General features: G+C 37.4%; 5 protein-coding genes and 1 long non-coding RNA gene across 12 annotated transcripts; 3 read left to right on the top strand and 3 right to left on the bottom strand.

The window, feature by feature from the left end:
* Positions 1-81,966: 81,966 nt before the first annotated feature.
* On the bottom strand, positions 81,967-92,430 carry LOC148125654 (uncharacterized). Its single transcript, XR_015743909.1, has 5 exons — positions 92,372-92,430; positions 88,217-88,294; positions 86,382-86,458; positions 83,810-83,902; positions 81,967-82,705 (listed from the first exon to the last, which is right to left on the bottom strand). It is a non-coding gene; the product is annotated as an uncharacterized LOC148125654 (long non-coding RNA).
* A 15,030-nt stretch (positions 92,431-107,460) lies between these two features.
* APPL2 (adaptor protein, phosphotyrosine interacting with PH domain and leucine zipper 2) lies at positions 107,461-140,353 on the top strand. Of its 2 annotated transcripts, none has more exons than XM_026695152.2 (21): positions 107,461-107,849; positions 114,633-114,731; positions 117,053-117,112; positions 117,869-117,940; positions 123,251-123,338; positions 124,656-124,697; positions 124,790-124,848; positions 126,124-126,270; positions 126,981-127,063; positions 127,696-127,851; positions 128,587-128,775; positions 129,886-129,928; positions 130,033-130,089; positions 130,216-130,304; positions 130,681-130,839; positions 130,953-131,005; positions 132,811-132,985; positions 134,672-134,708; positions 134,794-134,934; positions 136,532-136,579; positions 138,181-140,353. In XM_026695152.2, exons 1-21 carry the CDS (start codon positions 107,796-107,798, stop codon positions 138,307-138,309), a joined length of 1,980 nt encoding a protein of 659 aa, XP_026550937.1. In that variant the 5' UTR covers positions 107,461-107,795; the 3' UTR covers positions 138,310-140,353. The 2 variants fall into 2 exon arrangements, with proteins under 2 accessions (XP_026550937.1, XP_087791009.1); XM_087934883.1 differs by having other exon boundaries at positions 107,479-107,849; positions 128,587-128,815; positions 129,884-129,928.
* A 1,016-nt stretch (positions 140,354-141,369) lies between these two features.
* WASHC4 (WASH complex subunit 4) lies at positions 141,370-179,097 on the bottom strand. Of its 4 annotated transcripts, none has more exons than XM_026695121.2 (34): positions 178,985-179,097; positions 175,157-175,296; positions 174,146-174,199; positions 173,681-173,746; positions 173,486-173,531; positions 172,181-172,248; positions 170,112-170,194; positions 168,122-168,164; positions 167,634-167,737; positions 165,917-166,037; positions 164,640-164,763; positions 164,415-164,542; positions 163,215-163,375; positions 162,902-163,028; positions 161,143-161,268; positions 160,378-160,485; positions 159,873-160,019; positions 159,665-159,744; positions 159,248-159,353; positions 157,502-157,618; positions 156,024-156,192; positions 155,156-155,310; positions 154,105-154,179; positions 153,915-154,019; positions 152,483-152,617; positions 151,337-151,445; positions 150,140-150,206; positions 149,459-149,545; positions 148,164-148,311; positions 147,206-147,302; positions 145,939-146,135; positions 144,426-144,525; positions 143,156-143,228; positions 141,370-141,821 (listed from the first exon to the last, which is right to left on the bottom strand). In XM_026695121.2, the coding sequence occupies exons 1-33, from the start codon at positions 179,043-179,045 to the stop codon at positions 143,164-143,166; spliced, it is 3,519 nt and encodes a 1,172-aa protein (XP_026550906.1). In that variant the 5' UTR covers positions 179,046-179,097; the 3' UTR covers positions 141,370-141,821; positions 143,156-143,163. The 4 variants fall into 4 exon arrangements, with proteins under 4 accessions (XP_026550906.1, XP_087791006.1, XP_087791008.1 ...); XM_087934880.1 differs by having other exon boundaries at positions 156,024-156,195; XM_087934882.1 differs by lacking the exon at positions 154,105-154,179.
* Positions 179,098-183,612: 4,515 nt separating this feature from the next.
* ALDH1L2 (aldehyde dehydrogenase 1 family member L2) lies at positions 183,613-214,944 on the top strand. Its single transcript, XM_026695110.2, has 23 exons — positions 183,613-183,891; positions 187,509-187,653; positions 188,588-188,822; positions 189,982-190,147; positions 192,105-192,206; positions 193,561-193,650; positions 194,203-194,337; positions 194,574-194,699; positions 196,414-196,505; positions 197,812-197,956; positions 198,558-198,677; positions 200,631-200,758; positions 201,971-202,121; positions 203,521-203,591; positions 203,715-203,820; positions 204,503-204,590; positions 204,860-204,953; positions 205,443-205,542; positions 206,649-206,747; positions 211,048-211,213; positions 211,962-212,067; positions 212,967-213,166; positions 214,244-214,944. The coding sequence occupies exons 1-23, from the start codon at positions 183,841-183,843 to the stop codon at positions 214,297-214,299; spliced, it is 2,772 nt and encodes a 923-aa protein (XP_026550895.1). The 5' UTR covers positions 183,613-183,840; the 3' UTR covers positions 214,300-214,944.
* A 379-nt stretch (positions 214,945-215,323) lies between these two features.
* Positions 215,324-220,613, bottom strand: NOPCHAP1 (NOP protein chaperone 1). Its single transcript, XM_026726774.2, has 4 exons — positions 220,469-220,613; positions 219,577-219,663; positions 218,750-218,886; positions 215,324-216,846 (listed from the first exon to the last, which is right to left on the bottom strand). Exons 1-4 carry the CDS (start codon positions 220,536-220,538, stop codon positions 216,685-216,687), a joined length of 456 nt encoding a protein of 151 aa, XP_026582559.1. The 5' UTR covers positions 220,539-220,613; the 3' UTR covers positions 215,324-216,684.
* A 10,204-nt stretch (positions 220,614-230,817) lies between these two features.
* Positions 230,818-265,418, top strand: SLC41A2 (solute carrier family 41 member 2). Of its 3 annotated transcripts, none has more exons than XM_026726761.2 (11): positions 230,818-230,980; positions 237,828-238,540; positions 242,190-242,297; positions 245,656-245,727; positions 248,691-248,835; positions 250,023-250,169; positions 252,312-252,459; positions 253,779-253,858; positions 255,586-255,717; positions 256,641-256,789; positions 263,053-265,418. In XM_026726761.2, exons 2-11 carry the CDS (start codon positions 237,983-237,985, stop codon positions 263,236-263,238), a joined length of 1,725 nt encoding a protein of 574 aa, XP_026582546.2. In that variant the 5' UTR covers positions 230,818-230,980; positions 237,828-237,982; the 3' UTR covers positions 263,239-265,418. The 3 variants fall into 3 exon arrangements, with proteins under 3 accessions (XP_026582546.2, XP_087791010.1, XP_087791011.1); XM_087934884.1 differs by having other exon boundaries at positions 230,902-231,074; XM_087934885.1 differs by lacking the exon at positions 230,818-230,980 and adding an exon at positions 231,189-231,269.
* The last annotated feature ends 7,265 nt before the right edge of the window (positions 265,419-272,683 follow it).

Here is a 272,683-nt window from a genome sequence, read left to right on the forward strand (position 1 = left end):
GAAGGAAGGAAGGAAGAAAGAAAGAAAGAAAGAAAGAAAGAAAGAAAGAAAGAAAGAAAGAAAGAAAGAAAAGTTGTACATCTATGAAACTTTTAAAAAGTGGAAGGATATAATAGATGTGAATGAAGATGATCTGGTAGATCAATATTTGGGGGATGAAAATCTGCAGGGATGTGAAAATATAGCTTTAATTATGAATTAAAAAGCTAAAGCAAGGGTGTCGAACTCATGGTCCATAGGCCAGATGTGTCACATGCTGGCCCCGCCCCCATCCGGTTTAGCGAAGAGGGGAAAGTTCTGATATGTCATGTGATGCTGCCATGAGGCCGTGACTTTGACACCCCTGGGCTAAAGCATATACTAGAAACTGTGAATTGATATTATAGAAATTATTATGGGTACATGTGACAGTGGGAATCCTTAGCTTGGTGAGAGGTGCACCAACGTATTCCTCTAGAATCTAAATGGTAATAATGAAAGAGCTAGCTATGAAGTTTGGAAAAATTGCACAACATTCTGAATTAATGTAATCCACCAGTAAAAAAATTTCTGTTTAGGTGACATGGCTGGATGGGTAGGAATAGGATAAGAGACAACAAAAAAAGTCATAGTCATTTGGACCCAATCAGTCATTTGGACTGATGAATATCTGCTAAGATAAATATTCATTTGTTTCAAATATACACTTTAAATATATACATACATAAATATACACATACATTGAAAAAGAACAGATTAGTTATGTGCATAGAGTTATATAACACATTTGTTTATGATGAAAGAATGGGAGGATTAGGAAAAGGAACAAGGATGATGAGAGCTTCTGAATGTAAGACAAATCTGTTTGGTAGTGCCAGGAGAACATCTTTGGGGAAAATGGAGAAAAGGGAAAACAATTAAAGATGCAACAGCGAAGGCTAAACAGCCACAGGAAGACCAAGGCAGATTAATCTTTCAAGAAATAAATGGCAACTAGATATAAGACAAGCGGATAGAAAACAAAATGAAAAGAATTGTGTTACAGAGTTTCACAGAAATGTGTACAGTTATAGTTGTTAGGAATGTAAGTCACCTAACAGTTGAGTTGGAAAATGTATAAACCAGGATAGACATTTTAATACTGTCTCTTTAAGGGAATGCTAAAATGGTAATTAGGTGTAGTTCCTCAAATGGCCATAAGATGGAGCCAGAAACCTGGGTTGTTCTGTTCTGTTGTTGCTGAGAGTGTTGCCATTCCTTCATTTTTCCCTGTTGACTGTTACTGATCATCGTTATTCTTGGATTTGATGTGAGTCTGTTACTGAACTGTTTTTGATACTGGACTTTGATTTGGATTATCCTTGGACTAAAAACTGACTGCTTTAACTGTGAATGACTTGGACTGTTTGTTGAACTTTGCTTAACCGTTTTACTGGAAGTAAAAACCTACATTTTACTATACAGTGTGTCTGTGTGCTGGTTGTGTGTTATTCTTCATTACTCTCACCGCTTCTCCCTGTGTGAGCTCATTCTCCTAACGGGGAATTACCTCAACAATAGTAATGAAAAAAAAATTGGTGGAATGATGAAAGTTAAAAGGTTGGAGATGATAAATGCATGAATTATTGTTTACAAAAAAATTAATATAAATGAGTGGTACTGGTCACAATCAGAGTGGCTAGATTTTATTTTTTAAACTCATGCTTTAACTTTGTTAGCTATTCTTTATTTCCTTTTTATGCTTTGCAAAGCGTTTATTCTGAAAAGGAATAATGTGTGTTTCAAGAGTTGCAGTTATATTGTACTACCAGTGGAACATATGAATTAATTAATTCAAGTTTCATGGAGACAGAAGTCAGAATGATAATCTTTTATCTTTTCTGTGTGCAGAGAAAGAGTTCCAGTTCATAAAAGATCACAGTGTAGGCAAATAGATCTGTCCATGTAGTTAGGTGCCTAAAATAACTGTTTGCCAACTGTATAAAATAAATCTAACTCTGGCACTTTTTAGATGTGTTAGATTATACCTCCCACCTTGTTTCAATTCTAGTTAGTGATGAGAGCTGCAGCCTATCAAATCTCAAAATTACCAGATTAGACATGACCTTGGAAGAAGACATTTCCATGCATTTTTATAGAGAAAAAATTGGAACATTATATAAAATGCACCAAAATCAGATGTATGATACTGTTTTCCCACATATTGTAGGAGTCAACCAGACTGAGCTGGAGGGTGAGGTCAAACATGTCATAAGGTATGAGTCCCTGTGTGCCTGCAAGAGATCTAAGTCCAGCTCACCTTGAATGCCTCTCTTATCTCTTGTTTATTTGCTTCAACCGTTAATTGGTCTGATTCTTGGAGAGCTTAAGCTTGCAATGAAACTTTATACTCATTTAAGCTGCCTGAATCTCCTGATTTCCCTGATGTTTACACATATCCATCTAATGAACAATCTGGTGGATGGATAAAAGTTCTATCAGGAATTATTCCAAAAACATTGGTTTTCCCCCCGCAGCACTAATACAAACAGATAATCCACCTTGCCACTCATGATCCATTGTTCTACCTAAATCTACTTAAGTTTTGGATATATCCAGAATATCAACTTCTAATCACAAAAACATGACAATGAGTTGTATGGTATTAGAGACATAGATTTTTCCTTTTCTCTCCTCTCCACCCCATTTCCCATGTTCAAATATTTTGTCAATGAAGACATTGCTTTCATCCTGCAGCTGGTATCGGACTATTAAACTGCCAGCATCATGGCCTGTGATTTGTGCACAGTGGAAATGAATGGAAATAATTAGAAGTCAGAGAAAAGCAGATTACACCCCAGCCCCAACCAACAGATCTGTGGGGCAGCAGAGAAGTGGTGGGAAGGAAAAAAACCCCTGACTGGAGCAGTTACTTTTTGTTTATGAAATGGCTTTTCATCCTTTTTGACAAAAGTCTAGGAATTGTTGAAATCCTTCTATGGACAAAGGAGATGAAGCACTCCACATTTAATTAAAGCAATAATTTAATGGCATATTTTGGCATTCACAGGGAAAGGGCAATTTCCATCACAAAGGTGTTAAAGGATCTGACTTTCTGATAATTGCCCAAGAAGGAAAAGAATGAAGGACTAACTTTAAAATAATGCTACCATTTTGAAATGCACTTGAAGCTTTGTTTGCCTTTCCTCCCAGTTACAAAGTAGGTGTTAGGATATTTTGAAGTTCCACTTATTCTCTGGAGATGCTAGGGTGGAAAAGAGAATTGCTTCAGAAATTCACCTTCCCATTTCTTTAAATATCTCTTCCCCCTTTTTTCCTTTACCCCAGTCTTCTCTGAAATGCATTTGGGGACAAAGTGCATTTCAGAGGAAACAATATTTGCAAAGATATAAACAGTTTCAAATGTTTTCATTTGAAGGATTAAGCACTGGCATGGTTTTTAGGTGGGATGCCTGAAGAAGAATGAGCCCAGAAATAGAAAGAAAGAAGATGGAAACTCAGAAAAGTCACTTTGCAATTAAAGGACAGTTTATGCAAACAATGTAATGGATACTGCAAAATTGGGGCATGTAGAGCTTTGGACTAGAGCAGAGTTTCCTAACCTTGGCAACTTTAAGATGTGCGGATTCAAGCTGATGTCCACACATCTTAAAGTTACCAAGGTTGAAAAACACTGGACTAGGGAGTCTCAGGATGCAGGTGATAATCAGATCTCTCTTTTTCAGGGAAGATAAAGCCAGGAGGGCAAGAGATGCTCCAAATCATGCACCTAGATCAGTAGTTCCCAAACTTTTTCAAACCACCACCCCCTTAGTATGACAAACTCATCCTCGGTGCCTACCACCCAGGGGTGGGATTCAAATTTCTGTGGGCGTGTCCTAATTTGAGGGTATGGCTTGCTGGTCATGTGACTGGGTGGGCATGGCTTGCTGGTCATGTGATTGGGTGGGCGTGGCTTGCTGGTCACATGACTGGCTGGTGTAGCTTGCTGGCTGGGCATGGCTTGCTGGTCACATGACCGGGTAGGTGTGGTAGGTGTGGTCATGTGACTGGGTGGGCGTGACCAGGTGACTGGCAAACAAGTGGTCCTCACTTAATGGCCGGTTGTTTAGCAAGTGTTCTAATTTATGACTGGCCTCCCCAGAGATACTTGACCTATTTTTTGGAGTTTTGACAGCCATGCACACACATACACACGCACTCTCTTCTAACCCTTCTGACCTTCTAACCCTGCTGGAGCAGGTGATCGGACTAGAATTGGCAAAGCATCTCTGATTAGATTCTAGTAGTGAATAAAATCTAATCAGAGTTGCTTTGCCGATTCTTGTTGATTTGTTTTATTTGTATCTGTTTATTTTATATTGCTGAATTGCATTGACATGTGTGTCTCTTCTTGTGCACAACCCAGAAGCTTTTGTGATTCTTTGCAGCAAAAATTACCAACCTCTGGCTTTACTCTACTTTTCAAACATGCCCCCACTGCGGCGTTCTAGGTGCCAGCCCCACAAATCCACCCCATTAAGCCCACTGCACTGGAGGGACATGCCCAAGCAAGTCAAGTCAATGGGGTAAGCCTGAGAGAGGGAAAGAGAGAGAGAGAAAAGAGAGAGAGAGAGAAAGAGAGAGAAGGAAGAAAAGAAAAAGGGAAAGAAAGAAAAAGCGACAAAGAAAGAGGATGGTGGTGGAAGGAAGGGACAGAAAGAAAAAGAAATAAAGAAGAGGGAGGGAGGGAGGAGAAAGATAATGAGATATCTAGTCTAGTCCAATCACCTGCTCCAGCAGGGTTAGAAGGGAGTGTGTGTGTGTGTGTGTGTGTGTGTTCTCCTTGTAATTTACCAGTACATTTTGGTTTTGCCTTCTTCAGAATTGGCACTGTAATACATTGGGGAAAAGTAATATTTTAGGGTGGAGATCTGGTCCAATGGATCCTGTTTAAAGCCTCAACAAAATGTGATAGTCTTGACCATGTTTTGTCCACAAAACCTTTAATTATAGAAGCCAAAGATGTTTCAATGTGCTGGCAAAGATGTTTCAATGTGGAAAAGGGCCTCAGTCTATTTCAATCTGATGCATCAGGTCTCTCTCTCTCTCTCTCTCCCCCTCCCTCCCTTCCAGGCTGGCTTTGCTCTACCTTCCCAATGTGACTGCAGGGCTGGCACTTTGAACATGGATGGATGGATAGAGAGAGACACAGAGAGAGACAGATAGGTAGGTAGGTAGGTAGATAGATTGGTAGATAGGCAGGTAGGCAGGCAGAACTTTTGGATGAATGGATGAATGGATGGATGGATAGATGATAGATAGATAGATAGATAGATAGATAGATAGATAGATAGATAGATAGATAGATAGATAGATAGATCTATATTGGTAGATAGGTAGGTAGGTAGACAGAAAGACAGGCAGGTAGGCAGGAAGGCAGGCAGACAGACAGGCAGACCTTATGGATGGATGGATGGATGGATGGATGGACGGACAGACAGACAGACAGACAGCGACAGCGGCAGCACTTTGGGAAAGTAGAGCAAAGCCAGAGTGGGAATTGAAGTCCACACAAGTTGCCAAGGCTGAGAAACATGGCCTGAATATATCAACCCAGCCATTCTGGTTAGAATTTAGCATGCTGTTTGATTCTGGCTTAGTCAATAAACCATGGCTAAGATCTTCCTGCTCCTTAATGCAGCTGCCCCTCTGTCCCTTCTCCAGCCCCCTGCCCCAGTTCTTTCTTTGGCATCCAATTTTGCAATGCCAACCTCCCCGGGGCAGTGATGCGGCCGACTTCACCCTCTTTGCTGTGACCCAAGGTCCACTTCCATCAGGTCAAGCAAGGGGAGGTGCTCTGCACATGCTCAGAGACTCCCAAATTCTGGGAAGCGCCCCGTCCATCTTTACGCTCCACCCAGGAGGAGGAAGGCGTGTGAAAGCAGCCCAGACCAGCGGAGGCAGAGGGAACGATCACTTAGAAAGCAAGCAAGCAAGCAAGCAAGCGCAGGGCTCAGTCAGAAGAACTTGCTGCAGAGGGAGGCTAGGTTCTAGGTCCGGGCCGGCCACGTAGAGCCGAACCGAACCGAGCCATGCGCCTTGGAGAGCTGCAGCTACACCCACCCGCATCCTGCACACAAGCATGGCTGGCTGGAGAGGCGGAGGCTGGGTGGGTGCTGTGTGCTCCCTTGTTCTCCTCCAGGGAAGGGGGCCCTAATACCGGACCACCCACCCTTCCACTACGTGCCTTGGGAGGGTTTTGCTTTTGGGCCTTCTGGCATGCCTCCACCGCTTCCACCGGAGAGGGCAGCCTGCAAGCTAAGGTGCCCCCTTTCCACCACCTCCCACCTCTCACCCCCCACCCCCCCAGGCTTGGCAAGGCTCTCCGCGTGTGGGTTCCACATTCAAGGCACTGGCTACAGAGCGATGAAACAGTCAATGGGCTGCGTGGCCAGCAGTCAGCCTGTGGGGCCGGCGACTTGAACACCCCCCCTTGCCTCTTAGCGCCCCCTGCTAGCCCCCTTGCCTCTTAGTGCTCCCCTAAGGCATCCCACTGTCCCCAGGGGGCAGTAGCACCCACTTTGGGAACTACTGACCTAGATGATGTTGAGGATTGAGTTGGGATTGGAAGGTTTATTCTAGACAATAGGAAGATACTCTTTGGAAATGTTCACACTGAGGCTTCCAAATGGTATTCCCCATATTCCCAAATGATTAGATGGGAATGCTGTCCCATTCATTGCAAAAAGATATATGTGCAGCCCTACCTATTGCTGCATGGACAGAATAACAGAATTGGAAGGGACTTTGGAGGTCTTCTAATCCAACTCCATGCTCAAGCAGAAAACACTAAACCATTTCTTAAAAACTTCCAGTCTTGGAGCACATAAGGCTTCTGGAGGCAAGTCATTCCACTGATTAATTGTTCTTGCTGTCAGGAAATTTCTCCTTGGGTTGCTTCTTTCCTTGATGAGTTTGCATCCTGTGCTTCTTATCCTTCAGGTGCTTTGGATGCAGGCCTCAAGCCCAGGGGTGGGATTCAATTTTTTTAACAACTGGTTCTGTGCGCGTGGCTTAGGTGGTGGGTGTGGCTTGGTGGTAATGTGACTGGCTGGGCGTGGCCAACTCAACATCACTCACATCGAGGCATGCATCTCCTCACCTGGCCTCTCATGACTGTGGGGATGCTGCAACAGTCGTAAGTGTGAAAAATGGTTATAAGTCACTTTTTCAGTGCCATTGTAATTTTGAATGGTCGCTCCACACAAGCAAAGTACCAGCAAAGGAGGGGAAAAAACTCCAGAGAAATTCCAGTCTAGGCCTGCCAAGAATATAACAAGGGTTAACGGGGAGGCTGTTTCTGTAAGCAATACCAGAATGTTTCCTTCCTGCCTTCCTTACAGGATTAGGCCAGTAATTTCTTCTAACAACCGGTTCTCCGAACTGCTTAAAATGTTAACAACAGGTTCTAGCGAATAGGTGTGAACCTGTAGAAACCCACCCCTGCTCAAGCCCCTTTAAAGTTGTTACAGAAATGAATTTTTTTCTTGAGAAAAATTACAGTGCAACATTTTATTGCACACCTGTCGCTGGAAACATCCTTACCTATCCTATGGCATTCACAGCAAAGCAAAAACAACCCTTTGCAAAGTTCTAAAGACTATATATTTCATTGGCCTCCTTTCTGTCTTTTCTTCGCTCCCCTGAGCCATCAGTGTAGTCATTCCCCAAGGCCACAATGGGGAGTTTCTTGGATTTAGTTTCCACAGGAAGCAGGAATTCTAGATAACAGACACAGTCCAATGAACAATCTGATCTATGCCTTCAAAGAAGACTGCACATTTTCAGTGCCAGCTGCTCCTCACAAGAACCTTTTCTTCTGTTCTCAAATCGTTATTCTGTACACTCTCAGAATACCCCTTCACAGGGCTCATCTGTATCGAACTCTGACTTCCTTTCTACAATATGTTTGAGCCGCATGTTCCTTCCAAACTTTGAGATCTATATTCATGCACAATGCCCCATTATCTCAAGGAGCAGATTAGCTAAATATGCTTGGGAGCTGTGTATGAGGAAACATGCCATGGCAGCCTTAGCTTGCTTTGCAAAATGGAAGAGATGACAGCATGATTGAACTCCATAGGGCAGAATAGGAAAAACATTGAGCTTTGTGGATTGTGTTTGGTTCATTAAAAAAATTAGAAGCCCTTCTATGACTCCCACTGGAAGCTCCTGAATCACTACTTAGCTTGCATTTTAGCATCTGGCACCAGCTGAATCCTTTTTTAAAAAAAAATCTTCTCTGTGTCTTTTGCAGGTTTGTGGGTAGCATCTAACTAGCCTTGGATGATTTCAGAAGCAGGATTGGAACTGGTTAGGATCAGATGGAAGGGCCTAAGGAAATCTTGAGACTATACATTAGTCTGGGAAATTAGTCTGGAGTAAAACCATGGCCAACCATTTCTTAATTATTGCAATAAAATCACATACCGTAATTGTGACCATGTAATTGCTGAGCACTGAAGGAACATCCTATTTTTTTACCCTGCCCTGAATATGGAAGTTTTTAATGGAAATTAACTTCTTCTGCTTTTCAAAACATATTTGAAGGTCTGCATTTTTGATTAATTAATTTCTGCTCCATTGTCAATTACAGAGCAGCAAGGAAAGCCTCCAGATGCATACATAAATACTCCTTCCCCATGTTTTTGGAAAATTAGCAAATCAGATTAGAAATGTACTTAAACTCTCTTGAGGCTCCCTATTTCCCCTGATAGTCGGAAATTCCAGGGACAACCACAACAGTGGAGATAGGGATGGTATTATGGCTGGATGTTGCTGATGTACAGCACACAACATTCCTCACTATGCTGACCTGGTTGGGGAAAAAGATACTGCAGCAATCTCTGTAGACCACAATATCCTTACCCCTGCACTACAGATCAGTTTTCCTAGTCCAAAGCAAGTATTAAAGATTTGTGGCATTTTGGTCATTCTGATTATTTTCAAACAGAGACTTATATAGGCATCTGCACATGTTTCTCACAAGAGCATTCCGATGAAGAGGCTTTAGCGGAGAAAAGTTTATGCAAGCAGGAAATATTTCAGAATGGAGCTGTGAGCAGTCTCTTCATCAACTGTATTCAAAGGGATTTTTTTTTTCCCCAGCAAGTACACTAAAGGTTTCATGGACAGCCTTTATGATGCAAAATACTGTTACTTGCTAGGACAGACTAAAAAACATTTCCATGGGTCATTATTCTCAGGGCAAATGGCATAAGACATTCAAAGCAGTTTTTTAAAAGAGTCTCATTTTTTTAAAAAAAAATGAAGACATTTTGGGTCAGGAACCCATTGCCATTTCTCTTCTCCTTCCCCTGTTGCTTTAAACTTGTAAAAGCATCTCTTTTCTGACTTTCCGCCTGTTGCAGCTTTGAGAAGATTAAAAATAGAGATGAAACATGATTGTGGCTGCATGTTGAGCTGTCCTATTTTACAGAGATCAAAAGAATATTAATACATCTGGGAAAAGGAAGACCCATTTTTATAAGGGAAGTGTGTTGCCACATCAACCTCTTGCTGTTTTCCATCTATGCCAAATATCATAAGATGTTCTCTAATTAGTATTTTCCTCTTATTCTAATTTTAACAAGCCTCTAAGAATTACAAGGAAAACTAAAAGGTATTCAACCTGAGCCAACAATAACTTGCAAGTTATACATGCAATGTAAGTATATTTCTTTCAAAGACAGCAGAGCAATTATCTGTCTAGAATTCCCTTTTTTTTTAGCCTACTGCTATAGCATTTTATACTCCATTTTCCCCGTGAACACATTGGCAGCCTGACAGCCCATCTATAGATGGTCCTATAACTCAACATTTTAAAAACTCACATTTAAGACTTGACATCAAGGTTGACATTCACAATGTACTTATAGATTATTACATGGTTTATAAATTGGGATCTGGCAGGCCCAGCTGCATGCATATTTCTTTGAATCCAAAAAGGAAAAGAATATGGGCTGGTATTAAATCAATTTAAATCAAACATGCTGCTAAATGTATTTCCAGTTATTCTGAGTTTGTGAGACCCTTAAACTATTATCCCAAATTTGAAATTCTCCCAATACAGCTAATCAATAAAAATAACTCATATCATGAAACTGAAATGGACATATTTGCCTATTCCCTTTCTTGAAAATCCAGGAGTCATCTTTTTAAGGCAGCCAACTTCAAAATAGGCAACTGGCCATTAACATCTGGCCAAACCTGTGTGTTAGAAGAAAGGCAGCAATACACCTTAGCCCAAACAATTTTACAAAAATAACATTGCCTTATGTGTTCCACCTCCCAGATCTGGTATTTATAAATATACAAAATGAAGAAACAAGGATAGTTTAAAGATTATACACATTACTGCTCCATACTAAATCTAAGTCCACCCAAAATGTGTGCTGGAGTTCAAATCATGGTCTCTTCTTATCTCTCTGACAATTTATTGTTTGTTTACTTGTGGTTAAGGAATAAAGCACAATTGGCTGGATACAGAGAATAGACAAATCTAAACCACAGAGACTAGTATATGTAAAATGCTTTAAGCCAAATCCATAGAAATTCCATTCTTTCCTCTCCTCTCCCCAACACAAACACACTATATAACTCTTATTTGGAATCTTGGACATTCTGAACTTTAGCATACATCTGAAGAACAGAGATCTTTGGAATAAACCAGGATAGAAATCCATCTTCAAATTATAATTTCATATTCTGATTTGTTCCAAAATTAGAATTGTGACTTCCAGTTTGTTCTTCGTTGATGTCAGTACAGAATCCGTGATAGTGCACGGTTTCGCCTGAGCTCACTTGCTGGAAGGTCCCGATCAAGACCAGAGTCACCCTGATTCTGATGGGGTGGTGAAGAGGGGGGAAATTGCCTGGAGGGTCGAGGGGAGCCGCAACTACCCTCCTGGACAGGAAAATCCCTCCCAAAGGCAAGCTGCAGCGGTGGTCTTTTTTTTTTTTAAAGAATTTTATTAATTTTCAATAAACAAACATACACAAACAAAACACAAAACATAAAAAACTTAAAACTTCTTCTTGAAAAGTGGCTTAGTCCCGGGTTACATCTTTTGGTACAGACATAAATCAAGTTGATACTCACTTTATATACCATTTCTTATCTTATTTACCATTCTATATTTTCTATATGGCTTTTCCCCTCTTTTCACTCTCTTAATTCTATTTTATTTATTTCATCTCAATTTAGATCATTATGCTTATATCTGTTGTCTATACTGTCTTATGTACTTTTGCAGAATCTCTTTTTTAATTATATTTTTACCCATTATCTCTGAAAAAATCCTGTTTCTTTGCACCTTGTTTCAACCCTTTATAACTTCTCTTCCCTTTTTCCCTACCTTTCTTCTCCGATCTAGCCTTTTTACCCCCCCCATCTCTTGATCTCCAGCCTCTTAGTCTCCACTCTCTTCTGTATTTCTCTTTTCTGTTGCTTCCTGACATTGTATCGATTTTTCACCTTATTTCTCCCTTTTTTTGGTTGTTTTTTTAAGTCTTAAATTCTCCATTCTCTTTCCCCTCTTCCCTTTTCCATTCTCTTTCCCCTCTTCCCTTTTTCTTCCCCATCTAAAGTTGTTTGTTCATTAAAGATGGTTTCTTCTTCTTCATCCCAATCTTCTTGTTCTTGTAATCCCTGATAGGTAGAAATCGGCATTTCTAAAAAATGAAAAACAGTTCCAGAAGAGCCCTTCCCATCTTGTTCCTCTTCTTTTAGCTTTTGAAATTCCATTTTCAATTCTTCAACAGATAATGCCATTGTGAAAGTTTTTTAAACAACCCAGTTCCAAAGTATATATTTTGGAAGTCTTATAACAATTCAACTCTGATCTTATAAGCTCCAAGCAGCCTCTTCCAGCAAAGTCTTAATATTAATTCTGTACCTCTCCCTTCCCACTTCTAGCAAAAGATTTTTTTTTAATTCCAATGTTGAGAAATCTTTAATGACCCTTTGACTTTAATTTTCAAATTTAATTACCTTGATGCCAAAAAGGGTTTTTCCGATTTCCATCTGCTATTTCCATAGGGAAGGAGAGTGAGAAAAAAAAACTTTCCCTTTTAACTTTCTTCCGCCGCTTTTTACGATCTTCTTGGGAACAATGTATTTTTCATGAAATCAAGTTTCCAGGGTGTTTAGATGTTATTTGTTATCCCGGTTCAGCCAGTAATTTTCATTTCAAACTTCCTCCTGCACAATTCTTATCCGGCTGAAGGCTTCTTTGTGGCGGCCATTGCTAACCGTCGCTCCACCACCTTCAGAGAAGGGAGTTAAACCAGCTGAGGAGGGGGGGTTGTGATTCCTCCGGACCCCTGCCTGGCTCTCCCCTATCTTCAGCTACCCCTATGGGGTAACTATAGCCTCCAAATCCAACTGGATCAGGGGCACTCCAGCAGCGAGCGCGGCAGAAACCGTGCACGATCGCGGATTCCTGCCGCTGCCGAAGCCTTGCAAACTGGAAGACCATACAGCAGTGGTCTTAAAATGGCCACCACCAAGACGAAGAACATTCCGGGAAACTAAGTTTTGTGCTGGAGAGAGAAGTAATGAGCAGAGTGTGAACCAGGCAAAGGACATTGCTTTTGATGTACCCCAGTATCAAATTAAAGGGCTATTTTGGAGGAAAGTGTGTGGAAGCGGCAACCAGAGAAAGTGAGAAAGAAAATGGGTCTTAAAATTTGGATTTGATTATTATATTGGACTAATCTGGAGGAGAAATTTAAAGGAAAATACATTAACACAACAAAGGTTTAAAAATTAAACTGGACAGAGATTGAATTGTGGGCACTTAAAGGGCATAACTAAATGCTGGAATTGAGTGTGTTGAAAAGAATAGCTAACGATTGAATTAGCAAACTTAATAATAATATTATATTCAACAAAGAAAGTTAAAAAGAAAAAGACTCAAGAGCGCCACCTGATGGTACAGGAAAATTTTAATATGTTTTAAAATGAGTGTCTGGTCCTTTTGAAACTTTGAATTTTGGAACTTGAAAGAAAATAAAAGGAATTTTACTATTGCCAGTAATTGGGAAACAGTTGAGAGACCAATTAGAGGATTCGGAATAAAGACTCAAGAGAATGAATTGTTGAAAATAAACTCAAAAGATATTGGCTGAAATAATATACTGGACTCTGAGATTGAATATATATATGAAAGAAGAGGATTTCAGCTATTAAGGAAGAGGAAAGAAAAAGAAAAAAGGAAAAGATATAATGGAGGAGCTACTTGTTGATATAAGACTGGACTCACAAGATATAAGATCGGATATGCAAGATACAAGGGACATGATAAAAATCAAACTTGAAATGTGTAATTATGCATTACAGAAATTAGAAATGGTGACTCAGCATACACAAGAACATAATAAACCAGAGGGGGAGGAGTTTTATAAAGAAGAAGCCAACTTAGAAGGACAAAACAAACAACAGTTATTTAAGCAGAGGGGAATAGGAGTTAAAATTAAAAATTTGAGGTCTGATGGGATCATAAAAAGGAGAATGGTTTGGAAAATGGTTAAAGAGAAAAGGAAAAAGCAGAAAAAGGAAGTGTAAAAGGAAAATCAAAAGAGGGAGAGAGAAAAGTTTAATAACTGGAATGAGAAAAGGAGGGGAATAAGAATGGGGGAAAGGGGAATTAAGAGAAAGGACCAGAAAATAAGGAGGAACAGGAAATAAACAAGTGTGAAAAGAAGGTACACTGTTCAAAGATTGAGAGATAATGGGTGAAAAAAAAGGGATAAGGAAGGGGATTCCACAAGGGATGTATAAGAATATATTGAAAATAGCATTTTGTCATGTATATATGATTTACAGAGAAAATTATAATGCAGAATCTGAGAAAAATATATATATGTGTGTTTTTATACTAGATAGGGAAATTGATATTAAGGAAGAATGAAGGTGGTTAGCTCGAATTATTAACTAGAGGGGACAATTATATTTACAGATAAGGATTGATAAAATGACAAATGTGGCAGAAAAAATAATATGAGAAATGACAATAGAAAGGGGGTGAGAATTTTAGATAATATTGAAAAATAAGATATAAGAATATAATAAGAAAAGGAGATATATTGGGATTTGGAATTGAACAAATGAACTTGGATTTAAGATGAGAATTTTAGATAATATTGAAAAATAAGATAAGAGAACATGAATTGGGATTGCATAAGATAAGCTTAACATTTAATAATGATAAGGATGATGTAATATGAAATTAAACAAATAAAATGAATAGGTGACTATGGTCATGTTTGTATTGAGATGTGAAACCTGGAATCATACTGCTTGTTAAATGAGAATTTTTTATTTAAATAAAATAAAATGAAATGAAAACAGGGCAAAAATTGAATAACGGAATTACTAGGTATGTTTAACTGATATGGTGGTAGGCATTTGGAGAGAATAAGGTTGAAAATAAATATTGAAGAAGTATGAATTAGTATGAATATATGCAATGAGAGATGTATGGTATATTGATGCCACACTGTTAATATATTGTTGTTATATGTAGATTGAAATAAAACAAAATTGGGGAAAAATTAGAATTGTAATTATCAGAAGACTGCTTGGCCTGTTACCTTGAAGACAGAACCAGAAGGATTGTGTGTACCACTTTATAGCTTCATATCATGATCAAGCTATAATACGATTGTCCAAATGTTGTTATAGATGTTCTGTGTAACAGTTTTCACCATCTTTTGCACAGCTCTTTGTTTTATTTTGCCATTGATTTATCAATGTAGGCTCAGATGCAACTAAGAGGCACCGTCATTATGAAATGGATTGATAGAGGCTACAACCACTTTGGATTGGTGGAAGAATCGTTGGACTAGAAAGACCAGTAGGATTTAACAGTAAAACAGAGTTGGAAGGGACCTTGGAGGTCTTCTAGCCCAAGCCCCTGCTCAGACAGGAAATCCTTCAGACAAATGGTTGTCCAATCTCTTCTTAAAAACTTCCAGTATCAGAGCATTTGCAACTTCTGGAGGCAAGTCATTCCACTGATTAATTGTTCTAACAATTAATGTTGTGCTTTGTTTAATTTATTCTCCCAGAGTTCACACTCTGTATTGGATTGATGTGCATGCTCTCTGTGCTTAGTCAAATGACACCTTTGTTCAATAGTTTATAATGTTGTAAAATGTTTCACAAATGTCCATTACTTTGTCTTCAAAAGAAAACCTACAAAGCAATGTGTCTTTATTTCACTGAATTCAGTGGGGCTCACTCTCAGGCAAGTGCAAGGAAGATTATAGCTTTTGAATTCACATCTTAAAAAGGGAATGGATCAAGATGAAGTATGCTTTGAGATCTGCATAATTGTACCGTTGGTGGAATTAAAGGCTTGTTTAGATACAGTCAGCATAATTGGCCTTGTAGATTTTCGGTGAGAATGTCAAAAACTACAGATCAACTCTATTTCAGGATGCAACTCAAAGCTTATTTTCTACTTCTAACAAGTGCACAGCAGCAAAAGAGGAAGTGGTTTGCCACAACAAAGATGCTTCTGACATGTAAACTCCTCCTAACTACATGTATGAGTAAAGCTGGAGACAAAAACTCCCAAGCACTAAGCATTCCTCGCCAAGCTTGTGGACTGAAACTTCAAAGATGAAATTGCATCTTTATTTGGAGCAGCCTTTTATGATCCTGTACCCTCCAAATATACATTTACATGCTTATCCCAAAATACATTTTTGGTTGTTTTATGGTCTACCTATATAAACAATGGAAAAGCATTCCTCAATTGGGATATAAATGAATATTGGGAATGGAAGGAGATACAAATGCTCACTTCAGCAACAATTATATTCTTCGTTTCATATCTGTAGATAAATTACTATTCTCAGTTCTATATTAAGGCAGATTTGCTTACATCAGACTCAATTCTCTGTATACCCTGTGTTCAATAGTTCAACACAATCAGATGATGGGACAAATTGTTGAAAACATTGGTCAAAGACATGCCATTTATAGTAAGTGAAAAGACAACTGTTCCTCCAGTCAGTGATTTAAAGTGATCTAATTTTGGAGATGGTTTTCTCAGTCTCAATGACATGACAAGGATTCTGTTAGCAAAATCATGTTTCTGGCAGTTTCTGGCAGTTTTCCCAGAGTTTTATCTATTTATTTATTTTCAGTAGAAATGCAAACAGTCATCTATGATTCCAGTGACAGATGTGTTGTGACATCATCTAAGAATTATGAACCTTGATGAAAGGATAAAAAAAAATTAAACAAATTTGGATGAATGAACAGTTAAATATGTATGCAGGATTAATAAGCAGCTTTGATAAGCTTGTACAGAAACCCAAAGCCCTAAATTTAAATAGCTTGTATCAACAGCAGCTTTATCATGTTGAAACGATAATAGATATATCAATGTACAGTAGTCATTTATAACACGAATGGGTGGGTGGAATGTTTCCTAGGCCTTTTAAAAGATTGATCTTATTTTTTTACTATATTAATTCCTTGCCAAAATTAATTATTAGCCAGCATTTAGATAAATCGGTAAATTGCCCCATGTGACACATTGCCCAGTGTGACACATCCAATAATGACTTAGATGAGAGAATAGAAGGGGAACTTACCAAATTTGTAGATGATACTAAGCTGGTAGGAACAGCTAACACCCAAGAAGATAGGCTCAAGACCCAAATGGATCTTGACAGACTAGAACACTGGGCCGTATCTAACAAAATGAAATTCAATGTAGAGAAAAATAAAGTCCTACACTTAGGCAAGAAAAACCAAAAGGACACATATAGACTGTGTGAAACCAGGCTTAATAGCAGTAACTGTGAGAGGGATCTTGGAGTCTTAGTGGACAACCAGCTAAATACGAGCCAGCAGTGTGCAGCCACCGCCAAAAAAGCTAATGCAATCCTAAGCTGCATTAACAGAGGGATACAATCAAGATCAAGGGAGGTACTAATACCACTCTATAAAGCCTTAGTAAGACCACACCTGGAGTACTGCATCCAGTTTTGGTCACCACATTATAAAAAAGATGTTGAGACTCTAGAAAAAGTACAGAGAAGAGCAACCAGGATGATTAGGGGACTAGAGGCTAAAATATATGAAGAATGTTTACAGGAATTGGGCATGGCTAGTCTAGTGAAGAGAATAACCAGGGAAGACATGATAGCAGTCTTCCAATATTTGAGGGGCTGCCACAGAGAGGAAGGAGTCAAGCTATTTTCTAAAATGCCTGTAGGCCAGACAAGGAATAATGGATGGAAACTGAACAAGGAGAGATTTAACCTAGAAATAAGGAGAAACTTTCTGACAGTGAGAACAGTCAACCAATGAAACAGCTTGCCCTTGGAAGTTGTGGGAGCGCCATCAGTTGAGACTTTCAAGAAAAGATTGGACTGTCATTTGTCAGAAATGGTGTAGGGTCTCACTTAGGCAGGAGGTTGGACTAGACGACTTATAAGGTCCCTTCCAACTCTGATTATCTGTTAAATCTGTTAAGGTCCATCTATTCTATAATGCCCAAGAAGATAAACTTTGTGGGAAGCACAGATATCTGCAGCACTCATTTTTAGGATGGGGAGAAGATACATGAACTATTTTATTCTTTAAACATTTGATATCTATACTATAAAATGCTGAACAAATCTGGACTTAAAAAATAATAATATTTCTCCATTTAAAAACAGCCAACAACAATTAAAATAAGGATGACATCATAAGTAGAAAAACCCTGGTTAAAAAAATGTGAAAAAAATAGTTTTAATTGACCTTGTACAATTGTAAAAAAAAGAGGAAAACCTTATCTCATCTGGGGAGAGATCCAGAGATGGGAAACAGAAAGGGGTGGACCTCACAAAATCCAATTCAGGCTGTAGCTATATTGATATAACATAATAGAACAAAACTGTTATGCATTCCAAAAATCAATATGTAACAATAACTAATGTATTTAGCATTTTTTTCCTTTAGCCTGAGATGAAAAACATAAGGGAAAAATGAATTATTTTTTGAACAGAAACTGGAATCTTTGAAAATTTCCAAAATCAGTTGTTCTGTGAATTTCTCTTGATCTTTTCCTTTTGTTACTAAACTGATATAAACCAATTAGCTGACCTTCACCTATTGTGGAATATGGCTATAGCATTACCCTGTAGTACAGGGATGTCAAACTCAATTTCATTGAGGGCCGCATCAGGGTTGTGTTTGACCTTGGGGGGCTGGGGTGGACGTGGCCAGGGTGGGCATGGCCAGCTCAACATCATTCATGTCAGGGGTGCCTGTGGTGGCCTGAGTACTCTATCAGTGAAAACAAGCTTCCAAGCTCCGTTTTCACCTGCAATGGCGTCCTGCAACCTTCTGCCAGTGAAAGCGGAACTCGGGAAGCTGCGTGGGCCGTTCCTTCGGTGTTTCCAGGTCGGCCTGGTGTGCCAGATGTAAACATCCTGGGGGCCACATCTAGCCCAGGGGCCTTGAGTTTGACACCCCTGCTATAGTGAATGCTAAAAGATCACTTAGTTGTGTATATTGTAACAGCAAAGAAGGAACTTAATGCTCAGGTGATACTGAATCTTTGGTGTTGTCAGAAAGAAGGGAATGTAGGTAAAAGACTAGTGGAATTATTTTGTGGATTGACTTTGTTTTTGTGTTATATAGTTTGCTAGTTTTTGTCACTTCTTTTTCTATTTAATCTACTAATTCCTTGCACTGCTTTATTATACAGTGCTAAAAGTCATCTTACTAATCTTCCTGTGTTGTTCCGTTGTCCCCAGTAACTCTCATATTTATCTTTTAATTTCCATCTGATCTACCTTCCCAGACTGTAGAGTTCAGGTGACCGTTTCTTGCAGGAATGAATTCTTGCTTATGATCTCAAAATGGTGTCTCTGATACAAGCAGACATTGGAATGAAGTTGTCTCATTTTGATACTTCTTGATTCTGTTGAGTATTTGAATTATTAAAACTATTCTTGTATATTTTCCACTAATATACACCAATACTTTTGAATCCACTGTAGATAAATAGCATTGGTGGATTGGACATTTAATAGTTCCTTTAACTGCTTTGATGGTAACCTGCATTATAGCTTTCATTGTGCCAGATATATTTTGTATACCACTTATAGCATACTTCAAATAATTTACAATAATGATTACCTGAGTATAGATTACCCTGATCTGACCCGACTTATTTTTGAACAATCATCATAGCCTTGTCCAACTACTGAGTTCTAATCTAAAATGAGAACAAGAAGATAAAATTGATTATTCTAGTGTAATTTGATTTAAGATTGAAATAAACTCAAGAAATTTCTCATGTAATTTAATGTATTGCCATTAAATTCTTCTAGAAATGTTACACCTAATCCAATTACACTGTAGGCTGTTTCATCTGCTGTAGTAAATCTTTTGGATATATACATCATTAGAACAACATCCTTTCTCATACTTTGGCCACATAACTTTATTTGCTATTTTTTTATTCTTACAGACATGTATTTAGCATATCCACTTTCCAAATTTTAATGTTTCCTCCCCAGCCTCAATACTAGATTGAAAATAAACCACCAAGTTAACACAAAGAGTAATGTAATTATAGAAGCCATACTATGAGACAGACTATAGAATAAAAGTACCTTTTTTATATTTCTTGCATATTAAAACTAAGTTGTGGCTCACTAGATGCCAGTTTTCCTTACTGGCAGAGAAATAATTAGCTGTAACTTTTGTGAACAACTATGCTGCTTACTGTTTGAATGTTCACTTTCAGCTTACTGGAAAATTTAACTTTATTGCAAGCTTTAGTAATAAAAAATATTCTGTTCTCTCTTTTCTCTGCTAGGAGAGAAATAAAACAGAGTAACAACAGACAACTCCATTCAAAACAACAGAATTTGTTAACTGTGGAAAATATTTAGAAAGCCAAAGACAGTGAAATACTCTTGGACTTGACCTGTCTGAATTCACAATTTATTAAGGGGTTCTAGCTTTTTATAAGCAGTTCAAATTTTAATGCATTTCATATAATCTTTAGTTTACATACTGTATATCATGTCTGGGAAAGCCTAAGAGGGAAAAAAAAGCAAAATGGATCAGCTGGTTCCATTGTATGTACTGAAATCCTAACTAACTTCCATCTCCAAGTAAAACCCCATCTAATGAATGCGTGCCCCCATTTTTACAGTTCACATATAGACATGATATGCTTAATATGGCTTGAGTTTAAACTGAAGACAAAATTTCAGAGATGATGATGATGGTTGCAGTGTCCTCATTTTCCCATAATGTGCTTTGGACAGGAAAAACTCCCACCTAACCAGATTCTGGCCCTAAGGAGCAGATGGCATTAAAACCACTGAAAGGCAGTAGAAGATAAGGGGATAATCTATCCAGGGAATAGCAATAGCACTTAGGCTTATATACCACTTTATAGTGCTTTACAGCCCTCTCTAAGCGAGTCAGCACATTGCCCACAACAGTCTGGGTCCTCATTTTACCTACCCCAGAAGGATGGAAGGCTGAGTCAACCTTGAGCCTGGTGGGACACGATCTGCCAAACTGCAGGCAACTGGCTGTCAGCAGAAGTAATTTGCAGTACAGCACTCTAACCACTGCGCCACTGAGGCTTTTCCCTTTCTTTCTTGACAATTCACTGCGCCACTGAGGCTTTTCCCTTTCTTTCTTGACAATTCAGTCCAAAGTACAGTTTTCAACTGTTTGAAAACTTCTGCTCCCAGGAATGAACCAGATGACAATGAAGCTGATTTAAGAAACTATTTTTGGATTGCAACCCTTACCTTTGCTTTGCTAAAGGGATGAGGTGGATCTAGACTGAGTTTTGTTAGATGAATGTCCCTCTCCTTTATTCCTCCTATTTTTAAGATGATGCATTTTGTTCATATATTGTAACATTATGTGTTATGCATCTTATGTTCACATTCCTGTAGCTTATGATTCCAAAGAGAGGAAAAAAGGAAGGAAGGAAGGAAGGTTTTCATGGGGTCATTTTATACAAACTTACACCCCACTCCTTGCAGATGCACAATGAACTTATGAACACCTTCCTATTCATATACCCCTATAATTGGCACTCCAAGACAAACCAGATATTGGACACCAGGACTAGCAGGTTATGCTAATTCTCTTTTAAAGCCATCTGTGTATGTCAACAATTCTCCCGTCCTCTATAATATAGAGCAGTGGTAGCTAACCTTTTGGGGATCCTGTGCCAAAAATTGTGTACGCACCTGCACGCACATATTTGCTTGCCAGCACAGAGAATGCAATGTGCACCCCCATCCCCATGCCCCCTGTGCATGCACGCGCAATCCCCCACCCCTCCCCTTTACCTGCACTGCGCCTCACAGCTGATTTTTCAACTGGTTTGAGGCCTTTTTCAGTCTCCCAGAGGCTTGGAAAAGGCCTCTACAAGCCTCTTCAAGCCGAATTATAGGTCCGTTTCATCACTTCCTGTATTATAGGAAGTGATGAAACGGGCCTATAATTCATCCTGAAAAGCCTTGCACAGGCTTTTTCCAAGCCTCTGGGAGGCCGAAAAAGGCCTCAAACCAACTGGGGGGGTGGGAATCAGCTGTGAGGCGTGGGATGCACAGTGAGGTAAGTTTGCCTGCAGCTCGCGTGCCAGCACAAATAGCTCTGCGTGCCACTTGTGGCATGCGTGCCATAGATTTGCCATCATGAATATAGAGTATCAAGGGTGGTACTCTATACTTTAAAACTGTATTATGTAAAAAAGGGCTTTCTTTTGCATGAATTAAATTTTTCATTCTTTAGCTTTGCAAGGTGACTTCAGGTACTCATAAGAAAAGAAGAAAAAACATAGTCATGATTATTTTCCCCAACTATACATAATTTTATGCACTATTGTCTCCACACTTATACCTACATTCTTTAAAGACAAAAAGTCACCATCCTTTTATGCATCTTCTCTAGTTCTGCCATGATTCTTTTTTCCAATTCCTATTGCATCATTTTTCTGGACAAAAAAAAGTAGCTTTAAAGGTTTTTTAAAATGCTGTGAATTCACAGCATTAAATGGCTAAAACTTATGTATCAAAGGTCTCCTTTTAAGATTTCCTTTCTTATTTGTAAGTCTGTTTTCTGTGCCAGTCATGCCTAGGAAAGCCTTACATAACTAGAAGCCTATAATTGAAAGCACAGCTCCCTAACATCTGAACCAGATGGGCCTTTGGAACAAACAGCGGTACAGAAAAGAATCAGATTTGCATCAAATTATGTGAAACAATAATCGCTAGCCTGTTTTGATGTGCTTTGATGTGTTCTTTTGCCTGTGAACTGGGACTAAAGAGAAAGCCCAGGATTAGAAAAAGAGAAGATGAAGTTGGTTGCAATTAGCTAATGAGAACCTTACATCCCCAGCATGCCTAAAAGGTAAAATAAAAAAGTATATAGGCCAGCAATGAAAAAAAATGGTCCAGAAATGATGATTGGTTAAGGAAAGCAGCTGTCTGACTAACAGCAAAGGAATGTACAGTCAGCTTTTATCAGGACTGACTGTATCAACCCTTTAAGTGCAGGGCTTTTTCTTCAGATATTTACATTTGTCACATATATTTTCTTGTTCCAACAAAAGATGTTTGACAATCTTATTAGATAATTTGTTAGGTGCCAGTGTCCTTCAAAGGTAGACATTTAAAGGATGGCGGTGATATGAGAAACCGGGGCCATTTCCAGGGAGAGGAATTCAAATCTTCTTTGTTAAAAGCCCACTACTGTTACTGCTCCTTAACTCACCCATTTCAGCCTCCATTGCGTGCCATGCTGCATTTTGGAATATCATGCCACTGAGGCAGTGCAAATTTTGAGAGCCCTCCTTATTTTTCCTTTGTGAAGCTTTGCCGTTATTTTGACTGCCTGCCCAGACTTGTAAATGTCATTTAAGAACAAAGATCTCAAGTCTGAACATCTATTTCAGTGATTGTACTGCTGTTCTTATTAAATGTTATTTTTATTATGATCTTAGAGTTTTTGAATGTTAGAAGGGCTTTCTAAGCTATTTAGCAAAAATGGTCCATATTCAGATATATTTTTATGGCTCTTCCATATCTTTTCCATTCTAAAAGCAGTCGTAGCTCAGAGGGTTAGAATGCAGTATTGCAGACTAATTCTGCCCACTGCCGGGAGTTTGATCCTTACTATCTCAAGGTTGACTCAGCCTTCCATCCTTCTGAGGTCAGTAAAATGAGGAGTCAGAGACTTAGGGTCAATAAGCTGATTTTGTAAACCACTTAGAGAAAGCTCTAAGCACTGTGGGTCAGTATATAAGTAAGTCGAAGAGCTATTGCTATTGCTAAAATGTAGAATGATATACCTATTGCAAGGTTGACTCAGCCTTCCATCCTTCTGAGGTGGATAAAATGAGGACCCAAATTGTTGGGGGTAATATGCTAACTCTGTAAACAGCTTAGAGAGGGCTGTAAAACACTATAGAGTGGTATATAAGTCTAAGTGCTATTGCTATTGCTATTATATAGTTGTCAGTACTGTTTGTCAACCTCTTTCAACCAAAAAGGTATCTACCATTTGCAAATTATCTGTCCAACCCACTATCATGGCTAGCTGGATATTCAGCAAATCAACAGCAAAGGCAGTTTTTATTCTAAATAGAAGATGGAGAGTTTTCCATCATTGAAAGATGTTTCTTCCTCTTGTCATTATGTATTTTGGGTGGGGAGTGATAATTATGTAGAGAATAGTTAGTAGTCCCATTAATGAACTAGTCCTTCCTTTAAGATTCCAGATAGTTAGATTTAGTTCAACCATTTAATAGTCTATTAAGATGCTGTTGTCAGAATTCCAGCAGTTACCCCAATTAAATTATGAGTCTCAAGTCAAACTTCCAAAACTCATAAAATATTTCTATGGTTGTTTTAGAGTTGCCAGCTGCTTTATCTTGACATTGCTGATATTTATTTCCAGGCATCCCCAAGTTGACAATTTCTGAGTGTGTTCAACTTTGATGTTACTGAAGACTGACATCCAACACATTTGGAAGATGTGTTTGAGGGTGGTTGTTGAGGAATGTGTGTCAAAATTGCAACATGGCTTACACATTAAAACAGACTGAAAAATGACCCAATGATGAGAAAGATAGGTGGTCAGAAAGAGACAACTGGAATCCATGTAACACAGATTGTCTCATAGTCAAACTAATAGGCAGACAGGAATTTGGCCAGACTATGGTCAAACTAATAGGCAGACAGTGAAGAGCCCTAATACAGACCAGTCTAGCTAAAAGACAGGGACCGAGCAACAAGTCATCTGGCTTCAAGGCAGTCTGGCAGACAGAGGTTGAATCAGATGGACTGTCTCAGACAATCTGACAAAGATTTCTAATTCAGACGCTTTTAGGATATGTGATTGACTGGCTTGATGCTAGAAGCATATTGCAGGCAGCATATTAACATGGTGTCTAGTTGTGTGTGGCTTTTTAATTGTTCACCTGGGTTTTGATGGCCAGCTATTAAGTCATTGGCTATTGTTTCCTTATACTGCCAAGCCCTCCTAAATACTTGATAAACTGGTGATAAATCAGCACTCCTTTTGATTGACAAGAGGCCAATTTCCCAGGGTTCAATCATTTCCCTGACTATTTTTGTCCCTGTTCAGCCAACAATCTTAGTAGCTGCAAAATTGAATGTATATCCTTGTTCATTACAATGTGAAGCTACCAATAAGTTTGGATCTCCTCATCTGATCATTTGCTTGTGTTCTTGCAATCTGGTGACTAGCTTCTTCCCTGTCTGTCCTACATAGTCATGGGAGCAATCCTTGCAGGGGATTCTGCAGATTACATTAGAAATAATTCCTATCTCTAAGCAACCTTTGCGGTGCATGATGTATCTTCTTGAAGAAGCTTTCCTTTGTCAGTATAAATGCCTTGGTATATTAAATGTGTATTGTTAAGTCCTTTCCAAACACCAGAGCTTCATGTTAATGGTGTCTGTATATATATATATATATATACGTAGTTCTTTTAATCAATTTATGTTTTATCTTATTTTTGCTATCCAAAGTTCCATGGTGACTATATATATGGTGTAAATAAGTAAATATTGCATTTATTACCATTTTATCCCTACCAAATTCTGCAAGCAGATATTTTCAAATTAAAGCAAGCCCAGGTGATAAACAGCAATCTCTAGCTTTTCACTAATGGATTTTGGCAGAAATTATAAGGCAAAATTTTCAAATTATCCTTAGGCATTAGGTTGACATTCCATTTTAAGTGAAATATAATTCATCTTCATGGGATTAAATTTGTTTTCCATCTCAGTGAAATGCAACGATTTATAAAGCTACTTCCCAATTCCTTCCTCTGTTGCTAAAATTTTTCATTTTGGGGATGAACTTTTGACCATACTGTTGTATTTTAGTAGCTTTCTAAGCTCCAAAGTGGAATGAAGATTACTGTGACATTTTCCTCTTGCCTCAAGGAATTTATCAGCCTGAATTCTTCCATGAGTATTTGATGCAATGAGAGAACAAGAATAATTTTAAAGCTGGGTAATTATTTTACCAAAGCTCCATTAAACCATTTCATATTTACAAACTGGAGATTAATTTCTTGCCTTTTACAGCCTATTATCTATCAAGCTTTGTAGAAGTGCATAAGGATTAGTTTAAGAACTGCAGATTTTTTCAGTCCTGCCTTATAGGATGCTTAACTTGCATAGTAAACTTCATTAAATGTAATACCAGAGAGTTTTTCCTTTTGAGAGAGTCCTTCTGTCTATTAAACTAAGAAACCAAGCCTTCTTTGGGTTCATTCCAACCAAATGAACTGTGTGTGTGTGTGTGTGTGTGTGTGTTTACATACACTTTCCCTAACAACATGCACTGTTACCTCCCAAGAGCAGAACGCACAGAATGAAACAGATGTGATCTTTATTTGAGTAAGTTTACCGAGCAAACATTTGAAAGAGTGTGTGGAGGACATATATGTGACAGCAAATATTTCATTTCTTACTAAGTTCTTCCCCAGTTGATAGCATTTAGTGGACATGGAAATTAGTCAAGTTTCTCTTTGTCCTGGTACATTTTTTATCCTTATTAAATCAGCACCTCAGGGACTTAAGTGGTTCCCCAAACCATCTGTTAAATACAAGGAGGGGACATTATAAAAGGCTGCTTTACTCTGCAACATAATTACATTGTGAGTGGGAAGGGACTAATAATACATTTAGTGTGAACTCTTTGGACCTCCTGCAATTCTGTCAGTCAAATAAAAGAATGCTAGAGACTCTTTCCCACAAAAATGTTTAAGCTTTTTCACTGTTGTTTCCACTTAGAATCAGAAAAATGTAACCCTGGGCTGATGGTTTATGGCCATGTAAAAGTATGTGGGGTCACCACACCCAGGATTCCTCACCCAAAATGAAGACTCCTGGCTCACAGCAAGGGAGGCATTGGAGCTCCAGAGAGCCTGAGAAGAGAAACACAGCAATTTATTTCAACAGCAAAAATAGTTCAGGATTAAGCCATACTTCTGTTAACCACATCTAGACTGCAATTATCAGCCATCTACCTTCATCTAGAAGGTGCCTTCACCTTGTGGCTGTCCACATTTTTGCATCCCTGTTCTAGTAATGCAGAGAGTAAGGAAGATGACCTGGACAAAGATATACAAGTTGCATTGCTAAGGTGAACAGGGTAAAATGCTATTTAAGTCCAGAATGTCCAAATAATGTTCAGAGGTGGCTCAGTCTGATGCTTCCCTAATTCACTGAAGTCTAAAAAAGGAGGAAGGTACACAGCATGCTCAGGCTAGCAAGATTCTGTTCTTCATAGAGAAGACAACTAAAAATGGTTTTAGACTTCAGGTGGAGTTGATTTCTACCTAGCGGGAGTTGACAAATAGCCCTATAGTAGTTGCAAAGAAGGAGCAGCACCCCTGAATCTGAGGAGACAGTTACATCTCTTCACCTAACTTCACATTATCTGTACTTTTACTTATTTGTTTAAAATATTGATCTTCCTCTTTTCATCTGTAAAATCACCATCATAAGCAAACTTCCATTTAGGCTACATCCATTTAAGTAGGAATGATGAGAAATGCCCAAATGGTCTGATAGTACACTTGAAGAATAAACTCATGGATTACATTGTTCTGCAAAAAAAAGGAAAAAAGGAGAGGAGAGGAAAGGAAAGGGGGAAGGAATGAAGGAAGGAAGGGAAGGAGGGAGGGAGGGAGGAAAGAAAGAAGCATTCTCAAGGTACTTTATTTGAAGGAGATAGTATTCCTTTTACACCTTCAAATTCTGATTTTAACATTGTTTTGTAGCTTGTCCTGGGAAGAAAATCTGGCAAGCTTCCTTCTGAGCAATAAACCTGTGACTGTAAACGTAGCCAAAAACAACTGCATCTAGCAGAACTGCATCTTGATTCTTTTTGTACTCCGGTTTTTGGGTATGCTACCTCTGCTCAGGTAATGAATTAGGAAATATCAGGAATCCTTAAAGAAGAGTCGTAAACCCGCTGCTCTTGACTCATCTGCAATAGAATCCCATTTTGAAAATGGGATTCTGCCATGAATTTTGTCTGTTTGAACTATCTCCAGCAGGTGCATAAAAATCTTCCCTTGAAAGATGGGGTGAGAATTTGGCCACTGAGTTTTATAAAACTTCCAAGTATTAATTTACTACAGAAAACAGATGTTACCGAACAAACTTCCTAGGGAAAAAAAAACTTCACTGTCTGGATAGAATGTAGTAAGCAGCTAGACTTCACTTTTCATCAGAATGACTGATGGAGAGTTGATCTTTGCTAGCACTTTCTTCCTGATTTATATTCAGAATTTCTTCTCAACTATGCAGTCTCCACAGCCCAATTTTCACGGTTAAATATAGTTGAACTCTTGTTAGAGGATAGAGAACTAACATCTTGAGAGAAGCCACTGCAGCAAATTGGATTGTGATCAGGTTTTTGTATTTCAGGACACGCAAGAGTTCCGCAGTAACATATGTACTTCGTATGAAAAATATATCTATATCTGCAGTTATGAGAATGCAGATACTGGGGGAGGCGGGGAAGCTCTTTTCAAAACTCTAAATCTGCCAAATGTTGTATGCTGTTCTGGATTAAAAGGACAAGTGAACTGACCTCTTACAGCCCATCTTTCTAAACATTTTATGAACTTTTATTGATGTTGGATGGTTTCCTATAGAAAGTTAAGTTCCACGATTGTGCACAACTTTCTCCTGTTGGCATGCACTTTTTTTATTGTATCTTTCATATGTGAAGCAAATATAGATGAATCTCTTATACCTTGCACGAGCCCCTTATCCATACTGTAATGAAAGACAGTTATATAGGGAAAACTTACTTATAGGTAGTGCTATTGAAGTAAATGGAGCGACTTAAGTTTCTTTTTGACCAGCTTACGCCCTTTTGATTTCAAATCGTCTAGCTTGATCAAGGCTTGATCATCGGGGGTTAAACAATTTGGAACACGTATTAAATTCTTTGGTGGACCTCATTTTTCATGTTTTCATTCATACACATATCTTCATGAGAATTCTGAACTTGGATTTGAAAAGGCTTGGCCAAATTACAGCTCACTCTTGGTGTGTATTCTCTCAAGGCATAAACATTTTGAAGTTATCTGCATTGCCTCTTCTGGCTTTAACTTCATCTAGTCAGGAGGATAGATGACTCATCTTAGCTCATGTTCTTCTTGTGATTTCTTAACTTCCATTCAGTATTTAGCCAAAAGTACAAGCGCTATTTCTTATCTTCCACCTATGCTTATGGTTAAGTTGTCTGGCCATAGTGATATCTGCCTGATATTTTTTAAAAAAAAAAACCACGAAGTTTGTGGGTGATGTTCCACTACCTTTTCTCTTCTGCAAGATCGTAGTTTTGCTGCATAAGAAGCCAAATGAGCTCTGTAAAATACTCACCCTGTATCAGTGCAGATAAATAACATCCAAAATTGCTTTCTCCAACCTGGCACCCTCCAGATGTATTAGAATTGCAATTCCCAGTATTGCCATCAAACGTGACCTTTGACCATCCAGGCTGGGTGAAGTCACAACATATCTGAAGGGTGTGAAAGTCTGCTCAAGCATAAACTCATCCTGGAATGTAGCCACCCCTGCAATCTGTTTCTCTTCCGTATATTCAAACTATGGGTGATCTTGCTATCGTCTCACAGGAAATCCATTTTTAAGCTCTGAAATTTCAAGTCATCTTGAGATTCTCCCAACACACCAGGAAATATTTAAGGAGCATCATGGGAATGGAATTGATTTGCAGTTCTATATAACTAAAAATGCATGGCATTTAGATTTAAGAAAGGAACATAATGTATGGTTTTTTTAAAAGTCCAAAACTTAGCCAAATAAAAACATGTCACTCAGACAGTGGCTCAAAGGAACTGGATAGCCCACAGACTGTAAAAGGCAATGCCTTGGGTTAAACTCATTAATTTGGGCATTAAGAGCCTTTGTAATATGACGATCTGATCTTATATTTGGGGAGTTAGTTGCAGCAAAATATAAATATACGATGGCAGGAAATAATCCATTGCATTTTCTGATAAAGAGAACACCTATTTAATAGTTAATCAGTTAAATACCTATTTAATAGATCAGTTAAATAAGAAGAATATCTCAGGCAGTTTCTAGGTAAAAAGATTGTTGCCTTTTCACAATACTGTTCTTGGAATGGACTGTTTCCACTTAGCAAATAACATGTTTGAATGATGTCCATGTCAGCTGTGCTTTCTTTTCAGTTCACTGGATTTCTGCCATAGGAATTACATTCATCATATAGAGAGGGGTTGTGAAAGAGTGGATAAATGTTAGAGAATAATGATCAACGTAATAATAAAATTAGTGGCAATTAATTCTTTAATCCTATAATAAACGCTTTGGTTCCTGAAGAAATCGCTGGAATAATTTCCTTACCATAGTTAGAATGCTTTTTGTTAAATATTGAGAAGTAAAAATAAAATCCACACTGTCCAAATGATTTGATAAGGTCTGGGAAAAATTAATTTTGGTCAATTTTTCAGTCTTCTGTAGTTAAGTATAAAAATACAATGCAAAAACTGTTCTCTCTCTTTTCTTTTCTTTTCTTTTCTTTTTTTGTTGCTTGCTTAATATATCTCCACTTGTTTCTTTACAATATTTTTACATTGTTCAGCAGCCCATGTTCTCTGGCTAACTTACCGTAAGCGTTCAAAACAATAAAAAGAAATACAATGCCAACATAGAATAAATCCAGTACAGTAGAATAAACCCAAGGGGAAGCAATACATTCAAAATAAACCCAATAATAGAAGATAGTAAGTGGAAGTAAATGAATAACATTTCAAGACTGACACATCTTCATCTCAACATCAGTCAGTGGTATTCAATACTACTCCTGTGCCTTCTCCAGCAATAAGGTCCTGCAATTCATTTGTCAGGTATGTGAAAAGCTCTTTTTGTCATGTCTAATGTATTTGCTTAATGACTTACAAGGGTTGGTGAGGGTAGCCAGGAAAGATTTCACCCATGCTGTCATCCGCCTGCTGCCTGAACTGCTACAGTCCAGGAACACTTTTATCAGATGACAAGTAGTTTGTCAAGAGAATGTCTCCATTCTAAATAGATTAAGTAGGATGAATGTTTGATTAGCTGTAGAAGTGGTCTGGTAGAGAAAGAGCATGTGTGTGTGTGTGTGTGTGTGTGTGTGTGTGTGTGTGTGTGTGTTCAGGCATGCATCTCCCAGACTCAACAATTCTTATTAAGTCACTCACTGTTCAGAAGAGAAGCATCTTTTTGCAGCTTCAGGCTGCAAAACAACTTTGACAGTAAAATGTATGTATACATATGCCTTGCCAGAAATGATGTAGTATTAACCATCTTAAATAGTTGTAATCAGAAAAGGAAAGGTGTAAATTGGTACCTGGAGGGGATCTTTAATCTCAGTTTTATTCCACAGCCACTTATTAGTTTTAGTATATATTAAGACAGCATTAACATATAATGAAACCACTTAACTATCCAATTGGTGATGAGAGGGAAATAAACTACAGCAATTAAAGACAGTGAACCTATCAGCTGGAAAACTAACTGCCCAGTGAACTCCTGTTACTTGCTCCAACTCCTGCCTACCTAGCAGTATGAAAGCATGCAAATGTGAATAGATAAATAGGTACCACTTTGGTGGGAAAGTAACAGTGTTCTTTGCACCTTGGTGTCTACATGACCACAGTAATGTCTTTGAACAATGCTGGCTCCCTTGGCTAAGAAATGGAAATGAGCACAGGCCCCTAGAAAGACTGTTTCCCCAAATGCCATCACTCTGCTAAACAAATAATTCCCTCAACACAGTTCAACTATTTACAAAGTCTGCACTACTATTACTATTAACCTTCTCATCAGTCCTTATCACCCATCCCCTCCCACTTGTGACTGTATGACTGTAACTTTGTCACTTGTATCCTTATGATCTATATTGTTTCCTAATATGATTTGATTGCTTATGACTATTATTAAGTGTTTTACTTTATGATTCTTGATTCTTGATAAATGTATCTTTTCTTTTATGTATACTGAGAGCATTTGCACTAAGACAAATTCCTTGTGTGGCCAAATTCCTTGGCCAATAAAGAATTCTATTCTATTCTATTCTTTATGTAACTTTTTATAAAGTGGAATCAGTAAGATAAAGTCAGTGCAATAAGCTCAAATGTAACATAGTCATAAAAGACTTTGGTAAGTCCTTTACCTTCTTCACAAGGATTCATAAAGCTAATTTTTTATTCCTGATCTCCTTTCAGGAAAGCTGAGATAGAGACAAAGCCATCTTATTGTAATTTAAATGTGTCTGTAAATTCTGTTTGGTGGTATTCTTGTTATTGTTTTACTAGCTAGATAACCATGCTTCATGGCGAAACTATGTGATCGGGCTATGCAGAATCCCAGGCTTTCCTTCTTCCCTTCCTCCTTTCCTTTCCTCCTTTCCTTTCCTTTCCTTTTTTTTTTCCTCCTTTCCCTTCCTCCTTTCCTTTCCTTTCCTTTCCTTTCCTTTCCTTTTTCCTTTTTCTCTTCCATTTCTTTCCATCTATCCATCATCTATCTATCTATCTATCTATCTATCTATCTATCTATCTATCTATCTATCTATCTATCTATCTATCCAGCAAAAGTGTTGGAAAATACAATCCTCTAACTGTTGTCCCAAAGGTTTTTCTTTTCAGGAGGAAACTGGACTTTCTGGTTTTTCGTTGAAGATGTTTTGCTTCTCATCCAAGGAGCTTCTTCAGCTCTGACTTGATGGTGGGTAATAAAAATACTACAACCTTTGATGGCAAAATAGCTTCCTGTTTGGAAGTGTAGTTTGCATCCTTTTAGAGAGTTGTTGAGGCAACATGAAGGTTTGTCTGTGTCCTGAGTGGTGCAAATGGCTGTGGAGTTACTAAGGTAACAGAATGGGAGGTAACGGAATGGGAGGCAACTGGCAGTTGGAACAGAGTTCTTTTCAGGTGGGGAATAGAACCAGGGGTGGGATTCAAAATTTTTTTAACAACTGGTTCTGTGGGCGTGGCTTAGTTGGTGGGCATGATTTGGTGGTCATGTGACTGGGTGTACATGGCTTGGTGGTCATGTTACTGGCTGGGTGTGGCCAACTCAACATCACTCACATTGAGGCATGTATGTCCTCGCCTGGCCTCTTGTGACTGTGGGGATGCTGCAACAGTCGTAAGTGTGAAAAATGGTCATAAGTCACTTTTTTCAATGATCAGTTCACACAAGCAAAATACCAGCAAAGGAAGGGAAAAAAACTCCAGAGACGTTCCTGAGACAGAAAGTCTAGTCCTGCCAAGAATGTAATAAGGGTTAATGGAGAGGCAGTTTCTGTAAGCAACACCAGAATGTTTCCTTCCTGCCTTCCTTACAGGATTAGGCCAGTAATTTCTTCTAACAACCAGTTCTCTGAACTACTTAGAATGTTAACAACCGGTTCTAGCGAATAGGTGTGAACTGGTAGAATCCCACCCTGAATAGAACGCCTTAGCATCAGAGCATGTAAATTACTGTATTAAGAAATACTAATGATTTGGTGGTCATTTCAAAAAATCCTTTTTTAGCAAACACCTAGAAACCAAGAGGAACATACATGCCAAATTTCAACTTTGTAGGCTTTACGGTTCTGGAGATTTCATGATGCTGCGTGAGTGGTCTTTCACTTTTATATATATAGATTGTTCAAAGTGACAAGGGTTATTACCACTGCATTATCATTTGTGTTATACAACTTCCATTACTATGAATCCTTCATGGCTGCCTCCATATCTCAATCAGGAAAAACTGAGTTGTGTGAAGTCTTTCTTCCTTCGGGCATAATTGAAGCCTGGAAAACCAAAGAAGTTACAGATCTCCAGACCGATAATTGAACAGTGAAAGTCACAACCCACCCAGTCATTCTTCAGCCACCTCATCACTAAAGGGGAAGAACCAGACATTCCATCCATGAGATTTTCAGGAGAAAATATATTTTTCATTGAGAGACATTATAAACACAAATTCTTTTTCATCTAACTGAATGATTCAAAGAACAGAGGAAAAATGGGATTGGGCAGCAGCCATCCATCATTTTCTTTTTCAAGAATGCCTTCAGGGTTTAAGGAGTGCTGATTAAGCTAGACTTGCAGGAGGCCAATTCATTGATATTATTCTTAATTCAAAGAATGTCAATGACCAGCTGTCTACTAGGGGTATAAATCCTTCCATTCCCCACCGTCCAGTCAGAGCTGAAGAAGCTTCTTGGATAAGAAGAGATATGTCTTCAAAGAAAAACCAGAAAGTCCAGTTGCCTCTTGAAAAAAAAGCACCTTTGGGATATTTCCAAACATGTTGCTAAGAAAGCAGCAGGGACTTATCCAGGCAGTCACCAAGAATCAAGACTGACCCAAAGGTATCCCTCCTTTCCTTATCAAAAAGGGGAGGGTAAATTTAAAGACTCTGTGATTTTGAGAGATGAATGGGGCCCTTGAATAGAAACAGCACTATTTCCTGGTACTCTTATATAAACTTTGGAAAGCAATTTAATGGTCTTCCCAGCTGCAAATTTCAACTATTATGAATGATTATCTGCATATGCTCTTCTCTGGCTTTCTCTTGCCCCCTTGAGATACTTATTCTAAATAAAAACAAGAAGGAAGAAAGAAAGAAAAAGATTGTCTTCTGTCTTCCAAAGAGTGGAAAGGAATTCAAAATGGGCTCCACAGACTGTTATCATTTTGAACTGGTAAATTATAAATAACTGCAGAGTGTTAGAGGAGGCAAATGACAAGTGTTGTGTTTATTATTCAGCATGATTTAAGAGTACAACAGTAAGAAATCTGCTTTTCAATGAAACTGAATTGCCTAACTTCCAGACCACACAAGGAGAAATTCCAGACTAGAATGGAGATTGAAGACTAAATGTGCCTCTTTTCCTGGAACATATTTAAGAAAACTAATCTATACTGAGTCAATGAATTTGATTTAAGATAAAACTAGTATAGGAGAATCTCTGTCTATCACTCTGTGTATATGTTTAAAAAAAATCCATCCAAGCACACAGATATCCTTGGACAACAGAATAAATGATTTTGACTGAAATTGTGATTTTCAGGATCACAAACAGAGGTGGTATTCAGCAGGTTCTGACCAGTTCCGGTAGCAGAAATTTTGAGTAGTTCGAAAAACTGGCAAATACCACCGCTGACTGGAGATTTTATAGTATCCTTCCTCTGCCACGCCCACCAAACCGCGCCCATAGAACTGGTAGTAAAAAAAATTTGAATCCCATCACTGGTCACAAATGGTAAGAAATGTCTATATCACTGTGTGCTCAGATGGATTTTTGTTAACATATAGCATTTCTCATTAGTTTCAAGGAAGAAGTCTCCCAAATGCCAAAAAAATATGGCATAGACTTGTTTCCTCTCAACTGAAATCATGGAAACATATTCCATAAGAACAAACCCATTTTTTTTTACATTGGAGTTCCCAGTTTAAGAAGAGGTTATTGCTGTTCCCTGTCTCTTTAAGTTTCATTTAGGCACGTAACAAATGGCCCCATGTTACAGTGATGTCTTCTCACACCAATCAATCGGAAGCAAATCTCAAGGCCCTTGGGGCCAGAGGATAGAATCCCATCTCTATTTCCAGAACCGCAAAGAGAGAAAGGCGGAGGGAGAAAACACACCAAAAAAAGGGGAAAAAAGGATGTGTTGCATCAGTGAACCACAACTTAAGGTTCAGTGAAATGTAGAAATGCTATCCACCATAAGCCAAGAACCCAAACTGTAATTCTATTACAACTACAAGCCACAAAAAGGGTGGGAGAGAAGCAAGGAACAGCCTAACTCGTAGAGGAAGAAAGAAGGGGATATATAAGAAGGAATATAAAAGTCTTGCATGGAGATTTTAAAATGCTATTTAAAAACCTGTTTCTCTTCCAGAACTAGATATGGTAGGCTAACAATCAACACCAGGGAAGCCGGGCTTCCGTTTCCTCTCCTATTTTTCTTAACTGTGACTGGATTTCATCTCATTTATCAGAAGGAAAGGTCTGCAAGCTTTATTTACACGGTACAGGAAGATTATAAATAGCTGAGTTTAGAACAGGACTCCTGATGCAGCATTACAAGAATGACAACAATAACAATCCAGGCCACCGGCTCACTTTTCTATTGGGTAATACATTGTGGCCATTTATTAAGCATGACTTCATGCTGCGGCCACTTACCAGCATTGCTGATAAAGGCAACGAATGTTGAGATTTGATCCCTAAATAATTCCCACTGGTGCAAAAATAATAATCTTCTATTTAACATTAAGAAGACCAAGGAGGTTATAGTGGACTATAGGAAAAAAAGAGCAGACATTCAGCCACTGTATATAGAGCGTGTGGAACAGGTGGTTGAATGTAAGTATCTCGAGACCATCATTACAAATGACCTGACCTGGAGTGCAAACACCGCTGCTTTAATTAGGAAGGCACAACAACAGTTGTATTTACTAAGGATTCTTAGGAAACAGCAACTGGCTGAGAGTCTACTGACTACCTTCTATCGGAGTTCAATTGAGAGTATATTATCCTACTGTCTCTGTGTATGGTTCTCGAGCTGCACAGTGGCAGAGAAAAAGGCAATTCAGAGGGTGATTAAGATGGCCCAAAACATCATTGGCTGCTCACTCCCCTCTTTGGAAGAACTGTATAGGAATAGCTGTAAGAGGAAGATATTTAATATATTGAATGACTCCTCTCATCCGGGACATCAGCTCTTTGAACTATTACCATCGAGAAGGAGATTCAGGGTATTAAGAACAAGGACGACTAGATTTAAGAACAGTTTTTATCCAAGTGCAGTTTTGAGTTTGAATGCAGGGTCATAAGATTTTTGTGGAATTTAATGGCTGAGAATAATGGGGTATTTACATTTTTAAATTGTATAGAGATTATTGTATGGTTTGTTGTGTTTAGTTTTATTTTTCTTTCAATGGTGTTGTCCAGTTTTACTTGTGGAAGAGCACCTCATTTCGTTGCACCCGCTTGTGCGTGTAATGACAAATAAATTCTTATGTCTTATGTCTAAATAACATTTTGTTCCAGTGTGACGTTCCAATTAACTGCTTCTTCTGTCCTTTTTCAACTTTAAATAAGGTGTACTTGCCCGAAAAAATGATTCTGAAACCATGCAATGTAAAGAAATTTTAGAATCAGGGAGGTTCAAAAGTACTTTGAAGTTTGGGGCTGATCTTACCAGACATTTTATGTTTCCATCGAAATCTTTTCAGTCTTTCAGATGAGAAGTCATACTCAAATAATATTTAAATATATCTGTGCTGAATTTAAAAATGCTTGGGACAAACATATGTGCGACATCTGACAAAAATTAAAATAAAAAATAGTAAAATAATGAATAAATAAAAAAAATAAAACAAAGAAAAAAACTCTCAAAGTGTGAACTTACTGGACTACCAGAACTTTTTCTGCCATCAGTTTTTTTTCTATGTTTCTGTGTTTTATCTGATGAGTAACCTCATGACAGTATGAAAATATGAAATACTTTGTTTGTACTCTTCCCACAAAGAACTGTACTATCACTGATACAATGCATATTACAGGTAGTCCTCAATTTACAACAGTTCGTTTAGTGACTGTTTGAAGTTACAACATCACTGAAAAATTGACTTATACCATTTTTCAGCTTACAACCAGGAGTGGGATTCTTTCTTTCTTTATTGTTAATTTCTTAACAATAGGTTTTGTGGGCATGGCCAAATTTGTGGGTGTGGCTTGGCGGTCATGTGGCTGGGTAGGCATGGCTTGTATGTAAATATTGTAAATATTTATATAAATATTTAATTTTTTTATTTTAAAAAGAGCAACTTTTACCCAAAATCCGGCAAAGCAGGCAGGCAGATTGAGTTGCTCACAGAATCACAGAGATCTATCTATCTGCAACCTGCTACCTGAGTCTGCACTGAAAAATAGAAGCTTCAGTCCTAAGGAAGGTTCAGCTCTGGTTTTAGATTAGTTAAAAAGCAAGAAATCCAACGATTTCCTGCTTTCTAGCTAATCTAACTCTTCTGGCCCAGCAGAACAGCTGATGGTCAAAAAAAAAAGGAAAAATAGCAATTTAGTAGGTAAGGAGTGAGTGGGCAGGGCAGGGAGGGGCGGGGCCAGCCAATGGTGCAGTTTGCCAGTTCTCTGAACTGAGCAGAATCATAATAACCGGTTCTATAGAGCCGGTCCAACCAGGTAGAATCCCACCCCTGATTACAACCGTTACAGCATCCCCATGATGATGTGATTAAAATTTAGAAGCTTGACAACTGACTCATATTTATGACATTTGTCATGTCCCAGGGACATGTGATCACCTTTCGCTACCTTCTGGCAAGCAAAGTCAATGGGGAAGCCAGATTCCCTTAACAACTGTGTCACTAACTTAACAACTGCAGTTATTCATTTAACAACTGCAGCAATAAATGTCATAAAATGAGTCAAAACTCACTTAACAAATGTCTCACTTAACAGAAATTTTGGGCTCAAGTCGAGGATTACCTGTACTAACCATTCCCCTATAGTGGCCCATTTTCATATGCCATGATCAACCTAATTGACTGTTAACCCAATCAGATCCTCTTAGCAGAATTTTTGGGAATGCACAAGTAACCCTGGGACAGAACTGTCATTTTAGAACACAGAATCCCTATTTGCTTTCTCCAGCAATGGGCTTGTGTTTCATGAGGCACCAGGAGTGCTCCTGGCAGAACTTCATGGTATCTCTAACTCCAGCCCAGCCAAGAGAGAAAAATAAAGGCAGTGCTCTAAGCCCTGTTTTTCACAAAACATTCAGATTCTGGTCAGTGTCGCCTCACACTATGAGATGAATGACATATAAAATCACGCAAACAGCCTCTGAAAAACTCAGGGAGGTGCATTTAGTGAATTCCAGAAATCTGACAGTTGAGTTCCATAATAAGTAGCCTGAATTTCTATTCATTCCATAGCCCAGATTCTTTTTCCTGGAAGAAGACTAAGTGAAGCCGGGCAGTTGCATCATTTCCAACTTGGCTTTGATGTTTTTATTACTTGTCAGGTCAGAAGAGGGTATTTTAACCCAGGTCAAATTCATGAATAGCTGTAGGTTAAAACCATTTATCCTTAACTCTCTAGTTGACTGTAGGCCGCACTTACCTCACTTATGATCCGTGGAAGATGAGATATTATTGTATGCAGAAGCAAAAGCATATTAATAAATGGACAGGTGTTGTCTTGTCCAAACTGATGTTCTTTAAATTAAAAGTGTATGCTTCTTCAAGCAAAGATATCAGAAAGCAACTGAATTGCAATATTTCCTAGAATTCTATCCCAACTTTCTAACCTTCACAACCATATAAATGTACAGCATAGTAGTAAAATAATGGTATTTAACCAATGGTGGGATTCAGCTGGTTTGCACTGGTTCAAGTGAACCGGTTGTTAAATGACCCACATACCCTACCCCCAGCTATCAAAGTTGATCCTGGGCACTGCACTGCAATGGAGAAATGGGCAATGGAGCAACTGGCATGAGGGAAGGAGAAGGCCACTTTCCATCTTTCTTCTCTCTGCTCCTCTTCCTTCCCTTGTGTTGACCACTCCATTGCCTGTTTCTTCATTGCAGTGCAGTGCAGTGCCAAGGATCCACTTTCAGAGTTGGGGGGGGAGGTATTTGACAACCAGTTCAACCAGGGTCAAGTTGGCCATCATGGGAGGATCATCTGACATGTGTGGCGGAGCTGGAGGACGGGGATGGGCCATGCTTCCCACGACAGCCAACCAGATCCTGGGTGAACCAGTTGTTAAATTATTTGAATCCCACCATTGTATTTAACTGCTCAAAGCGTAAGTCTTTATTTGGATGCATAAGATATTAATTTCCTCTCTGGTTCTCCTTATATCTGCACTGCATAAAGAGAGGGTACAAGCAACAAAGAAATGTAAGGGTGCAACAAAATTGCATGACTCCTATGTTTTGCTGCCATTGCAAATATCCAAGATTGATAGGTAAATATTTGCAATGCTTGAACCTTCTGAAATTCTTCATAACCAGAGTTCCAAATTACAGGGAAGCCCAATGTATACAGGAGTCAGGCATACATATTTTTCCTTCCACAACAAATGTAGTATTGTGCAAAATCAATCAAGAAGATCTATAGGCCTAACCACACGCCCCTCCTTCATATGATGGCTACTTCTTGGAGATTCTAACACTAATAAAAATTGTATCAATCTATATACTATTCAAAGTCACAATTCTACCAGTCCACATACCATTCACAGTCAACTGTAAAGAGGGTTTTTGACAGGTCCTTTATTACCAAGTGAAATAATGTTCTCAGTTTACCTCATGTCAAAACCTCCCTAAAAGAAATCATTTGGAGTGAGTCAATAAGAATTGTAGATAAGCCAAGACAGACAGATAGATTTAGATGTACTATTTTTTCTTTTATCTGGAAATGATTGATGTACTTATAAATGTACCATGCTTTTCCTTTAATTATTAAGAGTCCAACAATAAAAAAATAATGATTGGAGACTTCCATTATGTGATAATATATTTGACTAAAGTTGACTAAGAGTAATCAATCTGACATTCCATCAAAGCAGCCATGAATTATTGTGAAATGTCTGTCTTCTGTGGTTGGAAATCCAGCAAACATGTACAGCTAAATTATAGTTAGCATTTAGGTGACAAATGTTTCCATTTAAAGTGTTATAAATATCTAGATCAGAAAAGAAAAAATAGACTATTGCAAAGGAAACAGAGAAGCAAGGTTCCACTTAAAAACTAAAAAAAAATCAAGGTTAATTTAATGTTAAATGTAATTTAAATTAATTAAATTAAAAGAATATAAATAAAGTGCTGTAAGAACATGGGAAATATGTTTTTGGGAGCATTAAAGTATGTAGTTCAATTTTGTCAACAGTTTCTGGCAGCAGCAGGACTTTCTCCAGCTGAAATGCAACTTGACTTCTAAAAAATCAGAGGGATTTGCTCCAAGGAAATCACTTGTGAATTTGGAATTTTGGTTGTTTGAATGTATTAGAAAGTCAAATGTCCATTCAGCCTCTTTACAATCCTTTGCTCATTGTAGGAATTCATAGCTAATAGTTTCCTGATAGATTTAATTCCAGTCTATTCCTGAAAATCTTCAAAGCCCACAGCCCCATTTTTTAATTAGATCAATTGCCTGTAGTGAATGGCCAGGCAGGTCCCCAAAGCACATTTTCTGAGAGTCAGTAGCCTCTGACTTTCACATTGACCAAGGCATGATTTGGGATCAAGAAAGTAGGGATTTTTCTCTCCAAACCCTCCTTTTCTTCTAGAGCAGGTGTGTCAAACTCGTGTCATCATGGCGGCATCACATGACGTATTGTGACTTTTTCCCCCTTCGCTGAACTGGTTGTGGGTGTGGCCAGCGCGTGACGCATCCAGCCCACAAGTTTGACGACCCTGTTGTAGAGAGAAAAACAATTACGCTTCTTAAAATAAAAGCAGAAGTGTGTTCTATTTCCCCAGAAACCTCAGAGAAAATAGCTATGTCTGAAAAAATCAAAGGTAAATATTGTGGAAATTTTAATTGTATTTATTTACATTTAAGTCTAATATTTGGTGTTCTCTCAGAAACTGTGTATTTTGCTTCTTATCTTTTCTCCCTCCCCCCCCCCGTCTTATTTTATTTTTTAATAAAGTTTGATTTTATGCCTCTCTTATGAAATGGATATATCTTTCACTAGAGGGCAAAGAAGTGATATTCTTTCAAATTTATTTTTTTCTTTTACTTTACCATATAATGACATATGGTGTAGGAATCGAATCTCTCACACACAATAAGCTTATTGAGGAGGACTTCCTGTGGCAGTCATTAGAACATTGGTGATGATGATAACAACTGCCAAGTTGTATACCAAGAACCAACTAGGTTCCACTGAATACTTATCCAAATACTTTTATAGAAATGTCTAACACCCAATCTGCTCATAATGTGTTCATCAAAACATTTTGTGTTTGAATTTTTAAACAGAATAATGAATGCCATAGGATGTTGTTCATTATTTGCCATCAATATTACTATAGATTCTGGTTTGATGGATGTTATTATACTCCTATTAAAACATGTAGCAAGCAAATAACAAGCAGGTAACCAAAAAAATTTATATCTCACAATGATGCATTTGAAACACACAGTTTGAAGGTAACTTACCATACTCTTGTTGTCATCCACATGAAGCCAGTGTAACATTCTCGTGCTTTTTTACAAAACTATTTTTGACTTGTTTTTTTCAGCAAATAATTTATAAAAGTTGTCCAAAATATACAGAATTTCAATTAGCATACTTTCAAAGACATTATTATTATAAACTTTTATTCAATAAATTGAAACTCAGTCAACTGAACATTTAAATTATTATTATTATTATTATTATTAGTAGTAGTAGTAGTAGTAGTAGTAGTAGTTGTTATGTGTCACCTGATTCCCCATGACTCTGGGTAATTCACAAATTATTTCAAATAGTTTTTAAAAAGACATTAAAAATGACAAGAAGCAACATGAATGATAAAGAATTCAACTTTAAAAAAGACAGTTGATAGTCATCTATTTAGTATAGTTTTAAAAGTAACATGCAATTTTGATAATTAATTCTTTCAATAATTCTCACCTCAGCAACTTCAGCCTCTCATCCAACTTTGAGGGCAATCCTTTTGGAATTTCTTATCAAAATGCTCTTAATGGTAGCAAAGACAAATTATCCTATGGTTTTATATATATAATTCTATTTTCCACTATAAAGTCGCTTAAACAATCTAACCCCTGTTTTCCTATAAAATAACATTTCCAACTATGTCATGCAGATTAAATGCATTGTCTCTAACATGAGAGGAGTGAATAGCCTAAAGAAATAGTAGTTCATACTTAGTTCAGATTTGCAGGCATATATCTTTCACTTAACAATTTACATTGTTCTTTCCCAGTAATTCATAACAATGCTTTGAAGAGGATTGCAATAAATTCTTCTCCTAAACAAAGCCATATTTTATGGCTTCCTTATGATAGAACCAGATCATAAACCATCTAAATTGACCAAAAGTACTTTCAAATTCTGGGCTATCAGATGTTTCTGAAGTGTATTGAATGGAACACACACCCCCCACACCCCCAGAAGTCTGTATTTGACCATATTCAGGTGAAATAAGTGTCTCTTTTATTACTTTAGTGAAAATAAAGTATATCTGAGAGCATTTTTATCAATCTACAAGATAAAAATAAATACCATATTTTACTGTAACTCAGTATTTATATACTCTTCAGATTTTTTTTAGCAATCCAAAGACAATTAAAAATGAGCTACCGAAAACAACTCATGGCTGTGCTGCTGAAATCTAAGGATTTGTAGTTCAATGCATTGGAAGACATCATGATGGTAAAGGATACATTATCAGAAATAAGTCTTGATTCACACAAGAGACTGATTCGATTAATTATACAAACTCAACCAATTGTGATTTATCTCGTGAATTATTATTAAACAAGCCCTAGTTAACATCTGAATTCAGCTGTGAGATTCAGCATGCTACGGTAGCCACTGCTACAACAAAATAAACCTCAGAAAAAGTTTATTGGAAGTAAGTAAGTTCCATGCAGAGTTCAGATAACTAGTTGGCCATGAAGTTTAGCCATCCATAAAAAATGCACAGAGAGGTAGTATCAATATATTTTCGCTAAAATGGTCTGGACATTTCAATGATAAACTGATAAATAATTTCTTCTCAGTTCATCAGATCTAGTTCACATTTCCCTTTGCTCTGCTTATTCTAATGAAAAAGGCAGGATGGGTGGAATAGTTTTCTTCCATGTAGTCTTTAAGCACCAAGGAGACAGGACATTATTAAGACGTGCTGCACCCCAGAGAATCAGGGAAGGGGCTCTTGAGATATTTACACAAATCTCTTTTCACCAAAAAGCTTATTAAAAGTTAGTTTTGAGAAACTGATGACAGACCCATTAAAAAGGAATTCCCGCTTTGACTTTGTTAAGAGCATGTTCAGTCCAGCCCAGCTTTTTCAATGGCCTGTGTAAACCTCAGGTTAAACCATCTGTTTTCCTGTTTAATGAACCAAATGACGTCATATGTCACAAGAGGCCACGATCCTAACCCTGTCAGGATAAAGGGCTATCTCCTTCTTGATTGGAATTACCCTGTTCAAAAGGCAGGAAAATGGTTTCCTGTGGGTTTGCCCTTGACTCCATAAAGCTGATTGCTAAGAAAACTTGGCAGGCAGATTCTGTGATTATAACTGACAAATGAATCCATCAATTGCATTGGGACAACAGGTCAGGCAGGGACAGCATGAAGGAATAAAATGCAGTCCTTCATTTAAGGGTATTAACATGTCAAATGGAAATTGGAATGATGTAACTATTTTTCCTCAGGTTTCAGCATGCAACAACCATCAGGGAGCCTTTGCGCAAAAACCAGGTCCCCCCCCCCCCACAAGCACATTGAACCAAGGATCCCACAATGAGTGATGGACTCTGTTGCACCTCCATCATTTTCATTTCCAAACTATCCTGACCTTTAGTCCTCTTTTCACCGCTTTATATTGCCTTGGTAAGGCCACACTTGGAATACTGCAGTCAGATTTGGTTGCCACAATGTAAAAAAGATGTTGAGACTCTAGAAAGAGTGCAAAGAAGAGCAACAAAGATGATCAGGGGACTGGAGGCTAAAACATATGAAGAACAGTTACAGGAACTGGGTATGTCGAGTTTGATGAAAAGAAGGATTGGGGAGACATGATAGCAGTCTTCCAATATCTCAGGGGCTGCCACAAAGAAGAGGGAATCAAGCTATTCTCCAAAGCAGCAGTCACCAACTGGTGGGCCATGGCCCACTGGTGGGCCGTGAGAAAATTTTGGTGGGCGGCAGAGAAATGTCACCCCCGGAGCACACACCCCCAAGGCAGTTAGTCCAGGCTGCACAGAAACACAAGGCTGCACTGCCCACATGGCCGGTGCAGGAACCTTCCCTGCCCACTCACTCCTTACCCGGTAAACTTGCCTGCTAAATTGTTATTTTTCCTTTTTCCAACCATTATCTGTTCTGCTGTGCCAGGAGATTTAGATAAGCTAGGGAGCAGGAAATGATTGGATTTCTTGCTTTCTAGCTAGTCTTTAGATCTTTGGCTCTGCTTTTAAGTATACAGCAGAAGCTCCCTTAGGACTGAAGGTTTGCTTGCAAGCAAATTCAGTGCAGACTCAGGGCAAGCAAATTTGAGAGACTTAGCTAGCTGATGGCAGATAGATAGATTTCTGAATGAATCTGTGATTCTGTGAGCAACTCAATCTGGCTGCCTGCTTTGCCTGATTTGGGATAAAAGTTGCTCTTTTTTAATAAAAAAATTCAATATTTACATACATGGTGTGTTGTGAGTTAATTTTATGAGTTTGCTTGCAAGAAAATTTTATGTGACAGACTGAGCTAGCCAATAGCAGATAGATAGATTTCTGAATGAATCTGTGATTCTGTGAGCAACACAATCTGCCTGCCTGCTTTGCCTGATTTGGGGTAAAAGTTGCTCTTTTTTATAAAAAATTCAATATTTATATAAATATTTATAATATTTACATACAAGCCATGCCCAGTCAGTCACATGACGACCAAGCCACACCCACAAATTATGCCACACCCACAGAACCAGTTAGTGGTCCCTGGGTTCTAAAATTATGAGTTTGGTGGTCCCTGAGGTCCAAAAGGTTGGCAACCCCTGCTCCAAAGCATTTGAGGGCAGGACAAGAAGTAATGGGTGGAAACTAATCAAGAAGAGAAGCAACTTAGAACTAAGGAGAAATTTCCTGACTGTTAGAACAATTAATCAGTGGAACAACTTGCCTCCAAATGTTGTGAACACTCCAACACTGGAAGTTTTTAAAAAGATGTTGGATAATCATTTGTCTGAAGTGGTGTAGGGTTTCCTGCCTAAGAACAGGGGTCTCCAACCTTTTGGACCTCAGGGACCACCAAATTCATAACTTTAAATCTCGCAGACCACTAATATGAATCCAGCATGCCGTTCGCTGAAGCGCCTGGACTCCCACTGACGGGATGGGGTCCTTCAGGCACTTAGCTTGGCTGCCTGTTTCTGCAATCTTAAATACTTGAAGAGTCATTTGGAGCCATTTCCCACAGAAAACAAAACACTGGGATCTCTCAATCTCTCTTTCTCTCTCTCTCTCATCTCCTTCTCTCTTTCCCTCCCTCCCTCTCTCTCTTTCTCCCTTTCTCCCTTTTTCTCTCTCTGTCTTGTCTCTCTCTCTTTCCCCCTCTATTTCCCTCTCCCCCTCTCGCTTTCTCCCTTTCTTTCTCTCTCTCTCTCTTTCTTTCTCTCTCCTCTCTCTCTCTGTATCTTATCTCTCTCTCTCCCTCCCTCCCTCTCTCTCTCCCTCTCTCTGTCCTCGGGGGTTGGGGTGGGGCGGGGGGAAAGAACCTCTGCTGGGTGGTTGGAATCTGATCTCCAGAGGCCAGTGAGCCACATGCCGAAGACCAGATAGCTGGTGAGGAGGTGGGGGAATCCTATACTTTCCCTAGCAAACCCGTGTCATGGCTGCTGCCTCCTGCCTCCTGCCTTCACGCACTGAGGAGGCCATGCAGCAGTGGGAAGAGCGCGGACCTCCTGAGCCACAAGAAGCAGCTGCCAGCGATGCCCTCAAGTGAAACAAAGAGAATTCCCTCTGAAAGTTTCTGTTTGCTACCGTATAGGTAGTCCTTGGCTTACAACAGTTCATTTAGTGACCATTCAAAGTTATAACAGCAATGAAAAAGTGACTTAAGGCCGTTTTTCACATGACCATTGCAGTATCCCTGTAGCCACATGATCAAAATTCAGCCACTTCTCAAATGACTCATATTTATGACGGCTGCAGTGTCCCAGGATCATGTGATTACCTGTTGCCACCTTCTGCCAAGCAAAGTCAATGGGGAAGCCAGGTTCAATTAACAAGCATAATACTAACTTAACAACTGCAGTGATTCCCTTAACAACTGTGTCAAGAAGGGTCATAAAATGGGGCGAAATTCATTTAACAGCTGTGTCACTTAACGTCAGAAACTTTTGGCTCAGTTGTGGTTGTAAGTTGAGGACTACCTGTACGCTTTTCTAATAAAGCATTTTATCCCAGTCAATCTTCATTGGTTAAGCAAACAAGCAAAGTTGCATTCTTCCATTTTCCCCCAAGGCCGGTTGAGTGAAATAGACTGGCTAATTGATAAGCAATTGATTCAATGAGAAGCAAACCCTTACAGAGAAAGCAGTAGCTGGAGTGCAGGAATTCCTCTGTTATTGAACTGCAGAAGGAAAAATACAGCTGAATTTGAGAAAGTGGTTACATCAGTGATAGCTTGTCATTGCTGGGTTGTGTTATCATGCTTGATCCTGCTAGTTAGTATACGCAAGATCGAAGTAACTGTTCTGAAGTATGCACTAGGACAAGACTGTTAAACTCCCAGCCCATGGGGCGGATGCATCACACACTGGCCACGCCCATGCCTGGTATATCGAAGGGGGGGAAAGTCCCGATATGTCATGTGACACCGCCATGACGACGTGAGTTTGACCCTCCTGTACTAGGGCAACTATAAAGTAACAGAGCAAATGGCTAATGTTATACATAAATACTTCTATGTTTGGTCAACTTCAAACTAATCTGGAAATTCTCATCTTATGATTTATGATACACATACATAATAAAGTATCCATAAGGCCATGGCTACATACAGTAGGAATGTTGGAATAGAAATTTCCACATATCTTCAGGTTTCATTTTGGGAAAATGGTTTTCTAAGAGAATGATATTATAGTATAATATGTAACAGAATAACAGAGTAAGACGGGACCTTGGGCTTGGAGGTCTTCTAGTCCAATCAAGCAGGAAACCCTATAACATTTCATACAAATGATTGTCCAATCTCTCTTAGAAACCTATGGATGATTTTCAGAAGAGATTGGACAACCAATTTTCTGAAATGTTATAGGCTCTCCCTGTCTGTTTAAAATAAGATTAAATAACACACAGCAGTAAAGTCAGACATGGATTGGGATTAGACTGGGGTTGAATTCAAACTGTAGGTGTAAACCAAGAATCAATCGATCAATTCATTCAAAATGGAGACTGAGTCTCACGGGATGACAGTTGTTAATGACATTGGGCAAGTCCTGGATTACACCAAAATTAAATTAACTGATTCTTTATTGATCCTAGAAGTCTGTAGGTTATCGATTCTTTCCTGAATTCCAGAAAATTTTCTCTTTAGGTGACCTGGAGTAGGACCTGCCTAGTTAACTTTAAGAAGGAAGGAGAATTATGTGTCTCCAGGGATTTAGTCCATCACCTCTCTGAGTGTCTTTAATGATTTAAAGATTTATATTCTGTTAATGAAAACATCTGAAACTTACTTTTCAATTTCATAGTTTTCATTAGTTTATCAAAATATAAAATATAGAAATACAAAGAAAAATGAAAACAATGGGAAAATAGGGGAGGAAAAGGGAAAGAGGAAAAAGTGGAGGGTAAAGTGGAGAAGAAAAAGCAAGAAGCACAGTGGCCTAGAGGTTGAGTTCTTGCCTCACAGTCAGGAGGCTGTAAGTTCGATCCTAGGTGGCTGCAGGTATTTCTCTCTCTGGGTGCAATGAGTAATTGTCTGCTGTGAACTCCTCATAGACATCAGGAAGGGCATCCAGCCAGTAAAAGCTCAAGTTACATTTGGTTGTCCTGATTTGATTCCAATGCAAGAGATTTTTTTTAAAAAGGGGTGGGGGGGTGGGGGGGAAATGAAAAAGAAAAGCATTGACTTCCAACTCCTTTTGGTGCAGTAGAATGAGGTAATAACATACAACCTCAATTTTTTACTTTTACATAATAGTATATATTAGCCATTTCTATAACAACAAACCTATCTAATCAGCAAAACCCAAAATCAAACTTTCATTTTTCCCACCTCAAAAGCCAAAAGCGGTTCCCAAGTAGAAATAAAATTAATTGTATTCTTTTCTTTAATCAAAGCAGTCAATTTAGCCATCTCTGCTAACTACATCAACTTTTCAGCCATTCATCCATTCTGGGAACCAAAGCCTCTTTCCATTGAAATTTACTTACCAGAGTGCCCATTTTACGGAGTTGTGTGTGCAGACACAGCCATGCATTAAAATCTCTGCGATAGAGTTCAACAACTGATAAAGATAGCAACAGATTCGTCAAAGCTTATGAAAACTGTTTTAAGTGGCAGCCATTCATTCTGGGCACAAATCAAAATATTGGATTACTGGTGAAAGTCTTTAGAGATTCTCAGTCATCCAGGTCATGGCTGTCCCAAAGATGCTTTTTCAGGAGGCAACTGGACATTCTTGTTTTTTCTTTTGAAGACATTTCCCTTCTCATCCAAGAAGCTTCTTCAGCTCTGACAGGATTTATATTCCTTGCAGACAGCTGGTCATTTGCATCCTTTTAGAGGGTCACTGAAGCACTTGGAGGTTTATCTGTGTCCTCCGGATCACCTGAGTAATGCTCCTGGTTCCTCTGCAATTTTTTTCTCTGGAAATCCATTCCTACTCCCACACCATTCAAAGGATGTTCATCCCAAGTTGTATAGCTAAAAGTCTGTAGAGATTCTCTGTCATCCAGATCATGGTTGTCCCAAGTGCTTTAACGACCCTCTAAAAGGATGCAAATGACCAGCTGTCAGGAATATAAATCCTCCCATTCCCCACTGTCCTGTCAGAGCTGAAGAAGCTTCTTGAATGAGAAGTGAAACGTCTTCAAAAGAAAAAAAAATGAGAATGTCCAGTTGTCTCCTGAAAAAGCACCTTTGGATTACTGGTGATTATCCATGGAAACCCCATAGAGTAGGGAGATCAGAATGCCAGGGCTTGCCTCCTCCTGTTCTCCCTGCCTTCACTTTCAGAGTTAAATAGGGAGGGTCTTGTCTATATCCCAGCAAGAGCTGATGCCAGATAAATGAGAGGCTATTCTGCACCACAGTTTGGAACATCCCACATAAGTTATTTTATGTTGTCTGGTTAAGCATACATCCCGTCTTTCAGATGGGCTTTTAATTAGCCTCGCTGTTTTTCTAATTCACCCTCCTATTTGTGGTTTTCTTTTAATGTGTGGCATGTTATTTATCTTCATTGCTTATTTGCTATTTAATGGATTATTTTATTCGCTGGGAGCACCTTGAGCATTCGACTTTTTTTGTACAAGGGAGGAATATATACTTTGTTAAATAAATATTGAATTAAGTTATGACACAACAGGGAGGACTTGCAAATGGTTGGCTCCACTTTGTTTTCTAGGAAACTTTCAAAGCTTGCAATTGTGGTTAGCTTTGGTTGGCACAGATTTTTGCAAGTCTGTGCTGTCCTCAAAATGGGGGGAAAAAAGGTTTTAATAGTGTAAAGGAAAAAGCCACCCTTTCCTTCTCTTTTGCTTTTCCAGCAAACTCAACTTTTGAAGCAAGCTAATTCTTATATTATTACTATTACCACTACTACTAGGTTTTACATTGATCTTGTTCCTGAATCAGCTCAAAATTGTGCACAAGGAAGAATAAAAACAACCCACCAAAATATCTATGAATATATGAGACAATAAAAACCATACAAAATCAGGAATTAAAACAGTTGATTTTTTTAAAAAGGCTAAAACGGTATCTCTCAAATTATGGGCTTTGAGACACTTAAAGTTAATTCAAGGAGTCTGCAGTTCAGCTTGGAGTACAAAAGGATGCAATTACTCAGATGGCTTTTCTGCTGGCGCAAAAGCTTACTAAACAGATATTTCATTGCCAGAGATGTCTGCAGAGTGTGGTCAAAAAAATCAAGACAAGCACAACTGTGGGGTTCAAATCTCTGCCAAGTTTTTATGTGCATTGCAGCCTATAGCCGGGTGTGAGATGGGGACTAGGAAAATATTGACCTAGTCTAGAAGGGAGGTTCTAGACAGGAAGGAACAATTCCAGCCTGTTTTGATTGGCTCTTCTTTTATTCTGGCCAGTTCTGCTCTTTCTGGCTTTCCAATGCACCTAATGGTATACTCAGTAGGTGCAGGATTTTTCCTGACATTGCATACACCCTGCCTTGGGCATGGCATTGGAGGTAAATAGTCTCATCCTATAATCAGCATTACTCTTCTCTTCTTCTCCTCTCCTCCTCCTCTCCTCCCCTCCCCTGCCTTGCCTTCCCCTCCTCCCTCCCTCCCTCCCCCCCTCCCTCTCCCTCTCTATCTCTCTCCAGAGCTAGTCAGGTATCTCATCAGCATTACCTGCACTTTTTACCTGCTGTGGCACTTTCTTAATATGTTCCTTCTTCCATTGTTCTTATTCCTGAATCAGTTCAAAATAATTCATGAGAAAGAATTAAAATAAGTTACAAAACTATCTGTGAATACATGAGACAATAAAAATCATACAAAATCAGGAATTAAAGCAGTTGATTTTGTTTTATTTAAGGCTTCCTTTTAGTACCATCTTACTATGTTCCTTCTTCCATTGATGTTGATGCCTTCAGTTGAGTGTCCAGACAACCCCATTTGGCCAGGACAATCCAGTTTGAGGGAAGGTATCTGAGATGTAGTGTATTTCTAGGTGCAATTCAAAGTGCTGGTAGTTACTGTTATGTATATGTAAATAACATAGTTGGATTGACAATATATAAACTACAAATATATATGTTTGTAGCTTTAAGGAAAAATACTGTAATGTATTATGCTGTGTTCTGTTTGTTTAATTATGCTACAAGTTGCCATAAGAGGAAGCTTTAGATCATGGTTTAATTCTCTTTCTTTTTCTCTTTTTCACTGATGATCTCTCTTGATACTGATACTGACTGATTACAGACCGATACTGACTAACCCTGTTTATTTTGATATTCTGTTGATATAAAAGGTTATTTGTTGTGTTATGGTTTGATATTTGTCTGCTGTAAAAGACATGGAACCGGTAAGAAGACTTTATAACTAGATGTAAGAAGACTTTATTACTGGATATTACAACTCTGTGTGGTTGTATAATTATTCATAACTGTTTTCATAAACAGTTATCCGTGTGCATATCCTTGTTATACAAGGGTTACTCTGCACATATCTTAACAGTTACCTTTAAAATCCTTCATAGATTGGGTTTGGCTGCTTATGGGACTCTCCCAAATTGTTTCTACCTATCCTACCCAATCTGGCAGGAAGGGCATCCTACGGGTGCATCAGCTAAGAAGTGTTGGCCCGTACATCACAAAAGGAGAACTTTTTCTGCCTTGGGGCCTGCCCTTTGGAACATCTGAAATCAGACAGGCCCCACCCTGAAAGACCCTGAAAACTTGGTGTTATATATGGCCTGGAGCTCCAAAAATATAATAAAGTTCTCTATGTCTTTGCATTTAATTTGTTTTTATTGGAAGCCACCCAGAGTCACATATATGAGGTAGGTGGTAATATACATCAAATCAATTTAATGCAAATCAATCAATCAATCAATCAATACACTGGGCAGATTCTCTATCAGCAAATTTGGGAGACTTTCAAACTTTTTAGACTTCTTTTTAATCAACTGCTTTAATTCCTGATTTAATGCCATTTTAATTGTCTCGTTAGTTAATGTAGTAGATATTTTTGATGAGTGTTCTTATTCTTCCTTATGATAGTTCTGAACTGCCAACTGGCTGGCCTGCCATTGGTTAGATGTTAGGGAAGCTATTGGAAAGCTTTCCTTTTCATCATACACTGTTATTTTCTTATATTCATCATAAACACAGACTTCTCTTGTAGAGTCTCCAGACAGTCACACTTACCAAATACCCTAGCAGCTGCTGGCTTCCCTCCCTTCATCTCTTCATAAAAAAAATCAATGAGCATAAATACAATTCAAGGCAGAGCATCTTTCACAGAGCTTCTCAGTTGATTTGCTAAGTAGTTAATGTGACACAAAGTCCTGGAATTGGTGGCAACTAAGGACAGATCACATGTACCTGGCTTTCAGGTTGAAAGAACTGCTGGTGTTTTGTAAACAAAATTGCCTTCTCTCAGGGAAAAGCAAGTTGGATAAAAAATTTGTGGGGCAGGAGAAGGCAGTGGTAGGATGGAACATGCCCAGGATGGGAAGAAGGTCTGCCTTCTTACCATGTCACTGATCTCTGTGTCCTTCAGACCAGTGGTGGGATTCAATTTTTTTTTACTACAGGTTCTGTGGGCATGGCTTGGTGGGCGTGGTATGGCTTAGTGGGTGTGGCTTGGGAAAGGATACTGCAAAATCTCCATTCCCACCCCACCCCACTAACCTGCTTTCCAGCTCTGTTCTCCTGTGCAGGGAGAAAAAAGACCCAGCCAATCAGCTAGGACTCAGGAGGCAGAGATAGGGGCGGGGCAGTCAGAGGTGGTATTTGCCAGTTCTCCTAAGTACTCAATATTTCCGCTACCGGTTCTCCAGGACTGGTCAGAACCTGCTGAACCACCTCTGTGTCATATCAATGGCTGTAAGTTGGCTTCATGTCAGAGACCCCTGAATATATGTCATACTCTCTTTTGTTAAACGCTATTATGATGAATAAAAACAAATTCATTTAAAACATTTCTGAATTCATAGTAGCTTTTCATCATTAAGTTTTCTTTTAGTCAACACATACTGAAAGTACAGCTAGCTCCAATTTTTTAAGCACTCGGTTTCCCCCAGGCATTTTAAGAATTAAATTAAATCCAAGATTAATTAAATTTTAATTTTGTTTGGTGATGCTATAGCTTTTGTTCATTTAAATATACTATCCATATTAAGCTCCCGGGTCCCTTTTAGTGGTGGGCTAGCACAGAAAAATTAAGACTTGGGGTCAAAATGTCCTGAGAAAAGCAAACAAGGTTGCAACCTATTTAGCCACCAAAGGGTAAAGGCGAGATAGGCACAAAGCATCAGTCCGATTTCAGACTGTGGTAGTAATTTGCCCCACCCACATTGGTAAGAATTAAATTAGGGTTTAATCTGGGTGTTATGTTTCAAGAAAGTTGGTTCGAGGTTAAGATTAAAAGGCAAAAAGGTTTTTTTTTTTAAGTTTTTTTTTTAAAGAGTACCTGTTTTAGAAAAGAGTAAAATAAGTGATGGCTTTTCCCTTAAAAATTCATAAGAGGTTTCCGGTCCCAATGGATATAAATATTATCCTTTCTTTAATCAAAGATGTCAATTTGTCCATCTCAACAAATTCTGTCAATTTCACTACCCATTCCTGAATGGTGAATAATGCTGAGCTTTCCATCTTTCTGCAAATAGTGCTCTCACCACAGTAATCATATATAGAAATAATCTTGATTATCCAAGAAACAAATTAGATCAGCCCTTCCTCCTTTGATGAGGTAGGTGAAAGAAGACAAGTAAATAAATCTTGCTCATGAGCAATATATATATATATTTTTAACCATGTTAACATTGAATAAGACACAATTATCTATGGTACATAAACCATGATGCACAAGTCATCATATCTATGCTTACAAAGTGAATTAAGCCCATATCAAACTAAATGAAAGAGGGTGCTGAATACTGTATAACATCACGAGATTTGGTTGAAGATCTAATATTCTCTAGATCAAGGGTGTTAAACTTGATTTCATTGAGGGCCACATCAGGGTTGTGTTTGACCTGGGGGGGGGCAAGTGTGGGTGCAACCAGCTCAACGTTACTTATGGTGGCCCAAGTGCTCTGCAGCAAAAACAGGCTCCCGAGCTCTGTTTTTGGCTGCGATGGTCTTCTGCAACTCTTTGTCTGCTAAAATGTGAGCTCCGTTTTCAGCTGCAACTGCATCCTGCAACCCTCTGCCGAGCTCTGTTTTCACTGGCAGAGGCACCGCGGGCCGGTCCTTCACTGTTTCTAGGGTGGCCCCGTGGACTAGATCTAAGCATCTGGCCCACGGGCCTTGAGTTTGACACACCTGCTCTAGATAAACTCCATGGACCCAGAGTCCCAGGCCTAAAAAGTATTCACACATTCTAGTGAGAGAGAAGTTCCCTGAAGATGGGCTCCAGCATGAGTCCAAAAGCTCCAGAAGACTAAACCTCTGGTCCCGGTGACTGACCCAGATTGCATCCTAAAAAGTATTATTGCCTGGAGTTTGACCCCACCACTATCACTAGGATATTGGTCAGCCCAATTGATCAACAGTGTCCTCTTAGAAAAGTTCAATGTACAGTTAGGAGAGGTTCAGGATTTCATACCTTCTGTGATAACTAAGGGTCTATTTCAGCTAAAATCTGGCACCATACATAAAAAGTTAGATTTGATATTCTATTCTGGTGGAGCTGGAGAACAGAAGGTGGAGGACTCCCATCTGACGATTGTCACAAATATATCACTCTATCCAAGTTTTTGGCTGGACAGGTAATATACAGTAAAGCTCAACACGGTTGGAGAACCAGTTAAACTGGTTTGACTCAACACCTCATGTGGTGACTAATGCTTCCTTGAAGGTGGGATCTGTCCTTCCCTGCCTAAAGGAGACAGCTATAAGACTTCTTTGGGGTGGGAGGAATTATTGACTTGGCCAGGAAATCTCTGCAATTACAGACTCATTCAAATGATATTTATTATCTGTCCCAATTTAACCAAGTATTCGGCCAAGATATAATTCTGAAACTAGTTACCTTAGTGAATGACTTATGCCAGAAATTGGATAGCAGGTGTGTAGCCTTCTGGCCTTCCTAAGGGGGTTTCAAGTTTCATCATGCATGGTAGTAGGAACAATGTTTCTAGAAGACTTTTGTATCTCAAGGAAGATATAAAATCAGTTTATTGATTCAGATCCCCAAGAGTTAATACCAATCCTGATAAGTCAGATGAGAAGTTGTCTGTAATAAACTGTGTTTCCTTTACATCTTATCTAATAGCCCTAGCAACATAGAGTTTGAGGTAACACATCTACTGAGCTAACATTTTTTATTTCCCTTAGAAATTAGGAGTTGCCTGTATTTCATAAAAGAGTCTTCCTCCTGTGCCGATTTGAACACTGTTGTTGACAGACTGGCCGACTGTGTAATGGGACATTTGCCAGGGAATCCAGCTGCTGCTGTATCAAACAGCAGTGGAAGGGATGTGAGATTCTCATACTTTTTGTGTTATCAGAATAAAATCTAAAACCTTGTCCCAAGCAAGACAACGTTCAAGGAATTACCTCTGATTTATTATAGCTTTTGTGAAAATTAAGAGTTGTGGGTGATTGAATTATGGTATTGTTATTAGTGGTTGTATGTTATATTTTAATTTTTTAATTGTTTATATTTGATTGAGTGAAACAGTTAAACATAACCATTTGGCTGAAATGGTATACGATTTCCTGCCTAAGCAGGGTGTTAGACTAGAAGACTGCCAAGGTCCCATCCAACTCTGTTATTCTATATTTAATAAAGTACAGATCTATCTATCTTAATGATCTTTCTTACTTCTGGACCTCATGGAAGGATTGGGCCTTGGAGATACTATACTACTTCTTGTGTTGATCCATCCTCTCAGGCTGTGTCCAGAAGGGGTGATGGGAGATGGTCATAGTTGAACTGGTTCTGTCTTATCTACAGTGCTACTCAAGATGAATGTGAAATTACTGAGTTAAATTAAGTGATAAGTTCTTGGAGCTAAGACTCTTTCCAATGTTTTCAGATTTGGTTGTGTTATGACATATTGGTTACATCTTACATACATATATGCAGTAGTTATCTACTGCTGTGTAATGCATTCTGGTTTGGTCTAACTTGAAAAATATCATGAAACTCCTCCAATTCATGTCAAAATTGGTGGAAAGTATGGGAGTCTTCTGATGCCTGCATTGAAAAATCTCCATTGGTTCCCAACTGTCCATCTTGCAAAATTTAAGATGCTGCTGCTGACATTTAAAGTCCTGAAACACTTTTAACATGATGATCAACACAACTATTTTTAACCTGATGATCAACACAACTGTTAGTTGACGTATTCTGTAGAATGTGTCTATTTGAAGCTTCCTTAGCAAGGAATTATTCCTTTTGGCATATAGGAGAGAGACTAGCACGCTACCGGAGTTGAGTTTTAAATCCATTTAGTGCAGCTGTAAGAAAACAGTTCATGTCTAGTTTTTAATAAATAATTATATTTAGTATTAATTGTATTATTAAATTAGTATTAAATTAAATTGCTTGTTTTGATTTTTTTTATCTCTCTTGAGTACTCCATAGAATAAAAACGCAGAGGTATAAATAAGATAAATAAATGACTTACAGTTTTGCAGAAGACATAAATTGATATGGGATAACTGATAATTGATGTCTTAGAAAATGGAGAAAAAAACCAATGAGAATGATCTTGACAGGTTGAGGGAAAGAAACTAAAAAATGAAACTGAAAAAGACAAATACAAAACTCTTTACATATGAAAATTATGCTCAGATATTCAAAGGGAGATGCTAAATTCAGAAAAAATATGTATGAAAAGGTTTGAGTTGGGTGAGGCGTGTCAAGTTTTTGTTCATTAACTTTAATAGCTAATTTTAGAAATTACTTTTTGAATTTTTCTATTTTAATTAATTATCATGTTGATTTTTGTGCTGCATTTTCTTTTGAAGTTTAAAATGCCTCGAATCTGTTAGGCCTTCAGGGATGTTAAATCATCTTGTAATCAGTTGTAACTGACCACAAACTGAAAATAATTCAATGGTAGGATGTGGCTTTTAAAAAGACAAACATAAGTTTAAGATGTGTCAAAAGAAACATAGTTTTGAAATCATCTAGCTTAATGAAAAGAGGACTAGGAATGACATGATAGCAGTATTCCAATATCTAAGGGGCTGCCACAAAGAAGAGGGAGTCAACCTATTCTGCAAAGTATCTGAAGACAAGACAAGAAGCAATGGGTGGAAACTAATCAAGGAGAGAAGCAATCTAGAACTAAGGAGAAATTTCCTGACAGTTAGAACAATTAATATATGGGATGATTAATTTTTGCCTCCAGGAGTTTTGGTTGCTCCAACACCAGAGGTTTTTAAGAAGAGATTGGACAACCATTTCTCTGAAATGGTATAAGGTCTCCTGCTTGAGAAAGAGGTTGGACTAGAAGATCTCCAAGATCCCTTCCAACTGTATTATTCTACTTCCATACTAGACAACATCTGGCATACTGTCTCCAGTTCTAAGCACCATTATTTACAAAGGATTTAGATAAAGGGTTTAGGAAAGATGGTGGAAAATGCTCAACAACTGGAAAGTTAAATCCAGTATGGAGAAATAAAGGAATTCTTTAACTTTGAGAAAAGAAAACTGACCATGGGTTGTGATAGCATTTTTCAATTTAAAGAAATGCCACAGCAAACCTGCTCTGATCATCCCAAAGTGCAAGATATAAAGTAGTAATGTTAAGTTGTAGAAAACTATATTGTGGCAAAATATTAGAACCCTAGTTACTTTACTATCATAAAGTATCAAAATGCTAACATAAAATTAAGTTGAATACTTTGCAATCTAATCTTGAAGAAGTCTAAGAACAGCTTTACTGATTTTTTTATTTATTATATTTTTATCTTGCCTTTCATTCAGGTGATCAAGTCAGCAGAGGGATCCATGGAAGGAGAGGAAGTAAAAATGTATTTATTTATTTATTTTGTCAAATAATTATTAGATAACAGGTATAAATATAAACATGGTTATAAATATATCAAATGGATACGAATAAGAAAAAAAGAAACAATAGGACAGGGACAGTAGGCACGTTTTGGTGCACTTATGCATGCCTCCTACAGACCTCTCAGGAAAGGGGTGAGGTCAATAGTAGATAGTCTAATGTTGAAGATTTTGGGGTTTGGGGAAGAAACCACAGAGTCAGGTAGAGTATTCCAGACATTGACTACTCTGCTGCTGAAGTCGTATTTCCTGCAATCAAGTTTGGTGTGGTTTATCTTTAGTATGTATCTATTTAGTGCTCTTGTATTGTTTTGGTTGAAGCTGAAGTATTCATTGATAGGGAGGACATTGCAATATATAATTTTATATACTATACTTAGATCGAACTGAAGGTGGCATAGTTCTAGGTTGTCTAGGTCTAAAATTTCAAATCTGGTGGCATAAGGTATTCTGCTACGAGTAGAGGAGTGGAGGATTCTTCTCGTAAAATATTTCTGGACTTTCTCAATTGTATTAATATCAGATATGTAATGCGGGTTCCAGACTGATGAGCTGTATTCAAGTATTGGTCTAGCAAATGTTTTATATGCTGTAGTTAGTAGAAATGATATTGCCAGAGAAAAAGCTACGCAGGATTAGGTTAACAATTCTTAATGCCTTTTTGGCTATGTAGTTACAGTGGGCTCTAGCACTTAGATCATTTGAGATGAGTACTCCAAGGTCCTTGACAAAGTTTTTGTCATCAACAATGTCTTGACTCTTCAGCTTATATTTTATATTTTGATTTTTTTTGCCAATATGTAAGATAGAGCATTTATTTGTTGAGATTTGAAGTTGCCATTTGTTTGACCATTCTGACACATAGTTGAGGTCTTTTTGAAGGGTAGCAGCATTGTCAGTGGTGTTGAATAGCTTTATATTGTCAGCAAAAAGAACGCAGTTGCTCTTAATATAATCACAGAGGTCATTAATACAGAGTATGAAGAGAGTTGGTCCTAGAACACTGCCTTGGGGGACACCATTGTTGACAGGTACAGGATTTGATAGGACGCTCCCAATTTTGACCATTTGTTGCCTGTTTGACAGGAATGATTCTATCCAGTTATGCAGGTATCCAGAGATACCATAAGACCTTAGTTTTAGGAGTAGTTTGTTGTGTACCACTGAATCAAAGGCTTTACAGAAGTTTATCTAAATTGTGTCAGTTGCTTTGCCCTGATCAAGTTGTGTAGTCCATATGTTTTTGCAGTGCAAGAGTTGCACGTTACAGGACAGTTTCCTTCTGAAACCAAACTATTTGTTAGAGAGTAGGTTGTTTGTCTCTAAGTGGAGGATAATGGATTGGTTACTAATTGATTCCATGACTTTACAGGTGACACAGCATCAAGAGATTGGTCTGTAATTTTCAACTAGGCTGGGCTCTCCCTTTTTGAAGATGGGAATGACTGTGGCTAGTGACCATTTTAGTCAATTAACAAGCAGGAACCACAATTAATTAGAGCGGTGTTTCTCAACCTTGACAACTTGATGACACATGCTGGCTGTGGAATTTTGGGAACTGAAACCCATCCATCTTCAAGCTGCCATGTTTGAGAAACACTGGGCTAGAGGTATGATGCTACTTGCTCCAGATTCTTATTATTTTAGATGATTAATCCATAAAAATCTGGAAATAACTTTCTCTTGTCACTTATGAGAAATCACTCCCCGTAAGGGATTGAGGGATGCTAAAATTTGCAACATGAGCTAATTAAAAAGCCCAAACTATCCAGTCTGGGTTGGCAATTGGATGAGGGGAAAGATTTGGCCTCAAGGCCATCCTTTTTCTTTGTGAAATCTCCCCAAACTCAAAGACAAACTAAAATTAATAACGAGAACATCATTTACCATCTAAGAAAAAATATGAGACGACCTGTTTCAAGAAGATAGATCTCTTTGTGCTACAATCCCAGGAAAATCCCATCTTTCAAACCATACAGACCCTCCTTTGGAAGGACTTTACTTTGATCCTGTTCCAGATGTACAAGATGATTTCCCCCCCCCAATCTGTCACTGGTGTCTTGAAAACACCGAATGCAATAAATAAGTGCCAAGCAAGCTGCCAGCCAAACAACAAAAGGAGGAACAGTAAGACGATTAAGAGAGTGCGGATGTCAGTCCAACTATAATAAAGCTAGTATCAGTTCAGTCTGCAGTGATTTAAAACAGCTGCCGGCCAGCCCTAGCCTCTGGTGGAGCAGGGCCAAATTCTTGGACACTGAGTTATTCTTAGAAATATGCACACAAGCATTGGCAAGCTTTGTTGAAAGCTGCCTGTTGCCAGGACCCTATCAAATTCATGTGCCAATGGCTCTTAGAGCTATTGTTCATATTTATGAAAAAATAACATGGCTTTGCTTCAAATTGCCCAAAGAGATGGAATAGCCAACATGCTTCAAATTTGGTTTTATACCATCAAATAATAAAGTTGATTGTGCTGTTGCTTAACAAGACAAAAGGTACCCAATCATTTGTCCATCCATCACCAATTTTATGGTTAAAGTAAGCAGAGTAGAACATTTTCTCCAACCTGCTGATGGAAACTGAACTGGGATATTTTGTGTCTGAAGTATCTAGATACATGTGCAACTTCTCAATGTGATGAATCTCTTCTTAAGTAAGAACCTTCAAACCCTGGAAACTAACAGGGCCCACACATATAGACTTTTCAATTTTCTTGGACAGAAAGGAGTATAAAAGACTTTCTATCTGACCATTTTATTAAAAGAAAATCTGAATTCTGGGTGCATCATGAATGTCTCATGTGTTCTAATCTGGTTTTGATCCTGGGTTCTATCTTCTATTGCAGGCTCAGCTTCACTTGCAGGCTCAGCTACAGGTGCAGCTATACAGTCTACTGATAATAAGATGAATTGTACTGAATCTATCCAAAGGATTATCTAATTAAAAGATATTCCCCAAAATAGCCATGTAGGACCAGGTAGCTCATGATACCCTACAGCTCATGATACCCTACAGCTGGATTTCAAAGTATGTCTGATATTCCTGTGTTTGTCCCCTTTTAAACTGTCCAAGTTGGCAGGTATTATGTTTTCTCCAACTTAATATGATGGAAGCATTAAGACATTTTTCATTATATCTGTTCTGTATTCCTTCCAGTGATCTTTCTAAGTACCTTTGCATTCTACTATTATTGGTGATAGTGAAAAATTCCCTGTTTACTCTTCCCATGTCTTGCATAATTCTATATGCTGCATCTTTTTTCTAAACTAAAAAACAAAACAATCAATATATACTTTTCCCATACAAAAATGGTGATTTACCCCTTATTTACATTTTAGGTGTTTTTTGATAACTTTCTCAGCATTTCAATCTCTCTCTCCCTCCCTCCCTCTCTCTCTTTCTCTCTCCCCTTGCTTCTATAATGACTCTGGTGAATATTGAACACATTTTGATCATGGTGTCTCCCCTGCCATTTTGAAATCATATAACAGATAGGAATATACAGCAAACCTTCAAACAAAGCAGTAACACATGTAACCTAAAGATGCAATGTCCTGTTAGACAACCTGTGCAAGGCCTAGTAGGGGAATCAGATTTAGGGCCATTTTTGAGGTATGGTGATCGCAGGTCCTACAAATCCTAGCTGCTGGCTACCTATGGTTTAATCCTGACACACTCTGTCTCTTGATAGGCATGACCTAAATAACTTCAGAAATGTTTTTCTTGCTTCCTAAGAAAGAGTAACTTGACAGGATAACAATTTCTTGATGAGCTAGTGGTCACCCCTTCACCAGATGTGTTAGGGGCTGTGTCAGTCAGGGATGTTTTCTTTGGAATCCTGCACTGAGATACAAGTTGGCTTCAATGGCTACTGCCAATGTTAGGTTGCTTTTAATTAAGGGCACTATTACTGTCACTTTATTATCATGATAGGAAAATGAATCAGTCTAAAACTAAGATGACTACCTACACAGGAGTGGTTCAGTTAAGCAATCCTTTAATTCAATTGTATCATACCATTTATAGGAATTCTTTTCATATAATTGTCGTTGCATCTTTCTTGGGCAGAAAGATGTTTTCATTCACTTCAAAAATTGAAACTGAAACATAAGTGGAATGTTTGAAACAAAATTGAAAGATAACATTTCTATTCTCCTGTTTATTGGGATAGGCTGTTTTGCTCAGTTTCTCGTTTACCAAGCTTTCAATTTTTCCTAATAACTTTCTACAATAAATGTGTTGCTGCTATGTTTTGTGTATACTCTTGACCAAGGTATACATATATGTTTATGTAACTCATATAGGTTATTTCGCTATTAGCACACATATATTATTTTTGTAGTATAAAGTAAAACACTTGAACAGGTGTTACTCTTACTACTTTGAAAAAAAGGTTAGTTTCTGTAGATTGTGTCCATTACAAATTGCCCTTTAAAAAGTGGATTTGTTTTGTATTGTTATGATTTAATATTTTAGCCCAAGGTTATAAATAAGACAATTTAATTTAAAGCTGAAATATAAATTTTGTTAAGCTGGGTGGCAGAATCTCCCATCTGAAAATTGGAAATAAACAATTAAGCTGTGCTCTTTTGACTGAACTTTAAACACGAAAAGCTTTTTCTTGGACTAAAATGGTTTGTTTGTTTGTTTGTTTGTTTGTTTCAAAGGAATTCCTGGAATGTAGAAAGAATCTATGTTAAATTATATTGAAACAGGATCCTACCGTTATTATGCATGGGTAGTTTTTGTTGATAGCAAAAACAAAAAAGCATGCTGACAGAAGATTAATTTCTTTACAAGAAGCAACCATCAACAAACTAAGCTGCTAGAACAATTCTAGATAATATTCTATAAAATGTTTTAATCAGAAATTATTTATTTTTTAATCATCTCTAAAGCCTTATGCTGTTGGGGCATTTGTGTTTTCAAACATGGAACAATGCCAATGGGAAGCTAAAAATGTTTTTGATTATTATCTTGGAAGTCTAAAATTCCTTAGGTGAAATTTAGTATGAAATGCATCCATGCAGTCAAAGAGGTGAGTGTGTATGTCAACATCTGTGCTTTATTAAATCTGAACTATTTTTACTAGGCAGTGAACTGGAGAGACCATATTCTCTGATAAAACCAGAAACTCTTGGAATGGGTTTTTGAAGACATTCCTTGCTGTATTGTTCATCAAGAAAATGCAAGTGTTTTATGCTTATTCTCTACCCATCCCCAAACCCTAAGAGAAAGAAGTTAAAAGAGCATCAATTGCTTAATTTTGTATATCATATTTCAAACGGATTACATTATCTCAGTTTGGGAGAACCATTGATAGAAACTAAAATCCCCACCAAACAACAACATAAACTTATAATACTAAGTATTATGTAAACATCACTGAGTAGCAAAATATCCAACTCAAGTGAACAGTAGCATCAATTCCAGATAGCAAAGCAGTGGCAAGCAATTGAAATATCAACAAACAGAAATAGCTAACAGTAAATGTGCCACAGCCTGATGATTTATTGAGAAAGACTTCTATAATGAGGAACTCCCATTTAAGGCTGCTATTCCAGTAGAAGGGAATAAATCCAGCTTTGCTGAGTGGAATGTGCTTTCAGAATAAAATATTTCAATTTTACTGAACATTTTAGATTCCTATGGACTTATGGGAAGCCAAAGCATCTTGCAATTATTTATTGCTATTACCTTCATATAATTCATGTTCTTCCCAATGTGGTTATTAATTTCTCCAAAGTGGGGATGAGGATGGCTAGTATCATTTTATTTGAATAAAATGATGCAAAGCAGAGAGGCTACTGCCAAGGCTGAACTATAAACAGCTGTCAGATATGAGCTATAAAGCAAAGCCAAAGAACAAAGCCAGGAAGTTGGAAGTCAAAAGCCAGGAAAATAGATACTAGGGATGTGTAGTGCTTCAGATTTGAAGGCCAAGATGTCCTTGAGACCATGTCAAGTTGCATATTCCTTAAACCAAGTGTGCCTTTGCCTGGAATTGTGAGTCATTGTCACATTAAAGATTATGATTTGCTGGTAATTTTGGGTAGAATTCTAGAGGCTGTTAGGTTGGGCTATCAGTTATCCATGCTTTTCCATTCATTCTCCTATGCAGAATATCTTCTTGTCTTAATAAGTAAAGAATAAAAAGCAATGGTATAAATTTAGGGAAGCACAGAAAATGTTCTGTGCTGCCTGTTACAACCTTGCCATCATTTGTAGATATGAATTTAGATATTTATTGCAGCCGTAAATCTTTAATGAAAGTGGGGGAAAGCATATTACAAACTGCATTGAAAACAAGCTCAAGTGTTTTGCAAAGCAGTTTGAAGAAATAAATCTCAGATTTAGGAAAATTTAAGGATAGTCCCTTCTCAGTTCAAACTACATCTTTTTTTTACATAATCCAAGCTACCAGCTTAGTAGCTAGGATTGCTAATGTTTAGCGGTATGGCAGTATTACTTACGGTGGTCCATGAGAAAATTTTGGTGGTCTGCAGTGCACCCGTGTCTGCAACAGGGGTGATACCAGCGGCAGATGGACTGATGTATGCAGGGAGGGAGATTAGCACATGGGAGATCGTGGCATTGGAGCCCTTCCCGGGTGTTCCCTGGCCTGCGAGGGAGTAGGGTTGGGGGGAAAGGGACCTCTGAACTGGTGTTGCATCCTGCCTCTGTGCATCGATGAGGCTGAGTGGCTGCCAGCAATGCCCTCAGATGAAGATGTTGCGAGGGGGAGGCTCGACCCCTCCCCTCAGGAGCCACAAACCACTCACCACCCCTAAGTGCCAGAAGGACTCTATCACATCAGTGGAAGTCCAGGCGCTTCAGCAAGCGGCATGCTGGATTCATATTAGTGCTCCACGGGATTTGTAATTACGAATTTGGTGGTCCCTGAGGTCCAAAAGGTTGGAGACCCACTGACTTAGATGATGAAACTTTACTCTCTGTTACTCTGCAGTGCAGAACAAAGGATAAAGGGTTTAAGGTAAAGAAAGGCAAATTCCAGTCAGAAGGGAATCTCGAGTAAGTGCACTTTGACAATGGAATCAATTACTCAGAAAGGAGGTGGGCTCCTTTCTCCTGGATGTGTTCAGTCACAGGCTAGAATGCCATTTCTCTGGGAAAATTTTATATGGATTCCTGCACTCAGTGGGGATTGGACTTGGCCTCTTCCAACAATATATTTCTGTGACTTCCTTCACCCTTTAGTTCCCCCAAGCTGTCAGTGCTCACTGTTTTTATTTTCTGGGACTGTTTCCATTGAGTGAAAACTTTTCATACTTTCATAAATTTGTAGTTAATATGGCGTCAGGCGTGAACAAATAGTGTGCAGATACACCACATTCTGCCTGCAGGATAATCTCTTATTGGCTTTTGAACAAATTATTCCACTCCAGATGAAGCTGTCTCTCATAAAACCTATGAAGGAAATTAATGTTTATTATAAAACAAGTGAATGCTATAAATAGTATCCAGAATCAAAATCCTTACCCTTACCAAAGTTTACAGTCTTAAAGGCTACCTATGAACGTTAAGCTATCACCTAGAGTCGGAAGAAATATGAGGTATGTGGTATTTGCCAGTAATACCTGCAGGAATGTTCTATTGTATCCACGTTCTATTTGTAAGCTTCCCATAAAGTGTCTGGTTGGTCATGGGAAGAAGCACAGTGTCAGCCATGAGAGGGTTTTTCTTCCATCCGGCATACCCTTTGCTATATTAATACCTGGCGTATTGGTAATAATTGGGCAACAGACCCATGTTCTAGTGTACCCTTAGTCACAGAAATCAATTGGTTAACTTTAGGCTATTAACATACTGTATATTTTTTTTTGAAAGAAACATAATAGGGCTGTTGTAGGTAGAACTGTAAACCTAGTTGTTATATTTTGGAAAGCAATAATCCCAGATGGAAGGAGGGCTCAAGCAAGGAATCAGCCTGGACTCCCTACAGTGGTGGGAATCAAAAATTTTTACTACCAGTTCTGTGGGCATGGCATGGCTTGGTGGGCGTGGCCTGGTGCGTGAATCATACCCTTTGCAATATTAATATCTGGCATATTGGTAATGATTGGGCAGCCGACCCATGTTCTAGTGTACCCTTAGTCATGAAAATAGATAACAGATAATCAGAATTGGAAGGGACCTTGTAAGTCATCTAGTCCAACCCCCCCCCGCCCAAGCGGGAGACCCTAAACCATTTGTGACAGAAGGCAGTCCAATCTCTTCTTGAAGGTCTCAAGTGATGGCACTCCCACAACTTCTGAGGGCAAGGTGTTCCATTGATTTATTGTTCTCACTGTCAGAAAGTTTCTCCTTATTTCCAGGTTAAATCTCTCCTTGTTCAGTTTCCATCCATTGTTCCTTGTCTGGCCTATCAATTGGTTAACTTTAGGCTATTAACATACTGTATTTTTTTTTTTGAAAGAAACATAATAGGGCTGTTGTAGGTAGAACTGTGAACTTAGTTGTCATATTTTGGAAAGCAATAATCCCAGATGGAAGGAGGGCTCAAGCAAGGAATCAGCCTGGACTCCCTACAGTGGTGGGAATCAAAAACTTCTACTACCAGTTCTGTGGGCATGGCATGGTTTGGTGGGCGTGGCTTGTTGGGTGTGACAGGGGAAGGTAAAATCCCCGTTACCTCCACACTCCTGGGGGAAAGTTACTGCAAAATGCCATTGCCTCCCCACCCCACTAACCTGCTTTCCAGCTCTGTCTCCTGTGCAGGATAACAAAAGAAGACCCAGCCAATCAGCTGGGACTCGGGAGGCAGAGAATAGATGGGGGCGTGGCCAGTCAGAGGTGATATTTGCTGATTCTCCGAACTACTCAAAATTTCCGCTACTGGTTCTCCAGAACTGGTCAGAACCTGCTGAATACTCTGACTCCCTACATAATACAAGTGGGCTAGGTCTGACCTCCCAGCCCCCAACTGCCAAGTCTGGGAAGATTCCTGTACTATAGGAAGAGAACAATAAAGTAGGCATTGGTGGATCTGGTTGTTCATGCCTGACACACATAATTCTTGCTGGATCAGAACTTACTTATAAAGGTCCCTTGATAAACCAGTCCAAAGGGTTTGAGACTCTCCCTTTCAGCAAAACATTCACGACACAAACAGCAACTGCATCCATTCTGTCAATTTACCCATGGAAATAAAGTTTAATTTCCTTGGTCAGTAGCCTTTCTGGTTCAGATATTAACTGCAAAAATCCAGAGGATCACAACATGGTAACAAAGAGAGCTTCTGTATCTCTTTGCTGCAGTTTAGTGATCATTTGCACTTTTGCAACCCAGGTTTAGTAGCCCTGATAAATACTGTTTTAGATTCCTGATATGCAACATGTCAAGCTTAATATGAGGAGGACCCACTGTGCCTAACATTTGTTTGCCAATTGCCCAAGTTCCTTTCTAAGACTGCAAGAATAGAAGATATGGTTAATTAACTCCCAGGACTGCAAAAACAAAAAAGATGACAATTTGCCATAAGCTTTAGGATCTGTGGTTAAGCACATGAATAGCCAGTTATCAATAGGATGAGGTACTTCATCCAAGCACTTCCCCAGTTGACTGGAAAACAAGGAAGGAGATGGAATCTCTATCTGTTTCATAAATCTCCCAGGTTAAATGGAAGTAAAAGCTTCTTTAGAAGATCCAAACAAAGCGTTCTTAAATTTGAGGAAAGAACAGTATGATGGATGTAGATATAGATAATATTTGGTCTCCTGTCCCATGAGGGAGTAAACAGTGGAGAAGGATACCTTCTGTATATATTGCTGAAATGTGCATACGGTAGATCCATAGACATTGAACAGAAAGCTAAGCACAGTTCTGTTTCAAGTTTATATCCATAACTCTGCTGGGCTAATAATTTAAAAGTCCTGTCATCCACTGCAATGTCCCCTGGTTTCTAGAATGGGGTTCTTTCATATTTTAAAGAGATGTTAGAAGACCAGAGGAAGTGTCCCACATTTGAAATAATGCCATTTTCATTACAATCAACACAAGTCAAGTTGATTTACTTGAGCCGAGAGAATCTGGCAGTCGAAACAAAACCAGGCTAATAATAAGCCATTTTTATTTTCTTTGACTGAGCCTCCAATGGCCCAGCTTTGTTTTTCCTATTTCCATCATGTTGTCAAATGGAATAATCATCAGAATGTTTTTGAATTTAAGCCTCTCTCCCAAAGGCAAAATAAAAATACCCACCACGTTATTTCACTGCTCCTTGCCTGCAAGAAGAAACGTATGCTTGCCATTTATCTGGAAGAGAGAGTTGGCAGCTGAAAAAGATAACATTCTGAACATATTTCCTCACATTGTTTTACCTGCTCTAACTGTTCACAGATGGTGTCTCTAAATCTTGCTTTATATGTTATTAGAAAGAGATACACATAGCTTCAAGACCACACCTCACTTCAGAAGCATTCCAGCTACAAATTAATCCAACCCTCTGCCAAAGATGGCTTAGGAATTTCCTTCCTAGTTTCCCCCCTTTTTTTTCCAGCTTAGCGTCTACAGAATTGTTGGGAATAGCCTCTCCCCAGCATGCCTCCTCTAGAGTCAGAAACTGAATTCCTTCCCTGTATTTAGTGGGAGCACATAACAATTCTAAACAGCGTTATTCATCCTTAAATATGATTGAGTTCCATGGGCCTTAATCACAATTCATTTGTCCTCTTGATTTCAGAGGAACTCCAGAAAAACTACTTCCCATTATTTTTGGGGTCTCTCTCTCCCTCCCTCCCCCCTCTCTTTCCTCCCTCCCTCCCTCCCTCCCTCCCTCCCTCTCCTACATTATATTCGAATGCCTTTTACACAATCTTTTGGATCCATGTCTTATATTTTGACTTTATGCTGGATCCATAGACCATAAAGGGCAATTTTTTCTCAATTAATTCCTTTCATGTGATTGGACAGTTTGTGGGTCAGTCTGAGTAATAAAGACAGAGCTTGATAATATCTTGGCTATGATATTACCATTTCCTTCTTTCTCACAAGCGTATATAGATCCAGACTTCCCATAGTCTTAGAATAATTAGAACATGTCCTTGTAAGTGTGGCCTTCAAAAAGAAAGATATTTTTTCAAAGAAAAATCTACTCCAGATTCTACTCCTTATTATAATGCAGTTTTCCTTTCTGAACATTTTTACTCACCAAAATAAAACCAATTAGCTCATTAGTTTTCTGTAGACCTTTTAAAGCTTTCATTCATAAGGGTTTAAGTCAAGCATCACTGTTATTTCTCAGGAATTGGTCTATTGGTTCTACATGATGAAAAATTGTAGTTACAAATAATTTAGCATGTTGCTTACATGCCAACAGCAGAGGTTGCATTCTCATGCACATAATTGCACTGATGCTTGGCACCTCTTATGAGGATTATCTCCATATTAATAAACACAGTCAATCTTTAAAATATTTTTCCCATAGCTGAATTTATATAGTGCATCTCCTTTCACGTGAACATTTTTGAAGCCTCTTTGCCTGACACTGGTGTATCTGAAATGGTGCCCCACCTTGCCTCATCATTATCTGTCTTCTTAATGCCTCCTCTTTGAGATGTATTGCAGTGAGCAACTGTCAGTAAAAGGTAAACATGAGGAATGTTGAATGAAATATTTCTTATGGTGGTAAGCAGATGCCTCTGAAAATCCAGAAGGTTATCATGCCAACAGCTTCTTCTCTATTGTTGATTGGCCCAAGAATGACTTTATGGGTCTAGCTAGAAAGATAAATTTACATGTGATTTGTAGAGGTGGATTGTTGATGTGTGTTGTATGTCAATATATGAAAGGGAGAGTAGGAAGTCCAGCAAGAAAAAAGGCTACTGTCAAGCACCATAGTCACTATTTTGTCACATTTCTAGTTTGGATGATACTTTATATTGCTACTCTTAACATATGTATACTTTTTCTTCCGTTAATGGATTGGATATATGTAATAAAATTACATTGCCTTGTCTTCCTGTCGCTGCCAAGGAAAGTCTTAGTGTCAGTTCAATCTGCATCTTTTAAGTGAGTTGTTAGCACAGAATTACAGAGAAAAATAAACAGCAAAAATCAAAATCCTTGTAAACTAAATACTTAGATAAGCGAATTAAATTTACTTATGAAACATTTTCTTAGCAATGTTTTTGATCAGCCACATAAAACAGTGGAAGAGAGCCTTCCTTGGAAGAAAGTTTCATAATGTTGCAACAAGCATCTTAAGGCTATTTGGTCATGGGTTCATCCATCATATGAATGGATGTTTTGTTGGTTAAGTACATTAAGCGGTAATCCTTGCTTTACAAACCAAATGGCAGTGTTGTTACTTCATGCTAAACCAAAACCAAACAAGCCAGATCAAAGCAACACAATGTGGGAACCAAGTTTAAAGATTATTTCAGTAGACAGGCAAAAGCACCTTTTTTCTCCCAAATAACCTGCTTCAAAACTAGAGAAAATTAGAGAGACTTGTTGTACAATTCTTGCTGAATGAAACTCTCAGTATCTCTCTTGATTGATCAGACTGACTGAGGAAATGTAGATCAGTAACCCATAAAAGGCCACTTTTGCCTAAACAAACAGGGTTTTGAATGTGTTCACTATGATTTGCAAACAAATGTGAAGCTTATGTAGCTTTCATTAAGAAATGGTACATATTTGTGATAGTTACAGAGCCTTCCTCCTTGCAAGTTTCACATCTTTGAGGAACTTTCATATCCAACTTGAATATGCATAAAGAAGGCATCATCTACTCCTGGATACTGATGATGGTGTGTTGAGACAAGTAGAATAACAGAGTTGGAAGGGACCTTGGAGGTCTTCTAGTCCAACCTCCTGCTTAGGCAGGGAACCCTACATCACTTCAGACAAATCTCTTCTTTAAAACTTCCAGTGTTGAATCATTTACAAGTTCTGGAGGCAAGTTGTTCCACTGATTAATTGTTCTAACTGTCAGGAAATTTCTTCTTAGTTCTAGATTGTTTCTCTCTTTAGTTTCCAACCATTGCTTCTTGTCCTGCCCTCAGGTGCTTTGGAAAATAGATTGACTGTTTCTTTGTGTAGACAGACATACAGTAGTTATAAGACAGAATACACTACACACTATCTGTCTGAATACATAACAGAAGTCATATTATGTATACACATATATACAGTATGTCACGAATATCAGTATGTCATTTATTATATTATGTAAGGAAAAATTATCCTGTAGTGCATCATCTTTTTTCTACTTCTTGGAGACTGATCTATAAAATGCTGCTTACATTTTTGTTGTAATTCTGCCCTTACTTTAATAATGAAATATTTGCAAATTTTTGTTCATACTTCTCAGCCATAAATAGAATTCTATAAAGTTTTCACTTGAAAATATAGGGAGTGTAGTCTACTTAACTAGAGGCATTTCTTGGCTGAAGTCTAGAACTCTTATGACTGTTGGATTTCTATTTCACATTTTTCTTTCTTTGAATTCTCTTTTACATTAGCCATGGTTAGAACAATCTTCCTGCTCCTAAATAATTCCCAGTAGATAATGTTGAAAAGGAGTGCACCAGAGGTGGTATTCAGCAGGTTATGACCAGTTCTGGAGAACTGCTAGGGGAAATTTTGAGTAGTTTGGAGAACTGGCAAATTCTACCACTGAGTAGAGATTTTACAGTATCCTTCCCCTGCCATGGTCACCAAGCCATGTCCGCAGAACCGGTAGTAAAAAATTTTTGAATCCCACCACTGGAGTGTACCTAGTGTGCATCAAAATAAATGAAATGGACTAGATCTCTCCAAGCTTTATATAATTAACTGAAAGATGCTCAATTTTCACCAAAGATTTTCAAGTAAGTTGAGAATTAACAATCACAACAAGATGGATATCAGAAAAGTTCACTTTTTATTTAACCAACTAGTTATGTATAATGTCATTAGGAGCCATAGTATACTGATTAAGTGGCTAGCACAGTATATTTACATATAACTATTTAGAGCCTGATGATTTATATTTGCATATATGTAAGGAACTTAGACTGACAAACTTAATTAGCTTTAAAATTTTGTACACTTCTGGGACTGAATCACAGGCCATTCATGTCAGAGCACAAAGGGCTGAGCTGTTCTCAGGGCACCATCAAATTGGCCCTATTAATTAGTTTCTGGAAAAACAAACCTTTAGGTGCAACCAGGCAATTTATTCATGGCAAAGTGGGATGGCCCTAATTGCTCAAACTGTCATTCAGAACACAGCAGATCTATTAACTTGTGGAAATAAACATGGCAAAGGTGGGAACGGGGTGAGGGAAAACCAGAGTAAAGTGGCAAAACGAGAAGAAATATCTTGCCTAACGCTGGATGAATATCTAGGGACCAATTGGTTTCATAAGCTATGAATTGGTTCTTTTGCTTGAAATCTGATATAGGTCTATATCGTACTGAAGGAATGTGAGTTAATTTTGTAATCCTGAATGCAGTTTTTTGCAACCTGGGACCTGTCACCCCATAGATGGTCTCTGTGGACCCTTCAAATAAAAGATTTTTTTCTTGTTAGATGTCAACATTCTTGATTAAAAACCGCCTAACATTTCGATAAAAAATTACCGACATCTCATGCAATTTTGCTAATCTTATGAAATTGGGACCATTTTATTTTTGGTTACCCAGTACATAAAAAAATTATTGATCCTTGCATTGAGGACATATCAGCCTCTAGAACCTTCCCAATATATTTTGGTCCAGGAGGCCATTCTTCAATCTGATGACATCCACAAGATAGGGATCATAGTACCAAGATTCATCTGCACAGCACTAAATTTGAACAGGATGATCTGAAACCTTTTTGTAGAGCTTTTTTTTTTTTTTTTTTTACAAAAATCAGCCTCTACAGAAGTTGGATTCATCCCTATTAGCTAATTAGTTACCACCACTTTCAAGGATCTTGGCTTATATATACAGAGTTTGGTATACATAATTGTCCCTGAAGACATGCAGATGATTTATTATTGGGGTGAAAATATAATGAATTATCCATATGAGATTCAAAACTGTGGTTTTCTCTGTTGAATCACAGATCTAATTAAGACTAGCCATGGGTTTGGCTATGCCCCTAATAGTTACTTTCCTATGGGGAGGTTTTGTTTTGTTTTTAACTGAAGAGGAGAGTATTTATTTCTGTGGGTTCCTCATCTGCAGTTATGGGAAAGGAGGACCTAGTCATATAAAAGCTTTGCATTTTAGAGAAAACATGTGTAAGGTTGAAACAGGTGGTCTAAAAAGAATTAGCTAATTTGACTGATCCCAGAAAACTAAGTTAGTAATTGATGAGAGACCACAGGAAATTCCCAAGTCTGTAGACTAGACAGGGAATTTAAAAAATCTCAGAAGAAGACAGTGACAAACTATTTTGCTACTTTCCCACAACTACATAGTTGTGTCAGGAAATCATCAGAATTCAAGATGAGGTCTAGGTGCCTTTACTTTTACAAAGGCAAATTGAAATATGTTTTCTTGCTTGGGACATGAATGGGGTGTGCGTGTCTCAGTTCATATACTGTAAAGTGCAGGGGAGCAAACTATCAGTCCTTAGGAAGATTCTAGAGCATTTTCATTTTCTGTTTGTGAAACTTTCTTAATAAATTGTTAGAATGCTGTAGACATGGCATATTAACTACACAAAGTATTTCACAAATGCTGATATGCTGATTGAAAGCTACTTGAGAAGGGGTTGGATGGCATGACAATAAAGTAAATGGTTGTTGTCTCTCAAGGTAGGATATGGCATATTGTAATTCCTTAAACTAAATGAAAGCAGGTTTCAGTTGATTGTGAGGGTGTTATTTTATCAATGCCCTATATTGATGGAGAGAACTTCTGTGTTCAAGAAAAGACAAATGCCTTCAGACAACAGGCTCAATGGGGTGAAATCAGGAGATGAGAATTGCTACAAAAGTGCGACCATTTTCTGCCTACTTAGAAGCCCTCCATATATGGGACCTAGAACCCATTAAGAAAGTATCAGCTGGTGGCCTGTGTCTTGTTCCAACTCTCTGAGACTCCATCTGAGAGAGTTGTCTCCATCCAAAAGGGATGGGAGTACTGATTAATTCCTATGTCATTAATTTAATCATGGAGAAAATCTATCTGTCGATAACGATGACACAAGATTAATCAGTCCAATCAATCCATCTTTTCTCCTAGCCAAGTCCATGTCTAGCTAAGTATAAAATAACTCATAAAAAGGAGCTCTTTGGCTAGAGGTGGCCCTTATTTAATCTTTCTTTCTTTAGATATGATTACAGCAATCTCATTAAGCTTAGAATGGGGATGAAGTTTTTTCCAGTTTGCACATAATGAGAGATGGAGGCAGGACATGCAGTTGTGCCTTAGTGATTGTGTGTTACATTCACGAGGCCCCATCATCCATCTTCACTCCACTTGAATTATATTTAGAAGAAACACAGAAATGTACAATAGACAGAAACTAGCAATCCAGGCATAATTTCACAGCAGAAATCACAAATCAGACTAATAATATATTAATTTTCTCAGCTTTGGTTCATTTTAAGTGCACTTCTGTGACCTTGACTCTCTTTCATTCAACATATTTCAGATTTTTAAAAACTCCATTGCAAAGAAATAAAACAGTGTGCTCACATTATGATTTAAAGACAGTGGAAGTATTCATTTTAGTTTTTTTTTTAAAAAATAACATCCATAAAACTAAAGAACAGCCAAGGCATTGTTTAAAAGCCAAGATTTTATTGCAAGCTGTTATTGAAATTCAGGGTGGTCTTCCTTCTCCGGCAAATATGGGACTTTTTAGCTAAAAACTTTACTAAACACTGCTTGGAATTTAAACACCAGAATATGCATAGTTTTATGATAAATTCTGGACTGTGATGACCTTCAGAAGAATGCTTTGTCAACTTTGATAGTAACTTCAATCATACCATACAGCAGGGCTATTATATACCGTAGGCTTCTGAAGTCTGGATCATGCTACACAGAAATGGTTAGAATAGAAGAGAGACCAGAACCAAAATTGCTTGAATCTATAGCCTTCAATCTATAGCCAATGCTGGTGCTCCTGCCAATTCTTTAATGGTAGTTTGCCCTAACTGGAGATCATGAGAATTTGGAAGGCTGGGCTAGAATATTGGAATAGTACTAAGGAGAATTTGGTTCAAACCAGAGGTGGTATTCAGCAGGTTCTGACCAGTTCTGGAGAACTGGTAGCAGAAATTTTGAGTAGTTTGGAGAATCAGCAAATACCACCTCTGACTGGCCCCATCCCCATCTATTCTCTGACTTCCAAGTCCCAGCTAATCTGCTGGGTCTTCTTTTGTTGCCCTGTACAGGAGAACAGAGCTGGAAAGCAGGTTAGTGGGGTGGGAAGGCAATGGGATTTTGCAGTAACTTTCCCCCAGGAGTGTGGAGGTAACGGGGATTTTACCGTCCCCTGTCACACCCACCAAGCCACGCCCACCAAGCCATGCCATGCCCACAGAACTGGTAGTAAAAATTTTTGAATCCTCTCTCACTGTAGAGAGTCCAGGCTGATTCCTTGCTTGAGCCCTCCTTCCATCTGGGATTATTGCTTTCCAAAATATGACAACTAAGTTTACAGTTCTACATACAACAGCCCTACTATATTTCTTTCAAAAAAATATACAGTATGTTAATAGCCTAAAGTTAACCAATTGATTTCTGTGACTAACGGTACACTAGAACATGGGTCTGTTGCCCAATTATTACCAATACGCCAGGTATTAATATAGCAAAGGGTATGCAGGATGGAAGAAAAACCCTTCCATGGCTGACACTGTGCTTCTTCCCATGACCAACCAGACACTTTATGGGAAGTTTACAAATAGAACGTGGATACAATAGAACTTTCCTGCAGGTATTACTGGCAAATACCACATGCCTCATATTTCTTCTGACTCTAGGTGATAGCTTAACATTCATAGGTAGCCTTTAAGACTGTAAACTTTGGTAAGGGTAAGGATTTTGATTCTGGATACTATTTACGGCATTCACTTGTTTTACAATAAACATTAATTTCCTTCATAGGTTTTTTTTTTAATAAAGTTTTATTTGGGTTTTCACACATACAAAATACAAGTAAAACATCTTTTTTGAAAATAGCATGGTCCCGGGTTGAGACCGGGTACAGACACAAAACTCAATTTCATGCTCCTTTTTGTATTCTATTCCATATCTTATACTATTTTACATTTTCTATATAGTTTTTTCCCCTCTTTTAATTTTCTCAATTTTATTTTGATTATCTCATCTCAATTCAAATCATTATATTTATACTTTTGTCTGTTCTGTTTCAATTTCATATTATCTTTTCTCATTAAACAAATTTTCTCCTGTAGTTACTAATTGGTGTATGACACCTTTATATCTTTTAATTACAGGCATCTAACTCTTATTTAAACTTCAATATATACCTTAAGTTTATGACCTTCAATATAATACATAATACGTAACTTCCAATCGAATTCTGCTTGGCACATTCTTATAATACACACTATATTCTTTTAAAAAAAAGAAGGATTGTAAATATATGTAATAATAAACCCTCGTTCCATTCCAGTTCAGTTCTATCATTAATAACCATTAAAATCTTAACATCTTTAACACTTCTTTTCAATTAAGTATCATACTTCCTTAAAAACACATATAATCTCCATAATTAATTTTTCCCTTATTTCTCTTCACATATGTTTTATAAATCATTAAATATACCTTTTGTTACATTTATTTATTGACAAGCATTCCACTGAATTACGATAGCTATTTTATCAGACATTTTAATCATACATTGTTTCATATTTTCTAAAATTATTTCTGCTTCTAATATAACCATATTATCTTATGTACCTTTGCAGAATCCCTTTTTCCATTAAGTTTTCAATTTTCTTTCATAGGTTTTATGAGAGACAGCTTCATCTGGAGTGGAATAATTTGTTCAAAAGCCAATAAGAGATTATCCTGCAGGCAGAATGTGGTGGATCTGCACACTATTTGTTCACGCCTGACACCGTATTAACTACAAATTTATGAAAATATGAAAAGTTTTCACTCAATGGAAACAGTCCCAGAAAATAAAAACAGTGAGCACTGACAGCTTGGGGGAACTAAAGGGTGAAGGAAGTCACAGAAATATATTGTTGGAAGAGGCCAAGTCCAATCCCCACTGAGTGCAGGAATCCATATAAAATTTTCCCAGATAAATGGCATTCTAGCCTGTGACTGAACACATCCAGGAGAAAGGAGCCCACCTCCTTTCTGAGTAATCGATTCCATTGTCAAAGTGCACTTACTCGAGATTCCCTTCCGACTGGAATTTGCCTTTCTTTACCTTAAACCCTTTATCCTTTGTTCTGCACTGCAGAGTAACAGAGAGTAAACTTTGATCATCTAATTCAGGGGTCTCCAACCTTTTGGACCTCAGGGACCACCAAATTCATAATTTCAAATCCCGTGGACCACTAATATGAATCCAGCATGCCGCTTGCTGAAGCGCCTGGACTTCCACTGATGGGATAGAGTCCTTCAGGCACTTAGGGGTGGTGAGCGGTTTGTGGCTCCTGAGGGGAGGGGTCGAGCCTCCCCCTCGCAACATCTTCATCTGAGGGCATTGCTGGCAGCCGCTCGGCCTCATCGATGCACAGAGGCAGGACACAACACAAGTTCAGAAGTCCCTTTCCCCCCAACCCTCACCCCCTCACAGGCCAGGGAACACCCAGTAAGGGCTCCAATGCCGTGATCTCCCACATGCTACTCTCCATCTGGACCCTGTGGGCAAATACCACCTCTGACTGGCCCCGCCCCCATCTAGTCTCTGCCTCCTGAGTCCCAGCTGATTGGCTGGGTCTTCTTTTGTTACCCTGCACAGGAGAACGGAGCTGGAAAGCAGGTTAGTGGGGTGGGGAGGGAATGAGATTTTACAGTATCCTTCCCCTGCCACGCCCACCAAGCATGCCCACCCACTAAGCCACACCACGCACACAAAGCCATTCCCACAGAACTGGTAGAAAAGAAGTTTGAATCCCACAACTTCAAATTCTCCCCTTGGCCACAAAACTCACTGTTACCCTGGGTAACCAGGTTCACATATTGTGCTAAACCATAACGCAGTAAAATAGGCTCGGCTTAGTGCAATATGTGTTCCCATTCTTTGTGTTTTGGCTTCATCAACAACTGTAATCAAAAAACCCGTGTTTTAGCATAATATATGACTGTCCAAGCAAACATTGAGGCAGTTTGTTAAGATAAGATGTATGGAAGTTCCATAAAGGAAGGAGGAATGAAAATGCATTAAGTAACATGGATTTCTTATAATGAGACTTTTCAACCTGGGCATCTCATTTTATGTTACCCATGAAAGACAAAGGAACTTATAACTATTTTGCCCATGTGAAGTGGAAGAAAGAATAGAATAGAATAAAATAGAATAACAGAGTTGGAAGGGGCCTTGTAGGTCAATCTAGTCCACCCTCCTGCTTAAGCAGGAGACCTATACCATTTCTGACAGATGGCAGTCCAGTCTCTTCTTGAAAGCTTCCAGTGATGAAGCTACATTTCCCTTCTTCCAACCAGGGCTGGGCTCAATCAAATTTGCAATATTTCTAATTACAAAGGCTGAAGAAATGTAGTTCATTTTGAGTGAAAATTTGGAAGAATATTTTGGATTGAATTATTGCTTTTTTTTACTATTACTTAATTATTTTGTGGGATAGTTTAATATTAGCACCAGCTCCAAGTTTTCAGAATTCCCCAGGCAAGTGGGCTCTTTCTTTTCCCTATGTTTCTAGCACTTTGCATTGTCAACCAATGACAGGAGAGAGTAACTGAAGAACAAAAAATCCATCTCAAAAAGATAAAGAGAATTGTGAACAAGGAGCGACAATTATGATTCTTTCCAGCTTGCAGTGACTTATACTGTTTGTCCTCTCCATCTTAGCCACATGACCACACAGAAATAATGAGTGACAATAGGAAGATGAACAACAAGACAACTGTCCTCTCATTGTGGCATGATTTTCAGCAGATGCATTCATGCCAATCAAAATAACATTAGCCCCAGAGGGAAGTGGAGATTGAGGCTGAGAAAATGGGATTTGCCAAGGGTGAATTGGAAGTTTACCTGGTCTCACTGAAGGCACAGTTAACATGATTAGATACTATCCTTGTTTGAACAATGGGAGATAGACTTAATAAATCTCCCATTCATTATCTCTATCACCCACATAAACTATAGTTTACAAGCCATTAAGACAAAACCAAGCAAAACACATAATGGCACTGAAAAAAAGATACATCTGGTCCCTGTGGGTGCACGTTTTGAAATTTGTCAGATTGATCGGTTTCATCTTAACGTTGCTTCCATCCAGTTCCTTCCCATGCTTTCTGATCAATTCTGATCAGCAGGCAATGCTCTACATGGTCAGCAGTCTGGAAGTCAATCAAAAACTAAGTTCCACTGAATTAGTTGTGGGAAACTTCCAGAGAGGCTCATACAGCAATAAAGACTCTTCATCGTAGCTTTTAGTCCTTGGGTCCTGAATAACTATTTTAAATTCTGGAAGGAGGAGGTGGTAAAATAAATTGTTCAGATTCCAATAGGCATATTTATAGCCTCTTTCCAACATCGTTTGTGCTGGGAAGCAACTTTCATTTCCAGATGTGGACTTTCAGGGTAGAGCAACTTTTGCACTCCCAAACATATTCAAAAGACTACTGCAATGACTTGTTTGTATTTATCCTGTGCTTTTTACCTGCGTTACATATTAATTTAAGAAGATAGCATATTTTAAGATATTGGGATGTGATGGAGAGAGAAGCATAAGGAGGAAAAGTCTACCAAATAACATGCTCTCTAGTTCTTCAAAATGGGTTTCTTCCAGTATCATCCCTGTCTGATCATAATCAGCTGTAACCTATAGCTGTTACTGGAGCTCTCCTGCCCTCTGCTGGAAAATTCAAAAAAATGGTTTTAAAAAACTAATGATAGAAATCCTGATGAAACAAAACACTCCCCCTCTTCCTTCTCCCTCCCTCCCTCCTTCTCTCCCTCCCTCCCTCCTTCCTTCTGTCTCTCTCTCTGTAATAAAGATATTATTAGATTTTTTTAATTATATCACAACTTAGCTTTCAATTAACAATGAGTTTGCTAATATCCATCACCAAACAGCCATTTTTTACAAGTTTTCTTATCTATCGGATTCAAAACCAACTCATTTGTAGCCAGCTTCACTTTTAAAGTTGTATTTTGTTTATATGCTACATAAAAGAACACATTGTTGATATATTAATTGCATATATATTTTAATACTGTTGTAAACTGCTTAGCTAGGCACTTGTACATTCATAAATATATAATTCAGAATAGATTTGAATGCTTCGATCTCTGGCTGCCAGGTAGAAATTAAAAATGGATGCCGCCTTTTCCATTTACAGTGCTTTTGCACAATACAATACATTCTTTCTGTCACAAAGGAGGCCTGGAACTGGTGTGTAGCCCTATTCTGTGTATAGTAATAAGTTCACCAGCTCCTGAATTAAATTTTCTCTCTGGGATAATAGCACAAATCTATAGAGCCTGTTTGGGTCACTTATTATTTGTTTATTTGTACACACACACAATAGCCACCAAAAAGCACTTCCACTATGTTTGAGTTCAGTTATTGCACTAATAGTTGTCTGAATTTGGCTTCAGATATTGTGTGAATCCAACTATTATCATCTGTCAATCATATTTTATTCTTTAATGGGTTGTGAAACTCAGCCAACCATGGAATTTCCAACAAAACATGGCTAAACAAATAATTGTCTAAGAACCAGTTCTATTGTACTTTGAAAACAGATATGTGATAAGTCACTAGAAAGTTGAATTGTTAAGAGTTATGGAATTGATACAAGAAGTTACTTGTTCATCTAAAACACAACCAGTTGACGGGTTTCTATATTGTTGCCTTCATGTTCTACTGAGACTTCCTGAAGGCATTCCACTAACTTTGGAAGCAAGATGTTGGGCTAGAATCAAGGACTGGTGTACAAATAAATTCCAAGGACCAGCCTAGACCATACTGTTAGCCTGATCCTTCAAGAACATTTTCAAAACGTCATAACTTTCATTTCTGCTCCTTATTGGGTATCAAACCCATGAAAAACCAGAAGACTTTGTGGCAGACTCATGACATATGGATTATATCCATTTCTACCTATCATTTTATTTTTCTAGCTGCCTCTATAATTCTGTTTCTCAAAAGCAGAACAACAAAACTTTAATTGTTCCTAGGATGGGGGAACCAGTAATGAATTCTTTCAGGAAGGAGAAAATATTTTCATTTGCTGGAAAAATCAAAATGGCCCTTGAAATTAGCAGCAAATTGAATTATTTAGAGTTCCATTACAGATGACATTTCAGTCGAAATATTTCAAATATAATCTCAAACTGTAGTAGCTCCCAGAAGCTAAAATTAAATTTATCATTGCATTGCTAAAAGCATAACTGAAATGAGACAAATTCTCCCCCTCGATATACATATTTACTAAAATATTTGGTGGGAGGGAGAATGATCCTAAAATATACTATAGCATCTCTATAGGAAGTCCTCAACTTACAGTTTGACGGTTTAAAATTTCGGATAATGAAAGGTAAATATTATAGCAATAAAAACAACTGCGCCGGGGGACAAGTCAACTCCAAGGCAATATTTATTTCAATGGGCTTTCCTGGAATTTCTTTGCAAGCACAACAGAACAAGCTGCATTTGTTTCGCTGTGGTATCTGCCATACCTATCATTACATTTTCTAAAATCTTATGAGAAACATAAGCATTATGCAACACAAGCATTTCAGAGAAAGCAGCTATTTCTTTTAATGTTAACAGGAATGGGTGATTAAATGAAAGACGAAAAAAACAGTACAAAACATTGAAAAATTACAATCAATTTTTAGTAACCTCTTAGCAAGAGGTTCACAGTCAATATAAAAGCAACCAATAATCAAAGGGATCTGACAATGCCTTTTGGAACCCTTGTCTAAATTCCAAAAGCTACTGTTTGAATATATCATTCAAATAACCTTATTATTCTTAAGTAAATCGGTAATGTATTGTAGCATCAGCTTAGGAGCATTTGAGTGAACAATAGAAATGGGTTGGGTTTTTTAGTTAAAAAAGCTATCAAAAATACAGGAAACAAAGTGTTATTCAGACTGTTAACAACGAGCAGCATGCATTCTTGGGCAGAATTGCCCTATATCATCTAATTAATGCAGCATTAAATGGCATCAAAATTGTCCATAAGATTTGATTCTTCATCCATTTCATTTCATTTCAGAACTCCACTTGATTCACAGTTGCAGCTCTTTCAAGCTTTCGCGTTTCTACGTGATGGGATAATTCACTTGGCAACGAGTGATTTTTGCAGATAACTGATTAAAAGAAAAAAAATGCCATATACATAATAAATAGTATAGTACTTTCAGAATGTTAAAATACGTTCTATGACAAGAAGAAGAAAGGAGGAGAATCATCCTCAGATATGAAGTGATTAAGTAAACACTCATTGTACTAATATCAGGAAGCTGCATAGTGGAAACAGCATTACAGTTCTTATTTCTTGTATTACTTCTATTAACCAGAATCTCTATTGCTGAAAAATATGGCAAATAATAGTTAAATAAATAGATATAAAATTAATCAGCTAATAATCAGGTATAGGTCCGTTATAGGTAATCCTTGATTTATGACCATAAGTGAGCCCAAAATTTCTGTTGCTAAATGAGACATTGGTTAAGTGAATTTTGCCCTATTTTAGGAACTTTCTTGCCACAGTTGTTAAGTGAACCACTGCTGGTGTTAAGTGGTTCACACAATTGTTATGTGAATCAGGCTTCCCCAATGACTTTGCTTGTCAAATGATTGCAACAGGTGATCACATGACCTCAGAACACTGCAACGGTCATAAATATGAGTCAGAATCCCCGAGTCTGAATTTTGATCATGTGAGCATGAGGATGCTGCAATGGTCATAAGTCTGAAAAATGGTCATAAGTCTCTTGTTTCGGTGCCCTTGTAAATTTAAATAGTCACTAAATGAATTATTGTAAGTCAAGAAATACCTGTACAAATGAAACTGAAATAAGCCACAGAACCTCACGGTAACCTCATGCAAGGTGAAGGAATGTTTCTTGGACTGATCCCTTTAGAGTGGATAACATTCTGAATGTTTGCCAGTCCCAACTTTCTGTTTATAAGAAGGCACTTTTTCAGAAAGAAACCAAGTAATGCTCTTTAAAAAGGCTTGCTTAGAATATATAAATAGAGAAATCCAACATGGCATTTCCCTGAAACCTGAAGTAATGATTTAAGACAGAAGCTTGCTTCAAAGCTGGTAAGTGATTCCCAGATCTGGATGCTAACAGGAAACTAAAATTAAGAAGACATTTCTTGATTTATCGAGATTTGCCATCAAAGAAACTACGGAGGAGTTGTATGCACAAGCAAAAAAATATGTACATACATTAGCAACGTACCATCTGTTCCAAGCTCATAAAATGATGGGCTGACTCTCCCTTAGCACTTGTCTTCCAAAAGTGTTCTGCAGATTGTTCTCTCTGGTCAGGTTCCTATTTTGGAAAGAAATCAGACTGGTAGAAAGGTGATTAATGGCAAGGATGCTATGTGGACATGACTGTAAGCTAGTTATTTAGGGATGCACTCAGGAAGTTCTTAAATTCAGCAGGGTTGATTTACCATATTTTGACATAGCCTAAGACATTTTACAGTTTAAAAAAGTCTTCCCTTTATATGACAATGAAGTCCTAAAATTATCTAACTTCATTGTAGTTTGAACAGAGAAACTAACATAGAGTCAGCACTGGGTTACTTCATCTCTTCAAACTTGAAAACTTAAAAATACCTTCCTTTCTAAAGAATATGTCTTGTGATATGGGAAAGATCTGCAAACCACCCAACTCATTTAGTCTCATCCTGTCAAAAGACATCAGCTCTCTTCCACATGGTAAGAATTTCTAAACTACAAGAATTGGATACAGCGATCCAATAGAGCAGGGAAACTGTTCGTTATCCTTATATCTGACCTATAGTTAGATGAGGGTATATGGAAAGTATATCTTATGAATATAGGTGGAAGAGCAAAGAGCAAAGGATTAGACGGAAAGAGCAAAGGCCTGCATTTCTTCATTGCTGAAATGGGTGGTTCCCCTTGAATATTAACTTGAAAACGATGCTTTGCATTATGAATTCGACCCTTTTCTGTAACAGCTAAACAGGATTTTCTCTCTTTCTAATTTTATCCATATTCAGTTCTCTTACGTGTACTTGTGTGTTTTTGTGTGAGTGGTTTCTGCACTATATGTATGATTTTGGCTTGGGACAAGCAGATAATAGCTCAATTTAGATTAATTGGGATGCCATTTTTGTACAAGTATTCCATTTTGTTGAGGAGTAATTATTTCCCTTCCCTTCCCTTTTCTGTCTCCATTATCTTCTATCAGCCCATTACTTCAGAACCTGGATATAGGAGACACAAAGATACATATATGCACCAGAGGTGGCATTCAACAGGTTCTGACCAGTTCTGGAGAACCGGTAACGGAAATTTTGAGTAGTTTGGAATACCACCTCTGACTGGCCCTGCCCTCATCTATTCTCTGCCTCCCGAGTCCCAACTGATCAGCTGGGTCTTCTTTAGTTGCCCTGCACAGGAGAAAGGAGCTGGAAAGCAGGTTAGTGGGGTGGGGAGAGAATGGGGATTTTACAGTTTCCTTCCCCTGTCACGCCCACCAAGCCACGCCCACAGAACCGGTAGTAAAAAAAATTGAATCCCACCACTGATATGCTTATATCATATTATATATTATATGTCTCCATTTGTTAAGGTTGATTCTACAAATTGACATGTCGGAGAAGCATCACAAACAATTTTTGTTTTTATGTTTTTTATATACTGTTCCTCCTTGGGAAATTAGAGGTTAATATCAGAAACTCTTAGAAGTATGGCTCTGGAATAATTTGTATAAAAGTTCATTGCATTTATTTCTAAATGGCACTAAACTTTTAAAAAGCTTGGTAAAAGGTCTGAGTGGCTTATAAAGTATTAAACATTCCAAGTTTCTTAATTAATATTTTAAAGCCTTGAAACATTTCAAGGCATGTCTAATCTAAATATATATATTTTCAGATCCATAGAGACACTTGAGCTGAATCACCTAGGGATGCTACTAGAATTGATTTCAATTCTAAATTTAAGCTTTGCAGATGAATCAACAAAGTCCCTAAATCACTTCATGATTTGGTAAAGTGAAAATCAACGCAATGAAAATCTGATACCAGGTAAAGATAACTTCATACAAATTACAGCAGGCTTTTACTGCTTTCAAATTTCATTGTATTGATAGCCCTAACTGATAGGAAATATCAAATTCTAATGAGACAGATGCTCAGCCTATGCCGAAGATGTCAGACTGAAGATCGGTTTCATGTTCAGAGCAATACTTTCAGAACTCCTATATTTTGAGGAGGTCAAGGTGATTCTTGCTATCAGATCATATGGCTCACTCGGGGCTCTCAATCTATGGCCTGTTTTCTCAAGAAAGATTTAAAATCACAGACTAACAACCTGATGACTATGGCTTATGACTCTAAAGGTGATTTCCCTCACTTAGCATAGTGAATATAGTGGAAATTAACTTGACTGTTTGCATCTCTAGAGAGCCGTGGTGGTGCAATGGTTAGAATAGAGTACTGCAGGCTAATTCTGCCGACTGCCCGCAGTTCAATACAGACCAGCTCAAGGTTGATTCAGCTCTCCTTCCTTCTTTCCGTGGTCAGTAAAATGAGGGTCCAGATTGTTTGGGGCAATGTGCTGATTCTGTAAACCACTTAGAGAGGGTTGTAGAGCACTATAAAGTGGCATGTAAGTCTAAGTGCTATTGCTATGGCTATCTTGCTCTGCCTAAACTTCATGGAGTGGCTGCCATTTAATCTGAAAACATTTTAAAGTTTCAAATAAAGTGTCTCTCCTAAGTATAATGATAAATGTTAGAAACTGGAAGTACTGAAAAACAATGGTTAAAAAAATACCTTTAGGTGCTGTTTTTGTCTGGCTGGAAATCTTGGCTTCTGCAGCCGGTAAGCCAACATAAACACCTCCATAATCTCTTAATGAAAAAGACAAGAAAATCATGACTGGATGCCACAGTAAAAGTATAACCTTACGCACGGCAAAATGTTTAATCTTTCTTGGACCGTGTGTTACATTATTTAGTATAACTGCTTTCTCAAAAGTGGAATTTGGACAGGATAAAATTATTCTGCCCATTACTCATACTACTCTTTAAGTATTACGGATACATTAAAAATTATAACCCAATGGTAACCTTTGGAGGGACACTTGGGATATACTTATTGTGAGGGATATTTAAGTAAGAGGCACCAGGTGTGTGTCTGGTTAAGATTTCTAATTAGTCAAAGCACGTCACATACATAATGCAATCTACAGCAACTATGAGGCTAGCATTTGGAAGACTCCATTTTAGAGCATTTTTGCATTTTCCCCACAAAAAGTGAACAGGCTAAAATGAATGGGATAACTCCACACATTTACTCTCAGCCACACACACACACACACACACACACACACACACACACATATATATCAATGGGTAATAAACCACATTTATGTATTCATATGTTCAGATTTACATAACTTCTCATATGAATGTATTACAAAGAAACATACTAATGCACCCAGGTTAAAAGACCACGCTTGAAGTCAGTTGCATAGAAACAAAATGGAGGGGCATTGTGACTCCCCGCCGCCAAAGTCTTTGCAACAATTTTATTAATTGTTGCAATTTATCTCTCCTAACATTTTCCTGCCATGTTCACAATACAAAATTGTTGAAGACTTCTGCATCTTATCTCTGATCCATCCAGAAGAGGACTTTTGGGGAGAAAATGGTGAACTAAAGTTGTAAAATGCAATCACATAACCATGGGATGCTACAAGTGGCATAAATGCAGCCCATTGTCAAGTATCTAGTCTGATCATGTGATTGCAGGGCGATAACAGCTGTCAGAACTTTAAATCCATGTCATAAATTGGTTGATCCATTGTAACAAAGTATGTTTCTTTGTAATATATTCATATGAGAAATCAGTAGCATTTCGGATATTGGCATCCAAATATAGTTAAACCAGTCATAAGTCAAAGGCTGCCTGCATTGTGTTTATTGGTTTACAAGAAAAATTAAAATACTTCATTAAAATACCAGATTTCTTAATCTGTGGTGATTACAATCTCTATGCTGTAATATGTCAGCATAAGACTACCTGTATGTAATACTTTCTGTCTCAGTAAATTTAATTGAATAACCTTGCATACCTTTCAATATTTTGTTCTTTATATCAGTCCATGTTGTTTTATTCCTTATATAAAATGACACGGATATCTGGCTGAACCACATAATATAAATTTTAAACCCGGTATGACTTTGATGAAAATGATCACACTTTTATGACAGGGCTACTAGAGCTGCATTGCAAAAATTCAACAAAACAGTGGTCACCTATATTTTTTCTATCCAGATCTGGTACCTTAATATCTGAATCAGCCTAAATATTTGAAACAAGCATTTAACTATATTTGGATGCCAATATCCGCAATGCCACTGACTTCGATAATCTGGGCACACAGACACCATGTGTGGAACATTCCTGTAATAAACTTAATATCATTATGAAGCTATAATGAAGCTATTTCCCAAGGACAGACTACAAGACAATAAAGTGACAGGTTTTCTTAGTTAAAATCTGAGCTCCTATTGGACAAACAAATATGAAGCTGTTGGATTGGGGTTTATAAAACACATTTTGAATAATTTTCTTGACTTCTTTCTTATGACATAGCAGCCTACTTTTGATCCATGCAATTTCAGTCCAGTTCCTTGTCAACACACCTCCTTTTGTCATCTTCTGACACCGATTCATCTGCTCTGCAATTAACAGAAAGAAACAAGGAAGAGTGCTTATTTTATTTAATCCATGTGTATACTGTAAACAATACTGTAAAATAAAGATATATCGTGCATCTGATACCAAAAGTCATCTGAACATTTTATGATAGCCATTTAAAGTTAGAGCATTGCAAATTAAAAAGCATTATAAGATTAAAATATTTTACAATTTAAGTTTTGAATTTAAAAGTTAATACATTTGAATAGTTTGAAAGTAGTGTTTAAAAGTCCAACTTGGACCAGGTCCCAACTCTCCTATACCTACACTTCTCTTCAGGAAAGTACACATGAACACTGCCATTTGAAACAGAGATCCAGATCCTGCAGAGCAGGGGTGTCAAACTCAAGACCGGCGGGGTGCAGTATCTTAAGGCCCACCAGTTCTACCTACTATTTCCTCCTCTGTCAAGAAGCAGCTGAACATCTACTCGTATCAAGTAGGTTCAGGAAAGCAACAGTAAATGGGAAGCTTCTTGAGAATTCAGTGTTAATCAGTCCAGGCTCCAATAAAATAGCAGAGAAGTTATCTAAAAGGGCCTTCTCTAGTCTATCTCACTAACTCCTATTGCTTCCTACAATATCTTCATCTTCTCTTCTGTCTATTGTCTCGTTTCTTTCTTCCACTACATAGCATTTTACTATTTCTACATCTAGAGCATGAAGATCACGAGATAGTACAATTTTCTACACACTGGAGTCTTAGCACTGCTCCGTGCCAATTCGCAACCAAGGCAGCTTCCTTGATTTACCTCACTGTGCAGTTTAGAGTTAATGGGATTTGGGCTAGTTAGTTAGGAATTGTGAGCTGTCCCCTTAAGGGAATGCATCATAGTAAACGTAGTTAAGGTATCCTGGGAAATGTAGTCCTTGTCATGTGGTCACATCTGTAATCCTGATTGGTCACTAAATTGACTCTTGTTGGGTTGGGGTAGGTTCCCTCTCTCTTGCCTGAACACAGCCTCGTGGTAGCAGCTCTACCCCCTGCCTCTACGACTATGGGATAGAAAGATTAATATAATTTACACGATGATTTCAACTATGCAAAGAATTGGACATTAGATGCATCTTGACATAACTGTGAGTCACCTTGAGGATACCTAATATAATCCAATAAAAGAAACTTTGTATGGAAGAATTTGTAGAGTTATTCTATCTGTCTTTATATTCAGCAAGTGAATCATAAGACAGAATACTCACAGAAAGTCAATAAAAAGAGTTGGAATGAGCATCTCCTTTTATTAAGAGCAAGAAGATGGGAAATTCCACAATAAAGAGTCACAGTTGGAATGTGTAAATTTATATTAGAAATTTTAAAATATGCCTAACAGGGATATTCGTCTAACAGTGTTTTGCAATCTCAGCAAGATGTCTGGACTTCAACTCCCAGAATTCCCCATGTTGCCTGGGGAATTCTGGAAGTTGATATCCACACATTTTAAAATGGCCAAGTTTGAAAAACACTGCTCTAACAGTACTGTTCTAAACTGCAGCCTCCCAAGCACAAAATAGCAGAAAGTAAATGCAACCAATAGTAACAATAATGAAGCAAAGTGTGAAATTTCACAGTTAGGATAAAGCTTGTTTATTTTGGAGAAAACAGCAAAAATGTTTCTACTGTGGTACTATGGAATGATTAAAGAAAAGAAAAAATAAAGAAAATAAAACATTTCATATCACTTAAATGCATCACATGTGACCATTTTAGACAAAATTAATGCTGCAAAGAAATTGGGGATGCCAATTTCTTTTTATTCTGCCTGGTAAAAAGAAATAAACTAAAACTAGGAAACAATAAGAATTTGCAAAACAAAAAATCATGGAAGAAATTACTTTGCAAAAACATGATAATAATCATACAGTACCTTGACTACAACATATATTGAATAAACACTGTATTTAAAGAAACCATGAAAAAAGTTCTTTTTATAAACAGTCTGATTCAAAGCACTTAGCAAATTAGTAGAATAATATATCTTAAAATACAGAGTTTTCTGTATTTCTTGGCATTATTTTAGTGGTCATCTGGATTTTTGCATCCCAAATTTAAAACCTTATAATGTCATTTATTTGATTTATGAGGTTGTCAACATTTATTTAAGAGGGCAAGGAATTTTAACTTGTAATAAATAACACATTGCAAATCCTACCCCATGTTCACTGACAGTCAGCCAACACCAATTGGCATCAGAATTTCAATTAACATTCACCAAGGAAAGCTGAGTTGTATCATATAGGTACAGAGAGAAAGTGGCCTTAATTTCTAACTTTTTTCCTGGATTTATGAGATTTATGATAGTTTTTTTTTAAATTAAAAAAGATGAAACTTTTGTGGAAAGGAGCAAGCAGGTGTGTGCTGAGAAAAAAGGACAAAAAGCTGAATTATTTCCAGCCTCTGATTAAAATGGAGTTTCCAAGAAATAATTTGAACAGAGATGGTATTTATTTTAAGGGTCCTATATTATATATTAGATAAGACCTACTGTATATTAAGTTTGTTTTTATTTTTTATTTTCTGACCAATTATCTCTGCCCAATCTACAGGAATCCTTAAAGTCCTCTGTTTTGACTTCCATCTCAAGCTATGTCCAATATCATAGCAGACCAGCGCCATCTTGTGGTCTACTGAAATACTGAATTGTGTTTATTTTCGCAATTTTCTTTTAAAATGTCCCAAAAGTCTGTGTTTTTTAATGTATAATTGTAACCAATACTTTTTTGATTTTAATAAGCAAAGTTTAAAAATTATTTCTTTATACAGTATATTTATTTTATTAGAAAAATAAATACCTTAATCCATGGAACCCTAATCCATGGAGCTCTGGGCAGCAAACAGTTTTCAAATTTTATCTTTCCTCCATTCCAAATAAAGTTTGATTTTGTTTATTTCTGCTGAGATTACTCTGTCTCTCAAGGAGGAGGAGAAGGGCTGGACTTCTAGTTACCTGATTCTAAACCATACATCTAAGAATTTATAGCATGTAAAGTATTTCATTTTTCCATGTTTATATTTTCAATAAACACAGCAATTCAAGTTATGGGAGCACTCTCTCATTCTTAAACCAGGGTTAAGGGGAGGATATCAGGTGATGCACCCTGTCAAAGATAGATAGAGGATAGCAGTACCTACCAACTAGTTACACCAAGACGTTATCTGCGGCTAGAGTGCAAAAGCTCAGAAGGTTTCAAGAGGAGAAAGTTACCCTTCTACTCTATAAGCTCAGATACATAAGTCTTTAACAACAACAACAACGGATTCCTCAGTGACATCTCCTTCACTACATTTTTTCTTGAGAAATCCTTACCTATTGAATTGTCATTGGCTGAGCAGCTCTGATTAGCTTCTGGCTACAAAATGGTCATAAATTCTTAGATATGTTACTTGAGCACTTTGCATTTTCCCTTGGCTTCACATAGATATTCTGAAAATGATATTTCTAAGGCACTCATGACTACTATTATAATTGGATTCACAAGCTTTGTAATTTCATTTCTGACTAATTGTCCCCAACTAAACAAAACCCATTGCTTCATCATCATCCAATTATTGTAATACCTGTTCTACCAATATGACAATCTTAAGAGAAAGTGTGCAGTTATTATTATTTGTTCATTATGAGACTGGTTTGCTAAATAAGCCACAACTGATTGGGTTAACACAACATATTAAACGATGACTTATATAACGCAAAACCTGGGTTCATAGATCACACTAAGACAAAAACAAAAAATCACATTATGGTTGGCATGAACAAATAAAGACTAGATTCCTAAAACATCTTATGTCAGGGGTGTCCAACCTTGGCAGATTTTAAGACTTGTGGACTACAGATCGTAAAGTTGCTAAGGTTGGACACTCCTGGTCTAAACTATCAGTAAGCAACCCACATTTCAAGTTAGGAGGAGTTTGTAGTAGTACTGGTATATACATGCTAACATGCTAAGCCATGCAACATGGTTTTGTAATGTGCTGTGCCATTTGGCATACTAAGTTTTACAAACATAGTAATTATAGTTTGTTTTGGTGCCTTCAAATCAGTTTCTGATTCTGGTGATTACCTGAACTTGTCCTTGCAGTTTTCTTGATAAGTTTTTTCAGAAATAGTTTACCATTGCCTCCCTCATAGGCCTAAGAGAGTGTGACTGGCCAAAGTCACCCAACTGGCTTTGTGCCTTAAGGGTGCACTACCGAACAGCCTTTTTTGCTCAATAAACCGTGGCTAAACAAGGTAGAGCTTAATGTGATCCAATTGACAATCTGCTCAAACTACTTAGAAGCTATCTTGATCTTGTTATGTATTCTGTAATACCTAGAAAACATAACACAAAATAGAAAAAAATGTATTAAAATATATACTTACATTACTTTGGATGTTGCTGTAGTACCTGGAATGAAAAAAAAGTGTGAAAACATGTTTGTGAACGTAGAAGTTACACTTTGCCCTCCATATATCTGACCAACAGTATTTATGGGAAGCCTAAAATGAACCCAAGAACTGTGACTTCCAATGTTCTGTAAATCTCCCTCGTGTTTTCTACCTCTACTTTCTTTTGTTAGATTCAGGATAATTTAATCAGGAAACCCTGTGAATACATCTAGACCAAAATTCACAAAACCTTTTCTCACCTTGCTACTTATTTGCCCACAATTTGATTCATGCAAATCATTCAGGTAAATCATTGCCTACCAAAGCAAAATATTTGTTTGTTCCAGCTGGGTATGGAGCAGGAACTTTGTACAGGAGGGAAAACACGATTAGGACATCAAGGTAAAAATAATCAGGATGGTAAAAATAATCACACTGATGCACCCATTTTGTTCATAAACCAGATTGATGGCCCTTAAGATACCTCACAGCCTCAGCCTGAAACAGACAATACCATAGAAATGTTCTGCGTTAAGAACTGCACCTGCACAAAATCTCTTTTAGTACTTCCAGTAGCTGACTGAAAGTGTTAGAAGAGGCTTTTATCCATGCCCAGAATAAAGTATAAAAGCTTTTCTGGTTACTAAGTGCTGGCTTGAGCTGTGAGGCCATGAAAAGCAAACGGACGTGCAATTTTGCTTCATGTTTTATTTGTTTTTTTCCCCAAGGACTGGACACACAATAACATAGCAGATATGTACTCAGTGCTTTACAGGGTACACCTTCTCCAACAACAGGCTATAGAACAAAATGACTCTAGTTATTGCCAAGCTCCAGGCAAGACCAGGATATGCTACCCACCATAGAGTGTGCTCCTGGCAATCATCTTGCCTCCATGTAATAGCTGCCAATCTCCAGACGTTGCTTCCACTTCCCAGTTTGCTTGCCATTTTCTGATCTCCCTTTTTTCTACACACCTACCCACACTCTGTCTTAATCTTTGTTTTTGTAAGCTAAGGGCCTGGGTGGAGTGAGGCTGCCTCTGAACATCAGCACATCCTTGAAAATGCCAGGGTGTGGCTCGAATAGTCAGGTAGCTGAATACTGTTTGTGAGTAAGGTTGTGAGTAAAGTATTGAGTGAATGAATGAATGCACAAGGAAAGTAGGGTGGGAAGCATTTCTGCCCAGCTGCAGCGGCTTTTCCCAAGCACAAACTGCAATAACTACAATCCCTGCTCCACTTCCTCACCCATGAGGATGACACATTGCTTCATGGAACTACTTAATATGGGTGATTCAGTCAAATCACTGTGAAATTGCATCACTCCTTCAAAGCCTTGCACAGCTTTACCAGTGAGTAAATTAGGGGTTTATGACTTAATGGACTGTGTGAGGCTAACGACAGTGGCTCATTTAACAAATCAAGGTTAAAACATTCTATTGGCTTTTACAGATAAGAAAATAAGCACGCCTTCATGGCTTGTTTAGGCCAATTTTTAGTTCGTTTGTTAATATGCTGTCAGGCGCAAATAACCAGCATTCATTGCATTTAAAGCACCAAATAATTTATTACTGCGACTTATACACAAGAATCTAGTCAATTAAAAGTCAATTCTAAACTGACACAAGATAAAGATCAATGGAATTCATAGGGAGCGGAATTTGGTCTCTTGTGGCAATACAATGACTCCAAACTTATAGCGCAATTAACTCCGCCCTTCAGCTCTGCCTGCTCTGCTACATATGCTTTTGTAAATTGATTAGTGTACACAGGTGTTCAGAGGAGTAATTAGAAAATTCAAAATGGTGACCATGCATCACCCACTTCTTACAAGTGCCACATTTGCAATGTGCATAAAAGAAGCAGGATTTTGATTACTCATTTTAACTTTTTTTTAACTTCCCCACAGCTGCTCTTGTTAAAATGAGTTATATAAAAAGCAACAGTAGCTAGAAAGAAGTCAGGAAGCTACAAACAAATCATTTACTCGTGCTCGCATACCATTGTAATTGAGCAACAAACAATAATACCATTCTGTGCTTGATTGCCTTAAAGCAACTTATGGTTTGTTCAACGACTACAGTTTGCACATCATTACACTTTAAATGGGTTGTTCTCATCTTTTCGGTGGAGGACAGTTTGGAGTTGTGGCTGCTTTGGAAAGACACTGTCTATTTTGGAATGGCCATCACTGTGAGTACCTCACCTGATTGGTAAACCCAGACTTACCTGTTAAGATACTTTTTCAAACAGCTGTTCCCCAAAACAGGAGAATTCAGGTAAGACTTGGTATATACAGTAACACAAATCTATAGTATCTATTCTGTGCTCTGCTTACAGTAACTCATGTTCTTGTAACCTCTAGGCTAGACCTCTGTAATATATTCCACATGGGGCTGCCCCTGAATTTGGAAATTTCAACTAATTCAGAATGTGGCTGCATGCGTAATAAATGGTGCCACATATACAGAACATGTAACACCACTTCTGCATGAGCTACATTGGTTAGCAGTATATTTCTGGGTACAATTTAAGTTACTGGTTTCCTTAAAGTCCTGGCTTGAGCCTGGGGTACGTGAAGGCTCAGCTTTTTTCCAAGAGTCTCTCTACCCATCCAACTAGGTGAAGCATAATAAGCATGCTGTAGAACCTGCCTGCTAATGGAGACCAGAAGACAAGATTTTTCTGCAGTGATTTCTGCTCTATGGAATATCCTCCCTTTGGAGATCAAAACGACCCCAATCCTGCTAGCCTTTCATAAGGTCCTAAAAACTTGGCTATGTTCCCTTGCCTGGGATTCTGAGTGCATCAAGGATCCTGTTTCCTGACTGTATTGCTAGGTGGCCATGGTTCCTGTGTGCATTTAATCTCGTTAGTATTTTTATTGTTTTTAAATGTTTTTAGCATTTTTAATCGCCTTTTTTAAAAATTGTAAGCCGCTCACTCATTGACTGAGATGGGCGGCTATAGAAATTGAATAAATAAATAAATACTGAGTCATCAAAATGTTTATTCTAAAATAATCATACCTAATTTGTCACCAGAAATGCACTTTATCCTTTTCCAAATGGAAATCCATAGAAAAACCATTTAAAAGACCATAAAGCTGTAATGAGAGCCAGTTTAATGTAATGGTTAAAGCACCAGGTCAGAAACAGGGAGACTGTGAATTCTAATCCTGCCTTGGTCACAAAGCCACCTGGGTGACCTTGGGCCAGTCACTCTCTCTCAGCCCTAGAAAGGAGGCAATGGCAAATCACATCTGAAAAACCTTGCCACAAAAACTGCATGGACTTGTCTGGCCAGTCTCTGAGAATCAATCACAACTGAACAGAAGAAGTAAAAAAGTAAAAACTATAATAGGTACATCAAAACAGACTAATTTCAAAGTATACTAAATCTGCTTCATTAGTGTGCAACAATAGATGTATTCATCTGAACACCTGTATTACACAACCATTATCTCTTTTTTTGAGTTATGTCTTTTCTCTTCAATATTTTCTAGCAGGAGGTCTAATCGAGTTCTCAAACTATTAATGGCATGGAAGAAACATAATAGTTTGTTCCTTGAGCCATAAAATTGATTGTTCTTTGCAATATAATTGCACTTAGAATATCTTAGAATAGCTTCATAATGATATTTTTGCTGGGAATGATTAAAGGGGACTACCCTGTTAAAGTAAAATATTTGACCATCCATTTATTAGCTGCGGCACGTATCTCACTAGCACAATATTGGAAAAACCCAAATGTACCACTGATACAGGTTGTTATTCAGAAAACATATGAATGTGCCCAACTGGAGAGGCTTATGCTTAAAATTAATGTGAAGGAGGATACAGATTATTACCGGATATGGGACAAATGGCATAAGTGGGTAGACAATAAAAGGGGAAACATATAAATGAACCTAAGATACAAATTATATCTAGTGATTCATAATATATTAAGTACAATTAAAGGTTTTTAATTTTCTTTTCTTTGTTAGTACTATTATTAGTATTAGCTATTTATAATATTTTTGTGTTTATTAGTTAAAAATATGAATGTATTAGTAATAGAAGAGTGGTTATAATCCAACGTGAAAATAAACGGAGTATATTGTGAATTATTTAGTATTTAGGATGTGATAAGGTGTGAATATGTGACTAGTACTAGCCAATATTGATTTTTAGGACTCACCAAATTCGACAACAAATGTAAAAAACTATGTGTTATTACTGTTTCTGTATTTTTGAAATTGTACGTTTTTAAATTTGTAAACAAAATTGTTTTTAAAACTTAAAAAAAGGAAGAAACATAATAGTTTGTTCCTTGAGCCATAAAATAGATTGTTCTCTGCAATATAATTGCACTTAGAATATCATTATATTGATTAATGAGATTCTTGAAATGCCCCAAATTACAGATGTTTTATGACTTCATCTATTAGAAAGAATGGAAAAGTTTAAAGGGTGTAAAAGTAGCAAGTATTTTGCACAGGGCTCTACTTATTCTCCTTCCTAAGTAGACATGAGGAGATATGTTTAAAATTGCACTTTGCATTCAACATTTCATAATCCAATAGTCCTCCACCACTTCTGAGTATTGACACATGAAGTCTGAAATAAATGCATTCAAAACGGTCTCTTTTGTGGAAGAAGGGAATGGATATAACTTAAATGTGTAAAGAACACTAAAAATCTTAATATTTATTTTCACCATTACTTTTTAAAATGCCAACTTAAAACATATTCCCTTAGATTATAGTACAGGAAACATTTTTAAGATGAATGCATACAACGAAGAATATTAAAAGTATTAAAAAGTAGAGCTTAGAGTAGTATATGAAAATCTCAAATTATGTTAACTGAATAAGCTGTATACTTAAGTCCCAAGGATGAAAAAACATATAGTATATTGCGAGGAATAAGCTATGCTGATTTCAGGTAAGACTTATTTCTGAGCCAGCCACAACACTGGGATAGAAATCATACTGTAATCATTTACAAAGCAAGAGTGATAACTATACTTGACAGTACAATTAAAATAATTGAATACTTTGTCTTAGGCACAAATAACTAGCCATATAAACAACTGATCTTAACAATGAGGAACAGTAGCACAATTCAACACGAACTGTCACCAGGACATAAATTTCTGCAGTCATTGGATAGTTCTTGGGTTGATTATAGCACCATACACATGAATCCTTTTATATCCTCAGATCATAATTCAACAAACTGGGGTTGTCCTTTTGCAGTTTCTCAGAATTACTTCACGCGATGCTTGAGTGCCAAACACTGGTGACGTTTTTGGTTTAAGCCACACATCCCGAAGCTTAATTGCCCCTAGATTTAAACCATCACCATTATGGACATAAACTAAAGTACCCTCAAGGACAAAACTGTGGTCATAGTCCTTGACTTATTACCACAATTGTGCCCAAAATCTCTGTTGCTAAATGAGACAGTTGTTAAATGAGTTTCACTCTATTTTACAATCTTTATCGCCACAATTGTTTAAGTGAATCACTGCAGTTGTTAAGTTAGTAACACACCTGGTAAATTAATCTGGAGTTCCCATGAACTTTGCTTGTTAGAAAGTCACAAAAGCTGAACACATAACTCCAAGACATTGCAACTGTCATAAATATGAACCAGTTGCCAGGCATCTGAATTTTGATCATATGACCCATTGGAATGCTGCAACAATCGTTAAGCGTGAAATAGAAGACACGGGTCACCCTTTTTCTGTGCTGTTGTAACTTTAAATGGTCACTAAGTGATGGTTGTTAAGCTGAGGACTACCTATAGGCTGTTAAAACATTCATGAAGGAATGGTCAGCTACTTCTACCCTGCCCTTTTACATTTTGTAGGAAATTAGCAGCCACCACTCTCCTAGAAGAATGAAATATTTTGAGAAATAATTAAAAACTCAGGATAATATGTTTCCCCTAAAAGAGAAATAAAAAAAAATCTTAAGAGAGAAATAAAAATCTTAAGAGAGACAGAAACTCAAAGCCCCAGCTCCCTGCCCTCAGATACTAAGATGAGGCCAGCTTTCAGAAATGCAGATTTGGTAATCCAATATTCCCTGCAGTAAAATCTGAACAAAGGTAGGGCTAGCCCTCAGCCACAATAGGAATTGCCAAACAAGCCCCTTCATTGCATCAGCCCAAACTTCAACCCAACTTAGCTCAGACAAACTCCTAGGAATTGTATATGACCCTGGGAATCTGACAACAGCCAATAGAATACATGTTCTTGCATAGGAACAGGAAGCTCAAGTTCAAAGCCCAAGAGAAGGTATAAAAAAATCTTCACTCTCAACTTCATATGGTCAGCTACCCTGAACCCATATGGTTCTGCTTCATCATTAAACCATCTTTCCAATCAGCCTCCATGTTTCCATTGCCTTTCTCCTGGTCCGGAACTGAAACAGATGGATATTTCTTCCCACAATTTCAAATATAACAAACAAAGTGGTTACTACCAGTGGTGGGATTCAGGCAATTCGCACCACTTCGGGAGAACTGGTTGTTAAGTTTCTGAGTAGTTTGGTGAACTGATTGTTATAAGAAATCATTAGGGCAGAGAACTGGTTGTTAAATTATTTGAATCCCACCCACCACTGGTTGAATATCACTACTGGGTAAAGCTTAAGGCAGTGGTTCTCAAGCTGTGGCCCACAGACCCCTGGGGGGCTGCAATGGTATCACAGGGGGTCCACGAAGGTTGAAGAAAAGTTATGATTTAAATCTTAAGTCTGTGCCACAAAAAGTATTCCATCCAGGGTGCCCATCCGTGGTGAAAGAAAGGCTGAGAATTACTGGCTTAAGGAATTCTAGCTGGGAAATTTAAATAAAAGGCATGTGACAGGAAAACCACGTTAAGTCTAATTTGATTTTTGCTGTTCATCATTTTCTGGCCAAAAGAGGTGTGATGATTGATGATGATGATGATGATGATGATGATGATGATTTGCAAAAGCAGCAAACCCTATTTTATAGATCAGCCACTCCACCGGCAAATGTTATCTGACAAAGTACGCCCCTGTTCTTTTGTTATACCTCCCCAAAATAACTTTGAGGATTTTCCTGGATTTGGGAATGGGGAGGTATAGCAAAACAAAAAACAAAACAAAAAAACTGGGGCGTTCTTGCCGGCAAATGTTATCTGACCAAGAAGGCCCCCAGTTCTTTTGCTATACCCCCCACAAGTTTCTTTTTGCCTCTCCAAAGCTGCTAAAGAACTTTCTTTTCAGTTCTAGAAGTGCGCGCGCGCGCTTTTCTTTCTCCTCGCCAGGCGCAAAAGAAAAACAGCAGCTTCTAGAACAGCTTCCTCCTCCAATCGTTTTTTTTTCCCCTTTTCTTTTTTTATCCCTTTCCTTCGACTCTATTTCTTGACCCGCGACTCTCCTGTCCTTGCCCCCCACCCCACCCCACTCCACTCCGGAGTCTTCCAGCTTTCCCCCCCACTCCTGTTTTGCGTGCGCCTTTCCGGCACCGCGTTATTCCGCGCTCACCTTTGCTGCCAGCGCTGGCCGAGTTCCCACAGCCCATCGCTGGCAACTCCGGGCCGGTTCCCTCGCTGGGGCGCGCTTCGAGTGAAGCCCCCGAGGATGACTCCACTCCACCCCTCCCGAAACAGCCTGGAATGATAAAACGATCCGCTTCGTGCTGCTGCGGCGACGGGAGTGAGGTGGGGGGAAAGGCGAGGAGATGGTGGCAGAAGTCGCTGGACGAGCGAGTGAAGAATCCGCGCCGAGGGGACCACCTCTCTTTTCTCTCGATCCGTCGTCTTGGCAACAACAGAAGCCAATCAGCGTTGCCTTCATCTTTTAAGGATGTTTTCCTACTGGCCTAGCAGACATGAGCGGGGTTTCGAATGGAGAAGGAATGAGGTGCTATTAAAAAACTCAAGATTGGACCAGCTGATTCATAGAGAAGCCCACTAGCATAGCCATCAATGAAGATTATTGCTTTCTCTCCTTGCAATCCTCTGTTAACAACTATTCAGTGTTACACTGCCTTTGAAATTTGCCATTTTTTATTTATCTATTTATTTTACACCCCTCATCATCATTATGTATGCTTCTTATTTTCTTTGCAACAGCTACTCTGGGAGTGGGCCGGACTGAGAAGAGTGACTGGCCCAAAGCCACCTAACTGGCTTTCATGCCTAAGAATTATGCCAGTGAGGAATATGTGGAAGGACACATTCTTTATATATCTATCTGATACTGTTATCTATATCTAATTTGAGGAGACACAAGTACTTCCAAGAAGGCTTAAAATATATCAACAATCATTAATGAAATAATAATGCCAGATTCTCTACTAATAGAAACCAGATTGCCATTCTCCTTTATAGTGTTCAAGAGGATGGTGAAAATCAAGCTGTTCTGGACAGTGTTCTAATCAGTTTTGACCATTGTTATACTTTATATTTCCTTTTTAATCTGTATTTGTTTTTTCTTAATTAATTTTAGTCCTATTTTAATAGGTACTGTGGATATTTTCATGTTTTTATATCTTTTAACTAAACTGTTCTAAATTATTGTGGCTGAAGCAACTATGGAGCATTCCCTCAGCTCCTGGTCTATTTAAGTGTCCTTTCACAAGGACACTGTAAAGACCATTGCTTTACAGTGTCCTTGTGAAAAGCAACCATACAAAATACAGCTTGGGTGATCTCACATCTTCTCTTTTTCCAGAGAAGGTTGAAGGAGCCGATTGACTGGTTGGCTCTCTGTTCTTGGCCGCAATCATTGGTTCTACTTTAGATGGAGCCATCTTTTATCCATCATTCTTTTTTGGATTTTTAGTATCTCTGTGTGAATGTGCAAATAAATAAATTTCTTTGTGTCTTTCTGGAATAATTTCTATGAAACAGTTCAAAGTCAATAGAGTTTGAAGAGACTTTGGTGCAGTATATATGCTGTAAGACCAGTTTAATAAACATAATTAGCTTTCATTGAAAAATTCCCCAGAAATATATATTTTGATAAGATAACATAACAACATATTTATGTATAAATCTATTTACTTCATTTTATATTAATTTATATCCTCCTCCTCCCTTGAGTGTTGGGAAATCTACTTGTTTCTCAGTTAATATAATATCTCAAAACGTTTGTACTTGGCAATCAATTTCTTGCAAAATACTGAATAGTTACAGAGGGGAAAAAGACAATGTAGGTGTGATGGCATCAGGCAAATGCCATTACTTATACATTTATATCAGACATTGTGACATAAGTATACAGTGATGGCTACTGCTGAGTCTGTGAAGTATATATTGTTATTTTGGTGCCATTGGTATGTGTGCAAACTCCACTGTGCATAATTTTGAGTAGGCAGAGGAAAAGATGAGAACAAGAGAAAGTGACAGCTTCAGCTGTTGTTTCTGAGTGATGCAGAAGAAAGTCAGTTGCAGTTAGAAACAAAATCACAGAGCAGGTAACATTTGATCTGATGTATTAATATTATTTCTTAAATATACTTTTGAATAGTGAAACTCTGCAAGCTATGCATGCTTTGTGTTTAATGGGATTTACTGTCAAATAGATAGCAGTCTGAGTAATGAACATTGGCTAGGTTCACTCATCATTCATTGTAATGATGAGTGAACTATATAACCATAGTTATTGAACAAGCCATTGAATCTGATTAATACGTAATGAGACAATCATCCATTCTTTTTAAATTCAACATTTCATTGTCTCTCTTTGCCATGTTAAAGTTTAGTCTTTTGTTCACATTATAATACTGAGACCACTTCATGCCTTCTAAATGTGTCTTTGTTTATAGTTAAAGAGTTGAGATACTGTGAGAGGAATCTAGGTATCTTAGTGCGCCACCACTTAAGTATGAGCCAGCAGTGTGCTGCATCTGCCAAAGCAGCCAATGCAATCCTAGACTACATCAACATAGGGATAGTGTTCAGATAACTAGAAGGGATTGTATTGCTTTACACTGTGTTGGTGAGGCCACATTTGGAATATTGTGTCCACTTCTGGGCACAAATGTTAATTACTCATTAAAAAATGCTGAGATTCTGGAAAGTGTGCAAAAAAGAGCAACAAAGATGATAGAGAATCTGGAGGTTAAATCGTATGAGAACAGTTGAAGGAACTAGATGTATTTAGCCTATGAAAGAGAAGGATTGGGCGGACATGACAGCTGTCTTCAAGTACTTGAGGGGCTGATACAAAGAAAAGGGGACTGACTTATTCTTTAAGGCAGTAGAGGCTAGAAAAAGAAATAATAGGTGGAAGCTTGTTAAAGAGAGATGTAATCTAGAAGTAAGGAGAAATTTTGTGATAGTGAGAGCAACTGATCAATGATAGCTTGCTTCCTAAGGTTTTGGGGTACTCCATCACTGGCGATTTTCAAAAATAGATTGGACAATCATTTGACTGGCATAAGGCTACTGCCTTGAGCAGTGGGTTCAACTAGAAGAACTCTAAGAACGCTTCCTGCCCTGTAATTTTATGATATTTGTTAATTAATGGGACTCTGGATTTTTTGTTGACACCTGGATTAGAGATGTTGTTAATGGATTTGCTATAGTTAAGAATTGAAATTTGGAACCAAACTCTGTCAAGGACCTTGGAGTTCTCATCTCTAATGATTTAAGTGCTAGAGCCCACTGTAACTACATAGCTAAAAAGGCATTAAGAGTTGTTAACCTAATCTTATGTAGCTTTTTCTCTGGTAATATCACACTACTAACGAGAGCATACAAAACATTTGCTAGACCAATACTTGAATACAGCTCATCAGTCTGGAACCCGCATTACATATCTGATATTAATACAGTGGAGAAAGTCCAAAAATATTTCACAAGAAGAGTTCTCCATTCCTCTACTAGTTGCAGAATACCTTATGCCACCAGACTTGAAATTCTAGACCTAGAAAACCTAGAACTACGTTGCCTTCGGTCCGATCTAAGTATAGTATATAAAATTATACATTGCAATGTCCTACCTGTCAATGAATACTTCAGCTTCAACCATAACAATACAAGAGCACACAATAGATACAAACTCAAGGTAAACCGCACCAAACATGATTGCAGGAAATACAACTTTAGTAACAGAGTAGTAAATGTCTGGAATACTCTACCTGACTCTGTGGTTTCTTCCCCAAACCCCAAAAACTTTAATCTTAGACTGTCTACTATTGACCTCACCCCTTTCCTAAGAGGTCTATAGGGGGTGTGTATAAGCGCACCAATGTGCCTACCGTCCCTGTCCTATTGTTTTTATTTTTCTTTTATTTCTCTTATATGTATCCATTTCATGTATCCGTAACTATGTTTATACTTATACCTGTTATAATTGCTTGACTAAATAAATAAATAAATAAATAAATAATAAAACTATACTTGTGATGAGAGGTTGCTTTCTTAGTAGGGATTCTATTTTTTCTTTCTTCTTACACTTTTTACTCTACTTTTTTGTTTTATTTTTTAGTTTTTAAAGAGATTAAAGTTTTTAGTATTTACTGTTGCTGCAACTTTTAATATACTTATTTTAAAAAATAGGTACTGACAGAGAAGCATAAAAGCCTGGTTCCAGTGCTCCGTATGGTATAGCACCTGGTTTCTTTTCACAGTCCTCCATAATAGCAGGCTCTTAGAAAAATAAATCATAAGTCATTGGTAATCATTGATTTTATTTAGCAGTACAGCTTATCCTCCTGAAAGGATGACAGTGTTATTGTGCAATTTCAAATGTGTAAAGTGTCAAGCTTGTTTTCCACTCTTAAGCGTTCAAAGCTGAAATCTTTTCTTTAAGCGATTCTATTTGGAGTGCTTACTGGGGCTGATGGGCACCTAGCTGGTTGCAAACTGCTTCCCTCAGCTTGAGGTGCCAACTTATAAGGAGTTACTTAACAGAACAGAGGAGGCAGAGTTAGCTGTTATTTAAGCTGTTACCATTACAAGTTGCAGTACACAACCAGAGGCACCCCTGCAGTTCCTCATGAGAATCATATTTTCTCCCATTTTATAAATGCAAATAGTAAAACGTTAAAATTTCAAAGATAATAAGGAACAAAATCAATATATCTTTAGAATAGAAACACTTACATGGGAATAGATATATAGGTAGTCCTCAACTTGCAACCGCAATTGAGCCCAAAATTTTCATTGCTAAGCTAGGCAGTTGTTCAGTGAATTTTATGGGTTTTTTTTGCTACATTTGTTAAGTGAATCACTACAGTTGTTAAGCAAAACTAGCTTCCTCCATTGTAGTTGCTTTTTAGAAGCCAGCTAGGAAGGTTAAAAATGGTATCATGCGATCCTGAGCAGAGCAACTATTATAAATATGTGCCCAATTGCCAGGTGTCCACATTTTAACCACATGACCATGCAGATGCTGCAAGTGTGAGAACTGGTCATAAGTCATTTTTTTCAATGCCATTGTACCTCCAAATGGTCATTAAACAAATAGTTGTAAATCAAGGATTGCCTGTAATTTTTTTAATCAATCCATCAGAATAGAGCTAGAAGGGACTTCTAGGTCCAACCCTCTGCTCAAGCAGGAGAACCTATACCAATCGCTTCTTAAAAACCTCCAGTGATGAAGCACCTACAACATCTGACGGCAACCTGTTCCACTGGTTAATTGTCCTCACTGTTAGGAAATTTCTCCTTAGTTCTTCTCTTCTTGATTAGTTTCCACCTATTGTTTCTTATCCTGCCTACAGGTGCTCTGGCAAACAAGTTAACTCCCTCTTCTTTGTGGCAACCTCTAAAATACTGAAATATTGCTATCATGTCACCCCTAGTCCTTCTTTTCTCTAATCTAGCCAAACCCAAAACCTGCAACCATTCATGTTTTAGTCTCTAAATCTTTAATCATATTAGATGTCTTTTTTGCACTTTTCCCCACAGTGTCAACAACTTTTTTATAATGTGGTGACCAAAACTGGATGTGGTATTCCAGGTGTGGCCTTACTAAGGCTTTATAAAGTAGTACTAATACTTCACATGATTTTGATACTATTCCTCTGTTTATACAGCCAAGGCTGGTATTAGCTTTTTTGGCTGCTGCTACACAGCTGGCTCATATTTAAGTGATGATTTTTTTTTTTTGAAATCATTTTTATGGTAAATTAAAAAATAATATTTTTTTTATTTAATAGTTTTTTAAAAGAACCTCGTGAAAATGATACCTCAGAGAAAAGCACATGCAAACCTCTGTATAATTAACAATTACATCAGTGGCTTTTTCAAATTACAATGCTTGCTTTTTGCACTGAGGAAAAAGCCAATGGAGGTAAATAAGATCATACAGCAGCTTTTTCCCATTGCAAGTAGGAAGTGATCACAGATGAATTTTTCAGAACTTTTCTGTGACTTTGAAAACAGTCAAAAATATTTGGGGGGGGGGCATCATTTCGTCTACTGCATTATTTCAAATAGCTAAAGCAAAATGCACAAAACAAATGTATTGTTTACTTTTACACTAACCCCACTTGCTGGATTAATATAATCACTTGCAGTTATGGTTCTGAATGCAGCTAGATTGTTCTTCTTTGTATGGCATGGCAAAATTTCAAGGAATGTGTGAAGAACTTTGGCCTTAGTTCAGAACAAGCTTGTGGCTGTTTGCTTTGGTTCTTCCCACCAGAAGACAAGGCTAACAGAATATAGACCATCAGTGGATTATTTAATGCAGGTCTAAGAGTTTGGAGTGAGGGAGTGATGGGAATTTTTTTTTCATTTTTTGATCATGTCATCAGCAAGACTGAGTGTTGTTGGTCACAAAAACCAGCCAATTTGGTAGGGTTTCTCAGCCTTCCATCCTTCCGAGGTGGGTAAAATGAGGAGCCAAATTGTTGGAGGCAATATGGTGACTCTGTAAACTGCTTTGAGAGGGCTGTAAAGCACTATAAAGCGGTATATAAATCTAAGTGCTTTTGCTATTTCCCCCAAGTTTCCAGAATATTTCCTATATTTATGCTGATCTATGACCTTAATGAAGATTTGATTTATTTCCTATACCTTTTTACCTTGTTTTTTTTTCTCAACTGCAAGGGTTTTTTCACAGATTTTCTAAAAATGGCTGTCACTCTCCAAGTAAAGGTGATGCTAAAGATTACAGTAGTACTTTTATTTATTCTTGTGTTGACCTTTTAAATCACTCAAAAACTGCCATTCTAGTGTATTGTTCAATTTAAATACATGTCTTGTGCTTACAAATCATTTTAAAAACCAACCATATAGTAAATATAATCATTAAGTGCAGTGAACTGCATGATGATCATCATCTGTAGTTAACAATAGCAATAAATACAGAAACTCTAATAATAGACCAGGAAATCTTTCAAGGGCTCATTTTAGGAAACATAATGTATGCAGTTCACTAAACAGCAGACGCAGCTAAGGAATATCACCACCATCACAGGGCCAGGAAGGAACAAAAGAATCAGCATTTTAAGAAAATCTCTAAACTCTGCAAAACTGCAGAGGATATTTAAAGAGGGAGCAATCCTCCTTCTACTAATCCCATGAACACTGAGTATGCTTAACTGGGGGTGGGGGGGAAACTTGAACTGCAGTATGCTGAAAAAAAGGGCCTGGCTGCTTAACAACTTGGCTGGGGGACCTTCCATACTCTAATGTTTGGTTATAATCCTCCCTTGTTTGCACTTTGCGTCTCGGCTCTTTGCCTTAAGGTTGTGAGTAACCAGGGTGGAATGCACACAGAAGAGTTAATGAGGAAGATCCTCAATGCCACACTTCCTGCTGCTCTCCATTTCTCGTCCTGCCAGAAACAGGAACTAGGAGGAGTCCTAGACGAGGCGTTTGCCCTGCCTGTGGACCGGGGCTGGGCATGCAACAGGCGGGAGTACAACCTGTTTAACGCACCCCTGGGTTCCTGGGTTGCGCCGCTGGTCCCTTTCTCCCCTTGTTTTAGTGTGAAAGAAAGGGAAAAAAGGGAGGCTCCGGAGGAAAAACGCCGGATTCCGCAGGCTGTTTGCTCGCGCGTTCGGTCTCCTGGACGAAGCGACCCAGGCAGCGTCCAAATCCGACGCGTCAGCAAGAACGTCTGGCCAGCGCTCTCGCTGCGAAGCGAGCCTTACGCGATTCCCGACCGCCTCTCTCCAGCGCCTGGCAATGCCCGCCGTAGACAAACTTCGCCTAGAAGACGCTCTGCAAGATAGTCCGCAGGTATCCGATCCCGGACCAGGCTTGAGTCCACCTGATCTGCGGTTTGGGAAGGGATGGCGCAGCAGATGCCGTGCAAAAGCTACCTGCCATCCGGGCGAGGGCCAGGGCCAGGGCCAGGGCGGAGAGGGGTAAAAGGAGAGAAAGGTTGGCGGTAGTGATCGAGAAGACGCGGTTTAGCTGAGCTGTCTTTATAGGATGGAGCAAATCTGAGACTGATTTTATCCTTTCGCAACAAGCATAGGAAAATTACGTTCTGCAAAGACTGCAGTCTTTCCAACTATTATTCAAATGATACTGTCGCGCCTTCTTCCTTCTGTTCTATTTTCCTCCCTTTTGTGGCACCAAGAGAATAACAATATTATTTACACTGAGCAAACGTTATCGCTAAAACATTCAAAGTGCTTTGGAGATCAGAGACGTGCGCTGCAGCACATAATGACAACCCAGACTTTAGTATTTACGGATCCGGTTCACACGGACCATATAAAAAAAGAGCAGAGGTCTTAACAATCGTAATAAAAATAACGCTCAGCCGGATACTGTACTGTGAAAACACCCCTTCGGTGCAGTTGCTGTTAAATGTCTCTCATCTCAGGTTACAACTTGGAAAGGAAGGGGAGCATGGAAGGGTTAACAAGGACTCGAGGCAATATACTCTGAAAATATTAATGAGCTTTTGGATGGAGGAGGTGGAGACAGGAAGTACTGCAGCTTTATTAGTGTATGTTCCAATTTGACAAATCTAGGTCACTGTGAAGAAAAGGGAGGAATTTTGCAGGAAAGAAAAATAATAACACTACCTGAAAGCAACTGGGGAAAAAAAAACAATGGTTTGGAATGATAGGGGTTAATTAAGGTTAAATATTGAGAGTCTGCAATTAAAAATTATTCAGTGTGGAAGGAGGCGATTGATTGTTCAAGGCTGGTGAATTTGGGGCCTTGGTAAATTCTTATGGTCAGTCAGTTGCCTCTGTTAGCAAGGACAAAACGACTTTATTAGCAAACATCCCTCTCCCTTTTCTGGTTTCTGATCTTTGTTAAGCATTGCAAAGGGGTATTTTGGTTTATGGACAAACAAAGCAATATAATGTGATTTATCCAAATGGATGCAGGTGCTTAAATGTCTTGGATGGTTCCTGATTATTTTGTATCAAGTGAACTAACTGGACAATAAAATGAATGTAAAACAATTACCTTTATGATTGGGAATTTTTTTTTAGAACTCATCACTCCCACAATTGCTGAAGTTCTGGTGTTAATGCTTATTTATAATTTATAAAATGCACATGTTTCCTTGATTTGTAGATTTAGATATAGTTGCGTAGCTACCTGGACACAATTTCTTTAAGTGAAAAAGTGTTCACAGAAGTAACCTGGAACTTGAGATAGTCCAGAAAAATTATAAAGGCCTATCACTTTATTGTGTTAGTACATATTGAGATATCTGAGATGTAATACTTTGGACTAATAAACAAATTTATTTTTATTTTGGGATAGTTAATAAGAAACAGTTCAAAGTGAAAGCACACGGAGGACAAATTGCTAGTCATCCAGTAACCATGGCCCTCTGTGGTAACTAGACTACACTTCCTCATTCTCATTATGGCTTTGAAGGGAGTTGCCAAAATCTGCAAGCATCAATTGCACAGTGGAATCCTCATGGCCTGAATCTAACGTCTGTATTTGGAACCCATGGAAGGCCCCTTACCCATTTCGTTCCACTCATACATGCTTGCACATTTCATATATATATAATCATTTTTCCAAGGAATGCCATCTCCCCCAGCATGTTTTCTTCAATATGTGTTGAATTATAATTTAGATCACCCATGTGGATTAACAGTAATAGAGTTGCCCTTTATATTTGAACACTGGATGAATAAAAACTGAAGGGGCTGGTGTGGGTGGGTTTAGCAATTCAGAAAATCTTTTCTTTTAAAAATTCACATATTTTAATCATGCTAACTTTAGTTTGCAAACTTCTATCAAGAAATATATTTTGAAAGTTATTCATTGACAATAACTATGCTGCTTAGATGTTACTGTGCAAAACAAAACTTAAATCCAACTCTTTGTTCTCTCTCTCTTCAACAGTTGAAAGTTTTCAGTGTGAACACAGAAATGAGTCTTAGATTATATTCCCCATATTCTTTAAAAAAAATGGCCAGAGGATAAACAATAATATTTAAAGGGGATATCCAATTATCACACCCCCACAGACATTGATAAATACTAATTTCAAATAACTGTGTATATCTAACACATACCATCAGATCTCTTATAATGGGACTATTACTTTACAGAAATAGTTTGCTCCATAGTAATTTGAGAGCTGTAATAGGGTATATGTTGTGTGGAATTCCCATAATTGTGAATATTTTGAACAGTAAAGATTTCCTAGTCAATATTCCAAAATGCATTTTGTTGTTATTGTGGCAGGATTTTTTTTATAGTTCTGAATTCATTTTGCTTCTTTGCTAAGAATATCCCTCCATTCTAATTTGCCTCCTATTGTTTTGATTTACCTGATAAGAAAAAATATTCCATTGTGGTTTTAAATAATTCCATTACAGAGACAATCAAGATTCCAAAATGGGGTTATAGGGATGTGGTGGGGAGCATTGATAGCTGTTTTGATCAGAAGAAAAATGTCAGATTCCATATTTTGACAAGCATCTTTATTAGGCTAATTGCTGTGCAGCTTCTTCAGAGCTATTCATGAGGCCATATAAAGCCCTCCCACATGCCTCCTAAGTGGCAAAATCCATAGAAATGACCCTCGTCCCAAATTAGGCTTGCCAGGAACTCCAGTACAATTCTTAAGATTTAGGGGGATGAAGAATCAAACCATTTGTAAAGATTATACCAAAACTGGTATTCCACAAGAAAACAATGTATTTTTCCACTTCCGGTTTGCAGGGGTTCGGCGGCAGGCAGGAATCTGCGATCGTGCGTGGTTTCTGCCTGGGCTTGCCGCTGGAGCGCCCTGAGCCAGCTGGCTTCGGGGCTAAGCCACCCCGTAAAGGTGGTGAAGATGGGGGAGAGTCCAGCAGGGTCGAGGAAAGCCGCATCTTTCCTCCCCAGCTGGCTAAACTCCCTTTCCCGAAGGCGGTAGGAGTGGTGGTCAGAAATGACTGCCTCAAAGAAGCTCTCATCTGGAAAAGAAAGTGCAGGAGGAAGTTAAGAAGTGAAAGTTTTGGCTGACCGGGATAAGAAGCAACAACTAAGGTATCCTGGTATTTAAATTTTTAAAAAGATACATCGCTCCCAAAGAAGATTCGGAAGCAACAAATAAAAGTGAAAAGGGAAAGCTTTTTTTCCCACTCTCCTTCCTTACGTTGACAGCGAAGAGAGATGAATGAGAAATCGGAAAAATCCGCTTTGGCATCAATAGGTAATTAAACTGGAAAACTAAATGCCAAGCGGACAATAAAGATTTCTGAACACTAAAAAAATATATATTTTTTGCTGTAAATGGGAAGGGAGAGGAAAAGAATAAGAGCAAGATTTGGAAGGAGGAGGCTGCCTGGAATCCAAAAGAATCTAAAGTTAAATCTTAACAAGACTTCTAAAAGATACATTTTAACTGGAACTTTGTAACTAAATAGTAACCCCAGGAAGAAAAAGTGAAAAAAGAAGAAAGTGTTAAAAGAAACAGCTTGTGTGTATTTGGATTGCTTGGTGACTTTGGGACTTCTGGAAATTATATTTGAATGATTAAAAACACTTGGGTAGTTGTTTAACATTTTTTTACAATGGCATCACTTCAGTTCAGTGGATGAACTGAAAATGGAATTTAAAAAATATAAAGAAGAGGAACAAGAAGGGAAGGGCTCTCTTGGCTCCGTTTTTCAATTCTTAGAAATGGCGATCTGTACCTACGAGAAACTACAAGAAAAGACTGTGCAACAAGAAGATTGGGACAAAGAAGAAGCCATCTTTAATGAACAAATAACTTTACTTGGGGAAGAAAGGGGAAAGGGGAGGAAAGAGAATGGAGAATTTAAGACCTAAAAAAACAACCCAAAAAGGGAAAAATAAGGTGAAAAGTGGATATAATGTTAGAAAGCAACAGAAAAAGGGAACACAGAAGAGGGAAATGGAGGTGGAGAGACAAGGGGGTAAAAAGGGCAGAGAGAAGCAAGGGAGGAAGGAAAGGAAGAGAAGCTACAAAGGTTTGGAGCAAGATATAAAGAAACAGGACTTATTCAGAGATAATGGGTAAAAATATAACTGAAAATGAGATTCTGCAAAGGTACATAAGATTGTATTGTTATACTTGTATTAGAAATAATGTTAGAAAATTGGAACAACATATGATTAAAAAATGGGATAAAATACTCTGTAATTCAGTGAAACTTTTGTGAACAAAATAAATGAAATGAAATAAATGAGAGAATTGAATTAGGAAGGAATGGGAACACTTTAATTACATAATGTTTTAAAATATAAGTGAAATGGGGGGGGAAGTAACTACACAAAATTTATAAGTGTTCCCATAGAAGCATGATACCTATTTGAAAAGTAATGTATAAAATGTTTAAGATTTAAATGAATATTAATATTAACGCTAGAATTGAATTGGTATGGATTGTTGTTTTAATTATATTATATACTTAAAAAAATTTCTCTTTTTAAAATATAGTGTGTAGCTTTAGAATGTACTAAGCAGAATCCGAATGGAAGTTATGTATTATATTAAGTGTTATAAATTTAGGGGAAAGATATAAAGGCATCATACTCCAATCAGTGATTCCAGGAGAAATTTTGTTTAATGAGAAAAGATAATAGACAGCTGAAACAGGACAGACAAAGAATATAAGTATAATTATCTGAATTGAGATGAAATAAATAAAATTAAATTAAGAAAGTTAAAAGAGGGGAGAAGCCATATAGAAAATGTAGAATGGTAATAAGATATGGAATGGTATATAAAAATGAGCATGAACTTGAATTTGTGTCTGTACGAAGAGATATAACCCGGGATCAAGCTGCTTTCAAAAAAGATGTTTTATGTTTTGTTTGTTTACGTTTGTTTTTAAAAATCAATAAAAAAATTTATAAAAAAAAGAAAACAATGTATTTTTAGACACTAAATACAATAAAAAATGAACAGATTGAAAGCAATAAAATTCACATACACCATGATATATTTACAACTACAAGAAAAATAACATGTTTACCATCATTAAATGTACTATCTAATTTACTGCCGTTCTCTGCATTCGCTTCACTTCCATAAATCATCTCACTTTATTAAATAAACAAGTGTTCAGATCCCTCTTAAATCATTTGTCCAATGAAGAATGAAGAAGCTTCTCAAAACATTCCAGGTTTCAGACATAGAACATGATCAAATCCTTCCTCTAAAATCTCTAAATACTTTTTATCTGAAGTTGCCCTGTGTATTAACATAAACTGTGCCTTAATTTGTCAGTAATCATTTGGTAAATCCTACATAACTAGTCATTACAGTACATAATGGTTGAATGTTTTTTTTTTGTTCTCCTGACTATGTTGATTCCCCTTTCAGTGTCCTCATTTGAAGCATTTCCCGAGATTCCTCCTTAAAAATTACACAATCATTCTCTAATCTGGTATCCTCAGGAATTTCGATTAAAGCTTCCTTTTTATCACCCCAAAGCTTCTCAATTTATCACAATTTCCAAATATTCTTTCTTTGCCTCCATTCCACTTTCCCTTATTCTCTGGTGAGAAACTGCAGTGACCTGTTAATAGACAGCATTACCTTTTCATGCTCAGTAATGTGCTAATGCAAATAATGCAAATTGGCATACGGAATGTTAAGATAGGTATATGCTCTTATTATAATATTTGGCCACATAATTTATTACATTTTAAATTATGTCAACCCTATATAATGCAATATACATTTCTACAACATATAAATGAAAATAATATAAACATACTTTTGGAAATAAAAACCTCCTTCACAGTTACAGTTGTCAGGAAAAATCTTTTCTAAGCCTAGATCAGTTTGAAGAAGAAATTCTTCATCTGAAGTTAATAGAATGTCTGAATGGCCCCTAAGTTCCCCTTAGAGTTTTTAGTTTGAAGAGGTAAGCCACAATAGACATCCAAAACTGAATAGGTTAGCTGGTCAAACCCTTCCATATTACAATAAACTGTATTTAAGCATTTATTCCAAATCTGGTATAAATATTTATTATCCCACAAACATGCTAAACAAGCTTGTGACCTTTTTTGCACCTTTCCCTTTCATAAGTGACTATGCAAGGGATTTTCGCCAATGCAAGCAGCATTTTCAAAACATTTATCTCAACATTTCTCAACCTTGGCCATTTGAAGAACTGTGGATCCAGACTTCAGCTGTCTTAACAATTCTGGGAGTTGTCCACACGGCCAAGGTTGATAATTATCTATCTGATAATGCCAGAAGCCAGAGTCCTCTAATAAATAGAGTCTGGTTTTACTGTGGAATTTATTCCTTCTCTATATAGGTAACATCTGCTAGATTTAATTCTACAAGAAAAGACTGTGGGTGGTTACTAGTTCCAGTGGCTCTGTGTACAATAATAACAATTGTTGGGTCACTGGGCCTACATCCCACTTGTGAACTTCGTCAATAATTTGATGAACAGAATTCTGGATCACAGAATCTTTGGCAGAATGATTATGTCTGCTGAATGATTTTTTTTTAATAATTCAGGTTTTGCTGATGGAAGAAAAAAAGATGCGAGAACTTCTGAATGATACCTTTATTCTAGATTTCATTTATATGTTTGTTTTTAAATGCTTCAGACCCGTTCCTTGCTGAGTGTATTTGAAGAAGATGCAGGAACACTCACAGATTACACCAACCAACTGCTTCAAGCAATGCAGCGAGTCTATGGGGCACAGGTAAGTTAGTTTCAATGAAATACACTGGGTATTTTTTTTTCCTTTCCTTTTCTAAAATTATTTTTAATTTTTTTGTACTTCCTCTTACAGTTCAATCTATTGTTAATACAGGTAATCCTCAACTTTTACAACAGTTCATTTAGTGATGGTTCAAACTTACAACAGCACTGTAAAATGACTTATGACCATTTTTACACTTACGACTGTGGAAGACGCATGTTTATGATGTTTGCAGTGTCTTGGGGGTCACATGAACCCCTTTTGTGACCTTCTGACAAGCAAAGTCAACGGGAAAGCCAGATTCACTTAACAACCATGTTACTAACTTAAAAACTGCAGTGATTTACTTAACTGTGGCAAGAAATGTCATTAAATGGGGCAATACTCATTTAACAAATGTCTCACTTAGCAACAGAAATCTTGGGCTCAATTGTGGTCATAAGTTGAGGACTACTTGTAGTTGAGTGGTGATTTGGGGTAGGGCCTATTCCGGTCCAGAAATTTTGGACATCAATTTCCGTCAGCCTGCCCAACATAGATGCTGGCAAGGAATTGTCAGAGTTGTTGCCCAACATATTTTGAGGGTATAAGTTGTGATTCCTAATCTATTTATACACCAAGTGATTTGGTCTTTAGAAACTTCATCTTCTGAGGTAAAAGAATAGCTTTGCTGTTATTGATCATTGTATGCGAAAAAGATGTTACAGAAATAAAGGAGCCTTTTAAATTTTTACATCTTTGTTTTCTTTACCTTGATCTCTTTGTGTATACAAAGTCCAACCCTTCCTACTGTTTAGATATGAATTCTTTAAAGTTTAGCTGTGGATTGTATACCATCCTTAAATGCCAGGTGGAATATCTGAAGCTCAGCATTTTATGGAGCACCTCTCCCTGGCCTCCTTGGACTTGCATCTTATGTCAAGAATATTTTCATCAGAAAAACAATTTATTAACATATTTTGAATTACTGCAGAGATAAGTGTTAGTGGTTTTGCACAACATAATTTTCTTCATGATTATTTGAAAAATGTGAAGGCAATTGTTCTTTGTAAAGTATGTAACATTTGGTAATAGATTTCAGCTGCAGTGTGAGGGCAATTTTTATTGGTCTTGCAGAGCTATTTTGTGAATAGTATAGAAATTAGCTTTATTAAAATCATTGATGTAAAAGGAATGAAATTGCTGTGGCTTTAAAACAAAGGTGATTTTGCTGAAAACTTGTGTATTTTTTTTATGCTGCCTTCTTTTTTTTCTTCCTACATAACTGGGAAGACCTTACTTGTATGTCCTCTCACTTACTTGAAAAGCTGGCCTGTCATGTATAAATCCTGATTGATTGGTTACCACTTTCCAACTTATAGCTTCAAGCTAATTGGTTACCACTTTCCAATTTATAGCTTCAAGCTAATTTCATTAGAAGTTGAGTCACATTTGTTTTTAATTGTGATCTAAAATTCAGGCATAATGACAATGTTAAAAAGCAGGACTTGTGATTGTATTGGTGTTTTATTACCACAATTTGATCTGTAATCTTTCCTCATTTGTGTAGTGAAAATAGCAACAGGTAACCAATAATGAGCAGTGTGCTAAAGAGCACTGCCAATTTCTGTTTCTGTTTATTTAGGAAGCAGATTGCAGGAAATCCAATAATGCATGGATTAATGTATTCATTTATTAATATGTTCTTTGGGGACAGAAAATTAGTACAAGAGCCTAAAATCATACAATCTGCATCCAATTCAGAGATATGCTTCTAAGGAATAATTGTTATATAGATTAGAAATAGAATAAATACAAATAGTCCCATTTGAGGGGAAGCCTATGACTGTAATACAAAATTGGGAGTCTTAGATTATATTTTTTAAAGTCTTGGCTATGTCTAGAGGCTCATTTGTTTCTTTGACAGAGTTATAATCTGTTTTTTGATAAGGAGCTATGGTGATTGTAATGTGACCTCCCATTTTTTTTAACCACACCAATAAGTCAGGTTGGGCTGAGAGAGAGTGGACAAATTCTCCCATGGATCTTCAGTAGCTGAAGGCAGACATGACCCTGGTTACAAATATTACCCAGTCCTGACTCTACATAGCTGGATAGAGTCTTCTTTAATAGTTGGCTTTAATGTGAATTCTCTTCTTTAATAGTATCCAATAAAAGACATTGCCTGAGCAACATCTTGGCCCAATCTGCCACTTTTTGCAATAGAGCATGTCATTTAAAGGCAAATGCAGTCCTTCTTTGGAAACAGTTGTGCAGTCTTTACATTGTAAATCTTCAAGTGGTTGTAAGAGTCAGTAATGAGACACATTCTCTCGTTATAGAATGAAATGTGCCTGGCAACACAACAGCTTTCCAAGCATCTTCTTGCCTATGAAAAACAGGTATGTGCAGTACAATCTTTTCCTGAGCAATTTCCACATTGGGGAGATGAAAAGTAGACAAGAGTTTTTAACCTTTCCCTAGTATTTTGCTTGATGGTCTGCAGAGATTACAAGGAGACTAACTTGTTCTGACAGAATTCTGGTGCCTGAATTTCTTCGTTTGAAATGGCACATGGAATTGATTCTTAAAACTCCAACAACTGTGTCACTTGTGATCATTTCTCTATTCACAGTAGTGGTGAGGTTCCAGAGATGCTTGCAGTGAAGGTAGAAAATGCCAGGATGACAATCAGAGCCATACAATAGAAGCTTTAAAAAGGAGTACAGCTTCAAACCAACCTGTCTTGACTTTTTGCATCCCTTTCTAGAGACCCTGGGAGGCACATGTGTCCCCCTGATGTTGAGGAAGATACTGCTGGCATTTCTCTCAGTGGGTCATATTGGTAGGAAACTTTAGAAATGTTAGGAAGCCTATATGTAAGTGAATCACACTGCTATTTTGCAGCAATTTGCCAAAGATTAGTGCAGTCTGATTATAATCTATGATTAGTGATTGAGTGTAGGAGGTGGGGGGTAGAGTTTTTTTTCACTTTGGGTTAGAAATAATGAGAGTCAGGCTCCTTTTTCTCTCTGACTTACAAGTACCCTTAATCTTGAGTAAAATACTTCTGATTGGGCTAAACGTGAGCTGAGCCTTCTTAGACTCTCATTTCCTTCTTTGATTAAGTGCTGCCATTAATCCTTGTTAACTTACAGAATTTTGCCTTGGGGAAAGGAGATGAAGAAGTGATATCTACACTCCAGTCCTTCTCAAAAATTGTGGATGAGGTAATCCAAATTATAACTTGATTTCTTTCTTTCACTCTCCTGATTAGGATGTAAGGATGCTAGAAAAGAAAAGAGAGTAGTTAATGCTTGGTGTTGATCAGAAAAGGACTTCTGCAACTGAAACAATGAAGAGGGAAGGAGACATTCTGCTTTTCTATGAAGAGTCTTATAAAAGCCTTCAACACTTTTAAATTCAGGATGGTGACATTGGGTAGAATAGGGTTTAGTATTATCTCTATTACAATTATTTACTAGTACATAAAATACTCTGTTTGCTATTGCCATTTGAGAATTTTTCTGTTTGCACCAATTAGCATGCAAGAGATAATTTGTTCACAAAGATAGTGTTTATGAGGAAATGGAGCCATAATGTGTTAATCTGTAAAGTGTTTATCTTTGCAGCTTGGACTTGATATTCTCATCATTGCCCCAATGCAGTAAACCATTTCTGAGTTTTACATTGTTAGGAAGAGATAAAACACTTGTAGCCTTGCTGAACTTCAAAATCTTAGGAGCCTAAATGTCATCGTTTAAATTTCCTTCCACATGTTCATAGATTATTTTTGCCATCTCTTTGTCCTCAGATGTTCTAAGACATGGGTGTAAAGTTTGATTGTGTCACATGATGTATCATAATGTTTTTTTTACTTTGTGGAGCCGGGATGGATGTAGCCCGCGTGTGATGCATCTGGTCCACAGGCCGCCAGTTTGATACCCCTGTTCTAAGATGATCCCTGTACAATTTCTTTTATAATCCACAACTTTTCAGGGGCAGACAAGAATTTTTGCTTTTCCCAGAAAGTTGGCTTCCATTTTGGCTTGAAACAACTTCAGTATTCCAAACTTGTTTTCTCTTGGGGCTTTCATACCTTTTTCCATCTGGTTTTAACTGTTTAATCACATTCAACCAAAATCCACAATTCTGTGAACCCCTCAACATTAAAATAATAATACCTTTTGTAGAGCATTAGCTGTTGCAATTTATCCTAAACAGTCTTGAGATCTGTATTTGGGGGGAGAAGGGAGAATTCTCTCCATCATGTAGCTGACTTGATTAAGCCTCAAAGAGTTGGGCCTGATTAGTATTTGGTAGGGAGACCACTAGGAAATCCAATAGTTGTAAACTAGACTAAGAAGAAAAAACATTCTGAAAAAAAGAAGCCAGTGGCTTCTTTCATATTGTTGGCATAAGAAAAACTATATGGAAGTAACAAGAGAGACTTTACTTTTTTCTGGAGAGTTTCCTAATCTCTCTCTCTCTTTTTTTTTACTCACCAAGATATAATATCACCAAGGTATAATATCCTGGAGAGAGAAAATTCAGTCTCTTTTAATAGTTCAGATCTATGTATGACTATGCATACACGAAAGCACCTCAGACAGAATTTATCAGCAATTCAAGTACAAGATAACTTTTGTTGAAAAGTCCATTGTCCATCTTTTTAACAGAATACTTAACAATGGCATCCTGGGACCAAAATGTGGCAGGGGCTTTGTCAAATACATACTAGGTTTTCAAAGAAAGTTTCTGTGTTCTTCCCTAGATGCTCTGCCTTTCCCACAGTGTAAACCATTTAGTGGCCCTTGTATTTGTCAATGGCGATGAGTCATACCTTTATTCTCCTCTTTGTATTTATATATCAACCCATACATGAAAATCAATAACCGTTTAAAAACCTCCCTTGGATATTACATTGTTCTGCTAGAAACGAAAAAGAAAAACAACAGCTCTTTGTTTGGTTTGGATAGAACAGCCACATGGTCAAAGCAATACAAAGTGCGAATGAAACTGAAGGTTGCAGAATCAATATAAACATCCAAGTTAATTTTGCTTCAGAGCCTCTCCAGTCATTTGATAACCTTGGAGACTTTCTTGGGCAAACTTTTTGGCTCGGGGGCCTCATTGACTTTTAAAATTTGACAGATGGGCCCCCACCTGGTGTCAAAATGCCTGTCATTACAAGTCAAAATCAAATGAATGCAATCATTCAATCATTCACATCAAACCTTAATTCTGTACCAATCTTCGGCGGGCCGGATTAAAAAGACCAACGGGCCGGATGTGGCCCCCGGGCCGTAGTTTGCCCACCCCTGCTATATAGTGAGGTCTTATTTGTGAGTTGAGTCTTTGCATTTTGTGAAGCAAATTCCCTTAGAACTTTTGGTGGAATAACCTTAGTGTTCAGCTTCATACAGTTTTAAGATAGGATTAGTTTCATCACTAGAGGCAATTCAGAGAATATATGCAGACATTCCAGATTTTAAATTTGAACACCATGTGAGAAAACTGCAGTGAGAAATTCTCTTGATCAGCCTTTACAGACTGCTGCCTTCTGAGTGTGTTAAGTTGTGCTTCCAGTCATCCTCATGTTGATTGGAGAAACGTTGCACTAGAGGTAGTCCTTGACTTACAACAGTTCATTTAGTGACTCTTCAAAGTTACAATGCAGCTTTAAAAAGTGATTTTTGACCATTTTTCAGTTACAACCTTTGCAACATCTCCATGATCATGTGATCAAAATTCAGAGGCTTGGCAACTGGTTCATACTTATCATCTTTGCTATATCCCAGGGTGTGATGCCCTTGTTGGAGACTGACTCCGAGGGACAGGAGGAACAGCCCACAGAGAGTGGAAGTGTGGCTCCAGAGGTTGTGGAAGAGGCTGGGGAAGGGCACAGGCCACCTGGGCAGTCAGAGGAGGACCCAGGCCCTTCCCTTCTGCATCCTAGGGCATGCAGGGAGGAGAGGATAAGGAAGAAACGTGAAACGTCTACGGGGGAGGAAAGGGCATTGATCCCCTTCAAGGGCTGCAGCTGTGGGAACTATTTAAAAGGACTGACTGCATGAGCCAGTACTGGAAACAAAGTATGAAAATATTTCTAGTCTGTCCGTTCTTACCTGAGTTTGGTGTCCTTCCCAGTATGTATTCCGATATCTGTGGGCGTCTTCAAGCCCTTATCTTGCCTGGTTCCCTTAATTGCTTCAGTGTGGTTTCTGTTGTGTTGTTTGTGTTTTTTCTAGTTATAATTTATAGGTATTTTTAGTTTAACCAGCATCTCCTCCTTTTTGCAACTGTTTGTGGGGGAGTTTTTTGTCTCCAGTCAAGTATATTTGGAGCTTTGAAGCCAAGTTGAAGGAATTAAAAGGACTTCACCTGTTTTTGTGCCTGTGTTGTTTTTGTATCCCACACTGGGTCATCACACAGGACCATGTGATCACCTTTTGCAACGTTTTCACAAGCAAAGTCAATGGGGAGGCCAGATTCACTTAACAACCAGGTTACTAACATATCAACTGCAGTGATTCACTTAACAAGAAAGAATTGTAAAATGGGGCAAAACTCAACAATTGTCTTACTTACCAGCAGAAATTTTGGGGACAATTTCTGGTCATAAGTCGAGGACTACCTGTATACAGTGGGGGGCACCACCTGCATTTCTTTATGAGAATCAGATTTTCCTGTTTTGTAAAAGCAAATAGTAAATCATCAAAATGTCAAAGATAACAAGGAACAAAATCAATACATCTTTAGAATGCAAATATTAATATTGGAATACATGTACAGATAATCCTCAATTTATGACCGTGGTTGCGCCCAACATTTCTATTATAAGCAAGGTAGTTGTCAAGTGAATTGTGCCTCATTTTATAACCTTTTTTGCCACAGTTAAGTGAATCACTGCAGTTATTAAGTGAATCGTGTTCGTTAAGTGAATCTGGCTTCCCACATTGCTTGTCAGAAGCTGTCTGGAAGGTTACAAATGGTGGTCATATGACCCCAGAACAATGCCACTGTGATGACCCAGGAAGCAGCACACACGTAATAAATTCCCAAACGTAAATACATTTCCTTCAACGCCTCCAACTTGGCCTCACTGTTCAATTGTTCACAGTTGAAGATTAAACTTTTTCCAAAATAGTCTCCAAAAGAAAGAAATACAGTCCAAACTCAACGAACAGATAACAGAGAAATAAAAAACCAAACCAAGCCACACTGAAGGAATTTCCACAACAGACCAGGATAATTAATTACAAACTTCAAGAAGATAACAAGGCACAGTCCATCGGAAGAACGCCAACCAAGATAAACCTCAGCCAGAAATAAAACATGCTTTGCTTCTAGTAATGCTGTGTTTTAAACGCTCCTCCTTTATACTATTCCCCCTAGCTGCAGCCAATGTGGGGGATCATGGCTGCTTCCTCTCCCGTAAGCCATGTTGTTCCTTTCTCCGTTCCTCCCTGCGTGCCCTAGCATGAAGAGGGATGGGCCTGGGTCTTCCTCTGACTGCCCAGCCGGCCTCTGCCCTTCCCCAGTCTCCTCCACAATCTTTGGAGCCACACTTCTACTCCCTGTCGGCTGTTATTCCTCTCCCTCAGAGTCAGTCTCCAACGGTCATGACAGCCACTGTCATAAATACATGCTAGTTGCCAAATGCCCAAATTTTGATCATGTGACCAGGGAGATACTGCAATAGTCGTAAGTGGAGAAACCAGTCATAAGTCACTGTTTCTGGTGCCACTGTAACTTAGAACGGTCAGTAAATGAATGGTTGTAACTTGAGGACTGTTTGTAAATATAAACTGAAGAAGAGATGTGCTGAAATCTGTAAACCAAGCATGGATGAGTCCTTAAGGAAGTTTTTAAAACTTTTACTGGTCTTCCCCTTCTCCCCCCTACCCCCATACTATTCATCAAAGCAGATGTGCTGTAAGTACTCTTATTGATTAAAAGATGTTCCACAAAAAATACATCAGACTGCTAACTTCATATTTAGATTGATTTATTTTTAAGGTTTCCTGCAGTGAAGAGGAATTAGGATTTGACAGCTTAAAGGGCATCTGTCTGTTAGTCATTTAGTCCCTGCAATTATAACAGAACCTAATGGTAATAAACAAAATTCAATATTTTAACTATTCTACATTAAAAAGTTGATCATTCTATATTAAGAGATTAAAAATTAGAAGATGTATGGTATGTCTTGATATGAGATCAAGAGATTACTGAGATATGAATACATAGAAAATGATTCTGAAGATAAATATTGTTCTAATATATACCTACATACATAGATAAATACGTGTGTGTATGTCTGTGTGTGTTTTATATATATTAGAGAGGATCCCAATCCAGCTATATAGGTGAAAAGAAATAATGTTGGCTTCCTCCAATGTCATTTTTTACTTCCTTTCTCTAATTTCCTTTGCTTATATCAGCTTTATTATGATTATTATTTAGAGATGAAATTGAGGCTGAGAGATATTTCCAGGATTGTAGTACCAAGATAGTATCATTGCTTTCCTGTTTTTCAGCTTAATGCTTTACACACTGAACTGGCAAAACAGCTTGCAGACACAATGGTTCTTCCTGTCATCCAGTTTCGTGAGAAAGATCTTACAGGTAAATAGTTGACATGTTTCTTCCTGGTTGGGAATTTCCACAGGCTGAGTTCTCATTACCAAGTAGTCCTCACTTAATGTCCATCATTTCAGTGACCATAAAAGTGCTGAACAAAGGGACTTATGACTGGTCCTTGAAGCCCTTGCAGTGGTTACATGAACAACATTTGTTCACTACCTTCAGTCCCACCCATATTTACAACTCCCTTTTGGCCATCTGCCTACATGTTGCTGCCAGCTGCCCCTGCTGACCAGCCCAATGTCAGTGGATGTGCCACAAAGGCACCTTCTTTTGTGCCAGTGCAGTCAGGGTCTCTGCCCCGCTCTCCCCCGAGAGCCTATGCTCATGTTGTACTCAGTGCTTCTATTTGAGTCGCATCCAAGATCTCTGTTCATCAAAGAAGGACCTGTCTGACCTGCAAAAGAAGGACAATGTAGAAACCAAGGCCCCAATCAACGTTGAAAAGAAAGGCCCGGCTGTCCCGGGACCACAGAAGTCAGTGTAAAAGAAGACCTTGACCGATAGTAATGCAAAGTGGGGTGGGTGACGTGGCTGGCAGGGATGGGTGATGGGCAGCTGTCAGCAATGGGTAGATGTGTTGCCAAAAGGGCAGAGTTGAGAGAGAGATAAGTGGATGGGGGTGAGTTGAAGCAGAGGCAGCCCCTACTCTTGAGGAACTGCTGTTGCTAAGTGGAACGTTTATGTGATCTTTCATTCAACAACTCTTGTCACTTAGCAACAGGTAGGGTAGTTAGGTGAGGACTATCTTTTTATTGTTTCCCTGAGAGAATGCGTGAATAGAAAATTAAAGGGAAGAAATAAACTATTTTTTTATTTAAGAAATCTCAAAAGATATAGATGGGAATAATAACAATATAGCTATAACAATATAGCTTACCAGTACATTTCTCTACATATTTACTTCAAAATAAGGACAATCCTGGTGGGTGTGGTTACATTACAAAAATGGGGGAAAATGAAGGAAATAAGATCTTGTCTACAGCCTTCAGGCTTGTACCATGCTAGTCATTTCTAAGATAGGCTGCCAGATTTCCCTGTTCTATTGGCCAAAGGAATCCTGGACATTAGATTCAAACTAGAAATTGTAATAAAACAAAAATGCTACAAGGATAGCAGCTTTTCCTCCCAAGTTTTCTTGGGTTGATTGATGAAATCTGTTTGGTGAGAACTACAGTTATAGAAATTTGTAAGTAAAGTAGATGGGAGGGAGAGTTCTATTTCTGTCCAGGATTTAATCCACATATCTCTGAAAAATATGTAATACATACATTGTTGTTTTCTTTATTTTCTCCCTAGAAGTAAGCACTTTAAAGGATCTCTTCAGTCTTGCAAGCAATGGTATGTCTCGCATTTTTATTTTTGATTTGATAGAATTCCCTGCTGCATGTGCAGCTTCAGTTGTGAGGCTCAAAGGTTGCCTTTTCTTTCAGAACATGACTTCTCCATGGCCAGATACAGCAGGCTACCCAAAAAGAAAGAGAATGGAAAGGTATGCTTTTCCAGTTTTAGATTATTTTTTTTAAACAACCCAAATTCTGGCCATGTAGAAAAAAAGCAAGTGGGCAGAAAGTTCAATTCAACATATCTATTTCATACAAATAAAAAATGTGATGGAAAAGATCGCTTAAAATTTATGGTAGCATTTGAATTATTTGGAAGTGCCTTCCAAATGATGGGTGCAGTTCTCAGAACGAGAGTCCTGAATGTTAGAATAGAATAGAATAGAATAGAATAGAATAGAATAGAATAGAATAGAATAGAATAGAATAGAATAGAATAGAATAACAGAGTTGGAAGGGACCTTGGAGTTCTTATAGTCCAATCCACAGCTGAGGCAGAAAATCCTACACCAGTGGTGGCTAACCTTTTTGGGTTCCTGTGCCAAAAATTGTGCGCACGCTTGCACGCAAGCACTCGCATGCCAACACCCAGAAAGCAATGTGCGCTCCCCCACACCCCCTACGCATGCACACGTAATACCCACCCATCCTCACTACCCCCTTATCTGAACCGCGCCTCACAGCTAATTTTCGGCTGGTTTGAGGCCCAAAGGCTTGAGGAAGGCTTCTGCAGGCTTTGCAGGCCGAAAACTAGCCCTTCCTCACTTCCAGTATTTTCGGAAAAATGGGAAGTGACGAAACGGGGCTAGTTTTCGGCCTGCAAAGCCTGCAGAAGCCTTCCTCAAGCCTTTGGGAGGCCGAAAAAGGCCTCAAACCAGCCAAAAATTAGCTGTGCATGCCCAGTGACATATGTTTGCCTGCAGCTCACATGCCGGCACAAATGGCTCTGAGTGCCACCTGTGGCACGTGTGCCATAGGTTCTCCATCATGGCCCTACACCACTTCAGAGAAATGGTTATACAATCTCTTCTTAAAAACTTTCAGTGTTGGAGTATTTACAACTTCTAGAGGCAAGTTGTTCTTCTGATTAATTGTTCTGTCAGGAAATTTCTCCTTAGTTCTAAGTTGCTTCTCTCTTTGGTTAGTTTCCACCCATTGCTTCATGTCCTGCCCTCAGGTGCTTTGCAGAATAGCTTGTCTCCCTCTTCTTTGTGGCAGCCCCTGAGATATTGGAACACTGCTATCATGTCACCCCTAATCTTTCTTTTCTTAAGACTAGTCATATGCAAATATAATCCAAGTGCTTTCAGTAGATTTTGATGTGATCTTATCTGTTGTATGTTGCATTCTTCAGCCTCTTTTGGAAAAAAAAGCAAATTGTCTGCTGATACTTGTCTGGGTTTTATAAACATTTTATTATTCAGCTAAAGGCTGAAGTTGCCAAAGAGGTTGCCAGTGCCCGAAGGAAGCAGCATCTGTCATCATTACAATATTACTGTGCCTTGAATGCTTTACAGTATCGTAAAAGAATTGCTATGATGGAACCCATGCTGGGATATGCACATTCACAGGTATGTAGCCCTAAGCAACACAGTTTTATAGCTAAGAAAGGAGCTGTGAATTATTTTTCAGTGCAGTGGGATACCTCATTTGCAAATGGTGCTTCATATATGTCTGAGCACAATATAGCTCCTTAATATTTCAGCCACTTTATATTCAAAGCACCTGTGTTCTCTAATATTGTAAACCAGAGTTGTGATCATTGATATGAGTGAATGATAAAAAGGTATGAATAATAGTCTACTCTTAAAGTAACAAATGTAAGGCTTGTTAAATAAATTGTATACACCAACTTCCATGGGTTTTAACTGAGATGAGGAATATTGATGCTAAAAAAGAGAAGGCTTACAATTATTTCATAACAGAGAGAGGGGGAAAGAGGAAGGAAGGAAGGAAGGTTAATGTGCAAGATCATAGAGACTGAATTTAAGCTGAATTTCAAAGATATATTTTGCCTATAAATGGTGTTTCTCTTGATGCCTGACTTATTCTTTTTAATCATTTTAATACTGAGTCTCCTGTCAGCAATTATTACAAGTGTTTTAGACTGACTATGCCCATGGTGATGCTGTTTTATGAATGGCCAAGCCCCCATTTTCTTTGAGGATCCACAAAAGCTCTCAAAATACAAAGTACATCTACTAACTTCTCAAGGCTTGGAGACCCTTGGAGGGAACCATTTGCTAGTCAAAGTCTTCAGCTTCCTTTTTATACTTTTCAGATTAATTTTTTGAAGAAAGGAGCAGAGATGTTTTCAAAAAAGCTAGATGGATTTTTAACATCGGTTACAAAAATGGTGCAGAGGTAACACATTCCTGTTTATATTGCTTTGCAATTTTGGGAAGGAGGAAAGATGTTGCTTGTATTGCTCTTATCTACATGAGCAAGAAGGGAGAGGGAAAGAAAGGGAGATAGAATTGTTTTGACGTGAAAATACTATCAAAGGCCTATTCAACTATGACCCAACTGATAATTTGCCATACTGGCTTGTAACAATACTTATAGTCCAATTCATCTGGAAGATATTGGCTTATAATTTATGCTGCCTGATCAGGGATCTTGAAAGTAATTGTGTATTTTTTTTCTCCCACTGTGCATCTCTACAGAATTGCAACCATTTTAGAGATAGGAAATGGCACTAAAATAGTTTGTCTAGAGCTAAGCTGCAAAATAACGTATCACAAAAGTGATTTCTGAAAAGTGTTCTTGATCATCCTAAAATCTTTATCATATAAGATATACATGAAATCATGATGTTATTGTGATTCATAATTACTTGCAAATGCACATTCTTACCCTGTTTTGTAGCTCTTAAGTACTTATGAAAAATGTATTTGTAAATAATCTTTAACGCCCAGCTGTATTAATTTCATACATAAAAGTTCACCAGAAATAGCATGATGGTGAAGTGCTTTGATTTTATTTATGTATTGCAGCATCCAAGAAGAATCAGATGCTGAGGTGGAAGTCATGAGGGTATCTCAGCAAGATCTGCTTTCAGTTGGTGAATCAGTATATACGCCCGATTTTGATGCTTCTCCTGTCATCAACAAAAACCTCATCCAGAAAGCAGGCTACCTAAACCTTAGAAAGTAATGTGGAAGCTCAGAAATGTTTTATTTATCTTGCTGGGTTGGTCATTTCAGCTTTTTTTTAAATTATCGTACTCCGACTTAATTTGGACAATAAGAGGGCTAAAAATACTTCATTTTTTATGTTTACTTCGAATCTTAAAGAGTGAAATCTTAAAGAGTGATAAAATGCTTCTTGTACTATGCTTCTTGTACTATGGAAAATGTACAAGTACTATTGCACTAGTAATTACAATAAAGTGCCTAGTGTCCAGATGGTTGGGTTGAATAAAATATTTACATAAGGGCCTTTTTAAAGTCTATGCACAATAGGCTTCAACAGGGAGAGGAGCTGTTATTTCTTTTTTCCCCTTTTTTCCATTTAACCTCTGCTTATGGAAGCTTATTAATATCTATATATGCTTTAGACATTGCAAATATCAGTTCCATTTGTGGGATGCATCTAATAGTGGTAAAAGTAATAGTCTTCACTTGTCCAGCGATATATGGTAACTGTGTAGGCAGGTTACTGATTCCAGACAATGAAACCTGACTCACCAATGTAGCAGCATTATAAAATCCAACACCTGAAAATAAATAAAAGCTGTAACTAGTGATATAGTCATAACAAAATATAGTCTTAAAAATCCATGTGCTGAAGACAATCAGATGGGCTTGTTGGAATGATTTTGGCAAACATGTTCCAGTACTGGGTTTTGGTTTTTTTAAATCTTGAAATGGTATATTTTTTTGCAGCAAAACAGGCCTTGTGACAACCACGTGGGACAGGCTGTATTTCTTCACTCAGGGTGGAAACTTGATGTGTCAACCCAGGGGTGCAGTCGCCGGTGGATTGATTCAAGATTTGGACAACTGTTCTGTGATGGCCATTGATTGTGAAGACCGACGTTACTGCTTTCAGATCACCACTCCAACAGGAAAACCGTATGTGGGTCAGGATCTGGGGATCAAGGCATCTGCTAGAAGGAAAGCTTTGTTAATTCTTGGCGAGGTTGCATTAACTGAGCTGCTTTGTGTACTTTATTTCCTCCACTTAATCTAAATCAAGTTTTTCTGGATTACATAGGAATTATTGCAAAAGTAATTTTGGTGTTGTACATGGATTTCCATTTAATGTTATAGCACATAATCAGTTTTAAGTAGCCAAGAGTTAGGGGGCTGCGGCAATTTTTTTCAGTTACACCCCCATATTATGGAATAGCCGCTCATGAATTTAGGTAAGTGCCCTCCCTCTTGAATGTGAGCCACTAGGAATAACATTTGGAACTTAACAGTATAGAAATTTAAGAAGGCCACTGCTGTCATTATCTAAGAAAGAACAATACAGGCATTGTATAAATAATTAGGGGTATTGTACTATTTCAGCAAATGGAAGCCAATTTGGTTAAGGAAGTTAAGGCTTCAGCATAGAAACAGAAGACTGAGTTCTAATTTCTCCTTAGGCACAAAGCTAGTTGGGTGGCTTTGGCCAGTCATTCTCTCTCAGGCCCAAAACCAAAAGTGGTTTAGCAGGTAATGCTAAACCACTTCTGAAATTTTGCCAAGAAGACTCCAGGGATTTGTCCAGATAATTACCAGGAGTCAATACTGACTAGTATTTCAGCATATTTCAGCAAATACAAATAAGCTTACATCTGTAAACCAAGCACCAAATGCCAAATTGGCTTTTTCTTTGTAATTATAACTGTTTCAAGGTCTATCCATCAGGCTTTTGGTCCAGAATGTTTAATCTAGAAGTTCAAAAACATTTTTATTTGATTTGATTTCTAAGGCTGCCCAACTCAAACAATGTGATTCTGGGAAGCTTATTTTTTGCTCTAAGCTTAAGTCACTTTTTTGCCTACACGTGAATATTTTATGCTTGGCTGATTTCCCAACATTAATATTCTCACACCTTTAATATCCTGCAAATTCAAACTTTTGGATCTCAAATTGTATTGTATTGTATTTTTCATTCATGCAGTCTTGAGCAAGAATGATGCATATGTGAAAATCCAGTGAAATAATACTAATGGTTGTGTATTTTTTTAATAGAGGCATAACTCTCCAGGCAGAAAGCAAAAAAGAATATGAGGAGGTAAAACATTTCACCCTGAATTTGTTAGATAAAACCAATTCTACAAATTAAGAATTCAAGAATATCCAGGTGCCTTATTTTAAATATTTGCTTTGTTGTTACAGTGGATAAGTGCAATCAACAACATTTCACGACAGATCTATCTGACTGACAACCCAGAAGTGAGCATGTTTTGATATCTTTTTTTCAAATTTATTTATCTTATAAGATATGTTCACTTATGATTCTGTGTTTGTGCAAGAACTTTACACAGTATTACTTAAAGATGCACTTCTGTTTTACTTCAGGCAGTTGCCATTAGGTTGAATCAGACAGCGCTGCAAGCTGTGACTCCAATCACGAGCTTTGAGACGAAGCAGGGTAGTCATTCCTCCAGGTACCTTCATGTTTGCCTTGGGTTTTGTCCTTCCCCATTGAATATAAAACCTTCTTTTCCCCTAATATACAATTTCAGTGTAAGCAAAGAGTTTTGTCCTGGGGGAATATTTAATCCTGCATTTCCTCTTCTAGTTATGACATAGAGAACTGTTCCTTAACACAATAGATGGATCGTATCAGTCACATGCCAATGAACAAGCATTTCCTTAAAAAGAGATTCTCTGCTTATTCTTTGTCATTCATCTTTTGAAACTAGTAAAACACAGGAAAAATGATACCTTAGTTATTTTTAATGGATTTTCCATTCGTAATAATCCATCGTGCTTTTTGACTGCGTATTTCAAATGGCCCCTTTCTCATCTCTTTTCCTTTAGCCAGGATGGGAAGTGCATGGATATTCTGAAAGACCAGACAGTTCCTGAGGAGTCTGCTGAAGCTCTCGTCCCCACTGAGTTAATTGCACCTGGAACTCCCATTCAGTTTGACATTGTGCTTCCTGCAACAGAGTTCCTAGATCAGCACAGGGGTGGAAGGTACGGGTTGCCAACAATCTTTCTTTGGACAAGGAACTCTTTTTTTAAAAAAAAAAAACTTTTCTCTTAGTATTGGAAAATGGTCTTTTAGAAATGATACTGTTCTGTTGCAGACGTACCAATCCTTTTGGAGAATCTGAAGATGGCGAGAAAGAGGATGAAGCAGGTACTGTAAGCGTTGTTCATCACTGTTTGCTTTGGTCCCAAAGTCATCCAGGTTAATGTCCCACTTTCGGAGAGACAGCCATTTTGCCTGTGCTACTAAGACCACCTGGTAGTCCGTTTATTGTCAAATGTGGCTGCAGGAATAACTATTTGTCTTTAAAAAAATGTATAAGCAGAAGTCAACAATGTTCCGGTCTCTGTAGATGGAAACATGCAGTCTTTTCTAGGTTGGTTTTAATTTTTGAAATGTGCTGTGAGCAAGATGAGGAAACAGCCTGGTATCAGCAATGCATGTTTGGTGGTATCCATAGTATACCATTCTCCACACACATTTTTAAAATCGTGTTTCCCCCCCCTCATACTTTAGCTTTATTTATAATGCTGGATGGAATGACTGAGGGCACTTTTCGTAGTTACAATTCTCATTGCACAATTTCTCAGTTATTAGAAGGTTTCACTGGTGACTAGAAGGCTGCAAAAATTAACTTGTAGCCCATTCCCTTCTTTCCTTTCTGCTGCATTTTTTTCTGTGGTAAGTTGGAAATGAAAAGTCTAGGGTAAGCAGTAAACATTGGTGAAAGGATACACTTAGTGCTAATATAGCTAAGAATCTTGGGGTGGAGATGAGATTCCTACCAGGAGGAAGCTGTCAAGCTATACAAATATGATAAAGAAATTGATAAAAATAAGCTCCACCATTTGTGCTGCAAACAGCATTTGCACTGATTCCACATTTACAAAGACAGATTGCAAAGGGTTGCTAATTATTTCATACTCAGAATGTGATAGTTTATAACTGAGTATGTGAACTGCCCCACTGAAAGAATACTTATGAATGCACTGCATAGGAAGAGACAAACTGGAGCTTATATACATGCTTTATGCAAGCTTTAGCATAAACCTCAATAGCCCTTTGTAAATGATGAGACCAGCTTCGGATCAAGGCAGTCTCTCTATGTGTCCTGCTAGGTGAAGAAGAGTAAGGTAAGGAAATACAGGAGAAAATACAGGTAGTCTTCTCTTAGCAATGGGCTCATTTAGCAACTGTTCATAGTTACAATGGTGATGAAAAAGAAACTTTGCAACCAATTCTGGCATTTATGATTTTCGTAGGTCTGTAAAGCAAAGGAAAGCTAAAGTAAGATCATAAGCATGGTGGCAGTTTCTTAGTGGCCAATTCACCTAGACACCAAGTTGCCAGTTCTGATTGTGGTTGATAAACAAGGACAACCTCTAGTAGAAAGGAAGTGGTGCTCCTTCCTTGCTTTGGTTTCTTGTCCATACTTCATCAGTATATAACGAATTATTACCCTAAAAAGAAAGCAGCCCTCCATGAGAAAAAAAATAAATGTAACCTTGATATTATATCTTTTAGAGCAGAGGTCTCCAACCTTAGCAACTTTAAGATTTGTGGACTTCAACTCCCAGTTGAAATCTGGGAGCTGGGAGTTGAAGTCCACAAGTCTTAAAGTTGCCAAGGTTGGACATCCCTGTTCTAGAGCAAGCGTCTTCAAACTTGGCAAGTTTAAGACTTGTAGACTTCAACTCCCAGAATCCCTGAGCTAACATGATTAGAGGAATTCTGGGAGCTAAGGTCCACAAGTTTTAAAGCTGCCAAGTTTGAAGACCCCTGTTTTTAATCATCATTTAAGCATCTATATGTGAACTGGGATTTGAAATATATTGCAGATGGGGAAGCTTCTCTTTGAAATAATAATCATTTTTGCAGGAATCTATTAAAATTGTTTTTATGATAAAAGGCAATATAAATATATTTTTTCCATTTCTCTCCCCCTCCATCCCCAGATTCACTCCTGCAGCACATGTTTGTAGTTCGGTTTTTAGGCTCTATGGCTGTCAGATCTGACCACACAGTGGAGGTGATCTATGAAGCAATGCGGCAGGTGTTGGCAGCTCGGGCTATTCATAATATTTTCCGTACAACTGAATCACATCTCTTGGTCACCAGCAATGACCTGAAGTAAGCAAACTTTATCTTCTTTGATCCATTTCCATATATCTTCCCCCCCTTTAGTTTTGTTGCCCTCTTTGTAGTTTTAGTTGTAAAGTGATCCTGGAAATGGAATCAGTCAGAGAAAAAGCATTAGGGAAAGGAGGCAGATTTTGTTCTCTGACGCACATCTGCTCCAGTGTTGGTCCTTCAAGAAATGTGGGAGGGCCTAAGAATGTATGAAGAGTTTCGCTAGATCAAAGGCATGTCTAGTCAATCGCCCTTATACTATTCAGTGCTTAATTTTATAGCCAAGATCTTGTATATCTCAAGCTGCCATTACAGGTAGTCCTCGACTTACAATTCATTTAGTGACCATTCAAAGTTTCAACAGCACAGAAGTGATTTAGACCGTTTTTCACAGTTACCACCTTTCTAGCATCTCCATGATCATGTGATGAAAATTCAGATTGTTTGGCAGCTGGGGAAGCCAGATTCACATAACAATTGGTTTACTAACTAGTCAACTGCAGTGATTCACTTAACAACTGAGGCAGGAAAGGTTGTAAAATGGGGTGAAATTCACTTAACAAATGTCTCACTTAACGTGAAATGAATACAGGTAATGGCTTTCTTCAATGAAATGGAATGTTATGAGCTAATGATAATGTCAAGGACCTAGGAGTACTCCTATCTAATGACCTAAGCGCCAGAGCTCACTGTAACAGCATTGCCAAAAAGGCATTAAGAGTTGTAAATCTAATCTTACAAAGCTTTTCCTCTGGAAATATTGAATTGCTAACTAGGGCATACAAAACCTTTGCTAGACCAATACTCGACTACAGCTCAACTCTCTGGAATCCGCACTGTATATCAGACATTAATACAATTGAGCGAGTCCAGAAGTATTTCACGAGAAGAGTACTACACTCCTCTGCTCATAACAGAATACCCTATATCACCAGACTTGAAATTTGGGGCTTGGACAATCTTGAACTACGCCGCCTACGATTGGACTTAAGCATAGTACACAAAATTATCTGCTACAATGTCCTACCAGTCAATGACTACTTCAGCTTCAACTGCAACAATACAAGAGCACACAACAGATACAAACTCAATGTTAATCGCTCCAAGCTTGATTGCAGAAAGCAACAGTGGCCTGGAATGCACTACCTGACTCTGTAGTTACATCCCATAACCCCCACTCCTTTAACCTCAAACTATCCACTATTGACCTCACCCCCATTTCTAAGAAGTCTGTAAGGGGTATGCAGAAGTGCACCATCATGCCTCCTGTCCCTGTCCTATTGTCCCCATTTAATCGTACCTGTTTTCTGTATTCTTACTCATTTTTATACTTATACCTATTATTTTGTAAGTGATTGACAAATCAAATCAAATAAATAAAAATCTGTTTTGTAACATGCAGTCAAATAAAAACAGCAGTAGCAGCATGTTTCTGGTTTTAGGTCGAGGATTACCTGTAACGAAAAGTATTACTGATGATGAAGGCAATACCTAGCCTTCAGGAGTGGTAGTTATTGATCACAATTCTTCAGGCTCTGGTGGGGGGCGGGATGCCACACACACCCCATTATTGGCAGGAGTTTCAACTGCATCAAAAATCCTTTTGATCATAGATTTCCTCTGGATTCAATTGGTAATCATGATGGAGTTTATTGCCTTTAAAACATATTTTTCTTTCATTAACAGATTGATAGATCCTCAAACACAAGTTACAAGATCAAATGTAAGCATATGCTTTCTTTTATTGCCACAGTAAGATTGCAGTCCCAGAGATTTTAGGTAAATTTATATTATTATTTCTTTTTCAGTTTGAACTAGCCAATGTGACACAGTTTGCTGCTCACAAGGAAAACAAGAGGCTGTTTGGGTTTGTGGTTTGTGTCTCTGAATTGTCAGGTGAAGATGGCATGAGTGCTTATGTGTTTGAGAGTAACACTGAAGGTGAAAAGGTATGGAAATAGCTTTGTTGTATAGTTAAAATGAATAGATGTAACGACTTTCTTCAATGAAATGGAATGTTATAAGCTAATGACCCAATCTGTTTTGTAACATGCCATCAAATAAAAACAGCAGTAGCAGCATCTTCATTATAAGAGTATAAAACGTATAACCAGGCAGCACCGCTTCTGCAAGCTTCAGAATGGATTGGGCCAAACATTTTGAGAGATTTATTTCCAGTTTTGCTTTATTTTTTGTGGAGTTCCAATTCTTAAATCTCCCAGCAGCTTGTTACTCTTCAAATAATCTTATTCACTCCAAAATTGGTCCTGGTGTTGTGCACTTTCAAATTATAGTGCACAAAATCTAATGCAGCCTTCAATCCAACATGCCCTCTTTGATACCAGACTTACGATCATTGGTTTAACAATGGTTTATATTGGTACTGAAAAAAGTGACTTAGATTCCCACCCGTGAAGTTATAAATGTTGCACCATCTCAAGTGTCTTGTGATCCTGATTTGGGCACTTGACAACTGGCTCACATTTACAATGGTTGCAGCATCCAATGGTCACAATCATCCCCCATTGACTTTGCTTATCCGAAACCAGCTGGGAAGATTGAAATCACAATCTAATAAACTAAGTCAATTGGGGGGGGAGGGGGATGTTGGATTCGCTTAATGATCATATAATTCACTTAAAGACCACATCAATTCACTTAATGGCCATGGTAAAATGGCCGTAAAATCAGGTCCAGCTACATGATGATTCACTTAACAAATTGCATAGCAATTGAAATTCTGGCCTTGTTGTATTTATAAGTAAAGGAGTACCTGTAACCTTGATATAATGGGCTTATTAATCAATTTAGGTAAGTTTATTTTTATCCTACCTTTATTATTTTTGTAAATAACTCAAGGCAGCAAACAGTTCATTTGTATCATGTTTTTATTAATTTAGTTATTTTACAAATAACCCAAGACAGCAAACATATCCAACACACCTTCCTCCTATTTTCCCCACATCTTTGGGAGGTGAATTGGCCGAGGGAGTGACTGGCCTTGAAATGGAATGTTTTCTTATGGTATCCATTTAAAATGACCAATTGGTAGAATTTCATTTGTTAATTCCAACCTGTGGCTTCTAAATATAGCAGCATTACTATAAAAAGGGGTATGGTTTGTGTTTCCTTATGCAGGTTGTTGGATTACAATTTCCTTTAGCCATAGCTAATCATATTATGAGCATTATGGTCAGTATCTGGATGGTTACATGGATAGTGTTGGACAAATAATTGGATGTAAACATCTGTTCTAAATGCCTACCAGTGCTAGAAAGCGATTGCTTCAGCAATGGTCTGAAGCATCTTTCCTTGTCATAAACGCTGTTGGTACAGTATTGTAAAGCTTTCACAGACTATTTGGTGATCTTAATTCTGTTATTGGGAGTGCTGCCATATGATTTCTGAGGCTGTAATTCAGATTCAATAATAGGATAAATTATTCAGGAAATACTGAGCTTTGTCCAATTATTTGCAGTTTTAAATAGGTAGTATAATCAATAAAAAAATTAAGTTGTACTGAGGCAGATTTTATTTCTTCTGTAGATTTGCTATGCAATAAACCTGGGGAAGGAAATCATTGAAGCTCGAAAGGTAGTATTTTTAACTTCATAGTCCTTATCCTCTGAATTAAATCTTGCCTTTTGATTCTCTGAGTATTATTATGACTAACAGAATTCAAGCAAATCATCTTTACTTTGAATTTAAGAGGATGTGATCTGGATCTAATTCTATATAGTAAATTCCATAATTCAATACTAAGAGTGGTTATCTAGTAACTAAGTGATTTAAGTGTTTTGTATAGTGTCAGGAGTGTGCATGTGATGTGCTTAGGGAGTACTTCAGCCAATAACTAGGTATAGGTAAATAACATCTAATTTGCTCACAGATACAGAGCAGGTAAGTATCTACTTTTGCTGAACTTATGCATGTTAAGTTTTAATTAACATTAGGCTCGAGCCAGATGATAAATTAAGAAAAAATGAGCTTGATAATGAAGGATTATAAAAGTCAATACAAGGTCGAAGAAATAAGCTTTGAAAAGTTCTTGCTTCCCTTCACATATCGCTCTCCATTGTCTTGCTATAACAGCAGTCTTCAGCATGATTTTTAGGACTGAGTTTGTTTCTTGGAAGAGTCAATTTGGTGTTGTGGTTAAAGCATCAGTCTAGAAACTGGGAGACAGAAGTTTGAGTCCTACTTTAGGCACAAAGCCAATTGGGTGACCTTGGGTAGTCACTTTCTCTCAACCCTAAGAAGCATGCAATGGCAAATCATACTGAAATCATGCCAAGAAAACCAAATTGACTAGTCAGGGCAGTTGCCATGAGTTAAAAACTGATTCAAAAGTGGAGGAAAAAGTTTCCTGGGTCCACGTAGACCCCTTTAGAAATTATACATTAAACATGACTGGAATCTAGTTGTCCATTTGGAGTTTATAGTTTTACACACTCACCGGAGCATAAACCGAGTATTGCAGGGTATGCTATTATAATTTTGTCTTCTGACAAGCAGGTGTTTATATCACTAACTTTAGAAGCCATTTTGTGGGAGTACCCAAAATCTTAAAACTCCACAGGTAAAAAATTAGACCACCTTTATTTCATTTCCATTTCTCTAGTCTAATTCGAGAAATATAGGAATTTTTGCACTCACATGAACTGACATTCTGAGAAGTTAAGAACTCTTGTTTCTCTATCGTCTGACACATTGTCCCATGACGCATCACAACTTTTCCCTTTGCTAAACTGAGAGTGGGTGTGGCCAGTGGGCCATGAGTTTGACACCCCTGGTCTAATAGAATCGTTTTTATTATTAAAAGTACAAAAGCATTCCAGTATGAGGAAAATGATTCCAGATATTATTTCAGTTGGGAGTTAAAAATGTCAATTGAATAACTGCCTTCGGAAAAGTAAAAATATGAAGTCAGTTTACAATGTTTGTATGATGATTAACAATTTTTTCTCTAGCCATGTGAATTTTTAAAAATATACAGTACCTTATAAAAGTTCTCATAACTTTTGTGAAAAAGTCACTGCAGGCAAATAGGGAGGGCTTTTAGGGGCTGATTTGGTTTGGGAACACAACAGAAAGGAAACTGGTCCTCTTGATTTATAGGCTGCTTTTTGAAAAGCTGTTCATGAAATTACATTTTATTTGCCTTGAATAATTTTCATTTGTCATTTTAATTATAGGATCCAAAAGCTCTAGCTCAATTAATATCATCTATGCCTCTTACTAACGATGGAAAATTCAAGTTACTGAATGAGCGATCAGAAGAAGACAATGCTGTACATGGAGAAGGACAGGAGTCAGAAGCATAACATCATTTCTCTCAGTGGAGATGATGGTGCCCGTAAGAGAGTATGCCTTGTGCTCTCAGTTGTGGTCCAACATAGGTGGGCTAGAGGAAACACCAAGAGATGAGAACTTGATCCAAATATTTGGTATAGAAACTGACAGACTTTTAAAAATTCTTCCTCAATACCAAGCCATCATGAATACTGATGGGAGGACCACAAAGTCATCACTAACACCAGCAAAGTTTTAATTCTTCATAAACGTGCATTCACAAAGTTATAAACAAATACACACCTGTTTCACATAATTCTACTGGCTATAGTAGAGGACGAAATTGCACAAGCCACAGAGTTTCTGAAAGTCTGAAGTAAAATACAGAGGCACTTCACAAAAAAACCTAATATTTTGCATCTTAAGCAAAATAGGTAGAAGAATTGAAATGTTTGGAATATAATTTAGATAGCAGAATTGAAGTGTTTGGATTATAATCTCAGTGATAAATACTTTATTTGCTCCTATTTGCATACCTTTTAAAAAGTAATGGGAAAGCTATTTTAAACTAGGCTATTTAGAAAGCCATTCAATAACAGTTTCTACTAATATTTATTTTTATACTTTTATCTGAGTTAAGCTTTCAAAATTAAGTGCCTAATGTGTGATAATAGAAAACAAATAACTCAAGCAAGTAGAAAATAGAAGGACCAGAAAGCAAGTTAAAGCTATTATGAAACTCAGTCATTTACCAGGGCCGAAGAAAAGATGAGCCAGTGATTGTCACTGCTATTCAAATAAGCCTGTTGGCTAACATTTTTGCACTGTTCTGTATGACGAGATAACTGCTTTTCTACTTTCATGTGAAAGTTTACAAATTTGATAGAAGAGGGACTCCATTCCTCAGACAATTACTTCAAAGCTAGATATAAACAATACCAGAAGCATTTTCACACTGTCCTGGGAAAAGCAAATCAAGCTAGCCATAACAGTGCTTATACTATCTTTTTTATTTGACATTCCTCCTCATGGGGCCAGCATAAATTGGATATATCTGTTTTGAGAGCTTTAGATTTACTCTTTTAAATTATAAACACATTGTAAATAAATTACAATGATAGCCAGATCTCATGAAGAATTTTATCTGTCTTTGATTATTTATATGATGTTTTAATGTTAAAAACAAGGTCCACATCTCGCACTACAACAGTTTCAGCAATAATGGCTAAAGAGCTTGAAAAATAGGTGAGAATTTATGTAAGTTATAGTATAGGACATTTTATGATTTAGTAACGTCTTAAGATTTTTAAACCAGAAGGCTAGAAAAATACCAGTAGATTTTCTGAAAGAGTATTGTACTGAAGTTTTCTGTATTAATGATATTCAAATTGTTCTACTTAGTACAATAGTACAGTAGATACAAATATTTAAGTGCAATAAGCTTATAGCTGAAACTGCTCCCAGGTTAATATTAGCGTCCAATCTAGTTGATATAAACTATATGCAGTGAAATGGATCATAATTTGACTACTCTAGAGCAGGCCTGTCAAACTGGCGGCTCGCAGGTCAGATATGACCCCTGAAGGCCATGCCCACCCCAGTTCTGCAAAATAAAAAACATTGTGATACATCACGATATGCGCGAGGTTGGCACCCTTGTTCTAGAGGTTGAAGCAGAAGGTATTGTAGAGATTTCACACAAAGGTATCTTAATGGTGATCCATCCATAATTGAACTGACAATTATTATATTTAAGCCAGTATACTTAACTGTTTTGGTTATCTATTAGAAAGAATATGGGGCACATTTCTAAAGGAAATTTATTTCGATAACTACAGAACAAATTATATTTCAGTTAGCCCTATGAAGTTGATTAAATCAATCCTAGCGCTCTGGCTTAGCTGTAGATTGAAGTATCTACATTGGCAAACCTGGTTCTCATTAAAGATACAGCATTCAAGGAAGTCAAAACATCCCAGGCTTGTGACCATTATATACAAATCCATTTTTTTTCCAAAGTTGCATTTATTAACATTATGTACAGAATATCTAACAGAATAAAGAATTGAGGTAACAGGTTTTTTGTTTTGTTCCACTTCGTTTTTGTAAATGAATTAGAATAAGACATGTTATAATTTTGTCCCTTTCATTCCTGAGAATTTGAACATAGGTGGAATAGATCAGAGTAACAGATCAATGACAACAGGACCTACCTTTCAGTAACTTTGGCAGAAGCTCAAACATACAAATGTACAAAATATTAATGGCTTTGCTGAGTCAATCCCTATTACGTCTGGCAGGCCTTGTGATTTTATTCTGGAAGACCATGTAATAGCCAAGAGGACCTTACTGGAAGTGGCCTAGGTATTTGTGTTCAATTATGTATTTCATAAAAAATAAAGATTCCTTACAAATAAAGATTAAGAATTTGAAAGATAAAAATCTCTGGCATGCTTTTGTAAATAAAATACATGGAGAAGATGCCATAGCTACTGTCTCCATGTTGGAAGACAGATTATTCAAAAGATGAGATGGGAAAAGGCAAACAATAATTCCATGTCTTACTGAACTCACCACTGATACTATACAGCAGGGGTTCCCAAACTTGGCAACTTTAAGACTTGTGGACTTCAACTCCCACAATTCAGCCAGCCAGCTATACAGTTTGGAGTTTGGAGACCTCTGCTATACAGTTATGTTAAATTATTCCCAATTCCCATTTAATCTTCCACACATGTAACAGCTGTGAAAGGTTTGTAGCTACTGAAAGACCAAGCAGTATAATAACACTTTCTGTGGCAGAAGGGCACAATATTAGGTGCCCAAGAACAGACTTGCATTCAAGGCCCAAATTATTTTTGCATTACTTGGTTGTACAGTTTCAATGTTTGTAAGGGTAGCAACCATCACTATATTCACAAAGTTCTATGTTTACATATTCACAACAACATTGCATATACATGCTTTTAGAATCTAGACAATTTCATGATGTTATTTTCAGTATCTCACAAATATGTTAGTTTAGTTAACGCTGTACAGTTTAGCCGTGTATCTAAAAATAGGAGTCTCTCAAATTAAATGACAAAAAGATATGAAAATGAGTATATTTATTATAGCACATAGCTACTTTAAGCTTAGTATGCTTATACAGTGTCTGGGACAATACAAGTTGTCCATTTAAGTCAGCAGTCTAATTGGTAAAGTCTATGAATTAGACAGGTTTTTTTTCCAAGGGGAATTATATGCACTAGGAAAACAAGCAGTAACAACCATATTAAGGATGTGATTTGATGCATTTAGTATTATTGAATCCATTAGATATAAGAATATTTTAAAACTTTCTAATAACAAATTTGCCCCCTTATTAATCACATCTTAGATCAAAATAGCATACTTCTCTGGAACTCCAAATTACAGTGCTGAGTACTACAATAAATTATGTGATATTTCACAGCACGTCGGCATCACTATCAGACCGATGAGGTGGATGTTCTGTGCCAATCTGGTCCCATCAATTTCAACAAATCACAGTTGCTCTAGAGTTCTACAGAACATAAAGCAACACATGAATCAAGCTATACACTCTGACAAAAGTTCCCCTTTTTAACTCACAGAAATGTTCCCCTCCCCAAATTATCAATTCCCCAGCAGATTTTAGTGAACAAAGGAGAAAAGGAATCTATTAGACAAGCACAATTGAAAAACTATTTTTAAAGATTAAAGCCCTCTTTTTTAAAATTTTAATTTGTTAGTTTGTACCTATTATTCATATTTACTTTCTTTGCAAAGTCAAATGGTAATCAGAACAATGATCTTTTAAAAAAATGTTTTGGGAGGGAAAAATCAATGAAATTGCACTTTGTAATTAGAGTTCTGTACCCTTGGAAAATTATTCAGAAGAAACAATTCAGACCTCATGTGAAGACAGCACTTCTCAAATACCCATTAAACAACTGGACATTGTTTTTGTTTTCTTTTGAAGAGGTTTCGTTTCTCATCCAAGAAGCTTCTTCGGCTCTGACAGCATAGTCGGGAATGGAAGGATGACTCTGAGGACACAGATAAACCTCCAAGTGCTTCAATGACCCTCTAAAAGGATACAAATTACAAGCTGTCTGCAAGGAATATAAATCCTTCCATTCCCCACTATCCAGTCAGAGCTGAAGAAACTTCTTGGATGAGAAGCAAAACATAATTCAAAAAGAAAAAACAAAGAAAGTCCAGTTGCCTCCTGAAAAAGCACCTTTCAGACAACCATGACCTGGATGACTGAGAATATCTACAGATTTCCATCTGTGTGAAAGGAAAAGATTTGCCACAAACAACTCTTTTAAAGTAGCATACTTTCCTTTCTTTTGAGGAAACCTGCAAAAAAAAATCAGCTTTAAAGAGATGCTGGCTAATGCAAATCCTAAATTGCTTCTTCCAAATCATTTTTCAAAATGTGCACAGCTCTCTTTTATGCTATTTCACTGAGGTAGTACCATTTGCTTTTTGCAATTTTGCTGGACAAGAACTCACTCTGAACCTCTATAAGTAATCATTATTTTCTCACCCATTACTTTTGGATGGGTAAGCCCATCCAAATTCAGTGCAATTATTGTTCACCCTTTATAAAATAAGTAATCAGAAATCACAGTTATATCACGGTACTCGATTTCAATATACTGCAATTAAGGGTATATGCAATTTAAACAAATATTTAACATTCTAGGTTTGGCAGAAATATACAGAACAAGTGCAACTAATTTCAGGAGTCCATCTTTGGGGAGGAACATAAATAAATTATATTTCTGAATGGTACAAAACTTAAAAGTCTTATTTTAATATAGCTTCTAAATTGTAAATACTACAATCGCATCCATAAATTAACCATACCAGAACTCTCATTTTACAAGAGGATCTGCAGAAGAAGAATTTGAAAGGTCATTGCTTGTTTTTGTAGATTCTTCTGTAATACAAAAGGAGCCAATTTCAACAATTTTATATTCTCAGTATTGAGTAAGAAAAATGGAAGATTTATATATATATATTTTAAAAATTAGTTCTAATTTAGTGCAATTAGTTCTAATCTAATAATTTCCAATGGACAACTGTTTGTGAAGGGCTTTTATATGGGGCAGAATCAAAAGGAATTTGTCCCTAAATATCAGTAGAAATAAAAGAGTGAAATGCCAAGAAACATAAATATGGGTGCCATTTATCTAAACAGCAACAAACATATTAGCTAATATGTACAAGTTACCTCAAAATGCAAAATATGCCACACTCAAAAACTATTGTGGGCCTAGACTATGCCACAATCTGAAATTCCTATATTTCATTTTCTGTTAAGCCTACAAGTTTGCGATTCTCTCTTCTAAACACAGATTATACTTTCCAAAAGGACGACATTCTATTTATCTAATGAAGTAGACTGTGCCCCATAAGAACTAAGGCTACAATACATGCATCATTTTTAAACTATTACAGATCTTTGTTTTATTTACCACTACAGGTAGCCCTCAATTTACAATCATTCATTCAAAGTTACAATAGCACTGAAAAAGTGACTTATGACTGTCTTTACACAACTGTTGCAGCTTCCCCATGATCACATGATCCAAATTTGGATATTTCGCACCTGATTCATATTTATGATGGTTGCAGCATCCCAGGGTCACCTGATCACTCTTTGGGACCTTGTGTCAAGTAAAGTCAATGGGGAAATCTAATTCACTTAATAGGTTACTAATTTAGTAACTGCTGTGATTCATAACAACTGGCAAGAAAGGTCATAAAATGGGGCAAAACTCACTTAACAACTGTCTCGCTCAGCAACAGAAATTTTGGGCTAAATTGTGGTTGAAAGGGCTACATATTAGCCTACTATTTTCATTATGTTTTCTGGCATCATTGTTCAAGCTGCTCAGTGAAAAATCACAATATGAATGTACTATTATTACATATTGTGAATTATTTCACTAGTCTGAATTTCCTACTCATGCTCTAAATGAGTGATAATAAAATTCAGGCTTATAGAAATGGAATACTATTTTTTTTACTACTAATATTCCTCAATGGATTTGTAGTTTGGTGCACAAAGGAGCAGAAAATAATTTGCATTTGGTGCCAGAACTCCCCAGAGTGCAGAATATTTCCTACTAACCTTCACTGTCTTTTTTATCTTGGTTTTCTTCCGCTGCAGTTTTATCTGCTCTAAAAAATATCCTTGCGCTGCTTAGTGAGAAATAAAGCAGTTCAAATTCCTATGAGAAATGAAAAAGATCTGCATGTTTTAACATGCCACATAATCACAAAATCTCCAACTTATTTTAAGGTACAGGAATATATGAAACTCCCATAAATATTGTGCACAATATATACCTGAATTATCAATAGCATCTTTTACACATTATCAACATAATGTACTGAAAAATATCATTCAAAGCATACAATTAAATGTATTTTCTTCATTTTACGGTTAATGCCTTATTAATAATGTATTTATTTCTAATTACCTGTGCTCTTTTGGACATTTTCTTGTCCAAGATCAATTATTTATAATCCATTAATAAAATTTGTTCCAGGTGTCATTATCTCAAAGGGAGAAATCATGTCAGCAACATTTTTAGTTGGCCCTTCTGAATAGTTAAAGACAATTGTTTCAGCCTACATTATTGGCATTATTTTGGATGATTTGCATTATCTGGATGATTCATGGACATTCATGCCATAAGCCTTGAATTAATTTAAGACTTCAACCCATTAAAAAAAGAATCTGACTCAAATTATTTCCTTAAGACAGTTGATTATCCTGAAGCTTCCAGGGAGGAAGAACTGTAGATGGCTCTCTGCAAAAGACCAAGGAACTGGTGAGTAGACCAGACCCTTGGAACCTCTCCAGATAAAGACAGGATGAGAGATTGCCCACATATGCCCCAGATACATGGAGAGATATGGAAGGAGACCTTAGGACAGTTCCACTACTGGTTCGGTGATTGCACGCGTGTGCATGTGCACCTAACACACACACACAGCTTTCCCCACACCAGCTGAGGCAATTCTGTGCTTTTCTTTCTTCTTTTAGCTGATTGTGAGGCTTTTCTTCCTCCTCTCTGCTGATTGTAGGAGCCTTTTTTAAAAAAACCTACTGGTTGGGCCGAACCAGGACTACCCGGTAGCATACCACCATTGGACAGAGGGGATTTTTTTTTTTTTTTTTGTGGATTTGAACGCCAGGAAACAATTGTATTAGTTATCTTGCTCACAACTGCAGTGGAGACTTTGTGTGAGTTTCTAATAACTTTTGCTATTGATTAAACCAAGGTTGGGCACTTAATTTTTCCAAGGGGTCACATAAGAAACTGGGAATATTGTGGAAGGCCACCCCAACCCCCGCTATCCTCCCACTTCCAATGCCTCACCCGCTGCCACCACAGGCCAGACTTGAAGCACCCATGGGCCGGGCCGTGAAATGCCTAGGTCTAGATTAAACATTAGTGATTCACCAAAACTGCCTTCTAGAAAAAACCCGAGGGCAGTTTTTGAGTAATTTAACATACTATTGCATTATTAGCACTAAATTAATGAAGCTTTTAAGAGATCCTATCTTTCAGTATGCATATACCAATTTGATGTTTCAAAATCATCTGAGACTGTAATTTAAAGATTTTAAATACCTGCAAACAAACTTCCAGTCGCTTATGAGTAAGATTCATGGTCTGTAGCAACTTCTCATCTTGACTAGCTGACTGGACACTCTGCTGCTTTGCTAATGCTCTGATTTCCTTCACATATTTCTCCCGCACTGACTGGAACCAGTGGAGGGAATCAAATTCTTGGTACTGGTCCAAGAGTTTCAAAATGTAAGCCACACCTGAAAGATATGGATATTTCCCCCCACCCCGAATTAAAAAATAATAATGTGTTTTAAGTGTTTTAAATTACCCTATTTTTATTATTCTCAATTTATTTTTATCTTGATCAATGACCAGCTTAACATGAAGTTATAACTGCAAATATAAAATATAAAACAAATATTGTAATAAAGATTATTAGGATAAAATTACAGAATGTGCTTATCTTGAAATACCTATAAAATTATATTTATAAAATACGGATTGTAATTAGAGTATTTAATTTACAATTTACATATTATAAAATGCAGATTACAATTAAATAAGGGTATTTAATTAATTTACACACAAAACCAGGCAAGCACATACACATCCCAAAAATCTTTATTCCTTAACAAAGCCACAAAGAAGACAACAGGATAGAAAAGGAGTTGGAAAGTATGGATGGCTCTATTAAAAGAAGGGAAGGAAGTAACGTGATCCGGCCCAGGCAAAGTGGGGAAAAAAGCCTGGAGGGATGAAAAGCTTTCTGCCTCTTTGATTTTAGCAAATATAAGATGATTTTCCCTTCCCCAATTCAGTTGCTGATTTGACGAAAAAAATCATCTTCTTACAGAATAAATAAAACAATTCTACTCCTATATATTTTCAAATGGTTGGAATATCCATACAAGGATACAGATAGTCCTTGACTTACAACAATTTGCTTAGTGACTGTTCAACGTTACAATGGCACTGAAAAAAGTGACTTATGACTGTTTCTCAGAGTTACCACCTTTGCATCTTCCCCATGATCATGTGATCAAAATTCAGACGCTTGGCCACTGACTCATATTTATGACCGCTGTACTGTCCCACAGTCACATGGGTCACCTTTTGCGACCTTCTGACAAGCAAAGTCAATGGGGAAGCCAGATTCACTTAACATTTGGGTTACCAGCTAATCAACTGCGGTGATTCACGTAACAACTGTGTCAAAAAAGGTTGTAATGTAGGGCAAAACTCATTTAATAAATGTGTCACTTAACAACAGAATTTTTGGGCTCAATTGTGGTTGTAAGTCGAGGACCTGTATTGCTCTTGCACTTACCCATAGCAAAGCCATCATCAGTAAAAGCTGCGCCAATTTTGTTCTTTTTGTTCAGTTTCTCTTTGCAACTGATTGAGTGCTCTATAAAATTGAGTGCCTAAAAAGAAAGACTAGGGATTGCATGAGGTTGCCCAAATAATTACCCCAATTTAGTAATTCCAAAATAATAACATCAAACCAGAAGCTCAAAGAATGCTGTCCAGGTTATACCACTTGTGCATATTATTTCTGATGGCATCTCAGAGATATTCTTCAGGGCACTTTTAGTTCTGGAACATGACTTAATTGAAGCAGAAATATAATTTTAAATACAAATGTTTTGTAAGGTTATTATCTTAATATTAAAAAGTCAGGCCAGTGGAAAGTGCAATTAGCTATTTGGCCTCAAATAATTATCCAAAACCCTGAGCAGTTGTGGTGGCCTAGAACTGGAGTTCTTGTCTCATAATCAGGAGGCTGCAAGTTCAATCCTACGTAGCGACATATATTTCTCTCTCTGGTAACAAGTAATCTGCTGGGAACTCCACATAGGCATCAGGAAGGGAATCCAGCCAGTAAACGCTCAGCTCCAATCTCTCTCTCTCTCTCTCTCTCTCTCTCTCTCTCTCTGTGTATCTCTTTCCATATCCATATCTCAAACTTAGTCTATAAAGCACAGGCTCTTTCACTGGACAATTCCAGTTAGATGTCTTCTATGTTGGTAAATTTGATTATCTGTAAATGGATGCTTCTACCCACTCCTCAAATACTAGCTGTTTCAATATAGGATCATTTTACATTTGTGATCACTTTCCTATCTTTAAGTTGATTGTGCATGCTTTCATTATGACTGTGTATTGCTATCTTTGTGAACCACCAAGAGCCCTTCAAGATCGCTATGGGATATAAATGGATTAAGTAAATAAATAATTAAATATCACTTTTGTTATCCAAGAAGTCGAATAATGCAAATACTAACCAGTGGGGGAACAATGATATAAAAATTGCGTAGATGCATGTTCTTTGGACTGCGGAATTCAGGAGCAAAGACATCCACAAGCATTTTGAAGTACTCTGTACCTTCTGCAGAGCTGCAGGTGAGATCGCTAAGTACAGAATCCAGCTGCCTGCAAAGTAGAGATATAGCAACAGTCTGGAGGAAAAATGTCCTGGTCTTATACTGTTTGGGGATGGCCTATTCTTTTCATAATAATTACATACAGAAATTAAATCTGCTTCTTTCATGATGATCTTTAGCACCATTTTAAAGAAGTGTTCAAATCACTCCTTTGCTACCTTAAAGCAGCTTGCCTCCTTTTGAGACCACAGAAAACATTTAACATATTCCTTTAAAAAAAAAAAAAAGCCCAGCATGGCGAGCTGGGGAATTCTGGGTGTTGAAGTCCACAGGTCTTAAAGTTGTCAAGGTTGGACACTTCTAACTTAGAAGGATAACTGGAAGCTAAACATTATTCCATACTTTGGGGAGCCATCTTGCCAATTTTATAAAACTTATTGTACCAAATACAGCCGTTGGAAATGAATTAAAATCAAAATCCCATAATCGTGGGAACTATTTTCCAAGCTGTGTTTACAAGGTTGCCAAATAAATAACATGCACTAAGTACACATACTAAAAACAAGTTGATATCCTCAACTTGCTAAAGGAAGAAACTATTACGCATTCTTTTATCACTAAGCAATTTAAATACAATTACTGTATTTTTTTTTTAAAAAATACACACTTCTAATTATATAATATATAAATATCGGCTTGACAACAGAGTACTTGGGACATACTTTAATAAGCTCTTATAACATCCATGTAAGGTGAAACTGTAAGCCATCTACTTTAATGTAGGCAGTGGAGAATTTTCTTATTTTTTCATGCACAGTTTTAAACAGTAAGTTTAACAACATTTGGAGATGTTTAAAATAATGGAATGGAAGGACTGGAAATAAAATCTCCCACAGAACTTTGACAAAAGATCTACCAATTGTATGGTGGTGAAAGTAAAATGATTGAGGTATTGTATGCACTATTTTGAGCTTCTGGAGGAAAAATAGTCTATAAAACTAATGAAAGAATAAAAAAATATCAATAATTTGTATCCTTAGCTGTCTCAACCTCAGTAAACTTTGGCTGGAATTTTGCTAGTGAGAAAATAAATGACTAATCCTGAATGGAGTTCAACATTTTATTTTACTGAAAACTGTTTGAAAACGAGCAATGCAAGTAACAGTGAAATATTTTTATATTTGCATTACAATTACCTAGCTGCTTGTTGTGTTTCTTCTGACAGACCTTCTTCTTTCACAAGTTCTTCAAAGTTGACAATATCTTCAAGGTCAGGAACAAACCTACAAGTTTTGTCAGGTTTTCATACAATTAGACATTTTAACATATAGGTGTATGTATATAAATTAATGTAACTTTTCTATTTTACATGCTGTATTTCTATTCCCACCTTATCACAAGCTAGTTCATATTTTATTAGCAAATAACATTTCTTTGTTCTCAAAAAAGTACTTTTGTAACTTATTCTACATTAACAAGAAGGCATACTTCTAGCCACGTTTTCCAAGTTTGCTGGTATCAAGTCACAAAAGTGTTATGACATCTGACAGCAAAATGTCTATATTTATCATCATTAAATGCTCATTTGCATCTTGTGTTCTTTGTATTATTTACACTTCTATACTGACACCCAAACTTGCTATCATGTTACTATATTTTTTATAATTTTTACAAGTATTGAACTGTCAAATTCTTGAAAATTGAATATGAGTATGCAATATATTTACTAAACAGATGTAATATATATTTAAACACAAGAAACACATCCAAAGGATTACTGCAATATATGTTAACTGCAAAGAGAAAAATTAAAGCAGGAAGATCTGCAAAGATGTACAACAACATGGACAGACAAACTAAAAAGTATTGGTGCATACCTAATTGCACTGCTACAGCAGTGAAGTCCACCAGATCTTATCATTCGTACATAGCCCATAGCATTACCTTTAAACAAAGATAGTAGTATTTGAATTTATATTACAGAAACAAATATAACTAATTGAAATACTAGCAAGATGGATTTTATCATTTGTTAAATAAACATGCTGGGCCTATGTAGTAGAATTTATTCTTTTCAGCACAATTAAATAGCATTATTTTCTAATTCAGCTATGAGAATTGGACTGTAAGGAAGGCTGAATGCCAAAGACTTGATGCTTTCAAATTGAATCAATTGGAGAAAATTCTTGAGAGTCCCTTGGACTGCAAAGAGATCAGATCAATCAATCCTAAAGGAAATCAACCCTGACCTTTCTTTGGAAGGACAGATATTGAAGCTGAAGCTCAAATACTTTGGCTTTAAATGAAAAAAGAAGAGTCATTGGAAAAGACTCTGATGTTGAGAAAGGTTGAAGGCGAAAGGAGAAGGAGGAGACAGCAGAGGATGGGATGGTTAGATAGTGTCATTGACCCAATGAACATGAATTTAGGACTCCAGGAGACAGTGGAGCACCGGGGTGTGTGTGTGAAGAGTTGGTCACGACTTAGTGACTAAACAACAAAATTTTCAAAATTCAAAAGAAATTTACTCCATGCCGCTCCTATGCTCCTAAATTCCTGACTTTTAATCATGCTAGGACAATTTATTAATAATCTTAATAATTAATTAATAAATAATATTAATAATTAATAATCTACAGTAACTAGAGAGTGGCAAGTTGTCTATCCCAGCCTAAGCAGACATCATAAATTAGAAAATACATGGGCAGCAGTTATGTTGTGCAAAGACTGAGATTTTTAAAAGCCACATCTGCCTATTTTTTTCCATCTGCTTATAGATATAACACCACAATCCTAGTAACAAGGGACTGGAGGGGAAAACTGATTTGATATATTTATGTCAGGGATTTCCACAGGCCAGAAATTTCAGCATAATGACACAGACAGCTTTTTTGGTGCTGGCAGATTCCCTGCCATACCTGGCTTCTTACAATACATCAGTGTTTCTCAACCTTAGCAACTTTAAGATATAGGGATTTCAACTCCAGAATGCTGGCTGGGGAATTCTGGCAGTTGCAGTCCATACACCCTTTTTTATTGCTTTTAAAATAATGACATAGAATTTATCTTCATACCTATTTGGCTAATCAGTTGCCTGAATTGGTCAAGATAACTTTGTCCATCTGGTGTAATCCCAAGTTTTCTGATTCCCCGATTGAATTTCTCTGCTCTCTCAAATGGGTACTAGAAAAAAAATTGATAATATATTACAAACAAGCATTGTTTATGAAAAAATGATACCAAGCCCTTTTGAGTTTCCCATGTATTGATGCATTTTTTCTACTTTATTAATTTCTATATTCCTATAAAAAGAAGACATATATATATTGAAGATTACTTAAATCTTGTAACAACTACATTGTCCTTTATTTATAAAATATTTGTAGAAAACTTCTGAGAATAGCTTCCGCCAGGGCCAGGAGGATGCAAAGATGGCTAGTGCAGGTAGCCAGGTTCCTCAGCAGAAAAAGTGGCAAGTGTAGGAATGATTTACAGGAGCAACGTGTGACCTTCCTTGACAGCTTATTGATTTTGCTGACTATGGGACGCTGCAACTATCATAAGTTTGAGACAGTTGCCTATTCTCCTGATAGTGATCACCTGACTGCAGGGGTACTGGGATATCAGGACCTTTGAGGGCAAATCATAGATACTCTTTGTCCAGTGTCTACTTTGGACACTCGCTGAATGAGTGGTCATTAACTGAGGACTACCTTTATAGACTCATTAATGAGACAGAACTAATCTCTAAATTTTATGTGTATGCACACACAGGCTTATTTTAGAAGAAGTACTTTCTATCCTTGGTATTAATAACCATGATCGCTAAATAAAAATTCAGTCTTACTTTGGGATGGGTAATCTCAGGGATAAACAAAACAATGTCCTCAAATAGCTTTCTTGGCATGCATCACATTCTTTGCCTTACTGCTATCTTGTAACTTATCATGATACTTTCAGCAGTATTTGATACTGTATCAACCCTCTCATGGAAGTTGTTTTCTAAGCTTATTGTGCCCATCCGTTCCAAAAATTTGCTTATTCTTGGCTCAGCTAACTATTCTAAAGTATTACCCTAAAATTTCTTTCCAGAATAAATCTAAATTACTTATATGGGCTTATTTTCAAATAAGCAAATACAGGATTGTGTTCTCGGTGAATTTAAGTTAAAATTTTCCTCAAAAAGAGAACTATGAATCTATAAATCGCTTGTAACGTACCTTATGATCATTTTGATCTTTAATTTCCCTAAAGAATCGTATATCTTTGATCAATCTGGATTTGATGTGCTCATCATACATAAATTGACTAAAGATGTAAAATTTCTTTCTCAGAAACTGGTATGTGAAATTTACCTACAAAATATAAAACAAATACATTTTAAAAAACCCTATCTCTATTGATAAAAGCAGTATTTCATCCTCTCATCGCAATGTCCAAGTACTTGCTTATTGAATAGTTGCCTGTTATTAAATGTTAGCACTCAATCACGTTATGTTACACCATAGCTTCAGTATGTATGTACTATGTAAAGTGGGAAGGTGATATCAATAATTCCGCTATCTTTCTTGATGTAAAGGATGTGTAACCACACAAAAGCAGTGTTCTGTTTGCAGTAATAATATATAAATATTATTCATATATTATGAACATATGAGATTCAAGTGTTAACCTTGTTTACAATTCCATAGTTCTCCAGAAATGAATAAGTCTTGTTACTCTGAGCTATTTATATCCAACATTATTTGTGAAAAACAAACTGCAAAGATCATCCTTATTTGAAATTAATAGTTTCTTAAAAGTTGTACTTCTGGAGACAATCGGCTCCTGTTGATGCACCAGTTAAACATCACAAATTGGTAGGCAACACATTAGTAGTTGTAAAACCAATAGCAATAGTTTAGACTTAAGGCACATTGAAGAGACCAAAAACAGGTTTTTTATATATTTGTCCTGATTCTTCTAATTGGAATCCTTTTAAATAAAGATACCAAAGATAGTAACCATATTGAATATCCATTGGGCAGAAAACAAATTGAAATAATAATACCAGCAGCAACAGTACAATAAATGGGTTTGGAGAAATGCGACTAGCTTGGGCCACAGTGGCAATTCTGATCCCTTAAGCCTGCCTATAATTGCTTGAATTAACTCATGTTCATTCCCACATCTCAAAAACAGCCTGAAAAAGCTTGCTGCTATCTATAGTTGATATACAGTGATTCGTTGCATGTATCTACATGCATCTCCCTCCAGGAATGGTTACTTTTACATACTGCATGAGTAATTAACAATCTTTCACTTTCATGTATCGACTACTAGTGAATTATCCAGCAGAGATCTATTTGAAAGTTGCAAAAACTAGAAAGCTAAAGGAAGCTATAAACCCTCATTTGAAGTGAGAGCTCCAGCCCATGGCCATTCCTTTGTGGCGTGCATAGGGCTCAGTATTCTCCCCACTACATGAAATTGGGTGAGATCATTTGCCATCCTGGGTGGAGTATCATGAGTATGCTATGATACTCAACTTTGTATCTACACCCCTGATGATCCAAGTGATGCTGTTATTTCTACTATGATTAAAACGTGCTCTCTGCTGTTTATAATACACTTAGTAAAGAAATCAATGCTAAATCACATAGCGATACTTACTGTTGTGTTCATAATTCCTGTGCCATGTGTTCGAATTGAATTAGCTATGTGTCTTATATTTATTGTGTTCAGATGTTTGTTATTGCTAATTCTTTCAATGAAGATCTGCAATGACACAATTGTTGTATAATTTCAATAGTCATCAAAAGGATATCAGTTAATTATTGGGATTTTATCACTTTTCCCTCACCTGATTATTGAGATTGTACAGGTATCGGGATACAAATACATGAATATTTCTCATAATTTCCAGTACATCCAAGCCCTGAAACAAGTAGAGGCAATTGTAAAATCCAAATAAAATTATCTGAAAAACACAAGAAACATCTGGCCATCCAATCCAATGAAACAGGATCAAGTCCTTCCAGATCTTGCCTATATGGGACTGTCTTCCAATGGGATTTTGAAAGTGGGCATTTTTAGTTGCTTTCCCCATTCTTTGGAATTCTCTCCCCATGGAGATCTGGTCTGTTCCTTCCCTCTTCAATTTTAGGAAAACAATTGATAAAGGTTTTGTTTCATCTAGCACAGAAGGAGTGCATGTTGTAGTTGAAGACTGGAATTTGGCAATTTGGTATGTTTTCTGTTTCTTACTTTGATGTTATTAATTTTTGGAACAGAAGCCATACAAATAAAGAATATTTAAATACAATGAATTTATGTAAGTGTAGAAGAACGTTTGTTTCAAGCTAGAAAATGTAGTCACTTATTCGAAATTGGTATTTAATTTCATCCTTGAATAACAATTTATAAGCAATCACAATAAGAATATACCTCCAAAATGATAAAAATACAACCTATCCAAAAGCCCATGCAACTCGATTACATGTTTGTGGCATGTAAACTCAGAGCAATGTATTTCTTTTTATTTTGGGCTCAGCAAGAAGTCCTACTTAATTGCCTGTTCCCTAATACTAATAGCAGGAGTTCCCTAAAAGCAGAGAAGCAGGAATACCACTGGATTTTAAGGAAAAATAAATACTTAGTTATTAATTAGTGGCTGATAAAGCCACACTCATCTTCAGCCTTGATTTTTTTTAGCCCCTTTTGCATTTTAAATTTTATGTTTGAAATTGTTTTTGTATTTATTTTTCCTACATTGTAAGCTGCCCAGAGTCCCTTTGGATAGTGTATAATTTTAATTATCAATTTTAATAATAGCAATCAATTAATCAATGCACAAACTTCTGAATAACTTTTTAAAAAAAAAATACAGAACAATTTCTTTGTACACTTCATACCTGTTCTAAAGTCTGACTTGGAAGATGTGCTTCTGCCATAATTAAACCATAGCGCTGAGTTGCTAAATTCCTCATTTCACTGTAGGTAGCCCAGTCATGTAGAGCTACTGTAGTTAGATTGTAAAAAGTCTTGTCTAGGTAATGCGTCACATGAGCTGTAAAAAAGAGGGAGTAAGATAATTTAGCCCAATTAATACCGTATTTCCCCATGTATAAGCACCCACTTTGTATAAGCCACCCCCCCAATTTTTGGACTGTGAAGTTTTGAAAAAAATATTTTATTAGAGAAACAAGTTATGAAGAAAGAAAATTTACAAAGAAACAAAATTCGACGTCTAGATCTACAACTTCAGTCATGACGCCGAAAGCGGTGCGGGCGACGCTAGCAATCTACGCATCGGAACGAGAGTAGGAACGAAGCATTCAGGCCGATGCCTAGCGTATGCATTTCTATCACGTACTCGCACTCGTAATCGTATCATCACATACAATTTTTACAAAAAAGTATAGCATACTGCTGGAAAACCAGTTTATTCCTACTTTATTATTTTATGCATTTTTCACGTATAAAAAGTGTACCTGCTTTGTATATGCCACCCCCCTACTTTTTGGGCTTGAAAATTTTGGAAAAAAGGGGTGGCTTATACATGGGGAAATACGGTATGTGAAAAACCTGCTTATTCCAGATAGTTCATTTCCGCATTAAATGATGGAGGAAATGCCTCTTAAAAGTAATTTCTCAAGTTACAGTTAGCATAAAAGTTGAGAAACTGAAAACAAATCAAGTAGATAAGTTTTGGAACTGTAACAATAGCAATAAATAAACCACCAGAGTTGTGCAAGTAGAAACAAACAAACAAATGTCTACCTTTGATATCTATGAACCGATTAAAAAAGCGAATTGGGTTTAAAAAGAAGAAGTGAGCAAGATCCTTCATTCCAACTTTGAATGGATTTCGGTCATCTAGTTTTAAGTGCGTGTGTACTGACAGGCGCAAATCCTTTTCGATTTCTTTGCATAACTTGTCTAGGAGGTGCTGCTTGAAACAAAAATGTTAATAAAGTTTATTTTCAGAGGATGGCATATCTTAATCTTCACAGCACACTGGTTAAAAGATAAGAATTCTATAAAGCAAAACAAGATTGCACCTTCATAATGAACTGGAAGAAGAGTACTTGGCTCTGGCAATATTTGAAACTCGAGTTAAGAGATGGCAGCCCCCATAACAAAGAGGTAGGGTAGAGATGCAAAATGAATTTGACTTATGCCAAAGAAGATTTTCACCTGAAAAACTATCCACTTCAAAATGTCCTTTTATGTAAAAATTGTAATCTTGCAAGGTTCATCCCTGCAAGTAAGACAATTTCTCATGAGTGACCCCTTTTGGTTTTCAAATAATGTTCCAAGCCAGGATTATCAAACTCAAGGCCCACAGGCCAGATTGGGACTGAGGGGTGTTTAAATCTGACCCATGGGGCGGCAAAGGACCACAGTGTCTCTGGGTGCCAAAATGAGGCACGGGGGGGGGCGCATGTGGCCCCCGCACCCCATTTTGGCTGGCAGGGTGCTGCAGAAGGCATACGTCCCGTCTCCCCACCCCCTGACCAGCCCATGGAGAACTACAATGCTGATCGGCCCTCGAAGACATCCAGTTTGACACCCCTGTTCTAAGCCAGAAATATATTAAGCAAATACTGTAAATATCTATGATATAACATGTTTACCTTGTTCCGTACAGCTTAATTATTGGTCCCTGACAAATAATTATCAGCCATTTATGAATATTTTATTTAAACTGTAAGAATACATTATATGCATTAATTGTCTATCACAAGTTCCATCCTAAGAGCCAAGAGGGAGCAAATAGAAGATGGTCAAAATGAGAAGTTTGTGTATATGCTTTTATTTTTTAAAAAAAGGATATAGCTGCAACTAAATAATATCTTCTCTAAATGGAAACAATAACTGAGAAATGGTTTTAAAAAGAACCAAATAAACACATTTTTATTTAACTTCTAATAATTAAGAAGCAAATTTTATTAACTTTAAAAACCTGAAATTATCTGTACATATTGAGATTGATCATAATGACTGAAATATTAAAATTAAAATAGACATTTAATATTACTTATATATTTGGTATTTCAATTCTAATACAGCAAGATATCTTTCTGTAGGTCTACAATAAATTACATGTTAATTGTTACTCTTTAGCTTACTCATATCTAGTTACTAGACCACTGTATATTTAAGTTTATGTAGACTTCTGTTAACCCTTAATAGATTTGAACACACTCTCCTTATACAGGTGTAATTCAGAAGGAATACAATGCATGCACTCTAACCTTATTGAAAACATCCATGATTTCTCTGTCATAGCTTTCTAGGAGTATTTCAAAGGAATCCAAATGCCTTGAATGCATCATAGCTGGTACACAATCCCGCAATGCTCTAAACATATACTGAAAAAATAATCCAATTTAATGAAGAATTTAGACAACTATACATATTCACAGACACTAAAAAGTAAACATAAATTATTCAAAATCCAGATCCTAAATGGTGGCCCTCTAAAAGTGCATTTTGAAGGTTTGTTAGATGGATTAATTAGAAGAATGAGTCTCTAAAATCTTCCAGCTTGCATAATCTGTGTTTCTCCCTATTGTGTTTGCAAAAGATCTCAAACTATAAATTTGTTGATAAATTATAAATTTGTTAATATGAACTACATTCAATTAAAACTATATTGTTTTATAATTATGGCTTGTTTCCATCAAGCATAATTAAGATCGATAATGATTTATTTAGATTTATGAAGAGGTGATATTCAGCAGGTTCTGACCAGTTCTGGAGAACAGGTAGTGGAAATTTTGAGTAGTTCGGAGAACCGCCAAATATCACCTCTGACTGGCCTCGCCCCCATCTATTTTCTGCCTCCTGAGTCCCAGCTGATCGGCTGGGGTCTTCTTTTGTTGCCCTGCACAGGAGAACGGAGCTGGAAATCAGGTTAGTGGGTGGGGAGTGAATGGAATTTTGCAGTATCCTTCCCCTGCCATGCCCACAAAGCTACGCCCACAGAACCGGTAGTAAAAAAAATTGAATCCCACCACTGGATTTATGTTATATACATTAGCATTCTGATTGGGGAATTCTGAGAGTTGTAAGTCCACACATCTTAAAGTTGCCAAGATTGATAAACGGTGCACTGTTTATAACAATGGAATGAAAGCTACTGAATATTTTGTCACAGCTTTGCTTAAGAGGATGAACAGGTAAACCCAATTTACCTATCCTGACCCAATTTATTCAATCCTAACCATTATCCAACTCAGCCTCAAGTCCCAACTTCAAATGAACTGTTCTTCCTATCTATCATTTAAGCCAGGGGTGTCAAATTGGCGGCCCATGGGCCAGATGCATCACACACAGGCCATGCCTACCCCAGCTCCGCGAAGGGAAAAAACATCATGAAACATCACATGACGGCAACATGATGTGGCGAGTTTGACACCCATGATCTAAACTATGATTCAGGAAATAAATCTAAGACATGCTTGGTCTACTTTCTTTTTCCTCTTTTAATGTTTAGTTCTAGAACAAACTATATTTCATATATTACTATAGTTAAAAATTTGTAGGGTGGACTTTTTCTTATGAATTAAGCAATAGGTGAAATTGCATTAGAACTGCAGGTAGTCGTCAACTTATCTGAAATCATTTGTCTAGTGACCATTCAAAGTTACAACACAGAACAAAGTGACTTATGACAGTTTTTCACACTTATGACCATGGCAACATCCCCATGGTCAGATGGTTCAAATTTGAGCATGTGGCAACTGGCATGTGCTTATTATAACAGTTAACAGATAGTTGCACTATCCCAGAACTATGTGCTCACCATTTGTATCCTTCCCAACGAACTTCCAATGAGTAAATGGGAGAAGCTAGATTCTCCTAACCACATGATTCAGTTAACAACTCCCTTGCTTACTAATGGAAATTTTGAGCTCAACTGTGGTTGTTAGTCAAGGACTACCTGTACAACATCTCTGAAATTTTCCTGGCTGTTTCAGATTTAATGTTTTACTTACATGTAATCTTGCAGCATCCACTGCATTCTCATAAACATCATCCAGATAAATTGGAAATATTGTTCTGTGCCAGTACAAAAAGCAACAATCACACTGTGCTTGGACTCTAAAATGAAAAAATTAATGTTATTAGGAAAATAAATATTCATAATTCATACAGAACTAATTTCAAAGTACCATATTTTTACACAGAATGCATTTTACAATCTATCTTCATAATCGTAAGAGATAAAACTTGAGTTCTAAACAAACATACATTCTCAGGGATGCTGACTTCTATTTTTAAAGCTGAATTTTATAGTGAAAATATACCATCCAGTCTACAGCAAGCATCATTATATGACAAACCTTCTGCCACACCACCCTATTCTGGGTATCTCAGGATGTAAGACGTTATCATTTTATAGCTTTATTTACCGTTCCCTAAGTTCACTGATTAAGGCCAACTTTTTCATAACTACTTGAAGAGGAAGGAGTTCTTCATCTTTAAATGTTTTCTGGAAAAAAAAATAGAGGGGCAAGCTATTGGTTGCATCAGTTGCTATCAAACTAATATTTGCATCAGTCATTAACCATAAAACTCCTTATATTATTCCTTATAAGTAGATAAGACAGTTACACTCACCATTTGGGTGCCCACACTGAGGGCGAGAGAAACGATGAGTCTCCTCTGTTTTGTGCTAGGGCCATTGAGGGTGTTTTCAGCCAGCACAAGAGCGGAAAGTACATCAAGGCGCTGTTCACTGTACTTTTTGTCAGAAATTACTCTTTTCTTTAAATGATAAAGATAAAAGAATAAGGGGAAGGGATAGAGAAAACCATTTTGGGATTAATAATTCAGAAAACTCTTCAGCCAGTAAACTTTATTTCAGAGATTGACAAATACTGTATATTTCTTTTTTTAAATTCCAAGCTAAACCAGATTTAAAGCCAAAACAAATTAATCCAGTGATTAAAATTTACATACTAGCAAACCAAAGGATTCCTTGTTCCGCATTTTCATATCCAAATGAGCATAAATGATGTCACGATTTATTTTTGCCACTCTGAAGTTCCTTATAATTTATTCAAGCAGCTTGTCTAGTTTTTATAATTGCTGAGCTTAAAATCATTTGAAATTGTTTTCCTACCTTGGCTACAGCAATGGCATTGAGAGCCTGATGCTGAAGATGCTGAATTATATGTGTGACTGAATCAGCAACAGTCATACTTCTTCTGTAAAATGTATATTCTATTGCCTGAAGTTGTGCAAATTTCAGAGCACAAAATAAAAACAAAAGTTAATATCAAATTCTGCAATCAATCAGTTAATCAATTCTCACATGTATTGTCTCATCTGCATACAAAAGGTCAAATTTAAAACAAGTTTAATTAAAATGAAATATGATTTTTTTCAAACCAAAATTTCTAACATGAACTTTGAACTTTTATGAACTTTTGAAAGAAGCATCATTAAGTTGTATTAACAAATCATAGACTATGATAACATTACAAAGATTGTTAGATTTTTAGATAACTATATATTTTTATGTGTGTCCCATGAATACAAGAATACAAATATAGACAAATATATGTTTTTAAATTGCCATTTACTAGAAGTGTGCAATGTTTCACTTAACAGAATATTACTTCAAATTGTGAATAGCTGTTTGCAACTCTTGAAAGCATCTGTAGAGGGTGGCCATATGATCCTATGAAGTGATGCAGCTGCTTTAAAGAGCACAGACAGTTGCTAGATTCATATGCTTGTGCATTCTGAAGAATCATATTGAAGAGCTTACTGTTCAGTTTTGTCCTATGTCATTAATTAAATATGCATCATTTATGCTAAAATATTATTAAAGAACCATTGCTGATATTTGTGTCACTGAGGATATGCAAGCACCTTGACTTACTTTGAGTAGTTCCACAAGCCTGCATAATGCTTTAACTGAGGTTTTAGTCATTGGCTTCTGCATTGACATGTGCAGATTCATTGTAGTTGTGATTATGTTTCTAAGGCTGTAAGCATAGAGAAAGCCCTAAAAATGAGAAAAACGAATCAATTACAACTTCCTTGTGTCTTTATACATTTAAGTTTCTAAAACTGGTTGCATTTGCCAGTATCTTTGACTCTTTGTGGATAAGATCAATGGTAGTGCAATTTCTTCCCATATTCAGTGAGACACCTTCTGTCCTATGAATACTGAAGAAATTGATTCAGACACCTCCTGGCTCTTCTGGAGGTGCGTAGCTGGTGGTCAGTATCTTGATCTTGTTTTGAGAGGAGGTATTTTCTGTCATCTTGAAGAACGCTGTAGGTGCACCATCTCCTTAAGAAGTGTTCCTTAAATGCAACTATACCATACAACCACTGCTCTGTCTCCAACTTTCCCTTTTAGGAACTGTTGTTGAGGTAATGAGGTAAAGACAACTACAGAACACTCTGGAGTAAGCAAGCCATTCAGCCCTTTTCAGTCAGGACTGGGACCCACTGCAACTACCAGTGTCCATAGTATTCTTCCAGAGAATTTGCATGAATTAGACATTAGAGTCCAATTTTGAATCAACAATATTGTTTCGAATTAATAACATTGTTTTATGGTTATAATTTTAAATGTCAATTCAATCAATGGGTTTCAATTAATGCTTCAATTTTTAAAACTTTATTAATATATCAAAATAGTGACATATAAAAACATATTTTGGTGTCTACATATTGTATTTCTCAAGGCAACTTACTTACTTACAGATATATTATTTTATCAAGTTAATTGTTCAGGGTTTTGTTTTTTGTGTCTTACTAACATCACCATATAGTTTTATCTATAAGGTGAGTATCTTATAGAAGTTTTTTAAATTCTTACTTGAGACATATAATTCTATTTGTAATGATATATTTTATATCGGTCAATGACTGCAATAAAATCTATTCATTCATAATTTCTAATCAATTTGTGCATAAGAATGGGGGATTGTGTTATATGGATCTGATTGTATACTGTATATACAGTATTTTCTGATTGTTTTTTGAAACTAAGCATATACATACCTGTTGTGGCCCCGATTCCCGAACCTATGCTGTCAGAGGAAGAGGACCTGGAAGATGAGGAGGAAGAACTAGGAATGCCTTCCTCCCCAGGACCTTCCTCTCTGGCAATGCCTTCCTCCCCAGGACCTTCCTCCCTGGTAATGCCTCAGGTTCCATCAGACAACAGAGAGGAACAGCCTGAGATTAATCAGGAGGAAGGCATGTCGGAGCAGCCCCTGACAGAGAGTAAAGAGGAAGAGTGTTGGCTCGACCCTAAGCAGCGTCGTAGGGAGAAATGTGAGCAGCAACGTAGGAGGCGTGGGAGGGCCAGAGAATGAGCTGAGTCATTAAGCCACACCCCACAGGGGATAAAAGTGGGTGTGTTTTCTCCTTAAACTTTGTACGGGACAAAGTTTAACCTTACTTCAGATTTTCTTTGTGGACTGCCTTGTGATTTTATGTGAGTAAAACTTTATTTGCTATCAGTTCGGACTTGGCAGGCAGGACATGGTGGAATGCCAAGAATATTATCAGTTGCAAAGAATTAACTCTGTGAAGTCTGAGCCAGCTTCCTTGCCTGTGTTTGTGTATGTGTGTACTCTTTCATCTTTTGGGAAAAAGGAAAGGCAAGACAGAACACATACCTGTATAAAAACATTGCATCTATTACTGAGATCTTCAGCAAACTTATCCATCCTTTGTTCCCTTGACAAAAGAGATTCCATTTTCATCATCCAGGAGCTCACAAATACATAATAAGTTTGCATCTCTCTAAAAAGAAAATGAGTAATAGTTTCTTAAACATTTTGAAACCATACTAAAATTTAGAAGGCTAAACGATGATTTGAAATGATCTCTGAATTCAGAAACAATGGCTTGTTATCAGTTGCCAAACCTACTGGGACAAAACAAAAACTTGTAGGGAAGAAAAAATAAGTGTTTACTCCCCAAACTTACTTTGTAAGTAACTGAGCCTTTTGCTGTAAAAAACTTTCTCTCTGTAATTTAATTGCATGAAAACTTTTTCTGTCCAGAAGCTTGGCAACAGCTGGCATCTTCTGAATCAAAAAGTTGTCAGCAAACCAAATGACATTAGCTGTTAGTGTGATAGCCGGCACCTAGAACATTAGCAGAAAATTTTAGGAAAAAAAGAGAAAAAAACTTTTAGAATAGAAAATAGATTTTCATAACAAATGTATTCCAAGACCCTTAATGAACCATTCTTTTACTACACAAATTTTTCAATTATAAAAATATTCTAATTTTACTTGCATTGTTCTGCTAAGCATTCCATGACATGATCTCAGTGTCATATAACATCAATTCATTTCCCAAAGTTATTTCCTTAGCATTTAAATATAGTCAAGCCTATACAGTATTTGCAGAAGAAACATGGACATGGAAACAGAAGGCATTTATAATGAGATAAATGAAAAGGAGATTTGATAACACCCCATACTAAGACTATTTACATGTCCAGATATTTTTATAAAGGAAGGGCTAAGCCATACATGACTAAATAATATCTCTCAGTGAAATCCATTTGTTATACAGTTATGACTAAACTATTAACTTGATAACATTTATTGTCAAACTACTAGCCATTCTACACAAGGGCATTATACCAAATAATGCACTTCATCCTTTACCAAATGTTCTAAGCATTATAGATCTGAAAATACGATTTTGCAGTTTCTTTAACTTTTGGTGGATATAAATTTTGTTTTGCACATCTCCTATGCAAATTTTCAAGTTATGACTTGAAAATTCTTATAGACAATTTGAGGGAAGGGTATCTATCATTTATGAAAGCAGTTCAATAAAAAAGTAACACCACAAGTGCCAATTTTTATCATTTGTGAAATGGTATTTCATTTGCACTATGACACTCCATCTACTGTTTAATAAAATGATGTAAATTGTTACAGGTATTTGAACTGTTGTATGCAAAGCCTTTTGTATTGAGGTCCACTAAATCAAGCTTTCATTCTAGTAAAGAGCAGGAACACTACTTGCTGCAATTATCAAAAAAGATTGAATATGATCATAAATTTAATTCTGGTTGTTATTTATTGCAATGTTATTCACAAACATCTAATTTTACATTGGTTATCAAATTCTAAGTTCGATAAAAGTTACAAGCAGTAAAATATTCACCTTTTTGCAAATGTCCAGTAACAATTTGTAAAATTTCTTATCTATAGTTCGAAAAATCTGAAAATGTAGTACAAAGAGTCCACAAATTCCAACATACTTATCTCTCTGATCAATTTCAGAAGGTTCACCTTAAAGAAACAGGCACAAAAATTAGTTTTTGAAATTTGCCAAAAAATATAGATTCTTAATATTAATATACTGTAAAAAGGTTCTGCTGTGCATTACCGAGTTTAGCTTCAACGTTTGCAAAAATTGTGCGAATACTATGTGCAAACTCTTCAGCAAATATGCTATTCTTTGACACTGACACACCTCCATTGAGACAGTCAAATTGTTGTTCTATACAAGCCTGAATAAGAGAAATAAAAGCAGTTTACAGTATTAGTATTAATGAGAACAAAATCATATTCAAAACTTCATTAAAAACAAATAATAGTATGTTATTCTTATTGTGTTCTATTGAAATAAAAGTTTTATTGGAAAATTAAGAGTATCAACATGGATTCATAGGGATTGTTGGTTGATCATCTCTGGTTTTTTTATTTTTGTTAGATTCAATTTTATTTTTGTTAGATTCATGGACTGAAACCTGCAGTATTTATGGGACCCATAGCCCATTTATTTTTATTTTGTTTCCTTCTTACCAGAAGTGAGTAAAACAGCCAGAAATGACTATAGTCTATATGATGTTCACCCACTGTTTTAATTTGTGTTTTTTCCAATAGCAATAGCAATAGATTTATATACCACCCCATGTTTTGCAGCACACCCTGGGCAATTTACAGAGTCAGAGGGTCTGTCTAGGACAACTCAGTGTGGCCAATTTGCTGCAATGAACTCGTCATGGTCAACTTGCCACGAGACAACTCATCACAAGACAACAATTACACTAATAGTGAAGAAATGGTGGAATAGAATTATTAAAGAAGAAATGTCAAAGGAAAGACAAAATGAAATGTGAATGACAAAAAATAAAATGTTTTAATTATTTTAAATAATTAAACTGAATTGGTGAATTGTCCGGTGGCATTGTCCTATGGTTAGTTGTCCCTCAGTGAGTTGGCTGTGGCAAGTTGGCTGCAGCGAATTGTCAAATTTCAGAGTCAGCATCTTGCCCCTAACAATCTGGGTCCTCATTTTACCAACCTCAGAAGGACGGAAGGCTGAGTCAACCTTGAGTCCTGTCAGGATTGAACTCCAATATCCTTCCCTTAAAAGTGAAATATTTTTTTAAAAACAAATGGAAACAAAAGCTTTCTGAACAAAAGATCCAGAAATCTTACCAACAAACTAATTTCTGGATGCACCTAACATTTTGACACCTAACATGTCAGAACGTTTATACAACTCAAAAGAGAAATAGAAGCTTACAAATTAAAACCATCAAAACATGTGGCAATTTTACACTATAGATTTTACTGTATTGCACAATTTTACACTACAGATTCTACAGGCCACATTTTCACTCCATAAAGAAAATTAGACAGTATTTATCATACTACCTGGAATATCATGCCATCCAATAGCTGACTTTCTAATTTTAACAACAATTTTTCAAATGGTTTCAGTTTATCTTCTTGGATTCCAAATTTAGGAGGATTGTGGTGGACAGATTTTAATAGCCTGGTCAAAGAAAAGAGAAAAAAAAATAAAGGAACATTCTTTCATGGAGTCTTTCATGGATATCCCAAAGGTGTTTTTTCAGGAGGCAACTGGACTTTCTTGGTTTTTCTTTGAAGACATTTTGCTTCTTACCCAAGCTTTTTCAACTCTGACTGGATGGTGGGGAATAGAAAGATTTATATTCTTTGCAGACAGCTGGTCATTTGCATTCTTTTAGAGAGTCACTGAGGTCACTTGGAGGCCCCTTGGAGATCCTCAAGTTATGCAAATGGATTCTTGGCTTCAGGATGTTTTCTGCCATGTGTCCTTTCACTGTTGAAGACTGGCGCACGCTGTTGGAGATGAGTCTATGTTGTCTGCATCTCAAACTGAAGCACAAATGGTCCCTACAGCCTGCAATTTTTCTGGAAATCCATTCATACTCCCACACCAGTTGCCTCCTGAAAAAGTACCTTTGGAACAACTATGACCTGGATGATTGAGAATCTCCACAGACTCTTTCATGGACACAATTAAGTTTTAAGAATTTTCAGAGGGTTTAATGTTAAACCAAGCATTTTTTTTTGTTTCTTTTTAACAAAGAAATATTTTGTTATAGAAGTAGCTTTTCAGTTTGACTGCCTTCATGGGGCAGCAGGCCTGTGGAACAAGACAGATTTATTTATAGGTCTAGCCTAGGTAAAAAAAAGATGGTTATCTACATTATGGCAGAAGGTATGTGTCTAAAAGGGTCATTCAAAAATATTTCATAAAGGTTGGTCATTGTACTAATATCTCTATGAGTCACCTTGTAGGGGAGATATGTGGCATAAAATTTAATTAATAAATATAATATTAAATGTTTATCATCAAATAAGCAATATTTAATAAATATTTAATTAAATAAATATTTAATGATCCCTTCCACCAAAAGTGCCATCTTGATAGATCCAAGTTGTTTCTTCTCAGTGGCAGTACCAGCCCTGAGGAACAGCCTTGACCTTGTTAGTTTTTTGAAAGATTCTGAAGACTTGGCTATTTTCTCCAGGGATCTGGAGATTCAGTGAGCCTCACTGCTTATTATGCATTCTTTTGTGATTGGGGATTACTTTAGGCTCATCAGTTTTATGCTTGGTCTTTAATTTCTGTAGCCCACTCAGAGTCACTTTTGGTGGCCATGTGAATTGCATTAAATAAGAGAAAGAGAGATAATAAATATCAATTATACTATAATGTCTTATGGAGATTCTCAGTCATCCAAATCATAGTTGTCCCAAAGGGGACTGGACTTTTGATTTTCCTTGAAGCTGTTTCGCTTCTCATTCAAGTAGCTTCAGAACTGAAGAAGCCTCTTGGATGAGAAGCAAAATGTCTTCAAAGGAAAGCAAAATCTAAATTTAAATTTTGCCTTTTGAAAAAGCACCTTTGGGATACTAATAAGGAACTGCAAGATCTCTTAGAAGTACCTAATAGAACTGCTACAGTCCACTCAAGACCCATTGTTCTGAACAGATATACTTTTAACTATCTTGTTATTTTCTATAGTGTTCTATAATGCTCTATAATAAACGTAATTATTTTTCTATAGAAAAAAATTAGCAAAATTTACCCACGTACCTTTTGTACATAGTCCAGTGATCTTTCAGGGTGGCATGATTATTTACTATCTCATCAAGTGTAAGTAAAACTGTCAGTAGTTCTCCAAGATGCTCGTACATAGTCTGTTTGAAAAATTATATCAGTGATCTGAGAACATATCCCACACACCCAGCAAAACTTACTTTAAATAAACAGGATTGCACTCGAAATATCCCCCTGAAAAATACTAAGCACTACAGATGTAAATATGAAACATATAAAATGGTAACAGTATTGAATATAATGCGTTCTTCACTTTATTTTTTTAAAAAAACTTACTGGGAAGTAAGGGATTCCCCCAAAACAGACATTCTGGACTATTAAAGAACTCAATACAATATCATTCTTAGTATTTTAAAAAATCTGCCAAGGAAGATTTGATATATTTAAATCAAACCTTAAAGTTAACAACTTAAAAGAATTTTGTAATAAAAATAAAAGAATTTTGTATAAAAATAAAACTTTACCTGAAAATGAACTCCTGAAGTCTCTATTACTTTAGGTATATTCCTGGAAAACAAAACATATTTCATGTTACTTCATAAACACATTTTAAAGACCCAAGCCTTTAGCATTTCTAAATAAATCTGGAAATCACTTTCAATGTGTAATACATATATGAAAAGGTAATTCTTGCAAACTGAGACCTACTAATATAATTAAAATTAGAATCATGTCCCACATAATTATGGAATGTAGGCCTATTCAAGTGTCGATCCAGAAAACTAAACATTACTCAACAGCCAAGTATGCTATTCAACAATTTTGATCCTAATCCACTGTTTCTACAATGCTAACCAACTGTGATTCCAAAAACACTATGGTGATGTAATTATGCAACTTTTGATAATCCATAGTGGAGAACATTCAGTTTGGTGCAGCAATTTATACATGATGATTGGAATGATGCCTTGGCTTAATTTACTAATCTTTTGTTTAACTCTATATTTTAAAATATTTTAAGTTTTATTACAAAGAGCCTGATTACTAATCTCATCTGTTAAAAAAGCATCTTAAAAAGATGAACTCAGGAGAGAATTGCTGCTTGCTAGAACAGTTAAGAGACTACAGATGCAAACTACTTGCAAGACAGTCAATACCTAAACTTAGATTAGGAAATACTGTAGAGCAGTGGCTCTCAATCTTTTCTTCACCAGGGACCCTTTTGAAGTACTTTTTGGCCAAAGACCATCAAGATTTAACTGAAGATTTAAATAATAACATTTCTTGAAGCCTTTGTGGACCCCCTGCGTGGACATCACAGTCCCCCAGAGATCCAGGGATCCCAGAATGAGAACCACTGCTGTAGAACTTTCCAGAAATCCAAACATTCTAGCCAATGTTTTTAATATTTTATGAGGGCTGGCCGATCAACAACTCATTTAAGAGAATGTGTCACAGCATGCTTTTGGCTTGTGCAAGTGTACCATTCCTTTGGCACAATTACAAAAAAAGGATATGGAAACATTATCTGCAACTTGCCATGTTAACAAATTAAGAATAATGGAAATAATATACACCAGTGATGGCTAACCTTTTCATCATTGCGTGCCGAAAATGTCCAAGCACTCATAATGTAATGCGCACATGACCACCACCCCGCCCCGAGTATGTGCGTGCAAACCCCCATGCACCTCTGCGCAAGCGTGCACAACACTCCCCTGCGCCATGCGCCTCCCCCACGCATGTGGGGAAGATACCCAACAAATCAGCTGGCTTGCAGGGGGCACGCGCATGCGCAGTGGGTCTATTCCGGGCAACGGCTCGTATGCCAGCAGAAATGGCTCTATGTGCCACTTCCAGCATGAGTGCCATAGGTTCTCCATCACAGATATATACTTTCAAACCTATATAGTCAGCTTGTTTTCACCTAAAATTACATTAGTTTAAATGGATGCTTCTGATACATTACATGATTTTTATAACAACACAGTGTGATATAGTATTACAGGGACTTCTCCACTTACAACCATTTGTTTAGTGACCATTTAAAGTTACAGCACTGAGAAAAATGACATATGACTGTTTTTATGATAACTGTTGCAGCATCCCAGTGGTCATGTGAACCAAATTTGGACACCTATGACAGTTGCATTGTTGTAGTCGTGATCAACTTTTGCAACCTGACAAGCAAAGTCAATGTGGAAGCCAGATTCACTTAACAATTGTGTTACTAACTTAACAACTGCAGTGATTTGATTAACAAACTGAGGCAAGAAAGGTGATAAAATGGGGCAAAACTTACTTAACAACCACCTTGTTTAATAATGGAAATTTTTGAGTTCAAGTGTGATCACAAGCCAAGGATTATCTGTACATTGAAAGATGATCGGACATTTTTTATGAGTGCAAAGATCAGTAGGACCCAAAACATTCCCCTTCCCCCCGGAACTAATAATTTAGAAAGCTGATTAACATGCGAGACCTATAATTTGTTCTTAGCTAGCAAATAATTACTTGTTACTGGTATAAAGGGCAGCTAATTGGTGTACTATGTTCATCACCACTTCATAGCATCGTGTCACAAAACAAGACAGCTCCTGCAATGATAAAGTCGCACTGATCAGTAAAATAAAACAATTTTTCAGTAAATACACTTATTTTACTCACAAACGATTCCATTATTACTGAATGAATCCCCTACCTTTCTATCTGGGAGTACAAGGTGGCAGTCATAAGAAGTCCTTCCTCATTTTATCCTCCCAAGAACAATCCTGTAAGGTAGGCTGAGCTAAGAGATTGCAACTGACCCAGTGATATCCATGGTGAAGAAGGAACTTTGGCACATGCATGTATTTTAAGAGCTAAACCAACTAGTCATAAATGACACGAGAGATTTCTGGAATACTTTGTTTGGAATGGTATCCGATCCCTTTAGCTTTAGTACCTCAATGCTTATTTCTATTTTATACTGCATAGCCTATAAATGCTTAATAGTTTATGTTCTGCACTGTTGATGTATTGTCTAATTCTCTGCATTTAATTCAACAAAGAAAAACATCATACTATGCAGGTGTTTTGAACTTTGACTCCCTGCAACTTCAAACATCATAAACAATTGCAAAAAACAAAACAAAAACTGTGGAAGCTATAACTCAAAACCCCTGGAGGATATCAGATTTTTTTATTTAGCCTCTTCAGAGATCAATGTCTGAAAGTAAAAACAGGCAGCAGCACAATCATTAGTTATTTAACAACTGCATAGTAGCAACCATGTATTGCTGTAACTGGCTCTGGAGCAGGAAATTGAGTAAGAGTCATTTACGCCTCCACCTAGAGAATGAATCTGCATCTATATTTTCTGTTCTGTGGAAACAGATTTACTTTAGAAAGTTTCAAAAGAACAACGGTAAGAAGGTGAAAAATTTAAATTGTCTGAATTTATCTTCAAATGAGATGAAAGATTGACTTTTAAAAGATTGCCATTAGGTTGCAGTGCTGGAAAAGCTGTATTAAAGCAGGAAGCTTCAGGTTCAAGTCCATCCTCAGCCATAGAAACTCACTGAGTGAATTTGATTCAATCACTTTCTCTGAGCCCAGTCTAGTTCAGAAGGTTGCTGTTGTGAAGATAAAATAAAAGAACATCCTAATGTAAACATTCCCTGAGCTTTTTGTGATAGGATATACAACAAATAAATGAAGAAAATTAGAACTTATTCCTCTGCAATTCTAAAATGAAAAATGCAAACAAAATCTAGTAAATTGAAACTAAAAAAAAATCCAGAAAGTTGACTTCAAGCTCATTTTACTGCCAGATAATTTTTGAAAAACCAACTCCCTTTTTGTTAAGTGATGCTTAGAAAAAAAAACCAATCACAAGGTACTGAAATTATGCCAAAGGCAAAGGCATGACTACGAACTACAGACAGCAAATTCAAGTCCTATTAATAAATATATTGTTTGTTTTCATCAAAAACATTCTCTTTTAAGATGTTTCCCGAGCTATACTTGCAGCATTAACTAAAAGTGATTCTTCAAATAGCTAGTTTCTACAAAACATAGAATTTTATACTATTTCTAAAAGTCAATTTCCACACTGCATATAATTATTTTCTGATTTTCAAGGGAGGGAATGCCCACAACATTGAATCCCTTATTAGAGGCACCAATAGAAAGTAGAGAAACAATAAGGAGTAGATTCATGGTCTGCCATTGCATTATCACCTGAACTGTCTTTTCCTTATATACCCAAACCTATCAGAACTGTTGAAGTCTTGTTGCTCCTTTTCTTTTCAAAGGCATACAGATTCATCTGCAGATGGGGAGTGTTTTAATCCACCATTGACACACTACTAATAGATGTATGCCAGAGTCTGTTATAAAATCTGCAAAGGGTGGTGGACAAAGAAAAGAGAAAAATAGAAAGCTAACAACAATACAACACCACTTACTTCCAATTCACCCAAGGACATTTACCTAAATCACTTTTGTTGTTGGCATGGGGAAAAAAATCCCACAGCACAATTACAAAGTCAACCACTTAGCAAAGAAAAAATTCTGCAAAAAATTGGTACTATAGATATTACCTGGAGAAATGAAATAAATCTTCCCATCTGTATTTGACTCTCTCCTTCCACCTTACTAGAATCCATAGCTTGAAAAATAAACATGAAAATTACCCAACTTGGAGAGAATACAATCATTATCAATCAATTATCCCTAAGTTATACTACAGCCATTTTTCCCAAGTCATAATTAAAACATAATTCCAATGGAATTCAAATGAAAAGCTTATCACAACACACAGCATTCATGTTTAAATTCTACTTTATTATCCTATACCATGCAAAAATTACCCAGTTCATGAAAAGAAACAAGGGGAGGGATTTTATTCTCTTACAGATTTGGCCATTTAGATTTATTTGCTTGGACGTTTCCCAAATAAATGTGCTTGAATTTGCCAACCTTCTTCCCAATCCCTGCATCTCAGTCAAGAAGCTATTGATAAAACAAATGTGACTTGTGCAGTTGTTTCAACACTCTCTTTGCTTCCTGCCAATAATCAACAGTGCCTTGTTTTCATTTTGGCAACATCTCACTACATGTTTCAAAATCGGGCATGACAAGAGAACAAACATCATAAAGATATTACCTGCTTAAAGTAATAATGGTTCATGTTATATTATTAGAAATACATACACATAAACAGAGAGACACAGACTCACCATTATTAAAAGTCTGTTACTGAAGGAGTGTTAATTCCTTCTAAGTGTTAATGAGCTAATAACAAAATACAACTCTGAAAGCTGTGCATATTCATTATACTTTGGATAGAAAACAGATAGTCAGCTACTGAAAATATTCAATACTGGTCAGGCATTTCTATCAAGTGTTTATAACTTCTGTATTGTCTGCTCACCATTTGGGCATTAACATTCTATTCATCACAAGATCAGCTTTAATAGAGATATTTCATGGCTTATTTATCAAAGCATCCAAATTGTACTTCAGCAATGAAACAATTGCTTAAGCATGTCATCAGTATTACCGTATAATTTCAAAGTTCTAAACTAAATTACAAATCATTTCCAACATAAAAAATGCAAAATGCATGGGATGAATGGTCTACCATTGCTCTTCATAAATATATTTTACACACACAAGAGGTAAAACTAGCCCATCCTATTTCAGAGGATGCTACTTGCAGGTTGTTCCTATCCTATAGCTATCGTTAGTACTGAGGCTGGAAAGAATTCCAATACTTATGCTTTGCTTTTCCTATCTTGGTATATTGAACAAAGATTTAAGAAAGCATCTTTAAAGTTTATTACTGCGTACAGAATTTTAGAATAAATGTGTCCCATACAGCATAATTAATATACAATACTTACTTCCTTCACCATAAAACAGGAGGCCGTTATAAAACTTCGTTTCTGCCTAGGAATAAAAGCAGAATTTTTTTCTCTTGCACAATAGTCTATATAGTTTTAGATGATAAAAATGCATGATTCCATGATTATATATCAAATATGACTAAAGTATGTATGTAGAGGCTTATACATGATACAAGAGGTAAGAGAGATTACCTCATGTTTTAACTTTTTGATTTCACAGCAAAGAGCAGCATATACAGTGATGACTTTGTTCAGAACCTGGATAAACAAGAGAAAAAAATTCCAGGTTACTTTTATAAACAGAATAATTTTATAAATATAAAGGAGGGGATAGAATGTAGGTATGATATCATCTGTCTCCATACAAACATTAATAGAGAAATAAATACGTTTAATTCAAAATGGACATTTCAACTTTAAGAACTGGGGACTTCCTGAAACTGATCCTTATCTCTTTGTCACAGCTTTTAGATTATAAACCTGGGAGCAGAGAATATCTTGTTTATTACTGATTTTTGGCAAGCAGCTCTGGAAATATTTCTAGTGAAAGGCAAGGTAAAATGATTTAAAACTTATAAACAAAAGATATATTTTGCAAAGCACAAAAAGCAACAATGCGATATGTTTGTAATGCGTTTTTGACACTGAGCCACATACCTTGTTTTCTGTCTTTATGAGTTCAAGTAAGGAAGACTGTTCATAAGGCAAAAGCTAAAATTAAGCAAAAACACAAATAATTTAAGGGAAAATCAGAGATTTAGAACATGATTGTTTTAGCTAAATCAGGGGTGTCAAGCATACATCGTCACAGTGTCATCACATGACATATCGGAACTTTTTTCCCCTTCACTAAACCAGGTGTGTGTTTGGCCAGTGCGTGACACATCTAGCCCATGGGCCGCAAGTTCAGCCCTGAGCTAAATGAAACAGGAAGCTTAATCCAAACTGCAATTACATAGGACAATCCCTGTATTATACTCTGAGGAAACAAGTATCATACCGGACAGCCAAGAGATCCTTTACAAATTTCATTCTAAAACTATTAAACAGTTGTCACTGTTTGTGGTTGTCACAAGCTAAATAGCAACAATAGACAAAAACTTGAAATATAAATATTGGAATGGGGTGGAAATGTTATACCTTACTTCTAGAAGTTTATTTAATGAGTTAAAATGCTATCTTACCAGAGGCATAGGAAAAATGAACATATACATACATAAAAGGATTTTCCCCCAACTAGAATATTTTGGTGCATGCATAACAAACGAATAGTTGAACTATGAACAAATACACCAAATAGCATGGGGAAAACTACAAATGCTTCTAATGATGGCCTGAAGCCAAAGTAGCCTACAACAAAGTGCATGGCGGCAGTTAAATATTAATTATTCAACAGAAGGTGGTTCTAGACAGATGGCTCTCAATGTAATTATTCAAAAGATCAGCACGTAGGTATTCCCTCTTCAGTGATGTTAGATTAATCAACAGAATTTTCAGCCTGTACCAGAAGGGGAACTAGGAGGAAAATCTAACATAAATAGGGCAATAGGCTGGGGAAAGTGGCTCTGAATGTCTGATCGCTTTATAAAATTCTGTGCAAGTACAGTGTGTAATTGAATAGTAAGAAGCTTGAGTAAAATGACATAGGCACATAAGGCTTACACATACATTTAATGCAATGGGGTCAAGATTGAAGTCCCAAACATCTCCAATGGAATCATCCAATGCATCTTCAATTCTCTTTAGCTGGGAAGTATATGCTTCAAGGAATTTCCCATAGTTCTTTAACTGCACTTCAGCGTGGATTTCTACGAGTAAACAGTATTTTCATTATAATATTTGGAAATACACTGATTAAGCTTGGAATCACAAAATTTACCTACATATATTCAAGCAATCACTTGTTTATTTTTTAAAAATCACTCAAAATCCCCTCTTCCATTTTCTTCACAGAGGTTTTGTGCTCCCAATCTGTTATTAATCAAGGATATATAATAATAATTTTAATATTGTAGCAAAAAATATTTCACCACAAATCAGTCATTCTGCTGTTTTGATAATGGAATTTGTTGCAGGAAGATTTATGAAACAGATTTCACACACTAAAGATCCAGTGAAGTCTCCCTAAAGCAGTTTTACATTGATGGGTTACATTGTTTTACAAGTTTTACACTGATATTCCAACCAACTGAAGGGCACAGGCTGGGAATGCATGAACTATGAACCTCATTATCAATCTGTAAGAAGGTACTTGCATGTTGCAGTTTTGTAGTAGTATAAATAAACATTCTTTATTTAAATGTTTAACCAATGAACTGGAAGTACAACATGCAAAACAGGAAGCTGTTTTTCTTTTTACACACTACTAAACATGGTTGCTTACAATAAATCACTTTCAATTCCTTTTAGTGCCTTCAACCAACCAGACTGGATTTTAAAAGACTCAGCTGCTTTATGATTTCAGCAACAATATACAAGTGAGTTAGAGATGTAAATGCACATTCTATTCTCCTTTTGGCAAAGCAAGTTATAACCAAATGTCAATGCAAAGACAAAACTACTCAAATAAATTCATTATATTAGGACATTTTCTAGGTAACTATTATGCAATATATTTGATAAGATAGTTTTGTAATTAAATATTTTGTAAGTGACAAAATATGTATTTTATGCATAATTTAAAACATATGCAAGTGTACAGAACATTTCCAAGAATGGTATATATTCCAATTAATATTCATATCATGTGTCATGCCCCTGGTGGAGACTGTCTCTGAGGAAGAGGAGGAACAGCCAACAGGGAGTGGAAGTGAGGCTCCAGAGGTGGTGGAGGAGACTGGGAAAGGGTAGAGGCCGGCTGAGCAGTCAGAGGAGGACCCAGGCCCATCCCCTATCCATCCTAGGGCACGCAGGGAGGAAAGGATAAGAGAAAGACATGGTCTACTCAGGAGATGAGGGCCATGATCCTCTTCATGGGTTGCAGGTGTGAGACCTGCATAAAAGTTTGGACCTGTATGCTAACAGACGCTAGAGACAAATTAGTGTTTTATTCCTAAAGAAGGTTTATCTTGGTTGGTGTTCTTCCAATGGACTCTTCCTGAAGTTGGCAATTATCTATCCTGGTCTGTCGTGGAACTTTATTCAATGCAGTTTGTTTTTGGTTTTTACTTTGTTATCGCCTCTTTGAATTTGAACTGGGTTTCTTTCCTTTGAAATGTTATTTTGAAAATAGTTTACTCCTCCACTGTGAACAATTAAACAGTGAAGCCAAGTTGAAGGCATTAAAGGATTTTTAGTTACGTTTTGGGTTTTGTTATATTTCTGATATACTCTGAGTCATCACACCATGTTAACATCTGCAGTTCATGCATATCTGTAAAAAAGTTCCAAAATATAAATGAAACAGACTGCCAAGTCCCAGTTTCTACAAATTAAGGAGAGAGATGCATATACCAAGTCTCTTATTTCAGCATGACTTCATATTTCAGCTAAAGCAGAGCTCAGCTGCAAGAATATTGTCTCTATCCCCAAAAGAATATGTAAAATATGGAGAATATCTGCCAATTGCCAAAAATAAAACAAAAATAAACTAAACTATTCTGGAACAATCAAGTGAATCAGAAGCCAACAGAAAGCAAAGAGGAAGTAAAGTCCTATCAGCAGGGAAATTGCTGTCAAAGAGGGAAGAAAACATAATCTCAACTGGGAAGAGGGAAGGGCCTGTACAGGAAAAACATTCTACCATCATAGCAGCAGAAGACTAACATTTAGTTCTTATAAGTTATACAGGTAGTCCTCAACTTACAACAGTTCATTTAGTGACCAAAGTTACAACAGCACTGAAGAAAGTGAGCTAAGACCATTTTTCACACTTATGACCTTTGCAGCATCCCCATGGTCACATGATCAAAATTCAGATGCTTGGCAACAGACTCATGTTTATGGCTGCAGTGTCCAGGGTCACGTGATACACCTTTTGCAACCTTCTGACAAGCAAAGCCAATCGGGAAGCCAGATTCACTTAACAACCATGACACTAACTTAACAACTGTAGTGATTCACTTAACAACTGTGGCCAGAAGGGTCGTAAAATGGGGCAAAACTCACTTAACAAATGTTTCATTTAACAACAGAAATTTTGGACTGAATCATAGTCATAAATTGATTACAATAGACATTATACCCTGTTACATTATTGCTAGAGAAAATTATCTTGGAATTAATGAAATATGCTATGGAGATATTGCTCTTTTACTCAGTATTCATCTGAACTACTTCTTACTTCATCATTCACTACCACTAAAACAGATTAGACTCCTAACCTCATTTATAAAAATGCAGTAGAAATAAAGAAATTTTTTATTCTCATCCTATGCATTATCAGTCCTGCATAGGGGAAAATCTCAATCATATTCAGTATAATACTGATATATATTCAAGAGGCACAAATTATACTCCTTTCAATCCAAATTAGGCATCCCTTATATTCATGGTTCTCCGTAATTATTATCTTACATTTCTTTCAAACTTGAGCACTTTTAGATAGGTAAATGCAGTTATGGGACCATTCCTCCAGATTGCATCAAGACAAATTCCTTGTGTGTCCAATCACACTTGGCCAATGAAGAATTCTATTCTATTCTTAATTAATCCCCATAAAAAAAACTCCATAGTTTACTGTTGAACAAAAGTGCTTTAAATCAATTACAAAGGTCAATCATTTGAAGGCATGTTAGCAAAAAAACAAAATCTACAAATATTTGCCATGTTCTCAATCTTAAATTTTGCCCTCAAACATGTTAATAATCATCTACAGAAATTAGGGTCTGCATTTCCATTTCAAAATACCATTAAAATTATTCATTTTTAATAGTTTAGTGGGGGGGATTGGGCCCTTACAATAATGTAAGGACCGAATAAGGACTAACGCAAGGACCGAATAACACAAACGGGGCAGTGTGTGCTATCTTCCATAATTCACTTGAAAGAGGAATAAGATTTCACAACAACTTTTTAACCACGAACTTTCCTGCTTCGGACAAGAAGTCCTGTGTGTGTGTCTGTTGCATATCTGGGGGTTTGACACGGGGTTTCATCTTTAGGCAAAGCAGAGTGTGAACTTTGTGTAAGGGACCCAAACTATCTTTTTAACACACACACACATCAGCCACCTTGACTGGGAAGAAACGGATGGACGAAAGAACGTCCTTTTGCCCCACTCCACCCCACACCGCAGACAATGGACAAGCTCTGGACGCAAACTAAGCTCCTTCTTTCGGTCCGGGAGGAAAGAGTTAAATTAATCCCGGAGGAAAGACCCATTCATTCGGCGGGACGCGGGTGGGCGGAAAACCTTTCCACGGAGAGAGCTTGGTCATTCTCCCAAGAAGAGCCGGAGCACCATTGCAAGCCCCCCCCCTCCGCAACCTCTCCCTTGGTTTGCCCTGATTCGGAGCCAAGGTTCCCGCTGCAGGCCTTCCCCACCCCACCTCTTACTCTGAGAGCCGTCGTCAACGCGGTCGAATTCCCAATCCGCCGAGAGGGTCTCCAGCGCCATAACGGACCCACAGTGGTGGCGGCGGCGGCAACAGGAGCACCGCTCCTACTACAAACACGGGATTTCCTGCCACGCCCGCAAGGCCTATTGGGCAATGTAGTTCTCAAATTTAAAGAAGGGGATTAAAGGAAGCTGAACGGAGAGCGCGTGGCGCGCTTTTCGATAGCGGCTCCTGGCGGATGAGGCGTCGATAATCTGTAAAAAGGGTGGCTGTGATTACTTAGGTGGCGGGTAGAGGGCGGTATTGTTCAATACATAGCTTTTACACACAAATAGCGAATCTTGTGACTTTTGATTATATTGTAACATTCGTTCCTGGCCTAAAGGAAAAGGTTGTGGTTCTTGTTACTAATAGTCAACCCGGTCTAAAATATGCAGTTCCGTATAAATGGGGCCAGTTTATAATACAGGGTTCGTGCCTGATGAAACACGAGGTCAATTCTCTCCTGGTGCATTAAGCAACAATTCAGAATTCTCAGCTATTATATCCTGTATATTGGCAAACAATGTAATATTGGAGAAAGATAACAAAAGCCAAACCTTGACTAGATCTTAATGATGGTGATTTCCCTCTTTGAGTCCTCAAACCTTTACCAAATAAATACTTGATACAGTTGACTACAAATGATTTGTTTGGTAGGGAAAGTGATATGTCAAAGGCATTAAATGGAACATGTGCTTAAAATGTTAGTGGCCCAGAAAAAAAATGATGAGAAGCTGTGCCAATGTTGAAAAATGGTAATGCTAGTCCTGAAAAAGTACTAAAATATGAATGAATGCTTATGAAATGGAGTTTTCACATATATAAAACTGCATTTATGCCTGACGATTGGAAGAATTATGCTGTTGTTGCAAAACAGAATGAATGCAAAAGTTATAGGGTGGGGTGTCAAACTCAAGGCCCATGGACCGGATTTGGCCTGTGGGCATCCCACAGGGCCACCCTGGAAACAGCAAAGGACCGGCCCACAGTGTCTCTGCCAGCTAAAACAGAACTAGGGAGGGCCATAGTCGGGAGGGCTCTGTTCTCTCTGGCAGAGGGCTGCAGGAGGCTGTCGTGGCCAAAAACAGCCTCCCTGGGCTCCATTTTCACTGTCAGAGGGCTAGCAAAACCAACAAAAACAAAACAAGAGGAGAAATGTTTCCCCTTTTGCATTTGAGCATGCAGGAAGGGACAGGAAAGGAAAAAGGGAAAGAGGAAAGAAAAGAAAAGGAAGGGAAGATGGGAAGAGCGCAAGGAAGGAAAAAGAAGGAAAGAGGGGAAGGAAGAAGAAAGGAGAAGGAAGAGGAAAGGGAAGGAAGGAGATTATAATGAGAGTGAGGGATGGCTGAGGAAAGTCCTGATTTAGTACTTGGCCACCACAGGTGCCCCTGACACGAGTGATGTTGAGCTAGCCATGCCCCCCCTGGCCACGCCCCCCCCAAAATCAAATATAACCCTGATACCGCCCTCAAGGAAATCAAGTTTGATACCCCTGTTATAGGGGGATTTGATCGGAAAGGTATTTGGCAAAATTTTGACTGAAAATGCAAATGACAATGAGCAATAAGTCCACTACTGTAGTGCTCCCATAGCTATTTGTACGAAATATCCTTTAAACAGATACAGAGATTGCTATGGCAGAGTTCCCCAACCTTTCTGGCTTTGAGGACTGGGGGGAGGGGCAAGGGGACACAGGGAATGGTTCCACACAAGCAGCAGCAACTGTGCGGGCTTACACACAGGTCCATTTGTGCAAGTGATGGAAACATCTGCCTGCCATCACACAAGTGGGGATCTGCATACACACATGCGCACCTACTGCTTCTGCGGCCCGGTTCTGAACTGCTCACAACCCAGCACTGGGCCACAGCCTGGGGTTGGAGACCCCTTTGCTATGGTATAGGCCTTATTGTACCACCCACATCCTTTTTTTTTTAATTGGCATAATTTGCCCATTTCACAGTAGTGCCTCTAAATCAGGGGTGCCAAACTCAAGGCCTGTAGGCTGGATCCATCCCATGGGATGCTTCAATCTGGCCCACGGGACTGGCCTGGAAACAGCAAAGGATTGGCCTACGGTGCCTCTGGCAGCCAAAATGGGGCACAGGGAGGCCATGCGAGCCCCCCCCATGCCCTGTTTGGCTAGCAGGTTATTTCAGGAGGCGTCCGTCCCGTCTCCCCGCCCCCCAAGCCGGCCCACAGAGGAAAACTATAATCCTGATCCAGCCCTTGAAGAAATCCAATTTGACCCCCCTGCTCTAATCAGAGAGATGCAGCATATAAAAACACAATTTAAATAATATCAAAAGAGCATAAGATAGCCAAGGTAACTAATTTAGGAAGGGCAGTGAAACCTGATGCTGAGCATGAATGTGCAGGTTAAATTTCTCTTCTACAGCATGAAATATATGAATCTGAGAAAATTTATAGTGTAGTTGTTGAAAAGTTAGGAAAAGTTTAATGCATCAGCTTGCAGTAGCCGAGGAAAAAATATAATAACTAGTTTATTCCTCAAGAGGGGACACGTGTTGTCTTTAAGGAGAATATCACCAGTATAAAACGGCCAAAATGGTGACCACAACTGTATGTATGTGTCACGTGTTGCCTATTTTAAAGGGGGAGACAATGACTATGGTGGATGACTTAGCCTTAATTCCAAATGAAGTTTTAAATTGGACTTTGAAACAAAGCATTTTTAGTGATATCTAAAAAACCAATCATTCGCCTAAAATTATTACTGCTTTTCCTGGAATTTTTTTCCCTTAGGAACAAATGCACATACATATAGTTTAAGAAATAAAAGTAGAATAGCTGCACCACACCTTTTAATTAACAGAACTAGGGATTCTGGAATTCTTTGAGGTAGTTAACTTTTCTAAACAATGTTTATAGTTTGCTTTTCTTTATAAAATAATGTTCAAGCATCTGATATTAAACAGTGTAAATGAATCTTTATTTGTTATTAAGACCCTTTCTTGCAATAAAATCCAAAGATGGGCAATACAATTCAATATATAAAGAAAGGCAGAATGTTAGCATGCAGTAGAAGTTTAAAATAATGAAAATAATTTGGCATGAAACTAAGTTTAATGTGGTTTTTAATCCAAGTATAATCTAGATAATAGCAAACATCAAATAATAACAACCTGCCACAATGGGGGGGAAGTGTGTATCATTCTTTGTCATATAATCCAAGTACAGTAGAGCAAAAGAAAAAAAAATAAATTAGAACTGAAACAAGAAAAACAAGCTGCCTGTGAAAACTTGCTTAAAAGGTTTTTCCCAATGGTGAGAAAATTACTATTATAGTAGATTGTCAGAAGATAAATGAGAAATTGTGTTACAAAGTAGACAAACAAAATTTAGCATTCACTGTAGGTCTAAAAAAATGTTCTCCAGTGGAATACAACCATGTCTTGTAATATTCCCAGCTTTCTCCAAGTTGGTATATTCCAGACATATTGTATGATGCAGGTTGTCCTTGATTTCCAACCATTCATTCATTGACTACTACAAGTTAACAATGGCACTGAAAAAAAAACCGACTTATGACCTTTGTTTTTTACACAGTTGCTAAAGGAGGAGATTGCTTTTCAAAGTATGTGGGTTGTTTTTTTTTTTTTTGAAGAAACAGGGCTACTTGGTGCCCTTGGATAGGTCTGATATTTATGTATTTAATTAATTGGTATGGAATTCCATTGGAATCTATACCCTCCTGTGCAGAATAGAGGACAAACTTAGGCAGGAATTGTATGGAACGTTTTGGATCCAAACTGGAAGCAATCTCATCAGTTTGTTTAATTGACTGTTCCTATCAAGACCAAGCAAACTACTACTTTTTCCCTCTGTTTTGAAGGCAGGAGTAACACCTGCCCTTCTCCAGTCCTCTGGCAGTAAGCATATCCTCTGTGATTTCTCAAATAATCACCAAAAGAGACACCAAGGTGACATCTACACATTTCTTCAAAACTCCTTGTAACAGAGAGAACATATTGATGATAACCAGATTCTCCCTAATTAACTCCTGACTGTCTTGACTTCTTCCTTTTGTCATAGCTGGAACCAGATATAAGAAATTTGAGCAGAACAGTAAGATCTTTCCCATCTGTAATCTGCGCTATGCAAATCCATTGCAGCTCATTCTCTCCTGCAAGAAAAGCCAGGGCTTAGCATTGCCCACATGCTGTGCTCCAGATGGGTGTCCTTTGCACGCAACTGGATGTCATTTGCACACCCAGCCAGCCTGATCCAATGGATGAAGAAAATGGGAAGGGTGGTCTATCATAATAAGAGGATGCTAGCTTGGAAAGGCAGAAGTAGGCAAACAAGATTGCAGCTAAACCATTACCCTTTCTTGGTAAAATCTGCACCTGTTGAAAATCTGATCTGTCAGGTAACAACCATGATTCATCCCCACCCAAACCTAACCCAGATTCGGAGGCAGCCTGCCAGCTCTAAAAAGACTGCGTTCAGACAAGCAGGAGTTTTCCCCGCCCTTCGTTTCAGATTCAGGGGGTTTTAAGGAGAAAGGCCTGCCCGCCACCAAGCGCGCCTCCGCTGCTGAATCCCCCACCTCCCTCGCGCTCTTGCGCGCCCCCGTCAAGCTCGCTTTTCTCTGGCTCGGAGCCAAAGGCATCCCGCTTGGGTTGCATCAGACGAGACGCTCCTGCTTCTGCTGCTGCTGCTGCTGCCGCCGCTGCGTCCCTTGCTAGACCAGCCTTTCGGCTCAGGATTTGCGCTCCCTCTTCAGGTGACCGATCGTGCCTGCTGGGGCAAGCGAGCGGCCGGTCCTCGGAGCTGCTCTCCCGCAAAATGCTTTCCAAAAGCAACCACTTGCTTAGGAAATTTTCGACCACAGCCAGGGTGAGTAGGAAGGTGGGGACGTGGACAGGGGCTTCGGTCTGAAGGACAGAAAAGAAGGATGCTGTCCACTCCTCTTCCTCCCTCGCCTTCCTCCCCTCCTCTCTGCCCTTTGCTACCTACCCGGCTGGAGGGCGGGCAGATGTTTCTCAAAATTGGGTTTCTGGGACAGACGCGCGTCAGGATTTGAGGCAGAATTTGGTTCGCCAGAGAGGTTGGAAAGAAAAAAGGATGGGAGGTGAGGCAGGAGAACTGTTGTAATGTGAACAGACAGTGTTTTGTTTGGCTTCTTGCTGTTGTTTTAACAAAGAAGAAATTCAGCACAATTTGGATGCTGGTGTTCTTCCAAAGGCTTGCCCAAAAGTTTCTGCTTATGTAGGATACTGTCAGTCTGAAAAAATAGCTCAGCGTCATGACTGTGTAGGATAATCCATCCATGGGATAAATGGCATTACATTGGGCTCCCTGGGAAAGATGGGATGGTCGGATTTTTTCCTCTCTGTGTGTGTGTGTGTCTATGTATGCACACTTGCAAGTGCATGCAGCAAGTAGTAATCCATTCCTTTCAGACTGATACATGTGTCATAATTCCTGAGATGTTCAGAAGAATTCCTGCTTTAGATCTGGAGATGTTGCATTTCATATCCAACTAGTCATTTTGTGTTGACCTTAAACTATTTCTCACATTGTATGCCACCATTCTTCTTCAGATTGCACAGCGTCCTTCACATCAGCCTTGTATGGTAGGCTCGCATGAAAGAGATCAGTTCAAATATCAGCCAACTACGTTTCATAGTTAAATCTTCCTTTCTAATACCGTAATTCCCCACCTTCTGCAATTTGAGGCCCTAGAAAGCACTCGGGACTGAAAATCTGCAAATTCCACACTATCCTGACCCCTTCTGATTTGGAATTATGAATCTGTTTCCAAAATGGGAAAGATTATATAATATTTTACTGGTTTTTAACAGGTTGTACAGTTAACTGTTCTGGAATAACTATTTTACTTTAGCATGTTAAAACATTTTATTTGGAGCCTGAGCATTTTCCAAGGTTTTTTTTTTTGCAAGAAAACACTTTAATCCAAATGTTTTAAATATTGTGTGTGCATGAGAGATGAAATTCTACCAGCACTATTTCTTCTGGAGACATAGCCATACAGCATGTTATTGTCACAGAAAATTCAATTGTACTAAACAGGACTAATACCCTAAATGTACTTCTGCAGGATTTGCACTGAAAGTCCCTTTAATCCTTTTCTTACTAGATTGCTTCAAATTCTGTGTGCAAATTCACAAACTCAACCAATTATCTTTTGCTTTATTGGAGGTGGGGTTGCATATGTGCTTGACAACACATATGTTTAGTGAATTGCCAATCTCCTAAATAAAAACAAAAATGCACATTAAGGAACAAATATAGTAAGAAGGCTTCATATGAGCTCCCTGGATTGCATCAGCAATGTTAACTATGAGAATGAATGACTGACGACAGCAAGTTGCCTCTGGATAGACTTTACGAGCTTTACAGCTGGAAGCAGAACAGGCAGTAGACGTGGAAGTGATCACATGTCTTATGCTTTAACCACATAAAGATTCTTGCAAGCAGCCATGTATTGCAGCCAAAATTATGTATGTTTAGCTATGCACTGGAAATCCACTTCCAAGAATCACAGAATAAACCCTTGAGCTAAAGTCTGAAGACTTCTGTCTAAAAGAAAAAGTCTTAGTTTGCTTTTTTTCCCCCTCTTGTGGATTGCCTTATTGACAGCAAGGAAATTAAATATGGCCCACATCCAGATCCATTTAGATTCCTGACTAGATGCCTTGCCATTTCTTTATATATTCATTTGTATACGCATGCAGTGGAATAAAGGGCTTTCGGGTTTGGTTTGTACACAGTAGTTTTGTTATATTGATTTTATTTTCATAAACAAAACGCCCTCTTTGATTGTATTCCCATAGTGGGCTAGGCCAGTGATTGTTTTAATTATAAATTGATTATTTCTTAAATTTATTTATATTTTTATCATTTTATGTAGTGTATATTGGAGGTAGTGACCCTTTGAGAGCTAAATGCAATTAAATTTCATTTTAATGTATGCCAGTGTACATTTAAAATGACAAAGTTATTCTAAGTCTATAGTTTCTTGAAAAACTATCACTGCTATGTTCATATGAATAGCATCTAAAGATATAAACCATGATTTGCAAGTCCCAAACCAGAGGTCTCCAAACTTGGCAACTTTAAGATTTGTGGACTTTAACTCCCAGAATTCTCCAACTGGCATAGCTGGCTGAGGAATTCTAGGAGTTGAAGTCCACAAGTCTTAAAGTTGCCAAGTTTGGGGATTCCTGTCCCAAACGGAAAAAAACCCCTAATTTCTCTTTCTCTGAATGAACGGATGGTCATTGGCCAGAAATAAGTCCACAAAGCAAAAACAGGAGGTCTTGGTTGAATCTGTACCTCCCCACAACTCTGGCACTAAGATGAGTCATCCTTTAAGGACATACCCGTTGCCTTTCCCTCATCCTTGGCCCAAGGCTAAGTTGAACTAGGTTTCTTTTTTGACCCAATGTGGAAATTGTGCCTTTCATCATCTTCATCCTTCCTGCATGCACAATCTGCAGATGTGCTGATAATGTAATTGGCTGAGATCTGTCCAGTTCCTATTGGCTACTTTGGACTGTGGCATTGTTGTCGTGTGGATCTGACAGGCAGGTTCTTGGTGCAACTTGTCTGGTAGACATGGATAGAAGTTATTTCAAGGCAGGAAGGTCACTAAAGCAATAAAGCAAATGACAAACGCCATTGCTTGAGCACAGTGGTTTTCAAACTTGGTAGTTTTAAGATGTGTGGACTTCATCTCCCAGAATTCAGGCTTAGGAATTCTGGGAATTGAAATCCACATATCCTAAAGTTGCTAAGTTTGAAAAACACTACTCTAGCATTTGTTTGGACTTGCTTCCTCTCCAGCTCAGATTGAGGGGGGGGAATCATTGGTGGCATAGAAATTCACTAATAGTTGCCCTTTAATTTAGTCCACACTGTACTATTAGGATAGTTATCAGCCTCATTAAAATTCATAAAGCAAAAGAAATGTTGCTTTATTAGTGGCTAATAAGAAGAGAAGCATAATGAAATCAGCGTCAGGAGAAGCAAACACAAACTACCCCACAAGGTAAGAGCTCATTTATGATTAGGGACCTGAGTTCCAGCTTTGTTGTTGTTTATTTTTTTATTTATTTTATTTGGTTTGTCAATTGCGTACAAGATAATAGGTATAAGTAAAAACATAGTTATGAATACATGGATACGTATAAGAAAAATAAAAGAAACAATAATTGCATAGCCACTTGTCAGAAATGGTATAGGGTCTCCAGTTTGATCAGGGGGTTGGACTAGATCCGGGACCTCCAACCTTGGCAACTTTAAGCCTGGCAGACTTCAACAGCTTGCTGGCTGGTGAATTCTGGGAGTTGAAGTCCGTCAGGCTTAAAGTTGCCAAGGTTGGAGGTCCCTGGACTAGATGACCTATAAGGTCCCTTTTAACTCTGTTATTCTGTAACTGGAAAGGAATGATTATATTTTAACCAAATTTGTTTTGCTTTTGAACATAGGACTACTATCAAAATAAACTAAAGCTAGCTTTAATAGGCCAGAGTCTGTTTGGACAAGAAGTCTACAAGCATTTGCAAAAAGAAGGTCACAAAGTAGTTGGAGTATTCACAGTCCCAGACAAAAATGGAAAAGCAGATCCTTTGGGTAAGTGGATAATCTTTAATGGCTACTGTATGGACCAGGCAGCATTTGAATGCAGAATCAATTGTACTTTTCTTATGTTCTACTTCATGTTCTCACCTCAACCATGCCTGAACCCATGTGGCTTAGATATCCGAGAGTAAAAGCCACTTGTTCTGACCCAGCTCCCCAAACATGACAAACCCTCTGCCCGCTTCATGGGCTGCAGCTGGGAGGACTGTTTAAAAGGATAAACCGCGCATGGGCCAGTGCTGGAAGCGAAGCTTGAAAATATTTCTAGTCTGTCAGTTCTTATCTGAGTTGTGGAATCTTTCCCAGTGTGTGTATTTCGATAACTGTGGACATCTTCAAGCCCTTATCCTGCCTTGTCTCATTAATTCTTCAGTGTGGTTTGTGTTGTTTTTTTTCTCTTTATAATTTATATGTATTTTGGGTTTGAATGGAAGTTCTTCCTTTTTGAAACTGTTTGTGGGGGAATTTTTTCTCCGGTCAATGATAATTGGACCTTTAAAGTCAAGTTGAAGGAATTAAAGGGACTTCACTGGTTTTTGTGACTTTGTTGCTTTTGTATCCCACCCTGGGTCATGACACCCCTAAACTGAAGTGATTCACTTAATATAACCATGGCAAAAAAAGTTGTAAAATCGGGTATGACTCACTAAGCAACCACCTTGTTCAGCAGTAGAAATGTTGGTCCCCAGCTGTGGTTGTAAGTTAAGTAATGGCAAACCTCTTCTGAAAAACCTTGCCAAAAAAGCTGCAGAAATTTGTTCAGGCAATCGTCTGGAGTCAACACACAAAACACACATAGACGCCCACACAAATTCATTAATTGGCTACAACACATATTTTTATGACAGTCATTTAAACTCCATGCTGAGTTCTATATTTTAGTTCTGAAATCAAGAAAAATGCTGACAAGCCTTTTGTTTTCCAGCCTCAGCTGCCGAAAGGGATGGAACTCCAGTGTTCAAATTCCCAAGGTGGAGAGTTAAAGGCAAGCCTATCCAGGAAGTTCTTGAAGCCTATAACTCAGTCGGAGCAGAATTGAATGTCCTTCCATTCTGCACACAGTTCATTCCAATGGAGGTTATCAACAGTCCAAAGTATGGCTCTATTATTTACCATCCCTCAATCCTTCCTCGCCACCGAGGAGCATCTGCAATCAATTGGTAAGTAGGATTAGTTATAATTTGTTTGACAGATGGAAGGTTAGAGAGAGCCAGAGTCTGAGATGTCCACAGTCTGCATTACCTAACAGTAGGGTCAATGTTGTGGCTTAGGTGGAAATAGCAATAGACTTACATACCGCTTCATAGTCCTTTGCAGTAGTTTACAGAGTCAGCATTCTGCCCCCAACAATCTGGATCCTCATTTTACCGACCTCAGAAGGATGGAAGGCTGAGTCAACCCTGAGTCTGTGAGAATCAAACTGCCAAATTGCAGGCAGCCAGCAGGCAGCAGAATAGCATGCGGTACTGCATTCTAACCACTACGCCACCACAGCTCTTATAATTGTGCTCAACTTCAGTAAAATTTCCTGACAAAGGTTTTCCTGTGTAAGACTCCTGCCTTGTTAGTGGACTTGTATAGGGAAGAAGTCCTGCAGGTTTCATCTTTCATTTGTAACTTTTCCACTTTCCATCTGTTAAACAAAAGATATGACAGTTGATCTTTCTAGGAAAATTCATTGTTTTTTTCCAAGTAATATATGTACAAAGGTAGTAAGGAATAAACACTGCAGTAGTTTCAGATGGATCATTTAATATAAGAATGAAAAAAAAATCAATTGTTCAAATGATTCAAGTTCTTTGCCAAGTTTTCAAAGCTAATACATTTCTTTTATAGAGGTAAAGACTCACTAAGTCAAGTTCATCTCACAGTGACTGTATTTGGTGGCACAGTGGCTAGAATGCAGTACTGCAGGCTACTTCTGCTGACTGCCGGTTGACTGCAATTTGGCAGTTTAAATCTCACCAGGCTCATGGTTGACTCAGCCTTCTATCTTTCCGAGGTTGGTAAAATGTTGAGGATTGTTGGGGGCAATATACCGACTCTGTAAACTGCTTAGAGTGGGCTGTAAAGCACTGTGAAGTGGTATATAAGTCTAAGTACAATTTCTATTGCTATTCATGTGGTTTTATTTGGCAAATTTATGGACTTGTCTTGAATTGCCTTCTTTAAGGTTTGACTGTTCTGTCTAGTCTATAGTCCTGGAATTAAGCAGTAAGCCAGACCCTGCTTAACCTCTGAAATCAGGCAAAATGACCAGTAATGAAGGTAATGAAGAAAGTGACATTTTTTAAATTGTCATGTTTTACTTATTTTCAGGACTTTAATTCAAGGAGATAAAAAGGCTGGATTTTCAGTTTTTTGGGCAGATGAAGGTTTGGACACAGGACCAATTCTTCTGCAGAGGGAATGTGATGTTGGTCCAAATGAAACTGTTGATGACCTGTATAATCGGTTTCTTTTCCCAGAGGGAATCAAAGCTATGGTGAGACATCTTGACTAATCATAAATAGCTAAAAAGTTTCACTGTACTAAGCTGTGGAGAAAAGCAGCTCAGGAAGAGAGAGCTTATTTAAACAATCTCTCTGCTGTGTGAAGAGGGCAAAAAAGACAAAAAAGGATAATGTGCTAATTGACTGTAATGGTGAACATATGACTGAGAGAGAGAGATACTACAAAGATTATAAATGCAGCCATTGCCTGCAAAATTAGTTTTTTCATCTCTATCATAACTGCAAATAGTCATTTGTCAAATAATTATGAAACTTGTGCACATCTGGAAGTCATTTAGTTGGGGAAGACTGCACCAGAAGCCTCAGCTCTAGGTCTGGAACTAAAATAATTATTTAATCCTAGAAAATATATTGGCTAAACTGACAACTGAATATGAGATTTCTTAGGGTCCATTTATAGAAATAAGGCCATTAATCTTGGAGTACCACTCTACCCTGTTCTTATGACATTGGAGCCTTTCAACAGCTGTTCTGCCTCTAAACCAATTAATAGAAAAAAACAAAGTCCAGTTGCTTTTTGAAAAAACACTTTGGGGACAGCCATGACCTGGATGACTGAGAATCTCCACAGACATTTAGATAAACGAGCATCTGTATGGCACATTAAAAGAGGAAAGAGTGTTTGGCAAGGGCTGGAATGTGAATAAAGTTTCTCTCCCTTTCCAGCAACCCCATGTGTGGGAGCTATGTTCAGAGCTAGTGTTTCTAAGGCAAGGAATGTTGAATATGTCAATAAATAACTACCACTAACACCGTATATAAGAAGTGCAAAACAACGTTTCCAATAAGCTGCCGCAAGAGAAAGCATAGTTGATTTTAAACTTGGAGGATGTAAGAATTCTGTTAGGGGTAATTGACTGTTTATAGAGGCTTCTTTCTTAATACAGAATAAAGATTATTTGTTAACCATACCATGTGGCAGTCCTTGACTTATGACCTCAATTGAGCTCGAAATGTCTGTTGCTAAGTGAGACATTTGTTAAATGAGTTTTGCCCCATTTTACAACCTTTTTTGCCACAGTTAAGTGAATCATGGCAGTTGTTGAGTTAATAACATGTTTCTTAAGTGAATCTGCCTTCCCCATTGACATTGCTTGTCAGAAGGTCACAAAAGATGATCACATGACCCCGTGACGCTGCAACCGTCATAAGCATGAATCGGTTGTCAAAGGTCTGAATTTTGATCACATGACCATGGGGATGCTGCAACGGTTGTAAATGTGAAGAATGGTCATGAGTCACTTTTTTCAATGATATTGTAACTTTGAATGGTCACTAAATGAACTGTTGTAAGTCGATGATTATCTGTAGTGAAGCTGCAGTCAGGATTAAGCCAGTTAAAGAGAAGAAGTCTGACAATGCTTGTGGTTGGATATGCAGCCACTGTGGCAGTGGTGGCTAACCTTTTTGGCTCCTGTGCCAAAAACTGTGTGTGTACTGGCGCTCGTGCGCTTGTGTGCCAACACCCAGAAGGCAATGCGCAGCCACCATGCCCCCTTTTACCTGTCCTGCACCTCACAGCTGATTTTTGGTTGGTTTGCAGGATGAATAGGCATCCTGGTACTTACAGGAAGTGACGAAATGGGCCTATTCAGCCTGCAGAGGCTTTTTTCAAGCCTCTGGAAGGCCAGAAAAGGCCTCAAACCAGCTGAAAATCAGCTGTGAGGCATGTGCATGCGCAGTGAGGTAAGTTTGCCTGCAGCTCAAATGCCAGCACAAATGGCTCTGCATGCCACCTGTGGCACATGTGCCATAGGTTCGCCATCACAGCTCTATGGCCAGCCATATCCCAGTGTGGCATATTCCCAAAAATTCTACAAGATTCAAGAGCTCATCTAATCCCAGCACTGCTTCTGACCGGTTAAATAGTTAACAAAATGTTTGCTTTCCTAGATCAATCAAAGCTGCTTTTTTGTTGTTGCTGTTTAGATAGAAGCTGTGCAGCTAATTGCTGATGGCCAAGCTCCTCGAATACCTCAGCCTGAAGAAGGTGCTACCTATGAAGGCATCCAGAAGAAAGAAAATGCCAAGGTATTGTGAGCAATAGAACATTGTTCTTTAAAAGCCAGGCATCTCGTGAAGGAGGAATGGGATACAACCTGCTGGCTGGTTTAATGCTTTGCACTGAGTTTCCTTTACTGAACAAGCCATGATTGGCAGAATATGCTTATCTGCAATGTTTGGTTTTGTACAGCATTCCAAGCCCCCAAACAAATCACATGTTGGCTTACTGGGATCTGGGTTTTTCTTCGTCTAACAGACTAACATGGTTACCCCTCTAAAGCTGGGGTGTCAAATTCACGATGATATAGTGTCACGTGACATATTGCAACTTTTTTCCTCTTTGCTAAACTGGAGGTGGGCGTGGCCAGCATGTGACACAAGTTTGACACCAAGATTGGATGACTGAGACTCCCCATAGGCAGGCAAAGAAAATGTTTTGTTTTTTCATTCATATTTTTGAGTGAATTCCAAGAAAATGCCATAATGCTTTAACGTATTATTAGAAGTGTGGTGAACCTGCTTGGCATTTCCAATGTAGGATCAATTTCTACAAAATAGCATATATTTCCTATTACAAGGATCAGCCACACAACCAATATAGAGATTCGTTTTAAACATTCTCCATATGAATTTTTAAAACTGGATAACAGTAATAATGTAAACATTATGGTACATTTGCTTTGAGTGATCACATTTTAATAAAGGAACTACTAATTTACATCTTGCCTGAATCAATGTACTTATCATTCATTAGCATCCAATTTTCCGTGTATTAAAAAATGAAATTCTGCATTTGTTTCTGTCTGCAGTTTTTCTGTTGTATATATTTTGGGTGCACATTGCAGGGAGTTTTCTTTATAATAATGCTATAGGAAACTTTCCATATTATATTCTTTTGATTTGTAGATAACACTTCCAAATGTAAATGATTCATAAGCAATCTTGGGTGAAGAAATACAGGCCCTTGTGGATATAAAGTATTACTGCAGTTCACAGTGTAAAAATTAAATTGGCAAAAGTTCAGTATTTCAGTTGAATATAAATAGTGATTGATGTTAGCTAGGTTTGTTGAAATCAACCAACTTTAAATGATGATGTTTTGAAAGGAAATTGTTTTAAACAAATTATAAGATACATTCATACCTAATGTAATGTTTAATAATTTATTGTAATGGTAATAATATATTAAATTCATATGCTGCCAAACTCCCAGTGATAAACCAGGATTTGTCTTTTAGACAACCATAGAAATGATCATTGTGAGGGGGAGGGGAGGGGGGAGGAGGTTGTTCTGTCTTGTTTTGTTTGTATTCAGAAAGCCACACACACACACACACACACACACACATGAAGAGATCAACTTTGCCTCTTGGTTTCCTAGATTTCTTGGGACCAACCAGCTTTATCTTTGCATAACTGGATCAGAGGACATGATAAAGTACCTGGAGCCTGGGCAGAAATCAATGGCCAGGTAAAACATTACAAATTATAAACTTGCTTTATCTACCTTAGTGATAATGTAAAGATCATGGATCCTTTGTGTATATTAAATAATGATAAGAAACCCATAGTCTTACTACTCTTATTGTTATTGTTAGTAGTATTGTTTGTTAGATACATGCTGAATTTCTTCAGGAGCAACAGCCCAACAGATTGATTTAGTGAAAGACAGTGACTCAAGGTCATTTTCCTGACGATGAGCTTCTGATCAGATTTCATTGCACAGACTCAAAAAGAAATCGATAGAAAATGAGGAATAATTTGATAATATAACAAGATAAATTTTGGTAGTCCATAGCGTGACTTTTCTCTGGAATCAAACTATCTTCTATAGGACTTTCATTTAAGAAAAGTTATAATTTTTGTTCAGTAACAGTTTAAAGTAGTCTTTCCGGTCCAGTTGGAAAGAAAGAATAAATATTTTACTTCTATCAAGCTATCATTAATAGCTTTCTTGCAGAAAGCTATTAATGGCTCCTACTTTTTGCTAAACCATACATAATAAAGATTATCTTCGTTACAGATGGTTACTTTCTATGGCTCATCCATTCTTGATGGCTTAACACCGTCAGGTGAAGAACTGGAAATAAAAGGTGCTGCAAAACCTGGTCTGGTAACTGACAAAGGTCTGGTTCTCTTTGGCAGTGATGGAAAGACGGTAAGCTTTGAAAGATACAGTGCTATTGAACTGAAATGAAAGACCCAAACTAACTAACTCTAAAGATTTTCGTATAGAATGTTTCTGTACATGTTTTGTATGAGCCTTTTGGATAGGGCCAAAGCCAGGAGACTTAAGCTCATGACAAGAAATTATGCTGAAGGTACTAAAATGAGTCAGCAGCCCCCATTTTCCCCACTCTGCTGACTGACTTTTCTGTGTTATTTCTTCTACAGCTGCTAGTAAAGAATCTTCAGTTGGAAGATGGAAAAATGATCCCAGCATCTAAATACTTCTCCACCAATGAGGTAGCCACAATAGAACTTACTGAAGAAGAGAAAAAGATGGCAGATGATATTAAGGTAAAGTTTAGAAGGAGAAAAATACAGGAAAGTGAAACTTACTTTACAGCTGATTTATTATAATTTATTTTAAGCCTGCAGAGTGGGGCTACATTCATCGCTTTATGTTAAGTATCACACATTAAAATATGTTCCATTTTTAGGCTTTGGATTGGGGCTATGTGTGAACATTCCTCTCGCAGGACTGACTCTTAATTGTGTCAAATTATTTATATTTGTATAGTTGTATAATATAAATATTATTATATATACTATTATTTATTAAGCCATCCAGAGTCATCTTGCAGGGGACAGGGGTGGCATAAAAATTTAATAAAAGTAAATATTGTTTGCTTTTAATTCTTGTGAATAGTATAGATTTGTATGCAGGTTGGGAACCATACAGACTGGATTATAAGAAAGTAAATGTTTTAAAATACAATGAACCATAAAGCTAGTTAGGCACATATTTTAAGGAAATCGTCTTCCAAAGATAAGGTGAAATCATAGAACAGCCTGATTAATAACTAATGATTTTCCACCTGAGAGGAACTTTCTTAGGATAACATATTCTCTCAGGTTTTTAATCTTTATACAATATATAGAAAAAACTTCGCTTTCCAAATAAAGCAATTTGTTAGGAATTTGCAGCATCTCAGATTTTATCCTCCCCAAATGCTTTAAAGTCTGCAGGAGCGTAGATGTAGTACCTTTCTCCAACACTTGTAAGGCAGCGTGTGTTCTTTTCCTGGGATTGTGTTGCAGGAAAAGATGCAGCTGTCTTAAGATGCAGTTGGAGATGGATATTATTACATCATGTCTTCTTGTGCCATATCTGTCATTGGATTCACGATCATGTTGGTGATCCTATTTTTTATCAACAGCCGCACAAAAAAGTGCTGCTGAGTTTTGTCCAAACCAGTCCCTTAGATTTTGAAGCCATGATGTTCTTCTTTTGCCTGGACCTCATTTGCCTTCAATCTTTCCTTGGAGGATTAAGTGAAGTATGCCGTGTTTTTCTGGGTGTCACATCACATGTCCAAAATATTCTAACTTTCACTTTTTATGGTTTTGATGATTTCCCTTGGCTTTCTCAGGCGGCTTATCACCTCCTCATTTCTGATTTTGTCAACCCAACTTGTACAACTCACTTGTAAATCCATATTTCAAATACTTCTAGTCTTTTCAAGTGGCTTTCTATCAGAGACCTTATTCTCCACTCTGTAGAGCAGGATAGAAAAGATGTAGCATCTGACAAGCCTGATTTTCAATCTTAGGCTTATGTCTTGACTACATCATATCTGGGAGATCAAATCTATACCCTAGTATAGATAGATACTAGTTCAACTCTAGTATCTATAATAAATATATCCTAATTGGATTAAAAACAATTAATCGGGGACAATTGCAAGCACGTCTTTTGATAGTATATTTCACACTTACTTGTGCTGTCTGAAGAAAAATGTTATTTTCTCCATACAAAATAAGTTCAGGACTACTTTTCAATTTTATTTATTTGTTCAGACATCACATCCTTGGCCCAGCATATAGTTATGAATAAAAGCCTTCCCATTTTTCATTTTCATGCTCCTCCATCTTCATGAATGAGGAGTGTAGGTACCATAATGTAAAATAGAGAGATTAAGACTCTTTGATGCTCATCTTAAGGTCATGTACCTTATTAGTAGCTTGGGTTATTTGTGTCATTGTCTCAGGATATTTCCATCTTTTGCAGTCTATTTGGAAGGGAATCTTGAGCAACATGGCTGAAATTGAAGACACCACTGATTTCTTTAAAGCTGGAGCAACATCGATGGATGTGGTGAGGTAATTCACTGTTCTCTAAGACATTGAAGAGTATTATGAGCATTTCATAGAAAAAAAATTACTTTTCATATTACAAATAGTCCACAACTCTTCTTTTAGTGTCTGTTCAAATTTACAACAGGACTGAAAAAAGTGACCTATGTCCATTTTCACTCTTATGAGCGTGGCAGCATCACCATGATCCTGAATTAAAAATTCAGATGCTTGGTCACCGACTCATATTTATGATGGTTGCAGAGTCCTGGAGTCATGCAATCAGCTTGTCTGACCTTCTGAAAAGCAAAGTTAATGGGGAAGCCAGATTCACTTAACAACTATGTTACTAACTTAACAAGGACAGTGATACACTTAACAACTGTTACAAGAAAAGTTGTAAAATGGGACAAAACTCACCTAAAAAACATCTCATTTAGCAACATAAATTTTGGACTCAATTATGGTCATAAGTCGAGGACTACCTGTATATCTTGTGGAAGAGAGATGGCGATATCTTGGCAACAGTGTACTACAGTAGCCAATACGTTTCATCTGAGTAAAATGAATCAGAGGACTTGGGGAGCCAGTAATTGCTATACAGGTAGTCCTTGACTTACAACAGTTCATTTAGTGACCATTCAGTTACAACAGCACTGAAAAAAGGTGACTTATGACTGCTTTTCACAGTTACAACTTCCAGGATCGTGTGATCAAAATTCAGATGCTTGACAACTGGTTATGATCATTGCTGTGTCTCACTTCTTGTAACCTACTGATGAGCAAAGTCAATGGAGAAGCCAGATTCACTTAACAACCATGATACTAACTTAACATCTGCATTGATTCACTTAACAACTGTGGCAAGAAAGGTTGTAAAATGGGGCAAAACTCACTCAACAAATTCTCACTTAATAACATAAATTTTGGGCTTAATTGTGGTCAAAAGTGTGGACTACTTGTATTGCCTGTTTGCCAGGGCCTGCTGTATTCCCGGTAAGCAATTTTATCACTCAGAACAAGCAGAATTGTTTGTTAATTCTGATTAATCTGTTCGTGTTGTTTATTGTAAACAGTAATGTTCCAAAATGCCAATTGAAAGACAAAGGTTGTGGAGAAAAAGGGGAAGGGGTGGGAAAACTTTGGTATATATTACCATCCCATTAAGTTTTAACTTGTTAGTTTTCTACCAGATCAGTTTTCTCTCAGATCAATGTTAGACAATTGTCTGTTAAAGATCCTTTAATACGGATGGTTGCATGGAGCAAAATCAGTCCCTTTAGCTTCGTAATTCTTTGATTTTATCCATTTTTCAATATCTTTATATATTAAGGGTGATTGAAGAGATCAAGCAAAAATGTGCTGGACTTGAACTTCAGAATGAAGATATCTACATGGCCCCCAAATTTGGTGATTTTGTTCAAATGGTCGTCAGAAAATACAGAGGAGAAGACAAGGAAGAATTAGAGATCGATTATGTGAGCTGATTTCTAAAATGTTATAGTTTGGGTATAGGCAGCAGATTAGTAATAAGTACTGAACACTCTAAATAATTCCATCATAAGCAAAATCATAGTACTTTCTTGTTATATAGTGTACATATCTGTTCAGTGGTTGAAATGTATCAAGCCAGCAGATAATTTATGTGTGAGTGCATATGTATGTGCATGCACATAACTTTGAGGCAGTTTGACCCTTGGTGACTCCCTGGTGAAGGCCTTGTAGCTTTCTTAGTAAGGTTTCAGAAATGATTTGCCACGTCTGCTTCTTAGGGCTGAGAGTGACTGGCTCAAGGTCACCCAACTGGCTTTAGGCCTAAGGCAGGACTAGAACTATTAGTCTCCTGGTTTCTAGCTTGATGCTTTAATCACTACAACTTGGCTTTTTGATATTTTCATGCAGTTATAGAAAATTAGTATTTATTATTTGCCTTGTGATGGAATATGAAGATTGCATTCAATACAACTACTTGGGCTATAATCAGTTGGAGAACATATGTTTGTTACACATGATGTTTTCTGCAGGAAAACATTGTTTCTATGATACATTGCTAAACCAAATTGTTTGTTTGGGTCCTAGGTTTCAAAATATATTAACCATATGACTGTAAAGATGCCATATCAATGTTTCATCAATGGGAGATTTGTAAATGCTGAAGGTGGAAACACTTATGATTCTATAAATCCAACAGATGGATCAGTGAGTAAACCTCGATGCATTAATGCTTCCCCCCGCCAAGAATTATTCATATTTGTAGCAATCATAACATGTTGTTGGTGGGTTTATCAGTGTGTCATTTTTAGCTTCTTTATTATTATTTTTCAAAAGCGCATAAGTGCACAATCGTGCCTACCATCCTTGTCCTATTGTCCTCAATTATTAGTTCCTATTGCTTATATTTAAACTTACGGTTATTCTTATTTTATATTGTAAGCATTTGACTAAATAAATAAATAAATAAAAATAAAAATAAAAAGCAGAATATAAGCAGCAAATGTTGCTTTAAAATATCTGCATTTTGATGAATTGCATTGCATTGGGCAATGCAATTTCCTGTGGCCTTAGAACACGGGTGTCAAACTCACAGTGTCACATTGCTATCATGTGACGTTTCACGATGTTTTTCTCATTCACGGAGCTGGGGTGGACATAGATGCCTGGTATAAATGCCTGGCATAAATGCCTGGTAGAAGGTGGTTTTTTGCATTATGAAACTGGTGAGGGGAAGGGAATAGCTCAGGGTCAACTGTTTGCTGACAACAGGTGAGCACATCTCAGCTGAGAATTTCTGTAACCTATCAATCAGGTGTGAAGGACAAGCTGATTGATTACTGATTGCCAGGATTGCAAACTGACAACCAAGTAAATGTACTTTTCCCCTAGACTCCTGTAATCCTAAAACAGAGCAAATAGTCTGATGATGGTTTGTGCCATGATGAAGATTTAAGCAACAAGGGTAAAAATGATCACCTGGAAGTGGCTCTAATATCTTCCAGTTCTTGATATTACACTGCCAGAATTTCAAAATACATGTGTTAATAATTTATGTTCCAGCACATCAGAAAAGTATCTGTCTGGAAAAAGTTGATATGTAACTTTGCAAATAATAGATAGATAGATAGATAGATAGATAGATAGATAGATAGATAGATAGATAGATAATCAATAGTTAGTATCTAGAAATTGCCTGCTATTTTGCCAACTCAACCTATTGGAGAGATTAATTGAAGATATAATAATAAATTATAGAAACAAATAACAAATTTTCAACATCTCTTTGGTTTACTTGTTTGTATTTTAAAGATCAAGGTAAATTAAGTCATCCTAATACTGGCCAGTCTAGGAAATTGTAGCCAGCTGTAAAAATATAGAGTTTTGCATATTTTTTGCAAAAAAAATAAAATAAAAAATTTGTTGCAAAGTCAGAGAACTCTGGCAGTATGAGCTGAACAAAATATGTCATTAAAACCAGCAGCTCCTTTCAGAAGTCATATTTAATTACATTTCTTTGAAATTTTGGCTCATAGAACTCAACATGCTTTGACTTAAGTTCCCTTCAAATTGAGCAATTAAACAGGCCTGACCTGTATTTTCCTTGGTTTATTTAGTGCCATCTGCAGACTCAGAATGTTGCTTCCTCTGAGAAAAATAGACAGATTTCCTAGTTCACAGAAACACACTGCTAAGCAAACCATGAAGTTTATATAAATGCTCCTACAAGATGGAGAAGCCAAGAATAAATAATCTAACAGCACAGATCCACATGAACTAGATGACCTATAAGGCCCCTTCCAACTCTGATTATCTGTTAACTATTATGTCTTACATTTAGGATTAAGCCAGGATTCTAACAAGTGGTTTAACATCATGTCAAAACATGACCAATAAAATGCTATGTATCAGTTTCATCTATATATTTTTTTGCTCTCATTTTCTTTTTCCTCTTCTTTTTCCTTTTTCTCCCTTTCCCATAAAATGTAACAAAACATTTATATTTAGTATACTATCAATGTAAAAAAAAACTAAAGATGGCAGGATACAAACAATGGAATGAATGAAGAAAATGGGAAGTTTGTAGTTGAACTTGTAAAAACTGATAAAGCTGTTGGTTTTTGTTTTTTTAAAGTTAGCAACTTCTTATCTTTATGTCAGGTGATTGCTAAGGTGTCACTGGCTACAGTGAGTGATGTTGACAGAGCAGTGGCAGCAGCAAAAGATGCCTTTGAATACGGTGAATGGGGAAAGATGAATGCAAGGGAAAGAGGGCAGTTAATGTACAGGTATGGCAATGCAGAACACCTTATATTGTTACTTTTATTTCTGTTCTGTTTACTCTGTGTTATCGTAATATGTCCAGTTGGATAGTGTAGATTTATTGAAGGAAACAGACAATTATAAATATGAATTTTTAGTTTTCTCCTATGAAGTTAGGTTTTTTTACTGACTGCCTGATCCACTCCCTGCAGTATTTGGGAAGTGGTAAGTGCTCTTGCTTTTTTCCTAGGGCTGAGAGAACATGACTGGCCCAAGGCCACCCAATTTGCTTTGTGTTTAAGATGGGATTAGAACGCATGGTCTCCAATTTTCTAGCCTAGTGCCTTGACCATTAAACCAAACTGGCTCTAAACTTGAATATTATGTAAGCCCAAATCCTGTATCAATAGTATGATTTATTTCAAATGATACACAGCAATTTTCAAACTAAGGGCCACATTTGGCTTCTGAGTAGTTCCTAGGTAGAAAGGCAGAAAGTGAAACAGCTAGGCCAGGACAAAACTAAATTTAATTTGACTTTGTATTTTACTTTAATTTAAATTTAATTAAATATGATGTCCATTTAAACATTTCCTACATCTCTGACATTAAAATGTGCAAATATATTTGAAATATTCTTGCATCCAGGGTTTTGCAACAGGTTTCATATTGCAAGTCACTGGCTAAAATATGATGCTTATGCTTGATGTATTAATTACTTAAATGATTGGAATCCTAACTTGCCTTTAAGGAGGTCAAGATGATATACTGTACATGAATTCAACTTCGTAAGCTTCAGGTTACCCAAATTTAAATAGGTTTAATTCTAAGATTTTCCTAGGTTTTCCATGATAATTTAATATCATTTAGCACTGGCTGTTGTTCTTTCCCTATGTTTCTCAGAAGCTACATTCACATTAAACTGATTTTCAATCATGGTTTATGGAAAGACATAAAAATGAAATTACAAATAACACCATGTTGAAAATCAGTCAACTACATCATGACTTAATGTTGTGTGCAAAGCAGGCTCAGGAAAATGTGAAAGATTTTTCCACCCCGGTTTCCAAACTATTACAGAATGCTCTGATTTTCAAACCACACACATTTTACGTGTGACTTAAATTTGGTAAATTTACTTTCCACAGTAGCAAGTTTCAGCACAAATTCCAGCCATGCCATTTACAAACATGTCATGTTGTGTTTTTGTTCTACTGTCCATGTGATTCTATTGAAAGACTTGCGGATCTGATGGAAGAACATCAAGAAGAGCTGGCAACCATAGAGGCTATTGACTCAGGAGCTGTGTACACATTAGCTTTGAAGACCCACGTAGGAATGTCAGTGCAAACATTCCGATATTTTGCTGGATGGTGTGACAAAATACAGGCAAGCTAATGTTTGAGTTGATGTCAAGTTTTCAGTACATGTGGCATTATTTAGACAATTCAATGGTTTCAAAGAATTAGTGCAGAGAAGAGTAAAAATGAGCTTCTTAAGGTTTGCCTGCCTCAAAGACTAATTCTCTTCCAGAATTATTAGGTGGGTCAGACCTAAATTTTTGCTAAAGATAAAGACAAGCCAACCCAGAACAATAGCAGAGTTTCTAGGCAACTCATACGAGAACTGAAAGAGGTGATCGATAGCTGAAGTCCATGCTTCCTTGAATTATGCACACAAAAATACTGTGAATTTCACAGAAATATAAATTCATTTTGGAGAAACCAGGACCTATCCTTAGGTTAAGACCGAACAACTTTATGATAGCAAGCACTTCCACTTAATGGGGCCATGGGTAATTATCCAAAATGGCGGAGCCATATCACACTACTAGGCAGAACGGAAATCTTGAATGCTTTCTGCTTGTGGGCTAGTTTCTTCAATCCAGGGAGACATTTATGAGGTGCCAATTTTTAAAAACTGCTTAAAGGTGGAAAACTACAGTAAATCCTTAGTTTTCAGTAGCAATGGTCAGAGGGGTTTTTGGGGAATCATGAAGGGGCAACTAAAGGCCAAATGCAAGCCTGATTTATAGTTTACCAACTCCTGTCTTATGTAAGCAGTTGTATGTGAAATGATTACAGGTAATCCTCGACTTACAACCATTCATTTAGTGAACATTGGAAGTTACAACGGCGCTAAAAAAACGTGACTTATGGCCGTTTTTCACACTTAAGACTGTTGCAGTATCCCCTTGGCCATGTGATAAAAATTCAGATGTTTGGCCACTGGTTCATATTTAAGATGGCTGCAGTGTCCTGGGGTGACATGATCCCCTATTGTGACCATCTGACAAGCAGACTCAATGGGGAGGCCAGATCCACTTAAAAACCATGTTACTAATTTAACAACTGCAATAATTAACTTAACCAAGTAAGATGGTAAAATTGGCAAAGTTCACTTAGCAACTGTGCTGCTTAGCAACAGAAACTTTGGGTGCAATTGTGGTCATAAGTCCAAGACTACCTGTATTACTTTTTAAAATAAAAATGGTAAGACAATTTTTGTTCAATGAAAAGAACACTGCTTTTAAACTGATTCATAAACAGGGTTATCAGTGGAAAAACCCTTGCACTGAAGAGATACAGATAATACTGTAGTAGAAAATGTCCATGTAGCTTCCTCACTACCCGTATTTTTATCATGTATATTTATCAGCATTTGGGATGTTTTAGGAGACATTCTGTAACTGTCAACAGGTTATTCAGACACATGTGATGATACAATTGATGCCGCTTTCGTCATGACTGTCATTTAAAAAAAAAAGGATAAGTGTTTTTTCATTTAGGGTTCTACCATTCCAATAAACCAAGCACGACCAAACCACAATTTAACGTTCACCAGAAAAGAACCCTTAGGGTAAGATCCGTTGTCTTTGTTAATGAAACCAGACTCCGATTAATTTTACTCCTAAAATGTTTCTCTTGTGTTTTGAAATTCAAATTTGCTTTTGTGTTTTTTCTCTCTCTCTGGAATCTGAAGAGTCTGTGCTATTGTTATTCCATGGAATTATCCATTGATGATGTTGGCATGGAAGAGCGCAGCGTGTTTGGCTGCTGGCAATACTTTAGTTCTGAAACCAGCACAGGTAACATCAACGGCCATAAATGCCTTGGAATACAGCATTCCTTGAGGCTGGCAATTCTAGCCTTGTAGAGGTACAGATGTAGAATGTCTTTTAACCAGATGATTAATCCATCGTAGACCTTAAGCACAGATAAAGAACAGATAAAAATAGCAATAGCGCTTAGATTTATATACTGCTTCACAGTGCTTTACAGCTCTCTCTAAGCGGTTTACAGAGTCAGCATATTACCCCCAACAATTTGGGTCCTCATTTTAGCGACCTTGGAAGGATGAAAGGATGAGTCAACCTTGAGCCAGTTAGGATCGAAGTCCTGGCAGTGAACAGTGAGTTAGCCTGTAATACTTCATTCTACTGTGCTACCATGGCTCAGTTAAAAATAGAATGTTTGTGAGCAGCATTAAAGTACAACAGTATTCCCAACGTGGTGCCAAGAGGCACTTTGCTAGAAACAATAATGGGAATTTAGTTATATATTTAAAATATTTATAGCCTGGCTACTCTCCAGATCATACTGTGAGTTACAATCATACAAGCAAGCCTAAGTAATAAAGCCAAAAAAGATAAGTGAATGCACATGGTAAGGTGTGCACATAATTATTGCAGGGTATACTATAATGAAATAATGAAATTAAAATGTATTCTGTGAAAACATAGGGTATTAAATTAAATTGTTTTTATTTAGGTAACTCCACTGACTGCCTTGAAATTTGGAGAGCTCTCTGTGAAAGCTGGATTTCCTAAAGGCGTTATCAATATTTTACCTGGTTCAGGTACAGTGAGAGTATAAGTATTTATAGCCTTGCCTAACCTGTTTCCCTTCAGATGTGTTGGAAGTATGAAACCCAGAATTTTTAGTCAACATGGCCAACAGTGAGAATTCTGGATCTGCAATTATCACATGTCTAGAGAGCCTCAGCTTGGGTTCAAAGAATAGCTCAGGTGGAAAGGAGTACAGGAGCATTAAACAACATTCTGATTCAAAATCTCCAGCTCACAGTTTCAGTAAAAGTCATGGTATTGTATCTCTCACATTATGTAGGTGGCTTAGTAGGACAACGCTTATCAGAACATCCAGACATTCGTAAACTTGGATTTACTGGCTCAACACCAATTGGGAAACATATCATGAAAAGGTAATCCTTTCCTTTCATAATATTTCTCAGTGCAAGATCTTAATATTTGCTCAATGGGAAGTTGTATGAATGCTGCTTTACCTGAAAATCTTGTGTCATTTACCAGTTAGATAGTCAGAATGATACTGAGTTAAACACTGATATTGGTTTGGCTGCACTAAACTTGCTCATGTGAGTATTTCTCTGGTTTTTGTATACTCCTTCCCACTTTTCAAATTTGCTACTATAAGTTGGACGACCTTGGCAAATTTAGCTAGGATCCAGTCAAAGAAAGATAAAAATGTTGTCAGGATACTAATTATAATATGCAATAGTTTAACTATGTTTAGTATTTAATTTATTTAATTTATTTAATTTATTTTGGGGAAATAGCTAAAATAAGTATATAATAAAAGTCCATACCACGGTATGTCTTAATATCATTAAGAAATGAGGACAATGGTATTTGATTTTCAGTCTTCTGTCATTTATCATTTTTATTCATTATAGCTGTGCTGTCAGTAACCTGAAGAAGGTTTCTTTGGAACTGGGTGGAAAATCCCCACTGATCATATTCAATGACTGTGAACTTGACAAAGCTGTAAGAATGGTAAATAAGCTTTTAAGCTCCATATATTTTCTTCAGAAAGAGTATGGTTAAAATTCCCATAATACATTGTGCCTTTTTACTATGGTAGTGTTCTGGAGAAGAGTGTGCAACCTGCAGCTCTTACCACACTACATGAGCTTTTTAAATTTTAAAATCCTCCCCAAGCAATTGATGCACATAGGAATACCCATCATTTAGGGCAGGAGAGAAAACAAGAGAATTAGGCAGAGAATTTCAGAAAGAGAAAAGTGGAGAGAGAAAGATATCTCAGAAATGAAAATTGGTGGTTTCACCCTTTTTGGTTCTTGATGTACCCATGTATTACAGGTCCATAAATTAGTCCCAGAGGAAAGAAGTTCTCAATATTAAATATTCAGTATTCGTATTTTAATATTCTTAAAAGGTAGTATTTTGTAGGGACAAGCAGCACAGTATCTACCAATCCTCAGGTTCCCTGTATTATTTGACATTTTCTACATGTAGTTTAAAAAAATTAAAAGGATGCTTCAAGAATAAGATTTGTAGCGATGCTTCTGGCCATGCACAACTGGGGTGGTAAAGAACATCTTGAAAGTCTGATTCACTTTCTGGTAAATTAATATTTTAGGACCAGCCATCCTCAGCAAAGGGTGGTTTTTCATGGCAGCCTATCTGAATACATAGTTCTTCCATGGCTTTCAAAAGTCAAAATGGGTATCCAGCTCCAAAGACTGCCTGTTTTATAATATTAAATATTGTTAAGTTATTAAATGTATAATAAATGTATTGGGTACTGCATACAGTCCTTGATTTATCAGTCATAACTTTTTTTGTCATCCAGCTTCCATTATATGCAGAAAATCCTTTCTCATTTTTGATGGATATGTTACTCTTCTCCAAGCTGGGACTCTCCAGATGTGTTACAATATTAACTCACATTGTTTCCTGACAGCAGGGGGAGCTGAAGACCAGCACATCTGAAAATCACTGGGTTGGAGAAGCTGAGTTACACAAAGAGACTGAGATTTAGCTTTACATTATCCCATTGTTAATCCCATTGTTAAATATCAAGGCATCCATAATAACAACCAAACCAAAAATGGAATATGTTTTTCCTTATGATTCAGGGCATGGGAGCAGTATTCTTCAACAAAGGAGAGAATTGCATTGCAGCTGGTAGACTGTTTGTTGAGGAATCTATTCACGATGAATTTGTTAAAAGAGTGGTAAGAAGCTTTAAGAGTAGATGTTGAAAGATAATTCTGCTGTACCAATCATTGCTTTGTACAAGTAGTCCTCAACTTACAACACAATTGGGAACAATAGTGGGATTCAATTCTTTTTACTACTGTGGGTGTGGCTTGGTGGACCTGGACGTGGCTTGGTAGGTGTGGCTTGGTGGGCGTGGCAGGGGAAGGATAATGTCAAATCTCCATTCCCTCCCCACTCCTGGGAGAAGGTTACTGAAAAATCCTATTTCCTCCCCACCCCACTAACCTGCTTTCCAGCTCCGTTCTCCTGTGCAGGGCAACAAAAGAAGACCCAGCCAATCAGCTGGGACTTGGGAGGCAGAGTATAGATGAGGGCGGTGGCAGTCAGAGGTGGTTTTACTGATTCTCTGAACTACTCAAAATTTCTGCTACCGGTTCTCCAGAACTGATCAGAACCTGCTGAATGCCACCTCTGATTGGGACAAGAATTTCTGCTGTCAACCAAAGTGGTTGTTAAGTGAATCTTGCCCAATTTTACAAATTGTTATCAATTCTTCTGACTGTGGTTGCTACGTGAATCATGTGGTCATTAAGAAATCTGGCTTCCCTCATTGACTTTGCTTGTCGGAAGCTGCCTGGGAAGGCTGGGAAGGCAATACCCTGGGATGCTGAAACCACAGTAAATACATGCCAATTGCCAAACACTCGGATTGGTGTAAGTCACTTTTTTCAGTGCTGTTGTAGTTGGTCATTAAGTGAATTGTTATAATCCTAGGGCTACTTGTAGTTGTAATATTTTTCACTGATAAAATATGAGTAATGGTGCAAAGCCCTATTTTTTCAGTGTTCACTGATTTTTCTGATGTGGCAGTTTCAAGTTTGTTTACTTCTATTGCTTGAATAAATTTTCTAGCAAAGCCCATCTGTTCCAGCAGTAACAACATGAATTGCCAATTCACATTATCAAATGCCTTCTGTGCATCTAGAAATATCAAAGCCATTTGTTTTTCAGGATGTGCCTCGTAGTATTCCAAAATGTCCAAGATTACTCTCATGTTGTCTTTAATTTGTCTCTTTGGCAGAAATCCATTTTGATCAGGATGGATAAAATTATTTAAATATTTTTTAAGACTTTCTGCCAATATTGAAGCAAAAATTTTATAATCTGCGTTTAGTAGGGAAATAGGTCTATAGTTCTTGATTTGTAATGGATCGGCCTCCTCTTTTGGAACAAGTGTAATATAAGCTTCTGACCATGATTTAGGTATCCTCTTCTTTAACATAACTTCATTCATAACTTCTAGCAATGGAAGATTCAACGATTCGTGTAATGTTTCTGCCGGAAGTCCATCTGGGCCTGGTGCCTTTCCATTATTTTGCTTCTTGAGTGCTTCAGTTAACTCCATCATGGTTATATTGCTTTCTAACCTTGTTTCAATCTCTTTAGGTATCTGGGGTAACTTAGCATTCTGTAGGTACTGTTTGACTCTTTCCTCATCAATATTCTCTTGTGTTAGTTATAGTTTCCCATAATAGTCTCGAATGATTTCCTTCTTCTCTTTACTACCATAGCAAACTTGGCCTTGATCATCTATTAATTGCAATATTTTCCTTGATTCTTTCTCCTTTCTCAATTCATATGCTAACCATCTACCTGGTTTATTTGCATCTTCAAAGTAATTCTGTTTAGCACCTCTAATTTTCTGTGCTAATTCTTCTTTTTCTATTAAACCCATTTTATGTTTGGTTATATCCATTTTTAACTTAATGTCCTTTTTCTGTGGAATTTTCTGTAGCTCTTTTTCAAGTCCTTTATACTCATCCTCTAATGCCTTAGAGGCTAATCTTTTCATGGTATTTCTTTTCCTTGTATAGTCTATTATCAAGCCTCTGGCATATGCCTTCATTGTATCTCATACATTCTGGATTGATGTATCTTCTTTTTTGTTTTCTCTAAAGAAAAAAGCCAGTTCTTTCTCCATCCACTGTGTGAAGTCTTTTTCCTTTAAAATAGTATTATTTAGCGTCCATCTAGATCTTCTTCTTTGTCCTTTCCATTTAACGGTCATTAGATTGTGATCTGCCCAAGTACTTGTTTCAATATTTATTTCTTGAATATTAGTTAACAATTCTGTTGACATCCATATCATATCTATTCTGGACCATGATAAGTGTCTATTTGAATAGAACGTGTATTGTTTAGTTTTAGCATTTCTTTCTCTCCATGTATCTTTTAACTTTATTTCATCTACCATATTAAAAAAAGATTTAGGGCGAGTCTTTCTGTTTTGCTTTATTGTTTTCTGTGCTGTATAGTCCAGTTTGTTGTCTACAATTCCATTAAAATCTCCCATCATAACTATATTAGCATAGTCCAGTTCAATTATTTTGATATGTAATTTTTTATAAAATTGTTCGTGTTTGTCATTGGGGCATAGATTGCAATCAGGAGTGTTTTCGTATTATTATCCATTATTTCCACCATTAGTATTCTTCCGTCGTCATCAGTATAAATCAATTTTGCTGGAATGGTCTCTTTAATATATAAAACCACTCCTCTTTTCTTGCATTGTGTCAAGGAGGTAAATATTTTCCCTAGTTTTGGCTGTATCAACAATTGTTCATATTGCTTTTTAATATGTACTTCTTGTAGGCAGATTATATCAAATTTTAATTTCTCTAATTTATGGAAAGTTTTCCTTCTTTTAACGGCTGAATTAAGTCCATTTATATTAATTTTAATCAATTTTTTCTCTTCAACACCAGACTCCAGTTGTTGATAGAAACCCAGAAGAGCACCTGCAATAATACTCTCCCATGCTCTTCCCTCTATCTTAACAAATAGCATGGCCTTGAAAAAAAAGTCTCAGTTCTTTCTTTCTCGGCTTTGTCTGGTCACAAGAGAAATAGAATATTTCCAAGCCTCTAGTTGGCAGTGTTACAAAGTTTCTTTGCTTTCACTTTCCCCCTCCTTTTCCAAGCAAAATGCAATAAGAATTAATAAAAAAAAGAAAAAGATATTTTAAAAAAAGAAATAAATAAAAGGGAGTCTCTAGCCTAAAATGGTTACAAAATCAAAAAGGAGAAAAAAAATAGATTGAAAAGAAAAAAACCAGTCCAGTTTCAAAATATAAGATCATGTATAGAAAATCCTGCAATGAGAAAAAAACATTACTTTGACATTCCTGTTTAAAATCGCCGCTTAATCACTTCTGTCAAAACTTTTACAGATTCTTTCTTTTCCTTAGGGTGTCCTTTCAGATCTTAGAATAAAGAAAAAGTTCTCACCAAACTGGCACAATCTCTCTTTCTGTTCTCTTCCGTTTCGGAGCTGTCCCAACTTCAGCAGCTTTAATGGCTGCCTCTTTGCCGCTGGCAAGAAGAGCTTCTCCTGGATCTACCAGGGACTTTGCGGTGTCCCTGGAATCGACAGGATGTGCTCTTCACTTTCACTGTCTCTTCGGGATGGTTTAGATCCTGGACGATCCTATCGGATCTAAAGTTTGTTTACTTTTGATCAAGCAACTTTTATTACTTTTCAAGCTCTCCTGACCATGTCCTACAGAAGGTACTTTCCACTTCCACTTCATTGAATATGGGTGGATATGGATCTAGCAAAAATTATTGAGACGCTAGCTTTCTTCAGCATCAGATGTTATTATGGGCATTATAATGTGAAACACAGTATCTGAAGTATTCCAGACCATTTCCTTATATTTGGCTTGAGTTTAGGAACATATTGTTGTTAGATACTACACGACTCTATATTTCTTCTGTGTGTAGATCGAACTTTAAACTTCCAGAATGAAGCCACCCTCTTGGCTTTGTTGTTGGCCAAAAATAAATCATTATTGGTACATGTTTCTGGTAGTAGTTGACATATCAGCAGATGGGCTGGGCTCTGTGTCTCTCCACATTCACATAGCATTATTATCTACCAAGACTCTCCGCCAAGAGACTCAAGCATATTGGTTTTACATTTAGTCACTCCAACTCTCGAGGGTTCTCTAAGTAGTATAAGGGAAGTCAGACCCTTCAGCCATATCCTCCTTTAATGTTATTCCTTGCTTGATGCCTCCTTCCTCCATCTTTTAATTCAATTTTGTTCTTGTGTACCCTCAAGAACGTTTGTTCTTTCAATATAGGGCTCTGTACAATATAAGGTGAACCAAGAGAAGACAATGTCTTCTACTATAACTTTAAATATCCTAATATAGGCATTGTTTTAATTACTGTAAAATTATATATTATCATCTGTACAATTGTAGCTGATACATTACACTATTTCATCCCCACTCTTTTTGGTAATCTTTAGGTGGAAGAAACACAGAAGATGAAAATAGGTGATCCACTAGATAGAACTACAGACCATGGACCTCAAAATCACAAAGCACATTTGGAAAAGCTTCTGGAGTACTGCCAAACTGGAGTAAAAGAAGGAGCAACTTTATTATATGGAGGAAGACAAGTATGTAGACCAGGTGAGTAAGATCTAATATAGGAATATTAGAAGGCATTTGAATGCATTTGAAGCTTTTTCCCCCCAATGTAAAGTGGATGTTTCCAATGAAATTTGACTAAATGGAATAACAATGGAATAACAAAAACACTGCACCAGCAACTGGACCGCTAGATACACCAGAATCCTCCTTGGTTAATGTTGTTTTTCATCAAGTTTTTAATTTCTCTCTCTTTTTTAAATTTCAACATCGAACATTAAAATACAAACCAAGATAAAAGCAAAAGGGAATAACAAGAAAAATTAAGTGACAAAAATACATTAAAGAAGTTTAAAAGAAAAGCGACTTCTGACTTTCTTTTTAGTTCAATTATATTCAGCTGGTGACCCACCAAAATGTATGTTGTTCTTTTTACACTAGCTAATTCTCCAATTGTATTCCTGCAGTCATGGTAATATCATAAGGGTCAAGTAATTATAAAGCATATTGAGGAAGGGGTGTAGAAGAGAATGAAGGCAACCGATCATAAAATGCACAACATAAATTGTAGCTTCAAATGATCTATGACAACCTTGTTTGGAAACTAAAATTATATCAAATGGATGCGCTTGTTAAAATAATCAACTGACTAAAAATTAAAGTCCTTGTTTATTATATATATATATAATAAGTTATATATAAAATGCATTGCTGAAGACAGATAACCTATGACCCATGTATCAAGATGGAAAATGATGGAGGTTGTAACTACCCCTTTTTTTCCCATTAGGCTTCTTCATGGAACCTACCATATTTACCAATGTTGAGGATGACATGCATATTGCCCATGAAGAATCCTTTGGGCCAGTGATGATCATTTCCAAGTTCAAAGATGGGTAGGTTCTGTTCCAATTAATGTCGCTGTTGTTGCTGCAGCTTTTCAAACCCAGGATCCTTGCAAGTAATAGTTATCTGAGAAGAGCAAATTAACCTGCTTCACTCATTTTCTCCATTGCAATTTACATCTTGGAGGAAAATTTCTGTGAGGTAGATTCCTCCCCTAATTTGGAATCCTGTACCAGCATGGTGGCTCATGAGGTTAGGATCCTGGGCTGATGATTGGCAGGTTCACGTTTGAGAGCTGGTTGCTTCCACAAGGCAGGGTGAGCTCCGGTCACATGGTCCAGCTTCTGTTGACCCAGCAGTTCAAAGGTGGCAACCACAAGTAGATAAATGGGTACCACTTTGGTGGGCAATTTAATGGGGTTGTGAAACGAGCCCCCAACTAGGCATCCCCCAGGCAATGGTGATGTCACTGTCCAATTCTTTCAACCCAGAAGCGCTTCAACACAAATGTAGTAGTATTTGGAATCCTATTTAATTACTACTGATGTTCTTTCCCAGTTGATGACCTTAAGAATCATGCAATTGTTAATTTTGTGAATTAAATAGTATTGTTACATACATTCATTACATATATTCTAGCCAAGTCTCTAAAATACTTCACAAAAATATCAGATTGGATTTACAGATGATTCTAAACAATGTTGTTTTAACCATATTTCAGTGAAAGTTCAGTGGCTGGTTTGCAATTCCAGACAGTTATAGAATATAAATAAACTACGATTCCTAAACTATATGCTTGAACTGAAATATATTTTATTATGGCTTAGCACTATATAAGAACACAATATATGCTACAAAATCTGAGGATGAAAAATAATGGAGTAATAAATTTTGCATCTTTGGTATGTTTTATGCTGTCTATATTTTAGATGTTTCTTTATTGTCACAGAGATGTTGATGGAGTGTTAGAACGAGCCAACAGAACAGAATATGGTTTGGCTTCAGGTGTTTTCACCAAAGACATAAGTAAAGCACTATATGTGAGTGACAAACTGGAAGCTGGAACTGTTTTTATTAACACTTATAACAAAACTGATGTGGCAGCACCATTTGGTGGATTCAAGCAGTCTGGTTTTGGAAAAGATTTAGGTAAGCAGCACTTCATATTTTCTCTCTAGATTCCAATTATATTTACAAAGTGACATGTATTAAAGGTAAGAAATTTATCACCTTCCAGAACTGGTTGGCTCCTATTCTGAATCAACACGAAGAACCATGAATGATGGTTTTTGTAGTGTAATGGCAAAAACTGATTGTTATAGACTATTTGTTCTCTAGTACAATGTGGGTTTTGTAATGGAGCAATTCTCAAAATGCATTTGAAATAGAGTGGTGCTATTCTACCCTTAAAATCAGAGCACATATCCAATACTGTAAATTGCAGCCTGACAATCCCATGTGAAAAGAACATGCAACTTAGAACCTGTTGCAAAATGCAGGCTTCTTTTACAGTATAGGTAATCTTTTAACATCTTAAGCTGCACTTAAAAATAATTTTGGTCCATGGAGGAGGTATAAGGTTGTAATTCTGCCTATTCATTCACTCCCTGCCAGCCAGACATATAGGCTTAATGATCTGTTGTAAGGCACCTTCTCAAAAAGGTGGGGGGATTCAGACAAGTGCAAAAATAGGAACTCGAGAGGCTGCACTGGCCCAAGGACTACTGTCTGTCTACCTTTGCTCTGAATTTCAAAGCTTAAAATCCTGTACTAGTCCTTTCATTAATTGTTTAATGGCCATGTTTTTATCTAGCAATTATTAATTGTCTACCTTAAGTATCATTTTTTAACAGAAAATGCAGGCATGGGTAGTATTAACAGGATTTGGGGGTGGGGGGAGTTAATATGCTTCATCTTCTAACTACCTCCCCAGGGTACCTCCCACCCGCCTGATCTTCTCAGAGCCTTCCATCTCATCCTTCCCCTCCTAGGAACTCAAACATTCAATATGCACATATCACATTGGCCTGTTCAGCCTTCCTAATTTCCCTCCAATCTTCAGTATATATACAATAGAAGGGTATCTCTTGTGTTGCCTTCTACTAAATCTCCATTATACTGAGGGTTTACTTGGTTTTAAGTTAAGCTTTTTGCAAACCCTTCCACTGTGAGAAACTTTGCACCCTTGGAGACTCCAACTAATGCAGACTTTCTTGTTCCTTTTAGGTGAAGAAGCTCTTAATGAGTACCTGAGAACAAAAGCTGTAACCGTGGAATACTGAACAGCTAAGCCAAGAAGCTCCATTCTTCCTCAGACTCACAGCAACTACAGGATTACAAACAACAAAGTAAAATATGCTTCCTGGCGTGAACATGCCAACCAGTGTCTCAGTGCAATGATCCAATTAAGAACATTTGCATTTATTCACAACGGGATTCCTCAGAGGAGTTCAACACTTGCTACAGATTACTGTGATCATAAAGTATTTTTTCCTGTAGCTATCATGTTCTGCTCCATTTGCTGACATTTAGGGCTATCTAAAGGTGAGACAGAAATCTAAAAACCATCGAATTTCTGATATTTTTGTCTTTATAAACCCTTTACTTAAGTTGGAAACATGGTATAATTTTTTTAATTTGTCCTCAGTAACCCAGTGGGTCTTGGCCACTTTACACCAGCATCATACTTTTTTCCTGCAATAAACATTTTGCATTTTTGAACTCAGAAAACCAGTTCACCATAAACATGGTTTATGTACCCAAGGAAGTGCACTTATTATGAATCTGTACAATAAAGAATTGAACATCTGTGTTATTCCCCTAAATAAAAAAAAAAGTTGTAGAACTATTTTGTAATCTGTTTGCCAATGAGTTGTATGTGATCTCTAATTGTGGGTGCCAATTACATTAAATAAATGCTTTTTGGATGTCCTGTGGTATTTAATGACCTAGTACTGCATCTGTAAGATAATCTCGCTTGCTCTCTAATACGTTTACAATGCTCTGAAGTCAGGGGTTCCCCAACCCCCGGTCTGTGGCACCAGTCCACGACATCCCAGGGAAAAAAAGTGACGGACCAACCAAGGGATGCAGGCAACACACAAAACCATGCTCACTTGGGTCCACGGAAAAACTTTCTCCACAGAACTGGTTCCTGATGCCCAAAAGGTTGGGGGCCACTGTTCTAAGTCATACAATACATATTAAGTTTTGATTCAGGGAAAAAGTGTGAACACAACTATTCTGAATTATTCAACAAGATATGATTAAAGCCATGGATTAATACAATTTATAAAGACAACCACCCAGGTTTTGAATGTATTTACTACTTGCAATTGCAAAATATTAATTGAAAACAATGTACAACATTGTGGTATTAAATACAGTGAACAGAAAGGTAAGACTACGGTAATGTTCATCTCAAAACAGATAGTTGCTCTATCTAAACAGAAAGATATTTTGCGTTTGTACCTTGTGTGTGAGCTTTCCAGGAATATACCGGTACTATGGAAAATAAATAGAAAATTTTGGTGGGTTGTGCAAGGACACCTAAATTTTATTTATATTTATGTATTACAATTATTATCAACTCAAATCAATACACTGCATGATGGTCCTGTTCCCTGAAGGTTATGGACCATAATCTACCATGTACTGTATAGGGCTATTAATTATTGCTAATGTTCAGCCAATTTTTTCAGAATGTTCAGCCAATTTGACTTTTTATGTCAAACATTCCTGATTTGTATCCAACCCCATTTTCAGTAAGCAATAACAGCTCAAATATTTATTCAGAAATAAGATCTTATTCAGTGTATGCTCCAGTAAAAATGCATAATCATAACAAATTGTCCATAAGAATAAAACTAACATCAGTTCAAATTGGCATTATCTTGCCAAGTTGATGCCTTTTACAGTATAAAGCAAATGCGGTGCACCTTAAAAATTCTTTTTTATTCTATTTAAATAATCTTTATGAGAATACAAGGTATATTTTAATTTCAAAGATGTAACGTGATCTCAAACTGGCTGGGATTATAAACTCCCAATTTGATTTGTAGCATATTTTGGACCCCCCAAATATACTGGATTCCCAATGGCATTCCTCATTCTCCCTTATGAAGGCTGCTTATCAACAAAAATATCTCCGTCTAACACAATTCTTTCACCTTGACCTTAAAGGACAGTTCATGCAAGGTGAGTAACCTTTGTCACAAACAAGTGAGCTTGAATCCCAACCAGACCTGGGAGTTGGGAATATAATTCATTTGGAAGGCCATTACTATTAACATATAATAGTGGGTCACCAGCCCAAATACTTTGTAATTGAAACAATCTAGAGTAAATGATCTGTTTCCCAAAGATATTTTCATTGGTCTCTATGTAACCCAAGAGTTGGTATTGATAAGTAATGTTATTACAGATTAAATTAAAGATAGTTCATAGCTATTGATGCTTTTGTTTCTGTCTGGTCCAATTCTTTCTGCTTTCCCCTCAATTTTATAATGAAATCCTTAATTTCATCTGACTTGATAGCAGACCTACAACAGATTTTTTTTACACCTCTCCACATATCAAGTACACAAGATTATTAGTACACAGCACAATGAACATGAGGATTACATGTAGATATTGAAATAGCAGGAAAATAAGGCTAATTCACCTCCTCAGTTTTTACTGTCCAACATTTCTATCCGTCCTTCTCTTTTTGACAAGGGAAACTTAATATTTTCTTCAGTAACTTCTTCACAGGTAGAGGTCTCCTCGCATTCTGAATCATCTTCTGATTCTGTTGTATCACAGTCATTCAGTTCTACTAAGGCCACATTCTGTCATAATTTAAATAAAATGAAAGTAAAATAAAATGAAAGCAAGATAATATTAAGGGCACAATGAGAATGTAAATGTACATCAGATTCAGTGCTGAAAATCAAAAGCAGTTAATTTTTAATTTCAATTATCATTATCTGAAGACTTAGAAAATATCTCAACAGCAGTTCCTAAACTATTCCCACAAGTACCAGTACCAACGAGTAGGAGTCCCAACTACCATGTCCAATAGGCATGCTCACAAGGTCCCCTTTATTAAAGTACCATTTTGAAGGACCAAGATTTGCTTTCTCTATTCTGGTCCCGTCTATGGAACAGCCTTCCCTGGCCTTCTTGGTCTTCCAGAAAGCCATAAAGACCATGCTTTTCCCCAAGTATTAAGGCCTAGTGTTAAGGAAACCTAATATACACATGTGTATTTGGTGAATTTGTTAATGTCACCTCCATTTTTCTATGTATTGGACTTTTTAAAACTTAGTTTAGTTATGGCATTCTATTTATAGGTGGTCCTCAAATTACAACCATTTGTTTAATGACTGTTCAAAGTTCCAGCAGCACTAAAAAAATCAGTCAGTTTTTGTACTTATTGCAGAAAAAGTACTTGTGTTGCAGAATCTCCACAGTCACGTAATCAAACTTTGAATGCTTAGCATCCAGCATGTATTTAACCTGGTTGCAGCGTCCTGGATCCTGGGAGTGTCACTTGTAACTTTCTTAGGGAGCTTCTGACAACCAAAGGCAATGAGGGAAGCCACATTCACTTCATATCCTCATGATTCACTTAACAGCTTCGGTGATTTGCTTAACTTCCATGGCAAAATGTTGTAAAATGGGACATAACTCACTTAACAACTGTCTTACTTAGCAATGGAAATTTTGGATTCAACTGCGGTTGTAAGTCAAGGATTCATCTACTGGTTTTAGCAAAATGATTGCTTTCTGCCCCGAGTTACCTATTTAAGATGGTCAACCATTTAAGATGGCTGGCCAGAGAAATAGCTTAAATAAGGAGACTACTTGCATGGAAGCCACTGACAAAGTCTTTGTTTATAGCCAGGAAAAAGCAGCTAGATGGATCAGAGGCTGAAAACAATTTACTTACAAAACAAATTTAACTTACAAAACAATTGCTGAAAACAAAGCACCATAGAGCCAGTGGCTCTCATCTGCTGCTTAGGCAAATGTTCTGGGCATAAGTTGGCTATCTCCATCAACAAGGAATACAAGATTAGTGTTAAAAGGAATTTTGGAGACAAAGTAGTCAAAGTCTTTCATAGAGGAAGGTGCTAGCTGCAGCAGTCTTCCTAAATCTGAGACTCTTCTGGATGTCTGGTGTATCATATTAAAACTTCGTGACAAAGCTTTTCCCTGATTGGGCTGACAGGGAATTTTGAGAAATATAACCGTCAAACATCTGGATTGCATATGGGAAAGAGTGCTACTCTGAAACTTTGCCTGAAAAGTTTGATATGCTTAATTGAAAAATTTTATGACATCCATGCCCTTGGCCTCCTAGAAACATGGCTTTCTCAGGCGGGTTGTGAAGAGTGTTATAGAGCAATGCAATTTCTATAAATATTCTAGCTTTGTAATTTTAGTCTTGATTTTAATTTTTTTAAAAATTGTACCAATTTAAATACTTAAAACAGTATTAGCTGTCTTCTATCTGGCTAGTTTCAGGGGTTAGATGAATTTGATAAATAAAAAATTACTTCAGTAATAGCACAGAAGTCAATTTCAACAAAAAAAATGATAACATCCAGATATTATTATGGATAATAGTTTTTGAAGAGGTCTAGACACTAAACAACAACAAGAAATCATTCTACTTTGGGTATACCATAAACACAAATGTATAATGCTCTATGCCAAGGAATTAACTAGAAACAAAAATATATTCACCATTTCAATTATTTTTTCCATCGAAGGTTCTACATGTTCAATGTCAAACTCTTGGCTAGGTTTGCTGTCCATTTCTCTTCTCAGCTGATTATTTGCACTAGCCATCTGGGGTAGAAAATTCTGCACCTTATCCAAAACTAACGTACAGAAATGTGTTTATGAAGACATTAATATTTCTTCTAAGCTTTTAAAGAATTAAATTTAAAGAATTAAAAAAACATCACTGGTGAGGGTAGGAGGAACATAGGGACGGCCAGCAACACCCCACATATAGGGAATGAAAATAAACATAGAAAATATAGAAAGGCAGTGCTAAATATGCTGTTAAACAATTGCCGTATTGCAAGATAAAATTATCATGAAAGGTCTAAACTTCAAATCCATCTGTATGTAAATAACGATGCTATATAAAAATATACTTCATTATATTTCGTTTAACCACTACTGTTGAGAACCCAATTTTAATGTTTACTCTTTGTTCTGCATAAATAATAGAAAATGCATGATTCATCTCAAAGATCTCCATGTATATTTAAGCTTTAAATCCATTAACATTGTTTAGGATACAGCCCCTCCTGCCAAAAGGCAAGACTTCATCTATGATTATTATTTTCTAACATACATATATAATTCAGGAAAGGCACAATCCTCAGTGCTTTTTAAACTTGTCTACCTTAAAATGGGTGGACTTCAACTTCCAAAATTCCCCAGCCAGCACACTGGGTAGAAAATTCTTGGGAATTGAAGTTCACACATGTTAAAGTTGCCAAATTTGGAAAACACTACTCTAAGTCTTAACTCACTAGTAAAAAAATAGATATACTTACTGTTGCTCCTGGGCAGCCTGGTTGTCTGTAAGGTTGTGCCTTTCTTTTTAGTATATTTTGGACCAAGCAAAAGTGTTTCGCTGATACCTAGAAATCCAGAAGACCTTCTTCAGTTGAAAAGGCACATACTGTTGATTTTACTAGTACATTATTTCCCTCTATAGGCAGCTTTGCCCTCTACTGCAGATTAGATGATGCAAATAAGTTGATGCAAATCAGTTCCTTCGAGTTGTGGGAACTGTGAGAAGCATGGTACTTTTTTCAACCCCATGCACTGCACAAACCAAATATTATAATATTGTAGTATAAACTTTTCAGACTATTGTGCCTTTCAAAAGTGGAAAGCACTAAAGCATTCTCATCGACATTTAGCAAGCATTAAATATATGAAACGACGAAGTGAGAAAGTCGAGACAGAAAGGACTTTTTTTCAGGCTCAAACTCTCATTCTTTCACTTTTAGCACTTTTAACACGTTCGAGTTTGCAAAAGAGTTGCACCTTATTTTTATGAAATATTTGTACGTGATGTTCATTTATTCGCGCAAGATCTTACGAATACCATGTCCCTACAGGACTTTTATTTAATTTATTTATTTCCTTTTGGAAGTTCAAGAATACAGAATCTGGAAGCAACGCAACGAGAGGGGAAAAAAAACACGTTACAAGTATTGCAACGTTTCTCAAACTTAGCAACGTTAAGATGTGTGGACTTCAACTCCCACAACTCCCGAACCAGCCATTGGGAATTGTGGGAGTTGAAGTCCACACATCTTAACGTTAGCCAAGTTTGAGAAGCGCAGGGTTACTGGGAAAGGACGAGACCAGGAAGAACGGCGTTCGTTCCTTGCCCTGTGGCGCCTCTCTTTGAACACATTCACACCACCAAGTTACCTCCTCCGCCTCCCACGGAAAGAAGCACCCGAGATATCTCCGGACCGGCGTTGCCATTGCTCTGCGCCATTCAGCCCAATATGAGCCTTGCTCGCTGTTAGCAAAGCGCCCCGCCTCCAAGAGGAAGCCAGAGCACGTGGCCGGGAACGGCCAAAGGCAGAGTGGCTTCGCAAGCGTAAACAGCGCCCCCTAGAAGCACAGAGGACCTTCATCAGGCTCGAAAAGACTATGGGAAGTCTTATATCACAGTAAATTTGATTAGATTAAATTAGATTAACAGAATTTGAAGGGACCTTGTAGGTCATCTAGTCCAACCCCCACCCAATATTCTCTCACATAGTTTCACATTTCACATTGTATTTTATTTAAGTTATGGTAGCCGTAATTTTCTTTTACAGATTCCAAGAGGCAGTTTTGTGTCTCAGTTACAAGCGACTACTCAATACCTGTCCTGCAGAGTTGTTACAATTTAGACTTAGAATTTAGAATAACTTTATTGTCACTTCGAATGTGCACTAATCGGCCTACGTTAAAATGAAATTTTGTTGCATACAGCTCTCAAAGGGTCTCCACTACAATGCCATTCTATAGATGACCCCAAACAATCAAGTAATGTATTGATAATTGTCAAAAGTATATCATATCCCATACTGAGGGTTTCTTTTTTCTTTTTTATAAAGTTGTATTAATTTTCTACTATTATATTTGATTAGTGCTTAATAAACATCGTGTTGTCTGGGTTGTTTTGTTATAGGCATAATATCAGAAAAAATTGCTAAACCAAGTCTATATTTAATATTGCATGTATTAACAGCAGTGAGGACTGTATTTGCACAGCATTGGAAAAATGAAGAAATACCACTAGATGAAGAGATAATTAAGAAGACATTGGACTATGCAGAAATGGACAGACTTATACTGAAGATTAAACAGAAAAATGATACAGAATACTATCAAACATGGAATTTATTTTATCAATGGCTGAAAAAAAGGGGTAAAGATTAGGAATATAGTTTGTGTTAAGCAAACAAAACAACCCATATCCAGGGTTTCCATCAAGCCGCCAAGTACTCCCTATTTAGATTTTTAAAAAAATCTAATTTAAAGAAAAATCTGACAGTTTACTCAAAAAATTTTTAACAGTTCTAATAAATATGCTATCTTCTTAATATCCTCCCAAAGGATAGGAAGAGTATTGATACTTTTGAACTTGGTGTTGGATAAGATTCTTGAGAATAGCATGAACATCCAAGAAAACAAACTAATGGGTCCCTGAACAAACCAGCCAGAATTCTCACTTGAGACACAGAGCATCAGGTTCAGACTGTCCTACTTTGGACACATTATGTGAAGATCAAGCTCTCTGAAGAAGCTCTTAATTCTGAGAAAAGTGGAAGTAGGAAAAAGATGATGACAAGCAGGTGGATCGACTCAGTCGCCGGGTTAATAAGTGCTTCACTGGAAGTCCTGAAGGACAAAGGACAAATAGTTATGGAGAAAATCTATTTATGTGGTTATCAAGATAGACTGGAGGGACATGGTGGCTCAGCGGCTAAGACACTGAGCTTGTCAATGAGAAAGGTCGGCAGTTCGGTGATTTGAATCCCTACCGCCGCATAACGGAGTGAGCTCCCGTTACTTGTCCCAGCTTCTGCCAACCCAGCAGTTCGAAAGCATGTAAAAATGCAAGTAGAAAAATAGGGAGCACTTTGGTGGGAAGGTAACAGAGCTCCATGCGCCTTTGGCATTTATGCCAAGTCACATGACTGAGTCATGACGGCCACATGACCACGGAGACAACTTTGGACAGTGCCAGCTCTTCGGCTTTGTAACAGAGATGAGCCATAGCTGGAAATGACTAGCATGTATGTATGAGGAGAACCTTTACTTTACCTTTTACAAGAGTTGACAATGGTTTTAGTGCCCTTTAATCAAGCAATCCTCTTGAAATGTGTGCTCTATAATTACAAGATTGTAATAGTGTGATTGCAACTATTAGATAGATCTTTTTCATTTAATTTTTTTTCTATAATATTTCAATAAGGTCACCATTATCTCATCAGAAATCCTTTTTCCTTGCAAATTTATATTTAATAGACAAACTTGCTAGTCAGTTTAAACATTCTTTTTTGTTTCCCTGTTTAACACTGTTACTTTGAGTGGCTGTGGGGCTGTTGGAACTTCTTTCCCATTCTGAAATGTAGAGTGCAAACCAGCAATATAGGATAACAGGTAATTTCTCCCCAGGTCTTTACATCATCCATGGGGTCCCTATCCATTTATTTGACATTTTATCCTTTTTATCAGTGGCCTGCTCTTTCTATGTTTGCACATGGAAGCTATTTCTTGAAAGAGCCTGTCATACACACAGAACATCCCTCAGACCAGGGGTGTCAAACTCGATTTCATTGAGGGCCATATCAGCATTATATTTGACCTCAGGAGTGGGGGCTGGTGGCCAGGGTGGGTGTGGCCAGCTTGACATCACTCGTGTCAGGGTTGCCTGTGATGGCCCGAGCATTCTGCCAAAGAAAACGGCTCCCAAGCTCTGTTTTAAACTGTTACGGCCTCCTACAACCCTCTGCCAGTGAAAATGGAGCTCAGGAGGGCCCATCCACAGCCCTCCCAAGCTCCATTTTCACTGGCAGAGGCACTGCGGGATGGTCCTTTGCTGTTTCCAGGGCGACCTTGCGGGCCAGATCTAAGCACCCCGCAAGCCAGATACAGTCCCAGGACCTTGAGTTTGACACAGGGGTGGGCTTCAAAAATTTTAGCAACAGGTTCTCTGCCCAGTTGCTGGGTGGGTGTGGCCATGGCGGGTGTGGCCTAGTTGGTTTCCTACACCACGGCGGGGAGGGGGGCGTTTTTGCCCTCCCCAGGTTTCGGAGACTTGCCTCAAACCTCCAGGAGTGCAAAAATGGCTCCAGAGGCTCTCTGAAAGCTGGAAACAGTCCCGTTTCCAGCCTTCCCAAACTTATGGGAGGCCCATTTTTCACCCTCCCCAAGCCTCCATGCGCACCCTGCACTTACCTGCATCCAAAAAGGGCCAAAATGGGGACTCCTGGGAGGGGAGGAAAGAGGTGGGCAGGACCAGCCGGAGTGGGATTTGGCGGTTCTCCAAATTGCATAGAATCTTAGCTAGGGGCTCTGCTGAACCCCTGCAAACCCCCAGCAGCCCACCCCTGGTTTGACACCCCTGCCTCAGACTATGAGTCCCCATTCCATTCCATTGCAGAGAATGGATTGATTCAGTACAACTGTTCTAACTACTCCCAGCAAAGGTAAGATCTGCACACAAAAAATAATGATTTGATATTAATACCTTTAAACACATTCTGCAATACAACTTCAGTTCTCCAACCACTTCTGTTCTGTTGTGGGTGAAAGAAGACACGCAGCCAAAGGGAACAGTGCAACTTGTTTATTCAGTTAACAATGATAACAGAATGGCTGAACCCATCTGACAGTTCCCGTTTTATAGGGGCTGTCAGATGAGCCAGCTAATCACATTCAAGAGGTTTTCCTACCTAAACTGCGGATCTGAGTGAAAATTTCAGTTATACTAAAACCACAACACCCCTCCCTTATTTTGAATTGTAACCAATGAACAACGACATCGCTTAACATAGTCGTGCAAGTAGGCGGGGCTTCTAAGGATCCACTCTGACCTGTGCACATCATTCGGGAGTGAGATGGTGGTCAGACCTGTTGGGTCTGCTGCTCTTCTTGTTCTGCCCCGGAACCTGCTGGGACTCCCCTTGGGGCGTGTTTACTTCTTCCAGAGTTGACTCACGGTTGCCCTGCTGCTGGTCTCCAGCTTCCCCGGGTATGTGTGGCTGTGGATTCTCCGGGTTTGAATCCGCTGTAATGGGAAATTTGAGGCCTTTATTATTCTCTATAGAAAGGTTGTTTTTTTAGGTTGCTTTTTGTGTTGGGTTTCCCTATTCTCCCCCTTAATTGGTTGATATGTCTCCCTCCTATGCAGCCGTCTTCTAATTCCACTTTGTAAGATCTAGGGCTCATGATCGCTATTATTTGTCCCAGGATCCAGAGGGGACCTTCCATGTAATTTTGTGCATACACCCCATCCCCGATTTTGAATTCCCTGACTCTGCTGTTGGAGTCAGGAGTTTTCTCGTTGGAGTAGTTAGGGTGCAGTCTATCCAGCCTACTACTCAATTCCACCCCATCAATAACTCGGAGGGGTTTTTATGTGTGGTTGCATTGGGTGTGACATGTTGTATTAATAGAAAAGTGTCTATACCCATTTGCCAGTCTCCCAGCCCCATTCTTGCTAACACCTCTTTTGTGGTTCTCACCATTCTCCCTGCTTGTCCGTTTGCCGAGGGGTAAAATGGTGCTGTTAGTGTGTGGCGAATGCCCAATTCCGCTAGGAACATCTCAAATTGTGTGGAAGTAAACTGGGGGCCATTATCAGAGACTAGGATGTCCGGTAGGCCATGCGTTGCGAATAGTTTCCTTAGGACTTTAATTGTGGCCTCCGTTGTCGTAGAGTGCATCAATATAATTTCTAGCCATTTTGAATACATGTCCACATGTGTATATATACCTGAATAACTACCATAAAAGTTTGCCCGTGGAACGGTCCCTCAAAGTCTATATGAATCCTAGTGTACGGTGATTTCGGGGATTCCCATTCCTGGGGTTGCGCCACCGGTGGTGCGGGCTTTGATTCTTGACAGTTCTTACAGGTTCCTACCCATTCTGTGATATCTTTATCTATATTGGGCCACCACACATAACTTCTAGCTAACGTTTTCATCTTAACTATACCCGGGTGACTCATATGCAATAATTCTAAAATTTGTTTCTGTAATTTTGGTGGAACAATAACACGCTTCCTTCATAACAAACACCCCTTGATTGCCAATAATTCATGTTGTCGGTTATAGAACGGTTTCAACTCTCCAGATACTGGCCCGTTAGGCCATCCCCTCCCAACCCAACTCAGTAGTTGCCCTAAGGTTTTGTCCTTTGCTGAAAAATTAGCGATTTCTATGCGGAGATCGGGCTGCGTAATTCCTCAATGAGGGGTACAGTTTCTGCTGGAGCTGGGTCTTGTCCTGTTTCTGGTAATGGACAGCGGCTGAGTGCATCTGCATGCCCCAGAGATTTTCCCGGGCAGTAGATCAGTTTATAATTATAAGCAGCTAGAAACATTGTTCATCTCGTGAGTTGGGGGGATAGAATAGTTGGAGTGGGTCAGTCTCCCGCGAGTATTCCTAGCAGCAGTTTGTGGTCGGTAATGAGTTGAAAGTGTCTGCCATACAAATATTCATGGAACCTTTTAATGCCAGCTATTGCAGCCAATGCCTCCTTATCTAATTGGCTATAGTTTCTTTCTGCCCCCGAGAGAGTCCTTGAGTAAAACGCTATAGGGGCTTCAGTGCCATTGGGCATGCAGTGGCTTAAGACAGCCCCGACCCTGAAAGGGGTGGCACCGCAAGTGAGGGTGACAGGCAAAGTTTCTGAGTATTGGACTAGAACACTGTCTAATGACAACTGTTTTTTGACAGCCGCAAAAGTGGCAGCTTCCTGTTTCCCCCAAATCCATTTAACTTGTTTTCCCAGGAGTTTGTATAAGGGTTCCGCTATAGTGGCTTTTCTAGGGAGAAAAATACTATAAAAATTGAAGCGACCTAAAAATGCTTGTAGCTCAGTTTGATTTTTTTGGAGTAGGTGCTTCCTGGATAGCCTTAATTTTTTCTGCGGTCAGGTGGATCCCTGAGCCATCTATCAGGTATAGTAAAAATTTGACCCTGGAGAGTCCAAATTTGCATTTTTCTCATTTAACTTTTAATCCTGATTCTTGGAATCTAGTTAGTAGTTCCCTCAGCCTGGTTAGTAATTTGTCTTTATTTCTTGCTGTTATTAAAACTTTGTGAAAATATGGGACAACTCCCTGAATTCCCAGTAGAAGGCGCTCCATGAGACTTTGAAAGATGGATCTAATATATCCAAGGTGTGAGTCATAGTCTACAGGGCCTGTCAGACATAAGTTAAGAGTGGTTAACTTGCAAAACCAGTATTTCCTGAATTTAAACACAGATTAAAAACTCTTTGAGCAAAATATAACAAGTGCATTTTACTGCTCAAATAGGGTTGTACATAGTCTTACAGAATATATATTTGCTCAGTAAGTGCCATCAAATTCAGGGGCTGAACTCAGAAGAAAGGGGATCTTATAACCTTTTCTACTAAAGGTTTCATACTCTCATTTATATTCTTCTTTAGTAAAAGAGTGGATTGACATATTGTGCTAAACCATATTCTTTGCTTTTTTGCCTAACATGATTAGATTATGGTTTAAGCAGGAGTCACTAAACTTGTCTAATCCCCAGGTATCTCGGCCTAAAGCCAGAATGCAAACAGGACAAAGGTTGTGTGTGGACAACCAGCACTCATCTTGGGACTCTTGGTTTTCTTGCTAAACATGGTTTGCTTTTGTTAGGGTTTATGAAATAAGTGACAATAGGTAGCTTAATATGTTGTGCCAGGTTATTAATAGGGCTTACAAACCACAATAGGTAGATCAAATCACATGTTTATAGTTAAACAAAACCCATTATGGACTAGAAAATGTTGTGCAAATATTGCTGTAGGACACATATTTAATTTGCAGTTTGAGATTGGGAGGTATTATCTAACTCGTGGCAGTTAATCTTTTGGAATCAGTGGGAATGTATGAAATATTGAGATCATGTTAAGGGCACTCTTCCAAAACAGTTGCCACAAGAAGTTGATTAGAAGGTAAAGTGAAGGCTGGGCCAGTGGTGGTATTCAGCCTGTTCTCACCGAATCGGGCAAACCAGTAGCAAGAATTTGGTGTGGGTCGCCGAAACAGTAGTAAGTTCTGGCTGGACACTCCCCCCGATCTGGTCGCCCTCCCACCCAATGCTCGCTTACCCCACCCACCTGACATTCGCCTAAGGTATTTCTTTTTTTCCCCTCCCGACAATCAGCTGTACATAGATCAGCTGTGCCGGGATTCCCCTTGCTCAGGTCCAGGAAGGCAAAAAATGGAGGGAGGAGCTCAGGCCCCCCCTCCATTTTTTGCTTTCCAGAGCCCCAGAGGAGCCCCCCCACCGGCTCATCTGAGGCTAGGAAGCTCCCCAAAATGGGTGGGGGCTGCAAAAAAGCAAAAAAAAAAAAAAAGCCATAGGAAGCCATCCAGTCACATGGCCACACCCACCCGGTCACATGGCCACACCCACAGAACCGGTAGTAAAATTTTTTGAATCCCACCACTGGGCTGGCCCCACCTTATTCTACACTACTCTACTCCTCTCCGTACCCAATACCTTCTGGGAAACTGGCATACTTCCAAATAAAGCACCAGGAATCATTGTTATGTGCCTACACTTTGCATTATTATTTGAGCCATGAAACCATGCAGGTTGTACGATTTAGGTGTTGTTAAAAATGAATTTCCTCAATTAAGTTCCAATGCTAAGTTCATACTTCACTATGAAATACTCCTGCAAGTCCATTCATAAAGACTCATAGGAATAAAATTAAAACAATGCATCATATGTTAACATCTGGTATAAAAAAAAACACATTGTCTTTAAGACAGTGGCAGCACTAATGGCATTATGTATACATATAAGATGCTGAACACTGGCAAACAGATGACTACCTGTTATTTTTAAAAACCTCTACTAATTGTTAGACCTGGCAGGTGCCTCTGAGATTAAAGCATTTCCCTTAAGGCATTCATATTATCTTTTACTGAAATTACTTATATGTTGCAGCTTATTCTCCTACAGACTAGACAGAATTTACTCTATGCTTTTGATTGTTAAGATTTTTTTAAATCAAGAAGTGCACCTTGAGATGAGGAAAGTAATCGAGTACTTTAAGAGAACAATGAGAAGTGACACTTCTCATACAAAGTCCAATCCACATCAAAGCATTATTACAATATTCTGTGAATATTCTATGACGTACATGTTTGGATTGTGACGAATCCTGTATGAACAAACAACAGAATGGAATCAAGATTCCACTCCACCTTCTTTCTCAATTCCTGAAAACCCTTCCTTATATTTTTGTGCATTATAGGCCAGGAAAATTTTGGTAAAAAGCAGCCTATATAACTTTAAGGATTTGTTTTCTTTTAAATAAAAAAAACACTGTTATTTATTTATTAAACAAATTCAAGAAACACATATTATATTACAATTTATATAACTATACTATATAAATTGATATATATATATATATATATATATATATATATATATATATATATATATATATATATATAAAACAAAAAACAAAAATGTAATTGTCCAAATCACACATGACTCCAGGCAGCAACTGAACCTGCAGCCAAGTTCTTTATATATGAGAATATAACCTTGTGTATCCTGATCTGCTGTTAACCCAGAAGTAATTCTATTTGATATTATAGAATTTTCTCTATCAAAGAGTGAAGAAAGTTCAATTTGGAGACATTTGATCAAATCATTCAATCTAAACTTGATGTAATTTGGAAAGTTGGCTAATTTGATCAAGTTACATTCATCCTTTTGGTTCAGATCAAGAGTGTAATATTGCACACCTCTATTATTTAGTCATTTCATCTCCTTTTTCCCTTTTCTTCCATTTTTATCATCTTATCTGATGAATTGTAGAGTACTTGAAAGCTTTTACAGGTAGTACTTGACTTAGGACAATAACTGAACCTTGCAATTATGGTTGTAATTTATTTATTTATTTACTTAATTATGTACTTACTTATTTTGCTGCCCAACTCATTTCAAAGTGACTCTCGGCAGTTTACAGCATTAAAATCATAACAGATATTTATAAATCAATAAAAATTAAAATCAAAAATAGAATTATAGTTAAAAGATAGGGAGAGAGGGAACAGGATGACAGTCATAAAGCAAATGCTGCGGTTGTTAAGCAAACCTATTGATTGTTATGCAAAGGTTTTTTTTCCAGAAACTAAAAAATGTCATAAATCATAGTCAGATGAACCCGGGGTGCTGCAAATGACTCTAAATGCAGGCTGGTTACTGAGTGCACTAAATGTGGTTATGTGACTGCCAGGAGGCAGAGATCACAACTTTGGAATCATATTGTAAATACCTTTTAGGGGGGAGGGGAGTCTGTCATAACCTCTAACAGTAGTTAAGTGACCAGTCATACTTTGAGGATACTTGTATCTCTTTTGTGATCTTGAATTGTTCTAATATGTATTCTGGAACTTTCTTTTGGCCAACATGGCTTCTTGCGTTCAAATAGAATAGAATAGAATAGAATAGAATAGGAGTTTTCAGTATGCTAAAAGTTGAGAGGTATATAGGTTGCTACAACTATGAAGCAATTCATTTCCTTTAGATAAGAGGTTGCTTAAAAGGACAGAAAGAATGAGATTAAAGTATATTTAATCTATTAAATATTTCTGCTATCTTATTTGTCCTTGTCACAGCTGTTTACAACTGCCTTGCTGCAGAACTGAAAGAAGTCTTTGTTTTTTTCTTCAAATTATGGTTATTTTGTGATTCATAGTATTGTTTTGCACAGTTATCTCTAGTCACTTGATATGAGGAACAACATTCATAAATATTTTTATTCATCTTTGAGAGGAAAGAATTGCTCATCACTTGGTTCTTATTTTGCACTCCTAAGCCATGGTCCTCCCACTTGTTCTTCCCAGAGCGAAAAAACACAGAAAGAAAGCAGATTACAGTCAGTTTAGCCTCTGAAGCTGTGCTGAATTTTGCCACAGTGGCTTTGTCTTTCAATCTCTGCAGCTGGTCAACAACCTGAAAGCTTATCATTACTGCCTGCATTTTGTGGCTACAATATGCATTTTAGCTGCCCAATTGCCATTGCTGGGGGGAGCCCATCGTGCTGCTTTGCCCCCTCCAAACTCCCTTTCCCATACAATATTGCTTGCCGGCCTTATGCATTGGCTCATTCAAAGGAATGCAGCATGTCAACCCCCTCCCCGGTTCTCCTCGAGTTCCTCCAAATAATCCGGCCTCAAAGGCCGCGCTAACTGGGGATTATGGGTGCTGAAGTCCAACTCTGATGGAGAGCCCCGGATTTGGGGAAGCTTGCTGGACCAGGTGGCTGTTCAGCCCGCCTCCTACTGAGGATCCCGTCCCGACTGCATGGGAAAGCGGCCAGTTGGCTGGACCAAGGGCTGGATGTCGTCGCCCTTTTCTGTCCCCGCGGGCTCCAGGCGGAGCGGCCGGTCCTCGGATGAGGCATCGCCGACGCGCACCGGCCACATCACCCGAGCTGGGAAGGGGGGGTTCCCGGCTTGTCACGCCCCTCGCCCCCGCCGACTTTAGCCGCGCCTGCTCAGTGGGGGCGGAGGCCCCGAGGAGCTGTCAGCAACTCCGTGGCCGCCGGGCAGGTTCCTTCTTCCTGTGAAGAGCGGGCAGCTTCTGGGCGCTGCGCCCGACGGAGGATGGCGAGCGGTGGCATCTGCTGCGAGAGGCCGAGGCCAGCCCCGCCGTCCCTGGCCAGGTAAACGTGGAGAGCGCGGAGGGCAGCTGGAGATGGTCGCCAAGGCGGGAGCCGATGGAGGGGATTCCCTGGCCTGGCGGGTCCCAGAAGGAAAGTAAGGCAATCGGGTTGGTCTTGGTTAGGAGGAAACGTGCCTTTCGCCTCCGTCACCCGGGCCGGGGCTTCCCCGGCTCCTTCTCTTTCCTTTCGGCTCTCCCCGCCCACCTGAGACACAAGAAGGTGGCAGCTTTCAGCTACCCTCCTTTTCTTTCTCAGTTCCCACGGATGGCAGATTTCCCACGAGGCTTGGGTGGGTAGCCCTATGGTTTTGCACAACGTCCCGGTGGGGCGGCATTCCCCAGGATCCTAAAAAGTAGGTCACTTCCTCCCTTCAAGAGTGTTAACTCTGTGGATATCACCCCCGCTTCCAATCCACCCCGTTGCCCTGTCTTCCCAGGTGGGGGCTTTGTTTGCGCAAAGAAGGGGCAAGTTCTACAATTCATTAAGTGTCTTAATGATGTTAGTCATAGTAGATTATCATAGGGTTACAACCAGGAATATGTGATACCTTTGTAATTTTTGCTGTTAGGGGTTGGAGAAGGTGAACTTGGCCGATTCAAGGAAGTTTCGGTAGAGAGCTCTTTAAAAGATTGTTGGCAATGCCACAATTCAAGGCTATGCATATAACTTGATAAAGGTCACTCTGTGCTTTTTAATTTAGTATTTTTTGTTATTGGCATAAGTATGCATTGGCTTAGCAATTTCTTGCTTATAAAAGATTAATGACTTGAAAGTACATAAAAGTCAGGAAAACAAGGAGATGTTGGGGTCAATGAAGCAGTAGGCAATAAACAGTTGGTTTAAAAAATAATTAACAGATGATGTTACTTATGGAGAATAAACTAGAAATAGATTAGAGATTAGAGATCATGGAGAGCATACTGGAAACATCACAAAAAAGTAGTGTGATAGTTTTCTGTGTACTTTATTCTCAGTTTTTACTCGAAGATTAAGTATCTGGGGGCTGTCCTTCATCACTTATTTGATTGTATGAAGTTATATCTGTCTGGTTTTAATCTGGTTACCAGAATTTGTCACAAACTATAAATTCTACACCACAAACATTTGCAATTCAAAATTCAAGATTTTCCATCCAACAGCTCTGGCATGTTGGATGCTGTTAGTCATTGAAGATTAGGTATCTGAGACAAGGGAAGAAATTTTCATCAACTTTATTTCTAAATAATGTGGGCTGAAATTCAATATACAATATATTGTTATAAAGATTCAATTTTAAAAGCTGAAAGCCAGACAGATAAATATATTAAAGCTAAAAATTAAGGTTTAAGTTATTAAATGCTAATTTTCATTAGGCACTATTCTTTAAAAGATCGTTCCAGGTATGAATAACAACCTCAGCAATATGGTACAGACTAGGCTTGTGACATTCTAAACTCTGTTTCTCAACTTTAGCCATTTTAAGTGTATGAACCTTAACTCCCAGAATTACCCAGCCAGAACGAGGAATTCTAGGAGTTGAGATCCACACATCTTAAAGTTGCTAAGTTTGAGAAACACTGTTCCAAGGTATTATACAAAGTTATTTGAGCTAAATAAACTGCCATCTTATTGCCATTTTTCATGGCTCTTTAAGCAAAATGTAAAGGCACGGGTCAACTTCTTCTGTTGTGCAGATCCAATTCTTGTAATCAAGGACAACAGTATTGTCTTTTCATAACACATAGAAAGAACAAGGGTCTCCAAACTTGGCAAGTTTAAGACTTCTGGACTTCAAGATTTGTGGACTTCAACTCCCAGAATTCCTGAACTATTCCTGGAGGAGGAATTCTGGGAGTTGAAGTCCACAAATCTTAAAGCTGTGAAGTTTGAAGACCCCGATATAGAAGCTTCCAACAGAAGTTTAGCACATCCTTTGACTAAACCCTTACAAGATGCATTGTAATCATGTTCTATCCCTTAAATTATGTAAAAATATTCCATTTAGGAATATGCTGCTATGTCAATAGTAACCCACAAAACTGTAGGGAACAGGATTACAATGAATTAGAAATGAGGCGATGAATGAGACCATAATATTTTGGGAATGTAATCTGAAACACAGATAGGTAACCAGGACTTGATTAAAATGTGTACTGATTACATCAAGGGATAAATAATATTGTACAAAAAGCTCCTGAATATTTTGGATTTTTTTATTTATTTATTTTCAGTTTAGCATTTTAGACAGCTGTGATTACTTCTAGTACTTCCTTGGCATTAAGAAGGATTACGAAATATGCTAGGTTTATACTTTATTTGGCAGAGAGAGGCTTTCAAAATTATGAAAACATAGCAGAGCTTAATTTCAGTGGTTTTCTGTTCCATGAGTATCTGAACTTTGGCACTTTGAGTTACAATCAATAGTAAAATATTTTAATTTCTCCTGGACATTAGAAAACATAATTTTTCTATGGAATTTTTTTTCTTCTGCTTATCCTATACTAATAGATTTGGCCATCTTTGTTGTAAAATAAAAGGGAAGGTGAACTATTTACATCAAGGTTATTAACTTTAACTTTGGTTAAAAATTAGTATGGGACTCAAGAAACCTAAAACAAACATCCTAGCAACTCTATTTTCTAGATGGGATGTAGCAAAAAGCTTTGGAAAGAAGAGCTAAATCTAAAAAGGCAAAAGGGATGCTGTGGCCCTGGTTATGACTAGTATGCAGATGCTAAGATACTTACTCTTAGGAGTAAATTTCCATTGATGAAAAATGGTTTCACAAACCTCTTTTAGGGTGACCCTAGTTGTGTCATTTTTCTTGTCTCTGTCAAAATGTTTACCTTTTCCAACTTTAAAATGCCTGTGAAGACGGGGAAAATAACATCTGCTTGAGGCAAATATATTAGACACCTTATTTGCTCTGAGCTGTCAGATCATTAAAGTCAAACTCTGGATGAAGTTTTGGGTATTGGCAACTTGTCAGGTGTTAGTTATCACTTCTGCTTTTTACCAGTGGTTTTGTTCAATCTTCTTGAATTCTACTGCATTTTATCTCTTACTTAGTTTCTATTTCCCTGTAAGATGAAATGTTTAATACACTCTGTACTGATGACTTTGTAATCAATATTTTTGGCTGTTCTGCAGATACTGGAATTGTCCCAAACAATGCTGTTTTGGTACATAACTGTTTTGGTACAATGTCTTGTCAAATTGCAGTTTCCTGTTGTCTAATAAACCAAATAACAAGCCATGTTTGACTGTGTTTAGTGCTAAAACACCGGATTTGATAAGCCATTGTTTTGCTCCCCCCCAGGGCTGCTACATCATCGAAATGTATGTAGTGAAAACACTGGAAACCTGTAACAGTCAGCATGATTTATTCAGTAGCTGGGAAGTTCACTCCATCCCACAATTTATATGTGCAGTTGAAAATGTCAGCAATGGATTGGATTCAAAACTATAATTTGATTTGACATTTGAATTGATATGTTAGAAGAGTGGCCCTTCAGATATTGCTGTCTAAATTCTAGCATTCCTTACTGGACAGTGTGAGTGGGGAGATGAAGTTTATGAACATTTGGAAAGAAAGAAAGATTATATTTCATATGTAGAGCTAATAAACAAATATACTTTAAGGAATTCCAGCAAGCGGGCTCAAGTAAAAGAACCTTATCTGAATCATGAGACCAGGGGTGGGATTCAATCAGTGTTACTACTGGTTCGGTGACTACTATATGCATGCATGTGTAAAAATCCTTATGCTGTGCTGCCCGGACAGCTGAAAAGCGCTGTGCGCAAGTGCGCAGCATTTGAAAAGCACTTTTTTCCTGCTTTTTCAACCTCAGCTGTGCCATGCAAAGCAGCTGAGGTTGAAAAAGTAGGAAATAAAGGACAGGTAAGAGCCCAGGCGGGCAGGTGGGCCAAACAACAGCAAACACAGAACTGGTTCAGTGTTTGCTGCTCTTCAGGGCTACCGGTACTACAGAGCCAGGCAGAACCGATAGCATTCCACCCCTGTATGAGTCCCTCTGCACAGTCATTCCTGCCTTAGTGGATTACTTAGTGGATTATTGCAAAGCGTTCTACATGGGGCTACCCTTGAAGAATATTTGGAAGCTACAGCTGGTACAGAATGCAGAATGCACACAGTTCTGGGAACCCCTAGGATGGCACATGAACACAGCTATTGCGTGAGCTTCATTGGTTACCAGTTTGCTTCTGAGTCCAATTCAAGGTATTGGTTATTATCTTTAGTCCTATATGGCATGAGTCCAGAGTACCTAACCCAATGGGACTTTCCTGCCCCACTCGCTCCAGTGGAAGAGGCCTATTACAGAGCCATATGCTAAGTAATTACAACAGGTGGGGTCAATGGGAAAAGACTTGCTCTGTGGCTCCGGCCTTGTGGAACTCTCTATCAATGGACAGAAGAAGTGCCCTATTCTTTAGGCCTTCTGGAAACTGGCTTTGTTGGTTGGCCTGGGGGCTCTCACCATTGGAGGTGGCTGACAGGGTAAGAAGACCTCATCTGCACCTCATCCATCTCTTAATTCTAGTTTCAGTATGAATTTTGAAGTTTTAATTTGTGTGGTTTTAATATTTTAATTATTTCTCTACTTGTTTTTATACATTGTAAGCCATCCAGAATCACCTTATGTAGGGGAGATGGGTGGCATAAATATTAAACAAACAAACAAACAAACAAACAAACAGATAAATAAACATTCAAGTTAGATATAATAATCTAGGTGGGAATAATGTGATCTGTATCTGTTTATAAAATCAGTGCAGTTCTTCAGATCAAGATGCAGATTCAGTCTCATTCTGCCCACCCATCTCTCCATGATTTAATTTGCTATCCAATTAACTTTATCATTGAGTAATGAAAAGCTACTACTGTAAATTAAAGTACTTTAATAAAGTACTTTAGTACTTTAAATATCAAGAAGTATTTTCACAAATCAAAACAAAATTTTGCCTTATAGATCTTATTAGTTTGCCCATTCCCTAACATTTTAGCAAGTAACTTTGCTGAAAATCCTGGTATTATGAAGTATCTATGAAGCACCAGGAACACCATATAAAATAAGAAACCATTATGCTCACAGGATGTACTTATTTGCTAATCTGGTAAATGCATAAGTAGACTGTTAATCTGGCTAATGAAAATAGTTTATGATCTGAGCCATGGGGCATACTTAATGCAGACAATGTAATTGTCAGTAATCCAATTTGGCAGGAAGAATGAAGAATTAACAGGATTACTAATCGTATAAAGATCTGGCAGGAATTTAAGTGAAATTTAGCACACTCAGAAATGATAAAAATCACTGGATGCTTCTAAAGTCTATATACCTTGCAAGAGCAAGTCTAAACTTCAAATCTCATGGCTATAAATGTTATTTCTAATAATATTGTTTTACTTTAGAAAATTTTACTCCAAAATTATGAATGATGGAAAAGGATGATCTTCTTTATTATTTATAGTAAGAATATCCAATATATATTGTTTGTTTCTCAAATGAATCAATAATCCTTTAAGTGTAAAAAGATTTTCAACTGTTTCTTTCATTATGTATTGCTTCTTTCATTATATTGATGCCTGATCTCCACTTAATTAAACATTGCCTACTTCTGATTGCATAATTCGGCTTATATAAAACATATTAAGCATTAATGGAAGTTCTTCACCTAGTAACTTTTAGTTTTTAATTAACAATGCAAAAAGCACTATGAAAAAATATTACCATTTAAATTGCTAAAATGAAGTTGGAACACCTTCAAAGAAAATAAAAGGCACATTTGGCTTCTGTTTGATTATTTTTCTCATGCATTGATTTCTTTAATCACAATCAGTAATAAAATTTAAATTATCAGTACAATTCCATTTATTTGTTAGAGGGATTTTCCAATTCTTAGTACATTGGCAGAAGGTATTGCATTTGAGCTATATAAAAAAAGTGATCTCAGAGTTGTGCTTTCTTGCTTTGGAAAACGCTTGCTTGCCAAAATTATTTTATAACTTGAAACAGGCTCAGTGTCACTGCCTTCTACTTTATATCTGATTTGTGTGTCCTTTAGCAGGATTTTTTATGGTGGTGTTGGTGTGAATGCAGAAATGACCCTTTATTGTGATTGTGGATTAAGGAGATTAAGGAGCTCATTGTTCACTGAAGACACATTGAAAACTTCTTAATTTTACAACACAGGACTAATTTAACCATAGTTTCACCTGGTAAATTGTGAACATCCTAGACTAAGATAAATCCAAAAAAATGCTAGTTTATTTCTGGAAGCTTGGTATTTGGACTAATCACCTATCAGTAGACACATAGAGATAAATCACATTTACACACCATTCAAAATTGACAATTAAAAAAAAGATAGAAGGAAACAAAAATATCTGAATGTATCTTCTCCAGCAGCAAAAACCTAGATAAACAGGGATTAACAGTAGACAAACAAGCAGAAAACAATAACCTAATCAAGAAACTACCAAGAAGAAAAACAACACCCCCAACAACATTCATAGGGCAAGCTATTGTATATAAATAGGAGTGAATCTCACACTCAACTAACACTAATGATATTTCCTAGTTGGATAATGAAACATCTGCAAGCAAACCACCAAGTTTAGAGAACACCAATGCCTAGTTCAATTGAGTTTATAGACAGTATTCTCTGAAATTATCATTGTGTCTTCGTATTTTCTCCTAAGTTGTACTTGTGTAGAGGCTTTAGCAGTAATATAACTCAAGGGTGTAATTGTGTTGTTAGAATGCAAAAATATTATAAACCACTCAAAAGAAAACTATAAAGTATGAGAAATAGTAAATTTATTAATTTTGCTATTGTTTTTCAGATTTAAACTGGGTTATGGAATTGTTCAAGATCAAAAAGTGATAAAAAGAACATTTTCTACATAGTAGGCAAAAAAAGTCAGTTTCTGTGTTCTTGTATAACTATACAATTTGTTGTGAGCTGAAGTGATTATCAAAACAATATTTTCAAAACAGTATGACTAATTGTAAAGGCAGATCTGTCAGCAAGAAAAGAAATGATAAAGCCTATCATGGAGAAGGTTTTGTAAATTGGACTATAAATCTAAATGCAATTCAGTCCGACAAATTCTTGAACTTACTGTTGAGTATGGTTCCAATTGTTTATCACAAAACCCAAGAAGAGAGACATAAGAAAGTAAATAGTCTCTGGCAAGATGGATTGCAGCCATCAGGACATAATTTCAGTATTAGGACTGATCAACACATGGATTATCATCACTTTTCAGAATCAGCCTATCATGGAAGTAATGGACATAATTCATCAAGCTGTAGCCCAAAGTATGATAACTTTGCAAGTTACAATTATTCAGATGGGACTGACTCCTCAGAAATGGATGCTATGCTGCAGGACAACCATTTATCTAGCGACAGTGATGAAACCTCTCCCATTGTGGAAGGAAATAGAAAACAGCCCAAGGAATCTAGTAGCATTATGGCATTACAGATACTTGTACCATTCTTGCTAGCAGGATTCGGAACAGTGTCTGCAGGGATGGTTCTAGATATTGTTCAGGTAGGTATTTGCTTATCATATAATACTGTAAACATGATGCTTCTGGACTAGGACTTTAGATAGTGTCATCTTTATAACACTTCCATGGTTCCTCACAATTTCTGCTTTTTTCCCACTTGAATAAACTATGGAATCGCAGTACACTGGCAAAATTTTTGACTTCATTCAAAATCTCTGGAATTTTAATGCATGTAGGTGAGGGTAGGAAAAGATCTGTTTTCTCACAAGTTTATTGTTGTAATTTAAGTCTAATTAGTAGAAGTAAGAACTTTAGATTCAGGGAAACCCAAAGATACTTTTTGATGGATTTAACTGTGGCATTTTATATTTTTAAAAATATACTAAAGATGAGGAGGAGTGCCTTATTTATGGTTATGCCCATGTTTTCAGATAGGGTGATGTTGTGGGTTTTTTTGAAACATGACTAGTTTCAGTAGCGGTACAGATTTTTGAATCTCTCCAAGTTTTGATTCAGATTTCAAACTTCTAACCATGTTTATCCACAACTGTACTGAGAATGTGTGGGAGATTCACAGAATTCTAGCATTGGGAGGGTTACTTTGAACTACTCTGTGGAGTCCCTGTTCAGTTAAGATATCTAAGCTAAAATATCCTAGACAGATGGTTTGTCTAGCCTCTGCTTGAAGCCACCCTGTGAAGAGAAATCATCTCTTTTCTTGATAAATAATTTTACAGTAAAAATGTTTTGTTACTAGATACTTCCTTAACATTCAATTAGAATGTCCTTTCCTATAATATGAGGGGGCATGGTGACTCAGTGGTTGAGACACTGGGCTTGTTGGCTGGAAAACCAGCAGCTCAGGTTTGAGACCCGAGCTCCACAGGATGGGGTGAGCTCCAGACCTCACCCCAACTCCTGCCAACCTAACAGTTCAAAAGCATGCAAATATAAGTATATAAATAGGTCCCAGTTTGGTGGAAAGGTAACAGTGCTCTGTGATATCATGCTGACCACAGAAATATCTTTGGAAATGCTGGCTTAATGGCTTTGAAACAGAGATGAGCACCACCCCTATAGTTGGCAATGACTAGCGGAATAAACCCCCTCCCAATAACTTAAATTCATTATGTCTCTTAATAAATAGTGCAGAATAGCTTTTCTGATGCATCCTGTTAGATGTTGAAGTTGCTATTATAACTTCCTACAGTCTTTTCTTTGCAAAACCACTTCCTATTTGCTATCTATCTTCATAATAGTCTTAGTTCTTCATTCCTTAAACATCTGTATTATCCTTCTCCAAATCTGTTTGTTTCAGACTTGACAAGCAGTCTAATAGTCTGTTCAGTTTATCTGAATTTTTTTAAAGTGGGGTTTCTGTTCAGTATCATCCAGTTTAATTTTTATATATATAATGATGTTGGAATGGCTGGTCTGTTTCTTTTTTAAAATAGGATAACATTTATTTTCTACAAGGCATTTCAGCTGTCTCCAGATTTTCGTAAAGATAATGTATAAAAGTTGAGCCAGGCCAGCAGCATGTTATTTTAGTACTCCACAATGCAATTTATTCTGCTCGAAACAATTGCTTGGTGGAACACACTCTTGTTAGCAACAGTGGGTCTAAGAGCTGTCCTTTGATTTTTGTCTTCTGCTTTCTTCCGTGCTTTATTTTTACTGGAGTGGTTTACAATTGTGTTTTTAGTATCTCCCTTTTTAGAAAATCTTACCCTATTGACCCAAATCTTTCATGTTAATTTCTCCTCTCACATAATTTTCATTGCTTTGAATTTATTAAAATCTGAAAGGTCCAAGATATCAGTATAACTATATTCAACTTTACTTTCCTAAGAAATCAAGAATTCTAGCATTATGGTATCACTTTCCAGCAGAATTCCTCTTCTTTCCACTTCCTTGATTAATTCTTCTCCATTGGTTCATATCAAGTCAAGAATAGCTGATATTGGTTGGGCCTTCCTTCCTTCATCCTCTGGAGAAGAAAGTTATCAACAAAGCAAACAGAAATTCCCAGGAAGTACCATGCTTGACAGAGTTTAAGTTTCCTCATCATCCTTTCATGTCAGTTAGAAAAAAGTATATTTGTTTTAGAAATCATCATCCATATATTATCCTTGACTGGGCAGGCAATTGTAGATATTGACAGTGTCAGTATTGTTTTTATTAATTCTCCACCTATTTTAATACAAGGGCCAAATGATTTTTGTTGGATACAAGCAGCTGCAGATGTAGTTTTTCTATGTTATATCATGGAAAGTGATAACTTTTGGTGGAATTGGAAAATACAGAAGCTATTTTGTCACATTGCTAGTAGACAGCACACTTCCTTGAGCTGATGGGTTAGAATAGACCCAGTTTTGTTTTGGTTCCTCATTAGTATTGAATCATTAACTTCGAGAATACTCATATTCTTCTTGCAGAGTCCAAGAAAAAAAATCCTTCTGCCCTTCAGGGAATCATTATCTTGTGTCATGATCAGTATCTCCTTTTCTTTCCCTGAAGGCTTAGTGTTATTTTATTTATTTTTTATTTTTGCAAGGACTTGAAACTGTTTCTGAATTCCAGAGGTACATATTTTCTCTGTCACATCCAGGGGTGGGATTCTACCGGTTCTGTCCACTTCTGTAGAACCAGTTGCTCTGAAGAGCAGCAAACAGAGAGCATACATAGAACTGGTTCAAATGTTTGTTGCTGTTTTGGCCCACCCGCCTGCCCGGGCTCAGCAGGTCGTAAATTGCACTCACGCAGAGCAACAGAACCGGTAGTTATATGGGCTGGACCCCATCCCTGGTCATATCTATTTGCCACTCTTGACTTTCAGTTTGCTTGATTGTCTTTTATAGAGAATTGCTTCCTGCTTCAGTCTTTATAGCATAGTCTACTTTTTTTCCTGATAAATCTTCATCTTTTCTCATTAATAGAGAAGCCATAGAGGTTGGCCACTACTTATTGCTAATTATCAGGCTTTCTGCTTTTTCTTTCTTTCTTCTACTTACTGCAAATCTATGCCATTCTAAGTGAGAAGCATAAACAAGTAACAAGTATAGCAGGAAATGGCTGTTGAATCCTGCCTATTCATACTCAGTGTTCATCTTTTGAACTATCACTAACAAAAAGCTTTTGTTTTTTGTTTGGTTAACCAAGTGCATGTACCATACATTTGTAACAAAATCTGGCAGATCCCTTCCTGGAATTTCCACCCTCTCTTCCCCCTCTACGTAAGTTCCAGTTCCAGCCTTGTAGGTTTTTTCTTCACATTCATCTAGGTAGGTTGTGATTCTGCCATCACCTGTTCTAGAATAGGGAGATGGTCCTCTGTTTACCCAGAGTCTGGATGGCAGAAAAGAAAACAGGAGATATTCCTCCCTCAGAAGTAAGGTATAATTAAATGGCTCCATTTAAGTCCCAGTTATCAAGTCCAGGTGGTTTTTTGAGAACATGGTGTTAGTATGAATCCAACACAAGAGTAACAGTAGGTTGACTATTTCATTTTATTTGTACTCTTAAATGAGAATCAGTGGTATAAGGTTATTCACCATTAGTTCGAGAAAAAAAGGCCTCATATTTTGTAAAGCAGCTAACCATTAGTCGGTAAGAAAAGTTTAATAATGTAATAACTTAGCTTGGGCAATATAGCTCCCACAAATAACAATATTTATTATTGTTGAATAGCATTGGGAAGTGTTCCGAAACATTACTGAAGTTTTCATCTTGGTTCCTGCATTACTTGGTTTGAAGGGTAATCTGGAAATGACTTTGGCATCTCGACTATCAACAGCAGTAAGTTTGGGTAACATTTTGAGGTTGATAACAGGGATGGGCTGCTGGGGGTTCACAGAGGTTTGGGAGATCCTCTAGCTAAGATTCTGCACAGTTTGGAAAACCCCCAAATCCTGTTCTGACCAAGGCTTCCTGAGATAGTAACAATCAAACGCTTAGTCCCCAAAACTCTGTTTATTTCAATGGCTGTGAATTATATTCATTCACAGCCTGTAATGAGTCCCAAACAGTTTGTGAATAGTCCAACAAAAGTCTGCCACAGTCTTTTGGGGATAAGGCTGATAAGCACCCATCTTTATCTCCCTTGAAATGCTGCCTAAATTCCCAATTAGCTGTACAAGGCCAAACAGAGCACAAAGTCAACACGGAGCTTCAGAGTTTAAACTGATCAGGATGAACAAAGTTGCTTCCTGCAAAGGCTCATGTCCCTTTTGCTTCTTCTTTATGTCTTATGGGAGGGGCCAATCATCTCTAAGCCTTACTCCCAAGTCGCCCCTTTTGTCTTAACTGTTCTTGTCTTCTGGCAGCTCTGCGCAAACGCGCACTGGGAATAGGCTCACCCTGTTTCTCTGCCTCGCTGATAACAGATTCTGGAGATTCCAGAGTCAGCACATAACTCACCTCTAAAGGCAACTAAGAGATGACTATCTATATATCTGTAGCTCTTTTCCCAGGTAATTACCCTGTTTCCCAAAAAATACAATCTACCCTGAAAGTAAGTCCTAGCTTGATTTTCACATGTGCGCCCAATATAAGCCCTACCCCCAAAATAAGCCCTAATGAAGACTCCGCCCACTCTAGAGTGGACAGGTAAAAATTAAGCTAGGGTGGGGATGGGGGTGGTGGAACTGCCCTACTACTTACCTTTGGATAGCTGTAGCCAGGCCTCACACACCCCAAAACCTGCCTTGCCGGCCCATTTTTTCTGCAGTCGGCAAGATTAGCAAGGCTTTCCTGAAGACCTCTGTAGCTGATAACAAAGCTCTGGATCAATCCGGAGCTCTGTTATCCGCTGCAGAGGCCTTCAGGAAAGCCTTGCTGACCGCAGAAGAAAAAGTTTCTGAAGGCCTCTGGCAACGAAAAGGAGGCCGGGGGCAATGCATGCAAGTCAGTGAATGACATCCCCTGAAAATAAGACCTGGCACCTTTTTTGGTGGCAAAAAAAATAAGACGGTGTCTTATTTTCAGGGAAACACAATATGTACTAGATGAAGAAATAGTTCATTGTTTATATATTTCCCACTATTTAGTTTCACTTGCGTCTGACTTTCTCCACAAAACAATGCATGGTTTGTTGGAATCTGATTGTTTTATCATATTTCCCTTTATTTAATTTTTACCTAAACTAACTACCTCTCCGGGGGATATTGCTCCAGCATATTTGTCATTTTAGTGATTTATCATTTAATCAAGTTATTACCAAGGAGGAAACTACATTCCCACGAAAACCGGCAGAGCAAGCTAAATGCCAAAGTCACTTACACTATTGATGCTATCTAGTTAGAAAATGAAATGCCTGCAAATAAACAACTCAGAGAGGGCCAACAACTCAACAATTTATTATTAATCCAAATTACAATACACTTTCTAAAATGCACTAAGCAGAACTGAATTAATATGCTGATTTTTGCAGTGTTATACTTTATTTTGCAGCTTTATGCTTTATTTTTGCAGAATTTTTACAGGATTTATATATGATAATATATGGTATTTTGCCATTTTTTTCATACCTCCACATTCTGAGGTAACATTTGTACTGAGGTAAACAGGATCACCCCAAGGTCTCATTTTGATCAGCCACTCATTGTGCACCACTGTACATTTGCCAACAATGTTTATTTGCCAGTTCCTGTGGGAAATAGGCATCCTCATGATCTTCAGTTAGTCTTATAGCATTTTCATACACAGAAACTTCTAGCCATGAGTGGGATTCAAATTTTTTAACAACCAGTTCTGTGTGCATGGCTTAATTGGTGGGTGTGGCTTTGTGGTCGTGACTGGGTGGGTGTGGCCAACTCGATGTCACTCACGTTGAGGGGCGCTTCTCCTCACCTGGTTTCTTGTGACTGTGGGGATGCTGCAATGGTCATGTAAAAAACAGTCATAAGTCACTTTTCAGTGCCATTGTAACTTTGAATGGTCACTAAATGAACTGTTGTAAGTCAAGAATTACCTGTACAGAAATACAAAACCTTCTTTGCTTGCAAAAAACTGTCCTAAATACCAATCATTAGATTAAAAATACCTGCAAGCCAGAGTTACAAATCAGGCAGGGTGCCAGAGCACCTTGAGGAATTAAAATAGCTAAAATGCAATGATAACTATCAGCAGCCAACTCTTGCTCATAAAGTGAAACCCAGAGGTCTTTTAAGCTCTCCAGAAAGAGCACACCCAGGAAAAACAATCCTTAGAACCATTTGCACCACTTAAAGATACTAGCTGGTCTCCCTCACCTCACAAGATATCCTAAGGAAAGCATCCAGATTTAAGGAAAGGTCACATGCCCCCCCCAGAAAAGCAGTAAAAAAATCAGTGCCAAGCTTGCATCCTGCCTCTTGGAAGTATACCCCAAAAGGACAGTGCCAGATACCACTAAAGCAGTGAAGGAAGACCCCCTCCCCAGATAGAAAAAGAAACCATGAGCCAGGAAAAAATTCAAACACAATACAAATCAAAGCTGAATAGGGAAAATTATCAATAAACGCAGGATTAAACATCACCAAGGACAGAATTAAACTTCATCAAAAAGTTTTAGACCAAAACTTAGAAAGGGTTTGTAAACTCACATTTGAATATCAATCTTTCTAGCTAGCCAAGAAGCCTTGCTGAATATCACTCATCTTGGTTCCTTGTCATTAAAAGCTCCTTTCCGGTTATTCAATTATTTCTTCAAAGTGCTGATTATTCCATGTGGCTGGATGTATATCCAGGGGAGTATCTCTTCCCAACAGCAGTGTAAAAAGCTTAAAATAACCCTTACCCTTTAAGAAAGTAAAAAAAAAAAAACCTTCTGAGATGCTAAGTCTACGCATACTGCCAAGAGTGTAATAAGGATGGAAAAAAACAAAAGGAGATTTCTTCTAACTACCTGTTCTCCCAACTCCTTAGAAAGTTAACAAGGGGTTCTATAGTACCGGTCAGAACCGGTAGAATCCCACCCCTGCATCCAACCCAAGGTGTGCTCATTGTTGCCCTTTTCGCCTTGCATAGAAGCACTCAGCTAGCACCCTACTGAAAAAGCTTGATAACATTAGGAAAAGGGACTATTATTAAAATTCAATGTCCAATTCTGTAAAATAATGATCAGGAAATGCATTAAGGTTGTTCCGTTGTTAAAACAGTTTATTGCTTTTCATAGGTAAATGTCGGGAAAATGGATTCACCCATTGAGAAGTGGAATCTAATAATTGGTAATTTGGCTTTAAAACAGGTAAGGTCATTAAAAGAAGTCATTACAATTTTGTTTCTATTCATTTTGGAAGCAAGGAGAAGTAGTATAAGAAAAATCCCTCCCTGATTAATCCAGTGATGGTTTGCTTCTGTGTCTATAGCTGAGGCTAGGGATCTTACAGGGCGGTTGAAATCTGGGAAAGTTCCTGGACATAATTTCATTCCTCAACAGTTGCTAAAAGAAAATAAAGTTTGGTAGAGATCCAAAGCTGACTGTTTTTTAAAAACTTATTTTAAGTAAATAATATAGCACCTTTTTCATCTGAGTGGAAGGAGGTCATAGCTATCCCTCTTTATAAGAATACAAGAAATGGATTTATCCCTGCCAACTATAGACCAAAGAGCTTGCTTAACACAGTAAGCAATTATATGTGAAGTATCTTTTGTCAGGGTTCCGGCGATAGCCCTAATTATGAGCCTCGAGCCAAGCTTCAAAATAATTCAAAAGATTTATTAGGAGCAACATGTTGGCATTAACCTAAATGAAGCCAACTCTGACATACGTAATTTACAGTCCTAGACATAGACAAACAGGCATAGGAATGTTTTATGAGTTGACATCATTTAAAACTCCTGGATTGGTTCCAAAGTGAAAATATTTGTGTTCAGGACTAAACAGTATTTAGAGGAGACCATTCAACCTTAGACAACTGGTCTTGTACCATTTAGCCCAAAGACACACTTTTTTCTGCAGCCTTTGTGGATTTCAAATCAGCTTTTGATCTGATTCCAAGGAAGAGGCCATGGCAAAAACATCAGGAATCTTCAATGGTTAAAAAAACTGCTCCTTCTTATTCAAACTCTTTATTCTAACATCTCATTGAGAGTCAGATGTTCTCATTGGGGGCACCTATCTGTTGCTATTTCTACCAAAAAAATAAAAGGCAAGGGTGTATTCTAGCCTCCCCCTTTTAATATGAACATCAGTTCAGTAATTAAAGCTCTCTATCATCTAATCATCATCTTCCAATGTTAGCAGATTGTGAAATTCCCAGCTTGCCACATTTAGAGAACATTTTCTCAGTTTTCCAGGTAGCAGGGGGTGGGGGGGTATTGATGGCACTGGCTTCCTTTTACCTTAAAGAACAATTACCAAATTACCAAAAAAAATTGAGTGCTAGTGTTTGCATGACACAACAGTATAAACAGATAAATGGCAAGTTCTAAGTTTATTTTGGGCACACATTTCTCTTATCAACCAAGTTAGCCCAATATAGCTCCACAGCTGTCTTAAGAGTCTTCTATTCAAACCAGGCACATTTTATTCCTGCAGCTAGCAAAGTTTTTCTTGCTAAGGTCATCTCAGTTTCTTCATGGTGTACCGATTTGCATTTTTTACGAAGATTAATAGCTTGGAAGCAGTCCAGTCCAAATTTATAAAAGCCATGCTTGCAGTTACAAATGCATCTAGAATCTTAGTATGGTTTCCATAGCTGCCAGAAACTGGTTCTGTCGCTTTAATTTTGGGATGAAATTGGTGTTTTCTCTATTGAGTCTGAGTCCACTGGTTCTCAGGGACAGTTTTACATCAACCTGGCTAACAAAAACTAATAGTAAACTGCAGACCCTAGATTTCTCTCTGGAAATTGTTCATTGAGGTTTGCATCTGAAATGTTAATACTAGTTTAAGCCTAGTATCCAACCCCACAGATTATGGATTCTTCTTATAGGGGCATGAATCATCATTTTGTCTTCTCTTCATTTTTAATTCTGAAATTTCATGGGGTTTTTACTTTGACCAGGCTGGATGTACTACTGCAGGGGTGTCAAAGTCAAGGTGCGCAGGTTGGATCTGGCCCAAGGGTTGCTTAAATCTGGCCTATGGAGCCAGCCTGCAAATATCAAAGGACAGGCCTGTGGTACCGCTGCCAGCCAAAATGGGCCATGGGACCTCTGTGAGGCCCATTTTAGGCCTCCAGCAGCACTCTGCTGGCCAAAAACGGGCCGCATGGAGGTTTCATGGAACCTCTGTGCAGCCCGTTTTCGGCCAGCTGGGTGCTGCAGGAGGCATCCATACCACCTCCCCCCATCCATTCCCCACCACCCCACAAAGGAAAACTACAATGCTGATCTGGCCCTTGAAGAAATCCAGTTTGACACCCCTGTACTACTGTCTTCAGTTTTGTGAAAAAACGTTCCTTTTCAGCAGCGCTTATGCCCATGTGGAGGTGGTTATGTGAAATCCATAAACCTTTGTTAGGCTATCTAAAGGGATTCTTGGATGACATATTTTTATCCTATTTTAAAGAGAGTGCAATATCTGTCAAGTGTTTTTTTTTACCTGAGCAGGACCCTGGTATCTCTTTCCAGGTTGTCTAATTTTGTGCTACCATTTGTTACTTGCGTCCTTTCTTGCTGCAGCTGAGGTTTGACAAAAATTTTCATGATTGCTACTGCTAACTGTATTGCAGTTATTATAATAACTTATGTATTTTTGTATTATGTATTTATGTATTAAGTTTTATTAATAATAATTACAGATATATGTGTTTTATTGTGTGACCATAATAAGTGTGTGATGACGATGATGGTAGAAGTGTAGGAAATGTTGACATTTGATGACAGTGCTATAAACACTAATAGGAGAAAGGTGAGGCCAATATTCCTGATTGTCTGTCAAAACTGAGAGTACACCATTTTAACAATCATCACAACGTATATTTTATCAGTTGCATCAAGATGTGATAACTCAATTGGTAGAAATGGTAGATCATCTTGAGTATTTTGGATACAGTGAATAGGGTCTATTAAACGCACATGCTGTCCAATTTGTCCATTGTATCTGAAAGCCCATTAAATCTCCATTTAGTAAACCAAGGATTCATTGCATTGATGGTTGCTTAATTTCCTCAGTATTACCCTCAATTTTATAGAGAGCTGTGTATAAACTCCATTGTGTTAACATACCTTTTCTCATGTTAAATATTTATTGTTATTTTGTAGGTACAAGCAACAGTAGTTGGCTTTTTGGCAGCTATGGCAGCAGTCGTACTGGGTTGGATTCCCGAAGGGAAATACCATTTTGATCACTCAATTATTTTGTGTTCTAGCAGTGTAGCAACAGCCTTCATAGCATCACTCTTACAGGGTAAAAAAATGTAATATTTTAAATGTAAACACCATTAATTTTAACATTATTAATATTATGCAATTTAAAGAAAGAACAAGGTTAAGTTCACTAGACTCTTGTGTAATAATAGATAGCATATGGTAGATGGCTCTTTCCATAAGTACAAATGAACAAATAACAATTGTATTTTGCATTTATAATATTTATTTATTTATTTATTACTTTCATTGATAACCATTGTTTTTTATTTGCCCACATTTGTCATTGAACCTATATACCATAACTCTTGCCAACTATCAAACATAAATCTTTTTTTTATTAACAGAAACATTTGAATTTAACCTGAGCCTACCAGAACTTTTAAATTATTTTCCTCTTTGGCTAGAAGATTAATTATTTTTATTATTGAATTGTATTGTTTTATTGATATATTATCATTATTATCAAAGTCCATTGCAATGAACAACTATCATAAATTAATACCTATAATAAGTATCATAGTTACATGGATGATAGATCCACACTTAAGTGAATGTACAATCTAAAATTCAATTTAAGAATATCAGCAGAACAGGAAAAGAAAAAAAAACAAGAGAAAGACAGAATGGAAAATCTGGTTGAACAATATAAATGTATTTCTATTATAGAAACTTAGAGCTAATTTAGAACAATGGACAATTAATAGTTTCTCAGTACATTAGGGGTAAATGAAGTAATTTTAGTCATTCTGAGGTACTTTCATAACTTGTCTAAATTATCTTTTTAGTGGTTTTGCTATAAACATATCTAATGGCATTATTAACATTATATGTTACTTTGATTAAGAAGCAACACTATAAATTTGTGGGTTGTTAGTTATAAACACAATACCTTGACATTTGAAAGAATAGTACATTCAATATAGTTCATCTGTGCAAATGTATCCAAAGCAGAGATGAGTGTCAGTGGAATCTTTTGTTTAACAACTTTTATCAATTGTGGGTTTCATCTGTACTACCTCTAAAATGATGATTAAAGAACTTAACACAAAGCATTTCTTCAAAACATGTAATTTTTAAACATAATAATGATAAAGATGGTAATAAAATAGCCTATAATTGAAATTAGAAATAAAGAACATTTTTATTTGAACTCCTATGCTCTTCTGTTTTCGAATATAGAGTTACAGCATAAGATTGACCTACTTTCTATTACAATGGTTCTAGGCATAATAATGGTTGGTGTTATTGTTGGGTCTAAGAAGACTGGCATAAATCCTGACAATGTTGCAACACCTATCGCAGCCAGCTTTGGAGACCTAATCACTCTTGCCATTTTGGCATGGATAAGTCAGGGTTTATATGATTGCCTTGGTAAGTATTCTTTCTTTCACACTCCTTGTAAGAATGAATTTGCCGATTCCAAGTATCTTAATTCCCAGCCATCCCCTTGAATATGTTTTCTTTGAGTAATATTTTGACAGGAAAACTTTTAAGAGTTCACTTACTTGAAACTAAATGTGTTTCCAGATATCTCAGATATGTCAGCATGAGATTAAATGACATCAAATGGAATCCATTTTTATATTGTTAATGGGCACTTTTAATAAGAAAATAAAAATAATACTGAAGAAATATCTGGAAAACACAGGGTTTATAAATAGCAATAGCACTCAGACTTACGTACCGCTTCACAGTACTTTTACAGCCCTCTCTAAGTGGTTTAAAGAGTCAGTATATTGCCTCTGGGTCCTCATTTTACCGACTTTGGAAGGTTGGAAGGCTGAATCAACCTTGAACCGGTGAGAATCAAACTGCTGGCAGCCAGCAGTCAGCAGAAGTAGCCTGCAGAACTGCATTCTAACCACTGCTCAGTGAATGAAATGAAAGATGAAAGATAAGGTGATTGAACAATAAGTGTTGAAAGTATTCAGTTCAATTGTTTTTATACTACAGATAGTCCTCAACTTACGACTTCGTTTAGTGACTGTTTGAAGTTACAACAGCACTGAAAAAAGTGACTTATAATCATTTTCCACACTTGCGGCCTTTGCAGCATCCCCCTTAGTCACGTGATCAAAATTTGGAAGTTTGGCAATTGGCATGTATTTATCACGGTTGGAGCTTATTTGGTTCATGTGATAACCTTTTGTGACCTTCTCACAAGCAAAGTCAATGGGAAGCCAGATTCACTTAACAACTGTGTTACTGACTTCACAGCTGCAGTGATTCACATGACAACTGTGGCAAGAAAGGTCATAAAATGGGGCAAAAGTCACTTAAGAACCATCTTGCTTTAGCAAGGGAAATTTTGGGCTCAATTGTGATTGAGGACTACCTGTGTTCTCTTTTAATATCCTTTTAAAACACTAGAGGGTGCTGTTGGGTTGCAGTTTGAATATCTTGAGAAAGCTTTTGTAGATAGTAACTCACATTAAATACACCTCAGATTAAAATATAAACATGAGATACATTTAATATTTTTAATTGTAATTGTTTAAGTGTAATTATTTCTGGAAAGAAGTGCTCTAAATATCAATTATCATAATGCCTTTGCATTGTTTTTTTAATTTAGTTGTATTCTGATAATTTTGGAGTGTATTGTTTTGTGCACCTCTTAGGGTTGTTACAACACAGGCAAATTATGTAAATCTTTTAAAATAAATAAGCAAACAATGGTAACTATTTTCACTGTCAGTTATAATTTCTGTTACAAACTTTTGGTATAACCTTTCTTGAGTTTACTACTTTCTAGTCTAGATTACAGCCCTTTAAGCATCCTCTCTAGGTACTAATTAGGCCCAGCCCTTTCAGCTCTTGATAAAGTTAGCTGGATACTATCACCTTCTGAAATAATCCTATGGTGAATCCTACTATGGAAATAGTAGAAAATGTTATTAGCAGAAGAACTCTAGAACCCATAAGCATTGTGAATTTTCAATAAGAGTTCACTCTAAAAATTTGGTGATAAGATCAAACTTATGTTCTCAATAACCTTTCTTTGTTCCTTTAGCAATCCGCTTTTATTTTAAATGGTTGCTTTGATCTTGCCATACCTGGGCTACACTATATTTTCTTCTGGGAGACTAGGAATTATGAAAATTTTACTATCAAACGTAGAACAGTAGGTTAATCTGAATAATAAGATACTAGCTTAAACAGTATTAAAACATGCAAGCTATAAAGTAAGCAATAATACAGAGTAAAAGCAATACAAAAGTTTAAGCATCATTAATTTTAGATATCAGAGAAAGTAAAAAAAAAAGATTAGAATGGTTTGTGATAGATGTACCAGATGGTGTCTACAGTTATTCAGGTATAAAACAGTGTTTCTAATCATAAGATATATGTTAGCAATTAAGCCTCATTAATAACAAAGGATGTTATAATTAATAATTATATTTATAATGGGTGAAAATTGCCAGAAAAGTTTCAGTCTGAAGTAAGATCCTCATAAAAACTAGTAACTAATTTCCTCAGAATTTTATAACTCCTAACATTTTGTTTTAATTCTAGAGAACTATTATTATATATCTCCTTTAGTTGGTGCCTTTTTCTTGGCTCTGACTCCTATGTGGATTATAATTGCTGCTAAGCATCCAGCTACAAGAATAGTCCTCCATTCCGGATGGGAACCTGTTATAACTGCAATGGTCATTAGCAGGTAAGGCGATTTAATGTCATTTAGAACAGTGGTCGCCAACCGGTGGGCTGTGGCCCACTGGTGGGCCGTGAGAAAATTTTGGTGGGCCACAGAGAAATCTCACCCCCAGAGGACCCCCACAAAGCAATTAATCCAGGCTGCGCAGAAACACAAGGCTACGCTGCCCACATGGGCCACGGGAACCCTCCCTGCCCACTCACTCCTTACCCGGTAAACTTGCCTGCTAAATTTCTATTTTTCCTTTTTCCGACCATCATCTGTTCTGCTGTGCCAGGAGATTTAGATTAGCTAGGAAGCAAGAAATGTTTGGATTTCTTGTTTTCTTAGATCTTCAGCTCTGCTTTTAAGTACAGCCGAACCTCCCTTAGGACTGAAGGTTTGCTTGCAAGCAAATTCAGTGCAGACTCACGGCAAGCAAATTTGAGAGACTGAGCCAGCCGATGGAAGATAGATAGATCACTGAATGATAAATGAAATAAAGTAAGATGCTGGGAAAGGATACACAATTACATAACAACTTCTGAAGGCAAGCCACTCCACTGGCTAATTGTTCTCATTGTCAGGAAATTTCTCCTTAGTTCTAGGCTGGATCTCTGTTTAATGATTACTCCTTCTTTTACTCTTGGGTGCTTTGGATAATAGGTCAACACCTTCTTTGGGACAGTACCTCACATATAGGAAAATTGCTCTCATGTTACCACTAATCCTTCTCTTCATTAGATTAGCCATTCCCAATTTTCTCAATCATCATTGGAATGTTTCCACTTCAAAATGCTTTACACACCCCTTATAAATAAAAAGCTTTCCAAAATGAAGGCACCCTGTACAATTTTAAGGTAGAGCGAGAAGAGATGCTTCTTTTTTGGATTTAAGATGTACAAGGCTTTAAAAGTGAATATGATCTTGAGTGGATTTCTGCAGGCACATTTAATTTTTAAATTTATTGTACATTTTATTTATTGCTATTTCAGTTTTCTATTGGCAGTAGATTTTACAATAAAACATAAGTAAATGTATTATTTACTTATTTATTTATTAAATTTGGTTTCCATCCATCTCGCTACAAATATGTACAGTATGTTCAAACTCAACTTCTCTAGCACAGTTCAATATTTTATAGGTATGTTATATTGAATGATGACTAATGAATACTTCCTGTTGTGTTAGATTGATTCTTAGAAACAGTACAGGAAAATGTGTAACAGACATACATAGCTTCCAAATTATTTCTGTTTTGTTTATGAAGCCACAATATCATTCATTTAAATAGCTTTTGCAGTCTGACTAGCCCTGTCTGAAATTTCAATTTTCTTTTTCAGTATTGGTGGCCTTATTCTGGATACAACTGTATCTGATCCTAATTTGGTTGGGATTGTTGTTTATACTCCAGTAATCAATGGTAAGGGAGACATGGAATTTCTTAAAATTGCTGTGGTTCACTGCATGCTAGCTAGGTAAAAAATATTGCAGACCAAATCAAGACATAAGTGGGTGGGTATGTACTACTGTAAAGTCACACTGTAATTTTAGAGTAAAAACAGGTCCTGGTTTTCTGTTGTGAAAAGATAAATATACATTCAGGGATCAAATGGGAATAAAAAATATACTTTTAAACTTCACATAGTTTATTTAGATCCCAGATACATATTTTAAAACATTGTCTTAGACATTTCTGTGTACTGCTATGTAAAGATTTCTTTGAACCTTATACAGATACAGACACAAATATCCACATAGTAATAACTCCGTAACATTGTAATAATCAGTATGGATGCCTAAGTAGTTATATTTCAGTGCACGGAATTCTTTCTGTATAGTTTGAATTTCCACATATATTTAATGTACAATTGTTAGAATGAAAAAAACTCTGTTATCTGGCCACCCATGTTAATCAAATAACTGTGGGTGGCTAACATGTGTTTACAAACAAAATATACATACGGACATAGTAAACATAATAATAAAAGATACTAGGTAAAAATAATCATGCTGTCTACCAGCAGAGCAAAACATCCAAATTGGGCTCTATTAACACTCTGGTCCTAAAGTATGAGAGAAAAGCCACGGTTTTAAGAACTTCCAACAGGCCAACTTTGTGGGGGGGTGGGGCTGGGGATTGGTGGGTATGTACATGCATGCCCACACAGTCATAAAGATATGTGGAATACTACATACAACAATCACCCAAAATGTTTTATATCGGGGTGTCAAGCTGGCAGCCTGTGGGCTGGATTCATCACATGCAGGCCACGCGCAACCCAGCTCCCCAAAGGGGACAAACATCGCGAAACGTCACGTGAAAGCAACGTGATGCAGCGAGTTTGACATCTGTGTTTTATATCATATGAAGTGAAATTACAATTTTCATAGCCAAGACCAGGAATCATACTCACTACATACATTAGCATTAGTTCTACTTTTAGTATGTTAGACAAAGATCTGTTTTATAAATACAATGCATTCTTAAGCCGATTTCCCTGGTTTAGTTTCTCTCTTTCATGTAGCTCCCGCTATACTTTTATCATGACATAAATATGCTGCCAATAGTAATAGGCTGTTGGCTAATACAGGTAATCCTCATCTTATGACTACAGTTGTGACGAGAATTTCCATAGTTAAGCAAGCAAGGTGATGTTGAAGTGAGTTTTGCCCAATTTTATGACCTTTTTTGCTACAGTTATTACGTAAATCACAGCAGTTGTTAGGTGAATCACATGGCCATTAAGCAAATCCAGTTTCCCTCATTAACTTTGCTTGTAGGGCCTGGCTGGGAAAGTGGGAAATAGTGAACAGGTGACCATGGGACATTGCCACAGTCATAAATAGATGCCAGCTGCCAAGGGCCCAAATTTTGATTATATGACCGTGGCTGCAAGACTCAGAAGGCTGACGATTGGTCAAAAGTCATTTTTTTCAGTGCCATTGTAACTTCAAACGGTTGCTAAACAAATGATTGTAAGTCAAGGACTACCTGTAATCACAAAGCAATAAGACACAGTTATGCATTGAGTAGGGCAGCAATAAAACATTAGATAAGGACACACAAAAAAGGTGTTAGATCTATTTCTTAGCCTTATTGTGTAATCATGAGTAAACAATGGTATTTTTCCTGCCTGTTCTCTATAGGGATTGGTGGTAATCTAGTAGCAATTCAAGCCAGCAGAATTTCGACTTATTTACATTTACATAGTGTTCCTGGAGAATTACCAGAAGAAGCCAAAGGCTGCTGTTATCCATGCAGAACATTTTGTGGCACAGGTACAAGCTGTGTTGCCTTCTCTTTACGTTCTGATTTTTCTCTCCCAGGTACTATTTATAGTACTTTAAGAAAATATGATTAAAGATATTGGTAGGCAGCCATATTTCATTTTCGGAGGTTTACTGATTATATCGTACATAGCATATTCCTTTATTAGAGTCAAGCACAGCATTCAAATAAAAACATTGAATAAATGCCTCTATTTCATTTTTCCTATATGCAGCATTGTTTCTCAAGGGTGGTAGGACTTCTATTTTTTTTAAAGAAAAGCAAATGTAAATGTAGTTACTAGTATTAGTTAGAAAGTGAACTTAGTTCCACAATCTAAAAAATTTCAGAAAAAGATTGTTCTTCCAAAAAGGTGCTTTTCAAAAGACAACTGAACTTTCTTGGATTTTTTCATTGAAAACATTTCACTTGTCAAAACTGAGGAAAATTCTTGGATGAGAAGTGAAATGTTTTCAAGGAAAAAACCAAAAAAAGTCCATTTGCCTTTTGAAAAGCACCTTTGGGGCAACCATGACTTGGATGATTGAGAATTTCCATGGGCGAAAATATTGTTTGCTGATTTTTAAATTTCTGCAGTGTGTACAGAAAACCCTTTGCTGGATTTTTTTTTTCATGACAGTAAAACGTCATTTCATCATTAAGACCAGGATATTTAAAGAAGCTAGTTCATTTGATTTTCAATACGCTGCACATGATAATGATTCAGTCATTATGACATATTAAACCAAATGTACCCAGTCATTACTTGTGCCTTTTTAACGGACTGGCTTCTTTTGCATCTGTTACGTTTTGTTTCTCGTTATTTTTTTTCAAAACCATAGAAACTAATGAACTAATAATGTGGTTTTATTACCTAACGAAAATATCAGTAGCTTTCTTATTGACAAACAGTGTTACCTATTCTTATTTACAGGAGTAAATAATAAATCAGCTCAAGTTCTTCTGCTGTTGGTGATTCCTGGGCATTTAATATTTTTGTATACTATCCATTTAATGAAAAGTGGTCACACATCTTTGACACCCATCTTCGTTGTGGTATATTTGTTCACAGCGCTTCTACAGGTAAAGTTAAAACTTTTTTGAAATATTATTTATTGATTTATTTTCAAACATTGGATGTAACAATTCATCCCTCTTTTCATTCACCACTGCTCAAAATGGCATCACAGTGATATTTTATGACAGTCATCCCCAACCTTTTGGTCACCTGGGGCTGGTTCTGTGGAGAGAGGTTTTTCCACGGACCAGATGGGGGGTGGTTTTGCATGCTGCCTTTGTCCCACAGATGGGGCTTCGTTTGTGCAGCCTGGTTTCTGGCCCAGTGGCAGTCCATGGACCTGGAGTTTGGGACTCTGGTTTATGATTATCGTGAATTGGTAAAGAAAATTCAGTGTTTGCATCTTTAGTTTGAAAGGATTCATGGGGTACAATACAGCACGCTCACATTTTATAAAGAATTATGTTGTATTAAAAATGTTTTTATCCTTTTGTACTATTCAGTTCTTCTGTCCATTATATTTAGGTCTCATTGTTCTTTTATTAGCTACATTAAAATCTGTTCTCAAAAATTAGGAAGCAAATACTGTAGCTAAACTGTACACAACCATATCAAGATCTGATTCAACAAGCCTTAATAGCATTTATGATGGTGGCAGCTTAACACTGACATGTCAATTCTTTATTTCATTAGTTTTTTAATTCATTTTAATATTAATTTGCATCCCAGTCCTAATTTTTATCTGTGTTCAATATCTTAAAGAAGCCAGAACATAAAAACTAGAATGTTGACACGAAAGTAACTGTATTTAACTTACAAAAGATTTGAGTTTTTAAATGTCCTACAAACCCTATGAAAACTTTAAAACTGTTGAATGTACTTTCCAGTATAATTAATCAGCTACACAATTTGGGGTTGTACTGTTCAAAGAGATGTAACACTTTTATTCCTGTACCTTCTCAACATTTGTAGATTCACTATGAAATTGGAAGTGAAGATATTGTGATTTTTTTAAGGAATTTAAATAGCCAAATTTAACATAGTTTAATTTTATTCTTCTATCTACCTACCTGTCTTTTAATTTTTGGATGAAAGGTCTTAAAATGTAAATGGTCTCAACATGTGACCTCAACAGACTAGACTTGTCTGGCTTCAGAAGTTAAGCAGGATCAGGCCTGTGTAGCCCTAGGATGGACTAGAGCAGAGGTGTCAAACTCAAGGCCTGCAGTCTGTATCCAGCCCATGTGGTGCTTAGATCTGGCCTGTGGGGCTGCTTTAGAAACAGTGAAGGACCAGCCTGCGGTGCCTCTGCCAGCAAAAATGGAGCGGCCCTCCCGAGCTCCGTTTTCACTGGCAGAGGGTTGCAGAAGGCCATTGCAGCTGAAAATAGAGCTTAGGAGGGCCGCAGACAGGCCTCTCCAGCTCCATCTTAGCTGGCAGAGGCTGCAAGAGGCTGTTGCAGCCGAAAACATAGCTTGAGAGCACGTTTTCACTGGCAAGAGTGCTCAGGCCACCACAGGTGCCCCCAACATGAGTGATATTGAAATGGCCATGCTCTCCCCCCCCCCCGAGATCAAACACAATCCAAATGCGGACTTCAATGAAATTGAGTTTGACCCCCTTAGAATAGAGAATATCAAGTTGTAGGCCAAACTGAGATAGAAACATAATCCAGGAGAAGATAGTGCTAAACCACTTCTATTCTTGATGCCAAGAAAACCTTGTAGTTTTGCCCATGTAGTCGTTAGTTGAGTTCAACTTGAAGATGATTTTACTGTTCAAATGCAAACAGCTGTCTAGGTCACAGATACAGGTTACAGGTACTCTCGATTTACCACAATTCACTTAGTGACCCTTCAACATTACCACAGCACAGAAAAAAGTGACAGGACCATTTTTCACATTTATGACTGTTGCAGCATCCCCATGGTCATGTGATCAAAATTCAGATGCTTGGCAACCGACTCATATTTATGACGGTTGCAGTGATACACTTTTGTGACCTTCAGACAAGCAGAGTCAATGGGATAGCCAGATGCATTTAACAACCATGTTACTAACTTAACAACTGCAGTGATTCACTTAAACAATTGTGTGAAGAAAGGTCATAAAATGAGGTAAAATTCACTTAACTGTCTCACTTAACAGCAGAAATTTTAGGCTCAGTTGAGGTCGTTAGTAGAGGAACTCCCTGTATTTCAGCTGAACAAATAATTAGTGCAATATTTTTTTTTAAAAAAAACCTATTATTACGGTGTCAAATGGCCTTAGGATGCATACATGATTACCATTACAAGATCAGAGATACCATAATTTACATACTACAGCATATCTTGCTACATTTATGATTCAAGAAATCCCTGACACTGTTTTAAAGCCTCAGTTCAATGAAAATCTACTTATAGTGCTTCCGTAAATAGAGAAAATCATCCATATTCAAGTGATGGATATATTCTTGATAACATCATACATAAATAAATGGATATTCTTGCTTTGAGACGATTACTCATATGTAACAGAACAATAGAGCTGGAAAGGGCCTTGAAGGTCTACTAGAGCAATCCCTTGTTCAAGCAGTTGACCCTATTCCATTCTAGACAAATGACTGTCCAACCTCTTCTTAAAAAGCTCTAGTGATGGTGCAACTTTTGAAGGAAACCCGGTTTAATGAGATTCTTTTAAAAAAAGTATAAACAATAGCAAAGTAATAGTGACAATAACAATGTATAATTGCTTTGCACAATGTTCAGGTTTTTTTAAAGTCTTCATTTTTAGACTTGTCAGCCTCATAAAACTGAAAGCCAGATTGCAATAACCAAGCCACCCGTTTAAGGATTCAGGTTTTGTGACTTCCAAAGCCTGTCCCTTTATTTCCCCATTTTGGCTAAACCTGTAAATAATTTTCTAATATGTTCACATCCAGGGGTGGGATTCTACCAATTTGTACCTATTTGCTAGAACCGGTTGTTAACATTCTAAGCAGTTCGGAGAACCTGTTGTTAGAAGAAATTACTGGCCTAATCCTGTAAGGAAGGCAGGAAGGAAAATTCTGATGTTGCTTACATAAACTGCCTCTCAGTTAATCCTTATTACATTCTTGGCAGGACTAGATTTCCTGTCTCAGGAACTTCTCTGAGAGTTCCCCGCCCCCACTTTTGCTGGTACTTTGCTTGTGTGGAGTGACCATTCAAAGTTACAATGGCACTGAAAAAAAGTGACTTATGACCATTTTTCACACTTACGACTGTTGCAGCATTCCCACAGTCATGAGAGGCCAGGCGAGGAGATGTGTGCCTTGATGATATTGAGTTGGCCATGTCCACCCAATCACATGACCACCAAGCCACGCCCATCAACTAAGCCACGTTCACAGAACCGGTTGTTAAAAAATTTGTCCACCCCTGTTCACATCCTCATGAGAAATCACAGAACACAGTTATGTTAAGGCAATATTCTTCTTCAGCAGCTTTCAAAATGTGTGGACTTCAACTTCCAGAATCCCATAAGCAGCACACTGGCTGGAGAATTCTGGAAGTTGAAATTCACAAATCTTAAAGTTGCCAAAATTGAAAAACACTATGTTTAGCAGGACTGGAAATAAACAAGTAATGGGGAAATTCACCCGGAACTTTATCTTGGAAACAGAAATTGTCTATTTATTTAAAATCAGAATTGTTCTGCAAATTTTCATGTAAGCTAGAATTCATAAGATTGGCTGCTGATCTTTTCTTACTAAGAATAGTGATCCAAATGTTCATGTGGGAATATTTATCTTCTAATGGTAGCCAGACAGACCTGATTTAAACCAGAAATTCAACTCTACTAAATTTTGAAAAGAAAAATTAATAAAATGATAACATGAGTACCTGTGTGATGGCCTTTCTTGTTGATTTAGCAATATAAAGGATGCATAATCTCTAAATAAATGGTCATTATCAGATATGTGTGAGATTAACAGCTAGAAAATTGCAGAAATTTGCAAGTAAACAATTCACTTTAGCAATCAGATCCTGGCACTCTGAAATAACAAAAGACTGATTGGAAAATTGTCAGCTAAGTAATGGCGGTGATTGTGTATCATCAGATAGTCTTGGGCATAACGTTAGTAGTTCTTTTGGGGGCTTTTTTAAATATATCACACTCATTGGATGTGTAGAGATGCAAAGACAGACCAGCAGATAGCCTTTAGAAGTTTTCAGAAACTAAATATTATTCTTCAACATAATTTAACATCATTTATTTTTGATAGGAGACAAGAGGATAAGATGAGAAAGAATGCTCCTTGCTGAGAAATGATTCTGCAGTGTAAAACCCAAGGTGGAGTGAGAGCTCAGATTTTTATGTAAGGGATATAGGTTGTGCCTCTGTGTTGTTGTCAGAATTTATAGAAAGAGCAATGGCTTAGCTCGATCGGCATCAGACTATGTCTCAATGATTGTGATTGCTCTGCAGATATATATTTATTTTTAACATAAGCTGTGATAATCAGCATTTTTAAACATCATGTGATATCTAAAAACCTTCTTTTCATTCAAACTAACATGACTGTATTTGTTATGTCCCAGGCATTCCCAATGAATAAAGTTCTAATGGGCGTTATGTCATGTTGTTTTAGTTAGCTTACATTTTGCAACATTTTTAATCTTCATTTTTCCATTCATACTTTCATTTGCCCTTCCTCACTCCTTGTATTCTCCTACTGCCATATCATTAGTGTTGGACATAGGCACAGAAGTCAGTCCTGACCTACTCACGTTACTGGAAGGAGAAAATATTTGCCATTACTTAATGCTTAATGCTGGCCTCTTGGTCATCTAAAATAATGGGGCTAGGTAATAACATCCCATATTTGATATGAAGTAACAGGAGATTGCTCATGTAGGGATGAGTGCTGTTAGTGTTGTCTTGTAGGGTTTTTGAAGAATGGGAGATTAACAAATGTTTGATTAACTAATCAAACTTTAAATGGCCAGTATTGTCTGTCTTGGAAAAAAGAGGAACTGTCTCAAAAAATCCTATTCTAGGGAAAAGAGAGGTTTTCAAATATATTTGGATTACAGAGTAGCACACTGAGCACACATATAATTAGCTTAGGCTCACACCTAGCACACATATAATTAACTTAGACTACATAGTGACTTTTTCAGTAAAGATGTTTATCTAAATAAATAATACATGTTACTTCTTTAATGGAAAAACTAGAAAGAAACTTGGTAATTTGAAAATAATGTAGCCATATGGATATTTTCCTTTGTAGCATAAAATCAAAGGTTCTATGTGTTTTGAAGTATTAAATTATTTCAGGGTGTTAATAGTTAACATGTTTCTGATTTGTGACTTTGATTACTTAAATTATTTTTAAAGAAATACGAACTTTCAGACTGGTCTCTAAAATATTGTGTCACATACAAAATTTGCAGAGTTTTAAATTTGTTTCTGCCTGTAGAAATCTATAGAACTCTTTAGGTTGAAAATATAATTTCCCAAGGGGTTAAATTAGTTTAAATTATAATTAAACTAATGTTGATTGTTTAAGTTAAGCAATTCCTGTAAAAAGGTAAAGAACAAGGAAATTATTATTAGTAAGATTATGATTCGTCACACAGTCAGCCAGATGTTTGGACTGGATTTGGCATATTTAACTACTTATTGAATTCTTTCCAAGAATCTGGGATATACAAAAGTTTTTTTTTATTATTATTATTATTATTATTATTATTATTATTATTATTATTATTATTATTATTATCAGCACAGGATGTAAGCTGTTCCAAATAAGCTGCCTTTTGCAATTGACTGAGGGTGATTTTGTCAATGCCAAAGCCAAGGGTGTTTACATGGTGCTCCAGTTCTTTTGGGATTGCACCCAAGGCACCTATATACAATAAAATGAAATCACAGCTGCCAATTCTTTTTCTGATATTTGGCCTATATATGCATCAAGTTCTTTTCAAGAACCTAGGATGCCGTGATGTGTACCAACATAATATACATGTGGCCTTTTGTAATTGACAGAAGGAAACTTACCACACTCCATTTATGTTTATCTTTCAGATTCAATTTTCATATTTTGATACTTTCAATCTTCTCTAATTCTTTGTCTTCTATTCTACTACTCCTTGGTATTGCCACATCAATTTCCCACACTTTCTTCTTTTCAACCACAGTTAAAACTAGTGTGTTGTGAGCCAAAACTTTTATCAGTTTGTATTTGGAAATCCCACAATATTTTAACCCACTGATTTTTAACTGCTTTTTCCATTAAAGTTTTATTGCTGTTTTAAGTATAATATTTAGTCATGTCCCTAACTGTGTTATTCTCTCATAGGTATTTATCTTATTATGGATTGCTGACTGGATGGTGCACCACATCTGGAAAAAAGGGAAAGATCCAGACAGTTTTTCTATTCCTTATCTTACTGCACTTGGAGATCTTCTTGGAACTGCCTTACTTGCCCTGAGTTTTCATTTTCTGTGGCTGATTGGGGATAGGGATGGAGATGTAGGAGATTAATACATTAATAACACCTAATTTATCCCATTAGTTGAAAGGGACCACTTGATTTAGCATTTTGTATGAAATATATTAAGAGAGTAGTTGAGTTTCATTACCGAAACTTCAGTGTTGACACTGATACTAAACAGCCTTAACTTTTTTAAAACAATAAAAAACTAAAATAAGAAGCTTCAAATATTTTTACACTGCAAAGGTGTGTTTGGGGCTGGTTGACACCATCTCCTCATAAAAAGAGAAAGTTGGCCAGTGTTATGTCAGGAAATAAAATATAGTTGATAGGTAACAAAACGATGTGGTTTAACCACTAATGTATCTGCCTAATGAAATGTAGCATGCATTAAGCAGTCTGGCTATGCATTTGAAGTCATACAATATAATGGGTTCACAACATAAAATAGAGATATCCCATAATGCAAAAGATATTATTTTTGCAAATCAATAAGAAAAACAGGTTCAAGTAAGACATTCGCCATGGCATTCACTTTATTTTAGTTGCTGGCAGAAAAAGGATGGAACACCCTCTGTTCCAGAAAATTAATCAGCTGAAATAGGAAAGGTGTTTCTCATAGATATAATACAGTACGATAATGCATGGACAATAGTAATGTTGAATTAATGGTTGTAACTCAAAAGTTACATTGACACTGTTTTGAGGTACTCAAGTTTTGTCCTTTATTGTGATGTATAAAGAATCAAGACTATTTAAAGAAGAAGAAAAGGAGCTTTTGATATGTATTGGGGAAACTACAATATCACTTTTGAAATAACAGGTGGATGCTTTTATTTTATTTTTTTAAAAAATACTTATCATTAGAAATACTATTGAGTTAGTTTATCTTGGAGATCTTTTATCAAGCCACTCAGAATTGCTTTGGAGTTAGACACTGCTGAAATCTAAACCAATGAGTCAATCAATCAGCCAGGCATTCATGCCAATTATAGGCAACTCATGTTATTTCCTGGTATGTTGCAGTTCAAACTTTAAAATTTATATTTAGAATACCATCTCATTTTGTAATGAGAGGTTGTTCCACTGAATACTGTTTTAATCATAGCTTTGTTGGGTTAAAGAAATGGCTTTTTTCTGGGAAAACATTTCCTGTGTCCAGAAGGTTAATGCTTGTTGAATGACTACTTTGTAGAGTATCCTTATGAAGTGTCACAGGTTCTCTTTAGTTAGTTTATTTAGTACATTGATGCTGATGGTGATTTTCCACTATACACCATTCATGTCTGTTACTTACACAACAGAAAATCACTAAATGTTTAAACTGGTTTTTGTTTAAATGTTTTTTTGCTTTAGATATTGGGGAAAGAAAAAGATTGTAGAAGCTTTATGATATAGATTATTATGAGTTGTAGACTTCCTTGAGTTGTCCTATAATTAAATATTAATATTCAGTCGATCCTTGGAAACACAGTTTCTCACTCCCTGCACTGGAAGCCACCAGTGAGAATTTAACAATTATAATTTATAATTATTTAATTTTCTACTAAAATTAATTACATTTGACATCTAATTTTCATTCAAATTACATGGAAATCCAAGCTACAGAGTAATGTATTTCAAAGGAAGATACATGGTAATCTATGGTAGTAGATTAATGTGTGGGACTCAAATGTTCAGATGTGAACTTCTATTAATACAAATACTCTTGGGCCTAGTATAATTTCTTGATCATTAGCTTCAGCTTAATAGTTCAAAATACTGGCAACTATTCAGCTTGCTAATTGAAATTCTGTCGGTAATTTTCCCTTACTTTAATGATACATTTTTTCCATGATGACTGTCTTTATTTCTGTACTGTAGATGGAACGATAGAGCAGAAATAAGCTTTCAGAACTGGAAAAGAAAATTAGGTTATCCTTCCTGGCTGTTTTTGTTGCCCTTTGATTGTAATCTATGAGAGACTTTTCAGGAAGTAAGTGAACTCTGTGAGGCCTACTTCTCAGTACCTATGCACTGTTACCAACAAACAACATTACATACAAAAGCAGTTGATGGTAACCCAAAATAGACTTTGATTTAGCAGTTAAGGTTTTAATTCTGGTTGAACCTTTTTATAAGGATTCATGGTCTGATGGAAAATATTGCAGTATTTGAAGAATACACAGAATATATATCCTTGGAACCAAGAAGAATAAAATTTCATCTTTTTTCAATGTAATACCCTGAATATAATGTATGCATGATATTTTCATTTCCTTTCCCTAGTTTTTACATGCCCGTCTTATGATTTATTGAGAAAGACCAAACTAACTATAATTAGACGATGTTCTAATTATACTAATTACACATGTTCTAATTACTCTGAATTATGGGAAAAAATAAGTAATAGTCAGGATGGAATAAAATTCATATGTGTGTGTAATATGTATGAGGCAGATCATTAACATGTTTAAAATACAAAAACACATGATTAAAGAGTGCATATGTTAAAGCAAGGTAGTTTATCAAACAAATCAATTATTTTAAATTCCCATTTATTTTAAAGCCTCTATCTTTCTGCAAATTTCCTCTAATGCCATTTGATACAGAACCTTTGAATCCATGTCCTCTATCACTTGCCCATGCACCTTGACAAGCTTAGTTGGAATGACGTAAGTAGATTCAGTTCTGTTCCCTTTATGATTGCATAAATTAGAAGAAAATAGCACTTGATGGATACAAATAGAAGCCCCTGTTAATGGTTGTACTGAGTGGCTAAAAGATTGGAGAACGGTGGGAACACAAGCTGTTCTCTGAAAATAAAAGTCTAGTTTGATGAAAAGAAGGACTAGGGGTGACATGATAGCAGTGTTCCAATATCTCAGAGGCTGCCAGAAAGAAGAGGGAGTCAAGCTATTCTCCAAAGCACCTGAGGGTAAGACAAGAAGCAATGGATGGAAACTAATCAAGGAGAGAAGCAACTTAGAACTAAGGAGAAATTTCATGAGAGTTAGAACAATTAATCAGTGGAACAACTTTCCTCCAGAAGTTGTAAATGCTCCAACACTGGAAGTTTTTAAGAAGAGATTGGATAACCATTCCTCTGAAATGGTATAGGGTTTACCTCCCTTCCTAGTCTTCTGTTCTGTTCTATTCTATCCTATCATATCCTATCTGACACTAGATGTTGGATACTCCTGAATGGAATAGTAGGAAATAGTAGGGATTATGTATACACCTCTCTTCTAATATATAAGAAGTTTGAAGTCATTAGAATTAGTCACCTTGCCTAAAATCCCATGATGATAATGCTCCTCCTTTCCTCCTCCTATTGGGAAATCTCAGGAACACTTTCAACAATTTGGTTCAAGATATGCTGGCCATTCAATTATGATGAGGTTCAACCTTGTATTCCTTCCTGCCCAGAGTTGCCCTGAACTGCGAGATGGGTGGCATATAAATTTAATTAATAAATATGCCCTTAAAATCCAGTTTCTTCTGAAACGTTTTGTAATCCAAGTATAAACTACATAAGAATGTTATGGCAAATAATTTGATTACCTGTATTTTTCTCAAGCTGCAGAATTGTTTCCCAGTAAACTCCCCTAGGACATAGAGGGCTCATAAAATATTAATCATCATGGTCTATGCAGACAGCAATAGCACTTAGACTTACATACCACTTTGCAGTGCTTTACAACCCTCTCTAAGCGGTTTACAGAGTCCGCATATTGCCCCCAACAATTTAGGTCCTCATTTTACCAACCTCAGAAGGATGGAAGGCTGAGAAAACCTTGAGCCTGGTGAGATTTGAATGTCAAATTGCAGGCAGATGGCAGGCAGCAGAAATAGCCTGCAGTACTGCACTCTAACCACTGTGCCACCTTGGCTCATAAAATAAGATCCCCTTATTTTATCCAACCATGTGGACATAACAGTATGTCGGTACCTACTAACTCTTTCACTCATTTGCTGGTCCCTTGCCTTCTCCAAATCATGGAGAAGAAATTTAAAAAAACTATCATGGAGCGGGGATTGCATAGATCTGGGAGGCTGATAAATGTCCATCATAACATTTGAGGACCTTCCTATTAGACAATGGGCACATAATGCTTGTTAAAATGACAGAGCAGCTCTTTATGACAGGATTTCAGTGGATAAATATTGATTAGAGTTGTCCCATGCATATTTTACATGGTGAAAATTCCATCTGTTTTAAGTCTCAGTACATGACTAAACTTTCAGCAATGGAAGCAGAACAACCACCAGTTGGAAAGAGTTTGATAACTGAGAAATTCTGCAGACTAGCTTATGTAAGACTAGAAGAAAGAAAACAGAGAGCCATCAGGTTTTGATCATGATACTGAATATCAGAATATATAGTTTAAGAGAACTTTAAGAGGAGACTTGATTGCTGTCTCTTGGATCATTTATTTTAGATAGAATTCTTTGTTGGCCAAATGTGATTGGACACACAAGGAATTTTTCTTGGTGCAAATGCTTTCAGTGTACATAAATGATACATTCATCAAGAGTCAAGAAGGATCAAGTTCAACACTTAATAATAGTCATAGGTTACAATAAGCATTCGAATCATACTAGGAAACAGTCAATCCTGGTAAGGATACAAGCGACAAAGTTACAATCATACAGTCACAAGTGGGAGGGGATGGGCGATAAGGAGTGATAGAGAATAATACATTTTGAATCTACTATTGCATTTTTATCAGTAAACACATGCATTTGGTCTTAAATGTATCGCAAATAGCAGTGATGTAACTGTTCAATTTTCCAGGCTGCACAAGTTTCTTCCCTATTAATGGGCAACCAGGTGGTGTATTCTACCAGTATGGCCCGGTTCTGGCAGAGAACTGTTTTGCTCCGAGTCTCCGACACTCTGCAGTTGGGCCACCCCTGCTCCTAGGTGCTTTTTAACCTCTCAACTTTTTGGTGCGGCAGAGCGGATTGCTGTGTTAAATAGCTGAGAGGCGCAGTAGCTTAGTTTTTACTGTTTTAACACGTGCGCAAAGCATGCATCGCATAACCCCCCTGCAGCCACACTCACAAAGCCAAGCCCACAGAACCGGTGGTGGGAACTTTTGAATCCCACCACTGGGGCAACCTGTTAACAAAAGAAAACAAGAGCTGGTAGTGAAATAAGTTTACATATTTCTACAAAATCAGATACTAAACAGATAATTGAAGTGCTTGATTTCCTATTTAATTTTATGATTCTGTGTTCATCCCTTAGTAGAAAGGGAACTTATTGTCACAAGCTGTACAAAGTTCCTATTTAAATAATATTCTTTTAAAGATATGTACTTCTTCATATCTGAATTGCATTTGATTTCCATTTAAGAAACTGCTAGACTTTCATTTGCTGAGAGAAAGAAAGAATATGATCAGCCCTTTTCTTGTTGTTTTTTTATGCTGCAAAGTGATTTTTTTTAAATCACCTGTGATATCAGTTGCACATACAGGCTTATTGCATTCACTGTAATAATGTTTATATTCCAGAATGATAATGCACATTGACTTCAAAATGGCCAAGCTGTTATGCAGCTCCATTTGACTGAAGACAAATGTTGCAATAACTCAGGCGTGTCGGGAACATTTATAAATGGCCATTTCACTCATGAAGATAAATATGATCAGAGAACTGCTATCATTCTGCTTTTCAGAAGGTCTCATCTTTTGACTCCAATAAAGAATATGGATGGGGAAAATGCGTGGTTCACTAAGGCAATTTAAATGTCAGCCTAAAAATGTGTTATGTGGCTTTTTCTTAGTCTTTTGTACACACACACACATACATACAGTATATCAGAGGCTTATGTACTTTTTAATAGAAGTTTTTTTTAAAATTCTGGTTCGTTCTTTGAGGTCATAGCAATAAAAGGCATACATATGTAACATACGAAAGTAAATCTACTTGTAATGAAATAATAATGGTGCAGTGGCTGCATTTAAATATATCATGGTTTACTGTACTAGGAATAAGCCAAGGCATTTTACATTCTCTGGTCTATTGCAGGCATTGAAGAATTAGGAGTTTTAGGGAATTGTAGTTGTTAATTCAAACTAAGAACCTGTCGCTTCTGTGAAGCAACCCTTATTGAAACTATCTTAGTGGGCAATCACACATGTGGAATATGGCTGTGATAGAATCCCTACTTTGACCTGGAGACAGGAGATATTTAGGCAAGGAAACTAGCCATTGCAGAAGAGATTCCTGCTTCCAGGATGTGAAAAAGAGACTCAAATTTTATCTTAAATATATTAGAGATATCTTCTAGAGGAGAATTACTTTGGTAGGCTTTCAAAATTAGGTTAGCCAATCAAAACTTTTCCCCAAACCCATGTGGTTTCCTGAGCATGCTTGCCTTGAAGGTTTTGATGATGGCATAACACACAGGCAATATTCAGACAGCTTGAGAATTTGCTTACTTCCTAGAAAAAGGGTCAATTTGGCTAAGATTGTTGTAAGGTGTGTAAAGGCCTTAAGTCCAGTACTTTACTGCAGAGGAGAGGGAATGCAAAAAGAGCCTTTTCTTATCCTTAGAAACATCTATGGCAAAAGTTAGTAACTTGTGTGCAAGGGTTATTATATGCAAAAGAATCATTGTACAAAATGGGGCATTAAAGCTTTGGAAGAAATTCCAAGATTTGAGAAACTACACAAAGACGTTAACAACAACAAAAAGATGCTTAGTGGCCCAAGTAGACATCTTTTAATGATGCCATTGTATAAATAATTAATTGTGATACCTAGCACTGGCATTACAAACCTGGCTGCAATGAAGGCTACAGATAAAAATGCTTGGTAGATATTTGCAAAAAATAATAAAGATCAGCAGTCCTGAATATCATGGCAAAAGAGTTTTCCAAAGGGATGGGAATGGTCCTTTTGGGCTAACTATGAGATATCTAAGGTGGTTGCTAAAATTGTCATAATCCTTCCATTTTGATGGTCTCAACTCAGAAGGAGAGCTCACCACTCAGAGTCTCTCTTGTATAGATAGATAGGGGAGCAGTGCTGGGATTCAATTTTTTTTACTACCGGTTCTGTGTGTGCGGCCATGTGACTGGGTGGGTGTGGCTTTTTTTTGCTTTTTTGCAGCCCTCACCCATTTTGGGGAGCTTCCTAGCCTCAGAGGAGCCGCTGGGGGGTGTTCTTGCTCCCCTAAAGCCCCTCTAAGGCTCAGGAAGAAAAAAAAAACAGCATGGGAGGGGCATGCAGCACCCCTCCAAGCTCCATTTAGGGAGCTCCCTAGCCTCAGAGGAGCTTCTGGGGGGCAGCGGTTCCTCTGGGGCTCTGGAAGGCAAAAAATGGAGGGGGGGGGGCTGAGCTCCTCCCTTCATGTTTTGCCTTCCTGGGCCTCAGCAAGGGGAATCCTGGCACAGCTGATCTATGTACAGCTGATTGTCGGGAGGGGGAAAAAAAGAAATACCTTAGGCGAACGTCAGGCGGGCAGGGTAAGAGAGCATTGGGTGGGAAGGCGACCGGATCGGGGGCGTGGCCAGCCAAAACTTACTACTGGTTCGGCGACCCATGCCAAATTCTTGCTACTGGTTCACCTGATCCTGAGCAAACCAGCTGAATACCACCACTTAGGGGACCTGCGGCTCTACAATTCCACAATGGGCAGAAGTGATATACCCAAGCTCTAGAATACAGCCATAATACTGAGCAGCAGTGATTGACCTCCCATCAACATTCCTGATTATCTCAAGCTTTTCATCACATATAGTACTTCAGAGTGGAGAGTTGCTGTGTAGTCGCTGTGGCTAAAAGGTCTAAAATTATTAACTTAATGATAATTTAGTAAATAAATACAATTGGCTGGGTTCACAAAACATATTAAGCCAAAACCAAAGAAACCACACTATGATACTATGACATTGTGGTTAAGGTGTAAGTCAGCAGTCCTTGCCAAAAAACTACAAGTTGCCCAGAGATTGGAGCATTGAAGGAGAATTGCAATCCAAGAAGGTTTGGAGGTTTATTGACTGAGCAAAACACTTTTTTTTAAAAAAAAATGAAATTTCTGAGAAAAATAATCAGTCTTTAATGGTTTTTTTGTTGCATTTACACAGGAACAATTCATAAGTGATTTATATTTGTGTTGGCGATTCATAAATTACCTTCATTTTTATCAATATTATATATCCGTGATGGTGAACCTATGGCACAGAGCCATTTGTGCCGCCATACGAGCTGCAGGTAAACTTACCTCACTTTGCATGTGTGCACCTCACAGCTGATTTTTGGCTGGTTTGAAAGGTTTGAGGAAGGCTTCTACAGGCTTTTACAAGCTTTGTAGGCTGAAATCTAGCCCCGTTTTGTCACTTCTGTTTTTTTCAGAAAAACAGGAAATGATGAAACAGGGCTAGATTTTGGCCTACAAAGCTTGTAGATGCCTTCAGGAGCCTTCCTCAAGCCTTTGGGAGGCCGAAAAGGCCTCAAACCAGCTGAAAATCAGCTGTGAGGTGCAGTGGAGGTAAGGGTGGGTGTGTGGGTGGGGAGATTGCATGTGCATGCACAATTTTTGGCACAGAAGCCCATAAAGGTTAGCCACCACTGCTATATACAGATATGTTGTTCACTTACAGCAAGCTTTCTATTGCATTCAAACAAGAAAATGTCAAAATATTCAGATGCTAAATGATATTTAAATATTTGTTAGATATGATAGTTTTGACATGTAATATTCTCTTTAACAAGAGATACAGGGAAAAATATTAATGACCCCCCACCATCCCACATTTCTGCTTGGAAATGGTACAGGTTTCAGAAGGCCAATTTGATTTCAGATGCTTTTTACCCAGTGTATCTATTACACACCTACTGCAGTGGGCAGATTAACATTTGGTTACACCACCTGAAAATAGTTAAAAGGAACACTGACATTTAAATGCATTTATCAATATGCAAAATACAATTGAGTAGTTGCAGAGAAGGTCAAATCTCAGCAAGTTACAGGGCAAGACTGATGCAAAGGGAACACCAAATAACATTGTCTACGATGCCACCTCCCAACTTGTCCTAGTGCTCATAACATTTGTGGAATTGCTAAACATCATAAAAAGAATGACCGTGTCTAGAAAGAAACCCAGCTGGCAAAATGGAGTAAATGGGGATGATTTAAGGCTTAAGAAAGCAGTAGTGCCCATTGGGATATATGTTTCACAAGCACATGAAACAATCCTGTGGACATTCTGACTTCATAATTGTACTCACATAACTCAAACCTAGGTCAGTCAAGCTCTTTTGACATTATCCAATGCAAGAAAGAACCCTTTCTTTGGCCTATTGTCCAGTCATGTTAACTGATGACTCTCATTAGTCTATTCCACAGGCATCAAACTCGCTGTGTCACATTGCCATCACCTCATGTTTCATGAAGTTTTCCCCATTTGCGGAGCTGGGGTGGGCGTGGTCTGCATGTGACACATCCGGTCTGTGGGCTACCAGTTTGACACTCCTGGTCTATTGGATATATTGTCTGTTTT

The sequence above is a fragment of the Pseudonaja textilis genome, chromosome 5 (genome assembly GCF_049901715.1).
Source record: "Pseudonaja textilis isolate UNSWEBS1 chromosome 5, rPseTex1.2, whole genome shotgun sequence".
NCBI lineage: Eukaryota > Metazoa > Chordata > Lepidosauria > Squamata > Elapidae > Pseudonaja > Pseudonaja textilis.

Coding starts and splice junctions, on each gene's coding strand:
- APPL2 (XM_087934883.1), top strand. CDS start 107,796: ATGCCCGCCGTAGACAAACTTCGCCTAGAAGACGCTCTGCAAGATAGT. Junction 127,064..127,695: donor GTTACAAAAATGGTGCAGAG/GTAACACATTCC, acceptor TATGTATTGCAG/CATCCAAGAAGAATCAGATG. Junction 136,580..138,180: donor AAATCATTGAAGCTCGAAAG/GTAGTATTTTTA, acceptor TTTTAATTATAG/GATCCAAAAGCTCTAGCTCA.
- SLC41A2 (XM_026726761.2), top strand. CDS start 237,983: ATGACTAATTGTAAAGGCAGATCTGTCAGCAAGAAAAGAAATGATAAA. Junction 252,460..253,778: donor ACTGCAATGGTCATTAGCAG/GTAAGGCGATTT, acceptor TTTCTTTTTCAG/TATTGGTGGCCTTATTCTGG. Junction 255,718..256,640: donor CAGAACATTTTGTGGCACAG/GTACAAGCTGTG, acceptor TCTTATTTACAG/GAGTAAATAATAAATCAGCT.
- ALDH1L2 (XM_026695110.2), top strand. CDS start 183,841: ATGCTTTCCAAAAGCAACCACTTGCTTAGGAAATTTTCGACCACAGCC. Junction 187,654..188,587: donor TGGAAAAGCAGATCCTTTGG/GTAAGTGGATAA, acceptor TTTGTTTTCCAG/CCTCAGCTGCCGAAAGGGAT. Junction 205,543..206,648: donor TTGACAAAGCTGTAAGAATG/GTAAATAAGCTT, acceptor CTTATGATTCAG/GGCATGGGAGCAGTATTCTT.
- NOPCHAP1 (XM_026726774.2), bottom strand. CDS start 220,538: ATGGCGCAGAGCAATGGCAACGCCGGTCCGGAGATATCTCGGGTGCTT. Junction 219,664..220,468: donor TTCCGTGGGAGGCGGAGGAG/GTAACTTGGTGG, acceptor CTGGATTTCTAG/GTATCAGCGAAACACTTTTG. Junction 216,847..218,749: donor TGGAAAAAATAATTGAAATG/GTGAATATATTT, acceptor AAATTATGACAG/AATGTGGCCTTAGTAGAACT.
- WASHC4 (XM_087934880.1), bottom strand. CDS start 179,045: ATGGCGCTGGAGACCCTCTCGGCGGATTGGGAATTCGACCGCGTTGAC. Junction 155,311..156,023: donor TCGGTTCATAGATATCAAAG/GTAGACATTTGT, acceptor TCTTTTTTACAG/CTCATGTGACGCATTACCTA. Junction 150,207..151,336: donor GCAACTGATTAGCCAAATAG/GTATGAAGATAA, acceptor CTTTGTTTAAAG/GTAATGCTATGGGCTATGTA.